The following is a 246,193-nucleotide window of genomic DNA, read 5'->3' on the forward strand; positions in this document are numbered from 1 at the left end:
GGGGAGAGGGACAGTTGCTCTTTTAACTATACACTTGACTTCTAGAAGATAAAGAACTTACTTCTCTGAACACATGTATTTAGCAAAATAAATGACAACCACAACCAAAACACCATTTGGCCAGCATCTCCTTTGTATTTATTTTTTCACAGCCCATACACAGCACTGAAATTACTTGTTTCTGAGCTCTCTGACTTATCTTAAGTAGAATAGTCCTTGAAGATAAAATTCACAATATTTCACTTGGACTCCTGAAAGCCTACTGTAGTAGGTAGAAGATACAAGGAGATTAACCCATTTTGTCCCATCATCCCACATGTGGGACACCTATAAAAGCTTACACTGATAAATATACAACATATGCTAACTTTGAAATAATTATTGTTGGTAGAATTGAAAACTTGGGACTTAACAAGTTAACAAAGTTTATGTAATGAAGATCTAAACATTTGGTATCTTTTTTATAGTATAATTTATTGGAAATGTTCAACATAGTCATGGCTATTACATTGCTACTGGTCATCCTGAGAACTGATTCTGTGCAAGAGTATGGGCAAAACTCCCCAGAAGAAGTGTAACTGAAATTGAATTTCTCACTTACAGTGCACCATGTGTTGTGAGTGTGTGTGCATGTACCCAAACATGTGTTGGGAGGAGAAGAGGGAGATAAGAGGAGGGTGGAGGAAGAAATATCTCTCTTGGCTGACAGAATAGATGAAGGTCTGATAAAATTATGATTCTGAGTTTATTTACTATTGAAATCTTACCAAAGCTCCCCCCACACCCTTTTGTTTTTTGAGTCAACAGACATAACCATAACTTATTTTCAGATACTATTGAACACTAATCAAAATAGTAACAAAGGAAAAGGAAATTACTTTGATATTCTTTAATGACCTAACTGGTCTAATTGGAAAGATAGTAACTGTATCAATCAGCCAATAGTATTTAATGAGTATCTACAAGATGTTCAACAACATGCTAAATGTTGGTAGAGGAAATACCAGCTGGATACAATTGATATTTGGCCACTTATCTTCTGGGGCTCTTGAACTACCTGGAAGAAAAGACCTAATATAAAATAGGAATTAAGCATCGATTTTGAATCATGCATCCATTTGCTACAGAAAGAGTGCCAAGGTGGTTTCTGCCAAAAATGAATAATGGTAACCTATTTTTCTTTTTTGATCTATAAATTAGTACAAAAATAATCAGTTATTAGAATGCTCTCATTTTTATATTTTTATTCTCAACATCTTTCTTGGCCCCTGATATTTTCTATGATTTATCTATTAATAAGCTGGCAAGAATATATAAATCTGTAGCAAACATATACAGAGAAAGAAAAAAAATCATAATATTGCTGAGCACTTAATTTCATAGCTTCTAATATTCAAGGAAATATACTCCTGATTTTTAATGTTATATTTTACATAGAAACACAAAGTCATATTTTCTTCCAATAAAGTTATCCCTGGTTTGTAGGATGAATTAAATATTTCAATATTTTATGATGTTCCATTCAGATGGACATAATATCCAGTACTTTACTTCTGAAATAAATTTTAAAACAACCAAATATCTTAGCAAGGGTTATATAGAATGAGCCATCAATTTTATCAATTTTTGTCTATTTGTATCCTAAAGTCCCATAGAAAAAGCAAGCATAAACTTATGTCTTTTTTATTATGTCTTTGCTTTTCATTCTACATCATCTCAACCAATCTCTGAGCACTTAAAATTTTCTGACTTGTCATTGGGAGCTTGGTCCAATAGTTATTTTTATGACACTTGGTGGTAATGGTGTTAATTTTTATAGCCATGTGTTTTAATACTCTGATTTTTTTTAAACAAAAGCCACATATATGCATTGTGAAAAGGATTTTAAACTACTAAAACATATAAAGAGCAAAACAATCCACCTTTGGTGAACTACTGCTACATTAACATTTTGATGTACTTTATTCTGTATACTTTTGTATTATCCATCTACACAGTCTTTTAACCAGATCTTTTCAGTTAAGATGCAAACTGTAGTGTTTTATATAATATTAAAAAAAATTATAGACGTGATTCAAGATGGCAGGCTAGAGGAAGGCTGCATTCCTAGGTGCTCCATGGTTCAGTATTCAAGCAGCAGGAGTACTGCTTCTCTGCAAGGTGAGTGAAAGAGGGATTTCACTAAAACTCAATATTAGAGAGGCAGGAATGACTTAGAGACTCAGAAATTTGGGTCCATTAAACAAAAGAGAAAGACTTTTGAAACAAGCTGGTCATGGTGGCAGCAGCAGTGGTAGTGGCACTAGTTCAGCACAGAGGCAGAGGGAATACAGAGGGAAATACGATGAACAGGTTTAGTGTAGAGAAACCTTTAGTACAGAAAAGCAGTCAGCCTTTAGCTGATCCAAAGGCTGCACTGTGCACTAGTGCTTGAAAGTGTCCTGTGTTTCCCAACAGGCTGCAGAGAGCTCAGATGGGGGCTATCTTGAGGTGGCCATGCTGTAGCTGCTGCTGCAGGAGCCAGGAGGTCTGAGCAAATAAGGTTGCACTATCCCAGCAATGCCTACTGTGTGGCCGAAGGTGTACATTCCAGAATGGAAGTGAAACAAGCACAGAGAATATTTTACCCAGGGTGAACCGAGTCAGAAAAACAAAGGGAGCTCAACTTGCTTCTTTGTTGAGTTTGGCGTCTCACTTGAACAGGCAAGTATAAATACAATCAGGAACTAAGCTTGAGAAGGCTGTGTTTGTGGGCAGCAAAGGTGGTGAAGGACTTGTCCACTGTCCCAAAATAGAATCCTTGGGAGACTCCTGAGATCCAGACTACTAGCAGAGATTGACAACTGCCAGGCACTAGATCTAATGGGGAGCCAGAGCAGACAACACCCAACAAAGGCCTGATTAGACAGACCTAAGCCCTCCTACTGGAACTCCACTCATAGAACTCTGCAGTGGTTCCTCCCTGGGAGCACTGATCTGATCTGGGCAGACAAAACTCTGACAGTACTTCCCATCCCATCTTACCTCATTCTGGTGAGAAGAGAAACGGAGACTTATTTGAATCCACTTCAGTCTCAGGCCACTCCAACTGGCAGGTTGGTGAGTAACACAAAAAAATGAAGGAGTTAACAACTCCCAGCCCTTGCTCTTACTCTCAATACATAGCTCAAGAAAAAATGGAAAGAAAGACAATCAGGCACAGATAGTGATCATCTATTCTCATCAAATATTGTGACCGCCTCAGTGGAAACAATTCATTAATTTTTCATTAATAATTTTTTGTGGGTGTTTTGTTTTTGTTTTTGTTTTGTGTGTGACTTTTCTTGTTGATTGGTTTATGGATATATCCATAAACCAACCAAATACACAAACACACACACACACACACACACACACACATATTTGTTTCTTTTCTTCTCATTTATAGCATTTTTTAAAAATGTAGTTACTGTCCTTGCCTTGTCTTTTGAGGGTTAAGGTTTTTGATTAGTATATGTTGGTTTTGTTTTATATTTTTTAATTTGTCTGTTTTTCTCTCTTTCTCTCCTTTTTTCTCTGTCAACAGCCAATCCTATTGTTTCCTCTTTCACTCTACTTTGTTACTTCTATTTTTTTCTCCTCCTTTCTTAAAATATCACACTCTACATCTCTTCTGCATTCTCTCTGTTCACTTTTTGAAATTTTATACTCTTTTCTACCTTTCTACTACATTTTCTTTCTCTTAATTAGCTGCATTCTTACTGTCTTTTAGCACTAATTGGGTCATGTAACTCCTACTCCCACCATTAATGCTATTGCAGTTATTACTGCTGTGGATGACATAGTTGACACCTGTTGTCAGATATAGTTCATGGTTACTTATTGTTTTTGCTTTGGGAATTTCTGTCCCTGACATTTCTGTTTTCTTTTGTGGCAGTTACCATTGTAGATATCATAGCAGGAGCCAGGTATTTAATTTAGTGCTGCATGTTGTTTGCATTGATTGTTGCTATTGTTTGTTTCTCCAGATTCTGTAAGGTCCTGAGAAACTATAGGGACACTACAAGTTCACAGGGTAGAAACTATGTTACTGAACTAAACTCAACTAAAAGTTAGTGTATCTTGCTCCACACACAAACTAATGATACACAATCATCAAATGTACTTTAATGCAAAAATAAAACCCCAAGCTAACAACCAGATCCCAATAAATGCCTAAGGGTGAGCCCTCAGGTCCTATCTACATCCAATTCTACAGAAAAAAAAAAAAAACAGAGAAATAACACAAAATCTCTGAATAACACACTTACAAGGGATTCTCAATCTAGATCACTCTAGGACATTTTGGCAAGTGAAGTCTGTGCCCTAAAAAAGCCCAAACAAAAGAGTGGAGGGGAAACCCTCCCCAACAGATACATAAAACCCACTACAGGAATATAAAAAATATGAAAAAATAAGCTAACACAACACCTCCTAAAGTTCATAATTCACCAGTAAATAATCCCCAAAATAGTAAAGTGGATGAAACATCAGATAAGGAATTCAAGAGGATTATTATAAAAATGATCAATGAATTTCAAGAGAACACAGGAAAAAAACAGAGTGAATTAAGGATGTCAGTACATAAAGTAATGAGAAATTCAACAAGGAGATAGGAATATTAAAAAGCTTTAAAAGCCATTGAGAATTCCTCTGTGACACAGTATAAGACTGATTTTGAGAAATGTTTGTAATTTCCAGTTTGGTAATGCTGTTGTTTAGTTCTTCTAAATAACAATTACTTTTCTTTTTCTGCTTAACCATCAGTTTCTGAGAGAAGTGGGTTAAAATTTTCCACTGTGATTGTGATTTATCAACTTCTTGTATTTCTGTCTATTTTGCTTTATGTATTTCAAAGCTATGTTGTTAATATTGACTGTGAGCATAAAAAAAGAAATATTAAAAAGACTATCAGAAATGAAAAACACAATAAATCAAATAAAATGTTCAGTTGAAGGTCCCTTTAATTGAGTAGACTAAGCTGAAGACAGACTCTCAGAGCTAGAAAACAAAGTGATCCACCTTGAAGACTCAGATAATATTGAAGACGAAAAAAATGTACCATGATCAAAATATACAAGAACTCTGGGAAAATATTGAGAGAGACCAAATTTAAGTCTCATTGGAATTGAGTAGGGCTGTAAAATGCAGACTAATAGAATGGATTACCTCTTCAAGGAAATAATAACAAAATTTTCCCAACCTTCAGAATGAGATGAACATTCAGATACAAGATGCATTCAAAACCCCTAGATGTCAAGATCAAAAAAGAACTATGACACATTTTAATTAAAATGCCTAATATCCAGAACAAGGATAGAATTTTAGAAGCCTCAAGAGAAAAACATCAGGTCACATTTAAAGGTAAGCCAATCATAATCACTTCTGATTTATCAACACAAACTCTACAAGCCAGGAGGATTTGGAATGATGTGTTCCAAGTCCTGAAAGAAAATAACTGTCAAACTGTCAACCAAGACTGCTTGATTGACAAAGCTATCCAGCAAAACTAACATTCAAAATCAATGATTAAATAAAACGTTTTTTAAAAATATTTTTTTAGACGTTGATGAACCTTTATTTTATTCATTTATTTCTATGCAGTGCTGAGAATCAAACCCAATTCCTCACACATGCTAGGCAAGTGCTCTACCACTGAGCCACAACCCAAACCCCTAAATAAAACTTTTTAAGATAAGCAGAAACTAAAATAATTCATGAATGCTAACCAGCACTACAGAACTTAAAGAAATACTGCGTGCAGAAGAAATAAAAAACAAGCCTCAGAGCTCACAAATAAACAAATCTCATTTGAAGAGTAGCTAAGCAAATGAGAAACTGGACCAAAATAAACATGATAAATAAAATGGCAGGAAGTCTTAAAAATTTATCTATAATAACATTGAATGTAAATAGTCTCAATCCTCCAATTAAAGGACATAGACTGGCAAAATGGATTAAAAATAAGACCCACCATATCTTGCTTGCAAGAGCCTTTAAAGGCAAAGACAGACACAGGCCAAAAGTGAAAGGATGGAAATTGATATACTTTGTAAATGGAGCTTAAAAACAAACAGGAGTAATTAATCAGAAGAACAAAGAAGGCCACTTCATATTGGTAAATGGACAATCCAACAAGAAGAAATAACAAAAATAAATATTTATGCTCCAATGTGGGTGCATCTAATTACATAAAAGAGACACTACTCAAATTGAAGCCTCAGATAGCCCCCAGTACAGTAATACTGGGTGATTTTAACACTCCTCTCTCAACATTATATAGGTCATCCAGACATAAACTTGGTAAATACTCTTTGGGCATGAAAAATATTGTATATCAAATGGGCCTAATACATATCTATAAAATATTCCATCTAAAAACAGCTGACTGCATTTTCATCTCAGTGACTCGTGGAACCTTCTCAAAAATAGACCATGTTTTAGGTCACAAAGCAACTCTTAGCAAACACAAAAACCAATATAATTTTTTCATCTTATCAGATAATAATAAAATGAAATTAGAAATCAACATAGCAAAACCTATCAGAAACTATATAAACACATGGAAGTTGAACAATACTCTTTTGAATGATGAATGGGTAATAAAAGAAATCAAGAGGGAAATTTAAAAATTCTTAGACTCAAATGAAAATAGTGATATAACATAGTAGAACCTCTGGGACACCAGGAAGACAGTTTTAAGAGGAAAGTTTATAGCTATCTATTAGTGCCTACATAAGAAAACCAGAAAAAGCCCAAGTAAGCAACCTAGTGATGTATCTCAAGGCCCTTGAAAATGAAGAGCAAAACAATTTAAAAACCAGTAGATGGAAAGATATAATTAATATCAGAGCCAAAATCAATGAACTTGAGAATAAAAAAAAAGAACAAAACAAAGGATCAATGAATCAAACAAATAGTTCTTTGAAAAGCTAAACAAGATTGATAAGCGTTTAACCAAACTAACCAAAAGAAAAACAGAGAAAAACAAAATTAATTAAATTAGAGATGAAAAAGGAGAAATCACCAAAGACATCTCAAAACTTCAGCAATCATTATGGATTATTTTTGAAAACTTATAATCAAATAAATTGAAAACCTAAAAGAAATGGATACATTTCTAGACAAATATGATCTGCCAAAACTGACTCAAGAGAATAAAGAAAACCTAAACAGACAGATAACTTGTAACAAGGTACAAGTAGTAATAAAATAAAGAAAATCCCAGGACCAGATGGATTCTTAGCTGAATTCTACCAAATATTTAAAGAAGAACTAATACAAATACTTCTTAAATTATTCCATGAAATATTACAAATTCATTCTGAAGCCAGTATCACACTCATACCAAAACTGGCTAAATGAAATAAACTAATCCCAAAATACAAAAGGCCAAATATTCTCTCTGATACATGGATGCTAACACACAATAAGGGAAAGGAAGAGGGAATAAGAGAAGTTCAGTGAATTACACAAAGGGGAATAAAGGGAAGGGAGAGAATATGAGAATACAAATGACAGTGGAATAAATTGGACAACTTTCTTATGTTCATATATGAATACATGACCAGTGAAACAACCACAAGAATGGGATCTTAAGTTACACTCCATGTATGTATGTCAAAATGTACTCTACTATCACGTATATCTAAACAGAACAAATTAAAAAAAAATACAGACTGATATCCCTGATGAGCTCAAATGCATAAATCCTTAAAAAATGTTAGCAAATCATGTTCAATAACATATTAAGAAGGTTGTATATCACAACCAAGTTGGTTTTATTCCAGAGATGCAATGATGTCTTAATACACACAAGTAAATGCATGTAATTCACCAAATTAACAGAATTAAGGACAAAAATTACATAGCAATCTCAATAGATGCAGAGAAGACCTTTGACAAAATTCAGCACCCATTCATGATAAAAACACTGAAGAAACTATGGATAGAAGGAACCTATCTCAACATTGTGAAGCTGTATATGAAAAACCCAAAGCCAACCTCATAGTAAATGGGGAGAACTGAGATCATTTCCTTTAAAATCTGAGACAGGATGGCCACTCTCACTACCATTTAATAGAGTGCTAGAAATTCTAGCCAAAACAAGCAAGAGAAGGAAATAAAAGTGATAAAACTAGGAAAGGAAGAAGCCAAATTATCACTGTTTGCAGATGATATGCTTCTATACCCAAACAATAAAAAAGAAAGAAAGAAATTCACCAAAAGATTGGTAGAGCTAATAGACAAATTTGGCAAAGTAGCAGATTACGAAATCAACAAAAATCAATAGTTTCCTATATACCAACAATGAATCTGCTGAGAATGAAATCAGGAAAATAATTCCATTCACAATAGCCTCAGAAAATACCTAGGAATAAATCTAACCAAGAAGGTGAAAGACCTCTACAATGAAAACTATAGGAACATTGAAGAAAGAAATTGATGCACTCAGAAGATGGTAAGACCTCCCATGTTCATGGGTAATCAGAATTAATATTGTGAAATGGCCATACCACCAAAAGCAATATACAGATACAGTGCAATCCCCATCAAATACCAATGACATTCTTCACATAACTAGAGAAAAACAGTCCTAAAGTTCATTTGGAGAATAAAAAACCCAAAATAACCAAAACAATTTTAAGCCAAAAAAGCAACACTGGAGGCATTACAATACACAATTTCAAATTATACTACAGAACCGTAGTAACAAAAACTGCATGGTTCTGGCATAAAGATAGATATATAGACCAATGGTAGAGAATCGAAGACACAGAGACAAATCCATACATCTACGGTCATCTGATCCTTGACAAAAGTGCCAAAAGCATATACTGGAGAAAAGACAGCCTCTTTAACAAATGGTGCCGGAAAAACTGGTTATCTATATATAGAAGAATGAAATTAGATCCCTGTATCTTACCCTGAGCAAAAATCAACTCAAAATGGACCTAGAAAGTAGGTCAGAAACTAGCAATTCCTAGATGAAAACATAGAGTCAACACTCCAACTTTTAAGAACAGGAAATCACTTTCTCAATAGGACCTCTAAAGCTCTGGAAATAATGCTAACAGTTAATAGATGGGACAGCATCAAATTTAAAAGCTTCTGCACAGCAAAGGAAACAATTAGGAATATGAAGAGAAAACTCATAGAATGAGAGAAAATCTTTACTAGCTACTCTTTTGACAGAGGCTTAATATCTAGAATACACAAAAAGTTCAAAAATATTTAACAACAAAAAATCAAAGAACTCAGTTAATAAATGGGCAAATGAACTAAACAGATACTATGGAGATCAGTATAGAGGTTACTCAAAAGACTAGCCATGAAAACACCATATGACCCAGATATACCACTCCATTTGCAGGAAAATGGATGGAACTAGACACCATCTTGCTAAATAAGTCAAACTCCAAAGTTCAAGAGTCATACATTTTCTTATATGTGGAACTAGAAAGGAAAAGAAAAAGAAAGTTGGGGGTAGATCTCATAAAAATCAAAGAGGTGAGCAGTGGGGAGAGAAGAAGAGCTACAGTGATATTGGCCAAATTATATTGTTATATCATGTGCATGTACAAATATGTAATAACAAATCCCATCATTATGTATGACTATAATGCTCCAATTTAAAAATTGTGGAAAAACACTCTATAAATATGGTATCTTTAAAGTCTGCGTATTATTCCCCTGTAAAGACATACCAGCCTATATTCCACTGTAAAGACATACCAGCCTATATACCAGTTCTTTTATAGCTCTACATTTAAGTTAAAGTTTCTACTTTTTCACTGTCATAAGCCTGAGATGAGCAGAACAATAGATGTTTTGTTCCCTCTGTCCCTTTTCCCTTTTTTATGGCATACATGTCTTGTTCTTGCTCTATCTTCAGTCAGCCATGTAGTTTGGGGAGAAATGATTCTGTTCCAGGATTAGGAGTTGATTGGCTTAAGTTAGTCAGTGTAAATCATGCCCTTGGCCATGGAGGATGGTTCATGTAAGGACACAAACATTTTTTTTTTTTTTAAGGCAGTATGTTCAATGACACTCTTCACTCAAAAACTTCACTTTCAGGGGTAGACTTAACTGTATGTAGCATCGGGTGTCTTTCAGTGTATCAGATAAACACAGTGATAGTGCAAAATTCTAGTTGGAATTATTAAAGGGCACAATGCATGTGATTCAGGAAAAGAAGAGAGGGATTCTGACCTGTTCTGGGAGCAGAAAAGAAAAGAAGGGAACCTGTTGTAGCCTGAACAGAAGTTATGTCCAGAGTAAAAGCCAGTGAAATAAGAAATGGCATACAAAAGCAAATTTATTGGCGTTTAGGAAACATTGTCTATTTCATTCATACTTTTAAAATCCTGGTTATATTGTACATTAGAAAGAATGCTTGGCTATCAATTATTAGAAAAACCTAAGTCAAGAAAAATCCCATCACCAAAGGTCATTGTGTGTTTTTCATTCATATAATCTCACGTCATAAGACTTGAAATGAAAGACTGAGATGGAATGAAGGTAATCACTAAAGAACTCAAAGGAAGGAAGGAATCTACTGCTATCAGAATAGGTACATAGAATTTTGCCTGTTCAAAACCATATCAGAGCTGGGCATGGTGGTGCATGCCTGTAATCCTAGCAGCTCAGGAGGCTAAGGCAGGAGGATTGCAAGTTCAAAGCCAATCTCAGCCACTTAGCAAAGGCCTAGGCAACTTAGTGAGACCCTGTCTCAAAATAAAAAATAAAATAGGCTGAGGATGTTGCTCAGTGGTTAAGCATTCCTAGGTTCAATCCCTGGTACGAAATATATACATATATCTCAAAAGCTTAAAGATATGACCACACTCTTATGGTGTTTGAATTAGAAACAGATGAATAAAAATTCATGGATGGTTGTCCTCTTACCCAGTGATCAACAGTGCTTGAACCAGTAAGATATACTTGTAGGCTGCAGGTACAAGACAGGCTGATGGAGTTTGGGACCTCAAGGATCATTTTAAAGAAAGATATCTATGAGCCAAATACTTGAGTTTGCCTATAACCCGTGGCTTTAAATTGGCATGCACAGAGACTTCAGATCTGCATGCAGTGGCAAACAAGGCTTTCATTTAGACCCTATACATTTAGCATGGTGCCTATAATATTTTATCTACTAGAAAAGCTGGCAGGTTGCCATTATTTTATATGGTACCCTCTGAAACACTGAATATCAGTTTTGATTCTTGTTAATGTGAATAGGTAGATACAAATATTTGAAGTACCTTCTGAGAGTATCTATAATGAAGTAGAAAAAACACTAATAAAGCAGCCTAGAAAATCTGTAGATAGAGTAGAATAAGACCAAGGAATGGTAAGACATAGATATAAATGCCATAACATATGGATCCACCCCAGTTCCTACAATCATCTGCAAATTTGGCTTTGAGTCTCCTGCTAGCCAAAGCACAAAGAGTAACAGGGACACTTAACACAATGTTTCACATTGTCAAGAAGGAATAGGGATATCTGTGTTTTTTTATGGGGGAGGGATTTTCACATACAAATATAACTAATTAGTTTTGGAAGCATTTAAACTACCATTAGAACAATTATTTTCCTTTATATGGCACATAATACTTTGTGGAGTAATTTCACATACTTTATTTAATTTGCACCAAAAAATCCCTATGATATAAGATTTGAATACAGTATTATTAAAGTAACAGGTATCTCTCACTCATGAATCTAGGAACCTTGTCTAGCTGGGAACCCAGCACAATGAATAGAAAATAAGCAGAATGATCTCTGAGTTAGCAAACCAAATGGCAAGTTTATGCATGGAAACGAACCTCTCATTTGGGACCTATATTCTCTTATATAACCTAAAATTCTAACAAGGTTAGCTAATTTCCCCTTTAAAACTACAGTGGTTTAAAAGTATTAAAATAGAAACTATTATAGAGAAACTATTACAGATGCATCCCCAAAATGGCTAGGTATGAAAGTAGAGGTGAGAACTAAAACAAAGGAGCTGTTGTAGGGACAAACAAGGCAAGGCACTGAAGATAGCAGAAAACAGTTTTTTGTGTTTTTTTTTTGGCTGCAGCCAGGTTCAGAGGGAACAGCTTTTGCTGTAATCAATTAATCCCATGAACCCCGAGTTCAGGGAGTTTCAGAGTTTTATACCCAGCATGGAAGGGGAGGGGCTCAGAAGTTCACAGTCTGCAGAAGTTCACATAAAAGCAGCTTTTTCTTTCTCTGTTTTGGGCAAGTTAACCCTTCAAGGACAACACCTGAGAAGGGGAGAGTTTCTTCTCCCCTTTCTTTCCTCCCCTGCCAGCTGTTACCATGGGACCCATTTGTAACATTCTTAAAAATGTAGACATCTCTGTGAAGCCCAGCTCAAGGCCAGAGCCTTGTTTGCACATTTCTTCAAAGTACTATACTGGATATGTTTGTGAAAAACTAGTAAGGGGGTGTCCAGCACCTGGAGTGCTGGTATCTTCTCGGCCAGTGGCCAAGTAAACAGGGCGACACGAAAATAGGAAGTTTATCTACATTGAACTCTTTTGCAGAGACTCTTTTGCTGACAATCCTAAAATCAGTCTGGGTGAAGATTTCTGGAGAGACCCAGTTAAGACTTTTCAGTGGAAAAAGGAGGTGCCACTTCAGAGCAGTTAGTATAGACTCAGAAAACCCTGCCAAGTACACTAAGTAGGGAATGCAGTCATGACTCAGTTTTCCCACCCTGGACCTTGAACCTCCACTAACCAGCTCTTCACATAATTACCTCTGCAATCTTTCAGCAACAGAAATGTGATCCTGTTTTCCCAATCCCAATTTTTAAAATCCTTCAGTGGCTTTCTAGGCTAATGAGATGATAAAAATCCTATTTAAAAGGGACCACAGGGCTGGGGTTGTGGCTCAGTGGTAGAACTCTCACCTAGCATGTGCAAGGTGCTGGGTTCGATCTTCAGCACCACATAAAGATAAATAAATAAGATAAAGGTATTGTGTGCGACTACAACTAATATATATATATATATATATATATATATATATATATATATATATAATAAAAGGGACCACAAGGTCCCAGCAGGTCTGGTAGCTGCCTGCTTCACCACCCTCCTCTTACTTGGGTCCCACCTGCTTGCACTTTTTCACTGCTACCTCTCCTGTGCAATCCCAAATGTCATCACCTTAGAAAATCTTACCTAGTATTGGTGACTAGATTAGGTTTCCCTGTGCGTCTTTAGCAATTAGATTGGAGAATATGCTAAACTATACAGTCGCTCCTAACTAGTTTCATTCTTTGATGATATTTCCTCTAGTATACTGTGAGCTCTGGTGAAACAAGGACATTTCTGACTTTTATATGTGCTGAATAAATATTTACTGAATAAAATGAATAGGTAATGTCACAGGACCAGCATGCTGCAGCTTCCTGGTATATATAATATTTACATTTTACTAAAAGATCCTTTTAGGGAGGGCGGAGATATGGTTTTATTTATTAAAGCAAAGAAATTTATTATGGAACAGAGTGCAAAATTCATATGAAATTTAAAGCTAAACAAGACTTCCAGAATGTTTCTGGCTACACTCCCGATTTTTCCAGAGGCATTGTGCTTAAAATAATGTAGAAACACTGTGTGGAAAAGATCTATTTCCCAAAGGATCAGGATAATCAAGGGTTATCTTTGTTTTAATAGATAAGAATACGTGTATGAAGAGGGCTTTGCCAATATAAGTTTACGTGCCAAAACAACTTTATTATTATTGAGAACTCTTTCCTGAAATGGGGGAATTAAGCTAATACATCGCCAATTACAGGTGGAGCTGGCTCCAGAACCCCTGCCTCCTGGGGCCTGTCCAGCCCACTGCTTTTCATTAAAGCGCAGCACCTGCCACCTGGTCCCTGCTGCAAAGGGTCCCCACCCTCCTGATCTAGAAGCCATATCTGGGGCAGAAGGCCTGTGCCAGGCTCAAAGACACTTTAAATTCTGATCGACCAAAACTGAGAAGCAAGTAGGAAAATCAAGCTGAGCCTTTCCCGGCAGCATAATCCAGAGCCTTTCTGCTTTCCCTGGTGGGACTGGGCAGTTCCCCTCCTGGGCTGCAAATCCGGCCAGCTTTGCTGGAGCCCAAATCCGCACGACTCTCCCCCTTGCGGGGAAAATGTGCAATGCAGTGCGTTCCGGAGACAGCGTCTATCTCCTTTTTGAAGTACAGGCAGTATTTTAAGGGACCTGAGAAGCTGGAAAGCTCGGGAGTAACTTCCCGTAGGAGTCGGCGCTGAAGCCCGACTTCGTGGTCCTCAGGGTGGTCACTTCCTACGTGCAGAGTTTGACCACAGCTGCTGGTTAGGAACCTTGGCCCTCCCCGCTTAGGCTGCTGCAGAGACGGGTGGAGGTGCCTGTCAGTTCCCTCGGAAACGCAGCCCATTTTCTCCTCTGGGAGCCCGGCTGATAGCTGAGGCATGTTTCGCCCGCCGGAACCCGGGTGCTAGAGGCGGGGGCACACCACGCGCCCACCCGCGCAGAAGCTGCGGCGCGGCGACCAGCAGCCCATGGAGTACACTGGCGCCGCTGCCTCCGGCTCGCGCGCGGCGCGTGCACGCGGGTGGGCGTGGGAAGCAGGGGCGCTACTAGCTCGCGGCGTGCGCGCGCCCTCACTCGCGGGCGGGCCCGGCCCGGCCCCGGCGCGCGTCACGAGGGGCAAGCAGGCAGGCGGGCGGCCGGGCGGGAGGGAGGGGTGAAGGGGGTGGGGCCGCCGGACCGGAGGGGCCCGAGTGGCTGCTGCGGAGCCGGAGCAGAGCTGGGCGAGGGCGGCGGCGGCGCCGGCGGCAGCGGCAGCAGCAGCAGGAGAAGATGGTGGCGCTGGAGGTAGGAGCGGCTGGAGCGGAGCTTTATTCCCAGGCTCCGCACCATCGCTGTCATTAGCGCCTACTGCTCCCGCGGGCCCGTGGACCCAGCTGTCAGGCAAGGTACCACCGACAGGGAGGGGTGGGTACGTGGTGGTGCTCGGCGCTGATGCCGCCCCAGATGGGAGTCCTGGTCCTCTCCTAAGGGCGCTTCTGGGCGCAAGAGGCGCTGCATGGAACAATAGTATGGATGAACAGGGACAGCAGGCTACATCCAGGGGGCAATGCCTTAGCCAGCGAGGCGAGGGAAGGGGACATTGGAAGAGAGATGTCGGGTGTCCGGTGCGCGCTGAGGTACCGGAGCTTTGGGGGCAGCGAGCGGGCCCGATGACAATCATGGCAGGAGTGTGTGTGTGTGTGTGTGTGTGTGTGTGTAAGTACAGCAGAGGGTATGGGGGTGGTGGACCAGAGGTGTTGGGGAATGACATTTCCAGGAATCCCCACTAGGATCCTTCATATCTGGGCTGACTCTCGGGGAGAAAGAATGTGATGATGGAAACGGTGAGGTGGGCTGGAGGCACTGGGTGTGCGAAGTGTTGAGGGAGGCAGTGGGGTAGAGGCGGGTTTGTAAAATCCCGTGGAAGTGTGCGTACGCGTGTGGTTGCATCCACGCTCCTAAAATTGCGCCCCAAATCAAGAGATCTGCCGGTGCCTAACCTCATGTCACCAGCTAACACTGTGGGACAGTGTTTGTTATTTTGACCCTGCAACTCTGAGTACAGTCTCTGTTCTGCTTTTGCTTGTGGATGGCCCAGAGTAGGAATTCTATCTTCCCCTTTCTCTGGCCTCATGACGTGGGGATGTGGAAGTGAGCGTGTGGCTTTGGGGCACATGGTAGGGAAAGAGGATAATGGTTACACATTCTGGGCTTGCTAGTATCCCTTGTTTTGAAGGGTTTCTCTCTTGATACTTCTCTCCTCAACTGCTGTTCTGTAAGGGTCTTGGACTCCCTGACTCTGCAGTTTCTATTGTTTATCTCTTGTCTAACCTGGGTCTCTAACTATAGATCACCTTCCTCTCCCCTTCCTCACAACTTTGAATGCCAACCAGACCTTGTCCTTCTACATTTGAACACTGAAATCCTATGGCTGAAGGATGGGTAGTCTTTGTGTTGGTTATTTTAGAATGAACTCTGGAGGTGTGTAGAGAGAGATAGATGGGGGAGGAGTAAAAAGGAAGAGAAAGATCTACTGAGAAATATTTGGTGTCCACTTTCTGAACATCACACAGCCAAGGTGTTTCCCTTGGGAAATGGGATACTTTATTTCTACTGCTGGTAACATTCACTCTCCCAGCTTTCACAATGGCTAGTTAGTACCGTGTATCATTGAAGAATTGTAATCTTTCAAGACTGTGGGGATGGGATCTCTGATCAGTGAAGTCCTTGCTTTTCTACCTGATGTAGCACACTAGTAGGGAATTTAGTAAATGTCAGGCTTCCAGGCTGGGGCTGGAAGCCAGGACACAGAAATGCATACAGAGTCCATAGCTGTTTTAATTGTCTCTGCATGATAAAGAGAGGCTTCTGTAGGGTCGGATGGATAGAAATAGGAAGGGAGATGGTAAATTCATGTGTGTCCACTGCAGTTTGACTCCTTGCTGTCTGTATTTCTCCTGCAGCACTCGTAGGAATGAAGGCACCTTTGTGCTTAATATCTTGGTACTTCTTTATTAAAATGTTGTATGACTAGATTAACCTGCTTAGGACACATTTTGGTCATAACACCCTAAATTCTACTGCATTGCTGTCAGAATCTAAACTGGCTGCTCTGGTTCTCTTTGAAGAAAGCTTGTAGCCATCGTGGTCTTTAAAAATAAATGCACAACACGTTGGCACCAAGGTTTCTTTAAAAAAATTGCTGTTTGTTTTTTGGCAAATATTGCATGAATTCATTGTTACATTGAAAATAATAAAACTAGAGCTATCCACATATGTTTACTCCCCCATTTATCTTCTCTTAATTAATGATGATATATAGACCAGGTGCTCTGGAAGCCATCAACATTAAGTAAATCTTCCCATGTCCTTCAAGTCAAGCCTTCTAAAATTTTAATGTGAGGTTGTTGGATCTCATCCAAAATTAAGGATAGATTTATAAAAATGAATTTTGAGTCTTAGTTCTTTACTCTCTTATTGTTTCTGCCAAACCTCTTTCTGAGAAAAGTACTTATGAAATTTAAAATCATTCTAAGAGGTTTTGGTTTAAAAAAAAGTCATCATTTTCATATTTGCAAGTAAAACCAGAGATGTAACCGCATTATAAGAAAGTTTAAGAATTTAGAAATTACCAAGGTAAATAACCTGTTTAGCAAACAAGGAATTATACAACAGCATGATTAATGACGTGGAAATTAGTGATTTCCTTTCTAATGTAAATGGGATAATTTTTAAAATGTAATGCCTGGCTTTTTTAAAGATTGGGCTGGTAAGGCTAATGATATAGCTCGAATCTGTAATTCAGCCTGGTAAACGGTTATACCTTGTGCCATAGCCTGCAGCAAGGTATTTGTTTTGCGTGGATGCCCTTTCTTCACTTAAAATAGCATTAATGCTATTTTCATTATTGAGTCTCTTTTTTAAAAAGTTTGGTTTTTTTTTTCCTTCCCCAGAAGACATGGAAGTAAGACATTTGAAAATTGACCTGTGGGGCCAAAAGGAATAAACTATGGTCCCATGGGGGAAATCAGGCCTTTTTATCCTGAGAGGAACAAGTAATGGAGAGAATGGCAATCAGTGGAAACAGACTTCCTTTTCAATAAACCTGGTGGAAAGGAAGACTGGAGGAAAGAGTAATAAGTCAAAGAGATGTCACAGTAGAGGGAAAGGAATACGTTTAGTATAGAGGACTCGAACCTACTGTATAAGCTCAGGAGAAGAATCGCTGAGAGGGAGAGAGATGGAGAATGTAACGGGGAGGCTCAACTGATGAAGTCTTCGAGAAGATGGGCAGGAGGGTACTGGGGAAGGTATGACTTGAGACAGAGGCAGAGGAATTTTGAGGTGGAAAGAAAGGAATTTGTCCATAGTCTTTTAAGGAACATCAGAAAAGATGTGGCAGGTTGAGGCTAGGAGTAGAATGACAAAGACTTGTGTGCATTGTGGAAATTTAGCAGTGAATCCATTGGGGTGATTAAAAGATTATCAGGCAGCTATGAAGACTGCTTGTGTTTGAAGAGCATGAATTTGTAGTAGAACCAATTAGTGCTATATAATTAGGGTTTGACAATTACTTAGGTAGTTTTTGTAATAGTATTTAATGTTGCTACATTCAGAGGTTCCCTCCTTTCCTTAAACTCAGGGAGGAAAATGTTACCTTTAAAATAATCTGAATAAAAGACTGCACTTGAAAAATTTCATATGCATATTTTCTCTGAGGAATCTGAGTTAAATGAATAAGGCTTATAATAAAATAATGGGGAAAAAGATAAATATTTCTAAAAAAGATTAACTTTCCCCATCTAATTATAAACTGTGGCTTTCATAATAAATTGTAAAGTTGATTTTTTTCAAAAGAAAAATCAAATATAGAATCTCACTTAGAACCATACTGATCATATATATTTTTCACATGAATACATGAATAAATTATTTTAGTAAGCTAGGTGTAGGGTCTGAAATCTGAAATCTCAGGATTTCTTATTTATATACTTAACATTGAATGAGTCACATTCCATGGCTTCTATAAGTTTATGATATTATTAAAACAGTTTTATTGATTTATACCTACTATGTATGTTGAAACTTGTCCAAACAGATAAAAACACACACACACTTTTTTTTCCCCACAAAATAATTGTGTCCACTTTAGAGCCTTGTGACCCTTGTGTTATGGGGTTGTGTCATGATTCCAGATGAGTTTATAGAACTTCAACTATAGTGCATGATAATTTTGAAGTTCTGATGACAAATTTATTTCTTCTTTAAACAAGTATTTATTGAGCACCCTCTTTGGGCCAGACACTATTCTAGATGAAGGGAATACATGCAAGGTTGGGGAGAGGTCCCTAATATAACAGAGCTTTTAGTGGGAGAAGATGAAAAATAGATAAGCAAGTATATAATATGTCAGGTGGTACAAGCTATGAAGACTAAAACAGAGAAAGCAATAGGGTGGGACATTACATAGGGTAATGTTATTTTATGTAGGGTAGTCAGGGAAGGCCTTAAGCAGAGGGAGCTTAAGGATCTGAAGGAGTGAGACATGCAGCTATTTGGGATAAAGGTTTTCTAAGTGGAAAGAATATTCAGAGTGAAGGGCTTGAGGTAGGAACATGCTTGATGTGATCAAGGGATAAGGAAGCATCCCAGGTTCACCTGGACGTGTGGTACCTTACTGCACAGATGGAACAGTCACTTAGGACGTCTATGAAAAGATGCTTTGCCTTTTAGTATTGAACTGGTCACCCTTCATGCTGTATCACCCCCCACCATATTTAGGATGACCTGTGAGGCAGAATAGTGTTTAGAAAAGAATGAATGTTTTCAACCAAACAGATTAGCATTAGAAAACTTGAAGAGTGACTCTGAGTGGTGACTAAATACTAGTCATTTAGAAGTAGTCCCTCTCCTTGGAATTTCCACATCATTTTTTCGTGGTCTGAATCTTTAAATGTAAGTTTCTTGTCTTCCTCCATGTTTCACATTCTATTCTCAAGAGTTAACATCCTTGAGGCTAGAACTCTGCTTTGTTCATCTGGGTATACTTTACAACACACAGAAAAACTCTTTATGGTGGTAAGAGATTAAATACTTACTGAAAGGAATGGAGGAGACATTCCAAAAGTTTTAAGGAACGTGGATGCAAAGATTGAGGGTAATTTTTTTTTTTTTTTTTACCTGACTTCTGCAGACAGCTAAATGTTCTCCAAAGAAGACCCAAAGTCACCTCATGATGCTGATGTGGTGGATACACACAGAAGTGATTCATACATGCAACCCTGAAATGAGGATTTGGGTCCAGATAGTTTATTGGGGAGGCAAGTTCAAGAAGCACAAGTGCAATTGTGAATAAAATGAGGCAGAGAGGGGAAGAGAGTGAGGAAGAGTGGGGTTACTGAGCAGGCCATCACTGTGAGCAATTGATGCTTGGCTCTGCTGGTATCACATAAACTACAGCTTAAAATTGCCCTCCAAGTAGTAGGGAAATTGAAATATTTTTCTACCACTTACCCTCAGAGCATTAAATCCCCAGCACATTGGGGCTGTTGGTATTAAGCCTGAGCAAATTCCAGAGGCACCAGAGTAAGCCCCATGTAGAGAAGCAGAGAGGAAGGGATGGCTGGAGTAGAAAGCTGTCAGTGTGTATGGGAACCATCAATCAAAGTTATAGGTAAACTCAGAAGTGGGCTGAGGGGACCTGGGACCTCAGGTCCACATGGAAGAGACATCTTATAGGAGTTTTCGACACATAAGAATTAATTTGATAGCAATTATTAGTATTTTAATGTAGGGATTTTCATGTACTGCAGTAACTACCCGCAGTTCAGTTCATTCAAAAGCCAGCCATTTGCAACCCTCAGTTATCTGAGATGCAGATTATCCCATGTGTTTATGTAAAGGTGTCCTTGGTTATAAGGTGGCTCCCAATTTTCCAACAAAAAGGTTTTAAAGATGGTTTTATGTCAATTTGTATGTGTACATTCTTAGAATATAGCAAAGAATGAAATATCTATTTATACTTAATTAATTTACTTGCATATGTTTCAAATTGTCTTGTTAAAAATTAACAGTTTAGAAATGCTACATCCACTCTCACATGTTATGAAATCATTTATTCAAATGTTTCCCATTCTTCTTTGACATTAGAGTCTGGCATCCTTAGACCACTTTGGGTATATTTATTTCCATATGACTTATCTGAGATAGAGTACTGTTGCCACTACAAACTTTATTCCAACTTTGTGTGACCAATTGCACAATATAAGAACATTTGTTTTTTCTTTTCTTTTTGTAGGTATATATTCAGGTCTTCAACCAGCACTTCCATATGGCTTGTATAAGGACATCCAATATAGGCAATTATGAAGCTCCTCCTGGGAGTATGAATCTAAACCCATGTTAACGCTTGGCTTCCTTTACCTATTCATTGGGTCATTTATCATATTCTAGTCATATGAACTCCATAAGCATTCCTATCTTGTATTGATTGAGGTTGTTTCAGGCAGTCTTCTCCAAAGAGTTCTCAAGTAACCTCTGAAATACACAACACTTTTCCATGAAATCAGCAGTCTTACTAGGTAATGTAATTTTGACCTGGCTTCTCCTTTAAAATCAGTTGCCATTACATCCAGTGTTAATGAATTGCTTGATTTTTCAGTTCCAGTTATCTTGGGGGTAATAGGGTTCTTGCTTTTTGGCTTTCAGGAGAAAGTAATGGAGAGAATGCCCTCTAAAATGGGAGCCTTTATAAGTATTCAAACATAAGGCAGATTTCTCTTTTCTGAAATATACTTTTTTGGAGAACAAAAATCTCATGTTATTTTGGTATGTATAAAGTGATCGTGGGAAGCTGTCAAGGTATATTGGTGGTGAAACCATCTCTGCCCACCAAGTTTCCCCAGCAGCCTCCTCCTCTTCTGTCCCATGGTGGATTAATTTGTGTACAATTAGTGTGAAAAATAGCAATGGTTTATAGGAGTTGACTGGCTATCCTTTCAGTTCATGTAATGATTTAGGTTTCTGATTTCTGACAAATTTTAAAACTCAGGATTAGTGTTTATTAACAGGTACACACTATTTTAAAGAACAAGCATATGTGACAAGGTGTGCATAAACCCTTTTCCCCCTGTAAATCATAGCATATTTAAAATGCAAAGGAAAAGCTTGTCATTTAATGAAATCCTACAGGAATAAATACCCCCTAACTTGACTATTCAATGAATTAGGATATTTATACCAGACTTTACTGAAGTAAATCACATTCTGTTGCACTGTTTTGTTTTTTGTTTTTGTTTGTTTGTTTGTTTGCACATTTTTGACCACAACTTTTGGTGACAATACAACTTATATCACAGCCTGACACTATGGGTGAAGTATGTGTAAACACACAAACACACACACACACACACACACATCACTGAGACAAGTTTCACATCACAATATTTGCTTTTTATTATGTGTAATATGCACTCTGATATTTTCTCTCCTGCTCTGTCTTTTTTCATATGTTTGCCAGCCCACTAAATTGATTTCAGCACTAATGAGTCCTGACATAAGTTTAAAACACACTGCTCCATTGTGTTACACCCATCAGAAGAGTGCTTATTTTTTTATAAATTAAGCTCACGTCATAATTTTTTTTTCTGTTTTGTTTCAAATCATGAGCACATTTGGATATTTGGTGGTGTGACTGTACTATGTCACAGTCCTTATAAAAGGAAACTTTATTCTCCAGTGTACATTTTATATCTGAAAGAAGAAATTATTAGTGTGGGAAATGGAAAGTGGAGGAAGGTGAATGGGCTGGTTGTAGAGGCCAGCGGCTCTCTGGGCTGTGTGTAGCGTGTGGGCCTGGTGTCCTTGCCAGGTAGCTGTCCCACAGGTCTGGCTCTTCTCTCCCTCCTCATGGTTCTTCCCTGTCCTTCTCCCTTCTAGTCTCTCCCTGGCTGCTTCCCTGAATACCCCAGGGCTCAGGATGTACAATTCAATTTCTTAATTCTAAATTTCAACCTAATTATTTCTTTCCAGATGTGAAAATAGTTTTTACACCTGCTTTTCTTCCAAATAACGAGACAACACAGGGATCGTTTTTCCTCTGAGCTAACTAACACCTGAGGGATTTTTGTCCTGTAGGAGCCAGAAGGGATTCCACAGGTGGAAGATTTCCATGTTGTTGGGTCATACAAAAGCATAACCAGGTCTCATGTTCAGGTACAACTGTGTCCTTATGCCTTTCTGGTTATTAATGTAAGCACATATCAATTCCTTTTTTAAGAGCTCAGCATGTTTCCCATGCAGTGACTAAAAACAAGTGACCATCACAAAGCACCAAGCTTACATTAAGTATTACACACACGACTACCTCATGCACTTCTCCTGAGGATCTTCCTTCCCTTTCATTACCACATCAGGAGAGAATGCATATTGCAGACAGGATTTTCAGGAGCTCAGAGGTTCTCTCAGTGACTAAAGGACAGGGGTTAGGAGTGGGTCCAGACAGCTCTTGGTCCCAGAGTCTCTTTTATCCTCTGGGCCTAGCAGCAGCCTCCCATCCCACCTTTCCTAGCTGGACTTCTTGTCATGTGCCCTCATCTCATGTACTGGAGGTTGGAAGAGACTCAGGGTGACCTGGAATATAGTGCTTCCACTCAGCTTCTCCAGTGGTAAAAGGGAAATGATGAAACCTGGACTTCTCATTTCCTTCCACATAGAGCCACTGGGAGAGTCAAATGGGACATAAAAGGCTAAAGTAAGGTAGATGAGGCACTTCCTTTATAATGACATCAAACAGAAACAACTTCCTACTCCTAGTTCCTAGCATCACCTTCCTCTAAAACAGGGGGTCAGCTAACTTCTGTATAGGGCCAAATAGTAAATAGGTTTTGTAGGCTGTGTGTTCTTTGTTGCAACTTCTCTGCTCTTGTAATGTAAAAGCACCCTAAGACAATGTGTAAGCTGGTGAGTGTCTCTGTATTCCAATAAAAGTTTATTAATAAATACTGGGATTTGAATATTGTACTATTTTCATGTATCAGAAAATTTTGACTGCTCTTTTTTTTTTTTCCTCCAACTATCTAAAAGTATTCTTAGCTCCTGGGAAGTGCAGTCACAGGCAATGGGCTGGATTTGTCCCACAAACTTAGTTGGCTGAACCCTCACTGGTCTAAACTCTCATTGCACTTTATACCACCCTGGATTCCAACAGCTCACCTGCACATTTTCTCTGCATGTACATATGGTAACCCCCTCACACATGTATTTTATATACTGAATAAGTATTTATTGAATAAAAGGGCATAAGAAAAGCTATTGCTTTTCTGAGCATCCTGTTTCTCCATCTTTAAAGGAAATTCTACCTGTTTTATAAGCAAACCTTTGGGAATGATTGAGTTAACATTTTGTGATTAACTTAAGAGCTTTGAGATTCTTGTTTTAAAGTTTCTCTCCCCACCCACTCTGCTATTAACCGTAAAAGGAAAAGAATGTTAGGGAAGAAAGAAGGGAAAACAAACAGACAAAACAAAACCAACATTTCAGCATAAAAGGGGCTTGTTAGAGAATGACTGTAGTGGCCAAATGCTTAGCTCTGGTCCCTTAGGCTTCCTGTCACTATAGGGAACTCTAGGACAGGGTGAAGTACTTCTGTGCCTCAGTTGCCATCAGCCTGCTTTTTGATGTGCTCTCTTGAAAATTTAACGCTGGGGCCCACAACTCCATGCATTTGGCTATAAATGAAGAGGAGTTGGTAGAATGCACTTATGCTTTTATCTGTATTTCCCCAACACATATTGATGAATCATGCACATGATCTCTTTAAAGAGCAAAGCTTTGAGCATAGCTCCTGTCTTACTTCTTAATATGTATGAGCTTGGGAGTTGAATTACTAGGAAATATATAAATTTAAAATTTTCTTCTCAAAATGAGGTGGACAAAGACTGGATGGTGGAATCACAGCAGAGTATGTGGGGTTTTGTATATTTTCCAAGTATTCTAGGAGAAAACAGATGCTCCTTAACCTATGATGGGATTATGTCCTGATAAACCCATTGTAAACTGAAAACCTTGCAAGTCAAAAATGCATTTAATCCTCCTAACCTACTGGGCATTCTGGCTTAGCCACACAGCATACTCGAGAGCATCAGTTGATTCCCCTTGAGATCATGTCCCTGCCTGGGAGCTGCAATTCAGGCCACTGCCCAGCATCCAAAATATCCTAAGATCAAAATTCACAATTTGAAAAGTATGGTTTCTGTTGAGTGCATATCATTTTTGCTCTATCATAAAGTCAGAAAATTGTAAGTAGAATCGTTGTAACTCAGGGACCATATATATCTTTATAATAAGGAAATTGTATACATGTGTGTGCACATGCTCCTGTATTTGAGGTGTTGGCAGAGGGACTGTATTAGAAAATTGATACCAAAATCATTAACAGTATATCCTCCTCATTAATATTTTTAAGGAGAGGAACAATTAAGTCAACTTTCAAGTAAGTACTTATTTTAACCTGCCCAAGTATATTAATTTGCTATAACCTGGAAACAGATCCACAGCAGGTGTAAAATACATTATAAAGTTATTTTTGAATGGGCTTAAATTGTTAGTGCTATGGTGGCTGATGTCTTAAAGATAAGATATTAAGCCTGTGTTAAAAATGCATATTTCATTTCAGTTGTGCGAAGTTTGTGAAGGCTGCTTAGGGCAGAGTGGAGGCTGTAAGGCTCCGGATTTTGTTCCTATTATGTCTAAGCTGTTTGGTATGAGACACAACATAGTGCTTACTACAGTGCAAAGACTTCTTTCAAAAGCACTAGATGGATGCAGAGGGGGCGAGGCGACTGGGAGGGCAGGCTTAGAAATAACCGTGTGGTGGTGGGTAGGTAATTATCCATCTGTCTGTAGCTGCTTATGTAGAATGAGGTTCCCCTTGATAAAGAGAATGTGCTTATGAAGGTGGATGATTCAGGTTTCACTTATGAAGTCATCTGCACATAATAGTCACATAAGTGGCTCTTAGCATGTCTTCTTTCTGACTTTTTTTTTCCTTTTTACTCCCCCCCTCCTCGTTTCTTTCTTCCACTTGGGAAATTACCGAGGGCTTGTTTATATCACCTTGTTTACTTTGATTGCTTCCTTCTATTCTGGATATTTTCAGCAAATGTTTGGTTATCACTGATTGTCCATTCTTAGGGCTGTGACACTAAAGCTGGCAACAAAGCCTATAATAGTTGTCAAGGTTTGTAGATGGCTTAGGTCAGGCTCTGCAGAAGCAGACGTAGGCAAGGAGTTTGTGTGTGTGTGTGTATGAGCCTTCTTATTAAGGAGCTGGTCCCCCAGGGAAACTGGGAAGGGAAGGGGAAGAAGTCAAGCACAGGTATGATCTCAGTCAAAGTGCCTCGGAGGGTGACTTCAGCCTGATCCTGGGGGAGCCCTGTGGCGTAAGGCAACCTCAGCCTTGAGTCAGTGGGGGTTTGGTGGTTCATGCACCATACCTGTCAGTCATCTATTAAGGGTCTCTAGGGAGGGGGCTTTTGAAGGAGGGGGATATAAATTCTCAAGTATTTCTGGCTTTCCACATGAAAAGACAAAGCTAGTCTATCCCTCCCCCAAAAGTCATATGGGCTGGTAATTGGATAGAAAAGTACATTGAAAATAGGGATTTTGGAGGACACTGGCATTTTCCACTAGTGGCCTCTCTTTAAAAATAATCAGGCAGGGTGCCATTAAGTTGCTTCCCTGGGAGTCCCCAAATTTTAGTTGTTTTCTTGAGGAGGAGCTGCTGGTTCCTGGTGATACATGTGTTGTGCATGGAGCACAGGGCCAGTGCTTACTGATCTGGTCAAGGAATCCCCTGTCCCATCTTTGCTAGGCTTGTATCCATCCCTGGGTGTCAACATCCCAGTCATTACAAAGAAATGTGTTGAAATTTCATTTGTGAGTATTCTCTCTTCCATTCTCTTTGTGGTCTAAACCTTTGTAATCATTAAAATGGGGGCTTGAGAAGAAAAGGGTAAAAATATATGTGGTCTGTTTGCCACCTTTAACCGGGAACCACCCCAAACAAAATTGAAAGTAGAAAATTAAAGTGACAGAAGTCTTAAGTGTGTGTGTGCTTAAACATTTATATTCCTGTAATTTCATGGAAAAAGGCCAGTAGTTGGGAATTAGTCAATCCAATATTATCTAAGAAAGTACTATACTGGTCAAGACTAGTAGTTATCATCTGTAGTAACCATTAGCTGGATAATGTGAGTCGGTGGCCATTGTTGATATCTTTGGGCTAAATCTCTGTCTTCCCCATTATTTTTGGACATCAACATCAAACACAGGTCAATAAGCTGCTGATGTCAACTTGAACCACAGTTTCCAAGTCATCACATCAGGGTTAATCTTTGAATTGCGTAAGTAATAACTTTGGCAGAATCAGAAAACACTATCTTGTAGTTCAAGGAATCTGAAATTAAAGAAACTGCCCTCTCAAATAATTTTTTTTTTAAAAAAAGAAGAAACTTCCCTCTATATAGAACAGGTTTATTCAATGGATTAGGATTAGTAGGGAAAAATGAAAATCATCTCCAGTTCTCTCATGGCTCCTCCATATCCATTTTGTAGACTTCTCTTTTCTTCCATGTTGGAATAAAATCTTGGGCGGTCTTTGAGATTTCCCAGTTATTGAATAGTAAAGTGTCACATGTGTCTATGAATCACATAATACATTTTCACATAGTAATATAAATTCTGGACTGTCATCTAATTTTTGATTTTTAATAATTACAATATTACTTGAATATAATGGAGAACAGAAATATCAAGTATCTAGTTTGCCAAATTTTCACGTACCTGACAACTTATATAACCTAGCACTTGGGTCAAGACACAGACCAATTCCCATCCCCTAAGAAGCTCCCTCACTTCTTTCTCAGTCAGCATCAGTCAGCATCAACCCTAACATGACTAAACCTATCACCTTTAGCACCAGAGAGCAGTTTTTCACACTTTTAACTTCATATAAATGGAATTATACACTATTCAAATTTTTTTGTCTGACATCTTGTTTAAATATTATCTTAGAGATTCATTCATGTTTTGTGTTGACCAGTATTCTTTCCCTTTTATTGCTGTTGAGTAACCATCATGCAAGTACTGAGTCTGTCCATTCTTCTGTGTGATTTCACTGTGAACTTTCTCATACATTTGTTTCGGTGCACATATACACTGACTTCTGTAGGCTGTAGGCTAGGCTCAGGAGCGGAATTGCTGGGTCATAGAATGGGTGTATGTTTTAGCTTTAGATTCAGCCAAACATTTTGCCAAAATGGTGATACCAGTTTACATTTCTAGCAGCAGTTTATGAGTATTGCAGTTGTTCCACACATCCACAGTAGCACTTAGTGTCTGACCATTCTGTGTGAAATTTATCTGATTTTAATCTTCACCTCCTCCAGCTCAGGCCGGCTGCTTCTGTGGGAACCACACTGTACCCAGAGGAAACACATAACCTTGTTCCTTTGGCAGAAGAAGTATCTTTGCCACAACATGGTGCCCCCTCTCTCTGCTGTGCTATATCTGACTGGCCTTTTTCTTTCTCCCAGAAAGTCAGATATCAACATCTGGGTCCCATAAACTTCAGAAGGTCACGTCAAGCTCCTGGAGTTTGTTTTGAAGACTTTTTAATTTGATGTCTTAGTTTGCTTGGGCTGCCATAACAAAATACCCCAGACTGGGTGGCTTAAACAACAAATCTATTTTCTCATAGTTATAGTGGTTAGAAGTCCAAGATCAAAGGTGTTAGCTTCTCTGGTTTCTCTCGATGCCTCTTTTCTTGGCTTGCAGGTGACTGTCTGCTTGCTGTGATCCTTGTATGATCCTCCTTCTGTGGGTGTGTTCCTAGCATCACTTTCTCTCCTTATAATTATAACAGTCATGTTGGATTAGGGCCTCACCCTTATTATTTTATTTAACCTTAAGTAAGCCTCTTATAAGCCCTATCTTCAAATATAATCATACTAAGAGTCGGGCTTCAGCATATGATTTTGGTGGGTGACACAATTCAGTCCACAATACTTGGTTTGATGTGTTTGTGGGTGGAACGCTCTGTCAATGCTTCAACAACGCATGAAGTGAGCATGGCAATCAATGGTGTTAAATCAAAGTATAATCAGTCATGAAAATGACTGATTAGGAAGGTTTTTCTTTATAATAGAAGTAGAAAAACAAACTTAACTATATGGCTTAATGAATTTTGCATACATATAAACCCATATGACCAACACCCCATAAGGTTTTCTCCTACTCTTTTTCAGTCTGTACCTATTTCCTTCTTCCCTAGAGGTAACCATTGTTGTGATTTCTATGATTATTGATCAGATTTGATGATTCTTAAACTTTATATAAAGTAAGCTGGGCACAGTGGTGCATACCTGTAATACCAGCGGCTTAGAGGCTGAGACAGGAGGATTGTAAGTTCAAAGCCAGCCTCAGAAAAAGCAATATACTAAGCAACACTGTGAGACCCTGTCTCTAAATAAAATACAAAATAGGGCTAGGGATGTGGCTCACTGGTTGAGTGTCCCTGAGTTCAATCCCTGGCACCCCCCACCCCCCAAAAGAAAAGTATTGTTAGTTTTCCATCACCATAACAGAATACCTGAGATAATAAACTAAAGAGAAAAGCGTTATTTTGGCTCAAGTTTAGGAGGTTTCAATCCTTGATCCCTACTACTGGCCTGTGGTAGGGCAGTACCTCACAGTGGGAGCATGTAATAGAGCAAAACTGCTCACTTTAATGGCCAGGAAAACCAAAAAAGGAAACAAGGAGGGGCCTGGGGTCCCACAATCCTCTTTGAGAGCACACTCCATGACTTGAAGACTTCCTGCTAGGCCCCACTCCTTAAAAGTTTCACCACTTCCCAATATAACCGCGCTGGGGACCAAGCCTTTAACAAATGGTTCCTTGGAGGACACTCAGTAGCCAGTCTATAGCAGTCATATGCATGATCTTTTTGGTCTATATTCTTTTACTCTATGTAATTTCTGGGATGCATTCATGTTATTACACACATTGGTAGTTGTTCAGTCTCACTGGTGTAAAGTATTCAGCTGTATAAACACACAGCAGTTTGTTGATCCATTCTCCTATTGATAGACATCTGGGTTATTTTCAGTTTTCAGATATTATGAACACAGCTACTATGAACATTTTTATGAACATTCTCATATGTGTCTTTCTGTCCCTCTTCATATTTCCTGGATATATATTTAGGAACGGAATTCCTTGATCATAGTGACAGCTACATCTCCAGTTGGAAGCATTTAGCCAACTGTTTTAATAGGTACATTTTGGTCTGTACTTTTTAATGCAATCTTAGCGGGTTTTTTTCCTGTTGTGCTGTTGGGCCTCATACATGCTGAGCAGGCTCTTCCACCAAGCTACACCCTAGCTCTTTAACATGCCTTCTTTACAATTCAAGGATAGATATTACCATACATGCTCTGCTTTAATGCAGTGATGTAGTTTTGTTTATTTCATTGTCTAGCTCAGTTAACTGAATATGGTTTTGTTATTTTATATATCAAAGGTAAACGAGGCATATGCTTATGAATTCACTAGATACTGAACAGGTTATTCATGCATATTTGAAGAATGTTTTTGTCACAGTCTGTTAAGAAGCCAACAACCATCCATTAACAGGCATTTTGTTAGTTTTATCTGAATCAACCAGGTTATGCATTCAGAATATTTTCATTAAATTGTCTTATGTATAACAAAACAAGCCAGTGCATATTTTAATTTTAACATCTTAGTTTAAACATTAATTGAATCCCATTCTAATCAAAATGTAACAGTTTTAACCAGAATGCTGTAAAGCATCTTTCAAAAACACCTATTAATAATAAAATGGCAGACATTTATGAATCGCTTACTATAAGCAGCATAAGACACTGCTCAAAGCATTTAACATTCATTTAACTTATTTAATACTCACAACAGCTCCAAAAGTTAGGCTATTGAGATCCTCATTTTTCATATGGGAACACTGAAGCACAGAAGAGTTAAATGAGTTGCCTGAGATGGCACAGCCAGTAAGTGACAGATCCATGATTTGAATACAGGTAGCCAGGGACCAGAGTCTGTGCACACACAACTACCATACTTCTCTGCCTTTTCACTCAAACTTTTATCTGAGTGTATATTGTTTATCCATGGGTGAGGAGGTCCCAGGAATGCATATTCCTGTTTGGTTTACACTGAAGCAGATAAAATCTTTATCATTCCTTTAATAGATGCTATTAATCAGTTGCTTACATGATACCAACTTGCTATCACTGTCTTCAAAAATCACATAAAAAGACTACCACCCCCTCCCAGTATTTAAGCCCAGAGATCATCCTGGAGAACTGGCTTAGAGAAAGACTAGATGTTCCTCCAGACCCTCGGAGGCCCTTGAAAGCCTTGTATGGCAAGAGCCTTATCCTGAGTGAGGATGTTCCTTCACTGCTATGATCCCAGGCCTGGCTTCATTCTAAACATCTACCCTGGGTATGTTCATTTTACGTGCATTGCTCTGCATTGACAGTGAGCCAGAACCATGCAAGGCCCTGGGGTTGGTGGGAGCAGCTTCTCTACTCAGGGAGCTTTGGGGCCAAGTCCAGGAGACAGCACTAAGGCAGACCCACTTCGGGTTTCTCCCCACTGATGAGTTCTGTGGGGGAGAAGTGAGGGTGCTGGCGTGTGACAGAGACGCCTGCGTATCCTGGCTGTCAGGAAGGTCTCTCTATGAGGGATATGACTGGGGCAGAAGGTAGAGTATGCACCATGGCCCTGGAAAGGAGAGAGGGCAGTTGAACATTTTTATGGACTCTCAGCCTCAACCTCAGTGGGGGTTGTTGACTGGCGGGAGACTGAGCCAGGGCCATGGCAGGCAGGAGTTCCAGGTCACCTTTGGGATTTTCCTCTTTTTTCCGAGAACAATTAGAAGCCATTTTTTAACATTTCAGATATGATCAAATCTGTGCTTTTCTATGGTCTTGGGTCGTAAAGGGGGCAAAAGAGAAAGCACATTTATATACATTTTATGAAATGGACAGTGGTTCCCATTAAGAAGTTGTTACAGAGCGCCAGGTGGGAGGTGAGGCTTGGAGTGCTGCGGAAAGAGCTGGGGAGAAGTGCACGGGCTGGAGATGCAGGTAAAACCCTTGAGGCTTGGGGGTGGACTGGGTGTGGGAGGTCAGGGAATAGCAGGCATCAGGACACCAGGTTCTGTTTCATGCCTCTGGAGGAGTGGGGCTGCCAATCACTGAACAAGAGGTGGAAACAGAAAGATGTCTGGTTGGGAGGATGGGCAGGAAGCAGAGAAGACCCTGACTTCAAGGTGCCTCTGAGATTCTCAAGGAGGAGTGTAAGGCGGGGCCCTCGGTTTATAGGATCTAAAGCCCTAAGGAGAGTTCTGGATGAGAGGTTAGCTAATCAGTCATCGGTGATTTAGAAATTAGGTTCTCTACCCCCATTCAGAGGTCATGAGCTTTGGTAGACCAAGTGTTTTCACAAGGCAGCATACAACAGGCACCCGGGAGTGAGGGTAGTTAGATTTGCCCTTGTTCAAAGCTTCAGACCTTTGATTGCATCTGGGGCTCTCCTTGGAGTCCTAAAACGGTGAATTCTATGATAGCCAGGTGGCATATGTCCTAGAAAACCTCCTTTTAGTCTAAAAAATAATGATTTTTGTCTACTATGAAATGGACAGAAAAGTTAAAAAGAGAAATAGCTGAACAGATATGTTTTACTAATTTGTGAGTATTTGATCCATTTTTCTCTTAAATGCAAGTGAGTGTTATGTGTAAAATGTCTATAAATATATTTTCACATAAACCTGGTTAATAGTAAAGTTTGTAGCATCAAGTATGGATTCGCTTGAAAAGTTACTCTGTGTCTAGGCTTTCAGTATATCCAAGTAACTTATTCAAGTGCTCCTTGTCACTTTATCATGAAGTTAAACCCATTTATCTATTCTGGCCCAGCCTTTACAGTAGTTTTATTCCTAACCTTTTTCTTGCCTGCCTTTGATTTCTCCCAAGAGCACTTCTCTTGTGAGAATTGGTGAGGCTGAGAGTCCAGGGGCCCCTGATTGAGAAGCCAGGACAGAGGTCACAGCAGACTCGTTACTTCTTGGCAGGTGGCCAGCCCTTCACCTGTCCAGATACTGCAGACAGGATACCCGAGATGCCTTCCAGCCTTGGCCTGGATGTGCAAACGGGGCCGCAGTGTGGCCCCACCTGGGCAGCAGTGACTTCACCAGTCACACAGTCCTGTCCTTCAAAATCTGTCTTAATCAATGCCATTCCCCAATCCCCGAAGAAACCACCAGAACCCCAGTCAACAGTCTGCTTGTTTGATTAAAAAGGACCGAGTTTCTTTCTTGATTCAGCACCTGTGGTTTGGTTTCCTGGAAAACAGTGCTATTAGAAACATTTTGGCTGAAGATTTTAGGTCCCCCATCATTTAGTTCTGTTTCTGTGCACTGCGTCTTTGCATTTCTATAGAGTATGTTCTGGTGCATTATGGAAGCAACTCTTAAAGGTCAGTTTTTGATGAGGTTTGATTTTTTCTGTTTAATGGCATGCATATCTCAAACTGTTGCTTTCGTGACCTTGAATTATAACTCAAGAATAAATTTGAGGAAAGTGTAATCAGGAAACCTGAGAAAAGTGATTGGCTTTGGTTATTGTCTATCCTGAAAGCTGCCAGATAAAGATTATGTGTAATAGTTTGAATTTGGCTGGCTACTTTATTGTGGTTTTTGAAGCACTTACTGTATCCAGCTACTTTGCAAAATGCTGATAAACTCTTGGAAAGATGGGTGTGTTTTTATAGCTTGATTTTAAGAGTAATAGTTTATGAAACTAAGATATTTTATCTGAGGGAGGCAAGGAATAATAAAATAGCAAAGGTAGAACGGTGGATTTGAGATCCAAGGATTTGCTTTCTCTTCACAGACTTTATGAAGGAGAAGGTTAAGATCAATGGATAAGCTTTCTAGGCTTGATCAGGGTTTGCTTTCTGAACCAAAAAACTATAATCCCATTAAAATATCCTGCTGCTAATAAAACCTCAGGGCCTGGCTTCAGATATTTGATTTGATGACAGGTTTCAAACCACTGTTACTGAGGCACGGAGTCCTATTAGGGAGGTTCTGAACAGTAAGTAATGATGCATTACCCTTGCAGGCAGTGAGGGAGAGGCTGTAGGCAGGACTAGCAGCATCTTGGGGCTGCTTGTCTTCTCTGCAGAATTACAGGTGATTGAGAAGAGCCATCCAACAGTCAGTGTTCCTCTGTGTCCCAGGACTTAGGCATGGAGGACACTGAGAAACCTAATAGTGTTAATTGCAGGTCCCTGGGTGGTGCCTGGACCCACTAAATCACCTCCTTCCAATCCCTTCCTGCCATGGATATTCCCTCTGAAAGTCATGTTAAACATCCCATATTTGTATGTTGATGGCATTTAGAGGGGGGCCTTGGGAAACAATTGAGATTAGATAAGGTCATCAAGGAGAGGCCCACAGCATGGCACTGATGACTGTATAAGAACAGAAGACCAAGCTGATGCACGCAAGCTCATTTCTGCTGAGTGATACCCACTCTACATGTCACCATGCAGCAGGAAGTCCCTCACCAGGTACAGTACCATGCTCCTGGGTTTCCCAGACCCAGAACTGAGCGCTAAATAAGCCTCTAGCCTTTGTAAATTACCATTTTATATATTTTGTTGTGGCAACAGAAAACAGACTAAGACATCTCTCAACTCTGGAACCAAGTGGGAAATAAAACCCAACAGACAAATGGAGCTGGGTTAATGATAAAACCCAGATGGAAACTGTATCTTAGTTATGTGGCTACTGAGGACTGTCTGGAATTACAGTCACTCATGCTCTCAGCCCTGGCATGGCAAGAGCAGCCCATGCCTGGTAACTTACCAGGCAGAGAGTAGACCAGATTGTGCCCCTCTGTGGGCAGAAAGAGGTGGAAGAAAGAAGAAGGGTTGAAGATGGGCATGCTCAGGACTTCCTCCTGAACTCTCCGATGATTACTGAGGGGTGATGAGGTGGGACTAGAGAGGCCCCTCGTGTTGTTATTCTTTGCATATCCTTGTGGGAACATCAGACCAGGGCAAGGAAGTTGCTCATAACAGTGAAGATGGAAAGTAAGGATCTGCATACCTGCAGAAGAACACAGATGGGTTTCTTTATGCTCAAAATAATATTTTATCCAAAACCACACTGTACCCCCAAAAGATGTGCAATGATTATTGTTGCTAAAATAATTACATAAGAATGAAGAATGCACAGGAAAAAATTGGTCAACTGTATATAAACAAAGTAGAAGGTACCCTTGTCACTCGTTACCACCTTAACCCAAGATAATGATTCAACACTCTGGTGTAATCTTTCCCTATGTCTGTAACAAAAATACAGAAACTATACTATTTTGCCTTTTGCCTCATTTCACTTAACAAAATCATAAATAAATATTAATAAATCTAGAAAATGATTCCAGAGTGTTTACTAAAATAAAACTTCCTATGTTTATCTTGTTTATATGTTAAAGGTTTTTGAACTGGTTTGTTGTAAGATCGGTGCATGGACATACACGTGTGGGATTTAAAGTAAAATAAAACATTTTGGGGTCTTAATACATCTCCATCGAAGTTCTTAGATACAGGCAGCAGAAAGTGGCTCTGGCTGACTCGGCAGAGGGCTAGACAGCTGGGGAGTTGTTGGGAGACCTGAAGAGCCGGGTGAGGGCCAAGCTTCCCGGAACAGCACCCAGCACCAGACCTCAGAACTGGTCTGACGAGAAAACGCCATGCACACTAGCTCTCACTGTCACACTTGTACTGTGTCAGGACCTCAACCTCACCTGAATCATAACTGCTGACCCTGCCATCATCACAGGCCACTGCCACCATGGAGAGAGTGAGCACCCTCACCCCCCCTTCACATCTGGAGCTCTTGAGTCCACCTCTGTGCAACTAATTGGCAGAGCTCAGCTCTCCCTCAGCCTCTTCTTTAGGGACCAGTGAAGCTGGGCAAGCAAATATCTGGGAGTTTTTCTTCCTACTTTGGGTAGGCAAACTTGCCATGCCTGACCTGGATTCAGAAAATGGTGACTGCACCAAACACAATACAGTTCAGTCCATGGGTAGCCACGGGAACACAAAATGTTCTGCATGTATTCTGTTACAAGCCCTTGCCTTAACTGATGCTTTCAAATAACTGACAACTTCCTGTCCCAATCTTGTTAGAGAAATTGACTCCACTGCTTTTGGCTCATGCAACTTGGACACGTTACAGTCTTTCTTACCTGTCTGTCCCACAGGCTAGTAAGGATCAAATTAGATGAAAATGCTTTGGAAAATATAAAGACATATATACATAAAAAGTGGAAGTTATAGTCAACCCCTCAACCAATTCCTTCATGTCTCCTTTTCATTCAACCTCCATCTAAAACTTACCTGGAGGATTACCATGGATCTTCTGATAAACAATCCAATGATCTCTTCCATCTTGACTCCTTGGCAGCATTTGACACCTCTCCCACCCACAACCCCACCCTCTTATACCACATGTACTTCCAGTCACTTGCCAAACTATAGATTCCTCTCATTTTCTGACCCTGTCCTCTGTTTCTAGAGCCCTGTTCAGGACTACATCATCTTCTGTTGACAACTACCACTCTTGAAATACAGCTCTCCATACCTACCCTTGCTCAGAATCTAGCAATGGCTCCCAACGTTTTCTAAAATCAAGTCAGATTCTAAGGGACTTCACCATTAGGACTCTACTCTCCATCCAGCACATCTCACAGTTCTCAACGGACTTTCCCAGCTTGCTCTGCACAAACCAGTTACTTGTATTCTCCCAAACACAAGAGAGCCATGCCTTGCTCCCATCCAGCCCTGTTCCTGCGCCTTCCCTGCCTCCATCTGTCAAAACAGCAGCGCAGTCCGCACTCCCTCATTTCTAAATCTCTGCTGTGTCTATGCTTATTTATCCCATTTTGATCTGTTTTACTGGAGTCTTCTCTCTTTGGATGTGAATAGTCTTGGCAGATGTTTATCTTACTAAACCTTTTTAAAAACCAGCTTTTGATTATGTTATTATATTTCTCTAATGTATTGATTTCCACCTTAACTATTGCCTTCACTGTATTTCTTTGGGCTTCCAGTGTTTTTGTTTTTCCAACTTTTGTATTTGAATGTTTAGCATCTGTATTTTTAAATTTTCTTTATTTCTGGATTGATGTATTTAAAGATGTAAATTTTCCTCTACATACTGTTTTAGCCATATCTCCAACATTTTCACATGTAATGTTTACATTCTAACTCACTTCTAAATATTGCTCCTCTACAGTCTTCAAGGTCTTTAAAATAGCCTACCTTCTTCCTAACACCTTTTGAATCAAACATGAAGTTTCACTCCATTCTCCTTAATTTTGAGAATCTTTTTTTTTTTTTCCTTCTTAGAACCCTTCTTATAATCTGCCTCATATGGGTTGGGGTTGTGGCTCAGTGGCAGAGCACTTGCCTAGCAGGTGTGAGGCACGGGGTCAATCCTCAGCACCACATAAAAATAAATAAATAAAATAAAAGTATTGTGCCCATCTACATATAAAAACATATTTAAAAAATCTACCTCATTTTTTATCTATGTGGATGCTTTTTTAAAATTTATATATGACAGCAGAATGCATTATAATTCTTATTACACATATAGAGCACAATTTTTCACATCTCTGGTTGTATACAAAGTGTATTCATACCAACTCATGTCTTCATATATGTACTTTGGAGAATAATGATCATCACATTCCACTATCATTTCTAACCCCATGCTCCCTCCCTTCTCCTCCAACCCCTCTGCCCCATCTAGAGTTCGTCTGTTCCTCCCATGGTCCCCCTCCCTACCCCACTATGAATCAGCCTCCTTATATCAAAGAAAACATTCAGCATTTAGTTTTTTGGGATTGGCTAACTTCACTTACATTATCTTCTCTAACTCCATCCATTTACCTGCAAATGCTATGATTTTATTCTCTCTTTTTGTAATATTCCATTGTGTATATATGCCACATTTTTTTTTATCCATTCATCTATTGAGGGGCATCTAGGTTGGTTCCACAGTTTAGCTATTGTGAATTGTGCTGCTATAAACATTGATGTGGTTGTGTCCCTGTAGTATGCTGTTTTTAAGTCCTTTGGGTTTAGACTGAGGAGAGGGATAGCTTGGTCAAATGGTGGTTCCATTCCCAATTTTCCAAGAAATCTCCATACTGCTTTCCATATTGGCTGTACCAGTTTGTAGTCCCACCAGCAGTGTATGAGTGTACCTTTTCCCCCACATCCTCACCAACACTTATTGTTGTTTGTCTTCATAATAGCTGCCATTCTGACTGGAGTGAGATGAAATCTTAGAGTGGTTTTGATTTGCATTTCTCTAATTGCTAGAGATGATGAACATTTTTTCATATATTTGTTGATTGATTGTATATCATCTTCTGAGAAGTGTCTGTTCAGGTCCTTGGCCCATTTATTTATTGGGTTATTTGTTTTTTTGGTGCTTGGATTTTTGAGTTCTTTATATACTCTAGAGATTAGTGCTCTATCTCTCACCATGAACAAAACTCAACTCAAAATGGATCAAGTACTTTGGATTAAAACCAGAATTCCTGTATCTAATAGAAGAAAAAGCAGGCCCTAATCTCCATCATGTGGGATTAGGCCCCAACTTTCTTAATAAGTCTCCTCTGGTGCAAGAGTTAAAATCAAGAATCAATAAATGGGATGGATTCAAACTAAAAAGTTTCTTCTCAGCAAAAGAAACAATCTGTGAGGTGGATAGAGAGCCTATAATTTGGGAGCAAATCTTTACCCCTATGTGGATGCTTTAATTTCCACACTTGAGTGTGTCTCTTGGCAATGGGTAAAGGCTGTGCAGTGCTCTTGTCTTCTGCTCTGTCCCCTAGTGCAATGCAACAAAGCAGGTAGTCACAATTAATAAATCATTTGGACCAAAGATCTTTCTTTTTTAGCTCCTATGCACAAAATGATCACTCAGTAAAACTCAATTCACAAGCATTTATTAAGCTTCTTTTGTTTTAAAGTCACTGTACAAAGTCCGATAGGTGAGTCTTGAAGAACTTAAACTCTCGAGGTCCCATCTTAGACGTGGCTAAAGTTGGAAAGAAAAGAACAGGGTTGCTAGATCTCTTAGAATGGAATTCTGCAGTGAGAACCTTTGAGCCTTTTGGATGGGTAAAATCAAACTGAAGCAACCAGTTTGTGATTGAATGGCAAAAGAGGAATTGAGTTGAGCCTCTTAGAAGAGAACTAACAGAAGAAATTTAGGACATGGGAAAAATAACTAATGTCAGCATTGGAAGAGTACAAACCACTGGTATGGACATAGTGGAAAATGTTCCACTGTGGGACAGTTTCCCTGGGTGTAAGTGGACTGTGATGGTGGCCATTCAGTTATAGACATGTACAAATTAATACTTTATTCAACAAATATTTATGGAACGTCTACTTTGTGTCTGATGCTAAGAATCCTAGTGATACGGTAGGGAACATACCTGTTCTCATTCTCATGAAGCTTACACTACGAAGGAAGCAGATGATATACATTTACTTCCTAGTCTGTTTACTATCAGTTATTTTACAATACTCTGAGGAAAAATAAAACAGCATAATGGCAAAAAGTGTAACATAGGAGTTTCTGGTTTGGATATGGTAGTCAGGGAAGACCTGATCATTTGAGCAGAAGTCTGACTAAATCAGGAAGCAAGCCTTTTGAAATATCTTTGGGAAGATATATCTAGGCAAAGGGAACAGCAAATGCAAAGACCCTGAGGCACCAGCATACTTGGAATCCTTGGGTAATAGTAAGAAGTGGAGAAAAAGTACAATGGTAGAAAGAATGGTTTTCAGGGATCATCTCAGGTAGGGCCTCAGAGAAGAGGGATGGATCATTTCTCCCTGTTCTATATCTCCTTCCCTGAGAGTTATCTTCAAAGTTCCCCCTGGCTCTCTAGCAATTGGGCCTTAATGTGGAAGTTCTATATCCATAGACAAATCAGATGGACACTTTGTTAGTAAATTCACATGTACTTAAGAAAGCTTGAGTGAGTTCTTCAACCAAGGGGCTCATAACTCACACATCATTCTGTGCCAGATGGAAAGTGGGGAAAAGTGGCTGTTGACATTGAGGAGGGAAAGGTCACTGGATCCCTGCAAGGGAGGACAGATCTCACAGTGAGCCTATGGGCCTCAAGAATGCAATGGCTGTTGGAACCTGTGGAAGTATTTCCAGCTGTCATAATATTTATTTTACAATTATTATTTTTTTTAAAAAAAATGAGATATAGCTTACATACAATAAAGTTCACCTCTTAAAGTGATTTTAAAGATTGAAGAGTTTTGACAGATGCATACAGTTTTGTGACCTCCACCACAATGAAGAGACAGACATTTACGTCATCAGTAAAAGGTCACTTGTGCCCTTTGTAATCAATCTGCTCCTCTCCCCTACCTTTCAGCCCCTGGCAACTACTGATATATTTTCTGTTCTTATGGTTTTGCTGTTTTTAGAACTACATATAAATGAAACCATACAGTAAGGCCTTTTGTGTCTTACTGTTTTCACTTAGTATAATACTTAGAGATTAAATCCCTGTGTTGCACAGATCAGTAGTTTGTTCGATTTTATTACCAAGTATGTTCCATTACCACTGTTTATTCATCCACTACTTGATTTACATTTTGTTTATTTCCCATTTTTACTATTGTGAGTAAAGCTGCTTAGAATATTTATTTGCATAAGGTAAATATTTGTTTTCAGTTTGGGGAAATAAGAAAAGGAAGAAAGAAACATTAAGGGAAAGAAATGGATGTACTGGATCATATATAAGTACATATTTAATTTGATAAGAACTCCCTATGTTAGGTTTCTCCAGAGAAACAGAACTAACTGTGTGTGTGTGTGTGTGTGTGTGTGTGTGTGTGTGTGTAGAAACAGGGAGGTAGGAAGGGAGAGTTTGCTTAAGGAATTGACTCACATGGTGTGGACACTTGATGTATCAAAATCTGTGGAGTAGTCTGGCAGGCTGCAGACCCAGGGAGGAATTCAAATTTGAGTTCATTGGCATCAACTGGAACAATTCCTTCTTGCTCATGAGAGGGTCAGTCTTTGTTTTATTAAGACCCTCAACTGATTGAATGAGGCCCTCTTAAATTATGGAGTGTAACCTGCTTTACTCAACATCTACCATTGAATATTAATCTCATTTTAAAAAAATAGAGAAAAAGAAACCTTCACAGAAATTTCCAGAATAACGTCTGACCAAATGTCTAGGCCCTTTGGCCTGCAAATTTGATACCTAAAATAACCATCACACGACTGCACTGTTTTCCCCCAACAGTACATGCAAGTTCCAGTTACTCTGCATCCTTGTCAACACTTGAAATTTTTAGTCTATTAATTTTTTTTCTTATCTTAGGTAGGTTATAGAGCTAATACAATGCATTTTTTTTAATAACTAATAATGTTGAGTATCTTTTCATGGCTTATTGACCAGTCATGTCTTTTCTTTAGTTAAGTGTTCATTCAGATCTTTTGCTTTTCTTTTTAGTGGATTGTTCATCTTATTATTAACTTATAAGTTCTGTTTAAATATTCTGGGTAAAATCCTTTATCATCTAGTTATTTTGTGAATATTACCTCCCAGTCTATAACTTGTCATTTTAAAAAATTCTTAGAAGGATAGAAATTTAAAAAAAAAATTTGTTTTTCAGTGCTGGGGATTGAACCCAGGGCCTCACACATACTATGCATGTGCTCCACCACTGAGCTCCACTGCTAGCCTGAAGTTTTAAAATAATGATAAGGCCCAAATTATTCAGCTTTTTAAAATAGTTCATGTATTTTTACTTACTATTTAAGTAAGTAATTAAGCAATCTTTGCCCAGCCTCAATTGAAAAGAACATTTTTCTCCTATGTTTTCCCTTCCTTCCTTCCTTTCTTCCTTTCTTCCATCTCATCCCTGCCCCCCCCCCCCCTTTTCTTCCTTCCCCTCCTGGGGATTGAACCCAGGGCTTCTTCACTCATGCTAAGCAAGTTCTCTACCACTGAGCTGCATCACCAGCCCTCCTACATTTTTTTTTAATAGAAATTTTATAGCTGTACCTCTTACATTTGATCTCTGGCCCATTTCAAATTAATTTTTAAAAATATAGTGAGAAGGAAAGGTCCAGGTTCTTTTTGATTCATATATAACCATCTAGTTGTTCCAGTACTATTTTTTAAAAACACATCCTTTCCCTGTTGAATTATCTCAGTACTTTTGTTTCAAATTAGCATACCATACATATATGGTGAGTCTATTTTTTGGACTCTGTTTTCTTCTGTTGATCTGTATATCTATCCTATGTCAGTTAAAAAAAGGAAGAAAGTAATCAACACTATCTTGATTACTGTGACTTTATACAAAGTCCTAAATTCTGATAGCATGTGTCCCCGAACTTTACATTTCCAAATATATTTTAAAATCGGGTCCTTGACATTTCCTTAACTTCTAGAATCTGCATATTGATTTCTACAGGAAAATCTGCTGGGATTCTATTGGTATTATAATGAATCTCAGGAAATGACACCTCCTCAATACTGAGTCTTCCAATTCATGAGCATGGTATATGTCTCCATTTATTTAGTTCTCCCTCAGTTCTCCTTAGCAAAGTTTTATAATTCTAAATGGGCATATTTTGTTAAATTAATCCATAAGTTTGTCATTTTTGATTTTTTTCATTAATTTCAACTTCCAGTTGTTTGTTGCTGATACATAAAAATGCAATTGATATTTATATATTGGCCTTGTATCTTGTGACATTGCTAAACCCAATTAATAGCTTTGTAACTTTGATCTATTCCTTGGAATTTTTCTACACAGATGATTATGTCGTCTTCAAATAAACAAATTTTACTTCTTCCTTGATTTCTTTTTTCTTATTATACTAATTAGGAACAATAATATTGAATAGAAGTGGGAGAGAAGTGGACTTCCACCACTAAATATGGTGTTAGCTTTAGGCTTTTTGCTGCTGCCCTTTGTCAAAGACATTCTAATCCTACTTTTCTGAGAATTTTTATTATGAATGGGAGTTGAATTTTGTGAAATACTTTTTCTGCATGTATTGAGGTGATTATATGACTTTTTTTTAACTAGCTATATAGCCTTGGGCAACTTACTTCCTATTCTGAAAAATAAGGATAAAAATACCTGTTCTTGTGATTGTTATGTAACATATATAATGTTTAGCATAGAACCTGGCATTTGGTTGGAAAAATAAAAAAGCATGACTCTTCGTAATATTATTATATGCAATAAATTTTTTTAAATTTTACAAGTATAAATTTATATTGCACATTAATTCTTTGCAAATTATATGAATTTTAACAATTGTAAAATTTTCCCAAGGGGTACTTGTGCCCCAGATGAGCATTACTGTCCTAAGTCTTCCAAATTTGCTTTGTTGCCCAGACATGAGGGCTCACACTGTTTTATGATTTCTCAATTAAAATATACTCTATTATAAAATTTCTGAATTATAAAAATTCTGTGATTATTTCCTAGTAATTTTAATACAACTTTTTGTTTAAATATGCATATAGCATGTGTGAGTGGTGTGAATAATTGTTTTGGGAATTGTACATATATATAGTGGAGAATAGATGAAGCTTATTTACATTCATATTCTCTTTCATCCCTTCATAATTTATTTGCTAGAAAAAAAATGTGTTGATTTTTCTGTAGGATATCCCATGCCTAGTCCAGGTTTTGTTGATTGCCCCTTATGGTATTATTTAACATGTTCCCTGTTCCATGTACTTTTTAATTGGTTGATCTAGAGGCCTCTTCAGTTTTTTAATTTTTATTATTTTTGATGAAATAATTTCATGAATATTTTTTCTAAATATATTAATTTATTGGGAATTTTAAATATTGGACTCCTAATTTTACTATTTGCTCATTTATTAGCTAACCTTCTCCTGAAAAAATATTCCTCCTGTCCACTCTCCAGTTTCTCTGAAACATAATTTATACTGACAAGGCAAAATAAATGCTTGATTTTTCTCCTTGTTTACCAGTTTTTAAAATAAAGAGTTGGTGTGCTTGCATCCCCCAGAGATAACAAGAGAGGAGGGGAGGTTGTTATTCTAACTGTTGACTTTGGTGTCATGAATTTAAACATACACTCTGGTCCATTTCAGTTTGGCCTATTAAGTTTGCTCCTGAGTCCTTTTAACATGATCCTAGTAGTCTTGGATAGCTCCCTTGCTTCTGATGCAATAAAATGTTCTAAGTTCATATTTTACATTTCCTACCTTAGCCTGGAATCAGATACTTTCTCAGGAAATCTGATCTCTTTCAGTAAGAAGTGGTTCTAGACCAATTTAATGGGTATATTTATAAATATGTGTGTGTGTGTGCGTGTGTGTGTAAAATACATTGTGAATTCATGCTGTTCTCTCTATTCAAATTCAACAAAATAGGATTTCAACTCCTTTTTCAAAAAAAAGTTCACATAGGTACATACAACCTCCTAGCAGATTTCAGTTGAGAACATTATAAAGATGATGATATAAAATACCTTTTAATTGCAAACTCATCCTGCAAAATAGAAACTATTGTACTTAGAACTTACAAAATAATTAAGGAAGATAGAGGCAGAGGATTGGATGACCATGGAAATCAAAACCTGTTATATATTCTCCTACAGTTCTAGGGGTCCTGAGAATGGGGCATGGATCCTCTAGTTTGACAAGCCCCATCTCAGTTTATTCCTCTATGTTATTCTTTTGTGACTTCATTAAGTTTATACCTTGTATTTCTTTTCCCTTAGCTTCTTAGTGGGTACTGAAGCATCTGAAGCTAAAATATATTTTATATCTTGTTTAGATGGACATCCAGCTTATCGTTTCTTAGTAAGCATTTGAGGTGACTTTGAATCACTTCTGAGTCCTTCACTCTCTGGAAACCTGAATGATGCTGTAAATAATCTAAGCATGCACATACAGCATGCACACTTAGGCATGCCCACACACAGACCAGCTGTTCAATCTCACACACATAAAGAAAGAGAGGGCTGGGGCAAGGGCTTCACTATTCACATTACAAAGTATTAACTTTGGTGTTTTGTCCATAAATTCAGATCCCCTAGCACATTTGAAATATGACTTCTGTGCAAAATTTGATTTGTATACAGCAATTCAGCAACATATCTCTTGAGTAAATAAAATTACAGCTTATCAGTTGTGTTGTGTTTGGAAGAAACAGCACCATTTCTGATAGTTGCTAATGCTACCCAGTTGTGAATTCTGCACAGAGGCATTCATGGCAGTGTCATGATTCATGAATTATGTGCCACAATTGAACAAGGAAGTTGGCTTCATTTTCCTTCCTTTCTCTTAACTCATATGCCCCGCCTCTTTTTTCCTACATTGAATTTCCTTTCTAAACTCAATGTTTAGACATTGTCCATCTTTTATTAAAATTTAAATTCAGCATTTATTGTTCATAGTTGTGATTTTTTAAAATATCAACCGTTTTGAAGAATTTGTGCTATAGCCCTTTTGCTCTTATATGTTTGGTATCTCCATTAAATTGGCAGAAAGCAATATACAAGATAAACAGTGTCTCTGCATTGAAAATTTACTGGAACTGCTTCTTAGCCTGGTATTGAAATATGCTTTGTTGTGCCATGGTATTGAAATATGCTTTGTTTATTTTATTTACATAGGCTGATGGTTTATCACGAAAGCAGCCCACAAACATTTATTAAATAATTGTCTCATATAGATTATGACCTAAAGATGCAATTAATGATTAATTCATATTGTTAAGCCAAAAGTTGATATGTCACCTTCTAAAATTAAGCTTCTTCATTGTAATTAAGAGCAGCAGTCCTGCAGTATTACTGGGAGCATGATTACTAACAAGATGTGACTTTTAACTGCAGTTCCAGGCCAGCTTGGAAAAGGCTAGCTAACACTAGAGAAACTTATATTTGAACTTGTTCTCAAGTGCATGATAGCAAATGCCTCAGTGGATTGAATGTGGCTGGAGAGGATACTTTGATCATTTGAGAGGCTGAGTACCAGCAAGTCTAGTCCCATGTACCAGTGGGGGAGACTAGAGCACAGGGTGTGAGTCCTCGGCAGCTTCTCAGCTGCCAAGTGGGAGAGGCAGGGTTAAAATTCATGCTGGAGAGCTATACTCCTTCCACCCTGTGTCTCTCCTGATAAAGGAAAAGTACATAAAATGCGTTTGTGGGGTGAGGTTGGGGTGTTGAGTAATGATTACTATATATAGAAGTTTGATGTATTTGAAATCTCTTCACATTAAAGGATTTTACTTAAGGTTTACAAGACAAAGAATGTTAATTTGATTGTGGATCATTAACAAGAGTTCCACCCAGAACAGTTTAATGAAAGCTGTTTTCTCCCTCCCCTATTTTTTAAATATATATATATATATATATATATATATAGTTGTTGCTAGACCTTTATTTTATTGATTTATATGCAGTGCTGAGACTCAAACCCAGTGCCTCACACTCACACATGCCAGGCAAGTGCGCGACCATTGAGCCACAGCCACAGCTCCTCTCCCTCCCCTTTTAATGTTATTTTTTCTTTCCTCTGTTATTTAATAATCAGTGCTTTTTCTGAGCCTGTGGTGTACAGGAGCAACAGAATAGCATCTAATAAGTACTGGGCTTTGACTGGAGACCTCAAAAAGGGTAAATTATTTAATTTCCCTATCAACTGTGTAAGGTTGAATCCTTATTTTATAGGTGAGAAGATAGTCCTGGAGACATGGTGTGTCCAAGTTCATGATGTTAGAAAGTGCAAGCTCAGGCAGGTCTCACGTGCTCTGCAGTTCCATCTTCTCCACCAAAGTGTCCCTCAGCTTAAGTGAGTTGTCCTGGGCCAAGGTCAGCAAGGCTGTTGAATGAGCCTTCCATTAACCAAGCCCCTGAGTATTTTTTTTTTACATGATCACCTGTATTTATTCATGGGTTATTCCCAAGAAGAGATGTTGAGGACAGATCAGAGATGGCAAGGGACAACAGGGGTGGCTGTGGGGTTGGGGAGGGAAGAGAGCCTTTCTGGAGTGCCAATGTGGCCACCTATGCCAAAGGCAGCAGAAAGCCAGAGGAGTCCAAGGCAAGGTCTGCTGCACTGGGGCCTGTGGAGATCGTTCGTGACCTTCTAGAAGTGTCGAGGAGGGATTTAATTAGAGTGAAGTGAAGAACTCAATGAGGGCCAAGAGCCAGAGTGGGGAGCAGCATGTCTATTCTCTTCCTTTAAGAAAATCATCTGAGAAGGAAGGAAGAAATTGAATGGTAACCAGGAGGGAGCCATGTTTTGTGAAAGATAGCAGATACTAGAATGTGTTTGAAACTGATGAGTGGGGTCCGTTGATAGGTAGAGGATAATAGCATCACAGAGACAGGGAGCACCTGAGGGTCCAGGTTGACCTTCTAGACTTAATTCTATGTGACCTGGCCCCCACCCACACTGCAGACACCATCTTCTGGCCACCATGCCAAGACTTCCAAGGTGGAATTTCATATGAGACATGAAAACTCTAGTTTTCTTTCTGATCTGCCATGCCAAACTCAGTCCTGCATTAGGGCCTTGGTGTTTGCAGTTCCCTCTACTGGGCATGCTCTGTCCCTGGATCTTTCTGTTTGTTTCTTCCCTGACATGGTGGTCTCAGCTAAAATATCATCTTCTCATAAAGGACTTGTCTGGTCATTCCATCTGGAGCATTCCCTGTACTCCCTCGAGCCCCTCCTTCTCACATTCTATGCTACCTCCTTCAGGCACATTTCCTCCGTCAAGTCTGTTCAGATGCCTCTCCTGACCACTCCGTTTAAAACTGTGACCCCTGCCCCTCCCCATGCACTGTTTCAGTCACCCTTACCCTGCTTATGTACTTATTTATTTTAATATAGCACATGTCACCTTTTAACACAGCATATAAATCACCTGCTTAGTATGACTTCTGTCATTGTCTCTGTCCCCTTTTAGAAAGCAGTCTCCATGAGGATGGGAATCTATATCTACTTCCTTCACAGATATATTTCAAGTGCCAGAACATTGTCTGGCAAGAAGTAGGACCTCACTAATATATTCATTTGAATTTGCCTAACTCTGGGCTCTCTGAAATTACCTGTATCAGTTCTTTGCTTCCTTGTTAGTCATCTGTCCTCCAGCTGGAATGCCAGCAGGGACCTGTCAGTTTCACCTACTGGGGCAACTTCAGCCCTGGAACTGTACCAGTGCATAGTAGTGCTCATTGAATATATGTTGCATTATTGATGGTTACAACCCCTCACCTGATGGGAATCCCAGGCTGCAGACCTTTGATCTGACATAAACACAGATGTTTCAAGACTCTCAATCTGGACTCTCAGTTTTTAGACCTTTGCCATACTTGTCATTCTGGAAAGTTCTGGAACATCAACATCTGCAATAACACAAAATATGGATTCTGATTCCATTTTATACAATGGTTGTCATCCTCATAGAGATAACATGTTTATACTTCATGTAAGCTCTTAATGCGTATAGATGATTAATGAATATTGTTCAAAAATTAAGCTTAATCTTACCATTAGCATTAGAAAGAACCCCAGAATCTAGTTAAATCTGTAGCATATATCATGGTAACATTAATATTTGCTATCTAATCATCAGAGGAAGTAAAAACTACAAAAAAACCCGTCAGTGTCCCAAATATTATATAAATCTTGCCATCAATCACATACCTCATATTGACATTCTAATATGTGAAGGAGAAGGCTGATGAGATCTTGAACATACATTGAATATGTTTAAAAGTTATAACTGGATTCAATTAAAACTTTAACTTCCTTTATTATAGATGTCACATGTTTTGAAGATAACTTTTATGTAGTTTTATGTAAGTAAATTTGTATAGCTAATTTCTAAAGTTGACATCCTATTTTAAAAAGCTATTAAGAAGTTGCTGAAAGTCTAAGAAATGGAATTAAAAATTAACAGAGGCGGCTGGGGTTGTGGCTCAGTGTAGAGCACTTGCCTAGCACATGTGAGACACTGGATTTGATCCTCAGCACATAATAATTACATAAATAGCTTTTCAAAAATGCATTTTAAAAAAAGAATTAACATAGGACTAGATGAATACACAAAAATTTACAGCCCTGTAAAAAGACTTCCAAGGTGGAAGTACATATAAGATATTTTTTTCTTCTTTATTTACTTTCATTCAAGAACTGTTACATGATCTCTCAGGTATGGAGATTTAATGGAAAATTATTTGCAAAAAATGTTGGCTATAGGCAGATGAAGACAAATTGATTATCTCTTACTGTTTTGCATTTCCAGTAATTTTAAGTAAAGCTACTTAGAAGTTTCCTTTATAATATAATAAGATTTTCTAACATGTCACTATGCCCATTATTTTTCATTATCTGCTTAAGAAGTTTCTCTGGTTAATAAGCTTTCCATCATAGATCTCAGAACATCTAAGAAGCTAATAGACATCCTTTGGTTCGGTTGCCACAGTGCGCTGATGGCTCTGTCTGTCACTCTGAATGTTTCCTCCTATGATCATTTGCAGAAGAGGGGGTTAACAAAGTATTCTTCAGCCACTATTAGGCTGACTCTGACTCACTTTAAGGAAGAAAAGAAAAGGACCCTCATTTCTCCTCTGAGTATACTAGCTTTCTCTTTCTGCACAAGAGATTACTACAAAGTTGGCGGTTTAAAACAACACACATTTCTTGTCTCATGGTTTCCATGGGACAGAAGTCTGGGCTTAGGCCAGGTTTCACAAGATTGTAATAAAGATGTCCATTGGGCTGCATTCTAGTCTGCCCGCTTGACTGGGGAAGAATCTGCTTCCATGCTCATTCTAATTGTTGGTAGAATTTATTTCCTCCCAGCTGTAACTGAGGATTCAGTGGTTTTCTAGTTGTAGACTGGAGTCCACCCACAGCTCTGCCATGTGATCTTCTCAGCATGGTTGCTCACTTCACTGAGTCAGCCAGAGACCCTCCCACTCCAGCCTACTAAGCCACAAGCTGATAGCAATACTTATGGGAGTGATATCCAAACATCTTTGCTCTATTCTGCTGGTTAGAAGTAAGTCACAGGTCCACATTCACAGGGAGGAGATTACAGGAAAGCATGAACAGGAGGAGGTGGGGTCCCTGGAATTGCCTCAGGGTCTGTCCTCCATGCTCAGGAATCTCTCCTCATCTGTGCTTTTGCCTTTTGGCCGTCACATCACATCTTCTGCTAAAGTGAGAGATGAAAAAAGATGGAGGACTTTGGACCATATATTTTGTTTTCTACTATGGGATTGATTTGTGTTCCATTCTCCAGCTTCTCTCTATGTCCTGGAGTCCCTCATGATTACTCAGGGAGATGGAAAGAGCCCCTAAGGATAAAGGAGGGAAAACAGATCTTGTTCTTAAGGAAAAGGATGTTTGATTCCAGAATTTTGGGGGCACTGTCATGAGTGTTTCATGTGGCATTAACACCCTTTCCACTTGGTTTCTCATTATGTCACCAGGTTATAACAACAAATTGACACCCATATGGCACAGACACTGCTGAAGGAGTCCTACAGTCAGGTGGGAACCGGTGCAGGTGAACTCACTGAGCAGTCCCATCCACAGACTCTCTGTTTTTGCTAAAAAATTAGAAAGTCTGCCCTCCCATGCAAGCCATTAAAGGAAGGATATATCCCCCAGAGAGCTAGTTAATGGAAGAACTGTTTTTCAGAATCTGAGAGAGAAGGAAAAAATGAAAACCCTAGGGTAATCTTACTGTATTGAACTATAATGAACCTAAAGACAGTGTGATTTAATAACCAAAAAAAAGAAAAAGAAAAGTGAAAAACAGTAACCCTTCACAATTAAAAAAAAAAGTTGGAGTATATTTTTAAAGATTCTCTCACATTGAGAGTGCCCATATTTTTATAATTATTTTGTAGCATGTTTCTGTTTATATTCTTACTAATGACTTGCTTTTAAAGTGCTTTAAGAAATGCCCACAGAGTGCATTAGTTTTACTCATAATAAAGAATAGGTCAGCAGTGTGTGTCATTGTATGAAGGGTTTTGAGTAGTGACTGGAAGGCACTTTTAAACATTGACAGCCAGAATTACTGAGGTAGAAATCTGCAAAAGCAAAAGCATTATTTAAGGTAATAACTCTGAATTTATCCAAGTTTCTTTCTCTGTAAGTGCTGTTTTCCTCCCACTGGCCTCAGGATTACTGGCTTTGGGGACTTACTGGCTGGCATTAGTAGGTAAATAAATGTGAGGAGAGACGCCATTGGCTTTTACGGATAGCAATATGCCTTAGGACATAAAATCGTAATATTTCTTTTCTTAGATTTGGAAAGCTTATATTCCTATTCCATTCTCTCCAGGAGGTTTGGCCAAGTCTTAAAGAGTAAATTCATGTAAACAGACAGAAGTGCCAGGTGCTTCTTGAAATCTGTTGACAGATAAAGAGGGCAGCAGTTTCATTTTTACTAGTTTGTATTTTTCAGGAGATGTTTGTTTATGCAGCTTAGCTGACAGTATATTCTTACTTCCATGTGTGTTATAATAACGAAACCTGGTCCTAATAAGAAGGTGGCTGCATATTAAAATAAGAAATCTTTATTTGATTTTTTTTTTTGTTTCCCCACTGTTGGCTTTTATATCATTCCTTAAAGACACTAATAGCTTCTAATGTACATTTGTCAAAAGCTAGTTTAGTCCCACATGAAGACCTTCATGACAAATTCTAAGCCAATACAGCTGCTCTTTTTGGTAGGTACCTGTGGCCAAAGCTCAGTTTCTCTTCAAACCACTGTGCATGCTGCTCCTTGCTGACCTTACAAGCTTGTATACTATATTTAGAACCTACCAATTGCTCTAGAAAAAAATACCTCATCTAAATGCTCAAATAAAATGTTCATATGACCTGTACTTAACAAATGGCTTTTTCCTAGACCTGGAATAACTTTTAAATGGTACTTAACCTTTGAGTCTCCCCCAGTATCTAAGTTAAACCCCTTCTAACTCAAATAAAACCTTTTCAGATGATCAGGGTAGCATTGGATATACTGCCCCAACAATGTACTTAAGAATTAATCTGCTGAATTTATTCTCAGAGTAATCTAGGCAGTGAGGAAATTCAAGCCCAGTGACATATGTTGCACTCTTATATAGTCAAGTTGACAATTTGCACTGAGTTCCAACATCTCACAGTTATTGGGATATTTTTTAGCACTTCTCTAATAATAGTTTGGTTAATATTAAATTTTACAAAGAACATATGAAAAGTCTGAATTATGTTTTAATTAAATTAGCCCCAGTAGAGGATAGTGATTTAAATTAATTGGGCCTGAGAGTGACACATCTCTGAGCCCAATTAATGCTTGAGGCCCTAAGAATTCTCCAAGACTTAATATTAATCAGGCAAACTCAGTGTTTCCCGTATTCACTGATCCAGCAAATATTGGTGCCAAAATTACATGCCAGGACCCATTCTAGATTGGGATGCCACAGTGGTCAATACAGACAAGATCTCTGTTCATTTGGAACTTACATTACACTTAAGAAGAGACCACTAAGCAAAAGATATAGATGTTCAAGAATACTATCAGCTGGAGAGGTGTCCTGGGTGGGGAATTAATCAGGGCGATAAAGAATGATGGGACAGGTATTTTAGATAGGTGGACTCGGAAGGTCTCATTGAAAAATACAGCTTTGAAGGGAGACTCCAGTGTTAAAAAGGAGAAGACCTGGGAAAGATGAGGGAGAAGACATTCCAGAATGAACTGCTAGAGCAAAGTTAGCATGTTCAAGGACAGGTATAAGGCTTTGTGGCTTTCATGTTTTAGAAAAGGGAAAAAGGTCCAAAATAAGGGCAAATTGTGTGGAACTTTATGGCAAGGAACGTATTTAAATTTAAACACAAGATAGAACCCCAAAGACCCTGGATTGTAAGCTCCTTGAAGGCAGTGTCAAGGCAAGAAACCTGGGTGAAGTCTGTAGCGGTGGTGGTTGTTTGCAGCTGTGTGTCTGTAACCAAGGTGGCTATGACCTATTTTTCCTTTCAATAGGAAGAAAATCCAGGAAAAAAAATATGTCCTAATTTGACAGTGGAGAAAGAGAATTTGATGCACTATTATTTTATTGTTCATGTCTTTCTAAACTTAACTCCGCCTCTGGGTTCCTCTGCATTTGTGAGAAGTTAAACTGTAATTCAAGCTTTGCTTTTTAAAATCCTTGCTCAGTAACAAGTTTTGGTCATGCTATTGTAATTTTGTTTCAAAGACTGATGTAATTTCTTGGAAATGACTTCAGTGGATTGCTTTCTAAAATTCCGAACATATTTAAGTCTTCAGATAAGGCAGGCCTAGTTCAGGTAAGAGCATGAAACCAGGTCTTTGGGCCTGCTGGGCATCTCACCTGAGCTCTCTGGGGTCTTGGGGGAGGCATATTCAACCTCCGATGAGCAGCAGGGATTGAACAGCATCCTGGCTGTTCTCAGAGAGATGCTCTTTTGTAAGCACTTTCAAAATAATTGTCAAGACATGATAAATAGAGTACTTCTTGGAAAAATAAATATTGTTTCAAAATTTAATGTATTTTTCATTTGGGATCTTGGTTACAGCTGAACAAATTTTTTTGGCACAATAAGAATGAACATTATTGGCTCCTGTAAGTGTATGGGGTGTTTTATTCTTAAGCATACCCCCATCCATCTTTATGCTGACCTTTACATATTCTGGCCACTGTTGAAAATTTACTGTGTTGCCAATTCATGTTTTTCTTTGTTAAATTCAGAGGATGTTAGATTTTTCACTGCAAATTGGTTTCGGCTGTACATTATCCTAATTTGAGCATCCGGGAACTTTTTATTTCATATCCGGAATCCCTCAAAAGCAGTTTGTCAACATGTTCTAAATATAGGTTATAAATGGGAGGAAATGAAAACAGTGGATTATGGTGATTTATGTTTCACATTTCATGTTGTTTTACATTTCAAAAAATGCCATCTCATCTACCTCATGTATATCCATATGAGACAGAGACCACATCAAGGCATCTCAAGATGTCCCAGTGTGAGAGGTGTCACAGCACACCTAGGGATCCATTTGTGACTCATTCGTGATCACAAGCTAAAACAACAAACTGTCCCCCAGTCTTGTTTCAAACCTTGTGAAGGGTGCTGGACTATAATCCTTAGATGTCCCTCCAGGTAGCTGGAAGCCTATTAGGGTGCAGGTTCCTGGGCTCCCCAACAAACCTCCTGAATCAAACTCTCAAGATTGAGAAGTCAGGAATCTGCATTTAAAAAACACTCCCCTCCCCAGCTGATTTTTATATGGGTTTAAATTGGGAACATTTGGTATAAAGAACAGATAGATCTAGTTGAGTTCAGTCCTGGGCAAAACTGTGAGGTTAGGGAAGATTTTCTGTGACCTATCCACATCCTTTTCTGAACTGTGTTCCTCCCTTCATGACTTCCAGTGTGCTCCCTGCTGACATTAACCAACCCCTCCCCTGCAAAAGAGGTTGTGCAAAAGCTAAAAGTACCACTCTCCCATAGGACTTCTGCTTTTTAACCAAGACCAATTCCTAAGAAGAAGAAAAGAAATAAAAAAAAAAGTGAAAAAAGAAATATCCTGGAGAAGTTGAGCAGGCATTTTGGAATGAAGGAATAGGAAATCCTTCATGAACCCATAGGCTCACTCTGTGTCATCCATTCCATCCCAGGCTCAGGTCAGTTCTGGGTAAATGGAAGCAGAGCACAGTCCAAGCACTCCTCTAGAGGGTGCACATTTGAAAACAATAGATTGGTGACATATGAGTTTTGGGTGGGGTGCCTCTAAGCCACTCTTGAACTTACTATTTTCCTGATTTTTCAAGTATAATTTAGTCATTTGACCCAAAGCTCATTGGCCTATAGTGATAAAGTCTGGGCCTTATCTTTCTAGTGGGACTCCTGGCTCTGCCAAGGGTGTGGAAACTTGAGTCATGAGGTCATTGTTACAGATTCTGTTGCTGCCTGCACTAATCACAAAGATAACACGTGCCGTTTCTATGGGCTGTGATTGCCAAAGCCACAGCTGACCGCAAGCCACTTTCCAGACATTAGAGGGTTTTTGAAGTTGAGAAATCTTATTTCTCACCCCTAGTGAACTTCTAGGGAAAGTCCTTAACTTGGCAGGAATTTAGGATAGATTGTTCTTGGACATACAGAAGAATACATTGCAAGAATATTCTCCAAAGCCATTTGGTATAAAAACAGGCTTTGTTTTAATTTGCACTGGCCTTGGGTGCTCTTGTTACTGAATGACCTCATAGGCTGGAAACATCTTTCAGTAGCACTTACTTCAGCAAATGGAAGAACCCATGAAACCCAGCCAGAACTTTCCTGCTTTTGTGATGAGCAGGACACTTTCTAGAGAGATTTGGGTGCAGGAGACGTGTGTGACACATAAGATCTTTGCTTGGCCTCCTACTCCCAGATGTGGGGCTAATCCTTCTGGGCCTCAGATCCATCATCTTTGACAGGAAGGGAATAGATTGAATCTGTGGATCCCAAACACACATGACATCCCACATTCCTGGGACCTAACCCAGAACTTCTGAAGCACAATTTCAAAGTCTGGGCTCTGGGGAGGGAGGTAGAGTAAGAGAGTATATACATATTTTCAACCTTCTGAAGTGATTTAGGGGCTCCTTGGGTTTGATGGCCTCTCTACCAGGTGATCTTTAAGACCCCTCTGCCTCTAATGGGCAAGAAGGCAGCATCTGTCCAGTTTGTCAGGTTGCCACACGTGGGGCAGCAGAACATGGTTTGTTAGTAATCACAGCCAATATTGGGTTCCAATTAACTGCTTCATTTCTGCCAAACACCATGGTTTATTCACTAGTAGGAAGTGGACTAACTTCAACAAACCTTTGCCTAAGAAGCCTTCTGGGCCCGATTCACTCATAATTTTCTTGTTTATTCATGAAGGAAAGTTGGATAGCCAATACTCATTTAGTGCTGTGTGCCAGGCACTCAGAAGTCCTTGATCTATATATGAAATCATCTGATCCCAACGGCCACTATTGTGGGGCTATTATAATACACGTTTTACAAGTGTGTAAACTAGGGAACCAAGAGAATAAAAAACTTTCCCAAGGACCCATAGTTAATACCTAGTGGAGTCAGGACTGCACCTGAGCAGCCTGACCAAGAACCATGCCCTCTGCTGGTGTTCTACCAGTTTCTCCACAGATAAGAATTTGTCATTGGATTTCCTTCCATATTTTAGGCTGGTCCAGTGGAGGAGTAGTTGGATATTACTCCAGGGAAGGCAGCAGAGAGACCACACGCATGGGAAAGAGCTATTTGGCAAATTGAGCTTGAGATATATTATGGACTGGCAAAAGATAAGTCACATTCAGAGTAGGAATGGCCAGAAAAACAGAGTGGGAAGATACCAGAACAGACTTGGATGGCAGGTAAGGAGCAGAGTATAAAGGGCCAAGAGAATCAAAGAGAACCACGGTATTAGTCAGGGTTCTCCAGAGGAACAGAATGAACAGGAAGTGTAATTATAAAAAGGGGACTTATTAGGTTGGCTTTCATGACCAGACGCTGGCCGTCTGCAGGCTGGAGAGCTGGAAGAACCAGTAGTTATGCAGTCCAAGAAGCTGAAGCCCCAGGACAAGAGGATAAATGGTGCTACCCTACTCCAAGACCAAAGGCTTCTGGAGAATCATTGAAAGAGTCTGCTTTGCAAGAGTGAAGAAGTAAGAGTCTGATATCCTCAGACTATTGCAGTAGCAATCAAGAACTTGTTCAAGAAGAATCCAGCTTGCTTCTGCTGCTGCTTCCTGGTTCTTCTATTTTTTATTCCATCCAAGCCATCATCCTATTGGACAGTGCTGCCCATGCTTAAGGAGGGTCTCCATTTCAATTGGCTATCCCACATGCCAGTCATTCCTAGACACACCCTCATCAACACACATAAGCCTCTTAATCCTCAGCATCTCTTATTTCCAATCAAGTTGACAATTCAAATTAACCATTACAACCACCATGGGGGTTGCCTGCCCCCCAGTCCAGATGGATGAGGAGCCAGGTTAAGGGCAAAGGAACAGAGAAGTAAGAGGGGAACCAGAAGGGTGGAGATTCAGGAAAACAAGAGAGCTGGAGATTTTCTCTGATTAAGGAAGGGTAAACAGTGTCAATTAGTGCAGTGTCAAACGAGTGGAAAACTGGAGAGGTGGTAGAAATGGAATAAGTACCACATCATCAGGAGCTTTCAGAAATGAATTTCAGGGGTGTTGAAGTACCAGATGACAAGGTAATGAAATGGTGTTAATGTGCTGCATTTAATTTAATTCATGTGATCTTGGCTTTAACACATTAATAAAATCCTGTTGGCATCAAGATAACTAGATTGCCAGGCAGTCAGCACCTGCCCTGCTTCAGTTTCTTTAGTTAACCTCATTTTGCTGGGGATGAAACTACCACTTGGTGAATACTTATTTTATACCGTCACTCATCTGTACCCAAAGTCCTAACATCCCCATTTTACAGATCGTGAAACAGAAGCACTGAGGTTATAACCTTGCCCAGCATCCCACAGTGAGTTCAAGGAAGAGCCCAGATTCAATCCCATCCCCTGGGCCTTTAATTCAGTCCCCCATGTGGTTGCCTCACTCAGCCACTTGGGCCCTGCTCTGGGTTCAGGCTGTCTCTTCATTTCTGGAACCTCACTGTGGTTCACCCGTGTAGCACCTCCATGTGGCCAGACTGGCCTGGGTCCGTGCACTTTTACCTCTCCCCATGAGCACTTTAATGACTGGAACAGGGCTCTGCAGCAGCTTTTTTACCCCTGTGGGGTCTCCTTGCCAGTTACAGAACTCAGAGGCAGCACACTGTCTTGCCTAGAGATCTAGGAAGGGGCGCCAGTCCCACTGCCACGCTGGCCACCACCCATTTCCTTAGCATGCACCTCAGATCCTCGCATTTCCTTACTGAAGATGGCAAATCCATCTGCAGGAGGTACGTGGGGTTATAGTGTGTGTTAGTCTCTGCCTGGATTAGAAAACAATTTTAAGATAAAACCCACTAGACCATCCTTAGGAGAAATTGGAACCCCCCTCCCCAGTACCAACTGCAGACCTAATTGAGAGGAAGAGGAAATGTTGAAAGCTTGAACATCCCTTTCCAGAAGACAGACAGGGCTTTGAGACCAAGATGTCAAGGGAAGACTGTTCCCTGTTCACCATTTAACTGCTTGAGTATAGGGAATCTCTCTCTCTCTCTGCCTCCTTTTCTCTCTTTCCCTCCCTCTCTCCCTTCTTCCCTCCCACCCACACATCTCTCTCTCTCTCTCTCTCTCTCTCTCTCTGTCTGTCTCTAATGTTCTAGAGATTTGGGGTAACTTTTCACACCCAGAAAAAGATTTTTATTTTCATCAGAAAATTCTGTTGGCTGTGCAGACAGGGAGCGAAAAATTTGCCATTGATGTCATTCAGCCAGAGCACAGTATGTGTGTGTGTCTATGTGGCACATGCAGATGCCACCCAAGTGCCTTTGTCAATGTGAACAAGTAGGCCAGGCCACATCCACTGAAATCCAGGGTTTAAGAGATGACTGTGCATCAGGCTCAGACTTTTTCACAAAGCAAATTTTATTGTGTCAACAGGTAAAATCCATTCTGGCTTTTCTGTTTGTCCCAATCTATGTACAGGGAAGGGAACCTGTGTTTCAATAATGGAGATTCTCTTATATTCTTTGAGATCATGGTAATAATAATATCTTGCTTTTGTATGGCTCCTCATGGTTGGCAGAGCCAATCCATGCTCATTATTCTCTTTGAGGCTCAGAACATCATGTGAACTATACAGGAGGGAGATTAACCTGCTTTTTATGACTGGGAGAAGAGAGATCCAGAGAGGTTAAGCAATTGCACAAGGTCACACAGCTAGTAAAGATTAGGTTTGAACCATTTGACCCAGCTATCTATCCCACTCCTTGGTCTATATCCAAAGGACTTAAAAACAACATACTAGAGTAACACGGCCACATTAATGTTTATAGGAGTTCAATTCACAATAGTTAAACTGTGGAACCTACCTAGATGCCCTTCAATAGATGAATGGATAAAGAAACTGTGGTATAAATACACAATGGAATATTACTCGGCATTAAAAGAGAATAAAATTATGGCCTTTGAGGGTAAATTGATGGAGTTGGAGAATATCATGCTACAGGAAGTAAGCCAATCCCAAAAAACTAAAGGCTCAATGTTCTCTCTGATAAGTGGATGCTGATCCATAATGGGGGTGAGGTGGGGAAAATGGAGGAACTTATATTGGGCAAAGGGGAGGGAGAGGAGGGGTGGGTGCATGGGGGCAGGAAAGATGGTGGAATGAGATGGACATCATTACCTTAAGTACATGTATGACTGCACATATGATACAATGTTACATCATGTACAACCAGAGAAATGAAAAGTCATGCTTCAGTTGTGTACAATGAATCAAAATGAATTCTGCTGGTGCAATGTGATGGTCATTATTATCCAAAGTACATGGATGAAGAAACAAATTGGTGTGAATATACTATGTGTACAACCAGAGATATGAAAAATTATGCTGTATATGTATAATAAGAATTATAATGGATTCCACTCTTACATATAAATAAATAAGTAGATAAAATTTTAAAAAATTCATTCTGCTGTCATATATATGTAATTTAATAAATAAATAAATAAAATTTTAAAAAAGGTTAGGGTTGAAATAACAAACAAGTCTGTATATAGTATTTATAAGTCTCAAATTTCCTCCCGTAATTTATGGAAATCTTTCCAGTTGCTTCAGAGTTCTCTCAGCCTTCATGAATAACTATTATGTGGTCACTTGAGTATATGTTTCCAAAGTAACATGCACACTATGGATTCTTTCATGAATATAATTTCCTTTCTTATGGCTTTTTAAGATATATATATATTTCTTTCTCTTACCACTCGATGAAGTCCTTGAGAATAGATTTTAGATTTTCTTTGAATTGATTCAAAACAACAAATACTGTGCTCGTTTCTATAAAGGTTGACTGATATAGTTTTGTAGCCCACTAGTCTACTTAGAACTTTCTTAAACAAAAAGAACAAAAGCTCTTAGCTACTTGTCATATGCTAAATATTTTGTTAACTGTTCTGCAAAATCTATCTCCATTAGCTGTGAAGCAGCCTGTTGGGTAGATGTTGTTGGCCCCGTTTTGGAGATAAATAGGAAGTGTAGAAAGGTGGAGAGACTTACCCAAGGTCACCCAGCTAATAGTTGGCAGGGTTAGGGTGTGGACCCCGCTACCTTTTACTCTATGTAATGTATCTTTTAAAACAAAGGCTGAAAATATTTTGCCAAAAAACTTCTTATAACATGTACTGCTCCCTGGCCCCTCCTGTTGCCTGACTCTCAACCTAGGTCCTCTTCAGGTTGCGGCACAAATCCCACGTTACTCTTGATTAATTCTGCTTCTCTCAACCCTCTGATTCTCTGTAGTGCCGATGATCTTCAGTTGAAGAGAACTGGTGATCTTGATTTCCTTCTGCCCTCACTTTGTTTGTCTCTTTCTGTGGAAAGTATCACCTCCTTTCTCCTGCTTTAACCTCCTTCTAGAACACTGAACTTACCCTGAATTTAACCCTGCTGTCAGCTAGTCACTGTAGTGCTGGGAACAGTGCCCTTTGCACGTATCAGGAATGCACTCAAGGTGGAGTGAATGAAATCGAGTCAAGGGAGGCCGAGAGCTTCCTAGACAAGTAGCTGATGAAAATCCAGAGGCTCATGTTGTCAGCTCATGAAGTCTGAGGAGCACCAGGGATGCCCCACAAAGCTATGGTCTATGGCTATGTATGTGCTTGCCAAAGAGCCTGTGTGGCCTTGTACCAAAATGGCTAGCCCACGGGTGACAAATGCATAGCATGCATGCTGCCATGATCCCAGCCACCTGAGGCAGATATCCTGCTCAGTCGTGGAACTTACTGTTCCCACGTTGCATCACAGACAGATTTTACCAAGCAGATAAGGTTGGCATTTAAGGAAATATATCTGCTACTCCTGTATGGCTCTACCTAAGCCGTGTGTGTGTGTGTGTGTGTGTGTGTGTGTGTGTGTGTGTGTTCAGTCTTGACAGTAAAATATTGGAAGTTAGGGCATTAGCAATGCTAGCTGTCCATATATCATTAAACACCTAGACTTCATCTTCTGATTGGCAGGAAAGCAAGATACAAGGGGGTATGTTGGCACAAGTGTGAATGTACATAATGATACTGAATTATATACCTAAAAGTGGCTATCTTGGTATGTTTTACTTGTATATCACTACCTTTTTTGTAAGGAGGTATAAATCCCAAATATATGGTGTTGACAGTCACATGGCTGGGCGGTAGGAGTGGGTAGAGGTTTCCAACAGAGTAGAGATATAGTCCCCATGTGTCCTCTATATATTCTCAACATTTTCCCAATCCTACAGCAAATATGTATCATAATCTTGGATGAATTTATCACTAAACTGAATTTATGGCTCTTACAGCCAAGCTATATAGGGAATAGTCAATAAGTCTCAATGATGGTAATGATCAAATGTAGGCTTGATACTCACATACTAGTAGATTAGCCATTGTCCTAGTGTGTTTTGTGCCACTATTATATGAATACCATGATCTGAGAACAGAAGTTTCTCTTCTCGCAGTTCTGGAGGTGGGGAAGTCCAGGATCAAGGTACAGTGTCTGCTGAGGGCCTGCTCACTGTGTCACATGGCAGAAGGCGGAAGGACAAAAGGAGTGAAACCCTTCTCAGTGTTTTCTTAAGGGCACCTCATCCCCTTCATGAGGGAAGAGCTTTCCTGGCCTAATCATATCTTAGAGAATCCACTTTTAATACTCCACTTTGGAAACACTTGAAATTTAGAGGGGGCATATTAAACCATATTGTCATTACTGATTGTCCAGACAGATGTAATTAATTGCTCAGTCCATTTCCAAATTGCACCACCTTGATAGTGTGTAGCCTTCTTTTCCATCAGCTTTTGACTTTTATAAGTCAACCAGTAAGATTTCCCACCCCACTCTCGAGGACAATGCCTAGCAGGAAGCATTTTTTAAAGAATCATTGAATGGACAAAGAGAATTGTATCCAGTTTGTTTTTTTATTTGTCACCGTGCTCAGCCCAGTCTGTCACTGAAACAGTATGTGGTTATTGCTCCACTGATGTTTTAGATTAACAGCAGATCCTGTACCAGGTTAAGCCTCACCTACCAGCACATGAAAGATAAGTCAATAGTAGTGGTTGATATTAGAGTATATCTGGGAATATTAAAGATAACAAAGTGGCAAAAAGTCACATCTGTGATGGAGAAGGAAGAGGAAGATGTGGAAACATCATAAAATTAGGGCTCCAACTTGGGAAGCTATACTTGGTGGGTCTGGGAAAACCCAAGCCCTCCCTGTGGGTGCTCTTGAGTTCAGTTTGCTCTCAGTGACTGTGTGTAATTACCCTCCAGGTCTTGATCACCACTTTTAGGAGGACAGGAGGACCCAGAGAGGCCTCTGAAAGATAATGGTGCTTACAGATGTTCCTTTGTGCCTCTTTACCTGTAAAAAGCCATAGTGTGTCAGAAATACTGTCTTTAAGGGGGCCCCTACCTTAAACCAGTGAGACTGGTCCAAGCAGTCGTCCCTCATCCCAATCTGTCATTGCTCATCATCTCTGAATTTTTTTCTAGCCCTTTTGGAATCTGGCTAGTACAGGGGGTGCTGGATATAGTTCTGCCCTGTGTGCCACCTCCTCCCCTTTCTTTCTGAGTAATTTGATGGTGGTGTAGATTCAAGACTTCTTTCCAACTTAAAAAAAAAAAAAAGGAGTCCACCAGATGGATTAAGATGCCTCTAATCTGGTGTGGGTGCATTAATTTATCACTGTAGCAGTTTCCACCTTGGTAAACATTTCTATTTTTTACTACTGAGTTTGCAGCCAACAGTGTTCATTATTTTAATTACAAAGATTCTGAGATGTCTTTTCCAAATATGGTCCTAAGTGTTCTTTGGGGAATACGACTACATATAAAAAGGGTGAGTTGTGGGTTAGTTTGCAGTATTATGTACTTCCAATTAGGTGAATGTGATAATCTATGGTGATCGAAGTCATCTAAAAATAGAAGATGTGGCCTGTTTCTATCATGTACCATCTTGTTACTGCTAATATTTTATAAGCATAGTCTAAATATAATTTGCTAACATTTATTCTAATTATATAACAAATGCTGAGTTCCTTACATTTATAACTTCACAAAGACCCTGTGAAGGAGTTGCTAGAAATATCCCCATTTTTCAGATAAGGAAACTAAGGCTTATCCAACTTAAGAAATGTGTCCAGAGTCAAAAAACTAGTCAGAGATAGCCTTGAGGTTCCAGCCCATGCAGTGTCTCTGGAGCCCCAGATGGCTGCAAACCTGGTTAGTCCTGCCTCTCATGAGCCATGATGAGCAATGACAGATCTGTTTTTGTCCCATTGATGTTTTACTTTAGTAAATCAAGTTAACAGAAAATACATAAATAAAAATCTGTGGTTTTATTTATGGATAGGAACCATACTGTGCTATTCAAACGCCTAGGGTAAAGCTTCATTCACTTGGAAAGTTAGAGGAAACTTGAATTAAAATCTATACATCTGTCCCATCACTAGGCCTCCCAGTAACAGTGGAGGCCACTGCCTCTGCACAGATCAACTCAAGGCCAAACTTCTCATTTGGGAAACAAAATTCTGGCTGGAATTATGTGGTTTCTCTAAAAAAAAAAAAAAAAAAACTACTGTGTTTCTTAGGACAGTATAATTTTGCTTTTTGATGTTTGCATTTACCTTCAAAACAGGAAATTTCTCCATCTGCTGCTGTCACTTGCTCTCTTGCCCCTCACCCCCATTGCATGTGTCACTTCTGTTAGGGAGCAACGTGTCCTGAGAACTATGTAAAGACTTTCACTGTACAGACCCAAGCCACTCCCTTACTGTATCAACCATATTTTTCTTTTCTGAGCATCAATTTCTTTATCTGTCAAAAAGTAAGTAAAGCCTACCTCACAGAGTTTTTGGGAAGGCTAAACTAAGCAACAGATGTCAAGTTCATCACCAGGCCTGTTGGCTATAGCAGGTGTGAAGACAATAATACCCTGTAGGTCTGCCTCACCTTCCTTTCTCTCACTCCATTGCACCACAGTTTGATGATTCTGGCTTTTTCTAAACAAAAGCAATTCTTTACTAATTGATAGAGGACACAGAGGCCTCTTTAGCTGCACTGATATTCATAAGAAAGATCAGCTTGGGATGTTGCTCAACAGTACAGCACTTGACTACCATGTGTTAGGCCCTGGGTTCAATTCCCACTTTTGGGGGGGTGGGGGAAGAAGATCTTAAATAAGAAAGATCATTGCCTTTGCTTACATATCATTTTTTTTCAAAGTGATCTGGATATAAAATCAAGTGAGTATGAGAGTGGATTCTTAGAGTTGTCAAACCTGCTGACAGGACTTTGCGCATGTATTCTTCCTTCAGATTCCAAGAGCCTGGGAAATATGGATAGATTTCTTATGGTCACAGGAGTTCTATTTGATAATTTCACATTCATTCTCTCAATTATTAATTCATTGACTTTGAATGTACATATTCATCACACACTGAGCACTCTGTGAAGTCCCGGGAATACCATAGTCAGCAAAATAGGCCCACATCTCTGAAGACATGGAATTTTCAATTCTAGTGAAATTCATGTTGATGATGATTTAAAAACAAATGTCACTTAAGCATGTTCTGGACTCACTGGTAACCATCTTTAGACCTTGCTGTGAGGTTTCAGTGCCTACGATGACTTGTGACTATTAGTTCCCTGACATCAAATAGCTCTTCTTGCATAGTCAGCAGCTCAAAGGACAGAGGTGAATATAATTATAAAGGATGCCTTCCAGCCAAAGCCTGGCCAGAGGACAATATGGGGCAGTGTCTGTGGCAATGAATGCTTCATGAGGACCTGAGTAGGAAAAAGCCTTTGGACAATTGAGCCATCATGTGGCATTCGGCAGCACAGGAGGCCAACCTCAAAACAAATCAGGCTTCTGCATGGGGATCTAATTCCAACAGTACGTACTTATCAGATTAATTAATGTGATTCATTTGGATTTTATTGGCTTTGTGGGTTTGTTTATATTATCAGTTATAAATTTGTACTGATTTTATAGCTATGTAAGAGCTTAAAACATAAGGTGTTTATAGCCTTATAATAATGTTTTTAGTTAGCCTGGGGAAGTCTGAGATAAATTTTTTTACTGTAAAGGAGGTCAGATCCATTAGTCAAATGCAGAAGCCTTGCTCCAGAGAGAGGTTCTTCGTAGGTAAAATTCTTTGTACATGTAAAGAGTTTAGCAAAACCCAGTTATATCCTTGATTTATCAGAAAAAATTAAAAAGGGTTGAGGGGAAAGGTGGTAGCTGTTTCTTTACCCCAAAATTGTTTTATGTTTTGCAGTTATGAGCTGCTGGGTTTTTTTTTTTTTTTATCTTAGTCATGACTGAACTGCCAAGTCTCTTATTTTTCATGAATTCTCTTCAAAGAAAGACATTACAGCAACCTCCATCTTCCTTGCCACACCCTCCACTGCCCACACTAGGGGCAGGTACAAGCATACACATTGCCCTGTGACGTCTTCTAACTTACAATCATCACTTAATGATGTTGGACATGTCCTCAATATACACTTCTGTGTACAGGTTCACAAGACTTGTTTTGAAAACATGTTTAATTTTCAGGGTAACTCTATCTATAACAATCATAGGGGAATTTTTAAAATAATTAGCACTTTTACAATGTAAGATAGCAGGACCTGATCTTTCCTGTAGATCCTGGGATCTGGAGCAGGACTGAGAAGTGATTCTCTGCTAGGACCTGGCATGAGGCCATTGGTAGGGTGACTATACATCTGTCTCCATTTGTCCGGCACTGTCCAGGTTTATGTTTGCTGTCTCAGCTTAATTGGCAATGGTGCCCCCGCCTTTCACTCTCATATTGATGATGAATGATAAGGTCACTCTAATTACACAAAACATTTTGGCATTTGGGCCCTACTAGATTCAAATAAAGCTGTTTTGCTTTTTCATCAATTATTCTCTTTCTTCACTGACTCTTAACTGTAGACCTATGTTTGAATTTATAACATGGCGAAATATTAATGTATAAAGATATGACAATATTCATGTACTTTTGGTAAGATCTCTGTTAGGATCAGAACAAGTTTATAATAGAAAAGGCAGGAGTCAGTCACTTTGAACCAGGGATTGTCTGAGATTTAGCAAAACTTTTTGCAGTGTGAGCTGATCAGAACATTTCCCATCTAGGAAGTCAAAGCCTGCAAATCCTGTTACAATTAATATCAGGATTTATAAACATTCTTCTTTCAAAAATTTAAAAGCCAAATTGCATTATTGTGAAACAAATGTATCATTGACTAATTGGTTTTCATAAGTTTTGACTATAACTTCTGTTTTTAATGATGATTTTGCCTTTGCCAGAACTGCTTATTTGGGTGTTAAATCTGAGATCTTAGACCAGGATTGTTTTGTGGAGTATGGCATGTGGACACAAGATAAGGAAACCCCTTCTGATCGTTATAGAGCCAGCTCTCCAGTTTACCCATGGCCTGGGCCTTGCTTCACCTCCTGCCCCTTTCTCTTTGGCTATTTGGTTTGATTCTCACAATCTTCCCAAAGAACCAGAAGGAAAGAAGAGGGAAATTCCCCAATACTGGTTTTATAGAAAAAGTCAAATGGTAAGAAAGATGACTGAATCTGTTCAGCATACTTTTATGATTTTTTTGAGGGTTGTGTGTGTGTTATCTTCTTTGTTTGCCAGACAAGTATAGACCCCACTTATCTAAAGGGTACATTCCAGGAAACCCAGTGGATGCCTGAAACCCATAGATAATACCAAACACACACACTCAATCTCTCTCTCTCTATCTATCTATCTATATGTATGTGTGTGCATGCGTGTATGTACATATACGTGTGTGTATGTACATATACGTGATTTTTATATAAATAATATAAATTTAAAATATAAATTAAACAGTAATAATAAAAATCATCAAAACAAAATAGAACAGTTATAATAATATACTATAATAAAATTTTGTGAATGTGGTCTCATGCTTTGTCAAAATACCTTATTGTGTTGTAATCATTCTTCTTGTTGTGATGATGTGAGATGATTTGATATCCACACAATGAAATGAGGTGATGACTAAGCACTTATCAAGTACTAAGGGCACAACTATTGCAGTTTGAGAAATGACTGCAAAGCTAGTGTGAATTTCTTTTTTCCTTCTTCACAATTTCACAGATGGAATATTCATTCTTACCTGAATCTCAGTAATCTCAGCATATAATTTTTTTCTTTCCTTAAGTCAAGAGCTTTCACCTCTTCACTTAAAAGAAGCACCTTACAACTTCTCTTTGGCATATCTGAGTTACTAGCATCACTGCTCTTTCACTTTGGGCCATCATTAAATAAAATAAATGTTATTTGAACACAGCATACAAGCACTGTGGTACTGTGACAATCAATCTGATAATTGAGATGGTGACTAATAGCAAGGTAGTATATACACTGTGGAAATACTGAACAAAGGAATGATTCATGTCGCAGGCAGGATGGGGTGGGATTTTCCTCACACTACTCAGAATGGCATGCAATTTAAAACTTATGAATTGTTTATTTCTGGAATTTTTCATTTAATACTTTCAGACCCCAGTTGATCATGGGTGACTGAAACTATGTAAAGTAAAACTACACATGAAGGATCCTGTGTTACTAATATGTAACATTTTTTATTTTGTGAAAAATGTCAGACACTAGAATAGAAACTCCATTAGGAGCCAGGTGTGGTGGCACAAACTTGTAATCCCAGCAGCTTGGGAGGCTGAGGCAGGAGGATCACAAGTTCAAAGTCAGCCTCAGCAACTTAGCAAGACCCTGTCTCAAATCAAAAAAATAAAAAGGGCTTGGGATGTGGCTCAGTGGTTAAGTGCCCCTGGGTTCAATCTCTGGTTTAAAATAAAAGAAAGGAAGAAAGAAAGAAAAATCCATTAGGAGAGACTCAAAACTTCAATAATCTGTCCCCTGATGCCTAAAGCAATACCTGGTGCTCAAAAATTATAAGAATGAAGAAATGCCATGGATACAAAAAGTAGACTGGTTTCTTCTTATGGTGGAAGAGAATGGGACTGACTGTTACAAGGTAATTTCTTTTTGGCAGTGATGAAAACTTTCTGGAAAGAGACAGTGGTGATGGTTGCCTAATTTTGTGAACATATCAAAACCACTGTACATACATTTTAAAAGAATTAATTTTATGCAATGTTAATTATTTCTCTAATTGCAAAGAAAGAATAAATTATCTTACACAGTATCATGACTGGTATTTCATAAATACAATTTTTGATGACCGAATGGTTGTTTTTCTATACCCAACTTCTCTCAAACCTTGATGTGTTTGTAACTAGTTATATGGCTGGGTCGTTATCAGTTACAAACACTTGAATTTAAGAATTTCAAGGTTTACTGTGGAGTCTGAGCTTTGTTGGGAATGAGAAGGAGAGGGAACATACTTTGGAAAATGTAGTAGAGTCTCTCTGGGAAAGTAGTTTTGTTTGTGAGTCCAAAATAAGAATGACTGCCTGTCTGTTGGGATTGTTTGATTCTAGCACCACCCAAGGCGACTACAGTGTGATGCTTTTTAAATTTTTTAATATCAGAGGAGAGAGGCCTCTGTCAGAGGTAGCCTTAGATCAACTCTTTCCAATTCTTTTATTCTATGTACTTATTAAATCAGTTTAAAGTCCCTATGAATCTGCTATTCTTCACAGAGTAAAATCTGTCAAAACAGATTAATGCCATCACCCCAAAACATTTAGCTATACTGTGACAACTAATCTGGAAGGATTTATCAGAATTCATGTAATTTAGCCACTTAATCATTGCCAACAGGTGGTTATGCATAGTCATTCAAGCCAGCAAAGACTGGCTGGGAAGGTGGGGATGGTTTTACATCCTCCTTACCACAAGGTCAGGTAGAATTCCAAACATACGTTTTCCTGCATTTCTGGTGGTTTTCAGTATTATCTTTTCTCAAAAGATTGTTCACTATTGTGTGGGTATGTAGTGTCATCTTATTAGATCTGAAGGACTATGTTGAAAGGAATAAGAAACTGATCTGATCAGAGAGGAATTTAAACATCTTTGGATTTTGGAATGTATTACCTTCTTTTGTTTGAAACTTTTCCTGGAAGGTGAATATTCTGTGTTGTTCACGTTTATCTAATGCTCTCAAAAGCTTGCATCTTTGTGTTGACATGAAGATATGGGGACCTTCTGCACATACTATCTACTGCCAGCTTTTCTTTTGGTCTGTAAAATTATGGATGTGTTGGTCAACTTTACATCATTACGACAAAATACCTAAGAAAAACAGCTTACAGGAGGAGAGATTTTATTTTGGCTCATGGTTTTGGAGGTTTCAGTCCATGGTCAGCTGAATCCATTGCTTTGGGCCTGAGGCGAAACAGAACATCATGGCGGAAGGGAGTGGTAGGGGAAAGCTACTCAGCTCATGGAAACCAGGAAACAGAGAGAGAGAGAGCAAGGAAAGAACAAGGAAAAAGATACGTCTTACCAGGGCCTACCACCAGTGACCCACTTTCTCCAACTAGACCCTACTTCCTACAGTTTCTACCACCTCCTGGTAGTGCCATTAAATTATGAATCTGTCAATGGATTAATCCACTGATGAAGTCAGAGATTTCATCATCCAATCACTTCCCAAAAGCTGCACCTCAGAACATTGCTGCACTAGGGATCAAGACTTCAACATGAGCCATTAGGGGACATTCTAGACCCAAACCATAAATGGCAGGAAAACCTCATATTTATTAGCTATAAGTTTTGTAATACAGTTAGTATTAACCATTTGTGATTTTTTTCTACCATATGTTAGCAAGTATACTATGCCTGTTGTTTACATCATCTCATTTAATCCTCACAACAACACTCTAAGATGGAAGGTGGGATAATATCTCTTTGAATGACAAAGAAGCCTGCGTAAATGGCACACAACTAATAAGCGGTAAATCTGGATTCTGACTGTGACCGTTGGCCACTTTCTCTTAAAGGGTTTTCACTTGCATCTTTTCAAATTCTCACAAGAACTCTGCCACCTTTTTTTCACAAATGAGGAAGAAAGGGTCAGGGTCACCCAGCATGTAAGGGAGAGAAGCTAGACACAACATGAGATTTCCTGCCCCTTGCACCTGGTGTTCTTATTACCTTAGTCATTGTTAGGAAATCACTAATGGCTGCAGCTACACTCCTCCTGTCCTTCTTCACTCTTCCCTGAAGACACAGGAAGGGGAGCTGACAGGAGTCCTGATTTTTATGGCGGCCACAGTTGTGAAATGTCCTCTTGTCACTGTCATTACCAGAAGACAACAAACCAGATAAGAAGGGGAGAACAGCAGCTGCTTCCCTGGTCAAACCAGTGGGAAAGTGCGAGGGAGGATTCTGTCCTTCCTGCGGGAAGTATGAGGGTGTGATCAAATGTTTGCAGAATGCTACCAGGCCATCTTAGATCAGTCTTACAAAAATCATAAAGCCTCAGAAAGAAACTCATACTGGTTGGCCTTCTGACTGGCCTCACCCTTCTAGGGTGACTATGCTGGTTCTTAACATTTTAGGTGTCTCAGATTCTTAGAGTGATGGTGTTCACCTTCTACATGCATGAGAATCCCCTAAAGGAGTTGGGAAGACACAGAGCACTGGGCACCACCACCAGAGACTCTGGTTTAACAGGAGGCTGCAGAGCACCTGAGAATCTGCATTTCTAACACACTCCCAAGGATGCTGGTGCTGCTGGTCAGGGACCACACTTGGGGAACCACTTTCTCAGGGAATTTTGGTGAAAGTTCTGTGCCCTCTCCTTGAATAGATACCAGGTTGATAGGTTTAAGAGCACTAGTCTTTGGCAATGGAGGGAATCCATGAGGATATGATTTACTGAGCAATTTGAAGTTGGTTTGGTGAGTCAGTTCAGGGTGGCGCCTACAAGACAGGGGTCCTGGGGAACCCAGGGGCACCCTTGCTATTGTGGGTTAGCAGCAAGAAATAACTAAAAAATCTTTTAGTATTTGCAAAGTGGTTATAGGCTATGACTAAACCACTTTTAAACATTGAGAGCTGCAATGAAATGCAGTTCTCTAATAGGCAACTAATATCTTAGACTAGGTTTTGAAAGTTGTGTTAAAGTATACATAAATCCAAAATTTACCATTTTAACCATTTTAAATATCTAACACAATGGCAACAAGTATATTCACATTGTGGTGTGACCAACACCATCTTTTGCCTTTGGAACTCCTTTATCTTGCTTAACCAGAACTCAGAGTCCATCAGACAGCAACTTCTCTTTGCCTTTTCCCCGCTCCCCTCAGGCCCTGGAAACCACCAGAGTAGAATTACTTGCTGACTCTCTGAATTTGACTCTCTAGGCCATTCATATAAGTGGAGTCATATAGTATTTGTCCTTTGGAGACTGGTTTAGACTACTTATTTGAATAGACTTTGAAATGCCCTAATAATAATCCTAACAGGACATAAGCAAAGATAACTTGAAAAAACTCACATTAGAAAGCTTTATCTTTAAGCTTTAGAAGAGTCCTCTGTTGTCCACTAGAAACCTTTTTCTCGGTGCACTCTAGGCCCAAGATGACCCTGGACACACGGACTCCTTTCCTCTCTCTTGACAGGTAAACCTTATTCCTTGTTCTTGTAAGAATCCTATCCTCTTGAAACCCTTAGGTAGGACTGTGTCTTGGGCCACCCTCCTCAACCATTCATTTATGCATTGGCAAATTTATTCATTCAGCAAACACCAGGCTCAGGCGCCACTGAAGGTGCAAAAACCTAGAGCACGGCCATATTCCCTCAGCCTCCCTCCCCGCTCCTCACCCCAGAGCTTCCCTCTGGGCCCAGAGGAAGTTGAGCAAGAGCCAGGCCCCTCGATCACCTGTACTTGCAGACTGATGTGTGCTGTCTCAAGATTTCCCAGGTGAAGAAATGTGTGACTTTAAATGTCTTTTAAAATTTTCAACTTAGTCAGTGGGAATCTTTCTATAATGTATCTGTCCTCCCATGCCTTAAGGAGAATGTGCTGGATATAATTTCACCTTTCCTCCACAGCCAAGGTCTGCATTGCACTGTAAATATTGATTTGCTCTCCCACTCACTGTCTCAGAGCTGCTGCGTATAATTTAGCAGCCGCTGCCATTTCAGCTATCACTTCCCAAGGTGTCTTCACATCCCTTTCTAATCTGCTAGCTCTGGGAAGATTTAAGGAGAAAATCACATGTTCTAGACTCTGAATCAGCTCACTGGACTGAAGAAAGACTGTGGCAGAAGATAGTTTGTATCTCTGAATATCTGCTGTCTACTTTCTTACCTATGGAATACTCAGTATAGATGGTCCTGGACTTCGGATGATTCAATTTATGATTATTCAACTTCATCATGGTGCAAAAATGGTACACATTCAGCAGAAACCATACTTTGAGTTGTGAATTTTGATCTTTCCTTGGGCTGGGGTTTTGTGGTCCAACCCTCTCTTGTGATGCTGGGTAGTAGCAGCTGGTGCAGCTCCCAGCCAGCCATGCAGTCTTGAGGGCCAACAACTGATGCTCCACCATGATCTGTGTTGTTAAGCTAGGATGTTTGGTAGTTTAGGTGTCCTCAGTGTATTTTCAACTTACCATATTTGCAGTTTACAAAGGGTTTGCTGTTAAATCTGTTGTAAGTAGAGGAACATCTGTATTTAGCTGGTTATGTGGCAGCAGAGTGGGGAAGACTACATTTCCCAGTCCCCCTTACAGCTACGTGCCACCATTATGATGAAGTGCAATTCAAAGAGACATAAACAGAGTGTGGCTTCAGGTGGTGGGGTCTTCTTAAAAGATGATTTACACCCATCTTCAGAACATGGATAAGGTGTGTTGAGTTTCAGCTTGGCCCATGAGGATATGAAAAACACATTTGAGGAAAATAAAGCAGAAAGTCTGAAGCTATCTGGTCCCCCATAACTGGTGCTGTCACACCAGGCACAATCTCATTTATATAAAAGAGAGAGAAACTCATTTCTTATTCATTCACTGGGAATTTGTATCTTAGTAACTTGCAGCAAAATCTCATCAAGGAACACACAGGTAAATCTAATGAAGGGATTTAGATGCCTCAAAATGAGAAGTACTACATTAGTGGTTAAAAAAAAATTGTCAGCAGAGCTCCAACACATAAATAGGTAAAAAGAAGTTGCTAGCTGGGCTCAGTGGCACACACCTGTAATCCCAGTGACTTGGGTGGCTGAGGCAGGAAGATTGCAAGTTCAAAGCCAGCTTGGGCAATACAGTGGTACCCTGCCTATAAATAAACAAAACATTTTTAAAGGGCTGGGGATATAGCTCAGTGGTAAAGCAGCCCTGAATTTAATCCCCAGTACAGCAAAAAAAGAGAGAGAGAGAGAGAGAGAGAAAGAGAGAGAGAGAGAGAAGAAGAAGGAGGAGGAGGAGGAGGAGGAGGGGGAGGAGGAGGAGGAGGAGGAGGAGGAGGAGGAGGAGGAGGAGGAGGAGGAGGAGGAGGAGGAGGAAAGAAGAAGAAGAAGTCCTCGGAGTGAGGAGTGTCTAGTCCCACTAGCTCAGCCTTCTCTCCTCTTTTGTAACTTCTGCTGCATTCTGTTTGTAGTGTTGGGGATTGGACCCAGGTCCTGCACTCTGACACTGAGTCACATTGCCAGCCTTGCTTTCCCTCCTTTCCACCAGGGCTCAAAGGCCTCTCCAATCATGAATTGCTACAGAACATAGTTTGAAAGCTGCTTTGCAGGAAGGTCTCTTCCAAGACTTAGATCCTGGGAGGTAAATGGAGCCAGCCTAGGACTGTTGTGTCCTAGACAGGCTGTCTCCTTGGGCATCCTGCTGTTGTCATTTACTGCTAGCCCATGGGACACCTCAGTGTGGATTTGGCTAGAATCAGACATGGGATGGTGAACTTTAAGTAACTTCACTCACCTGAAAATAATCTGTGAATCCATAAGTAAACCAAAAATGTTTTTGAATGGAAATAGTTATTATAAATCCATATCCCTTCTTTGCATAGGACCCACCCTCAGGTTACTGCCAACAGACATAAAATGGCATGTGATTTAGTGATCCACTAAACGATGTCTGGGAAACTGGCTCAATCAGTCAATCTCTGCCATTCTATTTGTGATTTATTAATAAGCAGGAAGGCAGAAGACATGAACTAGATGGATTTTCTTCAGTCTTCTTTGAAGTCCCCCAGGAGTACAGATTCCTTTGGGAACCAAACCAGAAAAGGAAAAAAAGGAGACTGAAAATATTAAACATCAAGCGTTTGTTTGATTTACTGCCTTCATGGTGTTTGGCAACAGACCTCAAGCCGAAAGGCAGTTATACAGATGTTACCCAGACACTCAGCAGCAACTTTTTTTTTTATGAGAACACTAATTTTATTTTTTATTTACTTTTATTAATTATATATCATTAATGTTTATGATAGTTGTCATGAATCCACTGTTTGCTTTGTGTCAGTCTTTGTATCAAGAACTTCATTTCACATTTCTCACTTAAGTCAAACAACTAAATTTTAATTCTTATCATCCTATACAATATACAATTCAGGAGCCACTTGTCAAAAAAAACGAACTTTATTTTTAGAACACACACGCCAAACCACACAGCTCTTCAGGAAAAACCCTCAGAGCCCAACTGCCACCACTGGCTTCCCACAAGCCTCTCCACCTCCCCCACTCCTCCTGCTCTTGAGGCCGATTGGCTGGGTCTCGTGGGCGGAGCCAAAAAAGTCCCCCAATGAGCAGCTCCGTGGTCTGAAAGGGCAGGAAAACAACCCAATATGCATCACGGCAGAGGAGCCAATCAGTTGGCAGCTGGAAGTTTGCTGGTGCCCCTTTGTCTGTGGCTCTCAACACTATATGGCAGGTGATAACATTTACATCCAGAGAGATTAGATAATTCATCTAAAACTAATAACAGAAAATCATGATTCATCCTTTCAACAGTCTAAAACTAGTAACAACAAATCATGATTCTGGCTTTTCAACAGAATTTTTAACCACTGTATGATGGGATTGGTCTCTGTAGTGCCTGCTCATCAGAAAAGATTGGAATGCTTTTTAGAACTCTTTGAGCTCTCAGCTGGATGAACTTTTCTATTAATATTTTCTTCATATTATCACCAGGAATCTTCAGTTGTATCATTAATATATATTAGTATAATCCCAAACCATATAATCAAATCATATTGTGCCCAGTCATATTATCTTCACCACAATCATCCTTTTTAATTGTATCCAATAATTTTATGTCATTCTTCTCTCATTCCCTAATTCTCTCACATTCCTTAATTTTCCTTTCTTCTGATCACCTCCTGCACAAATGAATCAGGGAAACTATTCCTCCAAGGGCTAGTTTGATATACTGGCACACTAAAGGAGATAGGGGCCTGAGAATTTGATTATACACCCCAGTTTCTCAGAGTGTCATATGTGAGCCACCAGCATTCATGTCACCAGGCAGCTTAACAGAAATAGAGACTCTTGGGCCCTACCCACACCTACTGGATCAGAATCAGCACTATACCCCACCTTCCCTACCAGTGACAGTAGCACATTGGGGTTTGAGCTGTGTGGCCCCTGTCCATGCTGCAACTGTGATGTGGAAATAGATGGTGCCAGAGGCTGTTTCCAAAAGATGAAAAGTGGACAGAGCCATCAGGAAGAAGATCCAGAGCCTGTGGCATAACTAAGGAGTGTGATGAGCCAAGAAGAGGAAAGAGACAAGACTTTTCCTCCACGTATGTAAAAGAACGTGTCTGGAACCCAATACCAGAGGATCTGACACCTTTGTTGTTGCACAGATGCAAAAAAGATCTCAGTCCAACTGAAAACTATAGAAAGTTAACTAAGAGTTAGGTCATCAAGGTCAAAAGTCATTTCAGAGAGCTTTATTGAACAGATTTCATAAGTATGGCATCCTTCAGGGCAGGAAAAAAGCTTATAAAACAAAATATTTTTTTTTCCTGAAAAGTAATTTTGTTTATTTTGCTTAATTTTTTTAAATCCCTAGTCTATCTTGGATTTCATTGTAGTCAATAGAAGTGTGAAAGAATATACCTCATTTGAAATTTTCTTTCAGCAAATGGTCTAACCTTTGTCTTCTGCTCCATTGTTTTTTAAAGTGGAACATAAAAATAATGTTCGTACTCTGGGCATGTGCTGACTTTAACCTCCTGTAATTCCCCGATCCCCACATTGCATCTGTTCTCTGCTCATATGTGAACCTCCACATCTCACCCGCCATAATCCCGCCCGTGTTCTTTTGGCTCCTTGTTGATAGTCCTTTGATAATTCTTATGATTACAATTCTTTGAAATTTTTCCAGTGATGACTAGATCTAAGCAAGTGAGGTATCACACCCTGCATTTTTCCTATCAAAGCAATCTTATATTATGTATGCATAATGGTGTGGTTGCTGATTTAAAAACCAATTCTAGAAGAAAAATGCTTCCCAGGGATTATAAATAAACAGACATAGATAAGCACAGGTGTATTTCTGTCAGGCTTCAAATATTCCGACAAGAAGAAAGAAATGTTGCTTGACTTTCAAATGGCACAGAAATACAGGCTCTTACTTTGTATTTTACATGCACTTTCTTTGGAAAATAATATGATATTATGAGGGATAGACACTGTAAAGTCAAAGGTTAGGGTCTTCTAACAGTGTAATTGCTCTAAAGGATTTAAATTACTAATACTCTTATATTTTATAACACTTTTTAGTTGCAAATCTTTTTATCTCATTCAATATGATAAAATAGCATAACATTTTTATGTACATAGAAAACCTCAGTTCCTATGTAATGGATATGGTTATATTTACAGTTCAGCTTTCAGGTTCAGGACAATTTTATTCTTAGCAATATGAAGAAAATCTTATATAAGATTTCACTTTCTTTGGTACAGAAATGATGAGCTTTGTGACCTATAGGAATGAAAACATCACAAAAGATGGTGAGCATAAAGTGCAGAGGAACCTAAGATTCCTATTCAGCATTTGAATAGGGGTAGTTCAGGTAAATGACTTTCTAATTATAAAAAATGATGAAAGCATCCATTTAAAAAATCACTTTTACAAGCAAGAAAACATCACTCGGTCAGAATACATTCTGTAGAATTATTCTCAGCCATGATGCCACAAGATGAGGACTGGTTGTTGTGACTTAAAACATCCATCACATCCAGGTCAGTCGGGATGGCAGGAGGTGCACTGAGGACTGGGCTTGCTGACCGCGGCATGTATTGTTGATGGCTTGTGTGTGCGACATTTCAAAAGCAGTGGCACACAGTGGTCCTTATCTTCAAGAAAAGGAGGAACAGCTTACACATTGGAATGTTTAAAAATATTTGTTAACTCTCTGTATTGAGGAGTATAAAATGTTATTCTACTGGAAGAGCTTTGAGTTGATTATGAATTCAGGAGTCCTCAGAAGGCAAACAAACAAAAAAAGACAAAACTAAAGAGATGGACTAGGGCATGTGAAGGGAGGGGGAATGCATGCAACAAGCTGAGAAACATCAAGGCTTCAAATCAGAAGCTGTACCTTGAAAGCATGTAGGGAGAGGGAGCCTGACAGGCAGGAAACCCTGTCTTCTCAACCGCCCCCCCTCTGCCTCTGCAGGAAAGCATCCCATGCCATATTTCACCTCCTCTCACAGTTTGGGACAGAAGTACAAGGGCTGTCCTGGAGTCATGGCAACGATGGGAAAGGATTGCCTTCATGGGTCTATTCAGATTTTCACTTGGCAAAAAACTTTCCACTGAAAGAAACCAATCAGCTTTCTCTTAGGACTTGGGCCATTAACCGGATCTGGGAATTAAAATCTTCCAAATATTCTATGTGCCATGTAGCTGACTGCAGTGTGTGCCTGGGAGCAGAAACCTGCTGTTATTGGGTACCCCACTGTCTCCCCTGCCTACCCCCATCCTGGAAAAGCTGGGAGTGAAAAGCTGGGGAAGCACAGGGTATGTTCTTGGCCAGGAAAAGACTGACACAATTAGCAGACATTAGAACAGTTGTCTGGAAATTGAGGGTGATTATTTCTCCTTCATTGTGTGTAGCATCCTTTTGAGATCGTTTGGGGAGGGATTTTGTCAGATTGGAGAATTGTGATTAATGATGAGAGCCTTGTCGAGCCAACCTGCGTGAATGCATTATCCTCAGTTGCTTTCCCATCTGCACACACAGATCGCTCAGTGCCAGAGCTCAAGGCCCTCAGAGCTGAGCTGGGCTGCCCTGTTATTTTGGCCGATGAACAAACAGACTCAGAGAGGGTAAGGGGCTTACCCCGGAGCACATAAAGGAGTTGGCTCCAAGCCAGGACTAGAACCAAGATCTCCAAGTCCACAAGATACTGTTTTCCCTGCCAAACACAATGTCATTCCATCTGCCAGTCAATTCAACTGCTGTTTATTTGAACCTCACTGTATTTGCCAGGAATTGAGCTAAGCCCTGGGGTTTCTAAGACAAGTAAAGCAGGATCCTTCTCCATGAGGAACTCATAGCCTGGGAGGGAGGAAGGAAAGAAGAGGGATACATTGGTAACTCATCTCATCATTTAAAAAAATTAAGACAGGAATGAGCGCAAGTATAGAAACACCACAGAAAAGCACCCCCAGAGCATCCCAAGGGCCATCTTGGGATACTGGAGGAGGTGTCATTTGAGCTGATGCTTCAGAGATTGGCAAGGGGAAGTCTGGGGAAGAAAGAGGGAAAGGGCAGCCCAGAGGCATGAGCAGCCGGCGCCCCCACCCCATGCTTCCCAATACCAAGACAATTCCCCCTGGTCCTTTTTGGAGAAGCTGTGGGGTCCTCAACTTTAATTCAGTAACCTCATTTCTCTTAAAATGGCAGGTAGGGGATACAAGGACCGTTTCTGAATTATTCTTTTTCTATTTCACTTGAGTGGAAGATTGACCTAAAACATTTGGCTAGAGAAAAATAGAAAAGGCAGTCCCAGTTTGAATTGCTTGAATCTGATTCAATTAGGATCTCATATGCTCCTGCTTATGATTTCAACTCTTTCTGGAAACTACCTGAATTGGGTGGTGAGGAAATCCAAAATGAGTTTTCGCTTTAATGCCCTACAGACTATCTCAGTGATCTGAAAGGCCCAGTAGAAACCCATGGGCCAGATGAGATGGTGAATGAAAGCTGTAAGTGGAGGCCTACCTCTCCCTGTTTCTGGTGACTTCATGCTCCAAGACTGTAATGACAACTGCACATACCCCTGTACAGTGCTCTGCCTGCTCCTGGAGGAGGAAGCTGAACTAGTGGGCAAGAAACTTATTACATGGAGCCAAGGAATAAGGAGGCAAAAGAGCAGAGAAAAGGGAACTGGCGTGGGAGTCTAGCTTCACGTCCATCATTTCCCTCTTGCCATGAGCAAGGGAATCAAGCAATAATGACTGATTACCTTCTAAGTACCAATCATTCTACTATGTGCTTTAGGAATGCAGAGAATGAAAAGATACTGTCCTTCCCCTGCAGTGCCTCTGTGTGACAAGGTTTCATGCCATATAAAGTAGAACCCTACCCCGTTTTTATTTAGGGAGCCATGCTATTGTTGACAAGGAAATGCAAGCCTCAGTTTCCCCATCTGTAAAATGGGAGTGCTAATTCACAGGAATATCATTAGATTTAATGAGAATTCTATATAAAGCATCTCACATAGAGTCCGATGTGTAATGTTCAGTAAATATTAGCTGCCATCATCATCGCCATTGCCATGGTTTAGAGGAAGTAAGCTGTGACACATGAGCCTTGATGTCTACGTCGACATCTGCACAGAGATGTTTAACAGGCAAATCAAACTTAACATGTCCAAAAATGGGAATCCTGTTATTTTTCTCCCCACACTGGTTCTTTTCTTATCATCTGATTAAATGGCATCTCCATCTAAGTTCCTCAGGACAGAAACTGGGAAGACATTATTGATTGCCTCACTTCTCCTTCCTTAATTTTCAACCAGCAAGTTTGTCGGTGCTAGTTCCAAAAATACGCTGTCAGTTTTCCCTCTTCTTTTCCATCTCCACTGCTATGACTGTGGTCCAAGGCATGATGTCTCATCTGGACCCCTGGCCCCACCTACCTCACCTAGACCATGGGGCCCTGTTATCCTCCCGCTATTGCTAAGCTCCAGCATCACTACCCCTCCTCTGTTCCTCCACCATGCCAAGCCATTTCTTGCCCTACCTCCTTCATCTACTGGGAATATTCTTTTTTCCTTCTCTCTCCCCAACAGCTCTGTGGCCTCTGTTTGCAAAGTAGGTCTCTTTTCAAATGTCATTTTCACAAAGAGGTCTTCCCTGACTGCCTGAACCAGCCCCTCTCTGCCATCTAGCTTCTGATTGTACTCTCTTTTATTCCTTCTGGACCATCTCTGAGGATACCACTAAAAGGGGGGAAATACTGGAGGATCTCATGGGATGTTTTTAGGAGAGGCTTGGAAGTGGCTTAAATTGTTTCTGTTCATATTTCTTTAGCCAGAGTTCAATTACAGAGACCCAAACTATCTGCAAGGGAACGTGGGGAGTATTTTTCACTCAGGTAAAGGCAACAGTGTAGTGAAATCATCTTTGACTTTCAGAGAATACATAACTGAAGGTCCACGTGTGTGACTTCACCTAGATGCTCCATGACCCCAATCTCCAGTTCTTCCCTCTCCATCTTGGAATTCTACATCTCTTTGTCCACATTTTCAGATGGGCTCTCCTCTCACTGACACAGATGGATGCAGAAGCTCCATGTGTTGTCATTTATAGTTGCAAACAGAATCTCCTGGAAGCCACAGCAGAAGCCTTATTGACTGACTTGGTCACCTTCCCACTACAGAACCCTTTACTATGATGAAGGGAGCATGGCCTGTTGGTTACCTTAAGACCAATGTTATGCTCCTGTGCTTGGCTTTGGGGTTGGGGTAGGGACCCACTGAACCACAGTGAACCAAGAATGGGGAAGGATGGATCTCAAAGGGACTGTCATACAAAGTAGGATGAATGGATGCCAAAGACAAAAAGAAAGAAATCAAATGTCCACTGTATCAGCTCATAATTTATCAACCAACAACGTGCCCCTCTAAATAATACTCTCAAACTTAGTTCATCTCAGGATCAATGGATCCCATTTTCTTCTTAAATTACCTCTGGCAGCAATGTTCAGAAGTATATCGTATAGCCACAACTATGTTGAAAGTACTTAGAAACTCTTGTGGGGTTTTGTTTGTTTGTTTGTTTTGATTTATCTTAGTTTAGCCTGAAATTTTATTGTTGTTGTTGTTTTCTAAGGTGAAACCTGTCTTCATTCTAGTAAAGAAAAAAATATTTTTTGAGTTGTTAGTTATAATGAACAGACAGAACTTCCATTATATGAACTCAGTTCACCTCTGCTTCACAAGACAGAGCCAAAATAGGGTGAGGACAAGATCTGCAGAGAATTCAAGGAAGTTTGGAGTCATGATGTGGGGAGTATATTGGCGTCATCCAGATATATGATGGCAGAAGGGATCCAGAGCCTGAGGAATGAAGCTATGTGACTTGGAGGTGGTTGGGTTGCTGAAAAAGCCTGAAGGGTTTAGGGAACAAGAAGAGAATGATCTAGAAGCAGCACTGAGAAGTAAGGAAGATGGCAGTGCTTCTCCTAGTCCAGAAAAACAAGGCCTGCAGTAAAAAAAAAAGACCACATTTGAAATCCCTGTAAGGGAAGCAGTGCCCTGCTCAGAACACCAGGCTGTGGCTAGAGAAAGAGGATAAAGAACATTCCATGAAGAGGGTAACGTTGACATTTTCTGTCTAGAAGCCAGTTCAGCTCAGGTAAGGGCTGAATGAAGACAGACCCTTATACGTCAGACAGCCAGAGGCCACTGTCTGTTGAGCGATGGTCACTCAACAAATATGTGTTGAGACCTATGACGCATCAGCCCTCTGTTAAGCTCAGCAGATCCCATACGAGCCGGCAGACGAGCAGATGCAGTCCCGGGCCTCGTGGAGTTCATGGTCACGCAGAGGAGTGCTATCCTTTGGATCTGGAATGTCCCCCAAAGGCCCATGTGTGAAAGGCCTGGCCCCCAGCCCTTGGCACTATAGGGAGGTGGTGGGAACTTAAGGGTGGGGGTAGTGGGAGGTTTTAGATCATGGGGTATAACCTTGAAGGGGATTTTGAGACCATGGTCACTTCCTCTTCCTTTTCTCTTTATTTTGCTTCCTGTCTGTGAAGTGAGCTTCCTGGCTGTGAGGTGGGCATACACACTCTCTGGCATGATGTGCTGCCTTTTCACAGGCCCAAAAGCAACTGGGCCAACTCACCATTGACTTAAACCTCCAAAACTGTGAACCAAAATAACCTTTTTCTCTTTCTAAGTTGGTTGTCTTAGGTATTTGTTACCATAATGGAAAGCTAACTAACACAAGGAGGTAGACAAAAACAGGAAATAAATGTCAAGATAGAAGCTCTGATAATAAGAGATGTGCAAATATGTGGAGCACGACAGAGGGAGCTATGATTCTGGATGATTCTATGCCGAAGGGTCAGGAAAACTCTAGGTGAGAGTCTGGACACAATATTGGGTGTGTGATGTTAACTATTGCAAAGGTTGAACCCTAAAAATGTAAATGATTCATCTTTTTAGGGCTCATAATATGTGAGTGGGTTACTGCATGATGGCTCCAATTGTGTACCCCAGCACAAAACCTACTAAGCAGCCTCAATAAAGGGTCAGGAGCTCCAGCAGGGCAGAGGAAAATTCCTGGGCCGTGTGATTGGTCACTGTGGTCCATTATAAATGATAAGGCAGGCGCACACACCCATGAGCAACACAAAAAAGCAGGCCCAATTTGAAAATGCTGGGAAAGGTTGGCAGTCAACAACCCAGGCCACTCCAGGGTTATATGAAAGACTGGATCTGGGTCTCAGGATGAAATGGGCAGCAGAAAGGCAATAGTCCCAAGCCCTAGGAGGACTGTAGACTCCGCCTGTGACTAAAATGGACAAAGCCTAAACAGGAGTCCCATCACCAACAGAGTCATTAGTTGACATCCCGATCTCATGAACAGGGAGGAAGTCCACTTTTCACAGCAATTAGTACAAGTCACAATGGTCGAGGGGATCTGGATACAGGGCCTGGACATCAGACCAGAGTTCCAGAAATGCCCTCAGAAGCAGATCAGGACTGAGTTGTGGGGACCTGGCAAAGCTGAGGCTGAAGCTGGGAGAGATGGCTCTCCTGAGTTAGGGGAATGATGAGGAACCTGGGACCCAAAGCCAAGGCTGGATGGGTCATTGAAGTGGTCCCCTTTTCTCGAGTACTTTGGCCTTGGCAAGAATGTGAGTATCTCTTCCCTATTCTTCAAGCTCTTCTCTCCATCCCTTCTGCCTTCATTCAGAGGATCCTAGTGGAGGTTTGGGGTAACTAAATTAACTGACCTAACAGATTATTATGGTTAAGCAACTATTTTTGTCTTTAAGTCTTTCCCTTCTACTTTTAGTATTTTAAGGAATAGGTAATTTTTCAAATGCAAATTTACTAATTAGATATGAATTATATCGCTACCTGACATGGTATTCATTTGTTTGATGTCTAGGGCAGGGATTTTGTTTTGCTCTAGGGAGTCTCCAGTTCCTAGAACAGTGTTTTTCATATAGTAGATGCTCAATGTATTTGTTGAGTGAACAAAAGTGTATAAACGAATAAACAAGCGAGCATTCAATTCTAATGAATTTGACTACTCAATTCTTTCCAGACATATTATGCCCAAGTGACATAATTAATAGTTATGATAAGTTATTAAAAGGTTCCTCTGGATATTGTAGGTATAAGACTAGTTCATCCCAGGCACCAAATGACCATTCCTTTATTTTTTGGCTAAGCCAAGAATCATTCCAATTTTTATGTAAATTTAGACTTTGACCTTTTCTTTAAGTTTTCCTACAAGAAAAGAAAAATGGGATGGATTTTACTTCAGAGATACGGTATTATTTATTTCCCCATTAAAATGGACCCCCAGAGTTTTCTAAAATTTACTGAAAGCTTACTGTGTATCTAGCACTGTTCTAAGCCTTTTCCATGTATCAACTCATCTTTATAACAACTGTATGTAGTACTATTCTTGTAATTGTTATTATTCCTATTATTCTCATTTTGCCTATGGGGAAACTGGGTACAGAGAGGTTAAATTACTTGTCTAAGGTCACACTGCTAATAAGTAGATGAGGCAGGAGCATTCTTAACCACTAGACCATACAGCTGTAATGTTTATCAGTAAATGTCACTCAAGTCTTCTTTGCTGAATGAGTCAAAATAATAAGACATATTGACAACTACATCGGCTTCTCCTGAATTTAACACAGAATCTGTCACATGGTAAGCACTCAACAAATATTAGCCTTTTTCATCTCCCACCTCCTGTAGGAACTCATAGTCTTGTAGAGGAGATAAGCATGATAACCATGCTTTTTTACACACACACACAGGTATGTACATATGGATGGATAAATATGTGTGTGTGTTTCATTATATTTTTAATGAATTTACATTTTTTTCTTTCACTGGCAGAAGTTAGAAGAAGAACCAGAGCCAGTGGTATTAACTGGAATTTATTTTGCAAACACACAAGAAGGGACTGTGACTCACTATTGGAGAGATTGCAAATTGCAGCCATTCTTCAACTGACCTGATAGAAGAGCATTATACAAATAAGAAGGAAAGTGGTTGACATTTAAATGATGCTCACTATGTGCTGGATGATGTCTTGAGTCCTCCCCCCATCCCTTGAAGTTAGGTATCATCACCCTCGAAGGGGAGATAAGGAGATGAAAGCCGGGGAGGCTGAGTACTTGCAGAGGGAGCAGCTGGCTAGCGTGCCCTTAGAACCAGTGCTTTTAGTGACTCTACTGTACCACACATTGTAACATCAAGATCATTGGTTGGGTGAGAGGAGGTCAGTCATGAAAACTGCTGCTATCTAAGACTTTTATGAAATGCGGGGCATAGTCGCGACAGAACCCCTGGTAGTTTTTCTAAACTATGTAATTACAAATCTTTTTTAAGATGATTTTTCCCCTTTTAAATCCCATTCATTTGTGGGATCATTTTCTTGAGCTAACTCTAATAACACTATTTTAGTATAATTACTTGATATAGGAGCTGAAGATAGAATTCTTAAGAACAGGGTCTGATTGATGAAGGGTGATTTTGTAGTGCATTAATAGATTAAAATAAATCCCAGTGGTCATAGCCATGACCACTCAGGGTTTCTGATCGTCCTTTCCTTCATTTGTTTGCTTCATTTATTCGCTTCATTTATTCATTCACTCAGCAATATACATTGGGAGCCTACACGGGATTTGTTCTGAATGAACATGACAGCTTCCGGTTCGCGTGGATCTTACCTCGGTTTCATAACTGAAGGAGCTGAGAAAGCAAGTGAAGCAGGAAATTCAGGAGGTGGGAGGAAAAGCTAAGTCCTCAATTAGAAGAAGGAGCCCTCGGTAGAGCCATCAGCCATCAGTGGAGCTGGCGAGGTGGGGATGGGAAGAAAAAGCCAATAGGTAGGAGAGAGCTCCAAAGGAGAGGGCAGAACAAATCTGTGGCATTTCCCCCATTCTACCAGCGGGGGAAACTGGGCTGGGGGGGTTGGGAAGGTGGGTGGGAAGCAAGGTGATCCAGAGGAGCCAGTAGCGCAGGCAACTTGCCTACAATCTGCAAATGCCCAGTTTGCGTATTCCTTTGTCCCCAAGTCTGGGGTTTAGTTTGATAGGCTGTTACATCACCATCTTGTAGATAATTCTCAAGGGAAGGAGCTCTCAGTCCTCTGCAGGAGAGGGCTCTTTGAGCTGCAGTAGAGACAAGTGGGAAATGTAAGAATTCACTCCTTTGCCTGGAGCCCTGTGATGCCTAAATGGGGAGTTTAGCTATAAGCGCCTGCCACTGTTTATCTTCCTTGGTTATCTGATCATTTAAATCAGAAAGCAGGGGCTGGGGATGTGGCTCAAGCTCGCCTGGCATGCGTGCGGCCCAGGTTCCATCCTCAGCACCACATAAAAAACAAAGATGTTGTGTCCGCCGATAAGTAAAATAAATAAATAAATATTAAAATTCTCTCTCTCACTCTCTCTTTAAAAAAAAAAAAAATTAGAAAGCAAACCATGACTCTCCTGGATGTACTGAGGGCCAGGTTAGATGCCTGTGGGCTTTTAGAAAAGTTTAATATATTGACTGGAAATGTAGCTTCTCTTTTTCCTCTTGTTTAAATAACTTGAAAATCACTAAAGAGAGATCCTTGGATGTTGGCAGCAATTGCTTGCAAAGGCTACTTTAGTCTCATGAAGACACTTCATATATTGGCCCTCAGTCCAGGACTCTGAACCAACTAGACCATGCCAATCTACAGTCCCTCCTGCACAGATGGCCTTGCCTGCCCCATGTGTCTTCATACTGGGAAGTTCCGAGAGGGAAGCCACACCATGGTCCTTATCCTCAACCCACAGGGGACTAGACAGGGATCACATAGCTGTGAAGCAACCAAGGCAGGATTTGCTCAGATCTGCTTTTCTCAGTCCTTTCTCTGAGCCTCCTTTTCCCCTAGGACATTTTTTGGGAAGAAATCTTCTTGCTGAAGGGGTCTTCCTTCACAATATTTATTGAGTGCCTGCTGTGTGCCATTACAATTCCAGGTTAGTCATGGCTCTGCTTTCTTATACTGACACCAGATTTCAAAAGGCAAAAATATAATTGTCCTTGAAGTTTGGAGGTTCTATGCAATCAGCCCCCAACACACCTAAAGACTGTATATTTCCCTAACAAAATGATTTGTTCCTTTGTACCATGTAACTTTTGAAGTAGGCAGGACTCTTTGTCCCCTCCCCCCATGCCCTTAGAGAAGTGGAGTGAGCTAAGCTTTCTGGATGCACTAAGGTAAATGTCAGGGATGTTTTCTTAGTGAATCTCAGTGGCTGAACTTATTTTTGCTTGCAATGGAAAATAATGGCAGTGGCCAGGCCAACATGTAATTCCAAGGTGAATAAATTGCAGGACAGGGTGAGGGGAAATGCATTTTGACACTCTCACCATTTAAATGGCCTGTCGTGAGCCTGAATTTGATTTAGGTCAGATGTGCCAGTAAATTACAATGCCAGAAAAGGGTGCCTAGAGATGACGCCATTCACAGGGTATACTGGTGGTGTCACTGATGGGGGCCATCTTTGATCTCTGTCGCCTGCTGCTAAGGAAATGAGTGACTATAAATTATAGAAGATGGCAGAGGCTCATAGAGGCATGTCAAAGATGGATCCAGGTCAGAATACCCATCAGGAGTCTGTACAACAATTCAGCTATTCCGTTTAGGGATGACTATTGAGCTCCTAATGGGCATTCGTTTTATTTAACTGCTTAAGAACAACCCCACAAAGCTGCCAAGGTGACAGGGACGGTGACATGAAGCTGATGTAGTAGGGAGCTGAAGGTACTTTATGTAGCCCACAGGATTCTGTAGGCTCAGTCGGTATGTCATGTGGAACACCATTCAGTGGAGTGAAAAGCATTTCACGCTTTTAGTTTTGCAAAGGAGACCCGTCAGCTAGTTTCCTATGGGGGAAAAAAACTGTGCCACAGTCAGTCTTCACTAAGAGTCCCATCCAATCAGAACAGATCATACCATTATGAGGGGGAATTTAGGGCTTAGCTAGAATAATAGGATACCAATAGGATTTATTTTTTTGCTGTTCGGGGGATCTGAACCCAGGGCCTCAACAAATGCTAGGCAAGTGCTCTACCAATGCACAATATCTCCAGCCTGCTGATAGGGTTTCTTAACTCAGGACAGGCCATGGCCACTGAAAAATTGATTTTTACCCCTTAAACCGAGTTCTTCTCAGTGCCTGTTCTCTATCTTAAGTTCATGTTGGGTGATGAGGAGGTGGTGCTCTAGTCAATGTGAAGGTTGCTAAGGAATAATTCAAAGTAAGGGAATTAATATTTAAATATACACTCAGTGATATAACACTAAAAGCACCCACACTATGTGCCCATGGCAGACATTGCTAATTGTTCATAGCACCTACCCATTATGCCTAGATTCAGGCTGGGAATCCTCCATAGAGGGTTGGTTCCTGGAAGCTGCAGTCAATCAACAGGGTTTGACAAGCAAAATACTCATGTGCCATCCAGGCATTTAAAATGATTTCCTTAAGGACGAGAACAAAACCCATAGCTTCCCTTTTCTTGCTTATGTGTGGCTATCTTTGCTGCCCAGCACAGGTCTACTATTACATTAGAATTTGCATTTTGAGAATGGTACCCACAAGCAGATGGGTATATTTTTTAAAAGGAAGTGGGGAAAAAATCCATGTAGGACTACACATATCCACAACTCTGGGTCAAAGCCTGACTGATATAGTTAGGTATGTGCTCGGCTATAAAAAATACTCTTGCAGTTAATTGGCTTTTGAGAAATGGGATAAAATGAGCAAGAATCAAATTAGATCTACTTCCAAACCGGCTTTTCTCTGTTTTCTCTCCTCTCTTCCTCCTCCCCCACCCACTCTTTTCCATCTCCCTTTCCATCTTATTTCAGTTATGACATATTTACAGGAAATCAGGCAACATGCAAAATTGAGATCTACCACTTTGTGAGCACCATAGGCGCTCCGGTGAAATGTTTAAAAGCATTGGCATAAAATCAGACTGCCTGGGCTTGATTCCCCTGCCTTCCCATACTAACCACACGACCTTGGACAAATTACTTAATTCTTCAAAACCTCAAAGTACTTAGCAGTAAAACAGGGCTAATACCAGCCTTGTGTTTTTGTAAGAATGAAATATGATGTTACTATTGCACAGATGAATGTAAAATATAGTCCCTGCTTATACTTTGAGGAATTAGATTGGTTTAAAAAAATGAAACAAAAATATAGACATTCTTCCCATGGCTAAAATCTCCATAAAGCACAAGGTTGTGGACATGCCCATCCATAATTTGGGAAACATGGTTATGGTTTGGATCTGAAATATCCCCCACAGGCCATGGTTGATTTAATTTCTCACTCTAGAGTGAGAAACTGCGATCACCAGCCTGTGGTACTATCAGGAAGTGAGGGAACCTTTAGGAAGTGGAGTCTAGTAGGAGGAAGTTAGGTCCTTGGGGTGTGCCTTTGAAGGAAATATTGGGGGCCTGTCCTCCCACTCCTTTTTCTGGTCACCATGAGGTGAGTAGCTTTGCTCTACCACAAATTCCCCACCATGATGTTCTACCACCCCATGAGCCCAAAGCAACAGAGACAGGTGACTGCAGAACAAAACCTCTGAAGCAGTGAACCAAAACAAATATTTCTTCCTTTTAACTTGTTTGTTTCAGGTATTTTGTCACAGTGGCAGAAAGCTGACTAACACATATTAAGTCCTTCCTGTGGTCTTCATTGAAAATGACCTAATCTTACTCAGAAACTAGCACCATCCTTAGACAAAACTGCTGCTCCAAGTGCAGTCCAATGGCATTCTTCAAGAGACTGTGCACCTTGTCACCAGAATGGGTATTGCAGTTCATATCATGATGTGGGGGAGGTTGGGAAATACCCTTAACATGGAGTGGCATGTTAACAAACACTGAGCTTTCTTAGTGGTGTTTGGCTGTGCCTTTTTATCTATAAAAGTCTCATCAAAGTTTCTGTGAGAGATAGTACTCAGTTGTTGCTAGAACTCCATTTCCTAATCCTCCTTTGCCTATTTAAAGAATGGATTTCCTTAAAGCAGTTTGCAGCAGCCACAGATTTCTTATTCACTTGTCTGCCCATCCACTCCTTGATTCATCCAGATGTCCATCCATCATGTGTTCATCCAACAAGTATTTGGTGCTTTCTATGTGCTAATATGAAGCTACGTGCTGGGTAAAATGGTGTACACAGAGATAGAATCCCTGTCTAATATACTGTTCCAATAAAATTGCTTTTGTCCAAATTCAGGTATCATATTATAGCAGACAGGCTGTGTGTACTAAACTGCACCATAAAGACTGAGGGGAAGAGAAGAGATGATACCAGTGGTGGCCAGGGAAGGGGGTGCTGTGCTGCCCCCCAAATTCACCACATTTTCCCATCCTTCAATATAATATTCCCAATGAGAGACAATTGACTTCTCCATCTTTGTTAAGTATGGATAGAAGCATTTTTAGAAACTGTGCAACCTTTTATTTAAAGCATATAACCAGATTTCCACCTCAAAGGCTCTTCTGTCCAGAAACTCTGGATAGCATTTGGAGGAGAAATCAGTGAAGGTGAGAAGATTCAGAAAACCTCCAGCAGATGATGTTCTGTGAGTCTAACCTCAAAAGATGTTGAAAATCATGACCCTAGATACCTCAGGCTTTCCACACAGAATTGGAACATAGTCACAAGAAAACCACTGGTCAGCCAGGTGTGCATTGGCTGGGAGTGGCTGGGTCTGTGAGATCACAGAACAGCTTGAGAGGTTGGAATCCGTGATCCTGGGCCACAGGCTGGCTGCCCAGTGTCTGCTCCTCATGCCATGCTGGGCTTTGCCAGGGGCTCCCTTGCCATTGCAGTGGGGCGATTCTGATCTTGCTTGGTTGATTTAATCTCTCACTCTAGAGGGAGAAACTGCGATCAATGTTTTCTAATTTGCCCCTAGACTCCTTTAGCCGTTGCCTTCAGCACAGCGAATCTGAAGTACTTTATTTTAGATTAGTTAAGAGGAACAGAGAGAGCGTTTGCAGAGTCACTTGGGACAAAAGGATTTCTCCATCTGGGACTGTTCTGGTGATCACCTGCTTTGCTGCCACACCAGAGTTTTGCTGTGAAATCCAGAGATGTGTGTGTATTACAAGGGTGTTACCTGGACCAAATCTTTTAACCTCTCTGGCCTTTCTTTATAGTCATCCAAAATATAAAGAGCTTAGATTAAATAAAAATTTTCACACACTGGCTAGACAAATGAATTTTGGGAAAGTAAAGGATGAGCATTCTTTATTTCCTAGATTAGATTTATTTTTCAAGGTCACATTCCACTTAAGTAATGATACCATTTTTTAAAAAATAGTCTTGGGTAACATTTTCATGTGTGATTTCTTCCTTCCCAAGCTAACCCTAACTCTGTAGCTGCCTTGCCCCAGTGGTTTTAAGTTATAAACTCTTTCCTGTCTCCTTTCCAAAGGCTTCTCCATCTACTTCATGGTGCTCTTGAGAGAAACCAGTCCCTCTGTGTGCTGAGTGTAGGGGAGTGGTTTTCAGTAGAAAAACAGGAAGCCAACTGGATTTCACACCTAGAGACTGGTCCAGCCCAGGGCACTCTCTGTCTTTCTTCAGTCCCCTGTCACCTTCATAACTATTTTCATGTCTATGCACCACAACTACTCAATGGCTTAATGTTTTCTTCAGATAGACTGAGTTTATTTTCCCACTCATATAAAAATGTGTAATCTTCTTTACATGTTTTTTCATATTACCTAAAAGAAGAGTAGCATCAACATACCACCTACAAAGAATCATAGTGACCCTTTATTCTGTTTAAACTTTTGCTCCCTAGAAACCTTACAGGGTCTCTTTCCCCAGAGGTCCAGTAAGAGATCAATAAAGTCATTTACTTTGTACAGGTTATCTCTGTACATAAAGGCTTTTTTTAAAAAAAAAAAACCATCAATTTATTAATCTGGGCCTATTCTGCTGACTCAGGTGTTCAACTCAAAGGGAAGCGGGTACTGTTGTGTGTGAAAAGGCAGGTGGAAGCACAGGCATTCCTTTACAGGGGAAGGAAGGGGGATGTGTGTTTGGGGAGGTGATCGCTATGTTATAGGTAGAACAAAGTGAGGCTCTTTGGTAATGATTCACAAAATTCAGCAAGCTCAGAGCTATTCTGGAAGTTTTTTGCCAAATACTCTGTATCTGTAACCTGTGTCTGCTCCTCACACCTAGTAGAACCGCTGGTTCTTACCCAGGTACACAATTTTTTGAATGAAATGAATCATTTTTTTCCCCCAGTACTGTGGTTGAAACCCAGGGCCTTGCCCATGCTAGGCAGACATTCTACCACTGAGTTATACCCCTAATACTTTTTAAATTTTTTATTTAGAGAAAGATCTCATTAAGTTCCCCAGGTTGGCCTGGAACTTGTGATCCTCTTGCTTCAGCCTCCAGAGTATCTGGGATTCCAAGCGTGCCTCCCCATATCTAGCTATGAATAACCTTTGGAAGTTCATCCTATTGTAAGATCTACCATTTTTTTAAGATATTTGATGGGTGGATATTTTTACTTTATCAATATCAAAGATATTTATTTGGAGATGCATAGATATATGCATATATATGTACACACATATATAATGGAGTGACTATTTTTATAGGGAAAATGTTTGAATATCACCCATTTCATATAACCTCATGGGCTGGGGGTGTGGCCCATAGCACTTGCCTAGTGTGAGTGAGGCCCTAGGCTTAAAGCTCATTATGGTATGGAGGGAAAAAGTTAGGGACTGGGATGTGGCTCAGAGGTAGACCATGTGCCTCACATGTGAGGGGCCCTGAGTTTAATCTCCTGCACTGCAAAAAAGAAAAAAAAAATGGATCTCTTACCTAATAAGACAAAGTTAGAAAAACAATCTCATAACCAGGACCAGGGAAAAAGGAAAACATCACTGAACAGAAATACAAGGATAGCAAAGCTGTTTCTAAGTCACAGTGCTAAGTCGCAGGAACCCCTGGTTCACAGTCAGCTCTCTGAGCAGCCACCTCCCTTTCCACCCTGCAGGTGTCATGTGTGTGTGTCGTCACAGCCCCAGGCTCTGCAGCTTGGGAATCATCAGAAAATGCTGAGTTTCTTCAGCAGAATGCCATTTTGCAGGGAAAGACATTAACCCCAGCTATTTTGTTGATTCATTTAGAAGTATTAGAGCCATCAATATATAAGATGGAGGCTGGAATCTAAAGATACCATGCTCTACCCTCTGGCACTGTGAAATCAAAAACTTAACATGTTCCAAGCCAACAATTCTACCTTCTAAATTTTATTCGTAAAAAATAAGATTCATGTATTATTATGGTGTTCTTTGTAAATTTATTTATACTTTTCCCTTCCTAATAAGGGGCTATAATAGTAAGAAAATAGTTAAATAAATCACAGAACCTATAACACAAGGAAGTATTATGCAATGGCTGAAAGTCATATTTTTTAAGATGTGTGACATGACAGAAAAACTGAAGGCCATTCAGGCACCCAAGAGCTGGAGCAGCTACCGTTATGAAACCCTGAGCTACAGGTTCCAGATGGAAACCACAGCTCTGACCTGGAAGAATTTTCAGTCTAGTGGAAAAGAGATCATGATCATACTCAGAAAAAAAATGAACAAACAAAAAGTGACAATTGCTCAGATGGAGGTACATACTAGGGGTTCTGGGACCCCCCAAGAGGGGCACTTAGCCCAGACAAGGGGTCCCAGAAAGATCACAAGAAGATGCATCCCTGAACTGGGTGGACATCAAGTGGCCACAGAAGAGACAAAGTGGAGGGGTTTCTCTAGAAAAAGAACATGCACATGAAGGCTGTGGAGCTGCAGGCGGGGAGTTGGGGAGTGGTGCTTGGTTCCTCTGGCTGGAGCTTCCAGGGCCTGGAGAAGAGGAGGAGGTGAGGGAAAGATAATAAAGGCGGCACTTTCCCTGGCATACACCAGTGTGCAGCAGGAACTCTATGCCCATGACTGCATCTTGTCTCATCTCATGACCAGTTTTGAAGAAGTGGCAGAGCAGGATTCTGATGAGAATGTCCCATGCCAGTGTCTGTATCTTCGGCTCTGCCCTGACATTGGAGTGGTCAGCAGAGGCAGGATCAAGGACAGCCTCTCTTTCCACGGGACACAGTTTGGTTGTGGAGACAGGGAAAGTAATTCAAAGCTTAAGTTACAGGTTGCACATCCCTAAGCTGAGATCTGAAATGTCCCCAAAACCAAAACCTTTCGAAGGCCAACATAATGCTTGAAAAGTTTCAGATGTAGGAGCATTTCATAGTTTCAGATTAGGGATGCTCAACCAGTAAGTGGATGCAGATGTTTTAAAATCTGAAAAACTTTGATATCTGAACACTAAGCATTTCAGATAAGGAATAATCAACCTGTAAGAGCTAAAAAATGGGAAATGGCCTACTTTTCTCCACAGGAGAGTAGGAAAGTTACATCCATTTAGTGTACTAGTGTCTGTGAGCATTAAAATAATAAATTTAAACCATCATATTAAAACTAACATATTTAGAACTTTTTCCATTGTACAATGATAAATGTCTATTATAGAAACTGAAAAATTCAGAAAAGTATTAATAACAGTATCATGCAAAACCATCATTAATATTTTGGTATATTTCTTTTTGTCTGCATGTGTGTGTATAAGTGTACATGTATACACACACACAATTAGTGTCATAATTATATAGTTCTAGAACTTGTATTGAATATTATACTAAAAGTATTTTACCATACATGCCATTAAGTTTTCTCAGAAAACAGACCTTTTAACATCCCTGTAATTTTCCATGTTATAGAGGAATAATTATTTAAGTGTATGTTAAAATAAGGATAAAAATGGCATGGTCTTTACAATTGCAGCTGTGGAGAACTGTCATATAAAACATATTAATAAGGTAGGGTTCATCGGCAATTTCTCTATTTGCTCTAATGTGATTATTTTCATAATTTAGTTTTTTAATGATTTCTCAACCCTTTCCATTCATTCATTCATTGGCAAGTAACATTTTTCACCATCTTACCATTTATAAAGTTACTGACTAATAAGAGAAGCTGTGCTTCTGTTTTGACATCCCACCCTGGGTTTGGGTTTGGGGGAAAAAATGCAGATTGGACAGCAGAAGGGAGGGAGAGGAAGTCCTCCACAGTGTCCCCTCAATGTCACTGCTTTGGAAAGCACAGGGAACCCATGACCGAGTGGTCACGAAGCCGTGGGGAATCGAGAAGGACGTGTGTTCTCAGTGCTCTCAAGTGGAAATGCCCACATGCTCCCAAGATGGCCTTCCAGCGTCCACCCCTCCTCCCATCTGAGAGTTGCAGAATTGCTTTGTCAATGTGATAAGTAATAAAAACCAGAAGAGACTTGTTTTATTAGGCTTCTATTGTTCGTGTTGATTTATTAACTCGATAATTTTTTTTTCTTCAGAACATGGTCACAAACAAACCAAGAGGAACAATTGAGATTCTCGTTACAGGCTTTGACGATCAATGGCTCTGGGAGTGAAATGTTATTTAATTTATAGCCTGTTCATGTTTGTATATGGCACCCACAGTGTCATAGACGGGGGAGTCATAGAAGCAAGCCTGTAGAAAAGTGACAATATAATTTGTCAGTTTGGTGAGAGATAAATAGTCAGAAAAAGTGAAAGGGGGCTACTCTATTAAAACATTCCGCCAACTTCCTTGAACAAGTGTCACAACTAGTTACAAGGTAGGTCTTTATTTTGTTTTTGTTTTTGTTTTCTATTACAAAAGCATTTACTTAACCCCTTTTTAGGGAAACATTAGATCATGTTTTATCTGTTTAAAAATCTTTCAATATCAGAAAAACAGAAATGCTTAAAGGATTCCAAACTATTTGGGGAGAGTTGCTTTGAATCTAAGAAAAAAAGATTTTAATGTTAACTGTCTCAAAAATAGTACTATATGACATTGAGAAAGCCTACCTTTATACAATCAAAAGTGTATAAAAAATATGACTCCAACCCATATTTCTAAGGAATATCTGAGTATCTTGGCCGCTCACACCAGCATGCTCTTTCAGTCTGAGAAACCCAGGATTGAGCCTCCTGAACATGCCATGCCATTCTATACCTCAGTGCCTTTGCACAGCATTCCCCGCCACCAACAACAGTACACCTAGCAAATACTTCTTCACCCTTCCAAACCAAAAAGACACCTCCCTGTCCAGGATGACTTCACTACCCAGATTGTGGCTCCCTGTTTACCCTCAGGGAGTCTTTGAACACTGGACTCCTGCCCTTCCACACCACACTGCTCTCCTTTTGCTGGACTACTCTCCATCCTAAGCCACGGAAGGTCAGGGGTTATGTCTCTCTCTATTCTGTGTCCTCACTGCCTGGCACATAATACACACTCAGTGCGGTTTATATGAAAAAAAAAAATCCTCCATTTTAGCTATTCTTAAAAATGTATTCAGTGGTCTTTAGGACTGGGCAGGTTCCCGTTGATTGGAATGATGCCTGCACCATCTCTATTTTCTTCTCAGGCTTCCTAGCTTCCTGATTAATATTCCCTGATTTTCCATCTTAGAATGCATGGAAACCTCTCCCTCAATTCTGACCTATCTGGCAGGGGAACAAGAATTTACCATGTTTCTCACAATAAAGGCCAAATGCCTGGCAACTTGATTCAATTATTTCTGGAGCTCCATCCAGGTTGTTCTTATTTACCCAGGAAGAAAGAAAGACTCACTATCGTACGTTTTTTGGCCACTTTCAAATCAGTGTTATTCCAGAAGAGGGCAAGGGATCATTTTTCCCCACGCTAAGCCTGGCTTTCACCCCATACTGCAGAGGTTTTATTTCACAGGAAGAATGTTAAGTCTTACAAAGTTTTCTGTTTCTGCACTTTAGTAGAAATTTCTGGTGTTACCTCAGTCACCTTAGATGATGTGCATAATAGAAATAGGCACATATATTTTTTCAGAGCTTCTCACCTTTGGCATTCTTGAGATTTGGGGCTGGATAATTCTCTTGTGAGGGATTGCCCTGTGCGTGGTAGGGTGTGCAGTAGCATCCCTGGCCTGTGCCTACTAGATGCCAGTCTCACTCCCCTTCACACACCCTGATAATCACAAATGTCTTCAGACATTGGCAAATATCATGGAGTGGGGAGCAAAAGAGTCCTAGCTGAGAACCCCTGATACACATGCTTATAGTGTTTAGAAATAAATACACATTACACACATTCTTGAACTCTCATACAGCCTTGGGCAATTCTGCTTGGCTTTCATTTATTCATGAAAGTCACTTGCTTTAGAAATATTTTTCCAATTTAGGCTGTGTGTGTAAAGCCACACCTAAATGGAAAAGGTAGCATCCCCAGAACAGACACCAAATCAACCTTCCTTTTCAGAAAGGAAGCACCCAGGAGGTCAAACAGAAACTCAGAAGTAGGCCCTTTCCATTGCTAAGTGACCCTTACAATAAGGGAATGGTCCAGACTTTGTTCTTTCTCTTTGGACTCCAAGCATCCTTTGCTATTGCTGGGTGTGGGGGACCAATGAGACTGTAAAGACTGAACCCTTCCGGAGAATAGGGGTATAGCTCAGTTGGTAGAGTGCTTGCCTTTCATGCACAAGGCCCTGGGTTCAATTCTCAGCACAACCGGTGGGGTGGGGGTGGGGGTCTGACCCTTCTGGAAGGTCCAGTTCTTCCAAGCTGGCTCACATCCCACCTCCAACATGCTTGGCTGAAAACTGTGGGGATTGCTTACTATCATCCCAAACCCCGAGCTCATCATTTCTTTCAGTCCTACAGTACCTCCAGGTAAATACCATTACAGTCACAGCTGACACCCGAGGAGCCTGGTGCAAAGCAGTGAGTCCATGTGGCTGTGTACATGCTGCTGTTAAAGGGTAGCCTGGCTCTGGACCACCACTGTGCTGCCTCACAAAGAGCTCAGGGGTCTGCTCACCAGGAGCCTCAGAAGACTACATCAGAAGCTATTTATATAAATGATGTCTACGTCTCTATATGACCTCTTCCATGGCTGGTTGGAAGATGGAGGGCTGGTGACAGCGAGGAGACACCTCAAGTTCTAGTGGAGGCAGTCAGAGGCACGGCTGGGCAAGACTGGTCCCGTTACGTTGGTGTGGATGTGACAGAGTGCCTGCATTACGGCTGGGTTTTTATAGCACTGAGGTGGAAGATGTAATTAGTTCTCTTCTATTTCAAATAACAGATTAAGCTGTAAAATTTAAACATTCAAAGGAAACAGTGATTCATCCTCAGGCTTTGAGAAGGCTCTGGATCATTCATGAAGTTTTTTTCTCTTGCTGTGGTTGTTGGAGTGTGTTCACAGGCTGGCTGTGCTTAGGAGATTTGAGAGATGAGAAGCTCCACACAGGGCCTGTGGGAGCCTCTCAGGAAGTCCAAGTGGCTTTCTGTTGCCCTTCTCAAGTGGAAAATGTCTCTGAGTCTCCTACCCAGATGACCAAGGAGGCTGTCCTGCACAGGAGTGCAGAGTGGACCTGTCATGGGTCATTTTTCTTACCTTGTGTGGTTATTTAATCATTTTGACAGTGTGATATTGCTTTTTGAAAGTAGTAAGGGGAATTTTCAGGAAAGGAGAGGGAGACACAACCTGAACAGGCCAGCTCGAACCCTGACTCCTGCCCAGGGTTGTTTCTCCAGCCTAATCACACCTGAGGGGTACAGCAGCACTCTTCCCCCACTCTGGTACACAGGCTCAAAGGGCCAAGACGGTCAGGTGCAGAGTGGATGGTGAGAGGAGGCGAGTCTACCATGTAGTCCAGGTCCCTCCTGTCATTTAAAGAAGCTCTACAGCTTCTGTCAGACCTGTGCCCTGCTTGAAGTCACCACAGTCTGATATGAGAAGATGGGGTCCAAACTTGGGACTGAAAGTTGGTGAGGAATGTAGAAAATGAAGACTTCCACTGAAGCGGATGTCTAGCCTTGGCAAAAGTCCCTGAGTGTTCTGAGAGCCTTGGCAGGTGCAAAGGCCCTGATGTGAGGATGAGCTTGTTTTGCCTGAGACAGAGGACAAAGCTGGGAGATGAGGTCAGACAGGCACCTGAACCTTGATTGGCCATAAGAGGATTTTGAATTTCATTCTTAATGAGATGCAAAGCCATTGGGCAGGAAAGAGATCCAATCAGATTTATATTTCAGTGTCCTGAAAGCCCTAGCTATCCCCTTCATGGGTGTTACTTTCTCTGTTGGAAACACCCTCCTCTATTTGGCACATACCAACTCATTTTCAGGAGACAGTATTATTTCTTGTACATGGAAATGATTGATCCCTTCTCTGTGCCTTACAGAATTTAGTAAATCCTTGTTGAATAAACTGGGAATTCCAAATCAGGATCTCTAGTATTTTTTTTTTATAACAAATGATCCCTGTTTAAAAGCTCAAGCCATACTGATATGTAAAATCACTCAAGTTTGAGCATTTATTCATATATCATTCATTCAACAAATATTTGTTGTACCCCTGTTTGGCTCTGGCTCTTGTTCCAGTGGCTGGGAATATAGCAAGAAGTAACATAGACAGATCTTCAGCCTAAACAAAACAAAACAAAAAAACAGCATTGGCAGAGGGTGATGCCGACTTATAAACCAAGAGCAAATATAATGTCAGAAAATAATGCACAGTTAGGATATAGGGAGCAGGGCAGGAGGGCCGTGGGGGAGAGGGCCAGGTGGGCATGGAGCTAGCTAAGCAGGCGGGGCAGGAACATCTGAGGTGAAGCCCCAGTGCATCTGAGGAGCTAGACATGGAGACATCTGGGGAAAGTGGGTCCAGATGGAGGGCATGGCAGATGCAAAGGCCCTGATGTGAGGATGAGCTTGTTTTACCTGAGACAGAGGACAAAGCTGGGAGATGAGGTCAGACAGGCACCTGAACCTCGATTGGCCATAAAAGGATTTTGAATTTCATTCTTAATGAGATGCAAAGCCACTGAGCAGGAAAGAGACCCAATCAGGTTTATATTTCAGAGTACTTTCATCAGCTTTTATTGCTGCATTTATCTAGCACCAATATGTGCTAGGCACTGCCCACAAACTGGGGGATGGCAAATAAAGGACACTTGTGGGGAACTTGCAGTCTGGCATAGAGCCCATGAGGCCAGTGGACACCTACAGCACACTGGGCTCATGTGATGGTCAGCATAATAGAGAGCTGAGACCCAGGATGAAGGGACCCAGGACAAGGGTATAGGAGGAGATTTTCTGATGATACTGTTGATGATGTTCTAATCTGTGACATAACAGCAGGAGTAAACCTGGCTGGGGGATGTGCCACAGGGAGACCTACCTCAGGCTGAAAGGGTTAGGGGAGGATGTTGAAGGAAAGGAGTTTGAGATTATTAGGCTGAGTCCTGAAGATGAACCGCAGCTGGTCAGGCAGAGAGGTAGAGTCAGGTCCAGGTGAGGGTCCAGCATGGGCGTAGCTGACAAGGGGCAGATAGGGGTGTGACCACAGATGCTGTGGGCTGGCTGACAGCCAGAGTGCAGCCCTTGAGGCCACGGTCAGGGTGTGGGCCATTGTTCTGAGAGCAGTGGAAGCACATTAAATAGAGCAGGGGCATGATGGGGTCTGCACTCCAGAACAGTCTCGGGGGCTGCAGAATGGGGGATGTCTGGGAGCAGAGCAGCAAGAGCTGTGCTGAGGCTCAGACCAGGGCAGACACCGGGTGGGAGGGTCAGAGGCAGCATGGAGGAGCTGAACATGGGCAGGAGGCGGGGCGGGAGGCCTGGGCTGAAAGGCTGGACAGGGAGGGTGCTGGAGAAAGGTGAACCATCAACTGTCACAGAGTTGTCCTGGAAATGGGAGCATCAGGGCTGTGTATCGAGATATTGAGACATATAATATAGTATGGAAGAAGAAATGTGATAGACACAGAACATGATGTGGCCTTTGGGGGTAGTTAGAGACAGCTGCAAAGAGCTACCCAGGGGGCAGTTGGATACTTGGGTATGAAGCTCCACTGGGAGGTGTGACATGGAGATACACCTGTGGGGCCATCAGTGGGTAGACGTTGGAGGTGATGGGAACAGATGGATGGCTGCAGCCCCCTGCATGTGAGGATGGCCTGGGCACTCTCCCCAGCCTGTGAAGTTCAGGTCCTTCAGGACACATCAGGAGGCTGCCAGGGTGGGGCAGGCACCCCAGCCAACAGGAGGGTCTTTGAACAAGTGACCTCCAAGGTGATAAATGAGCTTAGAACCCTGCCTGATGGTTCTGCCAACCACCTTCACATTTTAGCTGCCTGGAGGCTTTTGCAGGTGGAGAATCAGTCTTGTTTTCTGCTTCTTCCCTCAGAATTAGAATGAGAACTTTCTTATGCTTCTTTCTCTTGGCCCAGACTAAATGAGGAGGGCAACAAAGGACTGTTGCCATTTTTCCTTACATACTCAAGGTGAAGTTTTTTCACTAAATTCACTTTAGAAATATTTCATTTGACTTTAAAGAGGTTACTGTATTATTATTTTAAAAGATTTTTTTTCTCCATTTGGGTTGCTTCTTCTTTGTTCTAGTTTGGGCTATTGTGAATAACCCTGCTATGAACATTGGTGTACAAGTATTTGAGTCCTGCTTTCGTTTCTTTTGAATTTATACCCCAAAGAAGAATTGTGGAGTCATATGGTCATTATTTTATTTTATTTTATTAGCAGCTGTATTTCTTCCCCAGTAGCTGCGCCAATTTACATTCCCACCAGTAATGCATGAGGGTTCCAGTTTCTCCACAGCCTTGCCGACCCTCATCATTTTCTGATTCTTAGATGACAGCCACCCCATTAATTGTGAAGTGCTGACTCCTGCCGCTGACTTCCAAAAATTCCAGCCCTCTTTTGAGCACATATTAGGTATTAACTTATTTTTAAATTGATGGTTTGGAATCATGAGTTTCACCTTCACCAGGTGAGCAACAGTGTCAAGAGCAGTGTCAAGCCTACCTTATTGAGTGGCACATCCATTACCTGGGGAAATGGGCCTTTTCTAATTCAGAGACATCACAGTCGAAAGCAAAGACATACTCTTTGTTTTTAAATATTGCTCTCTGATCACTGTATTAATATTCATAAAGCTCTTGAAAGGAGATTGTCATTTGGTATTAAGGCCATTATGGTTGTCACTAGGTTTCAGAGCGTTGCTGCAGAGATTAAATTGCCCCAGCTCTTCCGGTCTCTTCAGATAAACTGTGTTAGGGTAGGAGTTCCATCATTCATTTGCAAGCCTGTGCTCCTGAAGTGGAGATGTGGTTATTAGAAGTACAGAAGTTAGAGAGGATGCTTTGGAAGGAGCTTCTGGGAATCCAAATTTGGGGAGTTGCAATTTGTGTACACGTTAAGGAGATAATGTCTCTAGGAAGAGAACTCTGCCACCAGCCAGCAATCTCTTACTGTCAGTGAATGCCACCAAACACAATTGACTGAGACTGGACATTGAGTAGAGGCTGTGCTGTTTGTTTTCAAAGAAGGTAGCTTGTATTTCTTAACATTCTGTCCCAGTGACTTTCACATTAACAAAAGCCAGTGGGTGCTATGGAAATAATCAGTCTTTGGCAAAGCTGAAGACCTCCTGTTCTCTCACCACTTGGAGAGAGATGTTCATCTGAGTGTTAGCAACCACAGGACCCAGAGCAGCTAAGCCAGAAGGTTTCTATAGAGTGAACTAAATCATCTGAATCCTATTTGTGTGTGTGTGTGCGCGCGCGCACGTGCGCGCACACACATTCTTGGCATTGAACCCAGGAGTGCTTTACCACTGAGCTACATTCCCGGTTCTTTTTATTTTTATTTTTTTATTTTTAGACAGGGTCTCACTAAATTGCTTAGGACCTCACTAAGTTGCTGAGACTGTCCTCAGACTTACAATTCTCCTGCCTCAGTCTCCTGAGTTAATGGAATTACAGGTGTGTGCCACTATGCCTGGCTGAGGGACCTGAATCTTGATGAACAGACAAGTCTCTCTAGTAAATTTTAACAAAAATTCAAATCAAGTCATGGATAAATGGGAAAAGATATAAGCCAATATGTTCTCTACTGATAGGAATCAGATGAGGTAGAAAAGTTGAATATACATAGGGGTACCCTGATTTTGTAGCCATGCAACATATAAACATGTTAGCCTACATAGTAAACTTTCCTACTTTTGAATTCAAATGAATGTTTTTATTTTAGAGAATAGAAAGTAGACCTGACATTGGATCTTAGTGAAACTATACTACTAGTACTGGACAACTTTTCACTTGTGATCATTTTAGAAAAGATGTTAGGATGATTTCTCCTTGGCCATTGAGAATAGCAGAGAAATCTAGCAACATTTTTTTTTTTAAATTTCAAAGTTCATTTTCATGACTGGGAAAAAAGAAGTCATTTTAAACTGAAAAGTGATAGGATGCATGAGGGGATACTTTTTTCTTAAATTTATTAAAAATGATGTAACTGAAAACATGGAAGATTATATAATTTGGGGTTTTCAGGATGTTGCCAAGTTTAGGTCACTTTTTACATTTACAGATAAGATAGGCTTGAGGCTTGTGTGTGGAGAGGTTCGATTTACAGATGGACCTGTTCATTCCATGGGCAGCTGAAGTCCAGAGCAAAGCTTAGCTGAAGGTTTTTAAGTATCATGAGGTGACTTTAAATTCTGCTCAAGATTTAGAAAACAATCATTTCCAAAGAAGCAAGCTAAATTTTGCAAACACCTTTTGGAATTGATAGTGACAGCAAATTTAAAATAAGTATCTTCTATAGTGTTCAAGTCTACCAGTTCTGAGTATCAGTATTCCTTATACATTAAATCAGTATTTTAAAAGAATGTTATATTTTTAAGCCCAGAATTCAAATGTACTATTTGGGCAGATTTAGTTCGTCCTATCTGCAGCAGGCTAACTACACTCTGTGTGTGTGTGTGTGTGTGTGTGTGTGTGTGTAGACCTTAATCTCCAAAAGTTTTGACTAAAGAAGAAATGCAAGAAGAACCAACAAAATCTGGGATATTTTAAAGATGCCTGTAATATTTACACTACAAGATATAATAAACTAGTGTTTGATTTGACCTTATAGTAACAAGTTAATTTCCTTTGAATGTATGTGGGAAACATCAGTGGGTTTACTTTGGAGTACACCAAGTCATTCCAACTGCTGCTTCTTTGGGAGAATAATGAAAAAAACTAATTGAGAAAAATTATCACATTCTACACACACACACACACACACACACACACACCTATTAGAGATAAAATAGCAAAACTGAATATTGTGGTCATCACAGTCACCTTAAAAGATGGAAGTTGTAGAACTGGCAGATCCATCTATGTCCCCAAATTAACTACTGTCAGGACTCCAGTGGATCTCTGGAGTGTGTGGCCAACGTGTATTGCTTTTAATGAACTTTCTTTGATCATATGGCATGATTAATTTTGTTCTCCACCTAAAATTATTGCTGAACTCAGGTCCTGAGAATCCAGGGCACTTTCCTTTTCTATAAGAGTGGTATCACTTTGATGATAGTGCTAAAATGTCCCAAAACAGTGTGACTTAAAGCTGATGCTCACACCCAGTCAGTGGAGTGTTTGTGACTGGTTGTCAGTGGGTTGCACCATAAAAACCATCTCTGCAGATCAGTTGACCTTTCCTTCATAGCACCTTTCTTGATGAAGGAAGCACAAGCACAACCTAGGTTCTGGAGCAAGCCATTATGCAAGCACTCCACTCTCTCTTAGTGTTCTCTATATGACTTTCAAGAATTTTTTCCCAAACCTTGGAAAATTAAAAGAACATGATATTTTTGTTGGGTAATATTTTTAAAGAGCAATTTTATATATAGTAGTCCCCCCTCTTCTGTGGTTTTCCTTTCCACAAGTTCAGTTACCTGCAGTCAACTGTGGTCTAAAATATTACTGTAGTACAATGAGGAATTAAGATATTTAGAGAAGAAGAAAGAGCAGATTCATATGACATTTATTACAGTGTATTATCCTGATTGTTAATTTTACTAACAATAAAATTCTATTTTATTGTTAGTTATTGCTAATCTCTTATTGTGCCTAATTTATAAATTTTATCATACAAACATAGGTATATTTGTACAGGAAATAAAACTTAGTATATTTAGGGTTTGGTGCTATCTGAGGTTTCAGGCATCCACTAAGGATCTTATAATATATCCCCTGCACATAAAGAGTGTCTACAATATCTTTTTTATATAGTCTGCATTATTATATTTAATTATTTACTTCCTTTTTATGAAAGACACTTTTCTATTTCTGTGTAGTAATGATTTGTACATAAATCTGATTCCTGTGTAGGCAAATTAATAGTAATTATATTGTTGTACATTGTTTAATAATAATTACTATTAATAAGTGCTTATTGACATACTGTGCCATGTGCCTATGTAATCTTCACAACAATGTTTAGAAGTAAAAATATTTATCATTCTTCTTTTGGGGTTGAGGTAGAGACTTAGAGAGATTGAACAACAAATTCAATCTCAAATAACTAGTGATTAGTACAGCATGATTCAAATCCAGGTCTTTAGCTGTAGGACCCTTGCCCTCGACCACTCAAAAGCCCAGAAGGGTCAGGCAGAAAAGTGAAACAGATGTAGAGTCTGGCAACAGGGTGGACAAAACCCTTGCAGAGTCTCCTATAACAAAAGAGAGAGAGAGAGAAATTTTCATTAAAATATATATATTTTTTAATGTTATAATAGTTGAGATCAAAAGAAAGAAATCATTAGATGAGAGAAAAAAAGTAGAAGCTCAAAGGGGCCAAGTAAGAAAGCTGTTGCTATGGTGGGGGTGTTACTGCACCTAGACCCTCACGTCACCTCCCATGCATGCAGGAATAGTAGGTGTGACTAGACCCATGTAGACTGAGCTCCTCCTCAAGACCTGCCCTTTCTCAAAAATGGGACTTGAGGAACTCCACCTACCAACCTCTTTCCATGTACGGGTATACTGGTGTGAAAACTCTATCTGCCCTAGTGGTGTCAATGTCTGGGGAGGCTGTGTAAACTAAAAGGTGATAAACCCTTAAACTGAGGAAGCATATGGCTTCTGTCAATTTTTTTAGAATCATCTCAAACAAATCCACACTCTAATACAACATTTAGAATTTTAGAACACCAAAGATGAAGAATTTTAAACTCAACCCTAAGGGGAGAGAGCAAATAACCAAAGGAGACGGTAAAATTGTCATCAAAGGAAAAGCAACTCAATTGGTAGTCCACACTTTTTGGTAACAATGAAGACCAAAAGACATTAGAATAATAACTTCAAAATATGAGAAAAAATAACTGTCAACCCAGAATTCTATACCCTGTTAAACTATCATTTTAGAGTGATAATGACATGGAATATTCAGTGAGAGAGAATAAAACTATAATAAAAACAGCAATCTCATAAATATTATGTTGAGTGAAGGAAGCCAGACACAAAAGAATACTTATTATACAATTCTATTTACTAAAATTCAAAAATTAGGTCAAATTAATGGATAGTAATAGCTGTCTGAAAGCAGAATCAGGAGGTGAGTATGGACAGACAAAGGACATGAGAGAACCATTAGTTGTGATAGAAATCCACAATGGGTGGTATTTGCGGGAGGTATATATGCAAAATCTTCTGATATATGCACATAACATACCAAATTATATGTATTTTAAATCTCCTCCACAAAAGAATTTTTTTAAAGAGGAGACGTAATAATGACATTTTAAGCTTTTTATAATACTCACTAAAGAATTGCTCAAGATACATTTGTAGAAGAATGAGACAGAACCCAGAAGATTGGAGTGGGTTTTAATAATGAACAGTGAAGGAAAAAAGTGGCAAATAAGTAGTTTCATTTAAACAAACATTGACTAACAGCAATAATAATGACTTTGAGGAGTAGGGGTTAAAGCAAGATGGAATTAAAGCTCTAAATAACAACCATGGAAGGTGGTAGGTGGTAATTGGAGCTCCAGCATTCTAAGATCCTTGTTTTAGGGAGGAGGAGAGTAGAAATGTTGATTAATTGTAACTCTGAGTCAATGTTAAAAATTTAAGGTAGTCGACAAGAACAATAGAAACAGGATGTCTAATTTTCATATCAATTGATTAGTAAAAATTAAGAAATTCAATCTTACAGAAAGGAGAAAAATAAAACATAGGAAATGCATTGTAAATGGAGAAGATAACAGAATAAATAAGTCCAGTTAAATTAGTAACCATAATATAAATCTAATTTATTAAAGGATAAACATTTAACATCTGTTAGAAGACAGCTTATGCCGTGCTTTTTATAAGAGACTTCCAAAACAAAATTACAGCAAGCAAGGGGATTAGAAATTAAAATCCAGGAAGATCCTTTAAAAAAATGAGAAACAATACAACTACATTCATATCATTCAATTTTACTGAGACTTTTGGCTCACCTCTTTTTTCCATGGTGTTTGAATAATATGGCTCGTTCTCATGGTTACAGTATTCTAGACTTGGTGTGTGTCCTCCTAATTTGTAAATCTCTAGCAATCTTAACCCTTTATAAATGATTCATGTTGGCCTCTCATTTTGTTAGATTTTAGTGTCTCTTTTGCATCTTTTGTTGACCTAGAAATTCTACAGGCAGCTCCATTTTTAGGCTGATGAAACGCAGTGATCCCTGAAGCAATCCGGCAGTCTCCCACAGGTAACCTTCTTCAAGCTTGAAATGATTCCATTTATTACCATGAATCCCTGCCCTTGAGAACATTTCAGTTGAATGTCTGCTAATTTCTTTCCATGCTCTGCCTGTGCACATTGGATATCCGTCTGTCTGCTAAAATCTTTCTTAACATCCCTAAGTTAAGGCTTTGATCACCAAATTATGTATCCCATGGGTGTTTTTGGCTGACACAAAAGGAATAAAACAACCTGTCACAGCTAATTTTACAGTATAATTGAAGAGCTAAAGCAACTATTGAGAGTGTGCATCATCCTGTCTCTAAGGAATAAATACAGTGAACAGATCTGTGCTTTTCAAAAAATCTAACTATTCTTCCCATTTGCAAAGAGTAATAAACTACAACTGTACACGGTCACAAACTCACCCTGGATACCAGAATTTTTCACACGGTATCTTTGCTGCACTTGTGTAAAAACTTCTGGCAAGCCGTCCAGCCCCTTGGTACCCACAGACATCCACTCTTGGTGCCTCTTTCTAGCCTCTCTATGGCTTCCTATATCTGCCCCGAGACTTTAGTCTTTGATATGTGGACTGAACAAAATGTGAATGCTGTGGCTTGCTCTTACTGACCAAAAAAATCTAGTTTTAATTTCAGATCCAGATATATTTGAGTTGATTTGATATTTTGCACTTGCTATAAAGTGAGGAGATACATCATTATGATAATGACAGATCTCTCAGTTATGTTTGTGTAATTGTTGTGTTTTAAGGGTTCCTGTGAGAGAGACTTCTTTCGCCATGTGTTAATCCCTAGTTGGAGAATTAGCTGATAGTTTTCTGATTTGGACTCAAGCAGCAAATCATGTTAAGCATGAATCTGAAAGGGGCCTGAGTTTTGTTTGTTTCTTTGTTTTCTTCCACCTACATGCTTGCTCACTTAGGGTTCATTAATTTTAGGCTTGGATTAAAACAGTCACCCAAATCATAAAGAAAATTTTATAGCTAAATGAATAGTATCTTTATTATATAACTAGCTTATATAATTTTTATTAATAACACTAAGACCACAATAGATAAATGAGCAAAGGACGTGATCATTCTCCTAAAGAGAAAATCAGTTGGTCAGTATGAATCAAAAAAAAAAAAAAAAAATGTCCAGCTCACTAGTAATCATCAAAATGTGAGCTAAAAGAACTGTGAAGTATCCTTTTTCATTTTATAATTCTACTTTAGTAAGATACTTAAATTATTTCTAGAACTTTATGAAAAGGCATTAAAGATTTTGATTGTTAAAGGGATAAGTTTTGAGACACATATATATTTAAGTTCTCTGCAAATGTGCATATATATATATATGTGTGTGTGTGTGTGTGTGTGTGTGTGTGTGTGTGTGTCAGTATATAGGGAGAGATGCCTGTCTCTATGCACATTTGTTTACATTGAGATGATCCATTTTTAAATATTGCCAAAGAATGAGCAAAATGCTGCACAACTATGATATGATTCTTTCAGGCACTAAATGTATACTTAAGGAGATCTTCTATAACACAGAAAACATGCTTATGAAAAAGACACATGACATTTCATGTATCCCCAATCCCCACTGCTCACATAGTCAAAGCATAAGAGAGAATGAAAGGTGTGTGGTATCTAGCATCACCAGGGTGGATATCCACTCCTTTGATTCCCTCTTCATATAATCTAAGGAATGTTTGGAATCTGGGTGGAATAGCCCCACGGTATAAGGCAGTTCTTCCATGCATTGAAAAATGATGGCACAAATGTTGTTAAAAACATGTCCATGGTTAAATCATGTACTACTGTTTAGAAGAAACTTGGACAGTCTCCATGCAAAATGACTTTCCAACGATGGAATGTTTTTGTCTGCAGTTCATTGCTTGGTTTTGAATATTTAAATTATGGGAACCTTGTATTCTTGGGACACGTGCAAGACATGGGAGTCATTAGTAGTTGTTTAGTTTATTCTCCATGTTACATCTGCAATGAATCCCAAAGGACTGTCTGTGAAGAGAGCTGATCTTCCTGCAGGTGTCTTTACTATGGAACCAAGATGAATAGAAAAAGTTTGTACAGAAAGACTTATCTTTGGAATCTGAGGACATCATTATGAGTGGTTTTTGAATCTAAAAATATATGTAATTCTTTGCTATTTTTAAAGGATGTGCCTTATTTGAGAGGCAGTTGCAAAATCTCACAATCAAAATAATTTTATTTTTAAAGTAGAAAAACTTAGAAATGATGAAATGTTTTGACTGATGTGGCACTGAAGCTCTGATGGAATTTGCTCTTATGTGCATATCGGATAAGTTTTGTTGTATAATATTTAAGTTCCCTGCAAATGCACTGTCCTGATGGCAACTTCTGGAATCTGTTTCTGTGCTGATCTTTTGTAATGGAAATATTGGAGGTTTGGAGTCATCTTTGTAGTGAGTAAGCCAGTTGGACCTATGTCTAACTTCAAGTATGGAACATACTAATGGCATAAAGATGTCTTAGGATAAAGAGAATGAATGGATTTTGGAACATGACCCCTAGGATCAACCTCTGGCTCTGCTTTGTACTGAAGGTGGGACCTTAATTTACTTAATGCCCTCAATCTGTTTCTTCACCTGAAATGTGGGAATAACCACACTCATTTGGCAGCATGGTAAGGACTAAAGAAATGTTATGTGATACATAAGAATCAACATATGGTAATTACCATTAATATTTCCATAACATTTTTATTAACAATGTATGTCATAGGTTTTTCAATAAATTGCTTTTTGAATAATTTTACCATTCACCCAAATTGAGTACCACATACCATGGGTTAGATTTCTAGTCTGGATGAGGAGTTTTGCAGGTGATACACACTCTTGCTGACCACCTTATGGTCAGTAGCCCAGCCCAGGGAGATTACACAGGGGGTCTCTCCTGTTTTCTGAAATCTGGAAATATAGCCCTTTTCACCAGAAAAACCTACAAGTTTGTCAAGCATTCAGTCCACATTTACGTATTCATTAGCACTATGCTGAACCAAATATATTTAATTGGATGCTTAATAATTCTGATTCAGACACTTTATAGAGTGTGAGAAAGATATATTCTATTTCTGCCAGGAACTTGAGATAAAACATATCAGAACAATCTGTAAAAAAAAATATCTGTGCTGATAACTTATTCTCAGTTCTTTTCTTATGCCCATCTAGCCTGGTCTTAAAACTCATGAAGAGCAAAAACGATGTCCACACTGGAAATGACCCACATGTCCATCAGTAGAGAATAGATGAACCGACCAAAGTATATTTGTGCAACAGGACACTAGTCATCAATAAAAAAAGAAATTCTGAGCTATTGATAGATACAACATGGATGAATTTTAAAAACAATTTGTAGTAGCCGGGCATAGTGGCCCACACCTGTAATCCCATCAGCTCAGGAGGCTGAGGCAGGAGAATATCAGATTCAAAGTCACCCTCAGACACTTAGTGAGATCCTGTCTCAAAATAAAAAGGGCTGGGGGTGTGGCCCAGTGGTTAAAGGCCCCTGAGTTCAACCCCTGGTACCAAAACAAACAAACAAAAAACAGTGTGTTGTGCCAATGAAGCCAGACACAAAAGAATATTTACTGTGGGATTTCATTTTTGTGAAGTTCATGAACAGGTATATCTAATCTATGATGAAGGAAATGGGAAACAGCAGTAACCTATGGGGGGAGGAGGAGGTATTGACTGAAAAGAGGCAACATGAGTTTTCTAGGGTGAGAGAAAATGTCCTGTATCTTATAGATAGAAGGACACCCTCCCCACCACATGCACACACGCGCACACACGCGCACACACACACGCACACACACTTATCAAACTGTACAGTTAAGATTTGTGCATATGCACTATGTCTGTTTGAGTTATACCTCCATTTAAATAGTGTCCAAGAAAGGGAATCATTTTGTTTATGGAGAGAGGATGAGGTGGAGATAGGAAGAGATTAATTCTTAAAATATTGATTTTTCTAGGGTTTACATTTTTATGAGTTCTGTTTCTATAAACAAATCTACTATTGCACTCTGATTTTAAAATTAAATAAAGCCTGTCAGCGTGGCTCCCAGCTCCTGAATACATTGGACACCAACTTTTAAAGTCAAATTTCTGCTCTGAGAGAGAATAAACAATATAAACAGTACTCACATTTAACAGAGTTCTAGCCCTGGAATGCTAGAAGGCGCATCTGTTTGGAGTTTAGAAGTGACATTGATTTTAAATGTCTCTGGATGCATTGATATTTTAGTTTGGAGAAAAGAACAAGTTGTTTTGCAAATTCATCTTCCTGGCTTGGATTTGTTCAACTCTTCCATGGGAGAAGCAGGAGGATAAATTGCTTAGAGTTGAATGTGAGCATGTGTTTGAACTCGAGGTAAATTGATTTTCATACATGATATCTTCATTTTATGCATAAAAGTGAGCCACTAGCTGATTAATTTCTGCAGTTTTTGCATTTGCTAAGATTTGAAGAGAAAATACAATGAATCAAACCAGGTAGGAAGATCTCCGCGGCTCAGCCTAAGTGTAAGCACCCAGCTTGTGAAGATCACCTGGGAAGCAAATACTGATGCTATCATTTCATGTTTTCTCTTAAAAACCTTCACAATGGTTAAAAAAATGATAAACAACTTCTTCTGTTGCAGTATTTAAAGCTTATCTTGACACTTTTTCTCAATCTTTGTAGCTATATCACCCCTTCTTCTGCAGGAAGCCCCACTTCTAACTTTCCATCCACCCAGAACTGTGTGAGTTTCCTTAGACCCCTGAAGAGTTCCATCTTGGTCTCTAGACACTGTCACTTCTTCCCCCGCACTTCTTCCCTGTCTCTCTACTTAACACGACATGTCTCAAGCAGAATAGGCATGAAAGGTTTACTCAGTTACGGGAAGTCCAGAAGGACAAAGCCTGCGTCTATCTGCACAGCAGAGATCTTTTTTAAAAAAATGAAATGTTTTAGATTGACCATTTCACGGTACACAGGTTTTACACTAATAAAGATTTCATGGAACCTTTCAACAGCTTTGTTCCTCCCTGCCTTCAAAACTTCATAACACTCAGTAATTAGGATTCTCGTTCCAGCAACAAAAAAAGGTCACCCAGAATTCTTCTTTTTGTAACAAAATAGTTTATCAGTTTTGTACAGGAAAGTAAAGGGGGAAAAACAGATTCTGAAACTCCATAAGCTAAAATTTTAAAAAGGGTAAATAGATAAATAGGTAAATATTGTTATTTTATTTTTAAATATTGTTTAAGTTATGAGGCTCCTCTCACTACTATGAACTACAATGTCAGAGCATCCATGACCTCATCCCCTGAATCTGTCACCAAGGCCCAATAGCTGGGTTGAGACTTGAAAGGCACCTTTGGATCACTTTTATAACATTTTTTCTTGTCATAAAAAGGTATGTCTAAAGAAATCTGAAGGCAGAACATGGCGATAATTTTTTTTCCTCATAACTGAGATTTCAACATTACTTCTGATAAAGTTTTAAAATATTTGTAAATATATTTCATATTTACTTACGTATTTGTACATATAATACAATTACATATGTACATACAAATGTATACACATCAATACAGCATGCCCATATATCTGTGAGGTGTGCAGTAAATTATTTACAGATGTTGGGAGATGACATAAAAATCCTCTTTGTGACTACCTTGGGACCTCTGAACTTGCCAGTTCTTATGTCTGAAAAGCTGTTCCCCCAGATAGCTGTAGGCTCCCTCTCCCATCTCCTGTGTCTTCACCCTTGTTCGTCCCTTCACAGCTGTTTTCAGAACCCATAGTATATATTTGATCATCTGTATTGTAAACTCTTCAGTATAAGATAATTGAGGGCAAACCCCTGGTTTGATTCACCTTACATCCCTAGTGTTATCCCAGTGCACATATCATAGGAATTCAATAAACATTTGCAAAATGAATGGAAGAATGAATAACTTCAAGGTCCAACCCTGATCCAACCCTTTGTCATACATGTGAACTCCTTTGCATCATTCCTGGTAAGAACCTACGCTCATGAATTAATTGAAGGGCACTTCTAAAACAATATGGGAGCAAACTGAATATATAAGAGCTTAAAATGAAATAAAGGATGACCCAAGTTGAGCTGAGGAGAAAATTTTCAGAAAGTATTTCAAAGGAAAGGAGGAAGAAGGAATCAACATGACCCATGTTTGTAGCTGGTGGATTGTATTTGTCATGGCATTTATTACTTTTATTTCAGAATCCCTGAGAAATTAATACCTGTGTAGCACTTTATGCCAAGTATGCTAGTACAGTTTATGACATTATTTAAAAATAAGTGGCTAACTGAATAAAATCAGGCTACACAGAGACTAATTATGAGAGGGTATCATGAACCACATTATGAGGCCCAATCTAGAAAACATTGTTGTATGCCTTATCTAATAGGAGCTCATTATATGAGTGAGTGGGATGTTCCAATTTTTCAGATGTAGAGATTGAGTCTCAGAGACTTTAAATGAGAAGTCTCAAGTTCATATGTGTGCGTAATTCCATCTTTGAAAGAGCATCTCTAGAATCCAGAGACTGTAGTATCTGATAGAAAAACTCATCTTCAATTGCTTGCAGCAATCCTTAGAAGTTTAAAAAAGAAAATTAGAAAATTCTATTTCTTCTATCTTAATGTAAGTCTCTTTCCCACATTGCTGTCCATCTCAAAGAGTTTCTTTCTTGAATTACAAACTTATTTTAGAAGTCTTCTCCCACCTCCTCTTCCTCAGATGCAAAAACTGAAATGACATTAAACTAATTGTCTGAATTTAGGTGATTCACTATGCAGTTACCTGTTTTCACCACAAGAGGTCACTTACAGGCCAGTGAGGGCAAAACCTCCGATGGGTTTAGGAGAAGTTGTAAAAGAATTCAGGGATTAAAATTTATAGACCATGTCATAACTCCTGACAGGGTGCGAAATGATGACTCATTGGATCAAGTTGGCAGGAAGTGAAATATCTTGGGGTTTGGGGACAACCTTGGACCAAAGAGGGATGAAAGGCAAGAAGACAAGAAGTGCAGATACCTCTACTGGTTCCATTACAGCCGGTAGAAATACATTCTTACCAGGCACTGCTCTAAGCCACCTTCAGTGTCCCAGGCACTGCACTGAGCATTTGGAAGATGACAGACAGCAAGGGTGCAGCCTCTCCTCCCACCACTCCTGCAGCTACAGGGGTGATTGACAGCCTGTTTCCACTAATACTCTGTCCTGTGCTTTAAAGACGAGATTGAAAACTCAGGGCCTATAATGGGCTGCAGCTGGATTTGTTTGGCTCCGGTGCTACTCTGTAACTCTTACACATTGTTTTGTTTCCTATCTGGCTGGCTTCGCTCATTGGCATTCCCTGCCCAGCCCCATGGACATTTGAGTTTTCTCCCTGGGCTCTCTTTCACCTTGCTGCAGGGAATACGAGCCCCTTCTACTTCTTTGCTCTTCCTTTGAGAGGTCTGGTTTCCACCGCCCTGGGCATTTCAGGACTTGGCCTTCTTGCTGCCTCAGCAGCTGCTTCTGTAACAAAGACAATGTCATCTCCCTCTCCTCCAGATGAGATCTGAAGTCAAATGACCTTGTTTGCCTCAAAGAGAAGAACCAAAGGGCTTTGTGGGTAGGAGGGAAGTCGGCAAATTAGCAGGATGTTCTAACTAGGGCATCTCTGACTTGGCTGGCCCCGAGGGCATGTATGGCCAAATGTCATTGGAATAGGCAGCCTCCAAAAGCACATGACACTGTAGGTTTCTCTTCGAGGTTCATTTCTTTCCCATCATTTCCTTTTTCTTTACTTTTAAACCTTCTCCTTATGTCATCCACTGTCTTTCCCATGTTTATGCCTTTCTTTGGGGTATTATCATCTCATTGCTTTCTGCTCCCTCTGGTGGCCCTTGCAAAAGCTGATGGTGATCCTAGGGCTTACTTCAACCCTTAGTTGGGACTCATTTATCTGGTTCCATGTTTTAACTCAAGTTGAGCTTATAGGTCATGGGACATGACATGCACTGCCCAGTTCATGCCACAGCTCCAATCATGTGAATAGTTATTTGCCTATGACTGCATTCATTTAATTTACCTGTTTGATCTCTACCACATTAACCTGTCAGCTGCTCCTGTGCAGGTCAGGAGGAGCATCCAGCAGCTTGCATCAAATGGTGACAAATATTCCAAAAGAGTTTGCAGATTCTATAAATCCACTTGTATTAGTTTCCTATTGCTGCTGTAACAAATTACTACAAACTAAAAACAACAAAAAATTAATATCTTATAGTTCAATAGATCAGAAACTGGTACATGTACCATGGAGCTAAAATCAAGGACTCTGTTCCTTTCTGGAAGCTCTAGGGAAGTGGGGGGGGGGCTGTTTCTTTGATCATTCAGGATGTTTACAGAATTCAATTCCTTGAGGTTGTAGGACTGAAGTCCCCATTTCCTACAGGCTACTCACTGAGGACCATTTCTAGCTGCTTGTGTCCCCCTTGGCTTTATGTCCTTCTTCTGCCATCTTCAGAGTCTTCAAGGTCAAGCCCTCCTCATGCTTCAGATATCACCTTTTTCTTTGGTCTCACCACTTTGACACAGCCAAAAAAGATTCTGCACTTTTAAGGACTCATGATTAGGTTGGGCCCAACCAGATAATCCAGGATAATCCCCTCATCTCAAGATCCATCCCCTTAATCACTGCCACAAAATCCCTTCATGATGTAAGGTAACATCTGCACATGCCTGGGGATTAGGGGATGGACATCTCTGGGGGCCGTTATTCTGCTGAGCACAGTGGTGAACCCAGCTCTTTAGCAGGAATTCCACATGGTGGTTATATCTGAAACCAGACATGGGATGGTCCACTAAGTAAAGCACTTGATGGTTCAGGGAAATCTTGGATCTCATTCCAGCCCTGTGACCATGAACCTAGCCAAGGCTGCACAGAACTTGCTTTTCTCATTTTTTTAAAGGGTATTGCCAGTATGTTCAGCTTTAAAGTATCTTAGAGATTGAAAATTAATAAAATTGATTAACATCCTAGTAATCAGTATTTTCAACTACTGATATGAGAGAGATCTACTCAATATCCATTCTTCCTGTTTCAATTACTGAGAGAAACTAGATTTTATTTGGTATGTCTAGTCAAAACACAACAGTTAAAACTCTGATTCTAAGTTTTCCTTATAGGTGGTCATTGTGACATGTTTTTGGTTGAGGAGATAAAAATGTAAAATGCTAGATGGGGATTCTAGGAAAACTCTCTAAACAGAGCTGGCTCAGCTGTTACACACCATTTTTTACCTATTCCTTGCGCATTGCCTGCCTGTAATGCAGACATGCAGCCGGCACCCAGGCTGCTATCTTCAAAATTTGAGAATAAACTTGAAGAATGGAAGACTGGGAGTATGGGAAGAGCTGATTTCTCAACCATATTGCAAAAACCCCCTGCAAGCCTTGGACTGCCCCCCTCTGGACTTTTACATATGAAAAAAAAAATGTGCATGCAAGTACAAGTGGGGGAGTCTACTTTGTTCCTAAGAAACTGAAATTAATTCCTCACTGATCTCTGTGCTCTGACAATTGATTTTCACTCTAAAGACATTATTATAAGATTCAGAAGTGTCTTCTGGAAATAGGAAATAGGCTGTGAAAAATAGCCCTTTCTTTAATAATAAATTTAACTCTAGCAAATGATTTCAAGACATCAGTAGTTATAAATGTAAATCTAACACTTTTAAATCACTGTCACTTTTTCATATGCATTATATCTCATTTTACCATCAGAATAACTAGGAAGCAGGTGAATCGGACATTGGCATTGCCTTCATCGACAGTTCAGGAAACTGAGGTAGAATGAGCTTTGGCTGACTTCCTAAAGACCCCAGGTCCTGTCTTTTGACTCTAAGCCATTTGCTGTCTCAGAATCCTCTCTTTAAGGTTTACTCCTGAATGTTAAGTTTTAAAAGATTTTGTGGTTTACAATGTAAACAAAACATAAACTTTCTTTTCTTTTGTCCATCATATTTAACATAGAAAGACTGAAAGTTGACTTTTCTCAAGAGTTACCTCTCCCAGCTCTGATGAAGGAGGAGGTAGTCATACCCAAAGGAAGACCTCCCAGAAATGAGGATGGTCAGACCCTGGGAATGGAGCTGTGACCCTGCTGGCCAAGAGGCAGCAGCACCACCTCCAACTCTCTTAGTGAAACCAGGACAGCCTAGGCAGAATCCCTAGGAAGAACAATTCCTAGAGATATAGAATTGTAGAAAGGAAAGGAAACCTTCAACATGAGTGTGGCAGTGATTCAGAGCACTGAAGTAGACAGACTTCTGAATGAGAAAATTTTCTCTTCAGCTGGTGGTGCTCACCTATAATCCCAGCTAATAGGGAGGCTGAGGTTAGAATGGCAACTTCAAAGCCGGCCTGAGCAATTTAGTGAAACGCTGTCCCAAAATAAAAAAAGAACTTTCTCTATTGCTATTGTGCATGATGTGGTCTGAAAGATTTCAGGCTTTCTAAGTCTCAAGGATTTACTTGAAAGGCAAAATGCTGATTTTTATGATGATTATTTTAGTCAGTTGTTTTGCTGCTGGGACTAAAAGATCTGACCAGAACAAGTATAGGGGAGGAAAAATTTATTTGAGGGCTCCTGAAACCAGGAGTCAAAATAAACTTTCTTTTCCCTAAAGTTGTTCTTGTCATGTATTTTGGTCATGGCACAGAAAATCTAATACATGTACATTATAAAAGTTACCCTAGGGATTCAAATTATAACAGACTTGTACTCTGACATCAATGTATTTAGAATTGAAAGGGAGAGACAGACTAAACATGTGATAAATAATAAGAACAAAAAGATGCAATGCCTTATCACTACTTGCAAGCATCTTCTGTGAGTTAGCAGATGTCTCCCTGCCCAACAAATTGCCACATTCTTGGTTTTCTATGGATTAGAATTATATTGCAAGTAATAGAAACCAGTTCAAGATAGCTTAAGGAGGGAAGAAGGTTAGGAGAAGTTGTATGTAGAGAATATGTAAGTTTCTTATAGGTCTCAAGGGCCAATGGTGCAGCCTGGCTACAGGACAGACGGGAAAGCTACCAAGAACTCAGGTTTTATGTTAGGGTTTTGGATTTTTCTGCCCCTGTCTCTTTAATGTGCTCTCTATTTCAATTTTTTATGCCAGTTACCACATCCACCAAGCTGCCAGGACAAAATTGTAGCTCCTGGTGCTTCTATTCCTCTGTTCCTGAAACTAGCCCAAATGAGAATTGAAATCTCTTAGTCCCACTTCTAAATTTCTACAGAGAGAACTACCACTTCTCATGAATCAGGTACCCTCATTGTTCAGTTGGCTAAGGCCAGGTGGAATAAACAAGGCTAACAAAGGTCAAAGTGGAAAGCAATTCTGGAGAAGTTAGAATTGTGATAAGCTGCACAGAGACCTGGACAAGGTCTTCTGATCTGCCTGAACACCATCCATTCATCTCTAGCCTCTGGGTGGAGAATGGCAGGTGGGAAAATGGAGACCTGTTTTTTGTTTGTTTGTTTGTTTGTTTGTTTTTGGTATGTTTGTTTGCTTGTTTGTTTGTTTGTTTTAAGGAGGTCCTTCTTTGAAAGTATCTACACAGATTTTTTTTTTTTTAATTCTCTATCAATTGAATAAATAGTATCTTCTGAGCAGGAATGTGCACATGTTCTCCAGATAGGTGTAGATGCTTTTGAAATTTATGCAATTTAAATTTCTTTCAGTGTGTTACTAAGTTACATATTTAGTCATTATGCATCTTTTTCACTCACTGGGCACTGATGGTAGAGCTATTCCTATCTGGGAGTTCCTATTGTGCAAAATAACCAACACCCCTGTGTGTAATGTGAGGCATGGACTGAAACTGAGGAGCTATGGCTGTTGGATGTCAGGTGTTCATCACCAAGGTCTGCACATAAATTTTGTTTATCAGTCTTCTTGTGTTATCATGAATTCATCTAAAGACACCTTACTACACGGAAGTATGTTATATGCATATATATAATAAATTGGTGGAATGCCTACCTTGAATGATAGAGAATGTTTAACTGTCTTTATATTACTTTCAGTCACATTCAGTAACAGGAACCCAGCCAACCGAAGGTTGATAAGCAAAGGTCCTTTGCAACATGCCATAAGGAATATTTAAGCATGACTTGTAATTTTCATGGTGATTTTTGAAATGTGAGCAAATGCTTTCCAAGTGTTTTAAAAAATATCCCTTAAAGTTACCTTAAATACTAAAAGTACTGTTCACACTCTTTTATGGATTCTTTTTATAGATATTACAAAAGGAAAGTTCCATTCCAGCCTTAAAATAAGAATGACAACAATGTGAATGCAGTAGAAGCTAGTTTTGCTAGGAAGTTTCTTGATATAAAGAGTTGGCACTTTATAAATATCTTTTATTTTATTTTATTATTATTATTATTATTTTTTTTTTTTTTGCCACTAACATGGATACTGTATGTGTATGCCCGTTTTTATCCAGCAGAAAATCAAGTTTGAGAGGCCTGCAATTTATGTCAAATTGTTTGGATCCAAATTAATATGTATTATGGTTTAGATATGAGGTATCCCCCAAAAGCTCATATGTGAGACAATGCAAGAAAGTTCAGATGTGAAATGATTGGATTATGAGAGTTTGAACCTAATCAGTGCATTAATTCCCGGATAGGGATTAACTGGGTGGCAACTGTAGATAGGGTGTGGCAGGGGGAGTGAGTCCCTGGGGTTGTGTGTGTGCCTTTGGGGCTTATATTTTGTCCTTGTGTGAAGCAGTCTCTCTCTGCTCCCTGGTGCCATATCCTGAGCCACCTTCCCCCATCACACTTCCTACCATGATGTCCTGCCTGTCCTGGGGCCCAAAGTAATGGAGTCAGCCATCTATGGACTGAGACCTTGAAACTGTGAGCCTAAAATAAACTTTTCCTCCTCTTATTGTTCTCATCCAGTATTTGGTCCCAGAGCAAAAAATGTGCTTTTTACTATTCCCTTGAATGGAAGCAATGATGGCAGAGAGATTCAATTTGCCCATTAGGTTAACCAGTGAAGAGTCGGACATTGTGGTCACAATGGAAAGACACAGCTTCATTATTAAAACCAGATTCTGAAACAAACCAAAAGATAAAAGTTCTAATCCCGTCCCCACCTATTAGCTTTGTGACCCTGGGAAAGTTACCCAACCCATCTATTCCTTGATTTCTACCAAACAGTTGGAGATGGACAAGCACTACTTCAGAGAGTTGTTTTAAGGATTAAATAATATTAAGTGCACAGCATAGTCCTTAGAACATAGGAAATTACCTTCTCAACCTGGAGCCCATGCACTTCGTGTTTATCACAACTGAGGGGCTGCTGAAGTACAGTGGGCCCCATCAGTGGTCCAGTTTGGAAAGGTAGAGGGCAAAAAAAAAAAAAAAAAAAAAAAATCCAGTCTTCCTCCACCTTGTAATTCTCCATATTCTAATGGTTTCCAGACTTCTTTGTTCGGTCCATGAAAGGGAACCATCAGAGCAATCAGAGTGGAGATGCACACTGTGGAGAACATAGGCAGAGACTGGGGGAATTCACAGCACAGCAGTGGTGGAAGAAGAGGGAAGTCAACAGCCTGCAGCCCCCAATCCTGGCTCAGGCAATCATCAAGGGCTTCTTCCAATTAGCGGCCACCACCCCTCCCAGGACTGCCATGATACATACACTTTAAATCCATCCAATGCTGTTCTTAGAAGCTAAGGAACTCTAACTAATTGGACAATAAAAACAAGATTTGGGTCTTGAGAGGGTGGTACACTCAGAGTTCACAGTGATTTTGATTGCACTCTGCTTTGCAGCTGGCTGGCTGAGGCCTGCAGAAGCCTCTTAACCTTGTTGTGCTGATTTCTCCTGCAAGGAAAATGAGAACTGGTTCATTTGCCCTCTCTGGCCTCCCCAGTAGTCCTCAGAAGATTAATTGCTATTTGCGATTCATTTTGATTTGGTTCAAAGAAATACAACTACAGACTATAGAAATACTAAGGCAAAATACTTAATTCCTATAAATCAAGTGAAATTATGTGTCTTAGATACAGTGACCATTTAATTTATCACCCAAATTTGGGCAATTTTGAGAATAAAAGGAAGCAGTAAACATAATTAAAATTTCGTGATTTTTCTTGAAACATGGTTTGGCACTTTCTTAATGGAGCTAAAAATACTCTTACCATCATATGATCCAGCACTCAGTCTCCTTGGTATTTACCCAAATGACTTTAAAACTGGTGTCCATACAAAACTGGCACATGAATGTTTATCACAGCTTTATTCATAATTGCCAAAACTCGGAAGCAACCAAGAGAAGTGAGTGGATTAAAAAAACGGTGGTGAAGCCATACAATGAAATATTATTCAGCACTCAAAAGAATCTGAAATAGTCAAACTTATGGAAGTAAAGAGTAGGTGCCAGGGGCATGGGGAAGGGAACAGGAAGTTGCTGTTCAACAGATAGGAAGTTTCAGTTGTGTATGGGTAATTTCAAGAGATTTGCTCTACAACATTTTACCTATAGTTGACAATACTGTATTATATATTGTTTAATTTTTTGTTAAGAGGTTATATCTCATGTCAAGCATTCTTATTACAATAAATAATTATTGAGCATTTGTTCAGTATCACACACTGTTCCAGATACTGGGGACACAGCTGAGAAGGAGGAATGAGGTAAAGAATCAACAAGTATGTATTTCTTCATGTGAAATGTGCTTTGAAGAAAAAATAAAGTAGCTGATAGTGATGGAGATAGCTATTTTAGATAGGTTGTCAGAGTTTCCTCATCTGAGCAGAAACATGGCAGAAATAAGCCATGTGGGACAAGATCTGTCTAGGCAGGGGGAATAGAGAGTGAAAAGAAGGTGCTGGCATTTCATGGAATTGCAAGAAGGGCCATGTGTGAGCAGATGAGGGCTAGGGAAGAGCAGAAGTTGAGGTCTGAGGGCTGAGGGAGAATGAGATGAGCAATCATCAGAGGAGGCACATAGTCCAATTCACTATGGCAGGATCATGAAAGCCTGGAGGCCAATTAAGAAGCTGTGGATATGGTCCAGGGAAGAGATGGGTGGTTGAGTCTTGACTCAATTTTGAAGGTAGAAATAAAAGCAGTTGCTGGAAGATTTAATATAGGGTATAAGAGAGTGGGCTTAAGGTTGATGCCAAGGTTTTCTGGGAGCAACTGAAAGAAGAGTGATGAGTAAGATGGTTAGAAGGAGCAGGTTTAGAAGGAGGAAGCTGAAGTCTGCTCTTCTTACGTGTGATAATTTGAGGCACCTGCCAAATGCCCATACTGAGCTGTTAGGAAGGCAGAGTGTATCTAGAGCAGTTCAGGGAAATGGTCTGAGCTGACAGTGGTAACCTGAGAACTGTCATCCTATAGATGGCCTAAGAGCCAGGAACCTGCGTGAGCTCACCTGGGGGAGTAGAAAGGTTCAAGGTCCGAAACTGGAAGAGAGGTCTGGCAGAGAAAATGGAAATAGCCTATGAGATAGGGAAGGAGCAGCTAGGGAAGAGAACCAGAAGAAAGTGATATGGAAACAAGGAGAGAAGTGTACTTGGAGACAGGGAACATGGCTGTATCCAATGCTGGAATTTGCAATATGGTGACCTGAACAGAAGCTGATTGGGTTGGAGTGGTAGGGATGAAAGCCCATATGGAGGGTGCTTAAGACAGAGAAGGGAAAGGGGAAGCAAGAGATTCCAGAAAGGTTAATGCTGTGTCATGAAACCCACCTTGTAAGTGGGCAGAGGTAGGATTCTAATGCAAACATTCTTACTCCAAAGTGAGGCAGTTTAGAGTCCTGGATCAGAGGTCAAGGCAGCTTTGACACCTATAGGTTGTATGACCTTGAGTAACTCACATTCAACAACATCTTTGAGGTCCTTGTATGTGCCAGCCATAGATAAATAACAAACACCTTCTGCTCAGAGTAGGGAGCTGGGAGGCAAGGTAGGGATGGCTCCTAGGAGAGGTGGGGCAGCTTTGGTAGTTCTCATTTTCCTTGCCGCTTGACAATTGGGAAGTTCATACCAGGAAAGCTCCAAAAGCCCTTATCCTTAAGCTCCATGGACTTGGGAAATAAGTCCTACAGATGAAGGAGGAAGAATCAGCCCAGACTCCCCCACCCTCCAAGGTGTATCATCAGGGTGTTTTAAAGATGTCAACACTTAATTAGAATTTTTAATTGGGAGAAATGTGTGCAGGCACTTTAGGTGCAATTAGTGCAGTAGATTAAAATCATTGTGAAGTGACCTCATTCACTTCCCAAACTATTTAAATTGATTTTATAATTTTCTGCCCATGTAAGTAGCCAGATGACATATAGATAACTAGAGAACTACTAGTAGATTTTAATGAGGTTATTGTTGCCAACAAAGGGGGAAAGGTCAAAACTATTCTAGCATGTCTTTTTTTACTGCATTAATTGAAAAAAAAAAGAAAAAGAAAAGCTTTGGCCTTTTTCAATGAGTATTCAGAATATCTTCAACAACCTGAGGTACCCAAGAATCTGATGTGTTCCATCTCAACCAAGCAGTCCTCATCTTTGCTGGTTAGTATTACTAAATCAAACTCTGCTCTCTGGAAAGAGAGACTATAAAGCCAACCTAAGACAAATGATATATTGGGAAAAAATATTTGCAATAGTGTGACAGATAAAAATTATTTAATATCCCTAATATTAAAAACCCTCCTACAAGGAAAGTAAAGCTCAATAGAAAATCAGGTAGTTCACAGAAAAGGAAATTCAGTGGCCAATAAGCCTATGAAAAGAGGCCACCTTATTAGTTGTCAGGGAAACTCAAGTTAAAAATCCCCTACCAGACTGGCCAAAATTAAATCTGCTGATAACATCTGTTGAGGGAACTCCATTTCCCTGCATCATGATTCATTGTGAAATAGCATTCCTGGCATCTCTCCCTGCCCCTCATTCCCTTCTCTCCAGAAGATGATTGTTGGTGAATTTGGAGAGTGAAGCTGAGTGTTGGGTTGGTGCCATCTGGGTCCTCTTTTCCATCAAGGATGCAGCCAGGATGTGTCTGAATGCCAATAACCCTACAGGAGACTTTCCCATGCAGGCCCTGCGCCTGTGAAGGACACCTGTTGTTGACAGATGTCCCAGTGATCACCTATCTAATGCAGAGGTGAAGTATCACTAAAACAATCTGAGTGCAAATCTAAAGACACACATCAATCCAACTTTTCAGATGATACTTACAGTACCCATTTGTGTAACTCCGGCATTTTTCTTTGTTGGTTCAAAAGTTGGAAAAGGAAGAACAGAGGGTTTATCATAAATTGCCCTCTCCCCCCCACCCAGGGGAAAAAAAAGAAAAGAAAAATATATCCATGGCTACATGCTGGGAACTCACTTTTCAAACGTGGTCCTAAGGTCAATAGGAAGATCATCTGGGGACTTACAAGAGATAGAGAACTGCAGGCCTCAAATTAAGTCAATAAATTCCAATATATTGTGCAGAGTTATGGAGGAAACTACGCCCTAGAAGAGCCCCTGCCAGAAAAACAGTGGGAAAAAAAAGTATATTTTACTCCCAGCATTCGTGTTTCTTTTTTAAAGCTGAAAGTTAATGATTTGTTTCCAGGCCCCACTGAAATATACCTATGCATTGATTTATTAGGTTAACATAAACTTCGAATTTTTTATTGGTGCAACCCATTATAAGCTAATTCCTAACAGTGGCAGGTCATTTCTAGTTAGTAGACAGTTTTTCTCCACATGGTTGATTTGGGGACCCAGCTCACTTCCTCCTATGATTCTAGTATTCTCAGGTTTCTGAATCTTCTGCATTTAACTAGAGGATAAGGAAAGAGACTATAGAAAAGGCAATCTCACTGCTTACATGATCTGACCCAGAAATGCCATCCTCACTTCCACTTCCATTCCTTTGAGGAGAACTATTCATGGCCCTATCTAGAGACAAGGAGAGCTTGCAAATGTAGCTTTTGGTGACAGTTCCACATATGGAGTGTCTTAGTTGGTTTTCTGCTGCTATAACTGAATGCCTGAGACTGGGTAAGTTATAAAGAATGAGATTAATTTCTTATGGTTCTAGAGACTGGAAAATTCAAGAGCATGGTGCTGGCATGTTGTATTAGTCAGGTTCTCTAGAGGAACAGAATCAACAGGAAGTATAATTATAAAAAGGGGACTTATTAGGTTGGCTTACAAGACTACAAGCTGGATAGTCCACAGTGGTTGTCTGCAGGCTAGATAGCTGGAAGAACCAGTAGATGCACAGTTCAAAAGTCTAGAGCCCCAGAAGAGGGATCAATGGTGCTACCTCAGTCTACCAAAGGCTCTGGGGAATCATTGGCAGAGTCCACTTTGCGAGAGTGAAGAAGCAAGAGTCCAATATCCTCAGAGGACTTAAGCAGCAATTAAGAACCCATTCAAAAAGAATGGAGCTTTTTCTTCCAACTTTTATTCCATCCAAGCCATCATCCTATTGGTCAGTGCTGCCACACTTAGGAAGTTCTCCATTTCAATTGGCTATCCTGCATGCCAATCACTCCTAGACACTCCTCATTGGCACACCCATAATCCTCTTAATCCTCGGCATCTCTTAACCCAATCAAGTTGAAAATTCAAATTAACCATTACACATGTGGTGATGGTCATTCTGCTGACTCATAACATGGCAGAGGACATCACCAAGGGAGGACATGTAATGCAAGACAGTGAGAAAAATGAAGTCAAACTCATCCTTTCATCCGGGTCCCAGGCTCACAATAACTAACCTATTCCTACAATAGCAGCCTTATCCATTTGCATGGGCTGTGCCCTCATGACCTTATCCCCTCTTAAGGTTTCACCTCTTAATACTGTTACAGTAGCAGTGACATTCAACATGAGTTTTGGAGGGGACATTTAACCATAGCATGGAGGGTGAGCCCAAATCTTGGTAGATAACAAACCATTACTGTCACACTGTTTCCAAATAAGTATGTATACATGACACGTATCCCCTGGACTCTTCCCACAGAGAACATGTGTGTACAGATATAGGGAAGTCAAATGTTCTCTAGCAGGGAGGATGACAAGTCAATCAGTTGAGCTGTTTGCATATTTCAAATTCCTTTTCTTTGATATCATTTAACCAAACATCTTTTTGTAATTGCTTTCTTTCATTTAGTAGATTTGTTTCCACAATTGGATCTTGTACTCTTTGTAATGAACACAAAGGCCTTGTGCTGGAAGAATGGAAGGAGGTGTGGAAAGAGTCTGGCAACAGGCTCTCTAGTGCTAGCTTCATTAATACAGGAGTGAGTATGCACAAGCTACATAACCTCTCCACTGCCTGGTTTCCTTATCTATAAAATGGGGACTTGTTGGGCTTTCCCAACCTTTTCAGTTCTAAATTTCTATTACTTAAATCCATCAGTGAACTGATAAATCTGAGTTTCTAGAGAGTAAACTTGAATGTTCACAATCTGGATTAGACTTTCCCACAAAAGGACTGCAATTCTCAAAGTCCTTACCACTCCCACCCCTGCAGCCTGTCTACAGAGACATCACCCTTGAACAGTGAGGATTAAACAGATACAGAGGGTAAGGACCAGCATGGCCGCAAGAAACCTGACACATGATGAGAATTTCCATCAGCAACACAACAGAGCTTTGACAGGGATTCTGCTCATCAGCCCTGCCACACAGACCTTCCTCCACAGGACAGCAGGACACATTTTCCCAATCACTCTGCAGTTTGTAAAGTAATCACCAACATTGTAAAATAGGCAGTATTTTCATTACATGTTTAGTTTTTTTTAATGGGTTCATGGTTTTAACATTAAAAAGTATAAAAGACATATGGTGCAAAGCCTCCATCTCACCCCAGATCCCATCTCCCCATTTCTCATTCCTTCCCCTGCTTCCCACAAAAGAAGTGGTCACTGGTGTTAGTTCCTTACCTAGCCTCTCATAGATTTTTATACACATCTATTCTTTTCCTCTTGTACTCTATATTAAACAGCACAGCAATCCTCCCGATGCAGGGTTTCACTTCCCATTATCACACTAAGGCGACTGAGGTCTAAAAACATAGCACAGGACAAAGTACAGTACCATGAGATTTATGTGCTTGCATGCATATGTGCATGTGTAAGAGAAAGAGGCACCATATTCACATACTTTCATTACAATATATTATTACAGTTGTATTTTATTATTATTATTTATACTAACCTCATACTACGCCTAATTTATAAACTTTATAATAGTTATGTATATATAACAAGGAATATTATATACAGGTTTCAGTACTATCCACAGTTTCAAGCATCCACTGGTGGTCTTGAAATCTATCCCCCAAAGATAAGGGGGACTACTGTATTCATTACACATGTCTGACCTTGCTTGAACATAATGGATCCAGAGAGTTCCTTCTGTCTCTGTTACAAAGAACACCCTCTTTGCGTTTTGCAGAATTCTATCCCATGGACACCCTATAGTATATTTTACCAATTTCCTAAGGGTGAACATTTTGTTTCCAGTCTTTTCACTTCACCTACTTGTGAGTGAGTATGTATGTAAATTCCTCTGAATGGTAATTTTCAATACGTTCAAATTACTACTCGTCACTGGCCATTTCATGGATGAGGAAAAGCTGTAGGAGTGCATGGTTGCAAATCAAGGGCTGGAAATGACTTGCCTGCCCAGAGGCATGGATTTCCTGAGTGGTCATGGACGAGCATGAGTACCAGAGGGCGGAAGAGGCTTGGGATGGAAGCTCAAACAGAGCATCTCAACCACTCACTGAGGTGCGAGTTGAAGTAATGAGGCTTGGTTGCAGCAGACTGGGAAGTCACAGTGGCAAATGTGAGCTGAGTGCTACCTCTGGGTGAGCAGGCACTTTGTGAGCCAGAGGCCGCAGTGCGGGGGCAGACTTGGCAGGGGGCTCCAGAAAGAGCAGTCACACACAGTATCACCAGGCAGGCTTTGAGCCAGGCAGTGGGGAAGTGGCTCTCCATGCAGGTTGCTGCCACCCACATCTGCACCCATCAGGTTTTGGGATTGGGACAGTGATATCACAGTGTTGGAGTTGTGACCAACTCTCATGGTGATTAAGCTTCCATGTGGGCAGCTTCATTTTTGTGTGTGTTCTGTAATTTTTTTTTTTTAGAGTAGTTTTTGGTTCACAGCAAACTGTAATGGACAGTACAGCAAGTTCCCACATTAACCCATCATACAATCTCCCCCACCATCATCATCCCGTACATGAGAGGTATAATTGCTACAATTGCTGAACATATTAAGACATTATCACCCAAAGTCCATAGTATATATTAGGGTCAGTCTTGGTGCTATATACCCTATGGGTTGCAAAGTATATTTTATTCCTATACTTAGTGCTACATTAACTCATTTAATTCTCATAATAACTCCACGAGGTAAGTTTTATTATTACTCCCATTTGAAGAAGAGGAGAGTGAAGGACAGACAGTAAGGTTAAATGACGGCCCATGGTCACATAGCTGGTGAGTGTTGGAACTGAGACTTGGTCTGGGCAGACTGACTCAGTGTGTGTGCCTAACCTCTCCACTATCCTGCTTCTGATTCTGTCCCCTAGTTCCTATGGTTCCTTTCCCCCTGCCCAGCTATCCTCCCAATAAGGCAAAAAAGTTCCCTCTGTTCTTACATCCCCTGGCTTCTCCTGATCCTTGTTGCCTGTTTGAAAACTTTGAACAACTTCAATTACTGTTTTCTGGAGTGAGGGCCTTGGTTGCTAAGGGACAGGATCTATTGGTTAGCTATGGCCATGCCCCCAAGGATTATTGTGAGGGGCACAGAAAGGGAATGGGAGGGTGAGATTTGGGGTGACCAAAGGGGAAAATGGAGCAGGGGCCGTGACTATAGATTCGCAACTCCAAAGGATGTGAGAGCAGAAGACAGATTGAGGGAGGCAGGGATGTGGAGAGACTGACGGCCAGGGAGACCAAGGACCAGACAGCATAGGACCTGATTCTAGGTGACAGTGACCATAATCTCCCATTATTTAAGAAGCTCAGTTCTTGCCATTGAAGGGCCTTTTGTTTGTTGAACAGAGTGATGGAAGTAGGTAACAATATATACTTTCAGAAGCACTTGAACACAGCTAAATTATTATGTAAAAGAAAAAATAGGGAGGAGCCCAGAAGGAAGATCTGGAACTGCACCGTCCAACATGTGGCTATCAAACGCTTGAATGTGGCTCCTCCTAATTGTGATGTGCTGTAAGTGTAAGACACACATTAGATTTTGAATACTTGGCAGGGAAAAATACTATAGACCTTCGGGGTAGTAATTTTTTTATTAATCTTATGTTAAAATAATAATATTTTGGTAAGTTCCTTTAGAAACTCACATCTCCCCTTGACGTTCTAAGGCCATGGGTCTTAGAACACCACATTTGGATCTCATACATCTTCCCTTATTTGGACCCTAAATGAAATTAGTGACTAGAAGAAGAGGTTTTGCTGGAGACACACTGCTTCTTTACAGTCTAATCAACGTGGCCTGTGAACTATTATGGGTTTCTTGATTGTTCACAAATCATTTTGAAGGGGAAGTAATTTTTGCCTTTGCCCACACTGTTTCCTTCCCTGTTAACTTTTTGATAACATGATGAGCTGAAAGAAGTAATTCTCTTGGGAGGCTTTGAAGTCAGTACGGGATTTCTGGCTCATCAAATTCAAGCCCCCTCCATTGTTGCTACCTCGTAGTTGCTTAAAGGACTTTTTTCTCTGGGAGTTGTGAAGTTGGGCTGGCAGGGAGCAAACCTTCCTGGATATAGGTTTTTTATTCACTGAATGTAGCCTTGCATAAGCAGATTTGAGGCATAACTGAAAAAAGGTGTTTCAAGATAATGGTCAGCATGCTCTATGCTGCTTTTCTGACCTATGAATAGAAAGAAGCTCCAAAACAAAAATTTAATTTGAAGCTTTGTAACGAGTAACATGGCTGACATTCTGGTGTACACCTGGGGAAAGAAATGCACAGGAAACTTGAGGGAATAGAGATGAGCAAGTTAACTGACTTTCTAATGAGCCAAATAATTTGTAAAAGTAACAATAGTAGTAAATTTGAGATGATGTGGTCTCAAAGGAAAGACTGTATTTTAATGAATTACTGTTCAATTCGTCCTTAGCCTGAGATTCCCCTGTCTTCTCCTTTTGCAGAATGAATTAATGAGCCTCTGAAAACTAACATAGCTGAACTGATTTTAGAAACTTAACTATCCTTAAACTTATGGTGCTGTGTGTATGGCTGTGTGGTAGAAATATCAGAAAAATGGTCCAGATTGATTGTAAATGGTGATGTGATACCTCCCTGATCTGAGTGTGATGCAGCAACAGAGATAATAAAGCCATGGGGATGGAAAGAAAGGCATAAAAAAGCAATTGTAACAGGAAAAAAATATCAAGTTTCTGTAACCTTCAGTAAATTATGGATTGTGTGTATATATTTGATTTTATACCAGGGGCATTCCACAAAAATTCAGATAGACTTTTAATTGGCTTTGATTTCCAGAGAACATCCCTTGAGTTTTCTGTAAAATTTGCAAGATTTCCCCTCTGACTTTCTGTGATTGCCTTGAGCTTATTTCATGTATCTTATTGGAATCAGGATGATAAATGAAGGATTTGATCTTTAAAGTGCTAAACAAAGAGCTAGACAATAAGGAAATCTACATAAATTTAGAAATTTCTCTTTAATCAAAGGTTGGATTATGATCAGAGCTTTGTGGTTGACACTGCTAAATTCATCTAAGTGGACGAATTAATTTTCCTGCCTGGTTAACATTGGCCACAGACTTCAAGGCAGGATGAAAGCAATGAACCTGATTTTGCGGTAATCACACGGGGTGCATTCATCCAATTGGCCTCTGTCCCACCATTTCCTCTGTGAGGAAAAAGGCTTGTGTTAAAGATGTGGCCGTTGACCAAAACAGCTTTTAAGCTCATCCTTTGGAATTAACTTCAGAGCTTGAACTAGAATCTTTAATAACCCTGGATGCTGCCCATCTTCATCCTTTAGGGACAGATTGGATGTTTGGAGGATATAAAAAATCATTCACAAAGATAAAAAATAAAAATGAGAAATAAGAAAAAGCATTCTTGGCCAAATCTTATAAGTAAGGTGGGTGATAAATCTGGATCATACCCTTTGAGGTTAAAAAGTCAGATATTACTAAATATGACTATGGAATTGAAAATGACTTGCTGGTAGCTTCAAAGCCCTTAAATTAACTTTGAAATCAATTCCAATATAGACATGCCCAAAGTGTTTTGAGTAAAGGCAGTGCCCTTGGAACATGTATGTCTAGAGTCTGCCAAGGGTGACTATTCTAAAAGGGATTACACCAATTTAGATGTTTGTTTTTAAAAAAAATCAATCACATCACTTTATGAGCTCAGTGTAATGTAACAGGAAGAACATGAATGGTGAGAGCCAGAAGATCTATCTCCACCCCTTTCAGCTCTAAATGACCTTGGACAATTTATTTAAGCTGTCTGAGCTTCTGCTTCATAATCAGCAAATGGAGATAACAATTCCCACTGGGACTGTTGTGAGGGCTAGAAATACAGCACATAAAGCATGTATAGTATGCCTATATATAGTTCAGCGTTTGTGATTATTATGTGATGGAATTATTTACACTCAGTCTTATTTCAGAATGCTTGTTCTCCATTGCCTTACTTAGAAAATGGTAATATTAATAAATGAATTGTGTGCTCAGGCATTTATACTAACATTGTTTAATTTTTTAATGTGTTAATGATTTTGTGTTAATCTCTTAAATACTAATTATGGTGGGTGCAGAAAATGCACTAATAAATGTTAAATGATACTCCCACTGTGTCAGACCTTGGTCTTAAGTACCATATTAACTATATAAGCCTTACAATAACCGTTTGCTATAGGTACTGTTATTATCCTCATTTTAGAAACAATAAAATGGACACATTTGCTGCAAGTTGTCCAAAGTCAAAGAGCTAGTAAGTGATAAAATCAAGATTCAGAATCACATTTTGTCTCCCAAGACCATCACTTTAACCTCTAATACCCTCTTACTTGGAGTGGATGGTGGGATAATCATTCACAGTCAACAATTGTAAATAAAGTGATGGTATATCCTTCAAGGTAAAAAAAAAATCAAATAGGACTAAATATTGCAATGGATATAGAAAAGGATTTGCTGCTAACTTCAAATGCTACAAATTAACTTAGAAATTTATTTCAAAAAAGGATCTTTGAGTGAGGCCAAGGTCTTTGAACAAAGGCAATGCCCTTGAGTAAGTACAGCATCTACCACATTCTTGTTGAAAAGGACCAGGATCCTGCCCTGGCCACCCAGACAGGGCACTGATAAGCTTGATACCAAAGAATGAGGAATTGAAAGTAATGAGGAAGATTGGCCAGTCTGCCTATAGGACAAGTTGCCAAATCACTGGATATGATTAGGGGCCAGATCCCAACCCTAGAGTGAAGGATAGAAGGTAGGATTGCATGAAGCCTGGGAACAGGCTGCAGTAGATGGAATAGAGCAGTGAAAGAGGGTCAGATGGCCAGTGCTCTAGGGACAGGAGGGACAGAGAGGCTGAGGCCCAGGGAGGCACACTAATTATGCCCATTTGTCTTCCATTGGATGTCCTGTGTCAATACCTTGAATGACATATAGACTCTGGAGAAGTGGTGCTGTAGAGCTGGAAAAACATAGTAAATAGTAAAGCCTAATGCAGGATTTCTCCTGAGGGTGTCACCTTGGTTGATGCCATACTTACTCAAGAGCATTGCCTTTGCTCAAAAATCTTGGCCACTCCTTTTTTGAAATAGCTTTCAAAGTAAATTTATGACATTTGATGTTACCAGCAAATCCTTCTCAGTATTCTATTGCAATATTTTAACTCTAGCTGTACTAAGTAGTATTTTACATTTGTTTTAAAATGAACTAATTATTGTTTTATTTATTTATTATTCTCTACCAACATGAACATCATACCTTAGGTATCAGTTAGGTTCCAGTAAGAGGTAGATGGGGCACTCAAATTGGGTAATATGCAGAGAGGCAAAGAGTATAATAGGGGAACTATTTACGAAGGTCTGGTCTATGTGGGACTCTACCACCCCTGTGTCCTATAAGCCTGAATGGAAGGGGAAGGAGTCATCATGTTGAGGCTATGCCCTCCAGAGTAGAGATGTTACCCATCAGAGGTTACCCTATACAGAGAGAGAACTGGAAGGAAAAATACACCAACCCCAGGCTCCTCCCTCCAGCTGATATCTTGCTAGACGTCCCCATTGGCTGAACCGAAACCCTGAGGCCCAGATAGCTCTGATGCAGTCCAGACAGAGAGGCCAGCCCTGTAGGGCACAGAGCAGGCAGAGGGTACAGAGTGGCTCTGCAGATGTGCAGCCATATGTCTTCATCTAAGTTAGACAAGGTCAAGGACACAGAGACCCTACCTTACTTGACGTCTAGCCATTCAACAGCCCTCCTTGGTTTCAGGTATTCTCCTCACTCTGAAATCATTACCAACCCTATCTTCTGGGTCATGCTTCACAATTTAAGCCTCAAGGATATCAGGGGAAATAATTTTGTTTTTCTGCTGAGGCAGATGTTTTGTTTCATCAGGGTTTTTCTGACCACATGAATCTATCTAAACTGGAAAACAAATTTAGGAAGAAGAAATGTGTTTTGTATCCATGTTTTGACTACCATTATCACTAAATTTAATTCCCAGATGAGTCAAAGGAAGTTAAGCTTTAATGAACTCTAGTCTTTTGTATTTCTGTATTTTATGTTACTCTTGCATATGGATGCATTATGTTTAAAAGAGCTGATGACTCAAGCAGGGTTCTTGATGTCCTTTGGATTCTCTAGTGGATATTTCACAACTGATCTAACTCATGAAAGGAAAACATTTTTATATGGTGGAGGAAATAGACAAAAATACATGGGTATTCTTAATAGTCTCATCCATTTTTTAAAAATAAGAACTATTAATTTCTCAACCTATTCAGAAGGCGTGTGTGTGTGTGTGTGCGTGTGTGTGTGTGTATTGCATTGAGGGCATAATCCTCTTTAGCAACCACAACTATTTGTTGCTATGGATATTAATATTAATAGTCTCAGGGTCAAATGCCACCTCCCCCCAAGGCTTGGTGGCAGACACCATGTTACTGAAATAGTCCATATACAGGTATATTAGGAAAGGCTGCAGGATCAGGAAATGGGACTTTATTTCCAACTGAAATGGAGAAAGACAAGCAAAAACACATTAAGTCCATAGATGTGACCATAAAACACAGAGTTTGCCAAGCCTTGGTCAGAAGGACAAACATCCACCCACCTGTGTTGAACAGGTTCTAGAAGGCAAGTCCAGCTACAGGTGTAGATGAAAGATGAGTCCAGCAGGCCATCTGCCATCTAGAGGATATGGTGCAAAGATAAATATGCACAAATATAAAAGCTTTTATATAAATAGAATCATTTATTCTATTTTTTTAGGGAAGAGGATAGCTAGTCCAGTCTTTTTTCTTCTTTTCCCTCTTCTCCTCCCTCCTCCACCCTCATGTGTTTTCTCTACGCCTACATTACTAACACCAACCCCTGACCGTTTCTCCCCACGAATCCACAAACACACAAGTTCCCTCTGTATTAACAACTTGCTGCAATTCCTTTTTTTTCCTATACTTCATTTGATTGTCAATCAGACCCTTCTTCTAAAACTACTTCTGAATGTGTTAAAAGGCCAGTTTGTTGGAAATTCTTACCAACAACTAAAGGAAAGATCAACGAAAGCAATTCACAGCTGCTCCTTCTATAGTCTCAAATCAACATGAGCCTCAGCTAACCTCATGAGATGTCAGGATTCTATTGCCGAATCCGGAGATAGTCTTTCAATTCTAAATGGTGCACTGCAGTGAATTTCTCTTCCTTTGTTCTCCTTTCCCAGCCAGGCTATGGAACATTCCAGAATTAGGAGCCCCCAAACCACCTGTGCTTTCCTACTGGTAGTCTGGAGGTCCTGCCTTTTGTAGCCCCCCTCTTCATATCCTGTAGATTCCCTTGAGGAGGGGTGCTCTCTCCTGTGTCTTCCAGGTCATGAGCCTTTTTGTAGATAAGGAGAAATTTTCTTTAGGCAGCTGCCTGTTCCTCCTCCCTTTGCTTCATCTTCCAGATTATCAAGAACAAGATTGAAATGGATTCCACACTCCTGTGTAACTAAAAAGAAGGAAGGAACGAAGGAGAGAAAAGGAAAGAAAGAAGGAGAGAGGGAGGGAAGGAGGGAGGGAGGAAGGAAGAAGGAAGGAAGGAAGGAGAGAGAGAAGAAGGGAGGAAGGGAAGGAGGGAGGGAGGGAGGAAGGAAGAAGGAAGGAAGGAAGGAAAGAGAGAAGGGAGGAAGGAAGGAAGGGAGGGAGGGAGGGAAGAGGGAAGGAAAGGAAATGACTGGACAATGGCATTTCTCCCCTAGGCTGCTAATGAGTTCATGGAATCCAGACCCTTGAGAATAGCACACTGAATTTCACTCACAAGGGGATGCAGTTGTCCTTGTTTTAACTCTAGGCTCCTTTTGTGTCTTGAACCTATTTTTATTTTGCACCATCATGAGGTATTATAATTATATAATAATTACACTATATAATTATATATTATATAGTTAATGTCTGGGACCATGGTTTAGGAACTTTTGTGTGTTCATCTGCAGTAACACAAGAAAACCTTCTGAATACCCTTTGCCCTGCACAGTGCCTGGTATATGTCCAATAAAGGCCAGTTGGATCTGCACACTCAAAAGTAGGAGAATGTTGAATCTCTAGCCTTCTTTGGGTCCTTAAACATCAGAAGAAGGTTAAGGAGGGTTCATAGGTGGATGAGGGCAGCAAAGATTCAAGATGGAAAGAAGTAAGTTCTTCTCCAATGGCAGATCATTCCCTAGTTATTGATTGGGAGGGCAAGTGAATGAAGATTTTTTTTTTTTTTTGCTTTTAAAGTAATAAAAATTCATTGAGCACCAGCTGTATATCCTCACATATCCTCCATGTTTGGCATTAGAGAATCAAAAATGCATGGCAAGACCTCTTTTCCCAAGGACTTCATCTTTATAAACAATTATTGCCCAGAATAGGGTAGGGAAAGGCAGAGGGGGAGACAGACGTACATAGAAAACAGACAGGTAGATTAGTGGGGACAGGCCTTATCACCCCCTTGCTTAAAATCCCCAGTAGTATACACCTACCCTTGAGATAAAATCACACCCTGAACCATGATGTGCCAGATTCTGCCTGACTCAGCCCTTTCCCATCTCTCTATCTTCATCTCCTGCCACACTGTCCCTTACTCACTTCATTTCTACCCACAGATATCATTTTTTGTTCTTGAACACAGAAAGTCCTTTCTCACCTCAAAGCCTGTGCCCTCAGATCTTTTCAAGACACCCTCTTTCGTGATCATTCAGGCCTCAGCTAAGTATCACTTCTTCTGGCCCATTTCACCATATTACCCTCTCCTCAGTCACTTCCTATGACAATGTTGTATTTCCCTCATAAAATATTTCACTGGGAAATTATCTTGTTTACTTCTTCACACAATTAGTCTGTTCCCCTTTCCTTTGCTTCCACCCTCTCCCATGCATGAGAAGGGGGCTTCCAGAGAGCAGGGGAGTCTCTCAAGGCTTGGCCACTGCTTTGCCCTAGTGCCCATGACATGGCCTGGAGATGGCACCTAACAGACACTCATCAAATACGCACTGTCTCCAGGAAGATAAGAAAGGTTCACTAAGAAGTGTAACAGATGGGAAATTTCCTAAGAATAGGCAAGGCTGTTAGTGCCAGCACTGGGACTTTGGGCTGTCGGACATAGTGCAGGGTGGACTGTGAAGATAAGGATGGAAGAGGGAAGCAGCCTGAGGTCTTGGTTTGCCAGGAGTAAGACTTAAGAACCTAGACCCCACAGTCAGAGAACAGGTCTCAAACACCAGTGCCATTCCTTGTCAGGTATGTGACCCAGGCAATAACTTAACTCCCTGTTCCTCTGCTTCATTATTTTCAAAAGAACCAAGATGACATCCTCTCTTAATCAGGTTAATGTGAGCAACGAATTGGTCAGTGGGAAATGCCTGGTACACAGTTAGTACCTGGTACACAGTTAGCTAAGTACTTGTACTGTGCACTGGAAGGGAATCACTGAAGGGTTTGCAGAGTATGGTTATGCATTCATATATTGTGTTCTAGAAAGATCATCAGGCTGGAGGGGGCTGAGAAATCAGTGACTAAAACACTGTGTAGACAAGACAGACCAAGGCAAGGGAGCAGCAATGAGGACAGACTTGAGAGTTACTAAGGTAGTGAAGTTACTAAGGCTTTCACCCATCAATTGAGTGAAAGCAAGGATCCCATGGGTGGCTGGTGGTGCCCTTGATTCATACAGGAACTACAGAATGGGGGGCCAGGTTTGGGAGATAGGTGTTCTTCATGATCAATGGATGATGCTCAAATGCTTAGCATCATACTTAAAAGTACTTAATAAATGTTAGTGCTTAATAGTTAGGTAATATAATTTTTGCTTCTGAAGTAAATACTAGGAGAAGCATCTGTCTTGGCATTTTCTTTTAAACTATAAATAGAATTACTGGGGCACAAGGTGTATTACTTTTGAAAGACTTTAATTCATTTTGACAAACTGTTTTTCAAAAATGTTATACCAATATGCATTCCCACAATAACCTGGGATTCTTTAAGAAGTCTGGGTTTGGTTTTGTTTTTAACAAATACCACTTCCAAAGTTGCAACAGTACAGAGAAAAGCCCTCTCCTATGTTAGTAATGGAAGTAACCATGAATTCCAGCTCCTTCCCTAGACATTGCCAGGTGCTTTGTTGTAGGGAAATCCCTCAATCCAAGTGTCTGATACTCATTAATATATTGTAATGAATATGCACACTGTACTCTTGAAATCATGATGGCGAATGAAATACAGACATTATATGCACAAATATTCCTTTGAGGTTTGGAGATAGAGAAATGAAGAGAATATTCTTAGCGAACAAAGAGTTCCATTGTACCAAAGCTGCATTATTCTAACAATATTTTCCCTCCAAAGGCTTTCTTTATCATGATCTATTGTTGCACCTGCATGGAAATTCCATTTCCTTTGAATCGATGTGTGATTTATGAGAAGGCACCGATTGCTGATCATATATGATTTTAACCCAGAATATACTAAAATTTCTTTTTAAAACATACATCAATAGAAGAAAAAGCCATTTTCACTGAAGAATGTGGTTTGGTCACTTCTGCATGTGCTCATGAACTCTTAGCCATTCACCTGCTTCGAATGCTTGTAACTGTATTTCTATTATTGACCATGCACAGTTGAGAAGCCTCGGGGTAATAGGACCCAGAGAAGCTGGTAGTATGTTCATTATCCTTCTCTGTGAACACTTGACATGTGTTCATTAAACTCAGATTTGTATACTAAGGTGTAAGTGTACTTTTAAAGTAGTTTGTATCTGCTGTCTTTTCTAGAATCTTTATAAAGGAAACTGAGTTAACACTGTTCTTATCTGTGTGTTGCTTTGAATCCAGTGTTTTGCATTTTCCAGAATCGTGTAGAGACCATTTAAGCAGGTGTCTTTCAGTACCAGCTCTTGACTTTTGTTCAGGGAATTATCTATCGAGGTTTGAATGATAATGCATAGCTTCTTTGGGGAAACTTCTTATACTTAAGGTACAGTCACTGTTCTCAGGGATTAATGAGAGGAAGCCACAATTTTTCAAAACAGGTTGGGAGTAACTTGAAGTGGAATTCTTTTTTGAGTAGAGAAGCAATAAGGATTGTTCATCTTTGGTAAACCATGATTGTTTTCTTCTAAAGAGCATCAGTTAGAGATGGCTCCATCAAAGAATGGATGGAGGGATATATTTCTGCTTCAAGGTGGACTTGGTAGTTTCAAAATGGTCTGCTTTTCTACTTGGCTTGTCATGAATGTCTAAAGGGAAACTGTTATGGTTATGGTGGGGAATTGGGTGGAGTATAATTCATGTCAATATATCTATTAGCTGTACCTTGTCGGCCATGTTAGCATACGATCAGTCCCTTTTCTAACTCCACATCCTCCAGTTTTTGTCTATAGCTATATTGACATGATTAGGTTCTTCCATTCATATCCATTCTTCTTTTACATACATTTATAGAATGTATGAAAATGTACTTCCCATTTGCATCTAATACCATCCTCCACCCCCCTTCTGAATCAGAGTATTATGTTTCTCCGAAGCTTTCCCTGACTTCCTCTCCTCCAGGACTTAGTTTTCTCTCCCCTAATTGGTCACTCTTATTAATACAGAACTCAACACTGCACTGTACTACCTATATAGAATGTGAGTCAATCAGATCTCTAGTCTTCCTGGAGCTGTCAGTTATTACACTTAGGAGTTTACTTCCTGTCCATGAGCAATGTATAAGATGGACTCTCCAAAAGGAGATGAGAAAAATTCACATATATTATTCAACCATTTATCCCAAATGTCTTAAAATCCCAAGGATCCTGAAGTTTTTCGTCGGTTGGTTCCCTGGTTGGTTGGTTAGTTTTGTTTTTGCTTTTTGTTTCTGTTTTTATTCTTTATATTCCTGTGTCTGTTTCCATTGCACAAATTATGCTGTTAAATTATTTTTTGATTAAAAATAATAGAGGTTGGACCCAAATCTATGTCTATAGTTTCAAGTTTCTCTAGAACTAAAAAAGAAAATGTCCCATACTTTCTAAAAATCAGCCATGTAATCCAGTTCCAGCTATTATCAATTCATAGAATCCTAGAATTTTAGATTCAGGGCATATGGGGGAAGTATTAAAAACAAGCTAGTTAATATTTCTGTAAATGAATTTGATACAACTCCAGCTCACGGGGGGAAAAAGTATTTCCTGATTAAAAAGTTAGGGAAACATTTCTTATCTTTTTCCTGAATATTCACAATGACAAGCCAACTGTAACTTCCCAAACTTATTGTACCATGGAGTCCTTTTTCCCCTATGCAATAGCTGTTAATATCTTGCATTCAGGAAATGAGTCCCTTCTCATCTTGAGGTCCAGAAAACTAAGCAAATTGCCCGAGATAACATAGTAATGACAGCCAGGATGTATCCCCACTGATGGTTGATAACGTCCCTCAGAATAGTATTGACAGCAAAGGCTTCAAAAAGATTTCAAGATTAGTTTTACTTGAAATTTAAAGAATTGCTTCTAAAGTACTGAGGATCCTAGCTTAATTTAGAGAGATTTATCTTTCAGCAGATGGAAAATGTGTCAATTGGCCCATTCAATTTAGTAGTACTCTTTATTCATATACATCAGAAATGGAACCTGAATACTATGCACAAGAACAAAATGCTCATGAGGCTCCCAGTCTGAGGGTGGAGAAGGCAGAACGCCAATAAGCAATTTAAAAAGTAGATATGTAATTACAAATTATGGTGTGTGCTATGAAGAAAATGAGCTGCGTAGTGTCAGACTGAACTTAAATTTGCAATCATTTTTTAATTGACCCACATTCAGAAGGGATCAATAGCAGCTGTTTTTATGGTTATCTCTGTGGTTAGTTCAAAACTACAATTTGAACCACGTGACAGCCTCTCCCCTTCTTGTCTTTCCAGCCCCTTGGAGCAAAATGAGAGCACAGTGAGCAGGCCCAGCCTCTCTCCCAGCCATCCACGACGCCCACCATGAACCACTTGGAGGGCTCCGCGGAGGTGGAGGTGACCGACGAGGCGGCAGGTGGGGAGGTCAACGAGTCAGTGGAGGCCGACCTGGAGCACCCCGAAGTGGAGGAGGAGCAGCAGCCGCCGCCGCAGCAGCAGCACTATGCGGGCCGCCACCCGCGCGGGCGGGTGGTCGAGGACCTCCGCGCGCAGCTTGGGCAGCAGGAGGAGGAGGAGCGCGGTGAGTGCCTGGCGCGCTCCGCCAGCACTGAGAGTGGCTTCCACAATCACACCGACACTGCCGAGGGCGACGTGATCGCCGCGGCCCGCGACGGCTACGATGCGGAGCGCGCGCAGGACCCTGAGGACGAAAGTGCTTACGCGGTGCAGTACCGGCCGGAGGCCGAGGAGTACACGGAGCAGGCGGAGGCCGAGCACGCCGAGGCCACGCACCGCCGCGCGCTGCCCAACCACCTGCACTTTCACTCGCTGGAGCACGAGGAGGCCATGAACGCGGCCTACTCAGGCTACGTCTACACGCACCGGCTCTTCCACCGCGGCGAGGACGAGCCCTACGCGGAGCCCTACGCCGACTATGGCGGCCTGCAGGAGCACGTGTACGAGGAGATCGGGGACGCGCCCGAGCTGGACGCGCGCGACGGCCTGAGGCTCTACGAGCAGGAGCGCGACGAAGCGGCCGCCTACCGCCAGGAGGCCCTGGGCGCGCGGCTGCATCATTACGATGAGCGCTCCGACGGCGAGTCCGACAGCCCTGAGAAGGAGGCCGAGTTTGCGCCCTACCCGCGCATGGACAGTTACGAGCAGGAGGAGGACATCGATCAGATTGTGGCCGAAGTCAAGCAGAGCATGAGCTCTCAGAGCCTCGACAAGGCGTCAGAGGACATGCCGGAGGCCGAGCAGGACCTGGAGCGCGCCCCTACTCCCGGTGGGGGCCGTCCCGAGAGCCCTGGTCTGCAGACACCTGCTGGGCAGCAGCGGGCAGCGAGCACCGCCGGTGGCGAGGCAGGGCAGCGGTACAGCAAGGAGAAGAGGGATGCCATCTCTTTGGCCATCAAAGACATCAAGGAGGCCATCGAGGAGGTGAAAACCAGGACCATCCGTTCGCCTTACACCCCTGACGAGCCCAAAGAGCCCATCTGGGTGATGCGCCAGGACATTAGCCCCACCAGGGACTGTGAAGACCAGAGGCCGGTGGATGGAGATGTAAGTCTGCGAGGGTTCTGGCTGGCTCAGTTCCGCGTGAGGAAGGGAGGGGAAATGGTAGCTCTGTGGCCTTGACCGTAATGGGAAAACGAGGTCATGGGATAAATGGGCTGTGCGAGTGCTAAGAACTCTTACATGGTAACCCTCAAACAGCTTGCACGCAAGCTCTGGTCAGTGAAGCAACACCCGGAGGGAGTTGGGGTTCCAAGCATTTATCAGATCCACAGCAGGATCGCTGTAAATCATTAGGTTCCAAACTGTACCTGAAGGATTTGTTGAGAATCAGATTCCTGGACACATGCCCCCACCATCCATTTGCTGATTCAGAAGTTCTGGGATGGGTCCAAGAATTTGCATTTCTAATAACAAATGAAAATCAAGCCTGGATTGAATAAAGAGAAATTTTATTGGAAAGGATTATTGCAAAGGAGAGAAAAGGATGGCGTGAGGGGGCGGGGTGGTGAAGGGTATAGCAACAGGAGAATCTCCAACCTTAAGATCTGTAAACCTTTCTAGGATAAGACCAAAGGGTTTTGTTTTTGCAGGGAAGAGTAAGGCTAGAAAGAACAAGGTGTGAGGAAGTGGGATGAAAGAGTAGCCTAACTAAATGTAGATCAGAGAATAATTTTAACATGCTACCAGCCTATTTGGGGGAGGTGCTTATGCAGGCCAAAGTTGAGGCACCTGGGGGAAGGAAAGAAGCTTAACCAAAGTTAACAAGCATTTTATTCTAATTAATCAACAGTTCAGCTAATCATTTATTAGGCAAAGAATGGAAGTTTGGAGAGTTCGTGCCTGGCCTTGTCAACAAGAGTCATCTGAGAATTATTATTAAGTCATTTAGGGAAGGGGGTTTCTTTGCTGTAAATTTTTTCCAGAACACACAATGACAGGAGGGTAGGTGGTTCTTAATCTTCCCTGTTTTCTAGGCAGGGCTCTTAGCTAAATATCAGCATGGTCATTAAAAAGGTCCCAGGTGATGCTGCTGATTCCACAACCCCAACTGGGGAACCAGTGCCTTAAAGATATCCCTTAAAGATTTGGGTCAGGCATTATGGCCTCTTTGTTGGAAACCCTTCTGAGCCCTTTCTGGCCAGGGTTTCTGCAGGTGTGTGTGTTTCCCACTCTTTGCCTCATTGTGGTTTTCAGTAAGTGCTAATTTCACTTCTGGTGGTACCTGGGCATCCTGCCCACCTCATAGAAGACATGTTTTTTATTTAAAGCTAGATTTTTACTTCCCTGTGAAGACCTACACAAAGCTATTGTTGCCTCTATCAACATTTTATTTTCCATTCTTAAAATATCTAAGGAGTTTGATAATATGGCAAGCTTGGGTGTCACAATCTGTTCAAAATAAATCAAGAAGACTAACCTTTGCCCCTCTGCCTTGCTATAAAGATTCTTTCTACTCCAACTCTCACTTTTCCATCCTCTTGGGTAATTTTTAAGCAGTTTCATTTAAAAATGGAGCTTGGAGTAAGAGAAGGGTCAAGAGGTTAAATTCAGTTTCATTTAATTCTACGTTTACGATTGTACCAGGCCGTTTCTCGGTATATCCTTTAGAGTGAAAAATTATTATTTTGTTATGAACATTATTATGTTCACTTTTTCTAATATATAAAGGTTTGTGCAGGCTACAGCAGTATCATTCACCTTTTGCTTTGGTCAAGTCAGTGTGTGCTGTCAGCTGATTACACTGCAAATCTAGCACCTTGTAAGTAAAGGTTGGAAACCCATAGGGAAGGCAACTGCATCCTCCCCAGCCAGGGGGCAGCATTGAGTAGGTTGAGACATGCCTAGCATCTCTTCTCTGTTTTATAGGCTTCTGAGTCAGTTAAAAACTGGTGTGCTCACATGGAGCATTCTCCTTGACCTCCAGCTGTCTCTAGGTTTCTTACAGCTAGGAGGGATTGCAGCAAGCGTTTTGCAAATGAGGTGGAAATTGAGCAGATTTTCAAAAGTAAGGAGCTGGCAAGAGGCTGGGTTGCACATCCTTTTAGAAACTTGAAAACCATCAGAGAAGAAGCTGCAGAAGCATCTGGTCCAGGTGCTAGCCTCTCCTATAAGCTTCCTCAGTTGCACCAACTCCTTGAAATGTCCTTAACCATGTGACCCCAGGAGCTTCATGCTGTGCCTCCAGCACAGCCTGTGTAGGATCTGAGACAGTTTTTATTCATTTGAACTAGGAAGACAACTTCACTGTCTTGCATGATGTTTCATTCTAAGCAGAATTAATTACAGAATGTTGAATGATGCTTTAGGAACCCATACATCAGAGAAAAAAAATTCAACTTGATGTTAAGAAATTGGTGAGTGGGCTCACTGGGTTATGAATACTTAATATGAAGCAATACCTAAAACCTGGGTTTTAAAATATTCCCCTTAAAAAAGCCATTTGAATTTGTGGGTTGTATTTCATCTGCCATTCCATATTTATAAGAAGGACCTTCATTTGCTAACCCTTTGATGGTGTTATTCCACCTCAGCATCAGAAAAATATTTACTGAATGCTCATTCCATGCACACTGATGTAGAAAATAGAAAGCCATCATGAAAAGCAGTGTGGTCTGATGTCTAGCTGGAAGGTACTTGTTAAAAATGCAAGTTACTGCTGGGTGCATTGGCGCATGCCTGTAATCCCAGCAGCTCGGGAGGCTGAGACAGGAGGATCATGAATTCAAAACCAGCCTCAGCAAAAATGAGGCACTAAGAAACTCAGTGAGACCCTGGTCTCTAAATAAAATACAAAGTAGGGCCAGGGATGTGGCTCAGTGTGCAAGTGCCCCTGAATTCAATCCCCAGTACCCACTCCAAAAAAAAAAAAAATGCATGTTATTACCCTTCCTTTCCAAACCTAAATACCTGAGATGGAGCCCAGTGATCTGTTTTTTGGTTTTGTTTTATAAATTCTCCCTGAGATTCCTGATTATGTGAAAGTTTGAGAACCACTCATTTAAAGGAGAGTGTTTTAGTCAGCTTTTTTGCTGCTGTGACTAAAGGACCCAACTAGCCCAATTATAGAGGAGTAAAAGTTTATTTGAGGGCTCACAGTTTCTGAGGTCTTAGTCCATAGAAGGCCAGCTCCATTCCTCAGGACTCAAGATAAGGCTGAACATCATAATGGGAGAAGGTGGTAGAGAAAAGCAGCTCACATCGTGGTGACCAGGAGGCAGAGAGAGAGAGACTCCACTTGCCAGATACAGATATGTACCCAAAGCCATGCCCCAATTCCTACCTCCTCCAGCTATATCCTATCACTTCAGTTACCACTCAGTTAATCCCTGTCAGGGGATTAAATCACTGATTGGGTCAAGACTCTCTCAACCCAATCATTTTTCCTCTGAACCGCCTTGCATTGTCTCACACATGAGCTTTTGGGGTACAACTCACATCCAAACCATAACAGGGAGGGAAATTATCATCTGGGCAGTTATCCCACATAAGGTCTGTGAACTTGAGTTTTAAATCAGTTATTAGTAGCAAAGATAAAATTTTAACAAAAAGGGCTGACCCACAGTGGTTATGGTCAGCAGACCTGGAGAAGTGACTGTAGAATTCTTGTTGCAAAAGCTGTGCATTCTCAGAACGGCAAGATCAGAAACTATAATGGAGCAAACAGAAGGTAATTAAGAATAGCTTTATTACCACTTACCAGAGATAATAGCTAAAAGTCAAGTCTGCTTTTAACACTACTTTTCTTTCCTTCTGAACTTCAGCCCTTTACACATGGAGCTGACTGGCATGTGTTTGCTGGTGAGTCATACAGAATGAGAAGATAGGATTGCTCATCTATAAGTTATTGAACTTGTAGATGTTTGTCACTGAATGGAAATACTTGTTTTCTAAAAATATGAAGGAAAATAATCTATGCTTTGAAAAACAACCTGCTTCCTAAAATTTTACTGCAAAACCAGTGAGTGAAAGCAAGCACTGACATGTGTTGCTTACAAACAGGAAGAGCAAAAACCATGTTTTCTTCTCTAGGTGCTACAAATCTAGAGCCTCTTGTTGAGATGGTGGTGTCACAAGATGGCAGCACCTCTCTGGCACAGTACAGGTCCTCTGGGTATCCTGCACACCCACAATGAGGGGCCTCAGCTGTGTGAGACATGTACCAAGAGAGGAGGCAACCTTTGTTGTTTCAAGCCATGGGGATTTGGGAGGTGGTTTGTTACCATGGTGTAGCTGGTCAGTCCTGAATAATACACTATGAGGTTTCTGTTTCCTCTGTTCTACCAAATAATTGTGAGTATTTGTACTGTAGACTCCCTGGAAAGGCTTAGGAATCTATGAGATACCAGATACCTCAGGTGGCATGACTATGGGGATGTAGCTGAAAAAAATAAGGGGATTATTTTTTTTTGAAAGGCAGTCAGGGGAGGCATTAGACTTCCCCATGCCTTCTCCAGCCAGGGGTCTCTTCCTCCCCACAGGAGATCTGTGACTTCTATAAGGAAAGGGTAAACAAGAGGAGCATGACACTGGGGCTGCCAGCCACAGCTGAAAGTGGGAATGAGGTGCCTTGGGGAACACAGAGCCTTGCAGTGGGACTGCAAGAATGTCATAGAATTCTGTGTACAAGGAATGAAAGAACATTCTGCTGTCATGTGTAACTGATTAGAATGAATGAATGAATAAAAAAAATGTCATAGAATTCTAAGTTGTCAGGCTTAGAACCACCCATCTGGAGCCCCCATCCCCCAGCAGATGAGAGTATTCCTCTCCAGGGAAATAGGTACAAGAGAAGGTCCCTGCAGAGAAGGATGCTGATGTCTGTGATTTCTTGGCCATCTGGATCCCCACCTGGTCTCCCTACAGTGAAAGCTCCTGCCACGAATGGATCTTCCAGTAGGGTTTTTGGGGACTCACTCTCAAAGATGAATGGACAGCCAAAGATCATCAGACATTTAAAGAATATCTCTTAACATGAAAGACATGTGGAAAAAGACACTTGGAGAAATAAAGGCAGTTCTCAGAGCATGCAAGGACTATAATAAATCTTTTATAATTAATATCTTCAAAGATAGAACAAGCCAAGGGAGCCATTAAATTAGAGGAGGGTACCATCTTTAAGAAATTCTTTCAAAAAAGGGAAGTCTTAAACTAAAAACTATGGCAGCAATCTTTCAACATTAAAAAGAGGACTTCCGTTAGGTTAGAAGACGAAATTGAAATCTTCAAGGCCATAGAACAGTTAAGGCAAAAGATGGAAAGTAGTAGAAACAGATTAAACAAAGGGGACATTAAGAAAAACTATTTCCTAGAGCCAAAGGACATGCCAACTTGTATACCTGACTAGAACAATGAAATAGGAAAGACAGAAATTTTAGAACCAAAGGACGAAAGGGAAGACCCTATAGGCTTTCAGAGAAGTAAAAACAAATCACGTGATCAGGAATCAGGATGGCCATGGCCTTCTTCCAAACCACAAAAGATCTTCCATGGTCTAATTTCTCATCAGCATGAAAGTAGAATAAAGAGGTTTTCAGACACTCGGGGTCCCAGAATTCCTAAATTCTGTAGCCTCTCTCAGAAAACTGGTAAAGGATTGCTCTCCCCAAATGAGAGCATTAGCCAAGAAAAGAGCTAGGAGATCCAAAAAACAAGGAGCAATGCAAAGGGAACCTCCAGGTGATGGGAAAGGAGACTCCAGGGTGAGGTCTGTGTAGAAGGCCATGGTAGCAACCTTCCCAGAGGTCTCTAAAGAGAATGGAACAGAGATATTTCCTGGTATGTGTGGATTGACTTACAAATGGTTTTAGAAGAGTTTTGTATAAATTATTGATCATAACATAGAAGACTAAGCAAGTTGAAAAATAATTATGTACCTCACTAAAAACAATTATTACAGAAGAAATGCAGAATAGTCTGCATGTGGCTTAGTTGGGGAAATCACAGATGTAATCTTCAGAATGCAAATACTGAATATTGATTAACAAAAAATTATAATGAGAAGGTGAGGAAATGTGTAGCATAAAAGAGGTATATTGTAATCATTTATAGTAGAAGCCAAAAAATAATGTCTAAAATTGAAAAATGAAGACAAGACACTATAAACTTGCTACTTATGAACATGGAAGTAAACATCAGAAGAAAGTGCTAGAAGCAATTGGGAATGGGGAGTGGTAAAGTGCTTTGATTTTTACCATAAGCTGTATAGCATTATTTGACTTACAAAACTGTATTTGTGTATTTTTTGCCTTAAATTACAAAGCTTAAAAGAGTTGTAATCATTAAACAGAGATCACTCACCTTACAAAGAGATAATCTCATTTTACTATTTTCTTGAAGTAGAGAAACCAAATAGTTCTGCATGTTGTATGCACAGTTTGTAGGAAAGGACTGGTTTATTAACTGTGTTATGGTAAGATAAGTGTGCTGAGTTTTTCATTTTAATTTCATGCAGTGTATCTGTTAAACATGCACACTCTCATTTGACTTACATTACATGCAGAAGAAAGAGAAAAGAAATTTTAAAAATAGGTCAAGGCAGAGCTGTGCCACTTAAGGTGAAGAACTGGAATTGGTAAGTGGATTTGCACCTTGATGATAAAAAACCTGAAGTGTTCTGAGGCCACGGCTTGCTCATGTGCTTGGTGTTTGGAAACCACAGAACCTTCGTGGGAAGAATAGCAGCAGGCATACTAACCGCTGGGAGTAAAGTGTGCTGAGGTCAAGTATAGATGCACTGATTCTCTGCAGACTTGAATAATTATGTAGGTTAATGGTCTTTACTTTAAAAGAAATGTTTTTGAGAGCTGCCTTTTACCAGGGTAGATTTAACAGTCTATTCTACAACTTAGAACCCACAGTAAAGTGTCACATCCCTGCCAATGGGGCATAATGCTCTATATAGCAAAACTTAGTTGTCAATAGCAATTTAAAAAATGAGCCATTTTTCTATGAGCTATGAGGACCTGAGTTTGGGGCAAATGTTTTAAAGATGTAATGATCTTATGGCTGATTTCAAAACAAAGAGGCTTGACCTTGAAATCTCATTTGAAAAAGAGCAAGTGATTCACTTCAATCATGAACAAAAGGTGATAGGATATTTGCCTTTGCTCTCTCTTCCTAAATTCAAAGTATTACTCCCAATGATCTTAATTCACCTGCTGCCTCTCAGGTAACTCCTTCCTGTCCTCAGACCATTGCCATATCTGAATCACCAGAGCAGAACTTGTCCACTGATCTGCACACCAGAAGGCAAGCTCTCCAGTGACTTTGTGCTCCGTGGAATTAAAAAAAAGATCAAAGCTGCAGTTTTTTTCTCTTTGCCGAACCTCACTCCCAAGAGGAATCTTTCTCAACTTTTTAATGGATTGTCTACCAGACCATGTACATGTGAAACTGTGCCAAGAAACAATAAGACAAGCAACAGGGAAGGAAATGGACAGTTTAGCCAGAGAGAATTTTATCACTTTCCAGTTAGATTTGCAGCACACAGAGCCACAGTTTAGGTGTCTGATGTGCTCACTTAGTAAGTGGAGCCTCAAGAAATTGCCCATGAGTCTTTAGAAAAATTGTATGTTCTTTCTCAACTGGGCACTCTGGATATTTCCTATGATAAGTAGACTGGAACTGCATCAGGGAGGAAGAGCAGGTGCACGGAGAGGAACCACTGTACCATAGACCATGCAGTTTCTTATGTAACCAGTTAAATCCTGGGGTCCAAGTAGTCCTGCAGAATTATGAAATGTGATTTGTCTATGTAGATGGTCATTAAAATGAAAAATATTCCCATTATCAATACAATTGGCAACATGTTCTTAATGCAAAATGAGTTTCTCAATCCATTTTTTTAAAAAAACAGTTTTTACTGACTACTTTCTTGAGAGCAGCCAGAAAAGAGGACCGTTTGTATTAGACAAAGGCCTCCTCACTTTCCAAAGTCCAGCAGGTTGGTTTTCTCATGCTATTTCCCACATTGTGACAACAGGCCTTCAACTCCCACCTGGTATGCCTAGCTGACCTCTTCAGTGGGTCAAACACTGTCAGTGGGACACCAAAAAATAAATAAGGCTTGGGGATAGGTTGAAGGAGCTTTGGGGCCAGGCTGAGCATTGTGGCCTCAGTTTCCCCAGATGGAATAGCTGAGAATAGACTTCATATGACCTCGGGTAATTATGAAATGTGATTTGTCTATAAACATGATCATCTTTAAAGTAAAACATGCCAGGGCTATTTCTGCTATCCAGACAGGTCTCCATCCCACACTGACTCCCCTCTGTCCCATTCCATTCCATGAAGTCAACCCTCCTTCCTTAAGCATGTAGATTCCAGGATTCCAACTTTCTAACTGGATCTCTGGAGGTTGAGTGTTGGTATATATATTTCTGAGACCCAGTCAAAATAAGAAACTACCAACTTAATCTGTGAGCTAGCAGTTTAACACTTTATTCTTTGGTATCCTACTTCCCACTTTTTTCACATGCATTAACCTATAGCCTCTGTAATTCATTGTCAGTTTACTCAGTGAAAAGTCAGTGTTCCGTCCCATTCTGACACTTCTCTCAGAACACATAGCACAAATGTGATGCCCATTATCCTCACATGTAAATCTTTGCTTTATAGTTGGCCTGCTACAATTAATTGCCTTGTGGTTACCTGCCTTCCTCTTCAGCTTCCTCCACAGTAAAATGAGTTCTTGGGTTTCCTTCTCCAGATAATTATGAGAGAAAATGGCTTTGCAGTTGTTGAGTCCTCTGTGGAAATGTGAAATAAGAATCACAAGTTTGGTGTGTGAGTTACCTAAGGAGTCAAAGCTCACTTACCATTTGGGGTTGGTCAGTGGCAAACTAAATAGGAGTGTCCTTAATGCTCCTAAGTGTCCTTACTTTCTCTGGGCTAGGCTTCCCCTCTGCTGTCCCTGGCACTCAGCTCCTTACCATGCTGCCTGTCCTGGTCATGCATTCTGATGACCCTGGTTTCTGGCTTCAGGCTTAAAGAACTGTCACCAGCCTTTTAGTACAGGGCTAGTCTGATTAAATCAAACTAACCTGCTAGTTAGTGATGATGGCAATACGTACAACCCCCTTTAGAAAACATTTTTTACCGACATCTTACACCCCATTCCAGAGACCAACCCAGGAAGTCATTTGAGGCAGGAAATCACTTTAGCACTAACACTTCTTAGTCAGAAACCAGCCACTGTCTTGCTAGGAGGGAGGGATTTAGCCTCAAAATCGTGGGAAGTGGGAGCCCGAGTTAACACCTTCCCTGATCATGTGCTCTTTTATACCTGCTCTTTTTTTTTTTTAATTTTGAGAAAGATGAAGTAAGGAAAGTGGAGGAAAACCCTGGCTTCATCTAGAGCCTTGGAGTCCTTGATGTCACTCCTTCCCTGCCCTGAATTCAGCATGCAGCCAACATGGATTTTTCTTTTCTTTTTACTGTTGCTAGGAGACTGTTGACCAAGGTCAAGTACACATGCTAATTCATTAAGACTTATTAGTAGCTTCTTATCCTATTGACCTTAATGGTTGTGTTGTCAAGCTTACAAGGGCAACTGAAAAGAACTGCCTTGCTGCCTGAGGATTCCATTTTTGTGAAGGCTTCCTGTTGAGGTTTTCTGCACTGAGAGGTTTGCTCTTGTGGATCTACACTGGCTCGTGGAGGCCAGCCAGAACTTTTCCAGGATCTGGACAGCAAGGGATGGGGTTGAAATGGGATCTGAGGTCTGGTAGACAGATTGAGGATGTCTGCATGTTCTTTTGGAGCCTGATTTCCCCAGCTGGATCAGTTCCTGACTGTTGTATTCTTAGGAAGGAGAGAGATGGTATTACAATAGTTGACTCCATTCTGTGAGTATTTGTGGCCTAAAGAATACTAGACTCCAAGCATCCTTACCCCAGATTGTTCTCCTAACATGCTATGCAAAAATATACAACCCAGCACTGGCTCTAAAACCAACTTTGCTCTCTTATATGGTTCAAACTGCTTAGAAAAAAGGGGCAGACAGACCTAGTTCAACATCCCAGAAGCTTATGAAGAAGCATAATCTTAGAGCCACAGGATCTTCTGCCAGGACAGTAGAAGTGGGCTCCGGTGTATTCTGCCAAGCAAACCTCAGAAAAGGATGGGAAGCCACTCCTTAGACAAGTGAATGGAATCAGAGATATGTATCTGCCAAGCAAAAAACCACAAGGCTTTTGAGTTGAGCCCAATCACTTTGAGTTTAAGCACCTGCTATGTAAGGTCTAGGGTCTGTCCAAAAAGCTACAATGTTCCTCATTTTCCTAGGTAACTAGATTTATAACTATTGTTCCCAAACACAAATTTAAAGTCCATCTTACAATGTATCATCCACTCATACAAGTATTTTTAAAATTTTCCCTGTGCATAAGGCGTGATATAAGATCCCAGGAGTACAGCAGTGTCACCCAAAGGCTCTGCCCGTGCAGTGTACAGTCCACACCAGTCCTTCTCAGAGTTGTAGCAAGACCATTAAGCCTCCTCCGCTCTTGAGGCTTTCATGTGAATCCTCATGTCATGTCTTAATCATCTACTGTCATATAACAAATTGCCCCCAATGGTACCAGCATCAAGCAATGCACACTAATTATCTCAGTCTTTCTTCGGGGTCTCTCAGAGGCTGCAGTTGCAATGTTAGGTGGCCCGTTGTCATCTTAAGGCTTTTGTAGGGGAAGGTCTGCTTTCAAGTGCACAGGCTTATTGGCAGGATTCAGTTCCTCTCAAGACAGTTGGGCAACAGCCTCATTCCCCATTGATTATTGGCCAGAGGCATCCTCAGACCTTGGCCACATGGGCCCTCTCCCACAGCTTGCTTAATAAAGTATGCAAGCCAAGGAGGCCCGAGTCTGATGACAAGATGAAAGTCACCGTCCTTTTAACCCAACTGCAGAGCAACATCCCATGGCTTTTGCTGTATTTTATTGCTTCAACTAATAACTGACCCATGCTTCCTCCCCAGGGAGGGGATTATGCAAGATTGTGCATACCAGGAGGTGGAGATATTGGGGGACCATCTGAGAAGTCTGCCTCCCATATTTGGTATCTGTCATTAGCTTGTGCCAGCAAAGAGCTGCTGGGCTTAAAACCTAAGGGCACATCAGCTTCTGGCCTTGACTTCCACCACAGCCAGCGGTTTTCAGCTCCCAGGCTGTATGTGTTCTGTCACTGGCTGACAAGTAGGCACGTCTGCAGATCCCACAGTGACTGATGGAGAATGAAGCCAAAGTGGTATAAAGGGGAAGGTGTGTGTAAGCCAGCACAAAAATGGGACAGGTGGCTACACCAGAGAACGCTGGGACTAGGGAGAGCTGTGGAAGTGAAAAAGAGGAGATGCTCTCCTGAAAAACTAGGCATGCCCATGGTGAATTGTTCTCAAGGGGCTACCAGTGGCCAGAAAGTTCACTGTAAAAATTCATCGTTACAGCAGCTTTTCAACCAGTTTGCTCATAATCTCCCTAGACTTTGGGGATGGAGATAACCTGGGCCACCAGGCATGTTTCCTTTAACCCTGTGCAGCCTCCCCTGGGCTCCAGTTGACATAGTATATTGTACAAACATTATCATTTCTTTGTGTGTCAAGATATAAAAAAAAAAATACAAAGCCCAGAATTAAGGAGTATTGCTGGTGCTGGGGGTGCCTTTCAGAGAGAAGAGGCCTTGAGGCTGTCTGTTTGGTGCCCTGATCTCTCCCTCGGCTATGCATCTTCTCCTTAATGTTCCCCTCTCAGCCGCCTTCTTGCTACTGCAGTTTACCATCACAGACGCTATCCATTATTGATGAGGCATGGAGAAGGTGGTGGTGAATAATTAAGTAGGCTTCAGGTGCAGAATGAACATTAAAGGGAAGGAAAAATGAAAACAAAAAAACCAGGGGAAGAATTTGGAGTTCTCTTGTGCTAATAAGGTGCTATGTGTAGATGCTTTCTATACCCTTTCCAGAAGGCCGAGCATTTGTTTTTGTTTTCTTATAATCTAGTGATTTTTAAATCTTGTGTGAACTGGTCACTTGCAGCTAATAACTGGAAAAGTTACAGGCTTTCCATGGTAGCCATGAAAACTCTAATGGCCTCAGAGGCCCTCATCTGAATGGCTCCTGAATCCAAATCAAAGCAATTTTCAAGAGTGATAATAGAGATGTGGCTTTGCCATGAGCAAGGAAGAGTTAAATGGTAGGGAGTGTTCAGTCTAGACATATGAGAGTCGAGATGCAAAGATTTTCTCTCTTTTAAATTATTAATGGAAAGAAAAATTGTTTCAGGAGAATCTGGGTGCTGTTAACTAGGAAGGAATATGTCCTACAATGCTATTTTAAAAGGGCTTTCTCGAGTGGTAGCTGTAAGAATTGCATCAGACTGGCCTGAGTTATAGTAGGTGCAATCTAACTGCCAGCAAGAGTGGTCAGAAACCCAAGTACAATGAGGGAGAGGGGGGAATGGCCAGAGAAGCCCTCTCTCTGTTTCTCACTTTGGCTTGCAGAGCTTGTCCATAGCATAAGAGACCAGGTAGCAGGGGTAGATTTTCCAGCTGTAAATTGGTTCAGATCCTTTAGCTCTCTTTTTTCTACTCTTTGACCCCATCACAAGTACATTAAATAAACAGGTAAACTCAGAGAGACCTGCCAGCAAGTCTGAGAGAGCTTAGTAAGAAAGAAATGTGAAGTCATCTTCCCGTTGCCATGGATCAGTAAGCTCCCCCAAAGGCCCTGGGAGCCTCCCTCTGGCCTCTTGCTCGACACCGCACTACTATCTTGGTTTCCATGAGCTCCATCCAGCTCAGTTCTGCCCGGCCTTGTCTTGACAGTACTCTTGTCTGTCTGGACCAGCTGTTGTGGTTCAGCTCTTGAACCCGATTTGGGATTATCTGTTGGTTTGATTCAAACCATACTGATACTGGGACAGATCTTTTATGTGCCACTGGCTTTTCATAGGCCTCTTTCTTTGCATTGCAGCATGAGACAGACAGTAAATCTGAAGAGGGGTGAAGGTCCACTTCAACATCTGGTGCCCCCTGCCAAAACCCCTGCTACTGGCTTGCCAGTGTTCTCTGAGCTCCCTTCATGTGCCCAGGTGCAGTCTGATGCGGGGCCCCAGAGAACCTTTTCCTGCTCCCACTCTTTCCTTCCTCCTGAGCTGGATGCTTGCTTCTTCACAGGTTCTATAAACGTAGCAGAGTTTGGGGTGTGTGAAAGTTACTGGTAGCACCTCAGAGCTGAGTTTATTTCCCCCAGAAATAGTAGGTGCCACTGCCAGAGGGGGTAGGCCAGCTCTTCTCAAAAACATCACCTGATTATGCTCCACCAGTGACGTACAACAGCCCCGACCGCTTGGGCGCTGAGGGGTTAATGTGGAGCTTTGGACTCCCCAATAAGTCATCACATCTCCTGTTACCAGTTGCATTATTGACTCAGGCACTTAACACCACTGGAAACAATCCACCAAACGGGCACTTAGGTCAGGAGTTAGCCTCAGCTCACAAGTGGATGTACTAGAGCTGGTCCAGCTGCCCAAACAGCATCTAGAAAGATGGAAAACTTTTGGATGTACCAGTTGGAGTGTCATGAAGGAGAGGTACGTGCCTCGTCAGGCTTTACAATGTTTACTGCTTTGCTTTTAGTTCTTAATCTCATCCTGTTAGGTCATAAGCTGTTCTCTGCCTTTTCCTGGAGAATAGGAATAAGTGAGCAAAGCAGGATGGAGGGAATGTAACCAGCTTTGCCTGCAGCATGGGCATGCAGGAAATCTGGAGGGGGAAGAGGCCCTTTGGTCACTCAGCAAGGTGCTTAGATGGTGTGTTCTTTGCTGTCTCCATCATTGCTGCATTCTGAGTCACCACATTCTAACAAGTGAGTGACTTTGAACGCCACAGCCTCTCATTCCATGCTCCGTTGCATCTTTTGCTTCTGTGGTGTTAATGAAAATGAGTGGCCATTAGTGCCCTGTGTATAAGGAACTGCTTTGCCAGTAAGTGAGGTAATGGGTATAATGTGTCCTTGTACAGTGCCTGACACAGTAAGCCCTTTGAAAATCATAGCTGCCACTGTTCTTAGCAAGTATTGTGCTATTGCAGCAAATCATGTGCTCTTGGTTGCATCTCTCAAGATGGATTAAAACCGACTTTGGTTTTTTTCCTTCCACTGAGCTTAGGACCTGGGAATAAAAGTATGGGAAGATAACCAAGGAATGAATGGACCTGAAAGGGGAACTGAATGAATGGCTCCCTCGTTTGTCCAAATTGTGATGCATTTCAAACAAATACAGTGAGGCTGTTTCAAAGTGGGGCAAGGTAATCTCTGTTTGTGGATCAGCTTTATCAGATGTTAAAAGGGTTCATCCTTACACAGGTGACTCTGGTTTATAGTTAACTGGATATTTTATTTTTTGCCTTTGAGAACAGAGGCTTATAACCCTTATGATGGTGATATAATGAATTATTTGTGTGGCCTCCATGATGAAATTGCCAACTAAGTGGAGTGCTTCCTGGCAAGGCTCCCTGCAGCTCTGCGTTGTTCAGGTCTTTTCCTTGCAGCTTTTACACAGGTTAATGGACTTAGGGCTGGGAATGGGAGAGCTTTGCCTATGGGGAGAGAGAGAACAGAAATGGGTAGAATAGTTTAACTGACAGTTATCTCAAAATGTTCCACTGGTATTAATTGAATCCATTATAAATGTATATATATACAAAACTCTTCATTAAGCTTAGACTATTATCATTTTAATGACATAATTATGCCCCTACAATGTGCCTATACTAACTTTCCTACTTCACCACATTAAGGAAATACAAGTATGCACTGATAATATAGTTTGAATTGAGAATGAATAATTATAGAATTCTTAACCAGTTTCAACTTTCAGACATGGAAACATATCTTGAGGTAAGAAAAAAAATATTCATTTTTTGGGGAATTAATAATTCTAATGTGAAATAAGGTTAATTAAAACAATGTAGATCCTCGAAGGAAACAGTGTACATTCATTTGAGAAAGAAATCAGGGAAAAAAGCCAGATAAAGCAATAAGTATTAGACAAAAAGCTATCAAGGAAACTGGAACTCAAAGCCCCACATAGTCTCAAAACAATGTTCACCAGAAGAACTAGGGCACGAGATATGGCCTGCCCTAGGTAACCACACCTTCGAAATCCCATCTGAAAAAGAAGTGGAATTAGAACATTCCAATTGGAAAGGAATGGAATGGCCAGGTGCTTTGCTACAGTGTATATGAAATGCCACCTTTGAGAAGGCTTGTTCCCTCCATCATACCCACCATTCCACTAATCCTGTAGGGATACACTTTTTGCAAGAGAGAGGAGACAGACCATGATTAAGGAGCAGGGAAGAAAACACAGGGATGCACAAGGATACCAAGAACCACAAGAACACAGAAGTGCAGTGGAATGTGTGTTCAGAACCTACTTTGTAACCTGTTTTTCATTTCCTCCTCCTTCTGATATAAGATAGGTATCTGTGCCTCTTTCCATCCAGCACATGTATTGAACTCCTATTGTATATTTTATGAGGGGCTCTGTATTGGACACTTTGAAAGGAAACATGTAAATTAATCATAAACCCTGCCTTCGTGGTGCTTATTAAAATGGTACAATTAAAATCTATAATATAGTATTACATTTTTATAAAATACAAGGGAGAAAGTGATGACTAGCAGAAAGGTGCAGATGAGGTCTTGCAAGCAGTTCTTCCAGGAGGGTGGATTCCTGTCACTTAGGAGACTTGGGAAGACTGTGTGAAAGAGTAATTTTTGGAATGAACCTTTGGAAGCTCATGGACATAGGAAATTCAAAAAAGAGCAAAAACAAAGCCACTCAGCAGAAACATGCAAGTTATATGCCGAAGGGAAAAAAATCAATTTTTTTCTTGATCACAAAGGATAAACAAAAGTGGAGGGGAAACAATAAAGGAATTAAGACCAACTCTGGGAGGTCCTTCAGTGACAGACTAGCCTAGAATTTATTCTGCAAGCAGAGGAAGGACTAGAAATTTTTGAATTGAGGATGTTTTGCTCAGAGCTTGTTTAAAACTATGTTTTAAATTACAGTAAATAGGTGCTTAGCAAGAGACCTCTTGTACTAAGCTCATAAACGCTTAGTCCAAGTCTCATGTGGTACTGTAGGCTGCTTGGTCACTTAAAAAAAGAAGAAAGAAAACTAAACACCTTATTCTCAAGTTCTATGAGTTGTTCCATGTGTAAAATTAGTAAATATCTAAGTCCCAGGTAGAAATAGCAAAACTATAACATTTTAAAATATTCTCCGACCCTTCATTATAATGAATTTTGGTCAGCACATGCCCTTGGAGAAAAGGAACAGCATTCACTGGGACTCGTCAGGTTGACGAATTTTACATTCTTCTCATCATTTTTAAATGTCTCATATGTGCTGCTGGGTTCTTTCACCAGGTGTCCTAATTAGCAGTATATCAAGGTCATGCCTGAGCTTGGCTATAAATTAACAATAGGATAGGGTAGATGCCTGTGATTCTCTTTTGCAAATCAGTCACTGTAATAGCATCACTCTCAACTCTTATATCCCCAAATGGCTTCTTGCACTGGAGACTGGGGACATGCCAGAAGTTGCAAACAGCCGTGGTACACATCCCCCCAGCTTTAGCCAGTAATGAGCTGTTCATACCAACATGCCATCAAGAGTATTGAGGTCTGTGAGTTAATAGAGAGTCTTTGTAGTATGATTTTATAGAGCCTTCTGTGTTCTTTTTAATTTTATCCATGAATGAATTTCTAATGAGGATGGAAACCAGATGATGAGGAAACTATCCCCATGGGTGTGTGTCCGCCTTGTGAGCCATCTTCCAGAGGGCTGAAATAATTTTTGTAAAGTTGGGATCCTAAGACACGGCTAACATTTGTGGAGTGTTTTGTAGTACCCAGGCACTCAGCTGGTGTGTTATTACCAATCAGTCCTCACATCATCCCAGGAGGTGAATAGTAACTGTTCTCCCCATTTCTCAGGAAGGATGAGAGAGGATGATCTACCTGCCCCAGGCTCAGAGCTATGAGTGACAGAGGCAGAATTCAGAGTCTACTCTGCCAGAGGCCAGGACTTGAGCATTTAACCACCTCACTGTCCTGAAACACAAGATGCAAGTTTAGGTCACAATAGGAGATCAAAATAGCAAAGTCTCTTTCAAGGGAGAAATGTCACTTATGATCCCTATAATCACACTGTGTTATTGAAAATGGACCCTAATATTGGAAAGTGAATCAAAGTGGATTTAAAGACTTAATGTCTTAGGAATTGATTGCTATTTACTTAAGCCAATCAATAGCCTTTGTACTGGAGTTTTCGGGTCCCACACATTGTGACTGGGACACTGTAACAGTGGCTTCCCTCCAAATGTGTTTGGGCCCATCATGGCAACTTTTGCATCACATTTTAACCACAGGGTGGGGTGTTCTAAAGATTCCCTGCATAAATGGACATTCAAACAATGACTTGACATTAATTCACTTAAAATGAGGACCAGAGTTTCATAGTATGGGGAAGAAGGGATCCACTTAGAACTTCAACTTGAAAAAAAACTCTAAAAATTATAAATATAACCTTTGCTTATTTTCTATGAAAAACAGCTAGGTTAGAATTTCTAACTATATACAGATTCTTAGAACAGAGTAGTTGTGTTGATTTGCGGGGGATTATCATATTTTAAAAAAAAAACATTGAATCTTACAATAAAATAGCCTTCTTCAATTCACATGCAACTTTTGCAGCATGATCAGAAAAGGTCTTTTCAGTTATAAAGCAGAATATTTCAGCAAAAGTCTGTAAGGGCTGAATCAGTTTTTCTAAGGGCCTCTTTTAATGATTTGATATTCCAGTTATTTTCTTGCAGAGCACTTCTATTTCATCATTCACATTCATCTCTTTGTCTCAGTCCATTTTCCACTTTGATATAACAAATACAACAGACTGGATAATTTATGAAGAATAGAAGTTTATTTGCCTTACAGTTCTGGAGGCTGGGAATTCCAAGACCATGGTGCCAACATGTTGAGGTCCTGCACTGTGTCATAACGTGGCAGAAGGCAAGAGAGCGAGTGGGAGACAGATAAGGGAAGAGGGCTGAACCCTCTTTTTTATAACTTACTCTACTCCCACAGTGGCAGCCTTAGTCCATTCGTGGGGGGCAGTGGCCTCTGATCCCCACGTAAAGTTCCCATCTCTCAACAAGATTACATGGGGGATTAAGTTTCTAGTGCATGGACTTTGCGATATATTCAAACCATAACACTGTTTTTTTTTAATAACTTCCATTCTAATTTTATGTGAAAAATATCAAGTAGAATTTTAGGAGTAATCATAATCTTTAATTTTACAAAAGATCCCAGCAAGAATGTTGACCCCAATCCTTCCCAGCTGAGCAGGGTTAATTTTCCAAGGATGATACAGTGTCCTGGATGATGATTTCTATTTGATGACAGCACAGTGTTCTTAAGATCATCAACATTGTATTCTTGGGTGCTATATGTTTTACTGAGACAACATTTGTACATCTTCATTACAAGATGTGTGATACATTATGTGTGATAGCAAATCAGGGTAATAAGCATTTACATCATGACCATTAATCATTTTATGGGGTGGGAATTTTACATTCTTCTCATCATTTTTAAATGTATCATAGATTGTTTTAATGAATAGGTACCCCACTGTATGAAAAGACCAGAAGTGATTCCTCCCCTCTGTGTTTGGTGTCCCTCCTCCCTGACCTTCCCAGTCTATAGTAACCCCTATGCTCTTCTGTTCTTCTGCAAGGTTGACTTGCTGTTTTCCACAACTGAGTGAGAACATGTGATATTTGTCTTTCTGTGTCTGACTAGTTTCACTTAATGAAATGTTTCATCCATGTTGCTACAAATGATGGGATTTTATTCTTTTATGGCCAAATAGTAGTCCATTATGTAAAGATACCACATTTTCTTTATCCCCTAAAGGGCATCTGGGTTGCCTCCATTGTTTTGGCTCTTGTGAAAAGTGCTGCAATAAACTTGGGAGTGCAGGTATCTTTTTAATATAATGATGTCATCTCCTTTGGGTATATACCCTAGTAGAATAACTGGATCAGACAGTAGTCCTAGTTTTCATTTTTTTGATCTATCTTCATACTCTTTTCCCTAGTGGCTATACTAATTTACATTCTCACCATCAGTATATACGAGTTCCCAGTTCCTTGCCAGTATTTGTTATTTTTGATCTTTTTAATAACAGCCATTCTAACTAGGATTTTATCTCATTATAGTTTTGATTTACATTTCTCTAATGATTAGTGGAATTGAGTATTTTTTCATGTACTTGTTGGTCATTTGTATGTCATCCTTTGAGAAGTGTTTAGTTCTTTTTTTATTGTTTTGCATTTTTATGAGTCCAGAAGTGTTTGGCTCTTCAGCCCATTTTTTAATTAGATTTTTTGGGGGGTTCAGTTTGGGGGGTTTGAGATCTTTATATATTCTGGAAGTCAGACTCTTGTCAGATGCATAATTTGCACATATTTTCTTCCATTCTGTAGCATGTCTCTTAGTTCTGTTGATTATTTTCTTTGCTGTGCAGAAGCTTCCTAGTTTGATATAATCCCATTTGTCAATTTTTCACTTTCATTGCCTATGCCTTTGGGGTCCTATCTAAAAAACGATTTCTTATACCAATGTCTTAAAATGTTTCTCCTATGTCTTCTTGTAGTACTTTTGTAATTTCAGGTTTAAAGATTTAGGGTTTTGATCCATTTTTAGTTGATTTTTGTGTACAGTGAGAGGAAGGATCTAGTTCCATTCTTCTGCATGTGCATGTACAATTTTACCAGGACCATTTATTGAAGACTTTCCTTTCTTCACTATATGTTCTCTTCCTTTATCAAAAATCTTTGATTGAATGAGCATGGATTAACTTTGGGACTCTAAATTCTGTGCCACTGGTCTCTATGTCTGTTATATGCCAGGAGCATGTTGTTATTTATTACAACTTTACAGAATATTTTGAAGTCAGGTATTGTGATGCCTCATGCATCCTGTCTCTCACCACCACCCTCAGGATTACTTTGAATATTCTGGGTCTTTTGGGTTCCATATTCATTTTAGAACTTTTATTTTCTATTTCTGTGGGAAAAAGTCATTGGTATTTTAATGGAAATTGCCCTGAACCATACATTGCATTGGGTACTATCATTTTAACAAAATTGATTCTTCCAATCTGTGAACATGGGATATCTTTCCATTTTTTGTGTGTCCTTTATAATTACTTTCATCAATGTTTTATACTTTTCTTTTTATAGATCTTTCAGTTCCTTGGGTAAGTTCACTCCTAAATATTTTTTGTAGCTGTTATGAATGGGATTGCTAGTTTTTGCAAGTTACTTTTGTTTCCTCCAATTTTACTGAATTCATTTATAAGTTTGAACAAGTTTTTGTGGAGTATTTAGATTTTTCTATGTATATAATCATGTCATATGCAAACACTGATAATTTGTTTCTTTTCTGATTTAGATGCCCTTTATTTTTCTAACTTGCCTAATTGCCCTCACTAAGTCTTCTAGTACTATATTAAATAAGAGTGTAAGAGTAAACATTTTGTCTTTTTCCCTGTTCCCAGAGGAAACGCTTTCAGCCTTTCCCCATTTGGTATGATAAGGCTGTGGGTTTTTCATATGTATGACCTTTAGTGTTTTGCAGTCAATTCCTCTCTTCCAATTTGTTGAGAGTTTTTATCATGAATGGATGTTGAATCTATGAAAGGCTTTTTCTACATCTATTAAAATGATCACATGGTTTTGTCCTTTGTGTTATGTTTATTGATTTGCATATGTTGAACCATCCTTGCATGCCTCAGATGAATCCCACCTAATCAAGGTCTATGGCCTTTTTGATGTGCTGTTGGATTTGGTTTGCTAATACTTAATGAGAATTTTTGTATATGTGTTCATCAGTGATATAGGTCTGTAGTTTTCTTATTGTACCTTTGGTTTTGGTTTGAGGGTAATACTGGCCTCATGAAAAGAATGCAACCGAGTTCCTTCCACTTCAATTTTTTAGTATAGTGTAAGAAGAAAAATTTTAAAAAATAATTAGAATTAGTTCTTTAAATATTGAAGAATTTGTTATATGTAAAGTCCATTAGTCCTGGCCTTTTTTAAGATGGGAAATTTTTAATTATTGCTTCATTCTCATTACTCATTATTGGTCTGTTTCTTCTTGATGTAATTTTCTAGATTATATGTGTTTGGGAATTTATCCATTTCTTCTAGTTTTTCCAGTTTTTTAGCACAGTGTGGTTCAGAGTGGTTTCTTATGATCATCTGTATTTCTGTGGTATTAGTTTTAATGTCTTTTTCATCTCTGATTTTGTTTGGGACACTTCCCCTTTTTTCTTGGTTAGTCCAGCTAAAAGTTTATCAGTTTTGTTTATCCTTTCAAAAGCCAATTATTTTTTCTTTTAATATTTTTTTTTAGTTGTCAATGACCTTTATTTTATTTTATATGCACTGCTAAGAATCAAACCCAGGGCCTCACACATGCTAGGCAAGTGCTCTACCCCAGCCCTCAAAAGATAATTCTTTATTTTATTGATCTTTTGTAATTTTTAGTGAGTTTTGGTGCCGCAGTCTGGCTGGGCACAAATCACGGGCCACTGAAACAGGAACAAACTTTATTTCTGAACTCCACCAGCACGCTCCACACACGCTCCCGGGAACTCTTCCCGAATGCCACGCGGCTCGTCCAGGAACCAGCAGCTGGAAATATCCTCCGGAAATCCCTCCTCCTGCACTTCCCCAACCAATGGGAACTCTCCGGGAATCCCCATGAGAACTCCAAAGTAGTGTGAGAACTGCAAAGTAGAGGCCGAGGCAGATAGTAATGCCTCGCCTGTCAATCAATACTATTGGCAAAATGCCAGGGGCCATTCCGACTCAGCTGTGGCTCTCAGCATCTCCCCTGCTCTGTTTAATTAAACAACAAGCAATGTGGCTTAGGGACCGTGCCTTTTGGATTGTCCAATACAACATATGGTTCTTACCCGTCATGGGATGAGCTGACCTCTAGGCGTCAGCCTCCTGTCTTAGGTTGGTACCACTGCAATTGGATCATACCTGTCACTAACTACTGGTCCAGCATATAGCCATACTTGTGGATAGGCCTTTGTACCAGTGAGGGGGTGAGGTTCTTTGCCTCACCTCTGTTGGCCCCCAAATTTGGCCTTGGTGCCAGTGGGGGGGGGGTGAGGTTCTTTGCCTCACCTCTGTTGGCCCCCAAATTTTAGACCATCACTAGCAAAAGGGAGGAGGATAGAGAAATGCCACGACACTAAGCCAATTGATGGCTCCTTTGAAAAACTGTACCACCGGTGACACCATCAGCAAAGATACTCCAGCATTACCACAATTTGCTGCACCAACAGATAGTTCACAATATATACAAGTGATACATAGTCCAGGCAAGTTCTGCAAGCAGTTCAAAGCGGAGGAATCTATCAATCTGTCCATTTCCTCCCAAAGTAAATCGACTCCTTGATTGAGCATTACTTGTTGAGTTATTATTCATTGATGCATCAGTTTATACAATTTACTGTGATAGCTATCAAATAAGCTGTAGTTTGGTTTTATCTTTGTCTTCACCGGCACTGGGATGAAGATAGGAATTCTGGCAATGAATTGTGTAACATTCCAACAGGTACTAAGAAAACAATTTTCTGAACAATTTACATTATCCTGAACAGAATTATTAAATATAATGTAAAGGAAAGGTGAAAGTAAACAAACAGATATGTTAACCTCCTTATTTGTACACATATTAAAACAATCCTGAACAGCTGTTTACCCAATTTAAATTAAACCATTAAAATCACATGAATAAAAAAAAATTCGGATCCATTTATTCATGAGCGCTCCTCATATATGATATATGGACATACGCACATACAGACATACAACACAAAACAGAAGTGTGCACACATAACATAATATATACAACACATAACATAATAGTAAAGGCCTTGTAGTTTTTTACAGGTGAAATCTCCATTGCAATGTTTAAAAACTCCATAGTCAAAAAATAAAACTGATCAGAAAAACATTAACCTAAGTCTGTATGAGCTCAAGAAATAAAATAGAACTTTATGATGTGGGAAAAGGCAATGATAAAATAGATATTGACAAAAGCATCCTGGTTAATCACTGTCGCAGATGTAAGAATAGCCAAGCTGGAGCTCTGGATATCAGCTGTTATGGATTTGAGTCAAATCATCTTCTTTTTGGTCTGTAGAAATCGCTTTGGTTAGTCTCTCTGGAATCCAAATCGGCTGCTGTTCTCCCTTTGGAAACACACAAACAGAACCCCGACTCCAGACAGTCACTGGGTCAGGACCTTTCCTTTGTCCTGTTAGAATATCCTTCCAAAGTACCTTAGGCTTATGTACATTTTTTGGACACATATGCCTTTCCGCAGCACTAAGCCCTGATGAATCCAAATTTTAAAAGTTTAGAATAAAAAGGGTTATTTTAAGTTTATCTTTGGGGGAAATATACCCCTTTCCAATTCCCTCTTTTTGCTTTAAGAAGTACACTTTAATAGTTTGATGAGCTCTTTCAACTATGCCTTGTCCCTGTGGATTGTATGGGATTCCTGTTATGTGAGTAATGCCAAATGATGAGCAAAATTGTTTAAAAGAGGTGGAGGTATAGCCAGGACCATTATCTGTTTTTAACTGTTTTGGAACGCCCACCGTGGCAAAATTTTGTAAGCAATGAGCTATAATATCTTTAGTTTTTTCTCCGGCATGAAGGGAGCCCATCAAAAATCTGGAAGAAGTATCAACTGTAACATGCAAATATTTTAACTTTCCAAATTCTGGCAAGTGTGTGATGTCCGTCTGCCAAATATGGTTAGGTATCAGTCCTCTAGGATTGACTCCAAGATTAACTTGTGGTAAAAAGGGTCACACAATTTTGACATTGTTTTATTATTTGTCTAGCTTTTTCCTTAGTTATTTTAAAACGCTTTTGTAAAGTATTAGCATTGACATGGAACCTTTTACGAAAATTTGTAGCTTCTTCTAGTGTAGAGAAAATATGTATGTCATGTGTACTTTTATCTGCTAAATTGTTGCCCAAACTAAGGGCTCCAGGCAATCCTGTATGTGCTCTGATATGTCCTATAAAGAATGGATATTTTCTATCCCAGATTAAACTTTGTATAGTGGAAAACAAAGAGAAAAGAGTAGAGGAAGGGGAAATCCTACCAGCATCTTCAAGGGATTCTATAGCATTAACTATATACTGACTATCAGAAAATAAATTAAATACAGAATCTTTAAACATCACAAAAGCTTGTAAAACTGCATTAAGCTCTACCTTTTGAGCTGATTGTTTGGGTACTAAAAATGTAAAAGTTTGATCAGGAGTAACTACTGCTGCTGTACCATTATTTGACCCATCAGTGAATAATCATTTGGAGCATTCGTGATAGGGATTTTTCTTGTCGTTTTTGGAAAAACTACAGGATGCGAAGACCAAAAAGACAACAAAGGATTAGATGATAAGTGATTATCAAATGAAACATTAGATTACCCTCCTCCTATGGGGCAATTCCTTTTAAAATGTCCTGTTTGTTCACAATTGTAGCATGTTTTTGGCCTGGCATCTAAAGCCTGTTGTACTGCAGCTGCCAAAGACTTGCCCTTGTTCATTAATGTCTCTACATAATTTAATATATGTGTTTAAATCTCCATGTTTCCATGGTCTAATGACCTCTCTGCACCAACGATTTGCTTGGTCATAAGCCAGTTGTTTAATTAATGGCATTGCTTGTTCTGTATCCCCAAAAACTCTAGTAGCTGTTTGAATAAGCCTATCTACAAATTCAACGTAAGGTTCATTAGCTCCTTGTATTACCTTAGATAATTGACCTTGTAAATCTCCATGTCCTTGTAAAGTCTTCCATGCCCTAACTGCGTGTGCAGCAATTTATGCATATATAGCAGGATCATATTCAGTTTGTTGCTGTTGACCCTTATAAGGTCCTTTTCCTAACAACATATCTAGATTTCTTTGAGGGTAACCGGCTGCTGCATTTCGCCTAGCCGTCTTCATGCAAAATTCCTCATTGGCAACCTTCCATAACAAATATTGTCCTCCATTTAGCACAGATTTACACATGCTAGCCCAATCTGCTGGCGTCATGTCCAAGTTGGTAATGGATTCAACCATGCTTACAGTGAAGGGTACTTGAGGACCATAGGTTGTTACAGCCTCCTTTAACTGCTTCACTGTTTTGAAATCTAAAGCACGGTGAATTCGCTGCCCTCCTGCCTCCTCAAGTACAGGGCATGCTAATCTTTGAGGTCCTATCTCAGGATCCCATCTATTAACTACGGGGTTGAGGGCCACTCAGCTGTCTCCATAGGTGGAGCTGTTGGTTGAATTACACCCTCTGGTGATAGAACTGTGTTAGTAGAGCCTCCTGTTGTAGCTTTTCCCTAATAGCTGTTTCTCCTCTAAGCTTTCTTCCTTTAAATTTTCTTCCTCTATCTGACTAGCTTGAGAGACCTTCTCTTTTACTTGATCTAAAATGTCTTTCTCCATGGTCAAAACCTCTAACAATTTACTTAACACTCTTTCGGTTTGTTTTTTACTAATTTCTAATCTACTATAAAGATAACGCAACCCAATAAGATAACACAAAACAAAACCGAAACAGAATGAAACAAAAACGGAACAAAAAATTGTTGTATCAATTTTCCTATTTTCTTGACATGTGCATTTGTGGTCTATTTCTATCTCTTCCTCAGGGGCAAACAACTTCAAACCTTGAGCCAACCATTTTTCCCAGTTTGCCTGAGAAATTTCTAGGGATAGGCAGCTTGAAACAAAAACAAAACAAATCAAAACAAGAACACGTTGTTTTTTGAAATGGTCACCCATTCTCTCGCCTTCCCTTAGGGGTGAGCAATTTCACTTACCCCCGAGCTTCAGGCGTTCCCCGCACGGGCCGCCAAATGCCGCAGTCTGGCTGGGCACAAATCACGAGCCACTGAAGCAGGAACAATCTTTATTTCTGAACTCCACCAGCACGCTCCACACACGCTCCCGGGAACTCCTCCCGAATGCCACGCGGCTCGTCCAGGAACCAGCAGCCGGAAATATCCTCCGGAAATCCCTCCTCCTGCACTTCCCCAACCAATGGGAACTCTCCGGGAATCCCCACGAGAACTCCAGAGTAAGCGTGAGAACTGCAAAGTAGAGGCCGAGGCAGATAGTAATGCCTCGCCTGTCAATCAATACTATTGGCAAAATGCCAGGGACCATTCCGACTCAGCTGTGGCTCTCAGCATTTTGGGAAGGAGGGTTGTTGTTGTTGTTATTGTTGTTATTTGTATGTGGGGGTTGAACCCAGTACCCACCCCAGCCCTTTCTATCTTTTATTTTGACACACATTTTCATTAAATTGCAGAGGCTGACCTCCCTGCCTCAGCCTCTAAGTAGCTGAGATCATAGTCATTAGCCACCATGCCCAGCTGGTTTGTTTGCTGTTTAGTTTTGATTTTATTTATTTATGCTCTGATTTTATTATTTTCTTCTACTAACTTTATGTTTTGTTTTTTTTCTTATTCTTCTAAATCCTTGAGGTACATTGTTTGGTCATTTATTTGAGATGTTTCTGTGTTTTTTTTTTCCATGTGTGCATGTTATGGTTTAGATATGAGGTATTCCCCAAAAGCTCATATGTGAGACAATGCAAGGATTTCAGAGGTGAAATGATTAGGTTATGAGGGATGAACCCTAATCAGTGGATTAAGCAACTGATATGAATTAACTGGCTGGTAACTATAGGCAGGTAGGGTGTGGCTAGAGGAGGTAGGTCACTGGGTTGTGCCTTTAGGGTTTATATTTTGTCCTAATGATCAAAACACTCTCTCTGCTTCCTGATTGCCATGTTCTGAGCTGCTTTCCTCCTCCACACCCTTCTGCCATGATGTTCTGCCTCCCCTCAGCCCCAGAGAAATGGAGTCAGATATTTATGTAATGAGACTTCGAAAACTGTGAGCACCAAATAAACATTTCCTCCTCTAATTGTTCTTGACAGGTCTTTTAGTCTCAGTGACCAAAAAAAAATGACTAAAATGATGCCTTTATTGCTATGAGCTTCCCTTTCAGCACTGCTTTTGCTGTGTTCCATAAATCTTGGTATGTTGTGCTGTCATTTTTATTAGTTTCTTGAATTTTTTAAATATCTTTTATTTCATTACCAATTAGTCAATTAGGAACATAATATTCAGTTTTCATGTATTTGTGTGCTTTCCATTCTTCTTGTTGATTTATAGTTTTAATCCATTGTGATCTAAGAAGATTAATTATGTGATTTCACTTTTTTGAGACAGGGCCTTCCTAAGTTGCTTGGGCTGGCCTCAAACTTGTGATCCTCCTGCTTTAGCTTCCTGAGTAGCTGGGATTATAGGCATGTACCACCTCACATGGCTTTAATTTTTTTTAAACTATAGAGACTTATTTGTGGTCTGATATGATATGTTGTGCAGAATACTCCAGGTGCTGATGAGGAGAACATGTATTCTGCTGCTGTTGGGTGAAATGCTCTGTAAATGCCTGTTAGGTCCATTTGGTGTAGTGTGGGTAAGCTCAGATGTTTCTTTGTTGATTTTCTGTCCAGTTGACCTGTCTATTGAAGAAAGTGGGGTATTGAAATTATCCAACTATTATTTTATTAGAGTCAATCTATTGTATTATTGTATTAGAGTCAATCTCTAATCTGGGGTTGGGAGGTCCAAAGTAAGCACCTTCTTTAGAGCAGAGGAGTTACTTTCAGACCCATTGGTTCCCTAAAGCTTGTAAGTACCATGGAATTCTCTTGTAGTTACGACTGCCAGTCTGCTGCTGTGGCTAGAGTTGCTGGAACTTTCCTGTGTGCCTTTGGCCAATAGCATCAGGTTCCTCAATTCCAACTGGGAAGCCCTTGAAGTTGGGAATGGCTTTAAATCTAATAATGGCTTTAAATCTAATAATATTTGCTTTATGTATTTGCGTGATCTCTTGATGGATGCAAATAACTTACAATTGTTATATCTTCTTGCCAAATAAATCCTTTCATCTATCTATATATGCCTTCTTTGTCTCTTTTTATAGACTTTTTAAATTTAAAGTTTACTTTAGTTAATATGAATGTAGTTATTCCTGCTCATTTAAATTCAAACTTTATCTTTCCCTTCACTTTGGGTCTCTGTGTTGCTTTTAAGTGAACTGAGTTACTTGTAGGCAGCATATAGCTGTGTTTTTGTTATTGTTGTTGTTGTTTGGGTTTATATCCATTCATCCAGTCTCTGGTAAATTTAATCCACTTACATTCAGGGTTATTATTGATAAATATAACTTCATTCTGCAATTAATTGTATTCGCCTTACTTTGTATATTTTTTGTTCCTTTCAACCTCTTTTGTTATTTATCTTTGTGATTGGGTATTTTTCTGTGATGCTAAGGTTTGATTCTCTTTATCTTTTGTGTATCTATTTGTCAGTGAGTTTTGTATATCCATGTGTTTTCCAATGATAGTTATCACCTTTTCATTTCTAATATCGGAATCCATTGAGCATTTCTTTTAGGGATTCATCTGGTGGTGATGAATTCCCTCAGTTTCTGCTTATTTGGCAAAGACTTTCTATCTTAAAAGATAATTTTGCTGGGTAAAATATTCATAGTTGGCTGGTTTTGTTTTATTTTCTTTCACTATTTTGAATATATCAACTCATTCTTTCCTGATTTAAAAGGTTCTTCTGAGAAATCTGTAAGTTTCATGGGCCTTCTCTTATATGTGACTTAATCTTTTTCTGTTTTGAGATTCTTTTTTGTCTTGTATTTCTGATATTTTGAGCATAATTTGTCTTAGTTAAGGTTTGTTTGGGTTAAATCTAGTTGGGGTCCTTGGTTTTCTCTTTGAAGATTTTGAAAGTTTACAGCTGTTATTTCACAAAGTATATTTTCAGTGCTTTGCCCTTTTTCTTCAACTTCTGGAATTCCCATGGGAATGGGAATGTTTGGTCCCTTGTTGGGGTCCCAAAAGTCTCATAGGCTTTCTTCATTCTTTTTATTTTTTTATTTTTGGTTTGACTGGATTAATTCAAAAGACCTATCTTCAAGTTCCAAAATTCATTATTCTGCTTCTTGTATTTTGTTGTGGAAGCTCTCTATTTTATTTTCAATTTCACTGATTGAAACTTTTACTTCCAAGATTTCTAATAGGTTCTGTTTTATGAGTTGTCTTTTCCTGAATTATTTTTCTTGTTTCTTTGATATCCACACAGTTGGGGTAATGTTTGTTGTTTCCAATTTTATGAAGTAGATTTTGTAGGAAAAGAGCTTTTTGCTTAAATGAGATATAGGATATTGGCTGGATAGGTTTGGTAATAGGAGAATTCAAAAGCATAGTCCCTGTGTAATTTCTTCATCTTTGATTGATGTCAGCAGTGTCTGGGAGTAAAAGTCTAGACTGCATTATTTCATCAAGGTAATTGTATGACTTTGCAATGAACACAGGCTTCCAAGGGTTTATCTTCAGGCTCCACAGAATTCAGCCCTGATGGCACTGGGGATTGTGGGGTAGCTGACACAGTTTTAGTGGTATCAGATATGAGGAATGCTGTCTCCAGGTTTCTCAGGACAAGCCCAGGTATGCCAAGGGTTGTGGCACCAGGCACCACAGTTCTTGAGTCACTTTTTTCCCAGTATTCACAGGATGAATAAAGAAGATGTCTGGGCCTGTGGGACCAGCAGCCACATATATATCATGCATATAAAGCTCTAGTGAGGACAAGACTTGTGGCATTGATTCTTGTAGTCTGTGAACTGAAAAACACAGATGGGACTTTCTCTTTGTCTCCAGAGCCAAGCATGAGTGAGGCCAAGGCTTTTTGCACCTGTAGTTGTCATTCTAAGGCTATGGGCTGGGAAGATCTTTCCTAGATCCTGCCAGCTGAGTGCATGTGTTGGTCATTGGAACCAATGGTTGCTGCATTCCTGGGGCTCAGCTGGGATCTTTCCCTGATGCTGATGCCCAGCTGTGGGTAAAGCCAGGTTTTGCAATAGTGGCACAGTCCAAGGCTATAGGGAGGAACAGGAATCTTCTTTAAATCCCACCAGGGAAACACAGGTGGGGGTTGGTTCACTGGCCCTTTTGTTCCTGGATCTGTGGGGCCTGGCCAAGCGCTTTTCCAACTCCTGATGCACAGGCAAAAGTGAAGCTGGAATGTTGCAGCAGTGGCAGTCCCAAAAGTGTGGTCTGGGGAGCAGGTTCTCCAGAGTTATGCAAGACAAGCATGGGTGGGTCTCGGCTTGTGACCATGACACCACTGGTTCTGAAACCGCAGGACACTGGGGAGGCTTCTTCTGCCTGGTGAGACATATACTGGCAAAGGCATCTGGTACAGTTCAATGCAGCTGCAGCCCCTTGGCCAAGATGGCATCTAGCAGGGACTCTTAAAGCTTGAGTTTTGGGGCTGGGAGGTCCAAAGTGAGCATCTTCTTCAGAGCAGAGGAGTTACTTTCAGACCCGTTGGTTCCCTAAAGCTTGTAAGTACCATGGAATTCTCTTGTAGTTACGACTGCCAGTCTGCTGCTGTGGCCAGAATTGCTGGAACTTTCCTGTGTGCCTTTGGCCAATAGCATCAGGTTCTTCATTTCCAACTGGGAAGCCCTTGAAGTCGGAAATGGCTTTGTTCTTCTAAGTTGCCTGAGTGTCCATGCTATTTAGTATTACTGTCAGTTTGCTGATTTCCAAAGTTCTTCCTCTTTCACTGTCCTAAAAAAATAGTTCCTTCTCTGCTGCTTTGACTCTTCTCTGTGGCAGAGTCATGTGCAGGGCACTTCTGTTCAGCCCTCTTGGCTCCCTCTGCCACAGCATTACCTGGTAATGCCAACTCCTCCACTGTCAGTAGCTGTTTAAGCAGTTTTCCAACTTTGCCTTCTCCAACTTTATGGAATTTTGCTACCTTTTTATTATTACTTATTTTTGTACTATTTATACTACTCACAACTTGGCTGTTTCTGTTTTTATATTTTTGTATTGTTTTGACCTTGTAATGCCAGGTAGTCCTAACAGTCAATAGGAGACCAGTTGACTAAGACCTGGATCAGACAGATGTTAGCATGGGGGAGGGCTTTTCAGGTGGACACCAGCATTGTAAGAAGTCAGCTCATTTGTGAGTGTTTTTGTGTCATTATGACGTTTGTTTTCCTGTAGGGACTGAGACAGTGATCACTGTTGGCAGAGGACACCTTGTATTTGTAACCTGTGGGTCTCCCCTGCTACACTGGGAGCTCCCTGGGGTAAGGCAGGGATGTGACAAGCAGACCTGTCAGGACTTCAGTGTTGGATGACTAAGTGAATGGCCTGGGAGAGCTCACTTTTATGGCTTTTGACTAGAACGTCCCCACAAGTCCCTCAAGATCTCTGTCCATCTTGCCAAATCACAGCTTTGCTCTTGGAAGCCCTGCCCCAGTCCTTGGGCCTTTCTTGGAGAAGCAGGGTCCATTATCCACCAGAAAAGGGCAGGGCCCTCTACCTCTAGCTTTGGCGTATTATTATTATCATCCCTTTCACTCTTCAGATGGTTATCTTTCTTTTCCCCATCCGATTTCAAAGGGTGAAAAGGATTAAGGGAAAGGGAAAGAGGCCATAGTAAAAGCTCAATCCCTCACTCCTTTAGATCATCAACTCAGAAAACAGTTCTGAAGTCCCGGTATCAGGCCTCTTCAGTGAGGACAACAGGCTAATGACTCAAAAAAAAAAAAAAAAAAAAAAAAAAAAAATCAGTTCCTGAGCAGAGAATAGAGCTGTTTCAAGCCTTTGTGATCCTGGATGAGGCTCCAGACACTTACCCTCAGTCTGGTCCCTGGCTGCCCCGACGGAGTCTTGCTATTCCTCCTCCCACCCATCTCCCTTGTTGAGTACTATGCAGTGTTGAGGATTCAGCAGAAGTTTTGCCTTTCCCATGACACACTGCCCAAGACACACCCTCCTGCAGAGTTGATCACTCCCAGCTCAGTCCCCACTGCGCAGACTGATAGCCTAGCCACAGGCCGCAGTCCTGTCTGCACCTGTCGGCTTCCTCTCATTCTTGGGAAGCACGTTGCCTCCTTCTTTGCGTCCTGGCCTAGTGTTAGGAATATAGGTAGACACCAAGATGCCTTCTGTAGGAATAAATGAATAGTAATTCTTTGCATGCCACTTTCCTCCCCCAGAGGCCTAGCCGGAGAGTCCCTGGAACTGTGTCTGTTTCACCCTGACCACAGTAGCACACTTATTGCCACTAGGAGCTGGCTGTTCATTCAGGACTAAAATGAATAATCAGCTTTCCCCAGGGTTGCTTTTGCATCCTTAGGCCACTTCTGCCCAGGCCTTGGATGGGACTGTTCTCTTATTTTGGCATTGAGAGAATTAAGACTTAAGGCCAAGAGCTCTACTTTTTGGAGTGCCAGAGCAGAGGAAATAAAACTTGGATCACAGTTGTGAGGGATCTGCTAAAATATGATCTGCTAGGACGTCATCTGCACAAGACAAAGTATTGAGCTCTTATAATTATATACAACAGCATCATTGAAGGTTAGCTTGAAACATGGCATCCTGAACACTTCTTGTTAAGCACTCACCTATGTGAATTCCCTAATCCACATTTACTGTCCCCACTTGGTCTCATTTGCTCAAGATTGAATATCCACCCAACAGCCCAGAAGGCATGAGACACCAGACAGAAATATATATATTTTGTTAACTTTTACTTTTTTAATATTGGGTAAAATTTGTCTCTCATCCATTCTTTGAAAGTAAAAAGTATTATCCAATTTGTTTTTTCTTCCACTTTAAGGAGGTGGATATTGGAGGTAACAGGGAAAGGGTTTTAGAAGCACAATTTTGAATTCCTTTATTTCAACATGGAGGCTGGGTCTGATTGAAGGTGCTTGTCTACCCTTGACTCGGTCACTAGTGGTATGTGATGGTTTGTAGACTTCTGCTAGATGGGTTCCTCTTCTTTTGAGATGGCTCTCTTTCAAAAGAGCTTCACTGGGGCCCGGGTTAGAGTTTTCACAGGCAAAGGCCATTTATCTAATACAAAATCCAGATAGGATTTCTGCACAGCAATGGAGGGACAAAATTAGAAGGGGGCTTGCCACTGACCACCAACAACTAATCCAGAAATTAGTAGGCATCTGTTTCTCATGCAAGTTGAAATCATTTATTCAGCGCCTACAGTGGCTGAGTATTTAGTGTTTACCAGACCCAAGACTTGGCACTTGGGTGATAAGTTGAAGGAGACAAAATCCCTATCACCGAAGAGTTCTTGGGGCTGGGAGCCATTCGTATATATATGATAATTAGAAATCATGGCACATGCCATCAGGGAGGAAGTGAACTGAGACTGAGAAAGCAGTGAGATGAGCACTTCTGAACTGAACACTGACTGGAGGAGAGTGGAGGGGGACTCTGTAGATGGAAGTCATTTGTCACATGTGCCCATGGAAAGAGATTCATCTGAGCTTTGTGTACAGTCCACATCATCTGGAAGTAGTCCCTGATATGTTTGGCGTGGATCCATAAGAGTGCCCCCAGGTTTTGTTAGTTCTTCTTCCCCAGCATTTCCTGGGGGTCACTTAGCTAAGCTGTGGGGTGTGAGCTCCCTGGTCCATGTCCTCGCCCACTGTCCAGAGAACCTGGGCTCTCACATCATCCTAAGAAGATCTGGTGCCTGCAAGATTATAAGGAATCTATTTTTAGAATATTGGAGCTGAAAATAAATAGGAAATAGGGGACTCTCAGGGGATTGATTTTTTAATGAAGAATTTGCCAGCCCTGAAATCAAGCAGTTAAAAAATTCACTGCACTAGCTTCCCCAGGGGTTAGACCCTTAAAATCTTTGTGACAAAGAAAATTGTTTGTCAGGGTGGCCCGGCCATAAATACTGAAGGAAGCTGTTCAGATTTGAAAAACTGGGGAAAATTTAAGGGCATTAAATTCTCATAAAGATTTTTATACATTAATTTTGAATAGACCTAACAATGCTAAATCACCAAGTACCCACCAGGCTTCGTGGGTGACAAGTGAAAAATTCTGTGTGTGTTTTTAAAGGTATTCAGGACTGCTTTACTGTGACCAGGGTCTGTGGATACTTTGTTACTCTGTGCCTGCCCTCTTGGCTTTACTGCAATGTCCAATTTCTGGTGTGACTACTTAAGGGGTTCATTGGTCCACACCTCCCTGCCCAGAATTGGGTAATATATGTACTGATGGGAAACAAACCCAAGCCTCACAGCCGTAGACTCGGATCAAAGAACTACTTGATCAGAATAGCACTTTACTGTATCGTCTTTTGGTTCATTTGCTGCCCCCTATAATTCAGACTTTTTAGAAAAGATTTTTCTTTTTAAATTTCACATAATGTGAAGTAATGTGAGAGATCCCCTGGTCTGTTAACATGCTCTCCTCGCCAGCACCATTGCTTTGTAAGCTATTCTCCCTTCCTGAGCAGAGGTATTTTACTGATGCCTCTGGCCTCCACCTTCCCAAGGGGCCAGTCACAAGAGATCATACATGGATTCAAGCAAATGCCAATGGTAGTTTGATTTTTTTTGCCTGGGACTTCCCTCCCCTGGCTCATATCCCTGTACTTCCTGAGAGAATTCCTCCTGTGTGGCTTCTGTGTTTTATGCCTATTGTCAGGCATCACCCACACCAGGAAGCACAGCACTCCCTCTCAGAGGGCCATCGCTGCAGAATTCTTAGCCATCTAACATATAGATGTTAATACCCTTAACATCTATATTCACCTGAATATACCCTCAGCTCCCAAGATTTCAGGAGCAGGAAGAAATATTCTCATAACATCGGGGACACGTTTCCAGAGCCTGTTTGTTCCAGGCCTGTGCTTGCTGGCTTTTTTTGGTCATTTGCTCAGGATATGCTTATGGAGCACCTGCTGTATTTTGGGCACTGACTCAGAAATTTCACATTCACTTCTAGCAAGGCCTCCCTGGGCGCCTGACCCCCACCCCCCAAACGTTATTTTCAATCATTTGGCAAAGGATTTCTGAACCATTCTAAGAGCACACAAGGGTATGTGGTTTGGATATTGAAATTTCTCTGAATTAAGTCAGACAATATATTTGAAATCTGAACTGACCAAGAAAAACACAGGTGATGTGCTTTTCAGTCATCAAAATCAGTCCCTCTGCCTCTTTAAAATTGCAGGCTTTAATTTTTCTTTTCCATTCAGAGTATCTTGGGCATGATTTTGTAAGCCATTTGTTAACTAGGTATGCATATTTTTCCTTAAGAAAAAAACAATTGTATAATACCCTTAACTCTATTCATTAAGGACTTTCAGTTTGATAGACAACTTTTTCTACATTTTCTTTCAATAGTTAGCCTAAGGGGAAAGAAAAGGTCCTAGAGTTATAAAACTCCTGGGAGGGATGGTAGGAATAGAAAAGCAAACCTAGACACCCTGGCCTGTTCTGTGTACTTGGAGTCCGCCCTTTTCCAAAGGTGTTCCTCTCCACTGAAGTATCCCATCATTAGAGTCCACTTGCCCCCTCTGCCTGTCCCCTTGTCCTGGGCTGGGTATTGCCATATCCCTTGGGTTCTCACTGCTGTCTATCCTCTTGTTGTGTTCTAGTCTCCATCTCCTGGCAGTTCCTCACCCCTGGGTGCAGAATCGTCGAGCACACCCCTTCATCCCAGTGACCCCGCGGAAGCCTCCACAAATAAAGAGGTAGGGCACCATGCGCCACCACAGCCATTGGCCCATTGTGCTTTATTCTAACACTGCTCTGTGAGGTCTGCAGCCCCTGCGGCACAACTGGCCCAAATTACCCCAGGGAAGAACACTGATTTTTCCAATCCAGTGTATAATTTATCTGGTAAAATTATTCCATCCTATTTGATAGCCATGGTTGTCTATTTTAATTAATTTTAATATACTTTAATTGAGTAAAATGAAAAATTTATGTCCTCCTCCATGCTAGTTAACATTTTAAATGCTCAGTGGCCACCTGTGGCTACTATATTGGACATAGCAGGTCACAGGACTTTTACATCCTTGTAGACAGTTCTATTAGATAACACTGGACCCTATCAGAAAATCCAAGTACCAGAATCCTTCCTCTGGCATTAGGTGCCTTCTGATACCATGGATTGACAGTTGCTGTGTGATTTGGGAAATGAGTTGGTTTCTTAAATACCCATTTAGTTCAGGCCCAGGTGAAATCTAAAAGCCAGTGACCACATGTCCCAGTTTACCTGGAGTGTGGTTCAGCTTCACATCTGATTGTCAGTACACCTTTCTACAATGGTGCTGTCCAAGAGAACTTTCTGCGATGATGGAAATGTTCTACTTCTGTACTGTTGGGTAGGGTGGTCCTTAACCTCACATGTTCCTAACCTCCTTAAAATGTGGCCAGTGGGGCTGAAGAACTGAATAGATCTTCATTAACTTAAAAGGCATACATGGCTGGGCACCACTGGATGGAACAGCTCTAAGGTGTCCCTGTTGGACAAGTTGTATGTTCACCCCTACTTATAGAGAACTCGTTGAGCTCTGACAGATCATATTAAAAAAAGATGCTATTTTTTCCTTCTGAGGTTTCTGGGGCTACAAAAGGGCAGAACCCAATGTCCTTTACACCCAGGTAACTGTCATCCCACCTATTTGTGGGCCAGCACCACAGAAATATTGACCTGCGCAATAATCTGTGCGTGAGCTCCAAATATAGATGTTCCCTCTTCCACACTGCAGAGATGTGTCAAAGAGGTGAGCCATATAATGAATGATTGGGTTCTTCCATTGCATGTAACATAAAATTATCAGCAACAGGAGAGAACTTGAGATGATCTATTTTAACTTGAGTGGCAGATTGCTTTTAAAAGGGAGTCTTAGCCAAAGTTTACCCTTAAAGTGCCATGGAATATATACGCTATTCATGGGAGGGAGAAGCATATTTTTTTATTAATGTTTATATCAAACCTTTTCTGAAATGGCACTAGTATTAGACTGGAAATATATTTTGTCCTCCTCTGTCTGTCCTCTAACCCTAGGCTACTGTGACAGGATCCTCCATTTGTTTGCTTCATATTCTATTCATAGTACATGGGTGGGTAAGAAACAGTAGAATGACAGCTGCAATGATAACAGCAGTAACGAGCATTATCATTTATTGAGCATGTACAGTATTCTAAATGCCAGACTGAGCAAATCAGATAGTATCTCATTTAATCCTTAAGTTAATTCTGTGAAGTGGATATCATTGCCTTCATTTCTTAGTTGAGAAAGCTAAGAGGTTAAGTAACTTACCTGAGGCCACAGACTGCAGAGACAAGGTAGCTTGTAGGTAATTATTTTAATTGTGAAGACTCCAGGCTCTGCACATAGTTTGTGTGAGCCCCAGGAAAACCCCAAAGATCTCAGACTTTAGCTTCTTGAATGCAGCTTTATTATCTCTTGAGTGCTAATGGGTGGCTGATGTTCATCTCAGTCCACATGTGAGAAAACAAAGAGCTAATCAGATGTCTGAATATCCAGCCTTTGATTAGGTTTCAGATATAATGAGCAAGGCAAATTTGTTAGTTTTTCAGTTCCTACAAAGACTTGGCTCATGCTTCTGCATATCCTTAGAAATAATGATGAAAATCCTCCTTGTGTGCAATAATTAGAGAGTATTTCATTTCACCAAACTTTTTTTAAACTGATTACCCCAGAAACCAAAGAAAGCTAGTCATGAGTTCATAAATAGTAAGGAAATGTACCAAATGCTTACCATTGTAGCTCTAAATAAAACAGCAGCTTTTATAACCAGAGACTAAAGAAATTCTTCTTGTAGCATCTGCTAAAACTTGGACACTGTCTTTGAAATTTGCATTCAGGAAAGTATCCTAATAGCCTAAGAAAATCCAAACTGGCAACCTGGATGTATTTGGAGACTAAGCAGTGTAAATTCCCAAACCTGCTGCGCACTTGCTACTGGGCACAAGGGCAGGAAAATGGTTGGGAAATTATAATTTAAGACTTTGGCCATTATGAAGAAATTCATATAACCAATTGTGGGAGTTGATCTTTAAACCAATCAGAATTCTATTGGCACTCAGCTGGCCCTGTCCTGACTTGGACAAGTAGAATTGGAGTTCGTACCTCCTATCCTGGCTTATATTTGGTGTTGTTTTTCCATAAACACATTAGCAGCCAGTAACCTTTCATTCCTGATGCACAAGAAATCCCCCCACTTTTGCTATGAGAAGCCATCGGTATGAACCCATCTGCAGTAGGTTTCTTGAAAAGTTGCCCTGTGTTGGCTCCCTGTGTGATTTGTGTGGCCTTTTACCATTGTCCTGAATTGAGTTAGTCTTCGACTAACTACACCCAGTTTTTCACATAACAATTAACATTACAATTATTAAACTGTTGTGTATTAACTAATCAATCATATCTTTGCATTCCCCTCTTCCAAGTAGAGGACTTGCATGGATGCATGGATGGTGTGTTGATGCATATTACATCATGCTTTTCCCTTTTTGAAACCTCTTTGTCTTAATTACAGTGAAGAAAAAGCTTGGCTTCAAAAAAAGTGCTAGCATATGAGTTCTTTCCTGTGACATCCCAGCCCTCACCAAGAGCTCTCTCATGTGACACATACCTTTTAAGAGATCAATCTATGGAGCAGCTATGCTGTGCAAGATACCCCTTCTCTAAAAGGCATATATTTAAATGATCACATCATACCTGGAGATTCTCAGCAATAAAAATCTCAGCCATGCAAACTACCTTTTGCCTGGTTAAGGACTCCTATTTTTAATATGAGCTCTCCTGAAATGCTTTCAGGAAACTAAGCCCTGCCCCAGATTTATCAGCTACAAGTTCTGTCACTATTTGAAGCAGAAGTGAATTTCCAACTCTGTAAGAGTTATTGCTAGGACATTTCCTTCTGGAAGGAGCATGTGGTAAGTGTTGCTCCTCTAAGTGCTACATTTATACTGCCACCAAGTCAGGTTCTAGAAGTTTCTAGTTCCTCATATCCACTTCCAACTGTGCTGTTAGAAGACTGGCCTCTGCTGGGAGATAATAATATAAGAAATGCCAGGGCTTTTAATTTACTCCTGTGTTGTGTTCTTACTTAAAGGAAACACATAATAATGACTTAGATAATAATGCAGTTTTCAACTGAAATCAGTAAGAGATGATGAGGAGGAAAAAATCTAACACACATTTTTAGCACAGAGATCCTTGCAGCCTAGATACAAAATAAACTTCTCCCAGGGAGTTCTTCATTTGTGTGTACAATTATGTTTGGGGTGCTTTTATTAATCAGTTGTTTTTCCCATGGAATGCAGAGGTGTGAGAATATAAAGTGTGCCCTTTTTATTGCTGTTTATAGATTTTGGTCTGTGTGATATTATTTAAGCTGATAGACCTCTATGAAATGTGGGGTTTTCCAATTATCTAACACTTTGAAGGGCCTATTTTGGGTTCGAGGTAACCTTGAATAATAAATGCACATGTTTCTCCACACACACTAACAAAAAATGGTTGATAACTGGTTAACAAATGCCACTAGTAATGTGTTTCTTTTTCATGATGCATGGATGGTGTGTTGATGCATATTACATCATGCTTTTCCCTTTTTGAAACCTCTTTGTCTTAATTACAGTCAAGAAAAAGCTTGGCTTCATTCCCAACCTACGTTGAAGGTAAGAGCTCAAAATACAGAGCACTGAATATTAAGCACATGAATCTTTCAGCATTTGGGGCATTTCGAGCACTGGAGATAAGGAAATAGTGGGAAGAAGGGACACAGACTTGACATTCTTAGTATCTTAGACTGTAATAGCTCTGAAGCTCTCAGAAACCCTCTTCCCTGGCTCCTCATGTGGATAGCAAACCCGAGGGTGGAGGTGAGCCTCTGGGCTTCATCCATCTTAGTCATGATCTGAAACCCAAGTCTCCCTACTGCTAGCCCAGTGTACCTCTTGCATCCCTCAAAGATAATTCAAGTGGGAATAAATTTTGGTCCCCTTCATTCCAGTGGTTCCCATCTCTTGCTGGGACGAGTAACATTTATTGAACATCTAGTCTGGGTCAGGAACTATTCTAAGCACCTTGCATGAAATACTAGTTGAATCCACACATCAATCTTGGGAAGTGGGTTTTATTATTATCTTCTTGTTTTGGTAAAAGAGAACCAATGATCAAGAGAGTGAGTAACTGGGCCAAGATGATGCAGTTAGCCAGCTGCAAAGCCAGGCTGTGATCCAAGGGCAGGCTGACTCCGCAGGGAGCCACCTCTGGTTGTGCACGTTATTCAATGCAAAAGGAAACCCATTCAGGAAGCCTCCTGGGACTAGACTGTAGCTCAAGCTTTGTGCCCTTTTTTTGTGACATTTGAGGTCAAGCCACCCAAATGGAGTGCCAGTTTCTCATTCACGGAGTCTGTCTCTGGCTATAGGATGGCCCTGATGCTCTAACTGTAGGTGGTTTTTCAGGTAAGGCAAATTGCCATCTTCTTAAAGTTGGCCAAGCCCAGCCTTTGGACCCTGTGAGGGAGCCGTTAGGATGCTCTGAGTTACCAGAGTTCATAAACCTTCATGAGCCCTCAGTCCACAAGCCCAGAACAAGATCCTAGTTTTGGTTTAGTAACTCCTGTTTCCTTATTAAATAATCTGTTATTTGCATAATTTTTGTGAATTTCTGGAATTCCATGAGAGCACCTTAGAAAGTTTCCAGAAGTTTCCACTTTGTCTCTCCAGGCCTAGGGATTTTCAGTCCCAACAGTAGTGAGAGGATGCATCCCATGATGTGCTCCTTGACTCACAGGGCAACTGCAGGCCTCATGGAATGGAAAACTGTGTTCTAAAAGGCCACCACAAAACCTGCAATTCTTTGATGCAGGATCATTGTAGCTTTAATTTTTAAAAAATATTTTTTAAAATATACTGGCACCAAGCCTAAAGTGAATTTATAAAAATACTTTTTTTTTTTCTGGGCATGATAGACAGGTACATTCAATTATAGTCAATTTCCCTGAAGGACAAATGGTATGCGATCGTATCTCAAACTTAGACTTTGTTTAGGTCTGATATTTATGTGCCTTTGTTGCTAGGCACTTATGTGATGATTCAAGTATTATTTAGATTTCTTTTAAGAATACCTGCATACTCACTGCCATTGCAAAGGGACCCTTTTCAGTGAATAGTGCTAAATCAGAGATGGCTATGTCAAAGCCGCACAGAAAAAGGAAAGATGGGTTGAACATTATATTCTAAAAATAGATGGAAGGTTCTTAAAATTATCCCAGGTGAGATTTTTGTCTCAATATCTGATTGACAAAAATGATTTAGTAACAATATAAATCCATCCTCTAGGCGCTTATCATAGAAGACGGCAATCTTTTTTACTTTATATTGATAATAGTGTGGGTCCAAAACTGTCTGTGTTACCTTAGAGCTGGACTTCCCTACTCTACAGGTAAAACACATATCACAAATAACCCAACTCCTCAAAGCCACACAAGTTCCAGGGTGGGAACCAGGCAGCTGCTGAGAAAGATACATAATGGCCTTAATTTTGGGAGTGGTTTATAGTAGTTTTGATTAGAACCTGATGCCCCCATTTAAAATAAGACTTGATTTACTAGGCTGGTGAGTGAGAACAGAAAATTTGATCAGTGTGTGGGCCTAGACTGTGGGCATTATGGCCTCTAAGTTGGCAAGCCTAGCAGCATGAGACCATGGCTTTGGGGTCAGAAGCCATCATAGAAATCCAGATGTTCTGAAACATCCCATTTTTCTAATTAAATGTGTTTCCTTCACTTGTGGACTAAAGGGAAGAAGGAGATATGAATAGGTGACAGGTAGTAGGGAGTGCTATAAATGGACATTACCCAAGGCAGCCTTCCATTCACCTAACCATTTATTCAGAAGACATCTAGTTGATACCAATTAGGTGACCAGCACTGGAACATGACAGAGATGAATATGACATGGTCCTTGTCCCAAAGAACTCAGTCTTGTCACTAGACTTTCTTTCAGACTTAAGTCAATACTTGAATCATTTCAAACGGCTCTAAGAAACCGTGCCTTCTGTGTGGAAAGGAGGGGTGACATCAATGCCTTAGACCAGCTCTGCCAGCAGGGAGCTTGGGGAAGGGTGTACATGGTCTGGATGTAGAGGGCCTGCCCAGGATGGCTTCACTCACCACTGTTCTCTCTGTGTTACAGTTCCTGGACCTTGCGACCCTGAAGACTTGATCGATGGAATCATTTTTGCTGCCAATTACCTTGGCTCCACCCAGCTGCTCTCAGACAAAACCCCCTCCAAAAATGTGCGCATGATGCAGGCCCAGGAAGCAGTTAGCAGGATCAAGGTGAGGAGATCTGCAAGGTTGGAGGGGGATGGTGGGCAACTGCAGGCACCTGAGAAGTTTATAGCATCATCCCACACCTGTGTCTAGTCCAAGGTCAGAGAGTAGATTGAAATATCATAAGCAGGGCTCATCTATGACCCTGCCAACAGTTTTAAACAGAAAAGGATTTCTAATGTGCACTGGAGTCTTTTTATTTATAAACACTATCAATTTAGGTTGTTCTCACTAGCCAGTCTTGAGGAAAGTACATATGATCATAGACTGAAAAGTTGATATAATGAGGAAGGACGTCATTTTGAATATTATGCCTCAAATGTGAGATGGATCCCTGGATTACCACTGACAGAGGTCCATTGGTATTAGGCTTGGTTCAAACTAGGTGGCATTGCTTTTTAACCACTTGATACTGTTCAAGACAGACTGAACTGGTTAGCTTCAAGTAGAATGAAAACCTAACCTGGCTAGTCTGAATAAGTCAGGGCAAAGGTAATCCGGTTTAAACTAGTTTGAGCAAACCATAACCTGTTTCAATCTATTTTTAAAAGACTTTAAAGGAATAAACCTATTTGGTCATTCACAACTAGTTTGAACCAGCCCAAACCAGTTTGAGCCTATGGAAATGCAGAGTTCTATGATTCTTTCAGACATCATGGTAGAGATTCTAAACAACTAGGACACTTAATGTGTGTTCATGCCACAGTGCACCCAGCCCTTAGAACTGCAGACAGTGTTCATTCTAAAATCCAGAATGAGACATTTCCAACAAATTGGAATAAGTTAGGACTCACCAAAATTGACTTATCCAGTGTCAGCTGGTCAAAATTGATTCCCCCCTCCAAAAGGCCATTCCCTTTTCTCACACATTCCCCAGGTACATCCTGAAATGACAGTATGGAATAAGAAAGAAGAACAAGCAGACAGCATTAAGAGAGTCCTTAACCTTTTGATTAAAGAAAAATATCCCTTTAGCACATTTTTGTGTAGGCTGTGCCAGGTCCTAGGAAGGAGACAGGAGGAATCAAGCCAGCAAGTGCACAGGGCAAGCCAGAGGTATCTGGTCCAGGCCTCTTACCCGAGTTGATTCCAGTGGTAGTCACATGTCCAGGTTCTGCCCTGTGGTTGGTGAATATTGAACAGGTCATATTTCCATTGCTGCCTTAACTATCATGTTTTGAGCCCCCAGCTTCCCAGTTATACTGCAGTTCCCCAGGATGCTGTGTGCATGTCGCCGGGTCTCCTCTCATTGCTTCCTCATCAAGCAGCTCTCCATTGCACCTGCTGCCATCATATGTTACTCGCTGCTCTTATCATGGCTCTGTGCTGGGAAGAAGCACTTCTCTCCCAAGCTGCCCCTTCACTTAACTTATAGTATGTACAGTAAGCCATTCTGCAACTTCTGACACCTTCAGATGTGTACACCAGGGGATCTTTTACAGCTATCTCAAAGGTGGCTATTGTCACAACACTGATAGGACCTACCAGTTGTTCCAGGGGCCCACTCAACCAGTTCTTCAGGGACACACAAACATTGTCTGTGCTTCAGGAGCCCTACTGCTATAGGCCTCGTTCTGTGGCATGTGTTCTTCTCCTGAAGTTAGTCTCTTCCAGGATGATGGACAGTGGGGAAACGCCATGAAAGCATAGTAGGAATGTCATTCAAACTAAATAAGCAAAGAGCGTCAACAGATTATTGTTAAGCTATCGATCCGCGCTTGGTGGGTTAGCTTTTACCTTCTGATTGTTACAGTGACTGGGGGAATTTCTTAGGCCAGGCTGCTCAACACCCTGTAATGTACAAGATAGAGCCACACAACAAAAATTCATATCCACCAAGTGTTCCCAACATGGAATGCAGCTAGAGGAATCTACCAAAATAAAGCAGTAGATCAGCCCCTAAAGGAAAGGGGAGTCTTTTGAGATAGAAAACTGTGTGTTGCTTTCAGGTTAGTTTCTCCTAAGTTCTATATAACAGGTTTCAAAGTTTTTAAGATTCAGGTTTTATTCTGGGTACTTTATTTATTTGCCACTTAATAGCTTTTGGCTCCTGCAGCTGGAGTGTCTGCATCTCTCTCCTCATCTTATGACATTTACATAGGACTAGGTGGTCTGATAAGGGGCAGAAAGACACAAGGTACATCACTTGAACACAAAGCATCTTGCATGGTACACTGTAGCATCCCTCTATCAGACTACATCCAGTGACCATGGTAGCCCAAATGAGGTTTTCATGTTTCCACTGTGGTACCTGATAATGTTGTTCTTCCTTCAAGGAAATCAAATTTTCATAAGAAGCCAGAGATTTTACTCTGAAGCTTTCAAGGAATATATATCCATAAGTTCCTCAGTTCATTTTAGCCTAACGCTCCATGGCTCTGTTGATCAGAAAAGGCAAGATAGAGGCTATTCGATTATGAATACATTTCAGACCTGTCTAGAGCAGAGTAGACATTTGAAAAACATGTGTTTATTTTTTTTTCAAGCAAATTACTTTGATTAAAGGACCCCATTACAGAGTGGTAAAATTAAATGGATGCATTGACACTTAAGTGTTATTTTATAATGTGCTTCTATGCATTGGAAAGAACTGTTACCTGTCATTAAATATTTTTGGCTTTGTGTTCCTTTTACATTCATTTAAATGTGCATCAGATCGTTTGACCTCACACCCAGCCAGAAGCCTTTTCCAAGTTTAAGTGGAGATGGCTGTTGATTTCAGCACCCCTGGAAAGTGGCTGTGTCAGGGAGCATGCACACATTTTGCCAGAAGCAAAGGAGGGCATTGATCCCCAATAGTCCAGGCTCAAGGAGAACTTGCACCATGATGCTCTCTAAGGGAGATGTCATCACACTGGTTCCTTAAGAGCACCAGACCTTTCAGGAATGAGTTATTTGAGACCACTTCAGTAGAAGAAATGCAGAGCCTAGCAAGGCTGCAGATTTCACAGTACCCACCCAGGAAGGAAAAAGAAAAGCTCTAGGGATTTATTTCGCAATTCATTTAGAAGCCTTGTCCTTAACCTCAGGCTGATGAGTCATCTTCAGATGGGGTGCTTTTCTCTACACCACAGTGAAGCAGCTTCCCTTCCCCACCCCTCCTCCTGCAGACCCTGTATTTCCTCTTTCCTCTGCCTCCATGAATTGTTTCATGTTGCTGGAGGGATGCAAGTGCAGCCTGGTATTTGTGCTGCCTTCTTTGAGCAGACTTGGACCCTGAAGCCAAGTTTTCATTTTCCATTTCTGGTCTATTTGTCCTGGTGTCTGTCACTCACATAGCACCAACTATATGCTAGGATAGAATGTCACTCATTGGATTTATACTTGGAATTCGGAGAGTTACTATTTTCTTAACAAAAAATTTAGATTTGACAAATGGAGAGAGAATTTGGAGTTGTGCTTTGGCCAGTCATTTTCCACTTCATGCAAAAAGAAAACAAAGGAATTTGACTCAAAGAGCAAACTGTATTTCTGAGAAGTCCTGTAATAGGCACTTTAGAAGTCAAAATTAACCAACACACTCCTTGACCTTGAAAACTTGCAGTCTAATAAAAGGAGCCAGAAAGACCATGTAGGTAAGAAGACTACAAGGCAAACTGTGGAAACCTAAAGGCAACTCTGTCTACCAAAATATAAGAAATGAATCATGTCTGAATACAGTAACGGAATTAGAAGATACCTAATGGTTTGGGGAGGGTTTCCTAAACCATTTTTGGTTGGCCCCTCCTTAATATTTCCTTTCTGCCCTTGTTGTTCATCCATTTTTTTAAGAAGAAATACTATTCTTCCAGGACCTGCACTCCTCCCCGACATACCTTAGAACAGTGGCTTCTCACAGTGTGATTCCAGGACCCACAGCATTCACATCTCTACAAACTTGTGGAGCAGGTTTTTTGACATGGAGGGAATAGAGGGCACCACTCAGGAGACCAGAGAGCTTACACTCTGAGACCACAGGCATGGCCAGCTATGGGTAGACTCATGCCAAGACTTAAGGAAGGTACCTAACAGTTCCTACTGCCCTTCTTCTCTGCTCTGCACACAGGCTTCTGACAGGGCAGAGTGGGAACTGAGAGTCCACTGTTGCCCTGCACACAGGGGCATGCTGAAGAGCCCTTGAGCAACTCAGTTGGTTCTGACTATTGCCACATCCCAGGTGTGTATGGCCAAAGGGGGCTCCAAGAGGAACTTTACCCTGCTCTGGGCATGTCCCACAACCAAGGTGGGCATTAGTGCTAAAGGAGTCTGCAGGGGGAGAAAAGCCCCAGCTGCTCCCCTGCCTGTGGGTATACAGGATCAAAGGTCCCTCTCTTCTACATAATAGCAGAAAGGAAAACCATACTTCTTGCTGCCACCCACCCACATGGTTCCTCTGCACCTTGTTTGACCACACAATGCTGACAGGACTGGGTGTGAGCACCACAGAAGGGAACACTGCAGCTGCTGCCACCACCTCTCCCTTGTAGTGTCTGGCCCTCACCACTGTTCAGGCTTCAGGCTCACTGTGAGTGCCAAAGGCCTTTGCTAGGAACAGAGCCAAGGTCAACATTACCAGACAGGGGCCCCCACTCCCACTGTATGAGTAGTCACACACTGTGCGCCTCACACAGTCTGCCGTCTATATCTCCTGTCTGAACTATTGGAGTGTCCCCGCTCTCTCATGGCCCAGAGATGCGGGATCTCTCTGACTGTGATACGGTGTGCATATTGTGCTCAAACTCACTGACCACAGCCAAAGAAGTTGTAGAGACTATGCAGTGTTGCTCAGCTAGGATCAAAGCCAACACTACATGATAAACTGACACCCCAAAATATCTTCATGAGAAAGATGCTTACTGTGAAGGCCATCCCATAAAAGTGGTAGTGAAATCTGATCCATCAGATGCAGGCATCTAATGAAGGAATACAAGAAATATGAAAAAAAAACAAGGTACTATGACACCTCCAACAGATTCCAAAGAAATCAAAATGGAGGAAATGCCTGATAATCAAATGATACAGAAAAGCTCAGTGAGATCCAAGAGAAGACAAACGAAATTAGGAAGGTAGTGCAGGATTTGAATACCAAATTTAGCAAAGAGACAGATTTTGAAGAAGAACCAAACAGGCCTTAGGTAATGAAGAGCACAAGAAATCAATTTAGAAGCTCAATATACTAGATTAAGCAGAAGAAAGAATATCTGAATTTGAAGACAGGTCCTTTGAAATGTCCCAATCAAACAAATTTTTTTTAAAAAAAAGGAAATAAGAATGAAGATAACATTCAAGATCTTTGGAAGATCATTAAACATCCAGATCTAAGGTGAGGAGATAAAGATTACTTTTCAATAAGTTAATAACAGAAAACTTCTCTAATCTTAGGAAAGACATGGATATTCAAATGAAGGACAATTATAGAACCCCAAGTAGATATGCTGTGAAGATCTTTTCAGATCATATTATAGTGAAACTGTCAAAAGTATAAGACAAAGAATCTAAAAATCTGTAAGAGAGATGTGTCAAGTCACTTTTAATAGCTACCCCATTAGACTAACAGAAACCCTATAGGCCAGGAGGGAATAGAATGATATATTCCATATCCTTAAACAAAACAACCAAGGTTACTATACACAGCAAGGATATCTTTCAGAAATTAAAAGTAAATAAAGACCTTCCAAGATAAGCAAACACTGAGGGAATTCATGACTTCCAGATCAGCCTTACAAAAGATACCTCCCGTGCTTTCGGACTGGAAAAATATTGCTAAAATGCCCACACAACCCAAAACAATCTACAGGATTCAGTGCAATCCCCCTCAAAATATTAATGAAATTCTTTCCAGAACTAGAAAAAATGAGCCTGAAATTCATATGGAAGCTCAAAAGACCCTGAATATCCAAAACAATCCTGGAGGCATCACATTACCTGACATGAATGTACACTGCAGAGCCACAGTCACCCAAGCAGTGTGGTATTGGCATAAAAACAGCACATAATCAATGGAACAGGATCAGGATCCCAGAAATAAAACCTCACATCTACAGCCAAATGGTTCTTTACTAAGGAACCAGAAATATACATTGGAGAAAGAACAGCCTCTTCCATAAATAATGCTGGGAAAATTAAATATTTACATGCAGAAGACTAAACCTTGACCCACATCTCTCACTCTTTGCAAAAACTGACTCAGAATGTATTAAAGAACTTGATGTAAGACCCAAACCTCCAAAACTACTAAAAGAAAACATAGGAGAAACATTTCAAAACATTGATACAGGCAGTGATTTTCTGGATAGGACCCCAAAGTTCAGCAAAAATCGACAAATGAGATTACATTGAACTAAAAAGCCTCCGCACAGCAAAGGAAACAACAGAGGGAAGAGACGACGTACAGGATGTGAGACTATATTTCCCAGCTATTCATCTGATTAATATACACAATATATAAAGAACTCAAAATAGCAATAAGAAAGAGAAGTAATCCAGTTTTTAAAATGGGCAGCCAGGTACCATGGTGTGCACTCTTAGTCCCAGCTGCTCAGGAGACTGAGGTAGGAGGATGGCCTGAGCCCAGGAGTAAGAGGCCAGCCTGGGAAATATAGTAACAAATTCATTCATTCTCATTCATTCCCCCACCCACCCACACACACACACACACACACACACACAGCAGATGATATAAATAGATACTTCTCAAAAGAAGAAATACAAGCAGTCAACAAATACATGAAAAAAATGCTCAATATCACAATATCATTCATCATCAGAGAAATGCAGATCAAAACTGAAATGGGATACCATCTCACCCCAGTTAAAAGGGCTTGTTATCAAAAAACAAAACAAAATGCTGGCAAGGATATGGGGGTAAAAGGAACACTTACACATTGTTAGTGGGAATGTAAATTAGTAAAATTATATAGCCATTATGGAGAATAGTATGGATGGTCCTCAAAATGCTAAAATTAGATCTACCATATGATCCAGCAATTCCACTCCAAGGTATGTATTCAAAGGAAGTGAATTCAGCATACCAAAGAAATACCTACACATTCACGTTTATTGTGGTATAATTCATATTAGCCAAGATATGGAATCAGCCTTGGTGCCATCAACATGTGAATAAATAAAATATGGTGTGTGTATGTGTGTGTGTGTGTGCACACACACTCACACACACACAAAATGGAGTATTATTCAGCCATAAAGAAGAATGAAATCCTGTCATTACAGCAAAATGGGTACATTCAGAGGACATTATGTTAAGTGAAATAAGCCAGACACAGAAAGACAAATACTACATGGTCTCTCTCTTATGTGAAAGCTTAAAAAAAAAAAAAAGTCACCTGAAAGTAGAATAGTGATTACTAGAGACTGGGAAGGGGAGGATGGAAGAAAAGGTATTGGTTGTGATCAGTGCATGCTGTTTGCATGTATGAAGATACCATGCTGAACATCTTTTCCAAAATGGTTCTGCCCCAAGATTGTGTTCACTTTGCTTCACCAGCAGTTCCCATAATTACTTGGACACAGAGTACATCATCACTGTGTCTGTCACCTGCTAATGTTTTCTTACTCATGCTCTCTGCAAGATGTTTTGGAGAAACTTCTGGAGAGAACTTTGCCCTACATCCTGTCTCTCAGGTGGCCCGGGGTAGATTCACACCTTCTCAACACAGTAAGGACATCTGGTACTGTCGGGAGAGTACCGAACTTGAAACCTGTGCAGCCAGCTCACCTGTCCTTTCTCTCCTCACTCTCTGCATTCCACCCTCATTCCACTTCATTCCCTCCTCTTCAGCAGGAAGACAGAGTGGCCTACTGAGCCCCACTGAGCCAGAGAGACAGGTGCATGTCCAGTGTGGTGTCTCTGTCTCCATTCTTGCTGTATCTGTGAAGCTCATGGAACCAGATCACAAGTGGTGTTGACATATTTTGTGGCATGTGTGCTTTTTTAAAGGAACATTCATTATTCTTATATCTGTCTTTACCAGCCTGTCCCAGAAATCAGATTTTTTCTCATTCTTTTATGATTTCCTTTAAATGTCAAAGCTTATGATTTCATTGTAGAATTAAATTTTCTATCATTGTAGCTTTGTCTGAGTCATGTCGTCTCCCATGTTGCTTGAAGAGGACTGTGATCAATAAAGAGGATACTGACACTTACATCAGGCCCTTCGTATACGTTATCTGGTGGAGGGGGGTGGGGAATCCTGACAGGTTGGTATTATTAGCTCCATGATACAGGCAAGCCAAGAAGTTCTCAGAAGAGAAGCTTGCCCAGGCTGCACAACCAGTGGTGTAGAGTGTAATGTGAGACTGCCTGGCTTGGAATCTGTTCTGCCACTCCACAGAACAGTTATGTGATGTTGGGCCAATTAATTAGCCTCTCTGTGCCTCGTTTTCCTCTTCTGAAAAGTGTGGATATATAGCACCTGCCTCACAGGATGGTTGTAAGCTTTTACACGTGAAATGCTTAGAAGGCTCCTGGCACTTCTAAGTACTTAGTAGATGTTGGCTAGAGAAAGAAAAGAGAACAGCAGGGAGCAGCCGGATGTGGCTAACCTTAAGTGCAGAACAGCCTCAGTGCACATTGTACATGAAGTAAGTGGATGGTTCCACAGTCTGTTTTATGTGCCACCGCCCAGGCTCATAAGCCACAAAACATGAGGATTAAAATGGATGTGGACAGTGTTGGTTTAATAATGCATGCTGGCTTAATATTTCTCCTGAACCTCTTTCTGATGCTGTAATTTCTCATCCTGGCTCTGACTCCATTTTTTTATTATAATTTGTTGCAGGACACTTAGAATAATCAATGACTTATCATATCCAAGTGCATAAAATATTTTTAACTTCATAAAAATTATTTCTGCAGACTTTTCATGAAACTCAGGTTTTGATCTTCTTATCACCCATTTCAGGAAAGAAACAATTTGGGTTTTCCATGGGTGGTGATCTATTTTCCTTTGAAAGAGTTCTTTCAAGGCATGGTTCTCTGGAGATAGAGAATTTTGACCAACTGTTCTTGGATCTCTGGTATCAAAAGCAGTAGAAATTCCTGTATCATTGCCATCTCACTTCAGGAAAGGTGGCAGAGAACAAATGTTTGGATCCCACTGCTGTCATTTATACTGCAGATTACAACTGAGGCAGTTCAGAACATCCCAGGCAGGACTCTCACATTCCACATTGGAATATGTGTGACATGGAGTAGCATCAGCTTAGGGCAGTTTTCAGATACAGAAATAGTATCACCATAATGGCCAGCAGTTAGGGTAATGTGTGGCTGCTGCCTTCAGAGTTTTCCAGAGCAGACAGTTCACCCTGAGCTTATAACGCTAGGAAGAGCTGTGGGGTGGCTGAGCGGGAGTGGGATTTTCCTAGTTTCCTGAGTGCACCAGAGAGTATCTGTTTGGTGTTTGGATGGCTGACTCATCCAGTTTCTCTAAAATGAGTTAGTACAGGCAACACACTTTAGACATTAGTGGAACAGAAATACTACTGAGCAGAAGAGCTTTTCCACCAGGTGAGTACCAAGGAGTCCGAGAGCTCAGCTTTTCCTCCACCCCACCCCATCACCAAACCAGCATCCACAGTTTGGCCATTGACTCACCATTATTTGTACAAGATCTGTATATATATATACATATATGTATCTATATCTATATATATATCAAGCCTTGCCAAGAGCCAGGAGCCAAGAAATTGCACTCTGACATAGGTTAATTATAATCATCTGCAGACACAAAGTACTTAGTGCACTGTTGAAAGAGTTTGCAAATATTCATTCTGTCCTCAAAAAAAAAATCTCATGAAGTAGATACTGTTTTATCCCCATTTCACAGAAGAAAATGAGGCACGGTGACATTGAGTGGCTAGCTCAAAGTCGCAGAACTAGTAGGTGGCAGAGCCAGGATTTGGTTTTAAACAGTTTTAAACAGTTCAGCCCCAGTTTTATCCACCATATTTTTTTCAACTATGGGCAAAAGGAGAAATATTATATCCATTTTTAGCTAGTCATGAATTAATATTATAAATTGAAAGGGGAAGTATTTAGAAATAAAGAGGGAAAAAGTAAAAGGATCTATTCAATAAGAAACTATACCACCCTAAATATACATGCACCTTATAACTACAAAACAGGTAATGCAAACATTGACAGCGCAAAAGATGCATAGGTAAACCATAGTAACAGCTGGAGATTTTAACACACCTTTCTCAGTAAAGGGGTAGAATAAAATGACACACACACATTAAAAAAAGCAAGTACATACAAGATTTAAAACATCATCTTAACCAACAACTATAAAATACCATATTTTGAAGTCCATGTGACACATTAACCAAAATCAATCATGTGCTGGGTCAAATTTCAAAAGACTGAAATTTTATACAGTATATTCTCTGATCCAGTAAAATTAATTTAGAAATACAAAAATAATAACTAAACCCCAAATGTATTCAAATTAGTAACACAATTTTAAGTAATTCAAGGTTCAAAGAAATCACAGTTGAAATTACAAAATGGTTTAATGGGACAGAACTTAAACTGCAATATACCAAAATTTGTGGGAGACAGCCAAAGCAGTACATACAGGGAGAGTCATAGCTTTATATGTAAGAAAAGGAAAAAGTCTGAGAAACCATATAACTTTATATCTCAAGAAACTGACGGGGGAAATTAGCAAATTAAACCCAAAGAAAGTAGATGGAAATAAATATCTAGGATAAAATCCAAGAAACAGAAAAATAGGCATGCAATAAAGAAAATCAAGACAACTAAAATGAGTTCTTTGAAAATATCCATTGCATTTAGGCACAGGCAGCACCTCAACAAATTTCTTTCATCCCACTGCCTCCACCATCTACTAAGTTCTGAATTAGGAAATCAATTTTCTTTAGAGGGGGATTTTTTTTTTTTTAAAGCTAGTCCTCCTCCTACAGAAGTGCTTCATATCACTATCAGTATTAGTTTTGTCACCTCCCTTTTTGACTTTGAGTCTCTGCAAATTCTAACTATTCTCCTGTCTCTGTTTGTTCCATGCTAAGCAGATGGCCCAGAAATTAGCCAAAAGCAGGAAGAAGGTGCAGTACAAACAACTCCATCGCCTTGGTGTTATGCCTGTTCTTTTCATTTGTTTATGTTTTGCCTTTTTATTATTTCGTGTTTTTATTTTCTGCATCCAGCAAGTTTTTGTTCAGATTTCTTTTCAAACCGCCCCATAAGCCAGCATTTCTCAAAACTCAGTTGCCTACAGTGGCTGTTTTTTTGTTGCTCATTAGTCATTTCACTTCAGAGGAAGGACAGGGAACAGATTGGAGACACTAAATGAATCCTATACTAGTGTGGAAGTTCCAACCATTCAGGAGCAGGGATGTGGCAGGGACTTGGGCCTGTGCAATTACAGTTATGTTTGATTGGGGAATTTGTCAGATTGCTGGATGCAAAAAAGAAAACTCGCTAATAACCACACGTGTGCAGAGTTCAACCTTAAATGAACCAGACTGCGCTTTTTTGATTATGGAGCTTCTAGGTGCTTATGAACTACTCCTGGGACATTGAGGCCTTGGGGCTCTTTCTTATTGGGGTGGCTTCAGGAGTGGGCAGCTGATTCTTTGTTGGCTGGGTGGTATATGAACATGAAGACCCTCTTACCAGAACTGCATCCAAATGGCTTCATTTGTACCTGCTCTAAACATTGTACCCCTTCAGCTCAAGCGGGGATAAATTCTAACTGACTTCTCCAAGGTCATTGGGTATGAGTTAGTTGCTCTTATCCTGTCCTTATCCTTCAGTCTCCAAAACCCTTGCAGAATGGGCCACTTGCCATCATTGCTCAGAGCCAAATCTACTGCAAAGGGGATTCGACATTTTCCCCCAGAACCTAAAGATGCTAACACTCGTCCATGTGTCCATCCTCTGTGTGGTACCTTCAGCTTTGGCAATTAAACCCCAGAGTCTGCATTGCTGTTCTGGTGACTGTGTCTTGGTGCCTGTGTGTGTGAGCTAACCTTGCCCCTTTTATCTGGATCAGAACACCATGGTAAAACTTGGTCTTGGTGCTTTTTTCTTTTTAGGCTCCTGAAGGCGAATCTCAGCCAATGACCGAGGTGGACCTCTTCATTTCTACCCAGAGAATTAAAGTACTGAACGCTGACACACAGGTACCAGCTGGCTCCCACCTTTCCTGGGGTGAAGCCTAGCAGCATTGCAAGGCAGAGTCTTTGCCTGTGCCTATGGTGTGGCTGTCCCCATCTGCTGAGCTCCATGCACCCTGCTAGTGCCTCTTGCTGGGTGGGGCTGTCATTGTCTTAAAGCTCAAAGGAAAAATTAAAACATGGACGTTGTTTGTCATTCTCCTGAGTTTTCTGCAGAGATTTCATTAACAGGGACAGATAAGCCTTTTGAGAAGTTTGGTTTAAAATCACGCGTGAAAAACCTGTCATTGAGATTTTGTCATTCTTTTTCATTTCACCAGAGAGTCTAGTGTTTATAAAATATTTAAAATTTCTTATTTCTTTTCACTGTCAGAAAGCATTTCTTGCCCTAGGTTGGTCAAGGGAAATGCCTCAGGCCTGAGGGAGTATCTGTAAATCTGCTAACAAGATCTTTGCTATGAGCCCTGAAGCCCACCCCAATGGCAGACCTTCTCATAGGTCTTTAGACTTATGGGCTCTCCCCTCTTGCCTCCAGGAGACAATGATGGACCACCCTCTGAGGACCATTTCCTACATCGCAGACATTGGAAACATCGTTGTGCTAATGGCCCGCCGGAGGATGCCCCGCTCCAACTCCCAAGAGAATGTCGAGGCCTCCCACCCATCACAGGATGGGAAAAGACAGTACAAGATGATCTGCCATGTCTTTGAGTCTGAAGATGTAAGGGTGGCTTCCCTTGAGCTTTCTCTGGGTGACCTGACAACAATTGGGTGGCCAGATTCTCTCGATTTCTCAGAACTGAATCAGTCTAATTCATCATACATTAAACAGATATTTATTAAGCACCTGCCATGCATCAGGCACTGTACTAGAGCTAGGGATATGGGGCTGAATAAAATATACAACAAGTAACTCACATGGGTTGAAAGTCACAGAAAATAAATAGATAAATATTCTTGGTATAAAATTATAGCGGGGCCAGGCATGATGACACACCTGTGATCCCAGTGCTCAGAAAGCTGAGCAGAAGGATCACAAGTTCGAGGCCAGCCCTAGCAACTTAGTGAGGCTTAGCAACTCAAAATTAGCACCTCAAAAACAGGAAAGGCTGAGAAGTAGCTCAGGGTCAAGCAGCACAGGGATTGGGCTGTTTTAAGTAGGGTGATCAGTAAAGTCCTCTCTTAAGAGGGTGACATTTGAGCAAAGACCTGAATAAAGTGAAAATGAGGAAAGAGCAAGGGCCAAGTCCCTGAGGCACGGGCCTGCTGGGTTTGATTGAGAAGGGAAAGCAGCCATATGGCTGGAGAGCTTGAAAGAGGAAGAGGGGGAACAGTTCCATCAGACTTCAGCTGCAGGGGTACAAATAGGTCTCACGTGATGTTTAAGGAACTTGGAGAGGGCAACTCTGTGTTGTTGACAGCTCTGCCCTTAGCTATAGGAAAGTTCACATCCCTGATCCTCCCCCACCACCCCCAGCCAAAGGTAGGAGACCCCCCACCCACTCAGCCCCAGTCCCTAGGATCCCAGCTCCTTCTCCCTCCCAGAACTGCTAGTCTCTAATCCTCATATCTCCAGGTGATAAGATCAACAGAGGCAGTTTACAAAAGAGGTCATTCTTTCATTTGACCTTCTTCCAGGTTGGCCCTAGAACAGCTGGTAAGGCTGCCAGGCTTTAAAGGGCAATGGCACCTGGGCTTCCCCCAGGCACCCACCCTCCATGGGCCTTCACAGGCCTGGGAAGCTGCCCTCCAGGACAGGGTCACAGACCCATGATGATCTTGAACCTCACAGCCCAAACCCGGAGGGCCACGTCACCACCCTGGACTCTGTTCATTTTTTCCCTGTGCCACAGAGGGAAAGGTCTGTTTCTCGAATGGAGCAGAGAGCCCCAATTTACCCAAGAGCACCATTTTTCTCCAGCCAAGTGTTCACCTCACTGCAGTAATTTGCCTTCCTCCAAGAACTTAGGAGCCCAGGCAATCCTCCTTTTCTCCAGGAATCCAGAGCTGTGAAGGCTGTAACACAGCAGGGAAACACTGACACTTATTGACACTTATCCTCTACTGGTCTGGTTCTCTAGAAAGCAGCCCCCAGACAGGCTGGCTGAGGAGGTAGGGAGCTTGCAAGGCCTCTTCCTACCACTCTTTAAAGCTGAGGCCAGGCATACAAACTGGGACAAAGTGGGTTTCAGGAGATTGTCAGAAAGTTTGTGAGTGACACTTTAAGATCTTAAGTCCCCTGTGTTCTGCAGAGGAGTGGAAAAGTGGAGAGAGCTCTGCTCACCAGGTTTGAAGGTCTCAAGGACACCCAGCAGCCACCATCTGGCCTGGAGCTCAGGAGGAGGGGTTTCTTGTCCTTGAGATTTCTTGAGGGTTCATCCAGAAAAAAATGGAAAGAACAGAGGAGCAGGAGCTAGGATAGGAGTGGACCCGAGACTCTCACACCTTTGCTTCCACTACAGCATGGACGAGCACATTGTCTGCAGCACTAGCAGGGCTGGGTTGGAATCCTGATTCCAAATACAAGCTGGGCACTGCTGAACCTCAGAGTCCTTTTCTGTAGAATGGCAGTGCTACCCTCTCTGGACCACTGTGTGACTCAGAGGTGGTGCATTTTCAGGCTGATGCCTGGCATATGGCAAGAGGTCCATAAATGCCAGTTGGTACATCCATTAATGATGATCAGTAAGTCCACAGGTCATATTCCTGGGTTATATTGTTTCAATTCATCTACACACACCTCTTGATGCCAAAGCAATTCCTCACCCCCTCCCAGGCTTACAGCAGGTCCTTGGTGAGTTTTGGCATGTGAAGTCACCAGATTGTCTAACTTAGAAAAATTAAGCATCTGTTTTCCTCTGGCAAACCATAGAAAGTTATCAAAGTCCAGAGCAGGAGGAAAAATAATAGAAGCCAAGTCCCCCTCCTATGAGCTGTATGGCCTTTGTGTCCCTAGTCCCAAGTCTCCTCACCTAGAAAATGCAGGGTTGGACTGGATCAGAGCTCTTGACTATTGTATCCAACACAACCTTTTGAAAAATTTCCACAAAATAATCAATATTTGGCCATATATAGTAGAAACGCGAAATAAAAGGTAAGCAAGCTAAGGTAAAAATCATAGCACAGTATGTAAATGTGCTTATACCTTCTTGATTTATAAGTAAGAGAACATAGTATTCAGTGTGATGTTGTAAACATTTTCTACTTGACATTTTGAATTGAAGGCTAAATAACAGTATGCATATATAAACACACAGGCAGAATCACCATGTACCACAGTGAGGGTACAGGCCAATAGGGATGTGATTTATTGGCAGCTCAGATCCCACAAACACTAGTGATGTGCATAATTTTCCAGAGTCATGAAGCTACTCCTGCTAAAGTCTTGGACAAAACAACCATCTTCCTTCCACTTAAGCAGTACTGTTTTTGGAACATTCAGTGTAACTACACTATGAAAGTCTTTGTGCATATAAGCCAGAGTTCTTATGTCCCGAGTCCTGGACACAGATGATTAGAAACAGGTGTTACACATACATGAATGTCCTGTATGATATTTGAAAACTGTACAGGATACAAAACAACCTGTTATTGCATGGAACTGTCCCTTGCATGGCAGGATATTCAGCATCTCTGACTCCTGTCCATTGTCCTCCCTTAAGACCATTGTCATAATCAGAAATGTCCCCAACAATTTTGAAGACAGCCCCTGATAGGCACTGGTGATCCTTTGTAGAACTTCTGGCCTACCTGATGTCTAGGACCCCTTAAAATCAGGAGGATGATAATCCGGGGGGGGGGGGGGACAGTGCATCAGACACCCACTCACAGCACTGCCCATTGACCACCATCTTCCCCTCTGGCTGCTACTCTAGGCCCAGCTGATCGCACAGTCCATAGGGCAGGCATTCAGTGTGGCATACCAGGAATTCCTCAGGGCCAACGGGATTAACCCCGAAGACCTCAGCCAGAAGGAGTACAGTGATCTGCTCAACACCCAGGACATGTACAACGACGACCTGATCCACTTCTCCAAGTCAGAAAACTGCAAAGATGTAGGTACTTTCCTGAGACTGTTCCCCAGGCCGGGCCAGCTGGGTGGGGACCCCAGGGAGAGCGGGGAAGCCCTGCTGTGTAAATGAAGGCAGCAGAATGTGGGTTTGACAGGACATTGTGAAGGGCTCACAGTCTCTCTAGCTCTACCCCAATGGACCTCGTTACTAAATCAGACACCCACCCACAGCACTGCCCATTGACCACCATCTTCCCCTAGCTCTTATTGTTATTGTGGACAGGTATCGCAGTATATCCTGTGTTCCTAGGAATCCAAAGCCAAGTGTTAGTGGATTCTAGAGGCAGATAGCTTTATAAGGGTAGAGTCCAGGATCTGAGAGTCTGGATAAGGGCACCAACAAAGTTCAGTTATGGTGCTCCTTCAAGCACTGGTCAAAGCCCACTGCATTTGGCAGAACAGAACAGACTGAAGGTTCATCTGACAGATTCTGTGCACCCCACTGCTTCAGACTAAGTGCCCCAGGAGTAACTGGAGGTAGACAGAACCATCTGAGCTGGTCTGGAGGTTATTTGGAACACATAGGAGCAAACAGAACTGAAGTAACAGGAAAATAGAATGTCAGAAAGCTGCAGATGCGTCTAGGGAATCAGAAAGGCTTGGCTTGAACAGAGGGTGGACCCAGAAAGAGAGGGTCAGACCAAAATAAGGTCCAGGTCAGACTGAAGGGCTTGCAAGTCCAGCTGAAGCTTTCAGACTTTATCCCATAAATGTCAAGCAGCTTTAAGGAGAAAGGTATCTTCTAATCCATTAATGTATGAGGGATCTCAGGTAAAGCTCCCTGGAAGCAGATTCTCAGGTGAGGATTGTTGTTCATCAAGTGTATTGCAAACCTCCACTCAGAAGAGTAGAATGTGGGAGCAGGATGTGGGGCACTAGGAAGAGTGTGGTCTCAGTGGCATAAGTTTCTTTGTAATCTGAGGGAAGCTCTGAGACACAGAATACAGGACAGACTTATCCCACCTTAGAGCAAATGACCTCTATTGCTCATTGGCCAAGGTTGAGCAAGAGATATAAAAGTTTGTTAATGCTTCTGTAGCAAAGTCCCACAGACTGGGTGCCTTCTGCAAAAGACGTGTGTCCTCTTCTCAGGTCTGGAGGCTGAAAGGGCAAGATTGAGGTGTTGATAGGGTTGGTTCCTTCTGTGGGCCTCAGGAAGGATCTGTCCCAGGCCTCTTTCCTTGGCTTATAAATGACCATCCCTTCCTTATGCCTTCACCCCATCTTCCCCATACAGTCTGTGTCCAAATTTCCTCTGAAGAAGACACCAGTCATACTGGATTAGAGCCCATCCAAATCACCACACTTTAACCCCATTCCCTCTGTAGAGACCCTGCCTCCATTTTGATGCCCTGGGGATTCTGGAGATTAGACGGCAACATAGGAATTTGGGCAGTGGGAAACAGGTCACCCCATCATGGGGATGGAATGTCTCCCTTCTGGCCAAGGGCAGTTCTCAGGGAAAGGGCCAACTGTGAGCGTCAGCAGTAGTGGGGAGGGTGCCGGCTTAGAGAAGACCTCTCCAGACCCTAATAAACACACCCACACTCTGCAGGCTGCTTTCAAGAAGCGCCTCACTTTTTCTCAGCATCTCTGAAAACCTCCCCATCCTGCAGGTGTGCAGCTCTAACTCCTGCCTGCTCTGCGGCCACAGAGGTCAGGAGAACATTATGCCTGCCCAGGACATGCTCTTCTGTGTGCACTCCTGAGCTTGCAACTATGACGACTCCCACATCAGTTTTTCCTTTTTCTTTAACTTTCTCCTTGCAGAGAAGTTTTTCTGAATATTTATTTTTAACTCAGGAATCTTAAATGTTGGAGAGAACTTATGACATATTGTGGAATGGGATAACCTGTGCTTAGAATTCAAAAGCCATTTCTAGAAGCCATAATAGGCCACCAAAGCTCCTACTGACCAACTTTCCTCCCCTGCCAGTAGAGACAACATTGAAAAAAATGTTGGACAGGCCAAGTGTGTCGGTGCACGCCTATAACCCAGGCAACTCAGGAGGCTGAGGCAGGAGGATTCCAAATTAGCCTAGACAATTTAACAAGACCCTGTATCAAAATAAAATAAAAAGGGCTAGGGATGCAGTCAGTGGTACAGCATCCCTGGGTTCAATACCCAGTATCAGGAGGAAAAAAAAAAATCTAGTGCCCTGTGGTTGTGTGCTGAGATCAGATTGCTAATATGGAACAAGTATGAATTACAAAAAAACAGCACTGGCCTATGTGAAATTGTTTCTTAAGGACTCTGGATGTGATGAGATGCAGAGAAGACAGGAGCTCACCTGGGCTGAGGTCATGAGGGAGTGTGGGTGTGTTTATTAGGGTCTGTCTTTAGGCAAGAAGTGGAGTGGCTTTCACTTCTACCACTACCTCCCATGGTTAATGATTCAGGATTTCTCTGTGTTTTTCTCCTGTCAGGTTTTCATAGAGAAGCAGAAAGGAGAAATCCTAGGAGTTGTGATTGTGGAGTCTGGCTGGGGATCCATCCTACCAACCGTGATCATAGCCAACATGATGCATGGAGGCCCCGCAGAGAAGTCGGGGAAGCTGAACATTGGGGACCAGATTATGTCCATTAATGGCACCAGCCTGGTGGGCCTGCCTCTGTCCACCTGCCAGAGCATTATCAAGGTACCCAGACCTGGGAAAACATCTTTTCTGTTAATCAACCCAAAATGACATGAAGTGTAACTGCTGTCTAAACATTAACATTTACAAATGTATTCTAAGTGTCAGGCACCAAGGAAGGCACATACAAAAAAGGCTTGTGCTCCGGGCTGGGGCTGGGGCTCAGCAGTAGTGCACTTGCCAGGCCTGTGCGAGGCACTGGGTTTGATTCTCTGCACTACATATAAATAAAAATAAAAGGTCTAAAAACAAAATTATATATATAAAATATGCTTGTTCTCAGGCATCTCATTATTTAGTATTTATAAGCTCCTCCTATTTACAAGTCATTTTTAGATCAGGGATAGTATATTTGGCTCACTAACAGCCACTGCAGGCATCACTAATCAATCACAACCCTCTCTCAGTATGCCTAGACTCAGCCTCAGCAGCCTCAGCTCAATAATCCAGACAGTCCCTTAGAGTGAAGTCAGATGTACTTGAGATGATTTACCAACTCTGTTAAGAATTATGGGAATGATAAACCAGGCATGGTGGCACACACCTACAGTCCCAGAGCCACTTGGGAGGCTGTGGTGGGAGGATCTTAAGTTCAAGACTAGCCTGTGTAACTTAGCAATACACTGTCTCATAATAAAAAATAAAATAAAAATAAAAAAATAAATAAAAACAGAAAGGGCTAGAGATTAAGCTTAGTGGTAGAGCACCCCCAGGTTCAACCCCCATTGCCACAGAAAGAAAAAAGAAGACCCTAGAAATGCTTCAAACCTGAAGCCACTGACACAGGCAAGTGTCTTTCCCAGAGCCTAATGGCTAATTGCCGTAAGGAGGAAACTGTTATAGTCCATGGAGTCCTCTTCATACATGAACATAATGACTTCTCATTCAACCTGAACTTATACCGTTACATAAAGCTAAGAAGAGCTACTTAAGTGAAAATTAAATGTGAATACTTAAGGAAAAGAAATTAGATTTTCTTCTGAACAATGAAGCATCCATGTGTAGTCTTCAACACTGATACTTGCTGATCGCATGGCCAGCATGACAGGAAGTATTCCTCCTATGAACCCCAAATAGTTCTGTACCATTAGCTAGAACATAGCTCTAGGGGATGAATTAATGCAGTCATTACAATCGTCCTTCTGAGCATAAAAACAGAACACAAAAGCCAACATCCTCATCTAAGAGGGTGGGGGTGCGAGTAGAGGGTGCAGTTGAGTGTTTACCACCAGGGTCAGTGCTTTTGTGCTTTTGCTTTTTTTTTTTTTTTTTTTTTTTGTAGAGGAGCACAATACCTTTATACATCACGTTTATTTTATTTATTTATTTATTTAAAATATTTCTTTTTTAGTTGTAGTTGGGCACAATACCTTTATTTTATTTATTTATTTTTATGTGGTGCTGAGGATCGAACCCAGCGCCTCACATGTGCTAGGCGAGCACTCTACCACTGAGCCACAACCCCTGCCCTATATTTATTTATTTTGATGTGGTGCTGATGATGGAACTCAGTATCTCACGCGTGCTAGGTAAATGCTTTACAACTGAGCCACAACGCAGCCCCAGTGCTACTTTGCTACTTTTAATGAATAAATTCTGCCTCTTCTTTAATGTATAGCCCTGTATCCTTTAATCATAGGGATAAATTCTGAAAAATGCATCATTAGGCAATTTTGTCATTTTGCAAACATCATAGAATACCTACACAAACCCAGGTCAGTCGCTAGATGTAACCTTTTTTTAACCTTTATTTTATTTATTTATTTTTTAATTTTTTTTTGTAATTATGGATGGACAGAATGCCTTTATTTTATTTATTTTTACGTGGTACTGAGGATCAAACCCAATGCTTCACACATGCTAGGCAAGCACTCTGCCACTGACCTACAGCCCCAATCTCTAGATCTGGCCTCTTGATGCAAACAAGAGCTGTGGTAATCACCAACTCTGAGGCCGCTATTGGCATCACATACCATACTGTTTTACAATAAACCTTGTTTTTTTTAAGTAAGTATACTCCAGTGACAAAAGTATAGCATAGTAAATGCATGAACCAGTACTGCAGTCATTGATCAGGCATTATTACTGTACATAAGTGTGTGCTGTATTTGTACATGACTGGCCCTGATGTAGGCGTGTTTACACCAGCATCTCCAAACACATCAGGAATGAGTTGTGCTACAACCTTAGGACAGACACCATATCATTAGGCAACAGGAATTTTTCATCTCCTTTATAATCTTTTGGGGCTATCATGATATACGCAGTCTGTGATTGACTAAAACATCATTATGTGGCACATGACTAGACATTAAAGATTAAGATTAGAGACTCTTCTCTGAACATGAATATTCAGACATGTTTCATTGGGCCTCTAGTAGGTGCTGAGCTGAGCAATGAAGATACTAGATGACAATATGTATGTGGAGGATAATTTCAGTGATCCTAGCAACATAGAGGTAAAAGATTTGCCAGCATTTAGAGGAGGGAAAATTTTATACAACAATATTTAAATTCACTTTGAGGGAGTAAAACCTAAGTTGTTAGCAAAAGGGAACCGTGACCTTTGGAAGTCCCTGTTTCCAAAGTGGGCTAGAGTCAGGGGGTGAGGCATGAGTCTGGCCTGTGAGAACTGATCTGGTGTTACCATGGTAACATGGAAAAGCAGCAGGTGGCCAGGGTTAGGAAGGCAGCATCAATCCACATTGATATCTCCCTCTTCCCCATGAATAAGTTTCTTATTAAACACCTTGTTTGCATGTACAAGAATCACAAGGGACTATGAGACCCAAAGACACCACAGACAAAATCTCCACCTGGGGACTTGGTCTAGCAGGGAGAAATGACAGGACTGAAGGCCCCAGTGATCAAGTGTTGTGTGCTGTTGTTGTAAAGAGTGTGCATGGATTAATGCACTGAACTCTCACAACAGCCTTCTGTGGGGCAGGTACGTTTGTTTAACCCATTGGACAAGTTAGGAAACTGAGGCACAGAAAGGTGACCACATGGTCATTATGGAACATGGTCACTTAGCCACTGGATAGCCTCTTTCCAGTAGTTTGTTCAAGTGCTAGATCCAAGACCCTCAGCCAAGGATGATGTTGCACACCCCAGAAGGCCTGGAGACAGTCTCAGTTGTCATAAGGGGGAGGAAGGTGCTACAGGCATCCAGTCGGTAGAGACTAGAGATGCTGCCAAACACTGAAATTCTCAGGACAATCCCGCAGGGGACTAGGTTGTGGCTCAGTGGTAGAGTGCTTCCCTAGCATGTGTGTGGCACTGGGTTCGATCCCCAGCACTGCGTAAAAATAAACAAATAAAATAAAGGTGTTGTGTCCATCTACAATTTAAAAATTTTTTTTTAAATGAAGAAAAAAAGAATAACTTTATGTCTGGAAAGGTTTAAGGAGGGGCAAGAAGAAAGGGATATTCTAGACTACATATGTCCCATGAAGTGCATTTGTTGAAGCCCTAATCTCCATGTTATGGCCTTAGAAGGTATGCCCTTTAGGAGGTAACTAGGTCATAAGGGTAGAACCCTTGAGAAAGGGATCTTTAAAAAGGGATCATTTTCCTTATGAAAAGGGCCCCAGAGAGCTTTCTTTATCCAGTTGAGGATATGAGGAGAATCAGCAACAGGCAGAGGGCCCTCTTAGGACCGCCCACAAGGATGATGGCTGACACCTGGTTCACGTGAGTCATCTGAGACCCTGAAGGCACAGACACTTGCCCAGGGCCCACCAAATGGCCAGTGAGTCCTAACCCTCCCTGCCAGTCTCCAAAGGACACAGACTGTATGAGGGGCTTGTGAGACTTGGCACCTCTGCTGCCACCTGGAGACTCCGCTTCTGTCATACAGATCCCTGCCGCAAGGTGAAAGGGAAGCTTCTGGGAATACAGCTACCCAAGCAGCTTCCTGGGGGGAGGGTTTGTTTGAGTAGCTGAACTTAAATGTCTGTAAGTGGAGTCTCCATGGATTCAGAAAATTAAAAGACCATGCAACGATGAAAGAGATGTAGCTGCTGGAGATGGAGAGTAAGAAAACTGCTGCCTTGTGGCTCTGCTCAGCAAAGAAGCACTGGGCAGGAAGCCCCAGTTAGACTCCACGGAGCTTGCACAGTGCCCCAGAACACACAACCTTGTTGAATGGGAAAATGAGATGGCCCATCTGTGGCCTCGCCCGGCTGGGGGGAAATGCTAATCACTGATAACAGCTAGAATTGCCAGTACCACACAGACTGACTTCAAGTGGGTTTATTACTATTTTATTAGTTCCCTAGACAGCACCCGCTTCTTGCCTGCACCTTGACAGCTGAAGGCACTGCCCTCACCACCCTTCATTGCCACTGCAGGGCACTATCTGGGCTTTTGGTGCTTGGTGATCCCATTTCAGTAGGTCTCGGTGCCCTCTGCAGCTGCAACTCTAGTGCTTCTCAAACTAATGTGGGTCGCACAGCAAGCTGGTTAAAATGCAAGTTTTGATTTGGTAGGTCTCAAGTGGGGTTCTGCCTTTTTCACAAGCTCCCAGGGATGGTCATATCGCCTACCTTCAGACCACACTTTGAGGAAGAGGAGTTTAAAGCAGTGTGTTGACCTCCTCTGCCCCCAGACACAGAAAGAATAGATTTCTAGAGTGGAGTTACAGATATCAAACTATCTGTTTTCCTGGCTCTTATTTCTCTGTTATAATTCATTCCTGAAGCATAATTATTGGTAGGTGAAGCAGGCTAGCATCTTCTCTGCTCATGCTATTGCCCTCTGGATTTTTGTTCTTTTTGAAACTAGAGCACCGTTTCCCTTTCCTTCTATAGGATCATGGTTCTGCTCTCCTGTTGCTATAGAAACCATTCTGGCTTCTCTTTCCTCCCCTCCTCCCTGCCCTTCCTCTCCCACCCTATTTCTTAATTTACTGCACCATTCCACTGTTGTCATGGGGATGAAATGACCGTTTATTTAATTGGCACCTCCAATAAAATGGCAGCTCAGAAATCTAAGTTAATGGGACCCAACTTGAAACATTGATTAGGAATAGCAGAGCAAAGGCATGGTCTGGTTATTTCAAATTGCCATTTCTCTAAGCCTCATCTTGCAGCACATTTTCCCCAATCTTGAAATTCTTTCACTGAGGGACTGAGCAGGCATCTTAAATCAATTCACATAAAAGGAAAGAACTTACCAGAGGAATGTGAATTTTTTTTTTGTAACATTAAGAAAATAGGATCACTCTCCTGCTTTTCAGTATGTTCTGTTGTTTTCTGTATCACACAAGCACACCTAAATAATTCCAGTGGTTAATATTTAATCCCAGTTTATTTATTTAATCCTCATTAATCCCAGTGTAAACATTTAAGGCCGATGCTTATCTGAGGTTATGATTCTAATAGGCTCCCGTCTTAGCCTTCTTACCTCTCGTTTCTTGCCCCTTTCCTGATCTCCAGGAGGCCCAGAGATGGCTTATTCTACCCAGGACCTAACACATTTCTTGGCACATAAAAAAAAATTATGGGCCACTTTCTAAGTCAGTGGTCAGTGAGATACATGCATGAATGACATTAAGCCGCCCTTCACCATACCCGGCCCCAAAGAAGAAAAGACCTAATTCCCTGAAGAAGAAACCTAATTTTAATGTGAGAGAATAGATTGTTTTTAATTATAAGGGTTGAGATTTTTTGTTGCAGCCTGGGGCATTTAGAAAACCACACAGGAAAAGGGGTGAAGGCATAGAAACTGAAAGTGGCAGAACCTTCTGTGAGCTTCACCATTTGTTGGGAAAATTAGGAAACTGAGGCAGCAGAAAGATAGAGCACCGCACCCAAGATCCCGCTGTTGGTGGCAGAGCACAGCTGGAACCCAGGTCTGACACCACCACAGTCCTCCTCACCTGGCCCACCCATCCAATAGGAGCAAACAGACAACTTCCATGCCCCTCATGGATGTGGATGATGGGACTGTTGTCTTGCAGAAAACCCGGATCCTTTGCAGTCTTTTCCACCTGAGAAAACCACTCTTGGCTTATTCCATTGCTCCACTTTGAAAACACCATTTTCTTAACCAGTGTATTTCCCTAAAATGTTTCCAAACCCCCAGCACACACTGATGACAGCAGCATGCATATGAACACCAAGTCACATGGTACAGGGACACCACAAGCTGAAGGGCACTCATTGGAAGGCTCATGTCCCCCTGGATACAGCAATTCAGAGCACTGAGGGAACAGAAGCTGAAGATGAGGAAACAGAGTCCCATTCATACATTGAGGGAACCATCTTGGTGTCACTTAAAAGGCACAGGAAATCCAGGGGAAGGACTACGAGGACCATGAGCCCAGAATAACTTGGAAAGTGACCTAAAAATACAGCCCTAATTCAAGACTGGAATAAGATTTGAGGGCATAGGGTTTTTTCCTTCTTTTGCTATCCTTGGCTACATGGTTGAGCAAGGTTTAATCATGAAGGACACTCTCCAGTTTTATATGTAGGAGAAAGTACTTTGGGTTCTGAAAGCAGACCTGGGTTAAAGTTGGCTGTGTGTGAACTTGGGTGAGTCACTTAGTATCTCTGAGCCTCAAGTTCCTCTTCTATAAAACTGAGATAGCTGCCAGACAGAAAGGGAGATTAAATAAGGCAATTCCTGTGACTCTCCAGGTATTTCTGGGCAAGAACCAGTGCTCAGTGACAGGTGGTTGGTATTGATATGGCTCATCTGCTTCCACTACTGGGCTGGGGTTTGGTGCAGCAGGATCCAAGGGGTGCTCACACCTGGTTCAACACCAGAGATGGCTACCCAGGGACCAGGCTGAACAGACATCCACCTTTCCCCAACCTTGCTAGTACCTGCTTCTATGGAGCATATAGACCTCGGGTATGAGGCCTAAATTGACATCTTTGGGTCTAATCACCTCTTTAAGAAATTAAGTCTCGTGGGCACAATTGAGGCCAGTGTTTGCCATGGTCTACACCAGTTCTTAAGATTAAATGTATACTTTGGGGTGAACAGAAAACACTGCTGTAGTTGGAGGCCCTGCTGTCCCCCCACCTCCAATCTTCCAGAGCAGAGGTATGGGAGGTCTTGTTAATGCAAAGTCTGATTCAGTAGGTCTGGAGTGGAGCCCCAAATCCTAACACATGGCCAAGTGTCACTGATGCTGTTAGCATGGGCCTGGAGATCCACTGGTTATATCCTTGTCAGTCAGATATAGAAAGCCAGATGACCAGTGGCACAAGATCCCCTAACTACCCACTGACCTAAAGCAAAACATGTGTGGCTCTCTTCTGGTATAGGAGTAGCAAGTCACACCCTTGCCACCATTCTGCCTGGGCTGAAGTTCTCCTAACCCCACTTTCACCTCCTGGCTGGAAGGTGTTTGTGAGGTAGGTAGAGGCCCGAGCAGGGATCTGCAGTTCTGTTCCTGACCTCATGGAGCCCTTGGAGTAGCCCTTCGTGTCCATGTATCCATTCTCATCTACAAAATATGAATATGAGCTTTGACCTCCCACAGAAAAATTTTTGTAGCAGCCATGAAATTTGCATATTTCCATTTACAGGATACAAGGCAAATGGTCCCTGTCTATAGAAATTTCATGGATTATGTCATCCTTCTCCCCAGACTGATCCTTGCACCTCACCTGTGGAGTGAACAAGCTGGTCCCCTTGTGAACTGATGGGGAACTGTCTCTAATGGGCACCATGGGCATGGGTAAAGCCCGCCTTGTCCCTGAATCCCTAGCTCTGCCTGGTGCAGAGGTTCCCACCCACCCCAAGTACTGCCTGTTAGGAGCCACTTCTCCCCTTCAACCCTGGCCCTTTGGAGAAGAGGGACTGTGGCTGACCTTGAGTGGCTTCCTAATCAACTCAAGCTGGGGTCAGGTCCAGCAGGAGCTTCCCACTCCCAGCTCAGACCTCCCCTACCTCTGCTCTGAAGCTTGGGGGTGGGGGAACAGCAGGGCCTCCAACCACAACAGTGTTTTCTGTTTACCCCAAAGTGCAAAAAATTTTCTCTGTGCCCTAGAACTTAAAACATACTGGGGAGCTCCTGCTTTGGGCCACCCTATCTATGCACACGTGAGCAAGCAGGAGTTGGGTGAGGCAGGTTTAAACCAGGCAGAGCTGAAAGGTGGGCATAATTTTAGGGTTGATTATATCTGCCTGGCACCTTTCTCTTGGATGAAGCTGACAAGTGGGTGGTTGGGCCTGAGGGAGGCACGTGGAGCTCTGTGCTGGTGGTCTAAAGCAGATGCTCCTGCAGAGAGGAGAGTGCCTGTCACAGCTCTGAGTGTGACAGAGTCTAGCCTGAGCTCACCTTAAACCACAGTGGGGTGGAGGAAGCTCCACTCAGATTGAGACCCTTTTCCTTTTCCTCCTCAAAGACTAGCTTTCCTTCCACGTTCCATTCTAACAGAGGAAGGGCTGTGTGGTCTAGGGTCATGAAACCCTGACCTTTGTGTCTTTCCTCCTCTCATCTCCCTCAGCACCCACCCTAAAGCCCTCCCCAGGAGATGGAGACCAATGGCAGCCCCAATTGCTGTGGGAATGTCCATAAACCATAAAAATCTCCAACAGCTGAGAGGATGGGGAAAGGAGAGAAAACAGTCCCCATGCACCTGCTATGAATGAGACGTCCTTTGTTAGGAGTCACTGCTCGAGCTTGGGACTCCATTTCCCACTCCTCTCTCTCCTGACCAGACAGAGGGTGCATCCTTCATCTTTCAAGCCAGAAAGCCCATGTAACATTTTTTCTCATAGTTGCACTTCCATCGGGTCCTTGAACACAGTCCATTTCCCAAAATGAAGATTCTGCCCACTTGACTCTGATCTCTGCCTGGGTTGAAAGAGCTCCATTTGAGCCCTACTGTTTCCTCCCCTGGGGTGATAAGGCCTCCAGAGCACAGGACTGGAGCACACACTCCCAGGCGTCCTAGAACGGCTTCGACCTTGGATGCTGTTTGCTCTTATTTGTTCTGCCTGCCTCAGGGGTCACCATATCCACTGTATACTATTCTTGTTTAAGGGCTTAAAGAATCAGTCCCGAGTCAAGCTGAATATCGTGAGGTGCCCTCCAGTGACCACGGTATTAATCAGAAGACCAGACCTTCGCTACCAGCTGGGTTTCAGCGTCCAGAACGGAATTGTAAGTGCAACTCGCTTCACACACTTTTCCAAATGTTGACAAAAACATAGCCATGTTCTGTTTTTGTTTCTTGTTTTATTTTTTCCCCCCAGCTAGTCCATTCCCCAAAAGCATCCCTAAGGGAAGGAGATAAATGGATAAAGACCCACTCAGCTCCTTCTTTGGGTAGATTTCCTTTGAGCAGAGAATTCTGTGCCATTCTACGTGGGAAGAGACAGGCCCTGGAGCAGAGTTTGGCAAAGAGGCCCTCCAGCTGCTCCCCTGGTAGATGGGATGTCCCCGCCAAGGGCTGCCTCCTCTCTGGGATTGCAGCTATCTTCCTGGCTGTACTCAGTGCCCCTGCTGAACTGCCACACTCCCAAGGACAGGGCAGAGAGAGCTGCTCACTCAGCTTCAAGCTCCCCAGGGGTCCAGGGTGCACCCCAGGCCAAAATCCCTGCCCAGGGCTGTTGTGCAGGATTGATCTGTGCTTAGCCCAGTCACCGTTTTAGCCTGAATTAGCTTCAGGAATGGAGTATTTTTAATCACTTGACTGTCTGCCTTAAATAGTACTTCCTTATGTTTTCTTTTTTTATTGTGGTAAAATATATATGATCAAAAATTTACAGCTAACAATTTAAGTGGCAGTAAATACATTCACAGTGTTTTACAGCCGTTGCCAACTAGCTGTATCCCTTCCTTCATCCCAAACAAACTGTCCTCAATAATACTCCTTTATGCCCTGGTTTGCCTTGTTCTGTATTCACAGTAACTCCGGGCTGTGGTGGCAATGGTCTCCATCTGTAACCTTGCCTTCATGGGTTTTGGATGGAACTGCCCTCTCTTTGGATTTATCTTTCTCAACATAAGGACCCTGTTCTTTTTACACGCTTCCCTTAACTTTCAATTAAGAGTCCTTCAGTAATTAAAATTTCATTCCAAGTATGTTGTAAGGTTTAGAAATAGCCTTGAAATTCCCAATTGGAGTTGAAATTTCCAGCCCTGTTTCCTGTGGTCTCTGTATCTCAGTAGCCTGGCTTGCCTGTTAGAGGAACCAGGGTTACTCCTCAGAGGTTTGGTCTGATGTCATCCCTTTACCTGTTTATGCTTGTTTGCTTTGTTCATATTTGAGTAATGTTAAAAGCTGGCACTGGGGATGTAGCTTAGGGGTACAGCATTTGTGTAGCATGTGCAAGACCCCAGGGTTGAATTTCCCAGCACCACAAAAAAAGAAAGGTTGCTCAGATATTAACAATGGGTTGCTTAGTGTGAGAGGGAGGGAGGGACAGCTACACCCTGTAGCTCTAGAAACCTCATTTGCCAGCAGCCAGGAGCCTCTATCCACTGCCTGGTTGCACAATACCAAGTTTGAACATGGTTGCAGAGCTGGGAAAGCAGAAAGGTGACTCCCCACTACAACTGGCCATACTTTGGAATACAAAGTGGAGTGGCTCATGCAGTTGACCCTATAAAACAGGCTGCTAACTTTAAACAGTTCCATGTTTGAGCCCACTTGTGACTCTGGAAATGCTAACCTGTGCTACACAGGCTGACAGTCTGAAACACTAGCACCCAGGTGACAGGCCCAGGCAGCTCTTGTCACCTAGGCCCAGAGGATTAACTTTTTCCCAATCAATCCCACCAAATATGCTTGGAAGACTTAATTCTTAGATTCAGCTTGTCGTGAAATCCAGCAAACTACATGAACAAGGTGGCCATGTCAACCTACAGAACCTATTTCCTGTGAAAATATTCTAAGAGATTTAAATACCCTCAGCCTAGCTACATCTGCTTCTTAGAGATGTGCATGCTGGGGGATAAGGGTCCCAGGGAAGAGAGTCTTTTGACCCCATGGAGATCTGAGACATGATGCTGCCCACAAGGAGTAACCTGGTGTTTGGCTCTGGTAGATCTGCAGCCTCATGCGAGGGGGAATAGCTGAGAGGGGAGGCGTCCGCGTGGGACATCGGATCATTGAAATCAACGGACAGAGCGTTGTGGCCACCCCGCACGAGAAGATAGTCCACATCCTCTCCAATGCTGTTGGGGAGGTAGGAGGGAGGCTCGGGCTGGGGAAGGGGCTGAGGGAGCCATCTGGTACCCCTTGCATCCTGCTGACCCTGATCCCCATAGTCCTTCCAGGGACCTTCCTATGTGTCCCTTCCCCTCAATACCTGGAACCATCTTAGACCTAAAGTTGAACCCATTGTCGAAGAGGTTGTCTGAGGGCTCCCCCACAACAGTTTGAAGTCAAGTCACCACTCACCTTCTCTTCCACACACAGAGTGGCAGTTTTCCTGTTGGTGGCTTCCCAAGTTTTCTCCATTTTCCCCCATTATTCTCTGCAAATGTGCTTGGCAGACCTAACCCTTAGAGTCAAGCTGCACCCACACAGTGGCTCTCCTGAAGCCCTGGCTGCGGGTCTGAGGCTAATTGGCTGTTGCTTTCTTAATGCCAAGGGTGGAAAGGAGACAGGAGCCGTGAAGCCGAATCACTTTCCTTCCATTTGAAAGGTTCTCTGTCTTGCCAAGGACTGATCAGAATGAAAATATTGGACTGGGAAAATAAGCCTTCTCTGGTTTCCTTTGTTCACTTCACATCACCCCTGAGCATTACAGAAAGCCTGTGGGTTCTGTTCTTCCTGGGCCACTCTGGGTCCGGTCCCTGTTGGGGTGGGTACCCTGGAAGCCTCTCCCTGGAGGAGGCTTCGTCTCTCCCCTCCGCTCCATGCTCACATGCGTTTCTGCCCTCAGATCCACATGAAGACGATGCCAGCGGCCATGTACAGACTGCTGACGGCCCAGGAGCAGCCCGTTTACATCTGAGCGTGCCTGGCTCGCCCTCGCGGAGGCTTGCATGGAGGACTCTCCTCATCGTGGTTGTGTTTCTGTGCTGCATCCGTGTGTCCGCTGAGACATTTTCCTCTCACGCCCAGCATTTGGTCTTACACAGGAAGAGAAGAATCCGCAAGGACCTCTTTGCTCTCTCTCTCTCCAGTTTGCTTCCCCCCCCCCCTTAAAATCAGGAAAGTTTTGTATGTGCTCCCTTGAGGATAAATAACAGCCCTCGTCCATCAGGGATATGCCCAGGGCCATCTTATGGGACCTTCAAGGGTCCCAAGGTGGCTCTCACTGCCCAAGGGGGATCATCCTACCCCAAGAGGCACAGACTGCTTAGAAGGAACTCCCAGGGGCAGTGCAGATGCTCCCTCAGCAGTGCCTAAAACTCAGTTGTTGATCTCTGCTCTCTTCCTATCTCTTGACAGGAATGAGGCAGGAACAGGGACCATCCCACATCAAAGGTATGCACTGTCCACCATGCAGTTGGGGCCCCCTATGTTATCTCCACCCAGAATTTCTGAGCCAACCTGCAACCTCTTTCATAGGTAGTTTTAGTTTCTACATATACATGTGGTCTAATACAGGCCTCCTCACATAAGGATAAAGGGAGAAGTGACAGCCTTGGATAGGCTGCCCTGGCACTGCAGAGCGCGGCAATTCACCAGGCAACTGAAGCTCTGCCAGGTGCCCTGAAGTCACTGGTCAGTAGATAATGCAGGCAGGTGCCATCTGCCTCTCCGTATATTACACACACACGCTCTCACAGTATCTCACATGCATATTGCCCTGCCCTGCTCTCTACCACCAGGAAGGCAAGCTAAAAATCTGGCACACAGAGCCCCTGGAAACCCACAGCCCCTCTCTGGGAGACCCCTTGCCCTGGCAGGGGGTCAGGCATGCAGAGTCCAATCAGCCTTGTCCTGAGAGAGATGCCGTCTCTGGCTGAGGCCTGGTCCTCCTGATACCACTTGACTGAAAGTGTCTTCTCGGACTCCCCCACCCCTGTACACATGGGGGCGGGGAAGGGAGGTAGGGAAAGGAGGCAGGGAAGGGAGGCTGGGAAGGCTGTACTATCCTCCTAGAAGAGAGTGATGGCATGTTTCTGGGCCCCAGGTGAGACCAACCTCCTAGTCATCAGGACCACCAGGCAGGATGTGATACCTGAAAGGCCAGAATAGCCCATAAACCACAAAATTAAGGGGTCAGTAATGACCTCAGATTATGCCTAAGAATCCCCAAATGTGTTCTGGAAATATCTCCCTGCCTGGTGGGTCTGAGGGAGCTTTCAGCTGGTGTGGAATGTCGTGTTTGCATCAGGTGCCCCACACTTCTGGATTCTGTCTCAGTTCAGTGTGGATGTTTTAGTAATATTATTCTGAGCCAGTTTTCACTTATTCTTGGTCCAAAGAGCTTTTTTCTTTCTTTTTTTTTTTTTTTTTTCATGTGGGGTGTGACTTGGTTTTGTTTTCGTTTTGTTTCATTCATGACCTCAGTAGAGACAGGGGAAGAAAAACTAATATATTTTGTAATATTAATATAACCCCTGTTCTCTGCATCTGGGATATTTATGTTGTGTCTGTGGAAATAGGAATTCAGTGATCAAATGTTAGGTAGGATGTATTTATCTAGAGAACAGAGGGATTTAAGGGAGAAAAGTGATCATAACAAGTTTAGAAATATGAGACTTCAGCCAGAGAACAATGTCATCCAACCTCCTGGACTTCCTGGACTTTGAGTTTTCTGAATTAAGAATCAGAAAATCCAAATGTTTGAAAGAAGTCAGCAGCTGAAGTCTCTGTTTTACTGTAATAAAAAAGCCCCAATGAAGGGTGGCCACCGGCTGCCCCCAAGTCCTATATAGGCAGGAGCTGCTACTGCTGTGGGGCACTGGCTGGGTGGGGCCATGGGAGCCAGGATGGGTGATCTAGGACCCTGGACTTGTTTAAAGGATGCTTAACAGAATGCTGCCAGGTGACAAGCCCAAGGTCAACCCACCATAAACGTGAGGATCAGGAACCCCAGTCCTAATTCTATTTGCCTTTCCTAAAATAATCAAATTTCAGAGAGTCTAGTATTATAATTAAATACTAAAGAGTCAGCAGTCCATCTCTGCCATGCCAGAAGAGACAGTGGGTAGAACAAGAATGAAGCATTATCAACATTTCAGACAGCAGAAGCCTTGGAAAATCATTGGAAGGGCTCTTGCCAGTCTGTCCCCAGGGTGGCCCCTTGGGGCACCTGCCCAAGCTCCTAGATAGGACCAGAGAGACCTGCCTGCAATTGGCCCGGGATGGGAACTCCAGGAGCACATCCCTGCCCAACCCCTAAGTAATTACAGTGAAGTATCTTCATCCTAAGGAGAGAGAAAGAGAAAATACTTTCTATTCCTATTGCACAAAAAATGTTGGAAACTTCAAGAGGTGCTGAAAAGCCAATTTGTAAGCTATTCTAGAGGACTCACGTATTTTAGCATAAGAGTAAGAGTATTTCTGCATCACTTTCTGTTGTGCTAATCAATGTGGTTCCTCACACCCGAGTGGAAGCTGTTGGAGCTTGGTACAGGCCCGCCTCGCTGAAATGTGTTCTTCCTCTGCTAACATCAGCCTACCTGTGGTTAACCTCAGAAATGGGATCTCAAGTGTTAGTCACTCTGTGTCCGAAAGTCCCAAAAGAGGTGGTGGTCTCTTTCCCTTCTGACATCCCATATGTGTGTAGTTACATGTGTAAATATCTCAGCACCCACATAGCAGGGATGATGTACGTGCAGAGCAGCCTGTCCCCAAAATGCAAGGCACAAAATTACCCTAGCCACTCTGGCCACTGTGCTGGGACAGGCTAGTGATTCAGCTTTGGGGACGGGCTCCCAGATTCACCTGTTCCTCCTGGTCTTCCCAGGATGCACCAAAATCCACCCTGCCTCTGCCTTCTCCAATGGGGACTTTTCAGGGAGCCACCCACCATCAGCCTTGGGTCATGAGAGGAAGAAACCCCCCAAACCAATGCCTGAAGCCCATTTCCCAGGGGATCCCCTCCTCCCTCTCCAGAGTGCGCTCAGCAGGGGTAGAGCACATCCCAGGGCACCTTGTCCCTGTGCACAGGCTTGCTTTCTGAACATTGCCCATCAACACTGGCCTTCAGGGAGTCCAGAGTAACCTACTACCTCCCCCATTGCTCCTCCTCCCTCTACACCCCCACCACACCCAACGCTCCCTGTCGCAAGCTAATGAAAACCCACCCACCTGCAGAGCCCTTCCTGGGTCTCTCCACCCAGTGGTGTGGCCATTACCAATGTTTACAACCAAGGGCCGCCTCGTCCTGATGTATCAACTCTCACCTTCACCAGGCTACTTGTTGGTTAGTTTCACCTCCATCAGCTCCTTCCCTGCTGGAGTCCACTTGAGCACTCAACCCTTGATTTTATTTCCCCCTCCATCAAGGCAGTGTGTGAGGACCATGTGGGAATGAAATCTCTTGTACATACTTAGCACCACACCTAGAGTATGAACTTGTACTCCCATTCAGTAAAGAGGGTGCATAGAGCTTACTGTAAAGCGTCGGGAGAAGTATTGTATTTGTAACAATATCGTTCTTTGTATACACAAAACTCAATGATCTCTATATATAAATATAAATAAATATATAAATAAAATATATCTACACGTGAGCCTGGAATGTTGACACCGCACACCCACTGAATGTATTTCCTCTTGACAGTCTGGTCACCGGTCCTGGCCCTCCCTCCCCTTCTCTGTACCGTGGCCGCAGTTGTCTGGTTTGGGGTTGTGATGTATTTAATGTGCTATCTCCTTTATTTAACTGAACGCTAATGTCTGTATAAGAGTTGCTGCAACAATAAACAAGAACTTCATCTCTTGGCCCCGCTGAGTGTCTTATTGTTTCAGGACAGGTACAGACCTTGTTGGGGAGGATCATGTCTTTTCCCTAATAGGCCACCTCCTGCCCACTGTGACTACAGACAGGGTCTTGCTGCCTGGAGTCCAGGCTTTTGTTCTGTGAAGCTGACCTGGTTATAAACAGAAAAGGCTATGTTTGCCTGTTGGGCTGATCCTCCCTGGTACTGTCAGCCCCCTGTGAGTACACTGTGAACAAGAGAAGGACCCTCTGGATTTCACACTTTGTATCCTTGAGGGAAGTGAAACAGGAATTAATTCCCCTCTCCTCAACCCCCACAGAAACCTCTAGTGAAGGGAGGGAGGGTCTGTTAAGGGCCTGAGACCTGAGTGGTGGATAGTGGAAAACGGTACCCTGGAGACCCATTGGAAGGTTCTGTGAGAAAGTTCTGAAAGATTTTCAAAAGAATTGTTCTTTGTAATTCTACTTTTCAAACTTCAGCAGCATGACCTTCCTGTATGCTGGAGGTGCTAACAGTATCCAGCCCTCTTTCTAAAGCAGAATACTCTTCACAATTTTTCTCTGAGAATATCATTGCTCCTCAAAACTTGACACAGACCCCGTAGGTTCTGTGCGTTGGAATTGCCAGAAGCCCTGGGAAAGGGCTCCACCTGGGAGGTGGACGCTGGGCATTGTACAGTGGTCCTGTGGCAGCCTCCTGTGGTCCAGCTCCAGAGGACCTATATTAGTCTGTTTTGTATTTTTATAACAAAATACATGAGGCTGGAAAACTTATGCAGAGGTTTAGGAAGGAGAGCAAAACAGTTGTACAGTAAGGCCCCCCAACCGTCATCTCCCCACAGAAACATCTATTTAAACAGTTATGCACATACAAAATTGCCTTCACAAGAGCTAAGGAAATCCGATGAGAGATTGTAGTACCTGGTTTTAACACAAGAGACACCCTGAAGAAAGCAGGAAGGAAAGGGTTGGTTATGTCACCATCCTTCAACTTTAAGCAGCACAACATGGAAAGAGATGCCTCCCACTTGGGAGAAGGAGAGAAAATTAACTGTAGGCCTTAGACTTGAAACCCAGAGTCCCCATGGCCCCTGCCTGTGGACATTAGCTTGGTGGCCAAGGGATTGCCTCCATGATCCCTCCTACATCTCTGGCAACACATATAAAGCAAGACTCCAACTACAGGGAAGTAAGCATGGGACTTTGCCTTGGACCCCACCCAGTAAGGCAGGTGAAACAACATCAGGGAGATCCCAATGGCTCCTGTCCCCAGACTAGTGCCCGCAGAGAGAGGGAGAGTCTGGACCCACACTAGTGCCAGGCAGAGATCAGAAGCCCCAGGAGGATGGGCTTATAGTGCAGCCCAGCATCACCTCTACCTGTCTGCTGCAGTCTTGGGCCAACGAGTACACCAGATCAGCAGACAGGCTGTAGCAAAATGGGCTTTGGTCCTGTCCTTGTACTGCCCTGGTTTCAGGGGACAATGGGCTCTGGGTATGATCCTGAGTACTGATATGGTTGCTCTTCCTATTCCTACCCCAAACCCAGGCAGCACAATATTGAGAGTTGTTATCCCATGGAGAGAAGAAGGAGTTAGGCACAAGTCACTGCTCAGGAGACTAAGACTGGACCCTCTATGTGAGGCCTAGAACTGGACAGAATTCTGCAATGCCTGATCACAGGTTGGTACCTGTGGATGAGGTGTTTGGGCCCACCCCACACCAAGCAGAGACTTACAAAAATACACAGCCCTTTTTATGCACTCCCCCATTCCATCCCAAACAACACAGCAACTGCAGATTTGTGACAGACTTGGGCGGGTGGCATCTTCTAAGGCTAGAACAGTGACAATACATCAACCTCAGACTCCTGATGAACATGAGTTTTGGTGCCATCTGATGCTGTGGCAGTGACCATAGGCTCAGAGAAAATAAGTACCCTGCTTAACTTGTCACCACCAGACCTAACCTGCAAGAAATAGCCAAAGGGAATTCTTCAAACTGAAAGAAAGATGTGAATAAAGAAAAAAAAATAGGAAGGTATAAAGCTCACTAGTAAGAGTAACACAAATTCAGAATGTCCAAACATGATGGATAAACCCTTTATATTTTTAGTAATACTGAAAAACAACAATTACATTAACATGTTAAGAGATAGGCAATATAACAAGTTGTAAAATGGGATGTCAGAAATTCCAAATGGAGGAAGGAATTGAATGCAAAGATAAAGTTTTTATTAGTATTTTTTACTTTTTTCTTTTTCCATCTTTACAATCAAAATTAACTTGCTATCATTGTGAAATAGCTTGTTATAATAAAAAAATGTTTTTTTCTAAGCCTGGTGGTAAATACAGTGCAAAAATCTACCAAAAGACACAACAAAAATAAATAATCAGGGGCTGGGGTCGTGGCTCAGTGGTAAAGCGCTCATCTAGCATGCATGAGGCACTGGGTTCGATCCTCAGCACCACATAAATATAAAAGTATTGTGTCCACCTAAAAAAAAAACTAAAAATAAATATTTTTTTAAAATAAGTAATCAAAACACACTACTAGAGAAAAATCACTTGGCCACACAAGACTAAAGGGGAATAAACTACAAACTGAACACACATACACAAAAAAAAAAAGAAGAAGAAGAAGAAAGAAAGAAAAAAGAAACCTAAAATAAGAAAATAAGTACCAAGTAAATGTCTTTTTAGGTATTCTATAGTCGGATCTCAATTTTTTTATTTATTTTTATTCTAATTTGTTATATATGACAGCAGAATGCATTACAATTAATATTTCACATATAGAGCACAATTTTTCATATCTCTTGTTATATACAAAGTATATTCACACCATTCCTGTCTTCATACATGTACTTAGGGTAATGATGTCCATCTCATTCCAGCATCTTTCTACCTCCAAGCCCCCTCCTTTGCCCTCCTACCTCTTTGCCCTATCTAGAGTTGTATTCCTCCCATGCTCCCGCTCCCTACCCTACCATGAATCAGCCTCTTTATATTAGAGAAAACATTTGGCAACCGGTTTTTTGAGATTGGCTAACTTCACTTAGCATTATATTCTCCCCTGGGTCTTAATTCTTAATTCATTCTTTCACTGTGTTTTTGCTTGGTGAATTTAATCCATTTACATTTAAGGTGATTATTGATGTATGTGGTCTTCCTCTACCTGTAAAGACACATATAGACTGAAAGTAAAGAAATGGAAAAAGATATTCATGAAAGTAGAATCCAAAAGAAATCAGGAGTAACCATATTTAAATAAAATAGACTTCACATGCAGTAAAAAGAGACAAGGAAGTTCATTATATAATGATATATAATGATAAAGTAGACTTTTCAGCCAGGGGAAATAATGATTATAAACACACCCAATATTAGAGCACCTAAATATATAGAGCAAATTTCAGTAGACCTAAGGGAGAGAGAGACAGACTCCAGAGAGAAAATCAGGGAGGAAAAAAAAAAAAAGAAGAGGAGGAAAAACCACATTTTAGAGACCAACAGTTCTACCAGCAGCTGCAGAATATACATTCTCAACAGCATATGAAACACTCTTCAGGACAGATCACATGAAAGGTGTTGAGAGCCACAGCCAAGGGGCCCCAGCAAACTTCCAGCTGCCAGCAAACTTCCAGCTGCCAGCTGATGATTGGCTCACAGAGGCCCCAGCAACTTCTAGCTGCCAACTGATTGGCTCCTCTGCAGTGATGCTCATTGGGCTGTTTCCCTGCCCTTTCAGACCAGGGAGCTGCTCATTGGGGGACTTTTTTGGCTCCACCCACGCAACCCAGCCAATCGGCCTCAAGAGCAGGAGGAGTGGGGGAGGTGGAGAGGCTTGTGGGAAGCCTGTGGTGGCAGTTGGGCTCTGAGGTTTTCCTGAGGAGCTGTTTTGTTTGGCTTGTGTGGTTCTAAAAATAAAGTTCGTTTCTTTTGACAAGTGGCTCCTGAATTGTGCCCAGCCAGACTGCGGCAAAAGGCCACAAGACAAGTCCCCCCCCACACACACACACACAAAATGAAATTGAAATCATATCAAATATCTTTTCTGACAAAATTTTAATGAAATTAAAAATTATACAAATAGATGGAAATCTAACAATATATTCTCAATATTCAATGAAGAAATTTAGAAAATTTAAAACGTTTTTAAAAAGTGACAGTGGGGGCTGGGGTTGTGGCTCAGTGGTAGAGTGCTTGCCTAGCATGCAGGGGACACTGGGTTCAATCTCCAGCACCACATAAATGTAAAATAAAGACATTGTGTCCACCTAAAACTAAAAAAATATTAAAAAAATATTTTTTTTAAAAAGTGACGGTGGACACACAACATACCAGAACCTATGGAACACAGGAAAGGCAGCACTAAAAGCAAAGTTTATAGTAACCTATTATTTATTCCTCCAGGAAAAGGGAAAAAAGCCAAACCAAAATTAGTAGAAGGAAAGAAATAAAGGCTAGAGCAGAAATAAATGAAAGACTAAAAGCAAAATGTTGACAAAACAAAGAGGTGGTCTTTCAAAAATAGAGAAAAATTGGCAAACCCCTAGCTAGACTAAGAAAAAGAGGGAAGGCTCAAATAAAAGCAGAGAAAGGAAAGAAATACAGCCGACATCACAGAAATATGAGGGATCATTAGAGACTTATTATGCACAACTATATGTCAGCAAATTTGTCAGCCTAAGAGAAACTGGCAAATTCCTGGACATAAACAACTTAACAAGATTGATGCAAAGAGACAGAAATAACTGTAGAACAGATCAATAAGTAACGAGATTGAATCCGTTATAAAAAGACTCCCAAGAGAGAAGGGCCCAGGATCAGATAGTTTCACTGCTGAATTCTACCAAATATTTTAAAAACTAATATCAATTATCTTTAAAGTATTCCAACAAATTGAAGAGGAGGGAATTCTTTCATTCTACCAGCCCCAGTGTTACCCTAATACCCAAACCAGACAAGAACACAACCCAAAAAAAAAAAAAGAAAGGAAGCTATAAGCTAATATTACTTATGAACAGATACAAATACTCTCAACAAAATAATAGCAGTCTAATTCAACAGCACATTAAAAGATTATTCACCATGATTAAGTGAAATTCCTCCCAGGGATGGAAAGATGGTTCAACATATATAAATCAGTAAAAATATACCATACCAACAGAATGAAAGACAAATACCACATGATCATCTCAAACACAGGAAAAGCATCTGATAAAATTCAACATCTCTTCATTATAAGACTCAACATAATTGAGGCTTTATATAAACAAGCCCACAGCCACCATCATAGTGAATGAAGGAAAGCTGAAAGCTTTTTGTCTAAAGTCTGGGAAAGGATGCTCATTTTCACTACTTTTATTTTAGAAAGAGCAATTAGGCAAGAGAAAGAAACAAAGGGCAATCCAGATTGGAAAAGAAAAAGTCAAAAATCACTGTAGATGTCATGATCTTAAATATAGAAATTCTTAAGACTCCACTAAAGAACTATTAGAATAAATGCATTCATCAAATTTGCAGGATATATATCAACAAACAAAATCAGTAGTGTTTCTATATTCCAGAAAAATAAATCAAGAAAGCAATCTCATTTTCAACAGCTCTCCTTGACCCGTTCCCCCACCAAAAAACCTAGGAATAAATTTAATCAAAAAGGTGGAAGATCTCTACAAGGAAAACTTCAAAACACTGATGAAAGAAATTGAAGAGTACACACACAAACACATATGACATTCTATGTTCATGGATTAGAAGGATCAATATTATTCAAATGTCTATATTACCTAAAGTGTCTACAGATTCAATGCAATTCCTACCAAAACACCAATGACTTCTTCAAAGAACTAGAAAAAAAAAATCCTAAAAATATTATGGAACCCCCCCCCACACACACAAATAGCCAAAGCAAAAAAAAATTAATAAAGCAAATCTTGACCAAAAAGAACAAAGTATCACACTTTGTATATATCAAAATATACTACAAAGCGGTAGTAATCAAAACAGCATGTTTTGGGCATAAAAACAGACACATAGACCAATGGAAAAGTATAGAGAGCCTAGAGTAAGCCCGTGCACCCACGGGCAACTGATTTTTCACAAGGGTGCTAAGAGCACCAGACCATCTCTTCGATAAAGGGTGCTGGAAAATTAAACATCTACATGCAAAAGTATAAAACTGGAAACCTTTCACCACATAGAAAAATTAATGCAAAAATGAAATAAAGATGTAAATATAAGACCTGAAACTAAAAAACTGCTAGAAGAAACCAGGGCAAATGCTTTTAAAAATTGGAATGGTCCCAAATTTTTTGGCTAAGACCCCAAAACACTGGAAACAAAGGCAGAAACAGACCTATGTAATTACATCAAACTAAAAAGCTTCTACAGGAAACAGCAGAGGGAAGAGACAAACTGCAGAATGGGAGAAGATGTTAACAAAGGGTACATCTGACTAGGTGTAAATATCCAGGACATTTAAGAAATGCGGACAACTCAAAAGCTAACGATGATCTTAATGGTAATAGATCTACATAGACATTTCTCAAAACATAACATACAAATGGTAACAGGTACATGAAAAAAAAAATCATTACTGATCATCAGGGAAATGGAAATCAAAGCCACAAGGACACCTCAACTCCCTCCCAGTTAGAATGGCTACTACCAAAAAGGCAAAAGTGAAGTACCGTGGAGATAAGGGAACCCTTACAACTCCGGTGGAAATGTAAAGAAGCAGTCATTATGGAACACAGTATGGAAATCCCTTGAAAAATAGAACCATATGATCCAGCAATCCCACTCCTGGATGTATATCCAAAGATAACAAGGTCAGGATGTCACAGAGACATCTGCCCTCCCACGTTTATTGTGGCACTGTTCACAATAGCCAAGAGACGGAATCAATCCAGGGGTCTACCTGCTGATGAATGAATAAGGAAAATGTGGTACAGACACACAATGGAGTATCATTCAGCTACGAAACCCTGTCATTTGCAACAAAAGTGGGGTGGAATTGGAGGGCATTGTGCTAAGTGAAATAAGCAAGGCACACAAAAACATTATCTCATGATCTCACTGACATGTGGAATCTTAGAAGGTTGATCTCATAGAAGTGGACAGTAGAATGGAGGTTACCAGAGGCTGGGAAGAGAGGCTGGGAAGAGCAGTGGATGGGGTGGGGGAGGCTTTGCAATGAGCACTAAGTGCCAGGTAGATCAGAGATCCATGTTCTAGAGTGCTGTTGCACAGGAGGAGGACTACAGATAATGATAATGCACTGTTGCCGCGACACCCGACTCAATCAGTCAGGGTCACTCCAGGTGAATTGGTACTAAATAATCACAGAGACAGAGAAAATACCTTTTTCTTGGGGTTCTGTGACAGCTCCTGTGCCCCAGCTCCCACAAGGGATGCAAGGGGGGGGGGGTGGGATAAAAAAAGACAGCACGCCCTGAACTCTGGTTTTTATTGAGGGGAGATGTTCGATAGAACATTCCATCCAAAAAAGGTAAATGAGTAGTATTACAAAAGCACAAGGAGGCAGCCCACTCCCATTGGGAAACGCCCGCTCCCAGAGCTTCATTCCCCTGCCAAGCGGAGGTGAGGTCCACCTGCTTCCAAGCTGCGGAAGCCAGTTCCATCCCTCCATCGCTCAAGGCTAAAGGTGAATGTTTTCACAGAAATAAATGTTTAAAGAGATAGATACATTTATCCGCACTTGAACACTGCACATTAACATTACTGTTAAACTCTTGAGACCAAATGACCTCTGAAACAAAAGAGCTTATTGAGCAGTTACAGATGCTAGCCAGAAAAGGAAAGGCCAGCTCCTGGGATGGGTTCCCCCAGCCTCTAGTAGCAGAGCTGGGTAGCATTTGTAAAATGTCCAGAACCAAGAGCATTGGGGAAGGAAAGCACCCTAATCTTCATCAGCTATAGATAAAGAGGGGCAGGATGACACCAAAGGGGTGGGCATGTGGGGGTAGACTAAGAAGTAAGGAGAAGTAATTATTGCTTCTGGATTCATTGGGGTAACAATCTGAAAAGTTTATAGGGACCCAGGCCCTGTGGTCAGCTGCCATGGGATTGGGTTAAGGTTTTAACATAAGGTTTTTACATGGAGATGTAAATCAGCCTCTCTTGTTGCCAGCCTGTGGCTTGTTACTGATTCACCTCTTCCCCTTCTCTCCTCCTTTTGTCCTTGAGCCCTTTCCAATTAAGTTTAGAACATCTCAGAATTTTTATCAGTGGATATATACTAAAACATCACAATAACCCATTTATATGTACAATTTCTGTGTCTTTAAAAAAAAAAGAAAAACGATTCTGAAAATAGGTAAAAAGGTCTATTGGACTCACAATTCTGGTGGCTGGAGGGTCCAAATGGCATGACACCGGCGTCCTGGCAAGAGCCTCTGGCTGCATCTCAGCATGGTTGAGAAGCAGACAGGGAGCAAGCCAAGCACAGAAGGGATGAAGGGAGCAGCAGTCGCCTCTCTTTTTAACAATCTGGTCTGGGCAGACTTAACTCCTTCCAGCGAGGCCCCACCCACCCCACGAGAGCACTGATTGCTTCTTCAGGGTGGAGCCTGTGGCCTAATCACCTTCCCTGGGCCTCACCTCTTGAAGGTTTACGCCCACCCACTTCCACACCTGGGGCCACGATTCTAGTCGTTTCCCAGCTTCCCTTCTGGGACAGGCCATATCCAAGTCACAGCAAGGCCCCTTCTCTCCCTCTCCTCCTTGCAGAAAGCAGAGTGTGTCCCCAGAGACACTGGTGGCTGACTAAAGTGGGAAGCCAACGCTGAGGTGTTGAGAGTCACACTTGGACTGGTCCTGATAGCGCCTTCCAGGGTGCCAGGGACTTTTCCGAGCACTCTGGATAGATTGACATGGTTAGTGCCCACAGTGCTGCTGGGAAGTAGCTGCTATTATCCCCAGTACAGATAGGGGAGCTAAGGCACAGAGCGCTCCTGGGGCTCAAGGACTATCTTTACTCTTCCAATGGCGCCAGCTGTGCTAGGGAGAGGCAGGCGCTGGGAGAGCCTATTTCAGCTGTCTCCTCTGGCCTTTTCACCTGCTGATGGAGGTGGCAGGGCAGGTTTGGTCTCTTAGATGCCCTCCCTCTGGGTTCTCATCATGTGCACCCCTCCACCTCCTGGTCCACCAACATGGCCCACACCCCTGTCCTTGGGGTAGGTTTTTATGAGGGTTCTTGGCTCTGGAGGAGGAGTCTTTGCTTTGGGCTTTCCCTCTCCCCACTTCTTTGGATCCTTTAAGGACAGAGTTGGGTGGAGGATGCCTGCATTAGTTCTCACCCTTGGGAAGGTCATAGGCCTCCTCTTGACTGACTTTTTCTGCTGACCTGCTTCATAGGGGTTCCACAAAACAAGCAGTGGGCAGCCCTCAGGAGCTGGGGGTCCCTCAAACTCTAGTGATATACTGGTCCCTTAGGCCACACCCAGGCCACGTCCCGGAGTCTCACAGACAGCGAGCTCCTGCAGCAGCCATCGTCCTTGCCCCTCAGAGGAAATGAGAGGCCACCCTTAAGCTTTCAGCCAAGCATCCACTGAGCCCTCTGCTCTCGGTCACTGTCTCCATCAAGGATGCCCAAGTCCTCCACTGGGCCAGTTCCTCAGTCACGTCAGAGGAGATGGTTGGCAGTGCTCAATTTAGGGTAGAGGAGGGAAGCTGACAGAGGCCTCTGCACTTTGGGGTATAAGAGAAATATCTCTCCTTCCTTACCTCACAGGGAGGAGGGGGGAGTAAACAGCTCCTTTCCTGAATTCTGAACTTCCTCAAGCGACAATGCCCTTTGACAGCCCTCTTATATCATCAGGATGAGGGTGGGAGAGGCAGGCGCTGGGAGAGCCTATTTGAGCTGTCTCCTCTCAGCAAGCCCCGTCTGTCTCTCCTGGAGACCACTGGGTAGGTGGCATCTGCCCCCAGGGTTGAGGCTTCCACCAGACAGATGATGCCTCCAGCTCTCGCCTCTCAGTCTCCATCTTAGCTGAAATTGCAGAACTAGAGGGAAAATCTGTTCAACCCTCCTGATGCACACAGAAGCACTTGGTTTTGTCTTTCTTCTAAAATTTTTGCTTAAACCATGATCTTTAGAGTTACTTAAACTCACTGAGCTTGCTTTTCATTTGCAAACTTGTGACTGTCTCATGGGGACTCTGTGAGAGTAAGAGACTCCACAGGGAGTTCTCAGAATGTCCCTGACTTACAGGAGAGCTGAGCAGTACTGGCCACTTCTGTACTGACACAGACATGCCACCTCTCCATACTGTCCCTCTCGGGACCCATCAGGTCCAAGTCCATGAAAGCTTCCCAGAATTTACAGACCCCCGCAGAGTACATAAGTTTGAACCGCAATTCAAGAGCAGATGCTCCAGTAGCCCCGGGTCACCTGAAGACCCAGCCTATAAATTATAAATTAAGATGTGATTGAATTTCATCCCACAAAGGCAGATCTATGCTCCCAGTAAAAACTTTTGAAATGTCTGTATATACCTTTTTAAAAATATTTTTAGTTGTAGATAGTCACCATATCTTTATTTTATTTATTTATTTTTATGTGATGCTGAGGATCGAACCCAGTACCTCATGAGTTCAAGGCAAGCACTCTACCACTGAGCCAAAACCCCAGCCCATATATGTACTCTTAAAAAATATATTTTTAGCTGCAGATGGATACAATACCTTTATTTTACTTATATATTTTTATATGGTGCTGAGGATCGAACTCCGTTCCTCATACGTGCTAGGCAAGTGTTCTACCACTGAGCCACAACCCCAGCCCCTCTGTGCATACTTTTTTCTCTGTGCATACTTTTTAAAAGTTGAAAATATAACTCTCATACAAACATAGAATGAACACATATCAAAGATTTATTAACTCATGAATGACAAAACATGTAAGATGGTAAAGCTGGCCCAGAGAACATTTTGAGAACTAAGTATTTATTGGCATTTTAAAAGGAAGGTTAGAATAAAGTTGCTAGGTTAGAAACAAAACTGGTTAAAGTCCTTTAAGGCAATAATATTATAAAAATTAGGGTTATCTCCCCCTCCAAAAAAAATTATTTGCATCTCTAGTTAGGGTAGTGGGAAGAGTTGGTGTTAAGTGCCATGCAGAAAAATAAAATATGGAAAAGACAATCAAAAACAGAGACACAGATAGATATTTGTACACCCATGTTCACACCAGCATAACTCACAACAACCAGAAGGTGGAAATGATCTAAGTGTCCTTCAGTGGATGAATGGATAAACATTAAATCAATTATTATTCAGCCTCAGGTAATTCTGATACAAAGCTACCATGTGGATGAACCTTACCCTAAGGACATTATGTCGAGTGAAATAAGCCAGGCCCCAAAAGACTAATAATCTGATTGCCCTTATGTAAGATGCCAAGAGTAGTAATCAAATTCATAGAGACAGACAACAGAATGGTGGTTGCCAGGGGCTGGGAGAAGGAAAGAATAGGGAGTTGTTGTTTAATGTGTACAGAAGTTCCCTTTTGCAAGATTAAGAGAGTTTCAAAGATTGGTTGCACAACAGTAGGAATGTATTTTACACTGTTCCCTTAAAAACAGCTAAGGTGGGGCTGGGGGTGCAGCTCAATGGCCTAAGAGCACTTGACAAGTGTGTGTGTGAGGCCCTGGGTTCAATCCCCAGCACAGCAAAAAAGAAGGAGGAGAAAAAGAAGAAACGCTAAGGTATTAAATTTTATGTCACAATATTGTTTACTACAATTTTTAAAAAATTTAAATCATTAAATAAGTTTGGTGCTAGTGGTTTTATGTAGGTTGGTTTCAAAAGGCCTTATGAAGACGTGAGGGAGGGGCCTGTGGATGTCTAAGAAATGAGAGACAGAGGGTGATGTTGGCAGATGCAGGTCTCTCTCTCTCTCTCTCTCTCTCTCTCTCTCTCTCTCTCTCTCTCTCTGACACACACACACACACACACACACACACACACAGCTAATTGCTTCCACTGGTGTCCACACAAGCATCTCCTCTGTGCTCTCCAGGCTGAATCACCCCTTCAGAAACCAAAGGCTAGATGTGGCGCCTTCTGGTGGAATAATGTGAGAATGGCCACACCCAAATAACCCCGATTCCCCGGGCGCGATCCTGTGAACGTGGAATCTTAGCCACCGGTTCAGGTCCCGTGTTTTCCACATAAGGAAACGAGAGTCCCAGAGTGGTAGGACTCGCCTGAGGTCACATAGTGAGTGGGCAGCTAGAACTTCACTCGTTGGCTGCCGGGGTAATGCCCTTTAGTGCGGTCCCCGCCGCTGACAGACATTCCATCTTCCTATTGGCCAGGCTCGGGGCCCTGGAGACAGGCAGAGCTCGCAGCTGCCGCCCAGTCCTCCCGCCGGCCCCAGAGCCTTGGTGAAAGTGGGCAGCGAACAGCACAGACGATTGCTGCACCCACCCCTCCCTGCAGGTTGAGGGTACCATTAGAGAGGGAGTAGGGAAGCACGAGGTGGGAAACACAGCCTATCTCTACCTGGACCCCTTCCCAGAACGCCATATGCTGCTTCCATGGGCAATCTCAGTACAGTTCACCAGCTACTAACTACCCCAACTGCCTCTTTCCCCTCCACAAACCAGTTTCTCATGGGTGGGGATATGTCTTCCTCAGTTTTCCACTCACAGTGGATTATCATATGAAGAGTCGTAGACAGCAGGCTGAGTTATGGCTTTGCTACCTGTTCCCACTGTATGAGCTTGGCAAGTTTCTAGACTACTCTGAGCCACTATTTCTTCATCTATATGATGGGGCACAGCTTGCCTCTGTTGTTCTGAGCACTAGAGTCTGTCCCTGAAGCACTTAGCCTGTGCTTGTACGTCCTAAGTCATAAGGTACAGAAGATGTAAGGGAACTCTTCTCTGAGAAGGTGAGATCCCTACAGGGCTTTGAAGATGATGTAGGAGTTTGCCAGGTCATGTCGTGAAGCCGAGGAGAACATTCCATGTGTCAAGGCCTGGAACAACATGGCGGGGGATCCCCACATACTTGGCTCTGTGGAAGCATAGGGTGTGGTATGTCCCAAGTCTACCTAGAAGCTAGAACATTGTTTTCTAGAATCATCTCCCTGTATGATTCCAAATTAGGATTGGCCACAGGAGAAGTTTGAGATCTAGAAGGTGGAAATGAAGCCTCCGCCAGTGTGTGCCACAGGTCCATGGGATGCCAGGTGTTGCACAAACTGTCACTGGTCTGCCAGTCAGCACTGCCCACCAGAGCTCTCCAGACCCTCCTAGAAAGGCTCTGAATTCTGGGCCAGGTGCAGCCCATTCCTCCTGCAGGTCCCCATGCCACTGAGGTGGACGTGGGGTGACAGACTACACACCACGCTGTCCTCATGGCTTCTACTTTCTGCTTGCTCTCCTCAGCTTGTCTTTACAGCAGCCAGCCCTAATGGACCCAGGGACCCAGCCTTGCCCAGGCTTCTTCCCCAGCTCCCTACAGCTGGTTCTTATCACATCCCACTGGAGGCGGTCAAACTCAAATAGACGGAGAAGGGGGTGCAGATGAGGAGGGGATGGCTCAGTCTGGGCCTAATCACAAAGCACTTTGGGAAGGCTGCTTCCACTTGGTCCCCACTCTCAAATTTGGTAAGATGAAGTCATTCCTTATTTTAGGAGGTCTACAAAGGTAAGAACTTCCCCACAAGATATTTGCTGTCAAGAACAGTGATGCCAGAAAAATGAGTCCCTCAAGCTTGAGGTGGGGAGGGGATAACCATGTGCTCACCCATCTGTTCCTGGGCACACCTGGGTCCCCACAGCAACAGCTACGTCACCCTCATTCTGCTGAAGAAATTAAGGCTCGGAGCCTCAGGAGGAGATTCGGCCCAAGGACACGGCTGCTGCGTAGAGGGGCCCAGACTCGTTCCACATCCTACAGGTGAGGGATCGAACTTCCATCCTGTGAGCACAGCCCACAAGCCACTTCACAACAGAAAGCCAGGAGAAAATAAACTTAGCTCCTACAGCAGGGCTCAGAGAGACTTTCTCTCCAATATCCCCAAACCCAGCCCTTGCCTGGTGTTCAGGACCCACCCTGCATTTCTCAGTGTGGAGGAAGAACTTTGGGTTGTGACAACCCCCTATGCCAGCCTCAGTGACTCCAGGGCCACAGGTCTTGAGAAAACAAACTTCTTGCCCCTTGATTGTGCCCTGGAGGCCTCACACTGGGGTCAGGAGTGTGCCTTGCAGTGGGCTGTCTCCCTTCATTGGTGTGTTGGAGCCAGCACTTCCTCATCTGAGAGAATCATTCTTAAAAATGAAGTGAAACATACTAAAAACAAAGCTAATACATCAGCCAAACTCATCACTTCCTAATTATTTTACTTCTAATCCCTGCTCTTTAGGTCCTGGCATCTTGTAGTGCCAGAATGACAGAATGGTGGCCTGTGCATTTAACTCTCAGCTCAGTGACATCACACTGGCAGCGTGAAATGGGTCATGGGAGTATTTACACCACAGACACCAATACAAACTACAAACCAGGCTCCATATATGGTTTTGTTGATCATCTGGGCTTAGGAATGTGGCAGAGACAATGTTAATAGTATGGATTAAACCTAGGAGTTTCCTTTCTATAGACATCACATTGTGAACAGCACAAAATTAGAGGGAGGGGGTTGGGGGACAGAAGGACTAGGAGACACCAAAGCAGATACCTGGGAATAGGGAGCAAGAACCAGATGGTCTGGCCATGAGGAGCGCAATGAATCCAATTTGGCAGAAAAGTGACCTAGAGTCAGATGATGGTGTCTGTGCAGTCCAGGCTGGACCAGATCCTGCCTTTCGATTTTATTATTTTTCACCAAAGAAGAGCTCTGGGTGGTTGCAAGATCATTCTGTGCTGTGAATTGCCAGGTTATCTTCTCAGCCCTCAGGCCCCTTCTTCAAATTCTGACTTGGTGCACCCGTGCATGGGCTGAGGATGCAAGGACCCTGGTCATTGTTCCGTGGGCATCAGTCACAGTTACTTTAGAATAGCTTGGGTGGCAACATCCTAGTGTGTGCACCTGTAGGAACACTGGGGGTTGTTCAGTGTGGAGGTAGACCAGGCACCTCCCAGCCCCTGGCTCTCCTGGCTTCCTCCAGTCCAGACCCATCACTGACCCATTATGTGTTCTTTTACAGCCACCTGGTGGGCCAGAGGGGAGTGCAGCAATAGTTCAATAAACCCCACGATGCTGGTGCTAGAGGGAAATGAGTCCTAGAAACAACAGGGTCTAGATTCATTCCTCTGGGATTGCTCAAGAAATTGGTGTATTTATCTATCCTGGGGAAGGATGGAATTGGAATGAAATCTACCCTTTCTATTGCTTTGCTCCTCAAATTACTTCCATACGAAAATTACCTAGGCAGAGATGGAACACCAGCCTGGAGCCCAGGGACATAAAGGGGTGTCTATGAACTTATCTCACATTCTAGAATGCCCCCTTTGGTACGGTGACTCCCACTGGATTCTGGAGATCCCAGCCTATTGGTATGAGGGTGGTGTTTCTCCTGGTCCCAGACACCCAGGACTCCATTCTGCACCAGAAACAAGAAGCACCCACCTGGGGAGCTGTGAACAGTCTGCAGGGGTGTTGACATCAGCATGGAGCTGCCTTAAGTAGATGTGGGCTAAGGATGCCCAGAAGCCTCCAGAAGCGAAAATGGTCTCTGTACCCTTAGACCTGTGCTTCCCCCAGTCAGAACCCAAACCACAACTGATACCAGAATGTACTGGCTGCGATCACAGCATCAAGGTCACGAACTGCTGCAAGAAGAGCACATGGCAATGTGCACAGTAGCCCCACGTACCACTTGCTGCATGGAACAGCTGGGTACAGGGCTGGCACCAGCATACCAAGGACTGCACCTCCATGGGCAAGATCTGACAACCCCAGCACGCCCTCCCATCCATCAGCCCCAGGGACCCCCAGCCTCCTCCCTGCCCCAGGCACTGACTGCCACTTCCCAATCTCTAAGCCACAGACAGAGTCTTGTTCCTGAAGACAAAGAAACCCACCAACAAATAATGAAACAAATAAATAATGTAGAAAGGGAATTCTTTAAAATGGAATCTTTGTATTCAAAGAGCTCATGATTAAAAGAAATCTAGCCATTTAATACCTTTCAATAAGTGGTGGAAATCTGAAGGTCGTTTGGTGATAAATGGAGTGTTTGGGTTCTTTACTTCCTTCAGTGAAGGTCTTTTGGCCAGTCAACAGGCAGTGTTAGTTCTGGTTTAGAAGCTGGGGAGGAGGCAGTGCACAAGATGGAATCCCTGTCCTTCTGCAATTTACATTCAAGTGGAGGAAATAAAGTAATCAAGTAAAATACATAGCTCTATTAACTCATGATTTGTGCTAAGGAGAAGCACAAGTAGTTGAAGAACAGAAGTTCTAGGGTGTTCCATTTTAGAGAGGGTAACCAAGAAAGGCCTCAAGAAGAAGCACTTGAGTATAGATTTGAGGGAGGTGAGAAGGCAAGACAGACGTGGAAAAGCCTTCTGAGATGGAGGTGCGAATGCAAGGGCCCGAGGCAGGAACAGATTGACCTCCAGGATTAGTGGGGAGACCGGGAGGCAGAGGGAAGGAGACCAGAAAGTGAGAGAGAAGCCAAGGGCAGGGTGGAAAATTCCACGGGAAGCTTTGAAGTGACTCTGACCATACTGGTTTGCCTCTGCCCGGAGATGGGACCATGGTAGGGTGCTGAGCAAGGAGGAACAGGATATGGATTTTGTTTTAACAGGATTTCTCTGGCTGCTGCATTGAGTAGGTACCAAAGGGTCACACTTAAGTTCCCTTTGACCTTTGCTTCTCTTTTTCCCACGTTCAGTCAGAGAACACATTCTTCTCATTCTGCTTCCAAACTACTTATCTCCTGCTCTAAAGCAGGCCCTTAAGGGAACCTTCCTGATCCTATTCAGGAAATCCTTATTTTAAATTTCACATGAATATGCATCACAAAATCAATGCATATTCATGTGAAATTTTTCCAAAACTCTAGAAAAGTTGAAAAAACAAAGGGGTAATCACATCTCACCTCAGTTCCTGCAGAGAATCACTGTGATCCTTGGGCCTGTTTCCTTTCAAATTGTGTGGATTATTTCTCTATCCTGCCTCTTTTATGTAACATTATATCATAAACTCTGTCCTCATCATTAAGAATTCTTTGAAAAAAAAGTAATGTCTTATGCTATCTGACACACCATCAAAATTGTTTTTCTTTTTTTCTCATGCAGTGCTGGGGATGGAGCCCAGGGCCTCAAGTACACCAAGCAAGCACTCCACCGCTGAGCTCTGTTCTCAGCCCTAAACATTTTTAATGCAAAATGCTTCATTCCTCTTGCTAGATATTAGGTCTATTTCAATTTTTTTTCCTTGCTATTTTAACTTATGCTGCAGTTGAGATCTTGGTTCTTAAATCCTAAACCTTTTTAATGGTGTTAACAATAGCACTGCAAAAGGAGTCCTTATTTCCACTCAGACCGACACTGGGCTCCCTCGGGCCTCTTCCTGTGCCTCCAGGAGGAAGCCCAATGGCACTAGCATGGCATTCCAGGGACTTGGCAAGCCTGCTTCTAACTTTCGTCCTGCCTTGGCTCCTGTCTCTCCTCGCCGCTCCTGGACACAGACTGTCCTCCACACACGGCTTTTCCCCTCTCCATGACTACATCTGGTGCCTGTAACGCCTGCCACCCCATCCCGTCCTGTGGGTCCTCTCTCAGAGCTGGCTGCTTTGTGTGGCCCCTCGTAATTTTGACAGCATTTCCTTTAAGCTGCAGTGCATCTTCTGCCTCTCTTCCCTGCGGCTCTGTGAGGGCCATGTGGGTGGGCACCATGTCTGTGTTGCTCACTTCCTCACCCATTATGCCACAGTACCTGGCACCTATGTGTAACACCGGCCTTTGGGGCCTTTGGTCATTAAAAGGCCAGAAACTTGAAACTTGAAACTGTAACACTGGCCAGAAACTTGAAAAAGTCACAGAAACCTCCTTATCATGTGTCAGCAGCACCACCTCCTGGACACAGAAATTGTGGCAGGTACGGGAGTCTGACCGAGTCTCAGGACCTCTGCTGTGTCCCCTTTAGAACCAGCCACTACAGCATCCTCCCAACTGGTCTTCCTCATCTCCCTGATCCCTATTCAGCAGCTGGAAAGAACTCAAGAGCAGGCCGAAATCAGATCACCACTCCTCCTGCTCAAAACCTTCCAGATGACGAACACCCAAGGACCTTACAGTGCCTCCGTCTAATCCGGCCCGGCTACCTCTCTGATCTCATTTCCTACCCATCATTCCCTTGCTCACTTTATTCCAACCATGACATCTCTGAACACATACCAAGAACACCCCTGCTCGGGGCCTTTGCCCTGGCTGCACCCCTGGTCTCCATGTGGCTCACCCTGGCATATCGGCCGGGATGCCACCTCATCAGAGGACTTCTCTGAGCACCGTCTTCTATACAGTGTAGCAGAAGAACCTAATGTGGACAGTCACCTGAAGGAGCAATGCCCGTCTCCTCCTACCCTTCAGCACACTTTAGTTTTCTTCACAATCCATATAGCCATTGCTCTTATTTTAATTCTCTTTGCATTCATTGCCTGGCCCCTCCCACTCAAATGCAAGCTGTGGGCAGGCAGGGAATGTGTTTGCTTTGCTCAATGCACACAGAGACTCCTGAAGAGTCTACTTGTATACCCAGTGTCACTGTGTACACTTAAGACACGGAAGGGGAGAAAAAAATTCTTTCTTCACTTATTGCTAGGTTCATGGCTGACACACCTACAACAAAAGACAGATTAACAAGACAAAGGCATACCAATTTATTTAAATTCTTCATTACACGGAAGCCTGGAGAAATGAAGATCCAAAGAAGTAGGGACACCTGTGTATCTTCTGGATAGGTCTGATGAAGAGTGGACAAAATGGGTATGTCTGATCAACCGGTAATAAACTGGGGGACTTTCCAATCTGACTTTGTTCAACAGATTCTTCTCTGCGTCTCTGTCTTCAGAGATATGAACTTCCCTATTCTCTATGTATATGGAGGGTGCCTCTCCCCTATCTCTTTCTTGGTTCTCTCTCTGGGGCTCCAGACTGCCATGTTGTGACAGCCCCATGGAAAGAACCACATGGTGCCTCAAGTGGGCAGCTGGGGAGGAACCAAGGCCCATCCACAAGCATACAAGTTTGGAAGCAGATGGCCCGGCCCCAGCTGACCACTTGAAAACAATCTCATGGGAAACCCTGAGCCAGAACCAGCCAGCTAAGCAGCTCCTAGATTCCTGACCCTCAGAGCCTGTGGCACAACAAATGTTTGAGGATAATGGGTTGCACAGTAATAGAGGACTACTGTAGTCAGTGTTGCATTCCCCATAGGAAGTCATCCTGCACTGCTAGGGCTCATCTTTCCAGGTAGCTTTCTGTAGCACATGTTCTTCAACTTGATGACTGCAGGGGAGAATGAGAGGAGCACTGAAGCCAGTCCTTTCTGGGCATCAACAGTGTAGTAGGCACAATGCAAAGAACATGGGCTTCAGGTTTGCACTGTTCTAGATGTTAGTGCATGGTCTTGTCCATTTTCTATTGCTATACTTAAATACCATAGTTGGGATAATTTATAAAGAATAAAGGTTTACTTGGGTCATGGTTCTGGCAATCTAAGTTCAAAGAGGCATATCTGGTGAGGGCTTTTATGCTGATGGGACTCCCTTCAGTATCTCAAGGCAGCCCAGGGCATCACCTGGTAAAGTGGAGCAAACATGCTAGTTCAGGTCTCACTCCCTCGTTTTATAAAGCCACCACTATAATCATGGGGGCCCCATCCTCATGACCTCATTTCAAAGACCATAGTTTCCAATCTCTTAATACCATGTAATGGGGATTAAATTTCAAGACGGGTTTTGGTGGGGACATTCAAAACACAGCATTCACATACCAACTGTATATCTGGAGCACATTATTTAACATTTAGAAACTTCAGTCATTTAAAAATGGTAATAGTGCAATAGTCAGGCACGTAGTTTAAAGAGTATTGAGATAAGGTTTGCCAAGTTCCTGGCACAAGATTATATGCACCATTGTAGTTCATCTCCAGTTCCCTCTTCTTGCTACTCATGGTGTCAGGTCTGACCTTACTGCTGTCTGTCTCAACAATACTGACCTCCTACCTAAAACTCTGTGTAAATTCCCAAGCCTTACTCATGTACAGCAGTGAATGAAGGCTGGCCCATGGAAATAAGGAGCCATGACACTTAAATTTCACTGGGTTCCCAGTAGAAGGAAGAGATCCCCTCTCCAAGGCCCTGCATGTAATTTTGTATTGCTAATTTAGTATTCTTTTTCTCCAAGGGTAGTCCTAATCTCCATGAAAATATATCAGATTCTATGGAATGCAGTTCAAGCAGTGATAAGAAAATCCATTGCACTTAACACTTTTATCATTAAAATAAAATGAAATAAACTTACAGCTCATAATACTACAAAGAGAAAAAGAGAGCTGGGAATGTAGCATAATGGTAGAGTATTGGTATTTTAGCTAAAGATCCTACATTCAAAACCCAGCATCAGAAAAAGAAAAGAAAGAATTTCTTAAAAGAACAACAAGCCAAAAAAGAAAAACGCATGCATGTGTGCACAAACACACACACACACAAACAGAAAATAATTAAGAGAAGCAAACATTAACGAGAAAGAGAACAGAGAAACAGTACATGTAATTAATAAATCAGAATCTGGTTTAAAATACATATATACATACATATATATATGTACATACTAAGCAAACTATTAGTCAACATGATCAAGAATAAGAGAAACCACAACTATACATAATAAAAATTACAAGGGGGAAATAACAATTCTAACAAAACTACTTAAATTTGAGAAACTATAAACTCTATGAAAATAAATTTGAAAAACTAGGTAAAATGGATAATTTCCCACCAAAATTGACTTCTCAAAAGTTCAAACAGAACAAATTCCATTAAAAATATGGTAATTTATTAAGAAACTATTCACCCACAAAAGCATCAAAACAAGAAATTCTACCACACCCCCAAAGACCAGATAACCCAATGCTCTATAAAATATTTCAGAGCACAGAAAAGGAATTCATTTTGTGACTTGACACCTAAATTAGATACAGAATAAAGAAATATAGAAATGAGCATCATTATTATTGTGAAATTTCTAAATAAAATATTAACAAATATTCAGTATCATGTTAAGGAAATAATTCACCATGAGTTAATAAAATATACTCAATAATCCAAGGTTAGTTTTCTACCAGTAACCCATGAAAATCACGTTCCATGATAATAAACCTAAGAAGGGAAAAATCATGATTATTTCTATAGACATTCAGGAAGCCTTTGACAAAATTCAATAACCCTTCATAGAAGGGAGGGAAAAAAAACTCAAAAACTGAGGATACTATCTTGACATGATAAAGTATGTATACCTCTGTTCTCAAGATAACATATTATTTAATGGAGAAGCATCCAAGGCATTTCCTCTAAGATTAGGAACAAGGCAAGGATGTCCACTATCTCCACTGCTCTTCCACATTGCATTAGAGGTGTCAGCCAATGCAATAAAACAAGAGAAAGCAAGTACAGTCATAAGAACTGATAAAGAACTGTAAAGATGACTATGAAGATTAATTGAGCTAAGTTATTAAGACAGCCCTAGAAGGGTTCACAATAAATGTTAGTCATTATGACTTTGTAAGTGATACCTTGTGTTCATGTTTTGGCCCCTTAGGGGTTCTTCTGATATGTTTCTATGCCTCATTCTATGCACCTGTTTCATGCCTTAGACTCCAGGGAGGAATAAGTAGTCTATTATGACAGAAGCCATTCTGACACTTATAGATTGTACAATATTAAGTAAATCAGTTTTCCTTGCTGGATGTTGGACTCATCTGCAAAATGTGGAGACAGTCCTCCATGCCTAATGCCTCTGATACTGTGTTGATGATTATAACTGAAGAACTGCTTGCCTCCTCCAAACAGATACAGGAGTAGTGGGAGAGACAACTCACTAATAGTAGAATAATTCGAATGACTCTCCTTGTTTGGAATTCTTTGCTGCCTAGTGTGTCTCTCTGCTTTCACTTAAATATTCCTTTTGTATCAAAATATGCACACAGTATCTAAAAGACACTGGAAAAGCCTCCACAGACCTGGGACCTACAGGCACCTGGTGAGAGAGGATTAATGATTCATCCTGAATTTTGGCTCTTGCTGCTTTGTTAGGGCAAAACACAAGGTATCCTGCCAGCTTTTGGAATTAAAAAAAAAAAAAAAAAAAGCATCCTGCTAAGGCAGGGATGAGCCTGAGGCAAGAGGTTCCCTTGTCCTTGACCTTCTTAGTCCAGTTTTGGCCCATCCTTGGTATCTAAATGAATTCTTCATTCTCCACCCTGATTTCCTATCACCCTGGCCTGCCTTCAGAGAGGATTCTATTAAGTTGTTCTATCAAGAATCATCTTACCCCTGATATTTCCTCATACCACTTTTCCTATCCCCTGACCCCATCCTTGTTCCTTGCTCTAAGTCTCCATTTGTCCTTGTTATATTTAGGGTTGAGTCTGACCTCTCTCCCCTTGCAGTAGTCCCTTCCTGAATAAAGTCTTCCTCACTTGTCTTTAACAAGTGTTATAGTTTTTCTTTAAGAATTCTCAAGATGGTGAACCGCCTGCTGCCACAAGCCCGGGTTTGTAAGGCACCAGACCTGTTTCATAATCAGAGTAAAAGGGTCCCCTCATAGCAGCCTTCTGACAATCAGTCCTAAGTCTCTGGTCTCCAAAGTCAATTTGTCTTGGTTGCTCCTCCCTGTAGAGGCCTGGAGCTGTTCAGCATAGCCAAGAGGGAGGTAACTTTGCATTTATGACTTGCTTGCTTTTTTTAATGTCTCCCTCTTCTTGCTCAGCTTTCTCTCTTCAACTCCTGGCCCACTGCCCAGGATTCCATAGCTCAATAAATACCTGTTGAATGAAAGAGGGAGATAAATGGAAGAAATGTGGTGACTTCTGGCCCCAGGCTGGGCTTGCCTTGCAGAGGCTTCAGCGAGGAACACCCAGTAAACAAAGATGGCCTTGTTGGGGCCCTTTCCCTCAACCCTTCATTGTTCTCTTCTGCATCCTGTGGAGGCCTAGGGGGAGGTGGAGATGAGCTCCTTTGTTCTGTTTCCAGAATTCTTCTCCAGCTGGGTGGGGAAGCCTGGCAGCAGCTCCCTCTTCCTCTGCCAGTTCTTTCTAACCCTGAGAGTCACAGAAGCCTTGGACTTTGGCACCATGGGGAGGAGCCTCAACTCACAGGCAGTCTCTGAGATGCGGTGCAGAGGGAAGGATGTCTGCCAATCCTATTCATCAAGGTCCCCAGGCCCTACCACCTAGAGCAGGAAACTGGCAGACTCAGACTGGAGTGGGTACCAAGACCAGCACTTACCAGTGTGGGCCACGGACAAGATTAATTTCAGAAAATGAGGATAAGAGTTTTGAGAAGTTAACTTTATAGAGTAATTTTACGACTATTGAGCCTAATGATTTTTATAAAGGGATTGAATGAATTCTCAAGCTATGAAAAGACATGGAGGAAATTTAAAAGCATATTACTAAGTGAAGGAAGCCTCTGAAAAGACTACAGACTATGATCACTACAGGACATTCTGGAAAAGGTGAAATCATGGACACAGTGAAAAAATGAGCAGTTTGCAAGGGTTGGTGAAGGTAGAGGTGTGAATAGTCAGATGGTTTTTAGGACAGTGAAAATACTTTGTGTGACACTACATTGGGGGATACAAGTCATTATACTTTTGTCCCTAGAATATACAACACAAAACAAGGACTCCAATATACTATGGACTTTGGGTGATGATGATGAGTCCAGGTAGATTCATCAGTTGTGACAAATGTCTCTCTCTGGTGGGGGATGTTGGCAATGGGGCAGGCTGTGTGTAGTGGGGGAGGGGGGCATATGAAAAATCTCAACCTTCCACTCCATTTTCCTATGAGCCTAAAGTTACTCTAAAACTAAAATCTATTTTAAAAGAGGTGAGTTGTATTTTATGTCTTTTTTTAATACTATTACCTCATTTACCTGTTAAGTCAGTTCACTACAATTTACAAAAGGTTTTGGTGCATGTGAGATTGAACGGAAGGAACTGTTCTTTCATCCCAAATAGTCCAAGCTCTTCTGCTGGTCCAGGAGCCGGAAGTGCTGGTCTCCTGCTCTCCTCTTAGAGCTGCACTTCAATTGCCTCATCTGCAAATTAGAGTGACCGAACCTAGCCAATGAGGCCTTCAGCCAATGTGATGCTTTGGTAAATGTGAGCAGTGCAGCCCAGGCAAGTGGAGGCCCTAGCCCAAGCAAGTGGAGGCAAGTGGAGGCCCACCACCAGGTGGGACAATCCAGGGAAAGCCAGCCTTGGGGCAACTCTGCCAGCCAGACAATCATCAGAAGTCTGCAGGAAAAAAGTATGGAAACTTGGAAAGGTCCTGTTCTCTGGCCTTAGACACATGGACACACAATAGGCTGGGGAAGACTGAGGTAGGTGATGACATTCTAAAGAAGCAACCCAAGTCCTGGTCTAACTTATGACCTCATCATGGGGGGGACCAGATTTTTACCCTTTCCTAGAACAGCGGCAAAAACTACATACATATCTTTACTTCACCAGTAAAAACTTATTTAGATATCTCTAGGCTAATCAATCATCCCTCTGGTATAGTTCTGACACCATATTTGAGAAATGCTTCTTTGCCACTTCTGGACTGTAGATCCCTAAGGTAGTATACACCAAAACAGCCTTCCCTATCTACAGCCAGCTGACCTGTGAGCAAGTATATCACATCACTACTGCCTAAGTGTTCGAGACTATTTATTCACCAACATCCAGACAAACCATTAGGAAGATGAATCATGTGACTAAGTTCCTTCCCAAGGTAAACTTATTTTTTTTTATTATTAGTTGTTCAAAACATTACAAAGCTCTTGACATATCATATTTCCCAAGGTAAACTTATAAAATATTGTATTGTGTTATATTATATACTGTAATGTTTTATATATACACACACACACACACTACTTTAATAGTCCTAAAAGTCAGGGAAGCAAGACAAAGACTTTGCCAATAGCTTCAGGTCCTGATTTACACAGAATGTTTCTCAGGCTGCAGAGTCAATTCTGTGAGGCTGAGACAGGCCACCACTTCCTCTTAGACTCCATCTAAGTGACACCCTCAGACTTTATGTCCTCCTTTCCTCCTCCAGGTGTTGCTGGACACTTTCCCATCCTCGGGATGACTGAAACCACCTCTGACTATCCCCCCAAGGCCAGAGCCAGAAGCTATTGACATGTGCAGCATCCACCTGTCCACTCTTAAGCCGTCCAGGCACACTGTGAGAGATGCAGTGGTGGTTGGAGTTGACCAGCAAGGGCTTCTGGAGAGATGGAGATGCAGCTAGAAAAACAAAACACCATCCCAGGGGAGCAAAAAAAGCAGAGGTCAAAAAAGTGAGAGAGGCCTGGCCACAGTGAGGTAATGCAGCATGGCCAGCCCCTTCTCGTCAGCCATGGTGGGGGAACCACCAGTGCTCACCAGGCTGGGAGAAATCAGCAGCTCTGTGGCAGGAAGTGGCCAGACTCAGCAGATGGGTAGTTTGCGGAGCATCAGAGCAAGGGTGAGGCAACAGCTTGTGACACCAGCAGAAACCCTCAGGGAAGGCAGGGGCTTGCCCCAGAGCAGTGGGCCTGTCCCCAGTGAACAGCCATGGTGCCAACAGCAAGGAATTAGAAATAGAATAACCACATGCCAGCTTGGGATGAGCTGAGGGGTGGTAATGACAGAGAAAATGTCTTTCTGGGAGGCTCCTGTAACACTCCCCAAAACAGAGCTCACCCCAAGAAGGTGTGCCAGACTCAGTCTGTGCATGGTGCGCCATCTCTTCCCCATTTCCAGATGTCTCCACAGCCCATTTTTCACTCCAGCTCAGCACCTCTCAGTAGTCTTTCATCTTTTTCTCTCTCTCCTGACCCCACCTCAATCCCCACGCTGCCACGGGTTATTGGAGCCAGTGAGCCAAGCAGGATGTCTTAGCCACTTTCTCACAGAACCATGAAGTGCAAACTACCACAATTCAGGAAGCTGAGGCATGGTGTACTGTCATGAGCTGGGTGGCTTGACAGTAAAATGTCAGCTTCTGCATGACCTTGAGAAAGTCCCAGAAACTCATTTTCCTCATCTATAAAATGGGGACAATAATAGGCCCCACCACACAGGCTGTGCTGAGCACAAAACAAGAACATAAGTTAGGCCCTTATCACAGTGGTTGGTGCCCGGGCAGCAGCCAGCAGAACCAGTATTCCATTTACTATATAGCCTCCGATCCCACTTCCTCCTTCCACACTTCCTCATATACCCGACCTAAACTCTTCTCCCCGCAGCACAGTGATCTTTTGAAAACACAATTAGAACTGTTATTCTTCTACTGCAAACTCTTCCATGGTCTCTGTTAGCCCAGAACATGGTCTGCGAGTCTCCTGTCCACCTCTCCTCTGACTCAGGTTTGTGGTCACCTTTAGTACTCTTGGCCTCTCCTTCTTCTGGAACATTCTTCCCTGACCCTGTAAGACCCAGCTCGAGTGTTATTTCCTCAAAGAAGCCCTCCCCGAGCACCC

At 41.4% G+C, this 246,193-nt stretch overlaps 1 protein-coding gene across 2 annotated transcripts; it reads left to right on the forward strand.

Annotated features, from left to right (window-relative positions):
* The first annotated feature begins 14,835 nt into the window (after positions 1–14,835).
* On the forward strand, positions 14,836–219,473 carry Apba1 (amyloid beta precursor protein binding family A member 1). 2 transcript variants are annotated; one of them, XM_027940135.2, is made up of 13 exons: positions 14,836–14,888; positions 141,148–142,416; positions 178,077–178,172; positions 182,098–182,137; positions 184,664–184,809; positions 195,835–195,867; positions 196,861–196,947; positions 197,477–197,662; positions 200,817–200,996; positions 203,441–203,653; positions 212,658–212,777; positions 214,667–214,807; positions 215,510–219,473. In XM_027940135.2, exons 2-13 carry the CDS (start codon positions 141,217–141,219, stop codon positions 215,579–215,581), a joined length of 2,514 nt encoding a protein of 837 aa, XP_027795936.2. In that variant the 5' UTR covers positions 14,836–14,888; positions 141,148–141,216; the 3' UTR covers positions 215,582–219,473. The 2 variants fall into 2 exon arrangements, with proteins under 2 accessions (XP_027795936.2, XP_071456684.1); XM_071600583.1 differs by having other exon boundaries at positions 14,858–14,989.
* The last annotated feature ends 26,720 nt before the right edge of the window (positions 219,474–246,193 follow it).

This window comes from Marmota flaviventris, chromosome 13, assembly GCF_047511675.1.
Source record: "Marmota flaviventris isolate mMarFla1 chromosome 13, mMarFla1.hap1, whole genome shotgun sequence".
Taxonomy (NCBI): Eukaryota; Metazoa; Chordata; class Mammalia; order Rodentia; family Sciuridae; genus Marmota; species Marmota flaviventris.

Bases quoted from the DNA above. Each gene is read 5' to 3' on its own strand.
- Apba1 (XM_027940135.2), top strand. From the start codon at position 141,217: ATGAACCACTTGGAGGGCTCCGCGGAGGTGGAGGTGACCGACGAGGCG. The intron at 196,948-197,476 runs GTACCAGCTGGC...TCTTGCCTCCAG, and splicing joins TACTGAACGCTGACACACAG to GAGACAATGATGGACCACCC. The intron at 212,778-214,666 runs GTAAGTGCAACT...TGGCTCTGGTAG, and splicing joins TCAGCGTCCAGAACGGAATT to ATCTGCAGCCTCATGCGAGG.